The sequence below is a fragment of the Hemiscyllium ocellatum genome, chromosome 10, assembly GCF_020745735.1.
Source record: "Hemiscyllium ocellatum isolate sHemOce1 chromosome 10, sHemOce1.pat.X.cur, whole genome shotgun sequence".
In the NCBI taxonomy this organism is placed as follows: domain Eukaryota; kingdom Metazoa; phylum Chordata; class Chondrichthyes; order Orectolobiformes; family Hemiscylliidae; genus Hemiscyllium; species Hemiscyllium ocellatum.
The window spans coordinates 102,061,233-102,334,125 of NC_083410.1; the positions used below are offsets into that span (position 1 = coordinate 102,061,233).

At 40.5% G+C, this 272,893-nt stretch overlaps 3 protein-coding genes and 1 non-coding gene across 5 annotated transcripts; 2 read left to right on the top strand and 2 right to left on the bottom strand.

Annotated features, from left to right (window-relative positions):
• Positions 1-59,511: 59,511 nt before the first annotated feature.
• gpcpd1 (glycerophosphocholine phosphodiesterase 1) lies at positions 59,512-129,320 on the bottom strand. 2 transcript variants are annotated; one of them, XM_060831818.1, is made up of 21 exons: positions 129,131-129,320; positions 117,841-117,911; positions 112,794-112,883; positions 108,778-108,868; positions 107,870-107,954; positions 105,367-105,442; positions 101,022-101,063; positions 89,651-89,774; positions 84,346-84,589; positions 82,915-83,071; positions 80,134-80,263; positions 77,493-77,547; positions 74,225-74,317; positions 72,325-72,402; positions 68,917-68,956; positions 68,282-68,343; positions 67,829-67,894; positions 66,572-66,708; positions 64,266-64,401; positions 63,978-64,138; positions 59,514-61,935 (listed from the first exon to the last, which is right to left on the bottom strand). In XM_060831818.1, exons 3-21 carry the CDS (start codon positions 112,840-112,842, stop codon positions 61,692-61,694), a joined length of 2,070 nt encoding a protein of 689 aa, XP_060687801.1. In that variant the 5' UTR covers positions 112,843-112,883; positions 117,841-117,911; positions 129,131-129,320; the 3' UTR covers positions 59,514-61,691. The 2 variants fall into 2 exon arrangements, with proteins under 2 accessions (XP_060687802.1, XP_060687801.1); XM_060831819.1 differs by lacking the exons at positions 105,367-105,442; positions 112,794-112,883; positions 117,841-117,911; positions 129,131-129,320 and having other exon boundaries at positions 59,512-61,935.
• A 117-nt stretch (positions 129,321-129,437) lies between these two features.
• LOC132819591 (shieldin complex subunit 1-like) lies at positions 129,438-207,785 on the top strand. Its single transcript, XM_060831163.1, has 3 exons — positions 129,438-129,515; positions 140,908-141,092; positions 207,361-207,785. The coding sequence occupies exons 2-3, from the start codon at positions 140,912-140,914 to the stop codon at positions 207,783-207,785; spliced, it is 606 nt and encodes a 201-aa protein (XP_060687146.1). The 5' UTR covers positions 129,438-129,515; positions 140,908-140,911.
• On the bottom strand, positions 205,422-205,493 carry trnaw-cca (transfer RNA tryptophan (anticodon CCA)). The gene has a single exon. It is a non-coding gene; the product is annotated as a tRNA-Trp (tRNA).
• A 43,132-nt stretch (positions 207,786-250,917) lies between the features above and the next one.
• Positions 250,918-268,993, top strand: chgb (chromogranin B). Its single transcript, XM_060831164.1, has 5 exons — positions 250,918-250,969; positions 251,152-251,201; positions 251,322-251,412; positions 253,474-255,134; positions 268,832-268,993. The coding sequence occupies exons 1-5, from the start codon at positions 250,918-250,920 to the stop codon at positions 268,913-268,915; spliced, it is 1,938 nt and encodes a 645-aa protein (XP_060687147.1). The 3' UTR covers positions 268,916-268,993.
• The last annotated feature ends 3,900 nt before the right edge of the window (positions 268,994-272,893 follow it).

A 272,893-nucleotide genomic window follows, 5' to 3' on the forward strand; every position in this document is an offset into this window, starting at 1 on the left:
TTCAGGAATATGACATTTCGGGCATGACCCTTCCTGAAGAAGGCCGAAAGTGGGTTTCCTCCGGGTGCTCCGGTTTCCTCCCACAGTCACAAAGATGTACGGGTCAGGTGAATTGGCCATGCTAAATTGCCCGTAGTGTTAGGTAAGGGGTAAATGTAGGGGTATGGGTGGGTTGCGCTTCGGCGGGTCGGTGTGGACTTGTTAGGCTGAAGGGCCTGTTTCCACACTGTAAGTAATCTAATCTAAGTAATCTAATCTAATCTAATCCGAAATGTCGGTTCTCCTGCTCCTTGGATGCTGCCTGACCTGCTGCGCTTTTCCAGCAACACATTTTCAGCTCTGATCTCCAGCATCTGCAGTCCTCACTTTCTCCTTAAAGTCAGTGTCACTCCACTTTGTATCGTAGAGTCATAGAATCTCGACAGTGTCTTGCAACCAATTAACGTTCGTTATAATTTCTAACACATCATAACAGTTACTTAAATGTTTACATGCTATAACATCCTATACTGAAAATGTGTTGCTGGAAAAGCGCAGCAGGTCAGGCAGCATCCAAGGAACAGGAAATTCGACGTTTCAGGCATAAGCCCTTCATCAGGATTCCTGATGAAGGGCTTATGCCCGAAACGTCGAATTTCCTGTTCCTTGGATGCTGCCTGACCTGCTGCGCTTTTCCAGCAACACATTTTCAGCTCTGATCTCCAGCATCTGCAGACCTCACTTTTTCCTATAACATCCTATAAAATGGATCAGATATTCTAAAGTCTAATGCTGAATTAAAAACCTTTTTTCCCTTTTTGGGTACTAAATAGACTCCAGCTTAATGTCATGTTCTGTAGGACTCTCCCCTTAACCAGCACATCCAAGAGTAACATGATATAAGCATGGAATTAACTGTCTCCAAAAATCTACTGTAACTTTAACAGTATCACACAAAAAAAAAATCAAATATCACTGATGCATATTTTTATAAGGTGTCGGCTTGCATTTTAACTCTTCATCTATCGAATCTATCTCCCAGGCCCGCTGTCAAGCGAAGGCCACCAGCATTCTTAAAGATCCATCCCACCCTGGCAATGTTTTTCTACAACGTCTAACACTGGGGAGAAGGTACAGAAGATTGTACACATGTACCAGCTGGTTTTGCAACAGTTTCTACCCTACTGTTGTTAGAATACTGAATGGATTCACAAACTCTTAATATTCGCCTGTACCTCTGTTTTTGTTTTTGCTGCTGTTTACCTATTATTTACTATCTCTGCTAACTCTGTGATCTGCCTGTATTACTCACAAGACAAAGCTTTTCACTGTGCACGTGACAATAAATTCAATTCAGACTTTGTCACTTACCTAACAATCAGTAAAAATAGCTTTATTCTCTGGTCTAACTTGAGGCCATTCATTTTTGGAATATCAATGGTTCCACAGCTGGGGCGATACACAAAACAGCTTATTTGAATGGTCGTTTCCCACCGTCCATGTTGAATGCTATAACCTCCTGACCATCTTTACAGAAACCTGCATGTTGAAATTGAAATTGGCTTGTGTGTTATTCTGCAGGCAGTCTCCAGGTTGCAAACAGGTTCCATTCCTGCGTACGTTGTACACAATTCAAAGCACAGCACAGGACATTATGAAATAGCTGTTCAAAAATATGGATTAACATTTGCATGTCACATCTTTGAAATGAATATTAATACACAGCTGGTTGTGCTCTTGTTTGTAAATTCGACATTCATAAACTGAGGAAATTAGTTTCCTTGGAGATCAAGTATTCTCACAAAGTTGTAGACGCTAGGTCTCCAGTAAATCCTCAAGATGTCAGCCTTGCCTCAGTGACAGCATTCTTGTTTTTCAGCTAGAAAGCTGCATCTTATCACATACTCTGAGCTGACATTTCAGTTCAGTGCATATTTAGTCATTCAGCCAATGCAGATCTCTGGATTCAAGCCATCACCTCTTTGTCTTCTCAATTTACGGTGAACTACTCTGATGGGGAAAATGCTGGAGTCTTGTAGCACTGCTGCCTCACAGCACCCCAGACCTGAGTTCGATTCCACCCTCTGGTGACTGTCTGTATGGAGTTTGCACATTTCCCCCCGTGTCTGTATGGGATTCCTCCAGGTGCTCTGGCTTTCTCCCATAGTCTAAAGAGGTGCAGATTAGATGGATTGACCATGGGAAATGCAAGAATACAGGGATAGGGTAGAGGTGTGGGTGTGATTGGGATGCTCTTCAGAGGGTCAGGGTAGACTCGATGGGCCAAATGGCCTACTTCCACACTGTTGGGATTCTATGATCCTGTAAACAATGAGGTGCTTAAGTTACACAGATGAGTCAGAGAAGTTGGGACTGTTCTCTTTACAGAAGTATGAAAAATCGTTAGTGGTTTGGACAGATTAGGTAGGGAGAAACTGTTCCTATTAGCTCACTATTGGGAACAAGAGTTGGGAACAGATTTAAGATACTGCCAAAGGTGACATGAAGACAGAGAGTGTGGTTAAGATCTCAAATGCATTGCCTGAGACTGAGCAGGAGGCAGGATGAGTTGAGATACTGAGGAGGGAAGAACATGCAGGGTTACAGGGAGAGAAGGCAGGCAAATGGTACTGGGGAAACTGCTCACCTAGAGAGCCAGTTAAGCGCTTTCTGAAGAAGGGCTCATGCCCGAAAGATCGATTCTCCTGCTCCTTGGATGCTGCCTGACCTGCTGCGCTTTTCCAGCAACACATTTTCAGCTCTGATCTCCAGCATCTGCAGTCCTCACTTTCTCCTGGAGAGCCAGTACAGACAGGATGAGCTGAATGCCCGCCTTCTGCACTCTATGATTGGGTAGGTATCCAGGGGTAAGTGAAGAGGAGAGGTGCATGGATTTCATTGACTGAAAATGCGAGCATCTAGAAGGAGATTGTGGGGCGGCACGATGGCTCAGTGGTTAGCACTGCTGCCTCACAGCTCCAGGGACCCAGGTTTGATTCTGGCCTCGGGCACCTGTCTGTGTGGAGTTTGCACATTCTCCTGTGTGGGTTTCCTCTGGGTGCTCCGGTTTCCTCCCACAGTCCAAAGATGTGCAGGTTGGGTGAATTGGCCATGCTAAATTGCCCATAGTGTTAGCTGCATTAGTCAAAGGGTCTGGGTGGGTTATTCTTCGGAGAGTCGGTGTGGACTTGTTGGGCTGAAGGGCCAATCTAATCAAATGCTGTTACCATTTCCACCATTAATACACAAAGTGATTTTGTCGAAGGATCGATACATGTGTGAATCTCAGTGTCCTTTCATAACCCACCCAAACATTAGCATTAAATACAGGTAACATACATTTCATAGTTAAAAATCACACAACACCAGGTTACAGTCCAACAGGTTTAATTGGAAGCACTAGCTTTCAAGCTAGTGTATGCTTCCAATTAAACCTGTTGGACTATAACCTGGTGTTGTGTGATTTTTAACTGTGTACACACCAGTCCAACACCGGCATTTCCAAATCATGACTACATTTCATAGGAACAGGAGGAGGCCATTCAGCCCCTGCCAGTCTGTTGTGCCATTCAATCTGATAATGGCAGATCTGTGATCTAACTCTATAAACCTGCCTTTGGCCTATATCCCTTCTTAACAAAACTTTATCTATCTCAGATTTAAAATTGTCACCTGATTCAGCAACTATTACTGTTTGTGGAAGAGAGTGTTGCCCTCCTGAATGGTCTCGCCCTAATCCTCAGTGAATACCCCTCTGCCCCTCAAATTATATCATAAAGACATATCTGGCATCTGTGGCTTTCCTGTAGAGTAATAAACCAAAGGTAAAACTGGCTGCTTTGTGATAAATGAATAGTTTATATCAGTGATACATTACTTTAAAAGTCTGCATAAATCCACCTGCTTCCTGTTGAAATATTTTAAAGGTGCAGGAGTTTTGGTTTTGGATCAGGGTCACAAACGTACGCTGTTTGGGAAATAGATGGAAGTGACTTGCTTCAAAATGGCCAATTATTGGCCAGAAGGCTGGGCTTCGTTCAATTAAGTGTGGAAGTTGGAGAACCAAGTACACATTTACCTTCGGGTTAATGGACAGACTGGGATATCTAACCCAGATTTTTATTGTTGACAAATCCAGAGGCTGGATTCAGCCAGTTCCAACAGCCTTGTTCCCAAGTTCGTGCAAGAGAGTAAGAGGATATACTTCAATGAATAAAGGAGCCTATTCTGTTCCAGCCAGATTTAAAGTGTAATTTCAATTTCCCTGAGCAGCCAGCAATTTTGCACTGAATACAGTGTTGTACAGTGTTGACTGAAAGAATGGATAATACCGACCCTCCAGTTCTCATGCATCTTGCGTGTGACTTATGCATTTTTCTTTGTAAAGCCTTTTGTGCCCAATTTATTTTCTCATGAACATACCATAACACGCACTAAAGCATTTGCTTGCAAGGTTTGGATAACCCATTTTACACCCTTTTTCCTTTTTAAAATCTGTTTAATTTCCTCTGGAGAAATATTGGATGCTCATACCTATTCAAAATATGTTTTATCATTTGCCTCTATAGTTCTTGCAAGCAAGGGTTGAATGTATTTTCACAGTCAGTCTCTTTGTATCTTTCACAATCTCATTAAGTTTTAAATTCCTCAGGCACTTTAATTTGACTGGAGACATAACATAGCTTGATCTTCAAATGCATTGCTATTAGAAACCAACCCGAGATTGATTTTTCCTTTTATAATCACATAATTGCTGAAACAATTAATCATTTCAGATATTGCAAAAAACCGTGTTTGTGAAGTCACTTATTTAAGATCCATGAAATTGTTGATTGAGTCAGCCAGAGTAATAGTAAAGCAGTTATTTTGCTTGCATTACACTGGGGTTTGCTTTTTGGATTTTTAAAAATTATTATCTCACAGGATGAGGGCGTGACTGGCTGGGCCAGCATTTATTACCCATCCCTAATTACCCAGAGGGAAATTGAGAGTCAATCACATTGCTGTGGGCCTGGAGTCACAATGTAGGCCAGACCATGTAAGGATAGCAGATTTCCTTCCCTAAAAATCATCAGTGAACCAGATGGATATTTCCCCCATCAATCAACAATGGATTCATAGTCATTCATAGTCTTAATGCCAGGTTTTAGTTAATTCAAATTCCCCCCTCTGCTGGAATGGGATTTGAACCTAGTCTTCAGCACAAGACCTGGGTCTCAGGGTTAGTAGTCTTGCGATAATACCACTAGTCTATCGCCTCCCCCAGGTAAGGAATTTCTAGCCACGGGAAAGTCAGCTAATAACACCCTTGGGCCTAGGGTGTTATCTGTTTGTGTTGATTATTACAACTGGCACCTTGTGTTATCGCCAACTCTGCCAGTTGATGGTTGTTTGAGATAGTTAGTTGTATACCTTAGACTAACCTGGGACTGGGGCCAATCTAATGATCAATGGTAGAGGATACACCACTGCACAATATTCACAGAAGATGCACTGTTCTTGATTAACGTGATGATTTATTGCTTGACAGCAATAAGTGAAACTATATTGCATATTTGGTATAATTACTAGGACACTCAGAAGCTGATTCACAATACATCTGTTCCCTTTGAAGGTTAGTGTAGCCTGTCTACAGCTGTAGATTGGGTCGGACATCAACAGAATGGGTGCAGCTCAATGTAACATGAACATCAAATGCTTCAAATTCAAAGCTTTATACAGTATCTTCCCCAAGTTTTTTTTTCTCCCCCACAGTGGCAAATCCATTTTATAATCTATGTAGGCACATGTGCAATAATACTATAATCATATCAAAACAAAAATCATGTATATCAGAGTATAACCCCTATACCCATTTCTGCCAAGGCTCTGACTTCACATATACAAGTTCTTAGGATATTTCACTTTGTTTTACTTTATCTTCTTTATTTTGCTTTCCCAGAACACAATATATCTTCCAGACTGCTGTACTCTCTGAATAACATCAGGTAAGGATTCATGAATGAGATTAAATAAAGTTGTACTGTTTATTCTTGTTCTCAGTACTTTTTTAAATATAAATATTTTCATTGAAAAGCTTTTTAAAATCTTTTACGAAACATTTATGTATAAAGAAAGAAACTCCATCAAAACAGAAAAAAAAGTACAAAGAATGAGGCCATAACATAGTACCATTGTTACTAAACAACCCACTATTCTACAAAATAAACCTACCTACTTAACTCAAACTAAACTGCAAACATATTGAATAAATACTAGCTTAAATTACATTCAAGTTATTTAAAATAATTGATGCCTTACTACTTTATTCTATCTTACTCATCACACCTCCACTGAGGCTCCCATCCCTGGGAGTATCCCCTACAGTACCCATATTCTTTTCCATCCAGTCTCCTCCTCCCAGGACCCACGGGTGCCCATGCAGAATCCCACGGCTATACCACAGCCCTAATTAATATTGCCAACAAGTCAGTCTCAATATAATTTAAAAAGGGCTGCCACATCCTATAAAACTGCTCCGTTTTGCGGTGCACCATATTTGTGAGGTAATCTCTGGGGAGATGCTCCCTCACCAGCCTACACCACCCCATAAGATCTGGTGGTTTTTCTGATGTCCAATTTAGTAAAATGTTCTTCCTCACACAATGGGCAGGGATATTACACAGTATCTTCCCATGTTCCCCAAGAGGGGGCAAATTTGGCAGCCCCAAAAGAAGAATTACTGGATCCATGTTAATTTCAATCCCCAGAATGTCCTTTAACTCCCTTACTATAGCACTCCGATATCTTTGGATCTTGCAACATGTCCAATAACAGTGTTATTGTTAATATTAATTTTACATTTGGGACATTCTGGTGACACTCCTCTCTTAAACTTAGCTGGTCTTTCTGATGCCATATGACCACTGTGTAAGATCTTCAATTGCATAGCCTGTGTTCTGTTACATACTGAAATTTTCCTTACATTCCCCTAGATACCTTCCCATACCTCCAGTGAAATGTCCTGTCCTAACTCTCGGTTCCATGTCTTACAGACTCCTTCCATATCCCCCAGAGCATGACCTTTCTGTGAATGATATAAAGTACTAAGTGAAAGAGCACCGGAGTACCCTTCCTCCACATTTGATTTATAACATTGGGCCAGGAGTGTGGTCTTCCTCTGTATATGGTCTCTTATCTGGAAGTATCGGAAAAGGTCCTTATTGGATAATCCATATTTCCGACTTAACTGACTGAATGACATCAGGACCTCTCCCTTGAACAAATCTCCCAAATATAGAATTCCTTTGTTCTCCCTTGTCTTAAAGCCGGAGTCCATTGCCAGGTTTATATCCTTGGACTCTTACCAACGGGGTAAATGGTGAAGTCTTAAACCAATTGCCCTTGTCTTGCCTCATTATCCTCCAGGCATTCACCGTATTCAAGATAATTGGCCCATTGCATTGCTGGGTCATGGATTTCATCTTGTCCCTCAATAATAAATTAATTAGAGGACATTTCGACTGCGAGGCTTCAATACCAAGCCATATCGATTCTGAATTCCCCCCGTAACCAGTCCCCGACTTGTTAACAGAGCACTTATTTGATACTTCTTCAAATTCGGAAGCTCTACCCCTTCCTCAGCTTGCAAAAGTTGTAATTTAGTGAATTTAATTAGAGGACGCCTATGGCACCAAATAAAGGATCCTAGCCAACCATTAATTCTCTGTAATACTTGTCTAGATAACAGTAATAGGAGCATTCTCATTGGATATAGCAGTCGGGGAAGGACACTCATCTTAATCAGAGGAATTTGGCCCAGCCATGATAACAGTAATCCCTTTCACTGCTGCAAATCCTGTTTTATCTTCTCTCGTAATTTATACAGCTGGTGGAAGGAAGGGGTAATAAAAATTCCCAAATACAGAAGACCTTTTGGTGACCACCTAAACGGGAATTGCATTTTATCCTTCAAGTTAGGCATCTCCATTAAATCCCCTACCGGCATGGCTTCCGATTTTGTGAAATTGATCGTATAACCTGAGCTGAAAATGTGTTGCTGGTTAAAGCGCAGCAGGTCAGGCAGCATCCAAGGAACAGGAAATTCGACGTTTCGGGCTAAAGCCCTTCATCAGGAATTCCTGATGAAGGGCTTTAGCCCGAAACTATTCCTGTTCCTTGGATGCTGCCTGATCTGCTGTGCTTTAACCAGCAACACATTTTCAGCTCTGATCTCCAGCATCTGCAGACCTCACTTTTTACCCTATAACCTGAGCAACTACCATATGAATTAATTGCTTGGATCAGTCGGGGAACAGACTTCTCCGAATTGGCCAAGAATAAAAGGACATCATCAGCATATAGGGTAATCTTATGTACCCCACTTCCTACCTTTGGCGCTACTATTTCAGAGTCTCATCTGATAGTTAACAGTTCAATTGCCAAGGTAAATAGTAGCAGTGATAAAGGGCATCCCTGTCTATGACCTCTTCTAATATTAAAATTGTTTGACTTAACACTATTTGTAATAACTGCCACCTTAGGATCCTCATACAATACTGCTACCCATCTGGCAAAGGATCCCCCCAAACCAAAACACTCTAGAACCTCAAATAGATACAGCCATTCTATCTGATCAAAGGCTTTTTCTGCATCTAAGGAGACCACCAAACCAGGAATCAAACTTTGCTGACATACCTGTACTGTGTTCAGTACTCTCCTAGTATTGTTAGAGGAATCTGAGGCCCTTAACAAAACCTGTCTGGTCTTCTTTTATAATGTGGGGCAAAACCTTCTCCAACCTCAGAGCCAACATCTTCGATAAAAGTTTGAAATCTATATTCAGTCGTGAGATTGGTCTTTATGAAGTACATTCTTCGGGGGCCTTCCCTTTCTTTATAATAAGGGAGATATTAGCTTCCCTAAGAGGAGATGGCAGACAATCCTGTGTATAAGAGTATTTGTACATCCCCAGAAGTGGTTCCACAAACATGTTTATGAATTCCTTATAGAATTCAGTTGGGAATCCATCTTGCCACCTTGGAGATGTCTTATTGCTTCCTGCACTTCCTGTACTGTTAGAGGCACATTCAAAAAGGAAGCCTGCTCCTTAATCACATTGGGGAAGTCCAGACTTTCAGCTGCATTCCCATTGTACTCGTGTTTGCTCCCCTCCAACCAATATGGATCTTCAAGATATTCCCTAAACCTAGCATTGATCTTTTTCGAATCACGGGTGATCATACCAGCCTTCTCCCTAACAAAGGTAATAGATTGGGAGGCTTTTATCCACTTAGCTAAAAGTAAGCCAGATATTTACCAGGCTTATCTCCAAATTTGAACAGACTTTGTTAGGCAAAGGAAACCTCTTTTTAGTCACTTGTGAATGTATTGAGTCGAGGGCAGCCCGGAGAGCTGTGACCTGCTGAAGTTTAACCAATGACGGCTGATTATAATATGTTTTCTCAGCTACCCTCAGTCGGGCCTCCAGCAACTCCTGCTGCTCCTCCGTCTGCTTTTTTCTGGTCATTGAATATGAAATAATCAGACCTCATAAATATGCTTTTACTGGTCTCCCAAAGTATTGCCGGATTATTAACCATACCTGAATTAATATCCCAAACGGTCCTGAATTTCCTCGTAATATATTCAATAAATTTACTATCCCCTAACAAAAATGAATCCATGCGCCAGTGACATGCATTTGCTCCACCGCCCTTAGCATTAATATCTAAGTATACTGGCGCATGATCCAAAACAGCTATATTCCCTATTTTACACCCAAATATTTTGTCCAGAGCATCAGATGGTATAAAAAAAACATATCAATTCGTGTATGACATTTGTGTGGGTTGGAATAGAACTTGAAATCTTTTCCGTTAGGGTGGAGATAGCCCCACGCATCCACTAATCCCAACCATCACACATGTTCACCAACTGTTTGGACTGCATGGGCATACCTGCCAGGCCCTTTGGTACCCTGTCAATCTCGGGATCTATAAGGCAATTAAAATCTTCTCCAATAGTCATACGACAAACCCCCCCAAGATTCATTAATTTAGCCATTGCATTAATTAGAAATTTAAGAGGGTGTGCTGGTGGACAATATATATTCAGAACACCATATTCTTCTCCATGTATTAAGGCTTTCAAAATAATAAGCCTTCCCTGAAGATCCTTAATCTGCCCCATCACTTGGAAGGGGATGTTCCTTCTTATCAGTATAGCTACCCCTCTACTCTTAGAACTGAAGAATGAAAAAAAATACACCTTGTCATAACCCCTCTGCTGTAATTTCAGATGTTCCTCATCAGTTAGGTGCATCTCCTGCAGCAGGGCAATATCCACCCTTTCCTTCCTGAGGCTAGACAAAACCTTCTTTCTTTTAATCGGAGAATGGCTCCCTTTCATATTCCAGGCGCACCACCTGAACAAATCACTAGCCATAGTCACCGAGGACAGTCCGTGGTTTCCCGGGAGGAAGGAACTTATCTGAGGCGTGACGAGGCACAAAGATACTAACTCTATGAAATCTAAAAACTATTCCTATAGAAACAACTACATCTAAAAAAAAACCACTACATTTAACTGAAACAAATATCCAAATAATCCCCCATTTGCTCGAGATCTTCCCCCCTGCCCATAGGGGGCACCCTTCCCAATCCCTATTACCATCATTACTCCCTCTTGCTGAGGCCTAGCCCCAGGCAATTCACAAATAATAAAGACTTGTTACTTACATTCTGAAACACTGGATACCCATAGCACACCGAGCACACCGACCCCACCCCCCCACCCCCCACCCACACATACACACATACACGTCACAAATATAGTCACCCCAAATCCAAGATCAAAGAGACAGCACTAAAAGAAATTCCTAGATATTACTCGGCCGACCGATATATAAAATAGTTCCAATTTTACAAATCTACAGCAAAACCATACATGTACAACCAATAATCACAAAAAAAGGGAAGATGGAAAGGGGGAGAGGGAACTGGGATAATTTGAAAATAAAACCCCAAACCAATATCTGCAAAAATGCCCCCTCCCCCCCCCCCCATCCCAACTCAGATGCTTCATTTTAGAGACTTCACAAAGTCCTTTGCCTTATCAGCAGAGTCAAGGTTATATACCGCTCCCCCATGGGTGATGCGTAACACAGCCAGGTACCTCATGGAGTATTGGATGTTTAAGTTCCTTAATTCTTTTTTAACATCATCAAATGTTCTTCTCCTCTTGACCAGAGCTCCTGAAAGATCTCGAAAAAGCATTATCTTTGAATCTTTATACATTAAGACTTGTGAGTTCCTGCCCAATCTTCTTGCTGCTTCCACTATTAACGATTTGGAGATGCCGGTGTTGGACTGGGGTGTACAAAGTTAAAAATCACACAACACCAGGTTATAGTCCAACAGGTTTAATTGGAAGCACACTAGCTTTCGGAGCGACGCTACTTCATCAGGTGACAATCACCCGATGAAGGAGCAGCGCTCCGAAAGCTAGTGTGCTTCCAATTAAACCTATTGGACTATAACCTGGTGTTGTGTGATTTTTAACTTTCCACTATTAGCTGCTTTTCTATATAATACAGGAACTTCACTAGGACCACATGGGGGTGCTGTTCCAGCCTGGACCAGCGTGTTGTGATCGCATGGGCCTGCTCCATGCTTACCAGACCTGACTCCAACTCTAACTGCAGGAAATTTTGGAGCCATCCCTACAGGATGGTCTTCGCCTTCTTCTCATTCTGGCAGACCCATGATCTTTCCTTCTATTTTTTCCTTCTATTTTTATTTTCTAGATCATCGATTTGATCCTGAAGGACCCGAACCTGATCTTCTAGCATTTGGGTCCTTCCTCCCGAGACCTCCGCCAGGGTCTCCGATGCCGTGATTCTTTCATCCACTGCCTCTAGTCTTCATTCCAGGAGCTGTATTTCCTGCTCATGATCCTTTAACATGGCAGACAGTGGCTCCACTGCTGCATGAATCCACTCTCGGAGTTTAGCAAACTCCAAGAGTAAGTGCTGCTAGATCCGGAGGGGCCATCACAGGAGGCTGAGTATTGGCTGCAGGCACCCCGGATGCAGTAGAGGACTGCCCTATCTGCTTTAGGCCCTTTTCCTTTACTGGTCTTCATCCTGGCCTGAAGGTATCTCAGGTGACTTCAGAGCTCAAAACAATCAGTAAGTTTAAATTAATATTTTTTTCTCCTTGGGGTATTTGAAAAGCGGGGAGGGCAGGTTAAAGGCCCACCTTGCCCAGGAGTATGGCATGGAGCCCAGCACAACAGACCACTCAGACTGCCGCCATCTTGGATCCCCAATACTATATTTTTGAGTAAACTTTGCTGCATTTTCTCCTTTGGTCCGTCTTCACTAATGACAGGAGTGTTTTCCAGAGCTGACAGTCCTGTTTCATCACAGATTTCACAATGGGTTATAAGATCTTCTACCTATTTTGAGATGCTTGGCCGCCAAACCATTGACTAAGCCCTGGCGTGCCTAAATGTGTTTGGTACACCTTCCCAATACGTCTTCCTCCTGGAACAAGTGGGGCTCCTTCAGCCTTCTTAAGAACCAATGAAAATGAATGACATCTTAATATTTTGGAACATGATCTGATCAAGAGTTTGAGATTAAACAACCACATTAATAAATGCAAATGATATGCTTCTCTGTCAGAATAAATTCCCAAGTCATATAAATGTCTGATTAAACATGCACTGAAATGAGGTAAGATTAAGCACTGGCTTCCATAATAAATGATATTTACACATTCCTTTTGACCATCAATGTAATGCATGATTTTGTCATATACAAGTGATTTTTTTTATTATTAGTTTTATTGCCACACAGCCATTAGGTATGATTTAACCACACAAGCATTCGGGCTCATGTAGAGGCTGGATTAATAGCTCAGGGAATGTGAGCTTGAGAATGTGAATGTGGTTTTATTTTGAAATCACGTCATTTAAACCATTGGTATCGATAAAAACGAACTTGCAGCTGTAGGATTCTTGCAAACAGGTTCAATATATGCAACTGTGAGATTTAAGGACAGGAACTGTCCTAACCATGTTTGACCTACAATCAGTTCTTCTATAATGCAAAGGTTGTGTTCTTGTGCAAAAACCACGTTAAAGAAAAATTGTGCTTTAGAAACAGCATTTAAAGTGTTGGCGATGTAATTGTGTTACAGCCAACATATGTTTGAAAAGCTCGCGCTTTAGAAACAGAAATCCCAAATTCGTCAATCGAGTTACAGCGAATTCGTGTTGACAAAATGCGCTTTAGAGCAGAACCACCCGTATCTGTGATGCTAGGCCCACACCAATGTGGCCACATCGTGATGTGACCTGACAATGAAGAGCTTGGAGGTACATAATAAATACCAGAGACGCCCACATCCCGAGAACGAGTTATGAACAGGCTAAGGTCAAGAGTGTGCTGCTTGAAAAGCACAGCAGGTAGGCAGCATCCAAGGAGCAAGAAAATTGACATTCCAGACATTCCTGATCTGCTGTGCTTTACCAGCACCACACTCTTGACTCCAATCTCTAGCATCTGCAGTCCTCACTTTTGCCTATTGACAGGTTAATCCTGTTCTATGCCTTTGAATAAGAGTACACATTCAAGAGGAAATAGTCAGTTCTACATGTCATTTTAGCCAACCATTGCTCCAAGTTTGCATTGCTCGAACATCATCACATTCAGCAATGAAGGGGTGTGGGACAAAGTGTTAGAGTGGAAGACACAGAAGAAATAATCATAATTTCAATAAGGTCGATAAGAATTTGAATCATCTCCTGGGTTAAATTTTGAATCCATTTGCAAATTGTAAATGACATTTTATGTTAAAATTCACTTCCACCTGCCAACATGCAGGAAGTGGTTGTCCAATATTTTGAAGGAGAAAGTATTTAGGTATGAAATATTAATTAAGTTCCTCAGAACTGAAGTCGAAGCAGGATATTGACTGTTTTAAGGTTCGTGTTGCTGATGTGAATGTGAGAGACATTGATCCCCAGAGCGATAATGGATGCCAAAATGTTTTGATCCTTTTCAGTATCAGCTACTGATCATACCTACTTCCCCAAAAGTATGATAAACAGCTTGCGTCACCTGAGTTCAACCTTGACAGTGTAAGCCTAGATTGTAAACATGTGCACACACAGATAACACCAACATGTAACACCTTCTGCTATATGACTGCATTGATTCGTCTAGGCTTGACCCTGAAATGAAATCAATGCTTATTATCATGTCTGAAAATGCCACGTCATAGCTGTTTATCTCAAATCAGGCATCATGTGTGGTCAGAGGGCGGCAGGCAAGAACATTAAGGTGGAGTACGTGAGCATGTACAACCAACAATATTCAGGTTCCAAACCCTCCTGGACTGCATTAAAATCAGGGCAAATCTGACACATGTGACACCCGGTCTCTGAATTATCACTTGATCATCTGGAAAGAGATGGCACTGGGACAGACTGAAAGCCCATCCAGATCCAGCAAGGTCTTCAACGGCAGAGTAAACAAGAGTCGGCCCTTTTCCCGATGATCCACCAGAACAGTTCACTTTCTTAAAGCAACCATAAGCCCACAAGACATAGGAGCAGAAATTAGGCCACTCAGCCCATCGAGTCTGCTCCACCATTCAGTCATGGCTGGTAGGTTTCTCAACCCCATTCTCTCACTTTTTCCCAGTAACCCTTGATTCTCTTGATACTCAAGAACCTATCTATCTCAGTCTTAAATATACTCAATGACCTGGCCTCCACAGCCTTCTGTGGAATTGAATTCCTTAGGTTCCCCACCCTCAGGCTGAAGAAGTTTCTCTTTATCTTCATTTTAAAAGGTCTTCCCTTTGCTCCAAGGCTGTGCCCTCAGGTCCAAGTCTCTCCTGGCCAATAGAAACATCTTCCCAACATCCACTCTGGCCAGACCGTTCAGTATTCTGAATGTTTCAATTAGATTTCCCTCATCCTTCTAAACTCCATTGAGTGTAGACCCAGAGTCCCCAAGCATTCCCCATATGTTACCAATGCCTCGTATCGCTCTCTGATCCAAGAGGACTCTACTTGGGATGTTTACCGTCATGTCTAACTGTGGTGGGGTTTCCCATACACAGCCGTCCAATGCCAATCTTGTATTATCTCATCTCTTACTTCACCTCACCTCTGCCATTTGACTGACATTCCCTGACTGCTATCATTATGTCCGCAACGTGTCTGTATCTTTCTACTTTGCCAATCGTTGGTGGATAATCTATAAAGTGATTCTTGTTGGATATTCAGAAAACTATCAACATTTATCACTAGGCATTCTTGTTTCATCTGGGACAAAGACAGGTCATCAGCGAGCCAGTCCCTCCTCCCTCAAACCCCTCACCTACTTCGGTCCATTGGGCTTATGGATAATGACTGAGCTCTCCTCAATAAATACCTGCTCCTGATTGAGAGTGCAAACTGTTAAAGGGTCCCAGAATCTGCTGGTGCTCTGACTCCATGAGAAACAGTCAAAGTAAATGGGCAGAATGGCAGTAGACAAAGGATGCTTTAAATGGTTAGTGGCAGAAGTCTGAATGGGATTAGCTCACTAGCCCTGAGCTGAGCAAACTGTTGGTCCATGAGCTGCCTCCTCCAGCCCAAATTCAGGAAACCCGGTGTTGTGTTGCTGCCATCTTCTAACCTAACCTGATGAGGTCAACAGTGAACCGATTGCAAGAGACTGCAAGGAACTGGAGGGAAGTCATTCAGTGGTTTCCACCCAAGTTCCTTCACAAAAGAATTAAGAGCTATTCATGCACAGAAGACAAGGGCATCTTCATCACTATGAGGGAAACCTCACTGTGCCGTGGTAGCATCCCCACAATAAAAGCAAAGAACCACAGATGCTGGAATTCTGAAACAAAAACACAAAGTGTTGGAAAAACACAGTAGGTCTGGTTGCATCTGTAGAGAGACAAAAACAGAGTCACTGTTACAAGTCCACTGACTATTTGTCTGAACTGAAAATCATAGAATCCTTACAGTGCAAGTACCTTTTTTTGTGGGATGTAGGCATCATTGGTTGGGTCAGTATTTATTGTCTGTCCTTAATTGCCCTTGAGAAGGTGGAGATGAGCTGCCTTCTTGGACCACTGCAGTCCACCTGCTGTGAGTTGACCCACAATGCCCTTATGGAGGGAGTTCCAGGATTTTGACCTAGATAGAGGCCATTCGACACATTGACCCTCTGAAGAGCACCCCACCCTCTCCCCAGAATCTCACATTTATCCATCCCAGCCTGTATATAGCTGTAAACTGAGAGCAATTTAGCATGGCCAATCCACCTAACCTGCACATCTTTGGACTGTGAGAGGGAACCCACACAGACACGGGGAGAATGTACAAACTCTATACAAGCAGTCGCCCAAGGGTGGAATCAAACCCAGTTCCCTGGCGCTGTGAGGCAGCAGTGTTAACCACTGAGCCACCGTGCTGCCTGGAGCTAAACTGAGAAAGGGTGGTATTCGTGCTGCTGTTGGTGTTGGGGGTGGGGGAGTGTGCAGTGAATAGAGAACGTAGTGCTCAGAGAGAGAGAGAGAGAAAAAAACAGAGAAAAAAAGGGACAAGCAAATGCTGATGATAAGCTGAGAGTGAACTAAATGCTACCTCTGGGCTAGAAGTTTCAGTTTCAAATCTTACCTCAAGACGATGGCCACAGTAGGGCTGTCATATAATGTGGTGAAACAGGGCCTGAGACAGGCTGTGTAAGTGTCAGAGTTTCTTGATTCATCAGAATCGTGAAGTAGCTGCAGAGGAACAGCCTCCCCATGCTATAAGACTAAATGTGTCATGGGCAAAGTTCATTCCTACTCTGAGGGACTCACAAATATGTTGCTGGACATCAGAGTGCATCTGGGAAAATTAACAAACAGTGAATTTCACAACTAATCTTGAAGGAACCGGTTTGGGCGAAGTTCACAGCACAGAATCAGATAAGTTAATTGTTGTTTTAAGTCTGTCCAAGAGAAAGGCTGCAGTAGTGAGTACAGTGGATTCTTTCTTGATTATATGTTTTTGGAGATAAGTCTCTTGATTAACCTTAAATTAATATCTATAGCTTATATTTTAACCTGGGGCAGTGTTTTGTAGAGGAATAAGACGGTGTTATTTTCTGGGTCTGTAAATTGTGAAGGAGCAAAAATGGCCTTTGCAGTGATATGTACTTCTTGTCAGATGTGGGAGTTTAAAGAGAGTTTAAGGGTTACTGTGGATTATATCTGCCATAAATGCTGTTGGATACAAATCTTATCAGATCGAATGGCTCGGTTGGAGAGACAGATAGAAGCAATGAGGAATTTGCAACAGCAACAGTATGTGGTGTATGGCAGTTATAGGAAGGAGAAGAAGTCTCAGATACTCCAGGTTAACTCCAGGAAGGGTAAGACAGGTAGACAGCTAGTGCAAGAGTCTTTTGTGGATATACCCATTTCAAACAGGTATGCTGTTTTGGAAAATGTAGGGGGTGATGGATCCTCAGGGGAACGTAGCACGAACAGCCAAGTTTCTCGTATTGAGACTGGCTCTAATGCAATGAGGGGTACGTCAGCTTCCAAGAGATCAATTGTGTTAGGGGATTCTGTAGTCCGAGGTACAGACAGATGTTTCTGTGGCCAACAGAGAAAAAGCAGAATGGTGTGTTGCTTCCCTGGTGCCGGGATCAAGGATGTCTCAGAGAGGGTGCAGAATGTTCTCATGGGGGAGAGAGGCCAGCAAGAGGTTATCGTCCGCACTGTAACCAACGATATAGGAAGGGAAAAGCTTGAGATTCTGAAGGGAGATTACAGAGAGAGAGGCAGAAATGTAAAAAGGAGGTCCTCAAGGGTAGTAATATTTGGACTACTCCCAGTACTACAAGCTAGCGAGGGCAGGAATAGGAGGATAGAGCAGTTGAATGCATGGCTGAGGAGCTGGTATATGGGAGAAGGATTCACATCTTTGGATCATTGGAATCTCTTTTGGGGTAGAAGTGACCTGTACAAGAAGGACAGATTGCACCTAAATTGGAACAGGACTAATATACTGGCAGGGAAATTTGCTAGATCTGCATTGGAGGATTTAAACTAATAAGGTGGAGGTGTGGGACCCAGGGAGATAGTGAGGAAAGAGATCAATCTGGCTATTGAGGGAGTACAGTTGAGAACAGAAGTGAGTCAAACAGTCAGGGCAGGCAGGGACAAGGTAAGACGAATAAATTAAACTGCATTTATTTCAAGGCAAGGGCCGAACAGGGAAAGTAGATTAACTCAGGGCATGGTTAGGAACATGGGACTGGGATATCATAGCAATTACAGAAACATGGCTCAGGGATGGGCAGGTCTGGCAGCTTAATGTTACAGGATACAAATGCTACAGGAAGGATAGAAAGGGAGGCAAGAGAGAAGGGGGTGTGGCATTTTTGAAAAGGGATAGCATTACAGCTGTGCTGAGGGAGGATATTCCCAGAAATACATCCAGGGAAGTTATTTGGGTGGAACTGAGAACTAATAAAGGGACGATAACTCTTTTGGGATTGTATTATAGACCCCCTAATAGTCAGATGGAAATTGAGAAACAAACTTGTAAGGAGATGTCTGCTATCTGTAAGAATAATAGGGTAGTTATGGTAGGGGATTTTAACTTTCCAAACATCGACTGGGACTGCAATAGTGTTGAAAGTTTAGATGGAGAGGAATTTCTATAGTGCATACAAGACCATTTTCTGATTCAGTATGTGGATGTACCTATGAGAGAAGGTACAAAACTTGACCTACTCTTGGAAAATAAGGCAGGGCAGGTGACTGAGGTGTCAGTGGGAGAGAACTTTGGGGCCAGCAACCATAATTCTATTCGTTTTAAAATAGTGATGGAAAAAGATCTAAAAGGTGAAGTTCTAAATTGGAGAAAGGCCAATTTTGACAGTATTAGGCAAGAACTTTTGAAAGCTGATTGGAGGCAGATGTTCGCAGGTAAAGGGACGGCTGGAAAATGCACTCCCTCAAAAGCCAGAATGTCTTTCCTCAAATTTGGAGACCAGAACTGCACACAATACTCCAGGTGTGGTCTCACCAGGGCCCTGTACAGCTGCAGAAGAACTGCTTTGCTTCTACACTCAATCCCTATTGTTATGAAGGCCAGCACGATATTAGCCTTCTTCACTACCTGCTGTTCCTGCATGCTTACCTTACTTGACTGGTGTACAAGAACACCCAGATCTCTTTGTACTACCCCTTAACCTAAATTGATTCCATTTAGGTAGTAATCTGCCTTCCTGTTTTTGCCACCAAAGTGGATAACCATACATTTATCCACATTAAACTGCATCTGCTATGCATCTGACCACTCACCTAACCTGTCCAGGTCACCCTGTAATCTCCTAACGTCCTCCTCACATTTCACCCTGCCACCCAGCTTAATATCATCAGCAAATTTGTTAATGTTATTACTAATACCATCTTCTATATCATTAATATATATTGTAAAAAGCTGCGGTCCCAGCACGGATCCCTGCGGTACCCCACTGGTCACTGCCTGCCATTCTGAAATGGAGCCATTTATCACTACTCTTTGTTTCCTGTCAGCCAACCAACTTTCAATCCAAGTTAGTACTTTGCCCCCAATACCATGCGCCCTAATTTTGCTCACTAACCTCCTATGTGGGACTTTATCAAAAGTTCTCTGAAAGTCCAGGTATACTACATCTACTGGATCTCCCTCGTCCATCTTCAAAGTTACATCCTCAAAAAATTCCAGAAGATTAGTCAAGCACAATTTCCCCTTCATAAATCCATGCTGACTCTGTCCTATCCTGTTACTACTATCCAGATGTGTCGTAATTTCATCCTTTATAATAGACTCCAGCATCTTTCCCACCACTGAGGTCAGACTAACTGGTCTATAATTTCCTGCTTTCTCTCTCCCACCTTTCTTAAAAAGTGGTATAACATTAGCCACCCTCCAATCCGCAGGAACTGATCCAGACTCTATCGAACTCTGGAAAATAATCACCAACGCATCCTCGATTTCCCGAGCCACCTCCTTCAGTACCCTGGGATGTAGACCATCAGGTCCTGGGGATTTATCAACCTTCAGACCTAACGGTCTCTCCAACACCAAATCCTGGCAAACATAGATTCCCTTAAGTTCAGGTCCTTCAGCCACTGTTACCTCAGGGAGATTGCTTGTGTCTTCCCCAGTGAACACAGATCTGAAGTACCCATTTAATTCTTCTGCCATTTCTTTGTTCCCCGTAATATATTCCCCTGTTTCTGTCTTCAAGAGCCCAATTTTAGTCTTAACCATTTTTTTGCCTTTCACATACCTAAAAAAGCTTTTACTATCCTCCTTTATATTTTTGGCCAGTTTACCTTCATACCTTATTTTTTTTCTGCATATTTCCTTCTTAGTAATCCTCTGTTGTTCTTCCCAGTCCTCTGTTTTCCCACTTATCTTTGCTATGTTATACTTTTTCTCTTTTAACTTTATATGTTTTTTAACTTCCCTCATCAGCCACGGCCACTCATGCCTCCTCCTAGGATCTTTCTTCCTTTTTAGAATGAACTGATCCTGCATCTTCTGCATTATACACAGAAATATCTGCCATTGTTCCTCCACTGTCATCCCTGCTAAGGTATTGCACCATTGAACTTTGGCCAGCTCCTCCCTCATAGCTCCATAGTTCCCTTTATTCAACAGAAATATTGTCACTTCCGATTGTACCCTCTCCCTCTCAAATTGCAGATTGAAGCTAATTGTATTATGGTCACTACTTCCCAATGCCTCCTTCACTTCGAGGTCCCTGATCAATTCTGGTTCATTGCACAATACCAGATCCAGAATTGCCTTCTCCCTGGTCAGCTCCAGCACCAACTGTTCTAAGAATCCATCTCGGAGGCACTCCACAAAGTCTCTTTCGTGAGGTCCAATACCATCCTGATTCTCCCAGTCTACCTGCATATTGAAATCCCCCATAACAACTGTAGTAACATCTTTGCAACAGGCCAGTTTCAGCTCCTGATTCAACTTACATCCGACATCCAGACTACTGTTTGGGGGCCTGTAGGTAACTCCCAAGAGGGTCTTTTTACCCTTAGTATTTCTCAGCTCTATCCACACTGACTCTACATCCCCTGATTCTAGGTCCCCCCGCACAAGGGACTGAATATCATCCCTTACCAACATGGCCACCCCACCCCCTCTGCCCGTCAGTCTGTCCTTACAATAGCACGTGTAACCTTGAATATTCATTTCCCAGGCGCTGTCTACTTGAACTGAAAATGTGTTGCTGATTAAAGCACAGCAGGTCAAGCAGCATCCAAGGAATAGGAAATTCGACGTTTCGGGCATAAGCCCTTCATCAGGAATGAAGGGCTTATGCCCGAAAAGTCGAATTTCCTATTCCTTGGATGCTGCCTGACCTGCTGTGCTTTAACCAGCAATACATTTTCAGCTCTGATCTCCAGCATCTGCAGACCTCATTTTTTACCCTGTCTACTTGAAGCCACGTCTCAGTTATCTCCACAATATCGTATCTGCCAATTTCCAAAAGAGCCTCAAGCTCATCCATCTTATTTCTAGTGCTTCGTGCATTCATATATAGTATTTTCAATTTGTTACTGCCCTCTCCCTTCCCATCAACTCCTATTTCACTCAACCTTACAGCATGATCCCTTTCTGAGTTTTCTGCCTCATTGATACAGTTGTCTTTCTTGACTTTTCTTGTTCTAACTTTCCCTTCAATTTCCTTCTTAAACGTCCAGTTTGTCCCCTCCCCCCCACTACTTAGTTTAAATGTAGCTGTGTTGCAGTAGCAAACCTGCCTGCCAGAATGCTGGTCCCTAATCTATTAAGGTGCAAACCTTCTCTCTTGTATAATTTATGCTTACCACAAAACATACCCCAGTGATCCAATAATTTAAATCCTTACTTCCCGCACCAGTTCCCTAGCCACACATTCAAGTCCATTATCTCCCTGTTTCAGGCCTCACCCGCCCGAAGAACTGAATGCTGGATGACTAAAGAAATTGGGGGTTTGGTTAACAAAAAGAAGGAAGCATATGTCAGATATAGACAGGATAGATTGAGAGAATCCTTAGAAGAGTATAAAAAAAGTAGGAGTATACTTAAGAGGGAAATCAGGAGGGCACAAAGGGGACATGAGATAGCTTTGGCAAATAGAATTAAGGAGAATCCAAAGGTTTTTTCCAATATATTAAGGACAAAAGGATAACTAGGGAGAGAATAGGGCCCCTCAAACATCAGCAAGGCGGCCTTTGTGTGGAGCCACAGAAAATGGGGGAGATACTAAATGCGTATTTTGCATCAGTATTTACTGTGGAAAAGGATATGGAAGATATAGACTGTAGGGAAATAGATGGTGACATCTTGCAAAATGTCCAGATTACAGAGGAGGAAGTGCTGGATGTCTTGAAACGGGTAAAGGTGGATAAATCCCCAAGATCTGATCAGGTGTACCTGAGAACTCTGTGGGAAGATAGAGAAGTGATTGCTGGGTCTCTTGCTGAGATCTTTGTATCATCGATAGTCACAGGTGAGGTGCCGGAAGACTGGAGGTTGGCAAACGTAGTACCACTGTTTAAGAAGGGCGGGAAAAACAAGCCAGGGAACTATAGACTTGTGAGCCTGACCTCGGTGGTGGGCAAGTTGTTGGAGGGAATCCTGAGGGACAGTAGGTACATGTATTTGGAAAGGCAAGGACTGATTCAGGATAGTCAACATGGCTTTGTGCGTGGGAAATCATGTCTCACAAACTTGATTGTGTTTTTTGAAAAAGTAACAAATAAGATTGATGAGGGCAGAGCAGTAGATGTGATCTATATGGACTTCAGTAAGGTGTTCAACAAGGGTCCCCATGGGAGACTGATTAACAAGGTTAGATCTCATGGAATACAGGGAGAACTAGCCATTTGGATACAGAACTGGCTCCAAGGTAGAAGACAGAGGGTGGTGATGGAGAGTTGTTTTTCAGACTGGAGGCCTATGACCAGTGGAATGCCACAAGGATCGGTGCTGGGCCCTCTACTTTTTGTTATTTACATAAATGATTTGGATGCGAGCATAAGAGGTACAGTTAGTAAGTTTGCAGATGACACCTAAATTGGAGGTGCAGTGGACAGCGAAGAGGGCTACCTCAGATTACAACAGGATCTGGACCAGATGGGCCAATGGGCTGAGAAGTGGCAGATGGAGTTTAATTCAGGTAAATGCGAGGTGCTGCATTTTTGGGAAAGCAAATCTTAGCAGGACTTGTACACTTAATGGTAAGGTCCTAGGGAGTATTGCTGAACAAAGAGACCTTGGAGTGCAGGTTCATAGCTCCTTGAAAGTGGACTCGCAGGTAGATAGGATAGTGAAGAAGGCGTTTAATATGCTTTCCTTTATTGGTCAGAGTATTGAGTACAGGAGTTGGGAGGTCATGTTGTGGCTGTACAGGACATTGGTTAGGCCACTGTCAGAATATTGCATGCAATTCTGGTCTCCTTCCTATCAGAAAGATGTTGTGAAACTTGAAAGGGTTCAGAAAAGATTTACAAGGATGTTGCCAGGGTTGGAAGATTTGAGCTATAGGGAGAGGCTGAACAGGCTGGGGCAGTTTTCCCTGGAGGGTTGGAGGCTGAGGGGTGACCTTATAGAGGTTTACAAAATTATGAGATGCATGAATAGGATAAATAGACAAAGTCTTTTCCTTGGGGTCGGGGGAGTCCAGAACTAGAGGGCATAGGTTTAGGGTGAGAAGGGAAAGATATAAAGGAGACCTAAGGGGCAACTTTTTCACGCAAAGGATGGTCCGTGTGTGGAATGGGCTGCCAAAGGATGTGGAGGCTGGTACAGTTGCAACATTTAAGAGGCATTTGGATGGGTATATGAATAGGAAGGGTTTGGAGGGATATGGGCCGGGTGCTATCAGGTAGGACTACATTGGGTTGGGATATCTGGTCGGCATGGGCAGGTTGGACAGAAGGGTCTGTTTCCTTGCTGTACATCTCTATGACTCTGTATACAAACCCACCAGGGATGGTCCATATAGTGCAATGCTAACATTGATAATGTAATGGGGCTGATAATCCAGAGGCTTGGTTAATGCTTCAATGGAATGCAGACAAATCCCAATGTAACATTGGGGTAAATTTAATCTCGAGTTATTAATAAATGCAGGATTAAACCATTAGTCTTATCAATAGCGATCATGGTCATAAAGAAAACCCTTCAGGGAAAAATTCTTACATCCATACCAAGTCTGGCCTATATGTGACTCCAGACCCACAGCAAAGTGATTGCCTTCTAAATGCTCTCTGAAGTGGTTGAGCAACCAGCACAGTTGTGTGAAACTGTGTCAGAAAGGTTGACAAGAGGCAGCCAGGGACTGAACACCAAATGCCAGCCTTTCTAGCATAGTCCACGTAGTAAGCCTTTAAAAAAATTGTGTCCCACCTTCAAGACAGATGGAGAAGCTGGAAATGTTCAATCATTGTTTTGATTTTATTTGGTAAATGAGAGCAGCAAATGATGGGAAGAGCACAGCTGTAAAGCATGAATTATTGACCTTTGCCTGTAAAATAAAAACACAATATCCTGTGGTAACGCACCTAGTAACAATAGTGTTCCACCCGAGCAGGTAATGACTCAATAACATTCAGGGTGCAGGCATCACAAATACCAGGAAAGTCTGATTGATAACATTGGATATCAAATTCGCCAAGTCTCAGGCATAATGTAAACAATGTCTTGCTACAGGATTAACCCTGCGAGTGCTGGTACACCCATGGTATAATTTACTTCCTGGTCTAGCTTTTGATTGTCACTGAGACTTCTACTTTGTCTGTCATGACTTATCTAGGTATCCATTCACCAAGGTAGCATTTTTGACAGCAGTCGGGAGGACTGATTCCAATAGGATTGATGTCCTTGATTCTCTCCCTTCATAAGGATTATTCCGACATCTGATTGCTAGGAATTGCGGAATGTCAGACAGAGTTCTGGATTCTAAGTTACAAAGCTCTGGGTTCAAGTTCCGCGATAGGACATGAACACAAATATCTATGCTAACACGCCAGTGTAGTTACGAGGGAGTGCTACACTGTTGGGGGTGCAGTCTTTTCAGATGAGATGCTAAGCTAGGTGCTGACTTTGCTTTTAGGGAGAGATGGAAGAACCCGTGATATATTTTCAAAGCAGAGTGGGGGACGGAATTACCTCCATTGTCTTTGCCAATATTTTTATCTTTCCCTTGAAAAACAATTGAATAAAACAAAGAATTGTGGGTGCTGAAGATGTAAAACAAAAACAGAAATTGCTGAAGAAATTCAACAAGTCTTGCAACATCTGTGGGGAGTAAACAGAGTTTAAGTCCAGTGGCTCTTTATCAGAGGGTTCTGTACAAGGGTGACTGGATTTGAAAAACTAACTCTGCTTTCCCTCCACAGGTGCCACAAAATTTGTTGAGTTTCTCCAGCAATTTATGTTGGCAAGGGCAAATGGTGGTGGATGGAGTCATGAGTTGGCATCAAATATACGTGGTTCCTATAAGGGCCATTAGGGTGGTATGGAGGTAAAAGTTGACGTGAGTTGGCATTAAGATGGCAAAGGAGCTTAAAGGAACTATGCAGGTGACTTAGGACTTGAGTTAGCATGGAAGTTGTATGGTGTATGTGGTGGATGGGACATGGAGAATAGGTAGAGGTTAATGGTCTTAAAAAGTGTGGGCTAGAGGGCTATTATTTAACAAGGAACTGTGATAAAGTTCCAGAGAACTGAGATGGGCCTCTTTAATAACCCAACTTGGCACTTGAGAGCCTCTGTAGCCAAGAGCTATTTTATACAATGAAGGATTAGTACTTGGAATGATCAGGTAATGAATACCAATTCAATAGAGCCTTTCAAAAGGAAAGTGGTGAAACAATTGAAGGAGAAAAAGACTGCAGGGGTATGGGAAAAGAGCAGGAGAGCTGGAATAACTGAATGGCGCTTTAAAAGGAGCCAGCACTATTTTCAAAGAGAGTTATCCATAGTGTTCTGGTCAATATGGATCTTTCCATCAATATTACCTAAACAAAACACTAAAGGCAAAGGTAAATCACGTATGATTAATGAAAGAAGTGTAAGATTGCATTACAGCAAAGGAAGTTGATTTTAAGGATACCATAAAAAGCCTGAAGCTAGTGAGAAATTTAAAATCATACAAAGAAGGATCACAAAACGAATTAAGAAAGTGAAAAGAGAATATTAATGCAAACTAGTGGGTGGCACGGTGGCACAGTGGTTAGCACTGCTGCCTCACAGCGCTTGAGACCTGGGTTCAGTTCCCGACTCAGGCGACTGACTGTGTGGAGTTTGCACGTTCTCCCCATGTCTGCGTGGGTTTCCTCCGGGTGCTCCAGTTTCCTCCCACAGTCCAAAGATGTGCGGGTCAGGTGAATTGGCCATGCTAAATTGCCCGTAGTGTTAGGTAAGGCGTAAATGTAGGGGTATGGGTGGGTTGCGCTTCGGCGGGTCGGTGTGGACTTGTTAGGCTGAAGGGCTTGTTTCCACACTGTAAGTAATCTAATCTAATCTAGTGAGTAACATAAAAGTGGACTGTAAAAGCTTCTTATGGTGTTGGAGGTAAAATATTGGTATGGATAATTGGCACATGGGTAGGACGCAGCGAGTGGGGATAAGGAGCTTTTTTTCGGGTTGGTGACCTGTGATCAGTGAGGTTCCTCAGAGATCAGTGCTAGCACCACAACTGTTTATAATATGTATTACTGACTTGGAAGTAGGAAGTGAATGTATTGGAGCCAGATTTGCAGATGACGCGAAAATAGGTAGAAAGGCAAGTTGTGAGGGATACATAGAAGTTACAGAGAGATATCTATAGATTAAGTAAGTGAGCATCAAGTTGGCAAATGGGGTATAATGTGGGAAAATCTGAAGTTTAGAAGGGAGAACAAATGAACAGAATATTATTTAAATGGAGAAAAACTTCAGAAAGCTGCAACACAAAAGGACGTGGAGGCTCTTGTGCATGAAACACAGAAAGATAAACAGTTAGAGTGGGCAATCAGGAGACTAATGGAGTGTCAGCCCTTATTTCAAGGAGGTTGCAGTATAAGAGTGGGCAAGTCTTACTGCAACTGTACAAGGTGCTGGTGAGACCACAGTTGGAGTACTCTAAGCAATTTTAGTCTCCTTATTTAAGGAACATTATCATTTCACTGGAGGCAGTTCAGAGAAGTTTCACTCAGATGGACCCTGGTATGGAGGGATTGTGTTATGAGTAAAGATTAAAGAGACTGGGACACTACTCACTGGAATTTAGTTGCTCTCATTGAAACATACAGGACCCTTAAGGGGCTTGGCAGGGTAAATGCTGAGGGGATGTTTCCCTTTATGGGAGAATCTAGGTCAAGAGGGCATAGTTTCACAATTAAAAATTACCTCTTCAGGATTAAGAGGTGCCAATTTGAGACTGATATGAAGAGGAATTTCTCAGAGGGTGGTGAGTCTTCGGAAAGCCTTCCACTGAACAGCTGAGGGGTCAGAATTCATGTATACATTTAAGGCTGAGTAGGATAGATTCTTGATCAGGAGAGGAATCAATGATCACAGGGAAAATTCAGAGAAGTAGAAGTGAGGAATGTTGGATCAGCCATGATGTAATTGAACAAATAGTCTATGCCTGTTCCTATTTCTTATTTTCTTAATGGTTTATGTAAGCGAAAAGAAAATGTATAGGTCAGACAAATGCAGCGAACAGGAAATAGCAGAGAAACTGACAAATAATTTTGCATCTTTCTTCACAGAAGAAGATGTAAAGAATTTCCCAAAAATACTAGGCAATCTAGTATATGGGCAGAATGGTGGCTCAGTGGTTAGCACTGCTACCTCACGGCGCCAGGGACCTGGGTTCTATTCCAGCTTCAGGCAACTGTCTGTGTGGAGTTTGGACATTCTCTGTGTGGGTTCCCTCCAGGTGCTCTGGTTTCCTCCCACAGTCCATAGATATACAGGTCAGGTGAATTGCCCATAGTGTTAGGTGCATTTGCCAGGGGTAAATATAAGGGAATGGGTCTGGGTGGCTTACTCTTCGGAGGTCGGTGTCGACTTGTTGGGTCGAAGGGCCTGTTTCCATGTTGTAGGTAATCTAAGCTATCTAGGTGTGAAACTGAGGACCTAGGAGAAATTAGCATTACTAAAGAAGTAACACAGTAAAGTTGACTGGATTGAAAGTTGTTGAACCCTCTGGTTTAGATGAGCTAGGAAAGATAGTGAATGTATTGGGACTTATCTTTCAGAAATCTTTAGAAGGAGTGCAATGGACGTTAAACAGATTAATTCCTGAGACGGCGTGCTTGTCTTCTGAGGAGACATTGAAAACTTGGACTTGTATTCTCTAGGGTTTCAAAGAATGAGAGGTAACCACAGTGCAAGTTACATAAATGCTGACTGGAGTGACCATAGTGTTATCTCTAGCTTGTGAATCTAGAACTCGGGGATACAGTCACAGAATAAGGGGTAGGCTATTTAAGACTGAAATGAGGAGGAATTTGATTATTCAGAGGGTGTTGAATCTTTGGAATTCTCTACGCAGGAAGACTGTGAAAGCTCAATGGTTGAGCATGTTCAAGACAAAAATTGAATTTGGAGATACTGCAGGCAAGTGATATTTGATCAGCCACACTCTAATTGAATGGCTCACCGAGCTGAATGGCCTACTCCTTCTCTCACGGTCATAGACTGGATGGGCTGAATGGCCTCTGTGCAATGTCATCTTATGATTTACTTAGATTAGATTACTTACAGTGTGGAAACAAGCCCTTCGGCCCAACAAGTCCACACCGACCTGCCGAAGTGCAACCCACCCAGACCCATTCCCCTATATTTACCCCTTCACCTCACACTACGGGCAATTTAGCATGGCCAATTCACCTAACCTGCACATTTTTGGACTGTGGGAGGAAACTGGAGCACCCGGAGGAAACCCACATAGACAATGTGCAAACTCCACACAGTCGCAGGAATTGAACCCAGGTCTCTGGTGCTGTGAGGCAGCAGTGCTAACCACTGTGCCACCACGCCGTCCATTCTAAGAACGTGTAGAAGTTATCATATTGAAGTTTATAATTTTATTTTAAAAAGTTTTTATAAAGGAAATATCTGAGCAGTCATTTCTAACATGGATGGAATGTGGTTGATATGGTAGAATATTCCTACCCAGCTGCAGTTTGATCAGATTTCTAACGCAGAGGATAATTTTTGTGATGTTTTTCCCAATCGCCCTTCCCAGTCCTGTACTGTTTTGTGTTGCAGTTGACCACAAGGGAGCATCAAGATATCGCTGAAAATACTAAAGCTTCAGGGGTTGTAATATAGGAATTGTCCTCAGGAAGTTGTGCAGACATTACTGAAAACAAGCTTTCAGCTCCCTTTAAAATCACTTCTTCTTTCAATAGTAACTTGGCTGAAAATTTTGCAGACTGAGCTGGTTGAAACCATGCAGGGGAGTTTCACTCTGGAGAAGTGGGTAGGTTTGTGTGTAGCTAGAGCAGAGTTACAGTTGGGGAAACTGCAAGAGAAAAATCAGCTGCCCCTCCCCAAGTCAACCTTGGAACTTAGCTTGACCACTTTAGGCATGGAGTCCCTTGGAGAGAAGCACTTAACCCATTTGACAATCGTTTAACTGGAGCAATGTTTAGAATTTTTGTGAAGGTCTGTAGCTCGGGAGCTGATTAGATTCGTTGATGATCTGTTCACCGAGCTGGTAGTTTGTTGGCAGACGTTTCATGCAGCAATGTTTCAGAGGAATTTTTTTTAACCTTAAGGTTGTCCCCGTGCAATTAGCAAAGACCAGGCCTAAGTTGGACTTTTGTTCATAATGAATGAAGAACATTTAGGGAGGGTGACGACAAGGGAGAGGCACCAAATTGCATTAGAGTGGGTGGCATTGGATAGCTGGGGTTGTGTGGAGTTTGGTGCATTGCAAAGTGAGGGAGTAATGGGACAGTGTAGGCGTGACAGGGTAGTCTGGGTTGGAGGGGCATTGCAGTGATGGGTACAGCAAGATGTTGATGAATGTCCAACATTTGCCGACCTGGGTTATGTCCTCAAGGCATCCCCTGTCCTGAATTAGGAGGGTGTCACATTGTGCCTGTCTCATAGGCTAACCCCAGCCTTATTTTTTTTATGTTAACAGCAGATATCTGTCATAACATGCTTGTGCCTTCGAAATGCAACCTGAATGAGCAATGTAGATTCCTTCTACATCCACAGCCTTTTCTGGAGTACTGTGTCCAATTCTGGTCACCCTGTTATCAGAAAACTATTAAGCTGGAGAGGGGTCAGAAGAGATTTACCAGGATGTTGCTGGGTATGGAGGGTTTGAGTTGTAAGGAGAGGCTGGATAGGCTAGGACATTTTCACTGGAGCGTTGGAGGTTAAGAGCTGACATTATAGAGGTTTATAAAATCATGTGGGCTATAGAAAGGGTAAATGAAAGGTCTCTTTTCTCTAGGGTGGGGGATTTCAAAGACTAGGGAGCATATTTTTAAGGTGAGAGGAAAAGCATTTTAAAAAGACACGAGGGGCAACTTTTTACACAGAGGCTGGTTCGTGTGTGGAATGAACTTTTGGAGGAAGTGATGGATGCGGATTCAGTTACAACATTTAAGAAACACCGGTAAGTACATGAATAAAAAATGTTTGAAGGGATATACATGATGCACAAGCAGATGGGTATGTCTAGTTTGGAATTCTGATTAGCAAGGACTGGTTGGACTAAAGGGTCTGTTTCTGTGCTGGTTGACTCTATGGCTCTAACTCGGGTGGTTTTAATTGAAGTTCAACAAATATATATAGCACAAAGAAATCTCCAGTTCTACAGAGTAGAGTACATGTTATCACTGAAACTTGGCTAGTTAAACGATGAGCTCGTAAAGGGGCATTATTCCAAATGTAATAACATGGCAGTTTCTTCCTCCAGTTGGAAATGAAGATTTTCCTCCAGGTCTTCATAGCCTCCACTGATGTGGGGCTGTCATCAAAAGTGATAAAGTCTTTGAGCAACTGGAATCCAATGTCAGACCCTCCCTCCCCTTCCTGCTAATTCAAAACTCTTAGAAAGTTGGGACTGTGTTACATGGGTTCTCATCACACAATTGATAACAAATGCAGATTTTTAAAATTCAACTTGTTCAGAGATGTTATTACAAACCTTAGGATCAGATGGGGCTTGAATTCAGGCCTCAATAGCTCAGAGGCAGGGGCAGTACCACTGCACCTCAACAGCCCAGTGATAATTGCAGAGTTGACAGTGACTACTCTATATACTTGTGTAGAAGTTGAACTTTTTAGACATTTTTAAGGGTAAATGTATAAGGCTGTCTATCACATGGATACTACTTTTCAGGAGCTGAAATTTATGCTTCAGTCCAAAATACCGTATTATGAGCAGAAGAATAATTCATCTCTAAACGAATAAAGAAAAAACCCACAATGAATTATGGTAACTACCAAATAAAGATATTCAAAACAAAAATGGATTAGTAAGCTTTTATTTATACATTTAAATCACAATTACATGGCACCTTTAAATTAAACATGTTAAATATGAAAGCTCATTAAATCCTGTAAAAATCATACTGTTCAACATCTTCAGAATGAATAAAGCTTTGCAATCATCAAGATGAATGATATCAGAGTATAGATCCTCTCCATCTTTGCTGTCCGTGTTAGTGGTAGCACATTATCTGCTAATTCTTCATCTATATCATCCCATATCTAACTTTCCTCTGTACCATCCAATGCATTCGAAATTCCACATTTCTTGAATGATTTGGAAATAGTTCCATGAATCAACGATCCACTCATGGATCAGTGGCAGTGCCCCCCTTTTTATGTGTGTGTTTTCTCCATTACACATCCAGTTATTCCACTTCATTCTCATCATGTCCTGAAAGGGCTTATCAATTCCAACCTCTATTGGTTGTAAAACACTTGCAAGTTTGCCAAAAAATTACAGCTAATTTTTGGCGTTATCAACAACATTATTTACTAGATGTGACTAAATGTGAGTAAATTCTTCTCCTTATGTAGTCCACCCGGTCATAAATTCCTTTATCCATTTTCAACATCTTCATCCATCCAGCCTTGTGGATACATTTGGACAATAATTTATTTTGGAAATTTCTCCTTTGGCAAAGTTTTTCTCTTAAAAACAGCCATCGGTATTAACTTAGTGCCACCAGCCATACAAGAAAGAACCAAAGTAAACCTACTTTTCCCATGGCCAGTGATTTTCACCAAGACTGTTTTTTTTCCTCCTTTTTGATTCACAGTTCGATTCTCCAGTATGTCATGAATAATAAGCATTTCATCCATGTTTCCAATGCATGGTCACTTGTAGCCTCCCATCTGCCGATTTTTGATTATGAACTGGTAAAACTGTAATAAAACTTATCTGCTAGTTCAGCAGACAGCTTTCATGCAATCTTAGTTCTCTGCTGAAGTAATAAATCATGCCTTCTCACGAACCTTATGCACCATCCAACACCTGCCTTAAAATTCAAAATGCCACCCTTCTTTGATTTGATTCGTGCATGGATTTGGATGGCTTCATGACTAACATGTTTCATTTTGACGATCTTCAAGAACCCACAAAGCAACTTTTCTCTCCAGTTGCGACCATTTGCTAAGTTTATCACTGTTGGCACACTTTCCTTTTAGCAGTGTCTGAACTTGGTTCGATATCTTTCTCTAATCTCTCAAGTTTCTCCGAAACATAAAATTCACTTGCTGCTACACAGTTATTTGTCTTCTCTGCAACTTCAATAATCTTCAGTTTAAACACTGCCGTATACTGTTTGATTTTTTCTGTAGGGCATTTTAGCACAAAATGATGAAGAAATTCCAAAACCTCAACTACATACATGACTGTATTCCATGAGGTTGGTTGTCATCTCACTAACCTGATGCATCTTAAACCTTCGCACCAAATTGGTTTGAATTGTACATCAAACAGCTAAAAAAAATTAATTTGCTCATCATAAAATTTATGTAGAGAATAATTCCTTGATTCATAAATCTGATTTGCAGATGCTGGTGTTGGGCTGGGGTGTACAAAGTTAAAAATCACACAACACCAGGTTACAGTCCGACAGGCTTATTTGGAAGCACTAGCTTTCGGAGCGCTGCTCCTTTGACAACCACCTGATGAAGGAGAAGTGCTCCAAAAGCTAGTGCTTCCAAATAAACCTGTTGGGAGAAAGTGAGGACTGCAGATGCTAGAGATCAGAGCTGAAAAATGTGTTGCTGGAAAAGCGCAGCAGGTCAGGCAGCATCCAAGGAGCAGGAGAATCGACGTTTCGAGCATAAGCCCTTCTTCAGGAAGGGCTTATGCCTGAAACGTCGATTCTCCTGCTTCTTGGATGCTGCCTGACCTGCTGTGCTTTTCCAGCAACACATTTTTCAAATAAACCTGTTGGACTATAGCCCGGTGCTGTGTGATTTTTAACTTTGACTCATAAATGTTGATGTTATCTGTAAAGAACTAGGGTCAACTTTTGCACAAGATATATGGAAAATTTCATGTTTTTTGGCCAAAAGTGGCGGATCAACCTTTTCATGAGATTGACTTTTTATTCAAGGAAATACAGTAAACTAGAATGCCATTGACAGGCACATTGAATGATTGCATGTTTCTGACATAATTGCTCTCCACTACACTTCAAGCCATTCCCTAAACTCCACGAGTTCCCAATACACTGCAATCTGGGCTTATGTTTCAGTTCATACAGTGAGACAAAAGAATTGCGGACCAGGGTATCCATGAGACATTTCCTGCTCCGCATAAACAGCAGTTCTAAAAGACAGCAGTTACTCACATGCAGAATCACAGGTGTCTCCAAACAGAAAAGAACACATTGCAAATACTTGAAATCGAACACAAAACAAACAATACAGAAAATACAGGATAAATCAACAAGTAAAGAGGAAAATAAGTTAGCATTTTGCAATCTTTTATTCACTTGTTTTTTATTCTCATTCTAAAAGCTGGCTTAAGCACAGAGATCAATCAATGAAGTAGAGACAATGGGGTACAATGGGACGCCCGGTTTGCTGTGGTTCAGTAGTATATCGTATACAGTGGTACTGACAGGTCTTTGATCTCGTGCATTATAAGAACATGGGCACATGTACCACTGGCAGACTGGTACTTGGCTTGAGGTACATCCCAAGGATCCCTACAGGGATGTAAGACAGATATTAGGATGTCATTAAAAGTTGTAAGCAGTTCACTTATTGTATATGGGCTGCACCTCAAGCTGTGTTGGTTTCCTAAGTACATCTTATGTAAAATACATAAAAGGATCATATTTGCACTTGCACCAATGTCAATCTTGGCGTATAGTGCATCGTGTTAATTTCTTTTGAGACATACTCAGATGGAGATAAAGACTTCATTGTTCCTGGAAGTGCCCATGTGGTGTATTACATTTACCACTTGTACTGTTGGATGAGTGTTTGCAAGTTGTCACGTTGCAGTTACCTCTTTGTTGATATGTTTGTGTACCACAGGCAGAAATACAGCGCTCCCCTTCGGTTAGGTGTTCTTCACATGCTGCTGTGAATAAATGTAAATGTTAAGTGCTGAAGTGACTGCAATCCTGCACCATTAACTTATCTGTACTGGAGTTCAATCTCTAACCCATCTGTTGGTCTAAATGCCAAAGACCCTGAAATTCCTCAGGTCAAGTCATTTGCAAATTAGAATGCGCACCTGAGACAATGTTGGCATATCTTGGGGATCCACCAGTTGAGGTAAGGCATACATATGATTGGTGGTAAGATTTAAAGGTAGGTAATAATACGTGGCATTGCTCAGACATGAGTGGTCAATGGGCTGGCAAGTTGGCAGAAGAATATATGAAAATAAGGGACATGGGGCCCCTCCAGGCTAACTGTCTTAGTCTGAATTTTTCAGGATCTTTAAAGGGGAGGTGGTGACATAGTGGTGATGGCAATTGGCTGGTTACACAGGACCTTAAGCTAATGTCTGAGGACATGGGTTAGGGTGGCAGGGACCCAGCCTTGGGTGACTGCCTGTGTGGAGCTTGCACCTTCTCCCTGTGTCTGTGTGGGTTTGCTCTGGTTTCCTCCCACAGTCCAGAGACGTACAGGTTAAAGTGAATTGGCCATGCTCAGTTGCCCCATAGTGTCCAGGGATGTATAGGCTAGGTGGGGTAACTATGATAATTACAGGGATAGGGTAGGATGCTGTTTGGAGGGTTGATGTACTGAATGGCACTGTAGGGATTCTATGATTTGAACTCAGCATGGAACACCCAAGTTCCATTTCTATTGAAGGAAAAAGCAATGGCTGTGCATTCACTTGGGTCTTTCCTCCTTTTATAAAATCCAGATGCTGCCTGTTTTTCTTGACAGCAAGTAAATGTCAATCAATTCAGCAGGTAGTGAGCTGGATAGAGAACTGATTTGCAGACAAAAAGCAGAGAGTTGGAATAAACGGGTCCTTTTCAGAATGGCAGGCAGTGACCAATGGGTCAAGTACTGGGACCTCAGCTGTTCATATTATACATTCACGATTTGGACAAAAGAATTGAACGCTTTATCTCCAAATTTGCAGATGACACTAGGCTGGGTGGCAGTGTGTGCTGTGAGGAGGATGCTAAGAGGCTGCAGGGTGGCTTGGACAGACTGGCTGAGTCGACAAATACTTGGCAAATGCAACATAATGTGAATAAATGTGAGGTTATCCACTTTGGGCACAAGGAAGGCAGGTTATTATCGGAATGGTGGCAGTTCAGGAGAAGGTAAGGTGCAATGAGACCTGGGTGTCATGGTGGAAGGAGAAAGTGAGGACTGCAGATGCTGGAGATCAGAGCTGAAAATGTGTTGCTGGAAAAGCGCAGCAGGTCAGGCAGCATCCAAGGAACAGGAAATTCGATGTTTCGGGCATAAGCCCTTCATCAGGGCTGGAAGCTTAGCATGCAGGTACAGCAGGCAGTGAGGAAAGGTAATGGCAAGCTGGCCTTCATAGCGAGAGGATTTGTGTATCAGAGAAGGAATGGCTTACTGCAGTTATACAGATCACAGAGTCATAGACATGGGCAACACGGAAACAGCACGGTCCAACTCATCCATGCCAACCAGAATTCCTAACCTAATCTAGTCCCATTTCCAGGCACTTGACCCTTCCTATTCATAGACCCATCCAGATGCCTTTTAAATGTTGTAATTGTACCAGCCTCCACCACTTCCTCTGGCAGCTCATTCCACACATGCATCACCCTCTGTGTGAAAAAATTGCCCCTTAGGTCTCTTTTATATCTTTCCCCACTCACCCTAAACCTATGCCCTCTAGTTCTGGACTCCCCCACCCAAGGAAAAAACTTTATCTATTTATCTTATCCATCCACCTCATGATTGGGACATTTGTGAGGCCACACCTTGAGTATTGTGTACAGTTTTGGTCTCCTAGTCTGAGGAAGGACATTCTTGCTATTGAGGGAGTCTAGTGAAAGGTCAACAGACTGATTCCCAGGATGATAGGACTGACATATGAGGAAAGACTGGATCGACTGGGCTTCTACTCACTGGCTTTTAGAAGACTGAGTTGGGAATCTCATAGACACTTATAAAATCCTGGTGGAAATGGACAGGCTAGATGTGGGAAGAATTGGGGAAGTCCAGTCTAAGAGAGGTCACAGTCTAAGAATCAGGGGTAGGTCATTCAGGACTGAGATAAGGAAGAATTTCTGAGATAACGAAGAATAGCCTGGAAGCAGGCTATTCCACCCATCAGATCCACACCGACCCTCTGAGGAACATCTCACCAAGACCCACCCTATCACTGCAACCCTGCATTTCCAATGGCTAAGCCTAACCCCCACTTCCCTGGACACTATGGGGCAATTTCCCATGGCCAATCCATCATTCTCAACGTGTTCATCTCACCCTATTTTCATTCCCTTTTATTCCTTTCTAAATCATACATTATTCCAGAGTCCCCCTAAATGCACCTTCTTATTCACTTCAAACATGCTTTCTGTGGACCAAATGGCCTGCTTCCACACTGTAGGGGTTCTATGAACTAGTCGTGTTTGCCTGCTTTTAGGCCATATCCTTCTAAACTTTTCCATTCCATGGACTTGTCCAAAACTTGTCTTTACAATGTTGTAATTGTACCTGCCTCCACCACTTCCTCTGGCAGCCCGTTCACACATGCTCTGTGTGAAAACGTTGCTCCTCAAGTCCCTTTGAAATCTTTCCCCTCTGATGACCTTTCTGCCACATAATCGGACTGCTACGGACCCCTAGTGGCTCCTTACTGGCTTCAGACCCCCTTGCTGGTTCTGCCAACTGAGGCAGAGAGATTACATCCAGCCCAATGCATGCACTCTGAGCAATGCCAGTAGTGGGTTTGGGGCTGCCATTAAATCAACGATTGTCAGACAGAATCATGGACAGCAGCAAGGAAGCTCTGACCATTTCCAAATGAAACCATAGCAACAAAAAGTCTCTTGTTATAACTTCCTGCTTATTATGATTATTGTTATATCGCCACAGTTATAATGATGGCTCTTTATTAGTTTTTGCTTTACCTTTGTGCTAATCAATGATTGACAGCACAGAGATTGTGGACTATCATTCACAGTGAAGTCTACTCTAGAAGGTGAATATTTATGACAGTAATTCCGGGCATACGGAGACAAGCAACAGGAAATTTCAATGTGAAGCAGCAAAATGAAATCTGGTTGTTATGGCTACATGACAGATTCCAGAAAGGCAACAAAGGTGTATTGATATTGTTTGCTGAAATAGTCTCTCAGGACCAAGGATGACTTGCTTCTATTCTGGTTCAATGGGCTCTGGCTTCATAAATCCATGTGTATGATAGGTGCTGCTTGAGTATAGGGTAAGACCATGGATCATTAGAGCAGATTAGACCATTCAGCCCATCAGTTCTGTTCTGCTGTTCAATCTCGGCTGATATATTTCTCAATCCCATCCTCCTGCCTTCTCCCTGTAATCCTGTACGGGACCAGGGGCATCAGCAGCAGCTGCATTGGCGACGTAGGTCCCAAGCGGACTCATGGCGGTGGTGGAGTTGGGTTTGGGACACTGGGGTACCCGGTGACGTCGGTGGCGTCCGCATTGGAGAGGTCCAGTGAGGACTCATAGTGGCAAGCGGATCGGTGAAGGCAAGATGGCGCTGAAGAATGGTGGCTTTCGGTCCAGTAGGGACCTTGTGCCTGACCACAAGGCCCATGGCAGAATACATAACAAGAAGGACTGTAAAGCTGAACACTTGTTTTTCTTTTTTTCTATATTTTTCTGCCTTTGTATTCCATGTTTTGGTTTATTTCTCTGTGTTTTAGATTGGTGCTGGAGAGTGGTGACTCTATACAAACATGCCTCACAGCATTTTGTAACAAAATGCACATGACAATCAATGAATCAAATCAAATAAAGGAAGATTGGGTTGCCTTACTAATTATGAATCTATCTTCATCATCCTTAAATACTCTCAATGATTTGACCTCCACAGCCCTCTGTGACAAAGAGTTCCACAGCTTCACCACCCTATGGCTGAAGAAATTCCTCCACATTTCAGTTCTAAATGGTCGTCTCTTCATTCTGAGACTGTGCTCTCAGGTCAGAGTCTCTCCCACGAGTGGAAACATCTTCTCCACGTCCACTCTATCAGTATTCTGTAAGTTTCAATGAGGTGCCCCCTTGTCCTTCTAAACTCCAAGGACAGACCCAGAGTCCTCCTATGACAAGCTCTTCATTCCCAGGATCATTTGTGTAAACCTCCACTGGTCCCTCTATAAGGCCAGCCCATCCTTCCTTAGACATCTAGCCCAAAACTGTTCACAATATTGCAAATGATGCCTGACCACTGCCTCATACGGCCTCAGCAATACATCTCTGCTCTGATATTCTAGCGTTCTTGAAATGAATTAGAGACAAAAAAAACTGCAGATGTTGGAATTGAAAATAGACAGGCAGGAGGCTGGAAGAACACAACAAGTCAGGCAGTATCAGGAGGTGGAGAAGTCAATGTCTCAGGTGTAACCCAAAGAACTTCTCCACCTCCTGATGGTACCTGGCTTGATGTGTTCTTGAAATGAATGGCAACACTGCATTCCTAATTGGTAAATGAGCTTGCAGGTTATCCTTAAGAGAATCCTAACCAGGATTCCCAAGTCCCTTTGGGCTTCAGATTTTGGAAACCTTTCCCCATGTCTTTATATTTCCCACCAAAATGCATAAGCTCACCCTTTTACACATTATATTTCACCTGCCACTTCTGTGCCCACTCTCCTAGCCTGTCCTTCCGCAGCCTCCCCACTTCCTGAATACTACCTACTTCTCCAGCCATCTCTGTGTCATCTGCAAACTATGCAACAATGCCCTCAGTTCCTTTGTCCTGATCGTTAATGTATAATGTGAATAGCTGTGATCCCAACACTGACCCCTGCAGAACTCCACTCGTCTGTGGCTGCCATCTGAAAAAGAGCCCTTTATCCCCACCCTCTCCCTTCTAGCAGTCCTGATGTAGAGGTGTCAGTGTTGGACTGGGGTAGACAAAGTCAGAAGTCACATGACCAGGTTATAGTCCAACAGGTTGATTTGAAATTACAAGCTTGCGGAGCACTGTTCCTTTGTCAGGTGAAGTTCTTCTTAAATCTTACCAATGAATGAGATCCGGCTAACCAGCCTATAATTTCCCGTCTTTTGCTTCTTTCCTTTCTTAAACAAGGGTGTTACATGAACTATTTTCCTGTCCTCTGGTAGCCTCCCTGACTCTAGTGATCCGAGAGATCACTACTAATGCCTCCAAAATCTGCTCAGCTATCTCCTCCAGAGTCTGGAATGTAGTTCATCTTCCCCAGCATCTTCTCCTGAGTGATGACCACTACACCCACCTCTGCCCCCTAACTTTGTTAAAGTTCTGGTAAGCTGTTGGTGTGAAAAAGTATTTATTCAGTTCCTCCACCACGCCTTTGTTCCCCATCACTACTTTTCCAGTTTCATTTTTCGGCAGTCCATTTTTGCCTCTCTCTTACCCTTTAGATGTCTAAAAACACCTGACCAATCTTTGTTTATATTACTAGCTAGTTTACCCTCATATTTGATCTTCTCCCTCCTTATTGCCTTTTTCAGTTATCCTCTGTTGGTTTTAAAGGCTTTCCAATCCTCTGGCTTCCCACTAATCTTCACCACAATGTCTACTGTTACTTTTGCTTTGTTACTTTTGTTTCTGATTTCCTTTGTCAGCCATGGTTGCTTTGTTTTCCCCTTAGTATGTTCCTTCCCCTTTCGGATAAATTTCTGGTGTTCTTCCTGAATTACCCCAGAAATTTCCAATAATGTGAATGGACTACATACCCACTTTTACAAGTGCACTCTAAGAGGATATATTAAACATCGCGGTACTGCTCAAACACCATGAATAACTGGAGTTAATCATGTTGCTAATTGTTGCTAAATATAAGTGATGAATTGTAATGGGATTCGCATCTTCACACTGGCCATGGATCCACAAACAATTCATGGTTTGTGAAAGGATTATTCATGAAGGCTTTGTCAGTTTGGGCTTTTACAATGTTTGTGGTTCCCTGTTAAGAGATCAAGAATAAGAGCTATTGTGAGGTTATTAAACAACACGTTATCAAACACTCAAGGAACTCTCAAAATCATTTTTCAATCAATGAAGTACTTTGAAGTGCATTTACTATTGTTACTTTACCAAGAGCTGGCCAATCAAAATCAATGACTGGCTCAGAGATGGTGATGGTCTTATATATTCAAGGCCCAGACAGACAGATCTTTCATTAGTCAGGGAATTGAAGGTTATGGGGGAAAGTGGAGTCAAGGATGATCAGCTCTGCCATGATCTCACAGAGTGGTGGAGCAGAGTCGAGGGGTTGAATGGCCTCTTCTGCTCCAATGCCTTGTGGTTTTATGGGTCTTACAGGCAGCTATGCCACAGGTTTGGAGCTACCCCACTGTGGTAACTCCTACATGGTAAGAAAATTCCCAACCTACAGTCAGACTCATCCGTCATCAATGCTACCAATTAACGTGATTGAAATGGTTCTACATTCTTAAGTAAACATTGAAGAAGTATGGCAGCTCCCAATGGTGAACAGTAACACCAGGAAAAAAGTCAACGGAATGTACTGAACTTAAATTAAAATGTCATGAACCACAGGTGATGACACACTCATGAAATGCTTCTCCATATTTGCCTCCATATTTAGCAGTTTGGAACTGTTCATGCCTTGCTTTCAAACCATCATGTAAAGACTGCACTGAAATCAGACCAAAGATGGTCGTCGAGAGGATGACTCATTGTGTTTGCATATTTAATGCCGCGAATTTGTTTAGAAAAGGTGGCAGGTCTGCTGGAACTTATCTCACGGATGCTATCTCATACAGCTGTGAAGGAATGCTCACTGAAGGAGGCTATGAGTTCAGTTCTTTTTATTCATTCACAGGGCAAGGGTGTCACTGGCCATTTACTGCCCAGATGGAAGTTAAACATCAGCCAAATTGCTGAGTTTGGAGTCATGCATAGGCCAGACCAGGTATAGATGGTAGTTTCCTTCCCTAAATCTCATTAGTGAACCAGATGGGCAGCTTTTTCCCCAACAATCAGTAATGGATTCACAGTCATTCCACCATCTGCCATGGCAGGATTCTAACCCAGCTCCCCAGAATATTATCTGGATCTCAGGATTAGCAGCTCAACGATAATACCATTAGGCCATCGCTGAAAATGTGTTGCTGGTTAAAGCACAGCAGGTTAGGCAGCATCCAAAGAACAGGAAATTCAACGTTTTGGGCCAGAGCCCTTCATCAGGACATCACCAAGGACATACCATTAGGCCATCACCAAGTTCTGCAGCTGGCATTGGTTTAACTTCCTTCAGTCAAAGAAACCTCTGTCTCTCTGTCTCTCTTTCTCTCTCTCTCTCCACACCACCCCCCACCCCTCAACCCCAACTCTGACGAAGAGCTACAGGACAGTCAATAGTAATAGGGGGCACAGCAAAGATGCAGCAGTTGCAAAGATTTCTGCAGGTTATCTCCTATCTGAAGGAGGCTAAGTAGTTGCTCATGAACAGATTTTTCTTGGATGCGGAGGAAGCTTCAAATAGGTAAAAGGTACTTTGAAGAAACCTATATCTTTGGTGATCTTGTGATTCACTCTGTGCTGAACAAATTAATTGCACTCAGTATCAAAACAGTTGTGTGGTACGAATAGGTCAGCATAGGATTACAAGTAAAGATATTGAAAGTATTTCTGCTACATGGCACATGAGGTCAATCTTTAATCTCCTCAAGTGACCGATATAGTTCCTGGAACTCCTCAGAACAACTTCCAGGAATATGTCGGCAAAATTGGACTGCCATTTAACTGGCTCAAATCTTTTCTACTCAAATTGCTGCTTTGTTTAGCACATGTTTAGCTTTTAGGTCCTGCCAATTATATCTTACAGATGCTTCTCTGAAAGCAAAATGATTTTTTTTATTCCCGAACTCTGATTTCCAGACATGAGCGTAAAAAGAAAGTCAGCTGTCCAACATCCACAACCTTCTGGAAAGCTATGAGATGGAGGTGTCGAGGGGCAGCAGAGTTCTTTTGTGGGTGTTTGAAGGTTGATTGCTGTCCCTCCCCCATCCCATTAGAGGAAGTTATTTTTCTCTTACCTTGCTGATTTTAACGAAATGAAGGACAATAGACAACAGACAATAGGTGCAGGAGCAGGCCATTCAGCCCTTCGAGCTTGCACCACCATTCAATATGATCATGGCTGATCATTCCTAATCAGTATCCGCTCCCTGCGGTATCTCCATAACCCTTTATTCCACTATCTTTAAGAGCTCTATCCAACTCTTTATTAAATGAATCTAGAGACTGGGCCTCCACTGTCCTCTGGGGCAGAGCATTCCACACAGCCACCACTCTCTGGGTGAAGAAGTTTCTCCTCATCTCTGTCCTAAATGGTCTACCCCATATTTTTAAGCTGTGTCCTCTGGTTTGGCACTCACCCATCAGCGGAAACATGTTTCCTGCTGCCAGAGTGTCCAATCCTTTCATAATCTTATACGTCTCAATCAGATCCCCTCTCAGTCTTCTAAACTCAAGGGTCTACAAGCCCAGTCGCTTCAATCTTTCAGTGTAGGGTAATCCTGCCATTCCAGGAATTGACCTCGTGAACTTACACCGCACTCCCTCAATAGCCAGAATGTCTTTCCTCAAATTTGGAGACCAGAACTGCACACAGTACTCCAGGTGTGGTCTCACCAGGGCCCTGTACAGCTGCAGAATCACCTCTTTGCTTCTATACTAAATCCCTCTTGTCATGAAGGCCAGCATGCTATGAGCCTTCTTCACTACCTGCTGTACCTGCATGCTTACCTTACTTGACTGGTGTACAAGAACACCCAGATCTCTCTGTACTGCCCCTTTACCTAAATTAATTCCATTGAGGTAGTAATCTGCCTTCCTGTTCTTGCCACCAAAGTGGATAATCATACATTTATCCACATTAAACTGCACCTGCCATGCATCTGCCCACTCACCTAACCTATCCAGGTCACCCTGTAATCTCCTAACGTCCTCCGCACATTTCACCCTGCCACCCAGCTTTGTATCATCAGCAAATTTGCTAATGTTATTGCTGATACCATCTTCTATGTCATTAACATATATTGTAAAAAGCTGCGGTCTTAGTACTGATCCCTGCGGTACCCCACTGGTCACTGCCTGCCATTCCGAAATGGAGCCGTTTATCACTACCCTTTGTTTCCTATCAGCCAACCAATTTTCAATCCAATCTAGTACTTTGCCCCCAATATCATGCACCCTAAGTTTACTCACTAACCTCCTATGTGGGACTTTATCAAAAGCTTTCTGAAAGTCCAGGTACACTACATCTATTAGATCTCCCTCATCCATCTTCAGAGTTACATCCTCAAAAAACTCCAGAAGATTAGTCAAGCATGATTTCCCCTTCATAAATCCATGCTGACTCTGACCTATCCTGTTACTACGATCCAGATGTGCCGTAATCTCATCCTTCATAATAGACTCCAGCATCTTTCCCTCCACTGAGGTCAGACTAACTGGTCTATAATTTCCTGCTTTCTCTCTCCCACCTTTCTTAAAAAGTGGTATAACATTAGCCACTCTCCAATCCTCAGGTACCGATCCCGAATCTATCGAATTCTGGAAAATCATCACCAACGCATCCATGATTTCCCGAGCCACCTCCTTCAGTACCCTGGGATGTAGACCATCAGGCCCCGGGGACTTATCAACCTTTAGACCTAACAGTCTCTCCAACATCAAATCCTGGCAAATACAGATTCCCTTAAGTTCAGGTCCTTCAGTCACTGTTACCTCAGAGAGATTACTTGTGTCTTCCCCAGTGAACACAGATCTGAAGTACCCATTTAATTCTTCTGCCATTTCTTTGTTCCCTGTAATATATTCCCCTGTTTCTGTCTTTAAGGGCCCAATTTTAGTCCTAACCATTTTTTTGCCTTGCACATACTTGAAAAAGCTTTTACTATCCTCCTTTATATTATTGGCCACTTTACCCTCGTACCTCATTTTTCCTCTGTGTATTTCCTTCTTGATGGACATTGATGGAAAAGCTGTTCTCACTTACAGGGTGGAGGAAACCAAACTTAATACCCCCATAATGATAAATGAGTCAGTGGTAACTCCAACAGGGAGTGCAGGATAAACGTCTTCCTGTGCGTTGCACAATGAAGAGTGTGGAAGGGTGGCACAGTGACTTAGTGGTTAGCACAGCTGCCTCATAATGGGAGGGATTTGGGTTCAATAACAGCCTGGGGCAACTGGCTATGTGGAGTTTGTACATCCTGTTTGTGGAAGAGTTGAGAAATTGGTGATTGAAAGACACAGCAGGTCAGGCAACATCTGACAAACAGGGGAATCGATGTTTTGGACCTATGCTCTTCAACTGTCCACAATTCAAGCCTGTGCAGGTTAGATGGATTGGCAATGTTAAATCGCCCTTTAGTATCCAGGGATGTGTAGACCTCCTTTCTTCCTGGTGGTGGGATATAACTAAATGTTTATGCACTTGATACCTGCACAAGCAAAAAACAAACAAGAGTGTCAAGGGTTCTGTTCACACTGAGAGCTGGCTCTGAGCAGGTGGGGTCAAAGTAAATGGATTGGAGATAGTTCCAAGAAGATTTACCCATTTGATCCTTGGAATGAATGGGTTGTCTTACAAGGAAAAATTGGAGTATAGATCAATGAGAAGTGTTTCAATTGAAAGTGATGGGATTCTTAATGGTGAAGACTGTTTACTGTTGTGGATGAGTCAAAAACAAGGGATATTTTTAAAATTAGGGGTGGAATAAATCTTTGGACCATACATAATGAATTACAGTAAAAGTCCGAATAACTTTCAAGACACTTTTGAAAAAGATTACTTTAATATATTTATAATGTCAAATTTTGACATTTCATAAAGATGAAATTAACTTTCCAGGATGAGTTAAATTATTCAGCATTAATTAGAAACTCAGTTTCCACTTGTACCTCATTTAGCAAGGTATAATTTTTCATGGGTTTATAAAGCAAGAATAATAATGTAAAAGGGCAAGTTTCCATCTGTTCAATGATTTCTAATAGATCACAGATAGGGACTTCACCATTGTCTCTGCTGCATCCAACTAATTCCTTATTCCTTCATTTAACTGTATACGTAGAGACTTCAGAAGTCACAGTAAAGGAGTTAATGGTGGTGAGCAGTTACAATTTAGCTCTTATTTCAGCAAACAGAGTTAAATTGGAGTTAAATTCAACCTTCATATTCCTAGAAGCTGCAACTGACTGCCACGCTAAACGATTCCTGGAATCCCATTAGGGCATGTGGAAAAGTCGAAAGTTGACTTCTGCAGCATGTAGTTCGCACCAAATAGTTTGCATTACTTTCAAACTTGTAATCCCATGCTGACATGATCACATGGCCTCCTCCAGCCAGGGAAAAGGAGCTGCAGAAATCTGTCAATTCTCTACCCGCGCTGGGCCTCTTGTTGAAATGAAAAGCTTCGCAGTTCTCAGTTTAGAGAAATGGATTCTGATTCAAAAGAGCCAACACCAGGGATGACTTTTGTGAATGAATGACTCATCTGAATTCGGAACAGAATTAGACCATTCGGCCCTTTAATAATATCATGGCTGATCTGCTCCCCACTCCCACGCATCTCCACCAAGTTTTGATTGCTTTGCCTCAGAAGTATCTGTCTTGGCCTTAAAAACAATTCAATGACTGTCTCCAGCCAACCTCCACCACTTTCTGAGGCTCTGACCTCCACGAGAAAAATATTCCCTTCATCCCTATCCCGAGTGGATTATTTGCAGAATGATCAACACGTTTTAGTTCCTGGTTTGCTGTTTACATGGCAATCCCTCCAATGTGATTGGTTGCTTACTCAGCTTGATATCATTATGTTTGTTGGATGTTTGATGACAACCTTTTGATGTGGAGCCAGATTTAAACTGACATTGGAAAAGTGCAAAATATAGACATTACCAAATCCTTTCTCCCAGCTTTCTTGGACCTCAACTCCAAATGCTAACACTTTGCCTGCAAAATCTGGGCTATGGTTATTGGCTAACCCAGAGTTTATCCTCTTCCTTTGATGACCAGATAAATTCCAAATTATCTTGATGACAGTTGCTTTACTGAAAACAAAACTGACGGGCTTAATTGCTACGTGCCATTGCTCGGTCATATTACCATTTCCAATGAACTAGGTGAACGTGAGGACTGCAGATGCTGGAGATCAGAGTTAAGATTAGAGTGGTGCTGAAAAAGCACAGCAGGCCAGGCAGCATACGAGGAGCAAGAAAATTGACGTTTCGGGCAAAAGCCCTTCATCGCTGACAGAAATGGACGAAGATTGAATGGTCGGGAGACAGAAATGTAGATGCAGAACAAATCTCATCGTTGGAGTGGGATATGTTGAGGGAAGTCAAGAAGCTTGACACAGTCCAGGACAAAGCAGGCTGCTTGATTGGCACCACATCTACAAACGTCCACTCCCTTCATCACCAACGCTCAGTCACAGCAGTGTGTAGTATCTACAAGATGCACTGCAGAAATTCACCAAAGATCCTCAGACAGCACCTTCCAAACCCTCGACCACTTCCATCTTGAAAGACAGGGGCAGTAGATACATGGGAACGTCACCCTCTGCAAGTTCCCCTCAAAGCCACTCCCCATCCTGACTTGAAAATCTGTCGCTGTTCTTTCACTGTTGTTGGGTCAAAATCCTGGAATTCTCTCCCTCAGGGCATTGTGGGTCAACCCATAGCAGGTGGACTGCAGCGGTTCAAGAAGGCAGCTCACCCCCACCTTCTCAAGGGCAACTAGGGACGGACAATGAATGCTGGCCCAGCCAGTGATGCCCATGTCCCTCAAAATGAATTAAAAAAAAACAGAATAATGTCCAGACATTCCATTTCTGCTCTTCCTTATCTGACTAAATATTCCATTAACTTATCTTGGATCATGCCATAACCAAGCTCTATATATTTCCACCTCCACAGTATCACCATATTACACACTGTCTCAGCTCGCTTGATGTTAAAGGCCATTATTACTTCTTAACTTGACTATTCCAATGCACTCCTGCCTGGTGTACCAAAACCTACTCTCCATAATCTTGAGTTTAACCAAAGCTGTGCTGCCTGTGACTTAATTTCCAGCAAATCCTGTTCCCCTGATTACCCCTGTCCTCCAGGACCTATGATGGTTTCCATTCAATCAACAACTTGTTCCAATTGCAAGTCAATCCAACTAATGCAATATTCCCATTAAGAAAAATATCACATGTCTGGTTTCTAACCAGTGACTTTGTTTTTAGTACATTCATGAGATGTGGGGCCACTGACTAGGTCAGCATTTATTGCCCATTCCTGTTTGCCCCAGAGGAAGTGATTGGAGGGGAACTCACAAGTGCTGGTGCTCCCATGCTTCTGCTGTACTTGTCCATCTAGGTGGTAGACATTGTGTGTTTTGAAGGTGGTGCTGGAGGACCCTTGGGAACTGCTATACTGCACCTTGCAGATGGTATACACTACTGTCATTGAACAGCAATAACAAAGGGAGTGAATGCTGAAGGTAGTGGGTGTGGGCTAATCAAGGAAGTTCTGTCTTGAATGCTGCCAAACCTCTTGAGTGTTTTTGGAGCTGCACTCATCCAGGCAAGTTGGGAGTATTCTATCACACTCCTGACTTGTGCCTTGTAGATGGTGGACAGGCTTTGAGGAGTCGAAGAGTTTGGTGTTGGAAAAGCATAGCCGGTCAGGCAGCATCTGAGGAGCAGGAGAATCAATATTTTGGGCATAAGCCCTTCATCAGGAATGAGGCTTTAAGGAGTCAGGAGTTGGGTTACTTGCATTTGAATCCCAAGTCTGTGATCTGTTCTTCTAACCGCAGAATTTATATTACTGGCCCAGTATATTTCTGGTCAATTGTAACCCCTGCGGTGTTGATTCATCCCCATCCCCATTTCAGGTCATTTGATGGAGTGAAGGCTATTGATGAAACAGTTAGGCCTAGAGCACTATCTCAAGAAATACCTGCAGAGATGTCCTGAAGCTGAGATGCTTAACCTCCAACAACCATGACCATCTTCCATTATACTAGGAGTGATTCCATTCAGCGAAGAGCTGTTCCCCCTCCGATTCTTATTGACTTCAGTTTTTCTCCTTGGTGCCACACTCTGCCAAGTGTTGCCTCGATGTCAAATGTAGTCACTGAAACCTCATTGTTGGGCTTCATCTTTTCCTGGGCCAAGGCTGCAATGGGCTCAGGAGCCCAGTGGTCTTGGGGGAATCCTAACAGAGCACCAGTGAGCTGGTTACCGTCAACGACTGCCACTTTACTGAGAGTTGACTGATATGGCAGCAATTTTCCACATTGGATTTGTCACGTTGAGAATCTGTCATGCCTTTCACAGGAAAGCAAGCACATTTTGTCTGCAGTAACTCCGTAAGTGATCTGCTATTGAACAGCTTTGTTTTCTTCCTTATTACTTATTATTAACAATTCAGCTTCGTGATCTTTCAATACACAGTCAACGGTCCAGTGAATAGGGGAAACAGTGGCAAACATGGGGACTGAGATTCTTCATATTCCTGTGATCCATCCTAACTATAGTAATTACAAGTCTTAATGTCCCTAGTGGAATGTGTGACTCCAGAATTATTAATTCCCCTCCTGTGTCTCCTTCACCTGTGAAGTTGAGCAGAAGTGATTCTTTCGAGATCCCAAAGGATAACTTTTGAGTTAGCTCTGGGCTTTATCCCCATGCATACACTCATAATAGCAACACATCCTGCTGTGCACCCTGACCTTTAAAAGGAAGCAACGAACAAAGGAAATCAATAAGTCAACAGGTGTCTATAGCACACAAAGACTGCTGGAGGTTTTATAGGAGGAAACAGAACTGGTACATTTTGTGCAGTTGCTAACCAACATGATAACACTGTGACTTATCTCTGTTCACATTCAGTAAATAAAACCAGCTGTGGGATGCACATTACTGTTACATAACCCTGTGCTTTATTAGAATGTATGGAATAGAAAAGGACCTTTCAATCCAATGCTTCGAAAAGATCATGCACAATTTCCTAATGTTTTTTCTTTTTAACTTATATTTCCTCACAGAAGTAACTAAATGGAAATAATAATTGTAAGAAGTCAGAATTATGAACTGTTTCCAGTTAGGCTTGTCTTAAATGAGGTGCCTATTTATGCTGTTATGATAAGGTCAGATAAGGTCACCTGCTTTGTCAGGTGAAGGGGTAGTGCTTCCAAAGCTTATGATTTCAAATAAATCTGTGGGACTATAACCTGGTGTTGTGCAACTTCTGACTTTGCCCACCCCAGTCCAACACCGGCACCTTCACATCCTGTTTATGATAGGTGATACAGTGGTTACTCTGTGGCACCTGTCACCAGATAGTGTGGTTGAGGTGAATAGAGGAGATGAAGTTTAGCAGAAATTGGCTCAGCCATTAGGGGAAAGAACAGAAGGAAATTTTGATAGGGGTGGCATGATGTGATGTAGATGAAGACCTTTGCTGTTATATAGACTCCAGTATAAACCTGAAGGATTGAATGCCCTGTGCTGTAAATTAAATGTAGCTTTGAGCCTTGTAATGAGGTTAGCGAGTTTTGAGAAGATTTGTAGTTCAGGTTGAGACTCTAGATATAGGTTTGTTTGCTGAGCTGAAAGGTTCATTTCCAGACATGTCATCACCCTACTAGGTAACATCTTCAGTGGGCCTCTGGTGAAGCACTGTACATGATTTCTGCTTTCTATTTATATGTTTGGGTTTCTTTGAGCTGGTGATGCCATTTCCTGTGGTGATGTCATTTCCAGGTCTTTTACTCAGGGGGTGATAGATGGGGTCTAACTCGATGTGTTTATTGATAGGTAATGAGGTTTCCTATGATATTGCAATCCATCAAAGAGCACTTTCTGAAAACAGGAACATAGAAAAAGATGATCTAAAGTCAATGAAATACTTTGAAGCATAGTTGTGATGTAATGTTGGAGCCTAAGAGGGACTGAGAATATAATGGGATTTAAGAACCATAGAGACTTGTCAATTCCATTTCATTAATAAATTCTCTCCCAGTTCTGGGCAATAAGTACCAGTAGAATTTCACACTGCTGCCAGTTAGACAGAGCCATCACTGGTAGATTGGCATCTCCAGCTTATAATGATAACTAGGCAGTAGACATCTGCCCTTATTGAAGGTTGGATTTTGCACCTTTATGCTTTAAAATTTATTTTCCACACCCCCCCCAACCCATTTAATTTATGTGTCTTTTAACATTGCACATTTATCTAACTAGTCTGTGAGGGCTAGTCCTCAGTCCCTCTAACGCCAGGGTGGGGAGACACTGTTATTCTGGGAATCCCAGTGCCAGCTGGCACAGTCTGCACGTTGTCTAGGGGGCTGACCATGATCAGTCGCCTACTTGGGCCAGTCATGGTCAGGAGATAGATCAAATTTCTGTCTGGGCCACAGGCAGCCATTAGTGCTGTGGAGCCAGCAGTCATAGGAATCACATTTCACAGTCAGGGAAATACAACGACAGCAGTCACGAGTCTGGTCAGTGTCATTTAAGGGCTGTTCCTTAAAGACAGTCAGAAATCTGGGGTGAATATGAATTAAGGCAAAGGGGGATCATTACCAAAATTGGGATGGGACAGTCAAAGCTGAGGGGGGAAGGAAGAGATATGTTGAGGTAGGGACAAGGGTGGTGAAAGGAGCTTTGCTTGCTGTGAGATAGTTTATTAAGGAGTGGCAGTGTAAATATGGTATACCAGCTAAATTGACAGGATCAGTGCACATCCCATGGCAGCTGAGAGTGGTTCACTGACACAGAAGATGAATATGTGGTTTGGGCTGACCTCAATTGCTTATGATAATAGCATTGTGTTCCCTCACTGAAGTATCAGCTAATTCTTCCCTTTCTCCATCATTCCTGGTCCATCTCCCATCTTAGAAGGACTGTCCCTGTCTTCAAGCACTCATTAGTGGGACATCATGTTTATGGAGACATGACAGATATTAGCTTATCAAAAACTGCACTTGCATTCTACTTAAAGAAAAATATAACATTGCTGGATTTGTACAAGTGGCTGCTGCAGATCACATGACTTACAAGTTAGTCAAAGTTCTATATGGCCTTTCCAGCGAGTTGGAGAGGGGAGTTCACCCTTGTGGAATTAATTGCCTGTTACTGCGTGGACATATCACAGAACAGACTCTCCAAGTCTCAAGCAGAAACAAAAGAAATCTCTCAGGCAACATTTGGTCAGACAGATGCTAAAATCAACTTCTCAACTCGTAAGGCAAGTTCAGTAGATCTAACCAGGGATGCAGAAATTCATGTGCCAATATGAAAAGCTCATCAATCCATCTCAGGCCAAATCTCATGGTTTGAAACACCTTTAGAATTATTGGATATCTATAATCTTATACTCCAACCTTGGCTTCCACCTGCCAGGAAAGTAAAACACACCAGAGCCTCAAAATCTAGTTTGGAGGGATCTTGAATTTATCTGAAAAGCAACTGATCTTCCATTCATATGGACAGGAGCTGCCTTATCCCCAGCATTGAAGAAATTTTATATCTCCTGATTCCAGCTATTTCAACCTGTCCTACAAATACATTGTTTGGTTTTAATATTCATAGTGTCATACAGCACAACACAGACCCTTTGGTCGAACCAGTCCATGGCGACCATAATCCCAAACTAAACTAGTCCCACCTGGCTGTGCTTGGCCCATATCGCTCCAAACATTTCTTATTCATGTGCTTAGCTACATGTCTCTTAAATGTTGTAACTGTACCTGGATCCACCACTTCCTCACGAAGTTTATTCCACACATGGACCTTCTCTGTGTAAAAAATATTCCCCCTCATGTCTTTTAAAATATTTCTCCTCTCACCTTAAAAATATGTCCCCTAGACTTGAAAATCCCTACCCAAGGCAAAAGACACCCTGCCATTTACCTCATCCACACCCTCTCATGATTTTATAGACATCTATAAGGTCATCCCTCAATATCCTCCACTTCAGTGAAAGAAGTACCAGCCTTTCCAGCTTCTCTATATAACTCAAACTCTCTATTCCCAGCAACATCCTGGTAAAGACTACAGACGGGAGATGGAAGACCTGGAAAAATGGTGCACTGAGAACAACCTAGCTCTCAATGCCGGCAAAACTAATAACTCATTACTGACTTTCAGCGGGATGTTACCGCGCGCCCGTCCCGCCCCCATCACCACCACTCACACATACACATTAACAGCAGAGGTGGAACGAGTGGAGAGTGTCAAGCTTCTGGGAGTGGTCATCCACAACAAGCTTTCTTGGACTCTTCATGTGGACGTACTGATTACAAAGGCCTAACAACGTCTCTTCTTCCTCAGGCAGTTGAGAAAATTTGGCATGACAAAGAATACCCTTGTCAACTTTTATAGGCGTGCCATCAAGAGCATTGTGTCTGGATGTATCACTACCTGGTATGGTAACCACACCATTCACGATCAGAGATGGTTACAGAGAGTGATGAACTCGGCCCGGCTGATCACAAAGGTCAACCTTCCATCCATAGAATCCATCTGCCCAGGAAAGGCTGCCAGCATTCTTAAAGATCCATCCCACCCTGGCAACGTTTTTCATCAGGGAGAAGGGACTGAAGCCTGAATACATGCACCAGCCAGTTTCACAACAGTTTCTACCCTAATGTTGTTAGAATACTGAATGGACTCCCAAACTGTTAATGTTCTCCTCTACCTGTGTTTTGGTTTGTGTCACTGTTTACCTATTATTTACTATCTATGCTACTTAACTCTGTGATCTGCCCGTATTGCTCGCAAGACGTGACAATGAATTCAATTCAATTCAATGTATGGATATGAAAGATTTCTTTTTCGTTGTTTCTTTCTTGTGTGTCATTCTCTCTCTATCTGTCTCTCCCTCTGAGTGTGTGAGAGGTTGAAGACCACTCCAGGATTGAATGTAAGAATTAATACCATTCCTGATTCAAATACAGCAATGTCTGTTACCTGTCTCTTTAAAATTGACTTTGTGGCGTTACAAACCATTTGGGAAACTGCCTTGAGTCTTAAGCCTCATTACCCTTGGGATTCACTCTGCAAAAGGTAATGATTTAATCAAAACATGCAAAGTCCCCAATTAACCTTGCTGCTGAAATCAAGTAAACAGAAACCACCAACCAGGTTCCTATCCCTAACTAGAATTACTGTTCATTATAAATAAGTAAGTTCTAGTCATGAGTAAACAGCTAAGAAATATTATCAGCTGTACTGGTTAAACCAGAGTTCAATAACATCAGCCAACAGGTTACACCGAGATGATTCCTTTAGTTTGCCCTCACCTTTTTTCTTTAATTGCTTTTCTTCAGGTTCCTTCACCTTCTCACGTGAGGCGCAGGGTGATTAGCGTGCAAATTGCAAAGTCTCTCAGTTAGTGGTTTAAGGCAACAATGCACAGGAATTTATTCGAGGAAATAACTGGCTTTATTCAGAATTTCCATGCTTATTCTCAAAAGTATAATTTATTGAAAATCCCACTGCTACAAAAGCCTTAGCAGGTCAAGAAGACGACCAACTATTTTGTCAATGTAACTATGGATATGTAAGAAATGTCAATGTTGCCAGCAAATTCCCAATAATTATGTATTTTCAGTAATGGAACAATGATGCTTTTCTCTCTGACTAAAAATATCACCAAACAAGGCACCGGCAGCTTTACAAGATAGTGGTGGCATTTTTTTAAATCAAATTTGGTTTCTCATTCATTCCAGTTGTATGCATGTTAGAGTCATAGAGGTGTACAGCATGGAAACAGACCCTTTGGTCCAACTCGTTCACGCCGACCAGATACCCAAAATTAATCTAGACCCATTTGCCAGCATTTGGCCTATATCCCTCTAAACCCTTCCAATAATGTACCCATCCAGAAGCCTCCAATTGTTGGAATTGTACCAGCCTCCACCACTTTCCCTGGCAGTTCATTCCACACATGCACCACCCTTTCTATAAAAAAAGTTGCCCCTTAGGTCCCTTTTAAATCTTTCCCCTCTCACCCTAAACCAATGCCAACTAGTCCTCCACCCTGGGGAAAAAAGACCTTGTCTATTTACCCATCCATGTCCCTCACGATTTTATCAACCTCAAAAGGACCACCCATGTTAAAGGGGTGAAGAGATTTTGTAATGGACTTGAGAGTTTGAAAGTGATGCCTGTGCTCTAGCTACCCAACACAAGTATTAAAAAAGGTCAATGGAGAGGGGCAAAGTGAATAGGATGAAATTACACTCCCCAGCCAAAACAAAATCTGCAATTGCCAGTGAACTGTCCATTCAAACTGAATATGTTCTGCAATTCTATCATATAGTTGAAGTAAATGGTTCAAAACTGTTTGGCCTATTCCAAAATGTTGAATATTTTTCCAATACAACTCAGCACTATTTTAAAGGATTTAGATTATGTGGTACATGAAATCTCATGGCGAACTGCATAGGAACTGTAGTCTTATCTGTAAGGAGCAAAGCAATATCTAACTTATGTTCTCATAATTAGGTGTTAATAGAGCAATAAAACACAAGATTGAGTATGCCATACTGAAGTTGCACAATTCAGCAGAATTAAGAAACATTGAAGATTTATTCGGCACTGCAAAATTTTCATTAACATATAAATCCCTGAAGAGCAGCAGTTGGCATTTTCAGTACAATCAAAACTTAATTGAAATAATATTGTACGAGTCCATCATACTATGTATATTCTCTCTCCTTTGTCCATTTTCTTAGATTTCCCCGGATGATTTCCAAAATTAATAAAGGAGCCTCTGCCATAAGTGAATTCTATTGTATGTTTTGCAGTATGACTGCCAGATTTGAAGTGAAGCACAATTTTTATTTTATTTCCAGCATTAGTGCAGATGTCTGGGCAGAAAATCTATGCATGAAAAGTTGACCACCTCTTCTAGTGAAGTTCTGAGCATTGATACTGCAGCTCTGAGAGAAAATTGTCAGTTCAACATGCAGTTGGCTCTCTCAACATATGATTAACTAGACATTCCAGTGTAGCACTGAGGCAGTGGTGCACTGGCAAAAGCACAATCTTTCAAGTGAGTATTCAACCAAAGCCTTGCCTTTTGGCTAAGATGGACGTTAAATATCCAGTTACATTATTTCAAAGAGATGGGGACATTACTAATTTTAAGACATACTCAGTGAAAATGAATGTCTATAGCAAATTATTTAAAAATAATGCATCCATTGATTAATTAGACCTTAAGACATAAAATGGTATGGAAACCTGTATCAGGAATTTCCAAGATTCCACACAATGACATAATGCTGACTTTATCACCTGTTGTGATGTGTGCAAATCCCTCATCCACTGAGTTACAAGGTTTTGTAAGGTATGCAAGCATCTCTGGCTCAAACAAGGCTGGAGTGGATGTTGTTAGGGTGGGAACTCTCAATGTAGGTATTCACGTATCCGTCATCTGGAATCTGGTTAACTGGGCATTAATGGTAAAATACTGGGTACTTCAATTGTGATCCACATCTGTCCTTTGGTTCCAAGTCATAGTCTGAACTCTCGAAGAGGAGGCACCTTGATTTTTGGTTTCTTTTGAAGTTTTGAGAGCACTTCTTCTGTTTTCTGTGAGGGGTGGGCGGAGGAATTCACAAATCACCTGTGGTCCAGGAGCTGACTGAACAAACTGACCTCTGCCTGAGCCTATGAGCATATTGGCAGGATCAATCACATAACTCAGCACCTATTCCAGGATGTTATACAACTGGTTTGTAGCCACTGATTGCTCTTGCTGTAGGATAATGGTAGCCATGATGTGAAGGTCCTGGTTTTGGACTGAGCTGCAGCGGTCCAAAAGCTAGTGCTTCCAGATAAACCTGTTGGACTATAACCTGGTGTGGTGTGATTTTTAACGTTGCAGGATAAGCATGCAAAAGAAAGAGATCAACAAATAAAGGGGCTGTTGGAGAAATTAAAACGGGGATTAAGGAAATGGAAAGCATGGAATGAATTCTTTGTATCTACCTTCATAATAAGACATAAAAAGTTAATTCCAAAGTTAATCGGGAGTGAAAAATACTAATAGACATGAAAGGCTTAAGGATATTGATATGAAGAAAGAATACTGATGAGATGATCAGCAACAAAGTGGGGCAGCATGGTGGCTTAGTGGTTAGCACTGCTGCCTCACAGCGCCAGGGACCCAGGTTCAATTCAAGCCTTGGGTAACTGTATGGAGTTTGCACATTCTCCCCGTGTCTGCGTGGGTTCCTCCGGTTCCAGTTTCTTCCCACAGTCCAAAAGATGTACAGATCAGGTGAATTGGCCATTCCAAATTGCCCATAGTGTGCGGTGCATTAGTTAGAGGGAAAGGTTCTGGGTTGATTACTGTTCAGAGGGTTGGTGTGGACTCGTTGGGCCGAAGGGCCTGCTTCCCCACACTATTGGAATCTAATCTAAAATCTGGTCTATGCCCTGGATTGTCAGAGTTCGCTACAGAAATGGTGGACGCAAGGGCTTTCATGAAGTAGAATTTCCAGGACTCTGGAATACTTCCTGTGGTGTGGAAGGTAACAAATGAAACACGGCTATTCAAGATACAAAGTAGAGGAAAACTATCATTGTAGGGTAAATGCTAGAATTTTTTGCATTCTGTGTACCATGCAAAATAAGATTTGATATAATTTTAGCCTTCCTGTAAGGTTTTGGCATTTCTTTACTTTATATACAAGTACACAATCCTTTATCCAAAAAGTTCTGATATCCATAATATTTTTGTGGGGTGTGGAGCATCATTTTGACGTGTGAACATGTGACCCAACTCCACACCCACTCGAACCATGTCACTCAGATGTGATGTGGCGGTGTGGCCCAGCGCTCATACTAGTCACACAGGCTTCTGCTGTTACTTTTTAAAAAAAAACTTCACTATGAAAATGTAATTTATTCCGAAATACAAAAAATTCCAAATTCCAAGAAACAACTGGCCCCAAAGATTTTGGATGAAAGGATTGTGTACCTGTATTAAGAGGAAGCGATGACCAAGTGGGAATGCATTATCACTGGACTATTAATCCAAAGACCCAGATAATATCCTGGGTACCCAGATTTGAATCCCACCATGGCAGATTGTAGAATTTGAATTCAATAAAAAAAATCTGGAACTAAGAATCTAATGATGACCATGAATCCAATGTCGATTGTCAGAATTCACTAATGTCCTTTAGGAAAGGAAACTGCCATCCTTACCTTATGATGACAGACCCACAGCAATGGGATTGACTGTTAACTGCCCCTGGGCAATTATGGACAAGCAATAAATGCTGGCCTAGCCAGCGATGCCCTCATCCTGTGAGTGAATAATAAAAAAAATGACCATTTCTTTATTGGATGGAGCTGCTGTGGTGTATTTTTTAGGTCCCTCACAGGGAAAGTCAAGAAAGTGATGGAAAAAAGATGCAGAACATGTTCACTAGGATATTAGCTAGGATGGTAAATAACTTTTATGAAGTGAGGTTTGAGAAAAGTTGGAATATGATTAATGGCTTTTTAATGTGGGCACCACTGGCTAAGTTAACATTTACTACCCAGACACTGCTGTGGGTCATAATTCACATGTAGACCAGGTCAGGTATGGAGGATAGACTTCCTTCCCTAATGAATATTAATGAACCAGATGTCTTCCATGATAATGGTTACATGAGACTAGTTTTTAATTGCAGCTGTTTTTTAATCTGCCATGATAGGATTTGAATCCATATCCCCACACCATTAACCTCACGTATCACACAAAAATTTCCCAGCAATAGTTCCACTACACTACCTTCAGCTACAAAGAGGCGTGGGTCAAATGAGATTAACGTGGACACTGATCAGTCAGGATCTAAGTGAACAATGCAATTTCAAGGGACTGAGCAACCACTTTCACGAGAATCTTACCACTTATTGAAAAAAAATTATTTTATATGAACGCAATTTTCAGTTTTTGAAAATAAAGGTTTCAAAGGTTTAAAAAAAAACTGCACAGACTAGAGGGGTCTAAAACTGCAGTTAAGTTTCTTCCATTGCTGGGTTCAATTAATACATTTGCACTGAACTATATATGTGCATTGAAGGCAAATCTTAAAGTATTTGCAAATAACATTAAGTGAATCAAATTATAAAATATTAACTTGAATGCTTTAGTATTTTTGAAAAACAAAAATTGCACTGATTGCATATCTACTGGCTTATGTTGGCATCAAAATTATACTCAAACTTTGAAATATGAGCTGAGACATGGCTTTCTGCATCCAAGTGACTGTTTCACAAAAATGAAAAGTTGACAGTAGGAAATAAAGTCTTTTGTTAGTAGAAAGTGCAAGCACTAATTTTTGAGATGACCAAAATACAGATGTTCTCAATTTTAATTTCAGGAAAGAAGCCAACGTTCTACAACAATGACAACTCCTTTACTCCATGTAGTCAGCTTTGGACTCCCTTCCCCTTCTGCTGACAAACATCAGCAACGTACCAACAACTCCCCCACCCCAACCCCAGAGAAAACATTTTGATATTTGGAGACATCCCCAAATGTTCTCCAGGTAATGCAACAGATTGCTTGATCAATGAGCGAGACACTAATGAGCATCTGAAAAGATGTGAAGATGTTATGCAGAGAAATAGCGAAGTTTTTAATCTAGAAGAATGTAAGCATATGGTGGAGTGAAAAAAATGTTGAGGGACATGTACAAACAATTAGAGAAACCCAGAAACATTTTTACCTCATTTAAAGCATGACATAATAAGCCATGATTTTATTTTACATTAAGTACACATTTAAATATAACAGGATGAGCAAGATGTTAAATCTTCATTCATGCTATTGAATACATATTTCCTGAGTATATATAGACAGTTTAAATCTTTTGCTAAGATCCCAAAACTGCTTTTTCATGCATAGTGGTTGTAAGATTAAAAGGTAAGGAAAATGTAAGTATGTACAATCAGCTATTAGTGATTGAATCACTTTTCTAGACAAATATTTAAACAGACTGGTTGCTAGCTTTAGATAATGTACACCTCTGCAGTATTTGTAAATAGTCACACCATAATAACTGCTTTGAAGACAAACATGCTAAGCTTTACAACAGTAAAGATGGGTATAAGTTATGGAGTACAATTTCTAATATGAAGTATAATTTCTATTAATACAGATTCTAGCTTCGAAGGCAGGAGGGGATAGACATGTACAAATGCTAAGCAGCTGAAATCATAGCTAGGGACGCAAATTGAGAAATACTACTGACCAATATTTAAAGTAACTTAGAGAAATCAAATATTATTAACTGTAATTTGCACTCAATCACTACTTTGAAGAATGTTGCAATTCTCACAACTGTAAACCATACCTTGCCAGATGCATTAATATTAATCGAGTTAAAGACTTGTTCAAATTTCAATCTTGATAGAATTGTGAACATAGAATCCGTTTCCACTGAAGCACACTCAGAGATACCATGCTACCTCAAACACCAAACATAAATAGACGTGATCATGGAAGTATAGACTTAACTGTAAGTATTAGTCAAAAATGGGACAATTTGGCAGGTGTATGTAATGGTAAAGTCCAATCCAAATTTTAGGAATGAATGTTGGTTTCAAATTATTCACAGTTCATTTTATTGGACTCCACACCCAATTTGCCATATTATCCACTTATCATATATTACCAATACTTTCCACAACTTGTTGATCATCTTTTATGTTAGAATTTATAGATGCCTTGGAAATAAGTTGGTAGAAACCAAAGTTATATAAGATTTTTTTTAAAACACAGCTGAAGTAGTTCAGAATCATATAGAAGATTAGGAGCTGCATGCATTGTCCCTTAAAACAATATGGTGTTGCATTTCACTTATTTGAGAGAAATAAATATTTATGCTGAAATTGAACATTTCACAGCTGAATTCTTCTTTCTATCCTGTGCCAACATACACATCGCTTTTCAATTTTAATTGATAAATTATGATGGACATGACTCTTTCAACATTCTTAAAACAGAATATTTTAACTGCAACCTTAATGTTATGAAAAACGTGCGATTGCAGTTGTATCCATCAGTGTGGCTGGTAAACCATGCAAGTATTGATTTATGGATTTCAGAGCCAAGCAAGTAGCAGTATTTCCTTTACACACTAAAATTTGAACTACAGGATTATTTTCATAATACTTTAATAATGCAGTTAGTATGCTACTTCTTTACATAATTTTGTTCCTTGTAACATTAATTATCTCATTTATACAACAGGTGGCATTCCAAGAGAGATTATCAAAGCCAATAATTCAATCATACAATGAGAAACATAGTTAGCACTTGTCACCCAAATGAGAATATCAATATATTAAAAGCTTTTGTGTGGCCAACAATGATTTATAACAATCATGCAAAAGCTTTCTACACTATCTAAAAGTAAAAAATAATTCGGCCAATGCAAATAGACACTTGGCCTCTATCTAGAAGTACTTTACACATTTCTGATCTAAAAATGTCAGAAAAATCTAAAGCAATCACCATGTTTGATAAGAAGCACATTTAATGGCAAAGAAAGCACCGTGTTCATTTTGTGCTTTGACTGTTGCAAAGACGTCACTTTCTTTTTCCATTAGCTAGCTTCTATTAAAAGTAATTTTGAGCTTTCCTCACCCAAAATAGAAAACAAATTATCAAATTGCACTGTATGAACTTAAATCTGAAATAATGCACAAACAATGGAAGGTAACATAGTAAATGTAAACATTGATGTGAATGCATCATGCAAATGCCCCCAACCATCATAAAATTTAAATGGCACATTAAATGTATTACAAAATAAAAAGCTATTTTTCCCCTTGAAGAATATACAATAAACTTTTTTTTTAAAAAAAAAGACAATATGAAAACCAAGAACTTAAATTATTGTTCATGCCACAATGGACTGAGAATAAAAGAACTCTAGCATTAAAATATGGAAGAATCGAAGAATTGTTTCAGATCAAAATGAACTACAACTTTGTCCAGAGTCAGATTCTGCACTGAATGCTTCCTGTTCACAGCTTTTTATTTCACTTGGATAACTGCTCTCATTGAAGCTGTCTACCTGAGTTGATTGACAATCAAAATTGCTGACATCAGAACACGAGCAATTGACAAATACTTCCTCCGTTAATTGTTGTTTCAGTTCCTCAAATTCCTCTACTTGGAAGATATTGGTCTGTCCCAGTACAAAGTCACAGATCCTGTTTAACCAAAAAATATTTGTTACAAATTTAGAGCACTTTAAAATTTTCCCAGTTACCTTGTTTGTAAGAAACATTCATTAAATTCAGAAGCCAACGGTTTAGTTAGTAACAAGAGCAAACAGCTAACTAAGATGACCAGAAACTTTCAATCCCCAGTATACACACTGCAAGGGCGGCATGGTGGCTGAGTGGTTAACACTGCTGCCTCACTTCCTGATGAAGGGCTTATGCCCGAAACGCCGAATTTCCTGTTCCTTGGATGCTGCCTAACCTGCTGCGTTTTTCCAGCAACACATTTTCAGCTCTGCCTCACAGGGGCCCAGGTTCGATTCCAGCCTCGGGCACCTGTCTGTGTGGAGTTTGCACGTTCTCCCACTGTCTGTGTGGGTTTCCTCTGGGTGCTCCGGTTTTCTCCCACGTGCAAAGATGTGGGGGTTAGGTGAATTGGCCATGCAAAATTGCCCAGTGTTCAGGGATGTATAGGTTAGGTGCGTGAGTCAGGAGTAAATGTAGAGGAATGGGTTTGGCTGGGATACTCTGAGGGTCGGTGTAGACTTGTTGGGCCGAAGAGCCATTTTCCACACAGTAGGGATTCTATTTCTAATTATTGTATTACATAATTTCAGAACACTACATTTGAGCTCAACAACCCTGGGAGGAGGAAGGACGAAAGAGGAATTTAAAAAAAGCACCAAAATCGATTTTACTATTTAACAATAGTCACGAAATGTGTTGATCTGGTGAGAACACGAGCCATTGCATAACGCTGCTGAATGACTCACTCGTGTTCACTGCAATGATTCACATCTGAAGCTTAGTCAAGTTCAAGAAAGAGCTTACAGAAGCAACAAATACAACATGAGAATGTACCTAAAATTAATTATTTTTGAAGTAAACTAAAAAGTATGTGGTATACTGCTCAAAATGTAATCAAAAACACAAAAAGAAATTACCAGAATTCATTTTATGTTTAGCACTAAAACCCTCCACAATTCACATTCTGGGGTCATAGGAAGTCACGCAGGGGAAGGAGGTTTGGGAAGCACTGACCAGTAACTTTGCAGGCAGCAAGGAAGTGTTACGGCTGGAGAAAGGAAACAACTTGCCCCGTGTATGGAAGAGAAGCAACTTGAATACAGAATGAAATAGGGAGAGGAGAAACAGTAACTATTGCCAGTGATATCTGAGATGTCAGAACTTACAAAAACTTCATGGATTGAAAGAATCAGTCATAGATCTTCCTGGAAAAAAACTGTTTCCTGAAGTGAAAGGGCCGAAGAGAACCAGTTATTAAAGGAATTGAAGGCAACATGCTAATTAATGCCTGGGAAGGAGTCAGAGCAACAAAAACAAGTATTTTCCTGGGACAGAAGAGGTAACACTCTTGATAAGCTGCTGCATTGTGGTAAGCAAGCAATGAAAACCTCTTGCAGAAGCAATATCCCGAAGTAAAGGGGTTTAAAAGTAGCACAGGCTGTTTTAAATAGACAGCTGGAACAGGGAGCTACATCTGGTAAGGTGGCAAGTTACAGACTTCAGGTCTGCAAAAGCGTAATTACTTTTGGAGGAGTAAGAAAATCTAAAGGATCAATAACGTTACACCACAAACTTGAAAGAGAGAAGATTGTTTAAGAAAGCAACTTTAGAACACTCAGCAGAGCTTCGAAGGCAACCCTGCACAAGGATCAAACCCTGGACACTTGCAGAAACAATTGGTTGGAATCCCAGCTAAATTCCACCTTTAATTGGATTGTAGTCAAGTTCAGCTGCAAGACTTAACTAGTTTACTTGAGGGGTCTTAGTTTGTTTGCCACATGCAATGAAGTTGAAATCCCTCAATACTTAACTATTTGTGAGATTTCTTAATATATAACTGAATTAAAGATAGTTTGCAGGGGATTTACCGACAACACATCCATATTCTGAACATGTCAAAACAATAAAGATTTTTTTCTTTCAAATCATGAGCAGTTACTGATTTTAACAATTGATAACAACATAAAATGTAGTACAATTCAACAAGTCTTCTTTGGTCTTACTTATCATAGATGAGCCCATCAATTCCACTCGTCTTCAGTATTTTCCTGTTTTCAGACTCATTGGTATCATCGCCCCAACAAAAAATGACCAAATCTCTTGACTTGGCTTGCTGGATATAGTCCAGGTTTCTTAGCAAGTCCTCTGTGTGAACATTGATTCCCTTTTAACCAAAAACGAAAAAAAAAGCTTTAACCAGTTGAAAAAAGGTCATGTTATTTGTAAGCATAATACTAAAAAATAGTATTCTTCTGCCAGCGTATAATAATGTGTACAGGACCAATCCCTACCAGAATGTTTTCTGACTGCGCAAAACTCATCGCAATTGGTGTGCTTCGGCAACGGAGATCCATAAGCTCTGGATAGACGTTAGAATAACCTTGGGTCAAGAAAAGAACTGGATACTTGTTTTGCTTCTGTCTGATCCTAGAAGGATAAAATTGATCAGTATTTAACTCAGAGAACCAACATATTTGTACTTCCCTTTCTGCTGATTTTGGTAAGAGGACTAATAGGAAAGAGGAGGCAACATCTGGTGCTTTGAACTTACTTCACTGGGACTTTCAAGTTGTAGGCTCAGACTATGTTGCTATTGTATCATACTGTACTACTGCTGGCAGGAACAGTTTGTCAGGGGCATTGAGGCTATGATATTGATGCAACACCTTAAAAACTTACTGAACTGCCAGAGCTACTAACAAGTTTTAAAATGAGATCAACTTAGTGTATAAAGTTGAGAGTCGCCATGTCTATTTAAGTGCAATCCTTTGCTAATTCTTGATGCTGTGACTGCATCAGCTACAGCTGGAATTATAGCACTATTATCTAAAGTCTGGTTGAAGATTTGTAGCTCGGGTGTCCGTTGTTGTGGTTCTGTTCGCCGAGCTGGAAGTTTTTGCTGCAAACGTTTCGTTCCCTGGCTAGGGAACATCATCAGTGCTATTGGAGCCTCCTGTGAAGCGCTGCTTTGATGTTTCTTCCGGTATTTATAGTGGTTTGTTCTTGCCGCTTCCGGGTGTCAGTTTCAGCTGTAGTAGTTTGTATGTGGGGTCCAGGTCGATGTGTCTGTTGATGGATGTTCTTGCCGTTTCCGGGTGTCAGTTTCACACACAACACACACAAACGAAGCTGCATCAGGACACTATTCAAAAGAGCCACAACACACTGCAGTACACCAGAACTGCGAAAAGAGGAAGAGGAACACCTATACAAGGTATTCGCCAAAAACGGATACCCACGCAACTTTATCACCAGATGCCTAAGAGATAGACCACGGAACGAGGACATGCCACAACCAAAAGGACTAGCCACACTACCATACGTCAGGAGCGTCTCAGAACTGACAGCCAGACTACTGCGACCCTTAGGACTCATAACAGCACACAAGCCAACTTCCACACTCAGACAACAACTCACTAGAACAAAGGACCCAATAGCCAGCACGAGCCAAACTAACGTAGTCTACAAAATACCATGCTAGGACTGCACAAAACACTATATAGGACAAACAGGAAGACAGCTAACAATCCGCATCCATGAACATCAGCTAGCCACAAAACGACACGACCAGCTATCCCTAGTAGCCATACACTCAGACAACCAGGAACATGAATTTGACTGGGAAAACACTACCATCATAGGACAAGCCAGACAGAGAACAGCCAGGGAATTCTTAGAGGCATGGCATTCATCCACAAACTCCATTAACAGACACATAGACCTGGACCCCATATACAAACCACTACAGCTGAAACTGACACCCGGAAGCGGCAAGAACAAACCACTATAAATACCGGAAGAAACATCAAAGCAGCGCTTCACAGGAGGCTCCAATAGCACTGATGATGTTCCCTAGCCAGGGAACGAAACGTTTGCAGCAAAAACTTCCAGCTCGGCGAACAGAACCACAACAGCACTATTATCTTTTCACTACACCCACTGTTCAAAATCTTAGACCAGCTTTTCATTTCAGTCACCAAATCCTACCACTTTTATTGAGTCTAAAATCAATGGATGCTGATAACCCTTCTTCGCTACTTTATACAAAATAAAGTTGCAGTCCAACAGATTTATTTGGTAGCTAACTGACAAAGGAGCAGTGCTCCAAAAGCTAGTGCTTCCAAATAAACCTGTTGACCTATAATCTGGTGTTGTATGATTTTTAACTTTGTCCACCCCAGTCCAACACTGGCACTTGCACATTATTGTATAAAATAGTTGAGAGGCAGTGTAGGTGGACTGTGGCATCACAAGGTCACCATCAGATCTAAATCTAACATCATACAACAAATTGTATTGAGCAGTTATGGATCCGACCTTCCCCACCACTCCTGTTTTCTATCTGCTCCAGACGTACAGATGTCTTGATAAATTGGACAAAATCAGGAATCAGTGTCCACTGGTTAAAAGATTAAATGCTTATGCAAGGTAAATGGCTAGTGATTTTATAGAACCATAGGGAAGGAATGTAAACATTATTAGCAACGGTAATGGGAGGAAAAAAAATACATTTTCTTAAATATTTTCAGATATGGCAATCAGAATATACAACATAGAAATAAAAATACTAATCCCAAATATCAAAGAACAAACTTACATTGAACAGACATCAGCAACAAATGAGGAGAACACTATTCTTCGCTTAGATGCATTTTCCAAGATGCATTTTAGGATTACATCAATAGCTTGATTCATGTCCAAATAAGTTGGCAAATTGCCCTCCCAGGTACCATCCTGTTAACAGGAGAAAACAATTTTTCTTGTTGTTTCTATTGACAGCCAATGCAGATAAAAATAAAGTTTGACAAACAAGCATCACCGAAAGTGAAACCTTCAATACAATGGTCTACCATATACATTGGAGTATCTTGTATCCATTGCCATGCCAATAATCTATTGAAAACTAAACAAAGCTGTACATGTATTTGACAATTTCCTCCTCCCATAACAGAAGAGTGCAGACTAGCAATTCAAAACTGCATTGTTCAGGCTAATTGTGCAGAACTGTGTTAAAATACCACGCTACAGCCTTGTGCCTGTTGGGTTACTATTTTGAATTAACATCCCTGAGGGATCAACAATCTTGAGGCTATAATTTTAAATCTAGATATAAAAGCAGTTAGTAAACAATGCATGAAAGAATGGTCAGGATACTTGCTCTTCAAATAATGGCCTAGTGGTATAATTGCTAGTCTATTAATCCAGAGATCCAAGTAATATTCTGGGGACCTGGGTCAAATCTCACCATGCCAGATGATGGAGTTTGATGTTAATTTAAAAATTAAGAGCATAATGATGATCATGAAACTGCTGTCGATTGTCTGGAAAACCCATTTGGTTCAAAGTTGTACTTCAGGGAAGGAAACCCGTCATCTTTACCTAATCTGGCCTTGGTGTGATTCCTGACCCACAGCAATGTGGTTGACTCTTAACTGCCTTCTGGGCAGCAATGCCTGTATCCCATGAATAAGTAAAAAAAACCCATGAAAATACCACCTCAAACAATACTGCATTCTCCTCACACCTCAATGGATTGTTATCCTATATTATCTATTTAAGATTTGAGCTTGCAATCAGCTGAGTCAGAGGCAACAGTGCTACTGACCATCCTAAATTATACCAACACTTGCTAATTCACTACACCTTGTTATAGATTGAGGGCCTCTCCTTTCCAGTCTATTGAAAGTCAATTAGTTTTAAAAAAATCAAAACCAAGAATGGGCATATGTGTTAGTCTTTGAAAGTGAAAGGCTTTCTTAGAACTCAATATCAACAGATTATGACAACACTCTAATAATGACAATCAGATCGCTGCACCAGTACATTACAAAGATTGTGATGCTGTGCGACTTACCTTTTGTTGATAAGGCCATTTAATTTCAATGTTGAATCCAATATGCTCAGGCACACATCCCAAAACCTAAAAAAGAATAATATTTATTTCATGCTGAAATTCATCAGTATTATTTGACCCACAAAAAAATAAATTTCACAAATATTTCCCTGTAACAACCTATTAAAATAGGATGAAACTTTAAAATGCAAAATATGGCTGCTGCCAAAAGATGGATTTAAACATAATTCTTAGGGAAATAAATCAAAATGAAATATCAATGGATGAATTAAGATCCCGCCAACAAACAGCTATTTTTATTCCACTGACATATCACCTCCCAACTCTTATGTAAAACTCTTCAACGGGAGTGGAGAGGGTTTAGTGTTATCACAGGATTAAAGTATGAAAAAGGTGCAAAGTTACCGACTAGATATTCTACATAATCAATATTTTGTACCACAAACTGCGTACCTGTTGCAAGGAAGGAAATGGTTGATTTTCTGAAGCATCATTTTCATCATCCACTGAATTTTCTGAGGAAATTAAAAATTCAAAGAACTTAGGCAATTTAAAAAAAACAAATGAGATCATATAGCTCCATATAAACTAACAGATAAGCACAATGGTTAAAGAAAGCTAAACATATAAATCTTAAACTAACAAATTCTACAAGGCTTTATTTTCCCAGTTAAAGGTCTGTTTATCTTTAACCCTTGTTAGCATCACAGAAACCAGCAACAGCTGTGGTAGGATGGCTGATATTTGATTAAGTACACATTTATTTCAGAGTATAATTCAGAGTTTGCAATAAGTAAGTGAGATTTGTATTCCTCCTCTCTAATATATAAACAAAAATAGATGGAGATAGAAAAACCAAAATAATGCTTCTAAATTCAAAGCAAAACCAGTCTTGTCAGGCATGTAAAGAAAACTTCAAATTACTCAGAAAAGAATTAAGCAAACATTTAAAAACTGCTTTAAAAAGTAGATTTTTTTGAAGATTATTGCAAGATAGCTCTTAAAAGATATCAAAATACATTACTGTAATTATTATAAAATCACAATGATATGTGGAACTTTGGAAACTTTCCCAAGTCAATATATACCTTTGCCACCATTCACCTTCAAAGCAGCCACATGAGCCAACTGAAAGATAAAAATGGCAAGGGAGTGTGTCACTTATTTGTTATGTACAAAAGTATGAATGTAGCAGTTCACTGCTGTGTCCAACCTTCTAAACATTGTCACAACATCCAACTTTATTTGTACACATATAAACACAGGCTTGCTCACATGTCTAAAATATCTGCATATTATGTTTGCGATTTTAGAGAAGATTTGTAGCTCAGGTTATAAGTTTATTCGCTGAGCTGATAGATTTGTTCTCAGACATTTTCTCACCATGCTAAGTAACATCAGTGAGCCTCCGATGAAGCGCTGACGTTCTGTCCTACTTGCTATATATCTGCCTTGGTCTTTTGTGGTGTGTGATATCACTACTGGTTCTTTTTCTGAAAGGTTTGAAAATGGGGTCCAAATCGATATGTTTGTTAATGGAGTTCCATTTTGAATGCCAGGCCCCTAGGAATTCCCGTGTGTGTCTTTGTTTAACCTGTCCCAGGATCGATGTATTGTCCCAGTCGAACTGGTGTCCCTTTTCATCTGTGTATATGGATACTAGTGATAGGTGGTTCTGTCTTTTGGTTGCTAGTTGGTGCTCGTGTATCCTGGTGGATAGTTTCCTACCCACCTGTCCAACGTAATGTTTGTTACAATCCTTGCAGGATATTTGTATATGATGTTTGTTTTGCTGGTTGCTGGTACAACCAGAAGCTGTTTCAGCTCTGATAGTAGTGGTGGTAGGTTTGTGGGCTACCATGATACCTAGGGGCCAGAGTAGTCTGGTCGTCATCTCAAGAGACGTCTTTAATATATTGCACAGTGGCCAGAGTCTATGGGCGTGTTGTCTCTTGTTTAGGCCTGTTGTGTAGCAATCACTGGATTGCGTTCATCAGGTACACCTTGTTCCTGAATATGTCATATAGATGTTTTTCCTTAGCTTCGTGTAGTTCCTGGGAGCTGCAGTGCTTTATGGCTCATTTAAATAATATCCTGATACAGCTCCATTTGTGGGTGTTGGGATGACTGCTCTTGTAGTTGAGTATCTGGTCTGTGTGTGTGGCTTTCCAGTATATGCTGGTCTGCAGCTCTCTATTGGTTTTTCATTCTACTGTGACATCTAGAAAGGAGAGCCTGTTGTTGTTCTCTTCCTCTTTGGTGAACTTTATACCAATAAGGATGTTGTTTATGTGTTTGAGGGTTTCTTCTAATTTGTCGCGTTTCGTGATGAGGAGCCAAAGCTTGGGCTAGATCATGGGAAGGCTGTTCATTCTAACCTCTGCATAACTGCTTCTGCTAAGCGTCCTGATATTGGTGATCCCATAGGTGTCCCATTGATTTGTTTGTAGATCTTGTCATTGAAGGTGAAATGGGTTAAGGGGCACAGGTCTACTAGTTTGAGGATGCTGTCCTGCTGATGGAATTGGTGCTGTCAGGTGTTTGCGCCATTGGTTCTTCTAGCAGTGAGGCCAGGGTTTCTTTGGCGAGGGTGATGTTTATTGATGTGAATAGGGCAGTCATGTCAAAGGAAACCATGACCTCGTCGTCCTCTACCTTGGTGTCTTTGATGATGTGAAGAAATTCCTGGGTGGATTGGCTTAAGTCTTCTGCTAGGTGTTTCAGTTTGTGTTGCAGTTCCTTTGCTAGTCTGTATGCCGGTGTACCGAGAAGTGAGATTACGGGTCTGAGGGGCCCCTTCTTTATGTATCTTTAGTAATTCGTAGAAATGGGGTGTGTTGGATCCTTCAAGTTTCATTCTTTGGAGGTCTGTCTTGTTAATTTAATCTGTCTTGTGAAGTTTCCATAGAGGATACTGTAATACGGTTTGCGATCTGTTAGTAGTGTGCTTGCTTTTTCAATGTATTGTTCTGGTCAGGATGACAGTCATGTGCCCTTTGTCTGCCAGTACGATTACGATATCTCTATTTTTTTTCCCCCTGAGTCATGCGAGGGCTTCCTTTCCAATGTGTTGAGGGTGCTTCTTTCTTTCTGTTTAGTATTGGTGCTACAGTCTATCTGAAGGCTTGCTGGATTTCTTCTCTAAGTCCATTATCTTTCAGGATTGATTCCAGTGCTGCTAGGAATCCTTTTTGTCCATGTCCCTGTGGTTGAAGTTTATCACTCGTACTAGGACAGCTTTTTCCGTGTCTGAGTGTGGTTGGTCTGACAGGGTCTTTATCCAAGTGTCTGAATTGTCCGTGTTATTGCTGTCATGAACTTAGCCAGTTTTTCTTGTAGGGCTAGTCTTTTCTTTGTCTCAGGCCACTGTTGTTTAGGGTTGATGGCTTATTCTAGCGTACTCATCCATTCATGGTCAATCGTGTTAATGTAGAGTTTTTTTGGTGTGAAACTTCTCATTCATATTTGTGGAGTTGGTTGTGGGCATCATTTATCATTTCTCGTAGCATCCTGCGGCCGTTCTGTTGTGCTGTTCTTCTGGCTTGTGGGGTGTTGAAATGTGTCAAACACAAACCACCTCTCAACACCCCATAAGCCAGAAGAACAGCAGAACATCCTGCAGCCAAAGACAAGGTGGGAGTAAGGGTTAAGGGGTAAAATAGGTGGAGATAGTGCACGAGGAGAGAGAAAAAGAAACAATATCTTGCTCATCAGTGAACTGTTGTGAAGACTGAATAGTTCAACAGTTTTGTTGTTCCTTTCTTATTCAAAGGCTTTTTACTTTACTCCAACATCTCTATGGCAAATCATTCTCTAAACAGGTGAGACTTCTAACCGGTGTTCCCTCTAAATGTCTTTTTCATGCATGCAGTGCTCTCAGGTTTGAACTGACAGTGACTTCTGAAACTGGAAATCAATGCTGCATTCCACATTGGCATGCCGATCTTCACATGTAGTACGTCAGAGGGGCTGAGTGAGCGCTGAGCCAAAAGGGAATGTTGCTTCTAACCCTCTAGTAAAACTACCTTTTAATCCATACTTTTCTCCTGGTTGTTATCACTTGGCCAAGACTACTGCATTGAAACATGCGATGATTCTATCAACGGTTCTGAAGAAGCCATTGGACTCAAAATTTTCAACTGTTTCTTTCCACAGATGTTGCCAGAACTGAGTTTTCCAGCATTTTCTGTCATAAGGTACCGAGCTCTGAATATTATTGCAGAATGAGCACATGCAGATTTACAACATTATTACGGCAATTGTCCCACCAAAAAATATTTTATTTACTGTAAATTGTTTTGGAACATTCTGGGATCACCGGAGTTGCTTTCACATGAATGATTTTAACAACTGCAATCATGTTTATTATTTGTGCTATACTGTTACATTATATTCAGCCAGATCAATCTAGCATACCTTGCTTTCTCTGTTTGTCATTAAATACATAGCTGGAATGTATAGTACTGTTAGATATTCTTAACTATATCATTTCAGACCTTTAGTAGCTGCAACTGCTCAAATGTAAGTTCCTTTACTGGAATTTCAAATAGTTCCGAAGATTCTTTGTCCATCTTCTGGAAACAAACAGAAATCGAAACATGAGTAATACTACTTCAAAAAAGTCAGAACTATTGATACAGAAGATTGAGAACTGTTTTAAAAAAATCAAATCACAACAATTAGAGACATGAACATCACACTACCACTTAGAATAAAACAGATTCTACTTACAGGAACACTGTTTTAGAGCATTATTATGAATGAACTGAAGTGGATAATGATTTTTCAATAGGGTAACATTTCTACATAATTTTCAAGCTATCAAATGCAGTTGGAATACTTGCGTCGAGGTTTTCACCAGCACAGACAAGAGGGAAGAATTTAATAACAGTCTAAATATAAATATTAACTTTGCGCAAAGAAATGGCCTCCTTTACAGAATGCTTGAAGAGACGCTTACGATTCAGTGCTCTAACATGAAAAAGATTTGTAAATGATTTTATCAACTGCTGTCATGTTTATTATTTGCGCTGCAATGTTTCATTTTATTCATTCAGGTCAGCCTAGCACATCTTTCTTTCTATTGCTATACTCTCATAATATTATATAGGGAGTCCATTCACACTTTGCCTCAGGTTTCAAAAGGAAAGTTGTTACAAACATTGTTTTTTTTTCATCCAATTGCAATAGCAAATACACTGGAATTCAGGCCAAAGCTCCCTTCAATCATCAGAGCCTTAACGGCACTTAGTAACATTCCATATTCATACGAGATCGAATTTTCAAGATGATCAAGTTATAGACAATTTTACTGGATAGACTGTCATTGGGGGAAACATTACAATACCAGGTTATGGTCTAACACATTTATTTGAAAGTACAAGCTTTTGAAGCACTAGGCTAGTTACCTAACAAAGGAGCAGTGCTCCGAAAGCTTGCACTTTCAAATAAACTGCTGGACTACAACCTTGTGTTGTGAGATCTTTAATTTTGTCCACCCAAGTCCAACACCAGCACCTCCACATCACTGGGGAATATAGCAAGATTATTTTTAATTCCTGTAAGCTTTGTAGTTATCACCAAGGATACTTTATCTCTTGTCATTCTGGGTTAGATTTAAACCTGTATTCTGCACAGTAAACACACTTCAACACATTGAACCACGTTAGTGCTAGATCATGCATCACTTTACTGATTTCCAAACTCAGCAATTAAGGCAGCATCTGTACATAAAAGACAATGGGGTCAACATTTTAGGTCAATTACCTTTCATCGGAAACAAACGGATTGTCACTTAAAACAATAAAAAAACAGAATAAGTGGATTTAATCAGCTTCAGGTGGAGCATCCATCTGTTCTTGTTTGGCAGAATCAACAATAAATTAACCAAAGGATTGTAAGCAGACCTCCTGAAATAAAAGTGAGAACTACAAGCCCCTAGGACCTATAATAAACACAAAACTGGAACTGATTCACCTACTAAGAAGGAGACACAAAGTGGCTGTTACCTCAACAGTCAAGGCAACAAGTTACCCTGAATAAAAGAATGTTACGTGTGTTATGCTTCACTGAAACTCAGGCCCAACAAACAAAAATAGAGAATAGAAAACTTATTGCCATTTCACAGCTTCAAACCTAGAATGTTTCTTCAGCAAAAACATATTTGTAACATTTCCTATTAAAAAGTGAGCTCACAACTTCAACCTGCATAAGTATATTTCACACAAAGTTAAAAAAAAGTCACCCAGCAAGGTTGTATCTTTCATACCGCACTGAATGAAACTGACAGGATTTGGTAATGTTCACAATATACAATGCAGACATATAGTTTCCAATATTATCAGCCGGTTTCTTTTTCTTCAAAATAGACAATTCAAGAGAAGAAACTTCACATACCTTTTTCATTAATATACAACAGGTGAGATCATGGTACACAATAGGAACATGGTCTTTTGAAAGGTGGACATCAAACTCTACAAAGGCAGCACCCTGAAAGAAATCAAATGCATAATTTATACTCTAGAAACTGTACTGGTGGAATTAAAGTTCTGCGATCAACTTATCAATTTCACAATAGCTTGCAAAAGTTTTTAATAGATTTGATTTCTATTTAATTTGTTAAAGTTTAGCGATTGAATGCCTCATCAATCTATATCCTACACGGTTCTTTGGTGACAAATTGCATGCACAGTCACAACTTCAGATACTCAGAGCAAGATAAACATCCAAATTTAAACCCTTCAAATGTAGAAGCTACCTTATTTTACTCATATTCAAGTGTATTTTTCTCCCTTCATTCTCTTACAACATCTTGATGCCTGGACTTCTCTTCCCATCAGTGAAATACCTAACTTCTGTTCAACACCTCACTAATGACTCAACCAAAAATCAAGAAATTACAGAGAGAAAGTACTATTTAAACACAAGTCTTATCTTGTCTCATATAAATGCTTCAATGTTTCCCAATCAGTTACTTAAGTAAACATGGTAGCATTTTGCACAAAACAATGGACCAGTGCATTGCTGATAATTGACACAGGAATGACGGACACTTCAATGTACATTGAATGAGTTAGGAGCAGGAGGAAACTATTTGGCTCATCGAGCCCACGTTGTCATTTAATAAGACGATGGCTGATCTAATTGTAATCTCAGCTCCACCTCCTGCCTACCATGAAACCCTTCGCTCTCTTGCTGACCAAGAATCCACTCTGCCATAAAAACAAAGTCTTTAGACCTGCTTTTGAGAAAGGAAGAAATAAGGGCATTCCTTATTTTTAAAAAGGTGACTATTAGCTCTTGATTCTCCCGCACAAAAATAAATCCTCATACCCAGAATGCCAAGACCCTCGGTTTAAAGTTTGTAGAGTTTAAATCAAATCACTAGTTATTTTTCTAAACTTGAGCAGTTACAAGTCTAATCTGTCCAACCTATCTGCCATTTCAGGTGTTATCAAATAAACCTTCTCTAAACTGCAAATAATTTTTTAAAATTGCAACAAACAGTAACATTTTATTGCCGTTTCTCCTTACTTGGTCTACCCACATACTAGCCTTGTATGATACATGGAACTAGGACATCTGGACCCCTCTGCGTCCCAGAGCCGTGCCAACAAGATTTTTGTAAACATTCTGTTAATGTTTACTTGAGTGACTGGAACAGTTAGCCAAAGCTTGGTTTAATATTTCAGCTGAACAACATTGTCAACAATATAGTATTTCCTCAGAACTCAACTGCAGTGTTTCCCGAGATAATGTGTTCAAATCTCAGAGGAGAAGTAAAGCTACAACCTAAGTTTCATAAATGAAATGATCTGAACCAAATTGACACAATCGGAAACACAAGCAAAGTCATAATGCACAGAGTGTCAGTACAATGCAATTTAATTCAATCACCAAAATTAAAGTGTGACAATTCTAACTTGGAATGTAACTCAAATAAAGCAACAAAGATACAGAAACCAATTCATATTTCAACAGGCTCCATCAAGTGATCACTACTTCCTATGGATAAGTGCCCCCAACAGTGTCGTTGGACAAAATTCATAATCATCCTCAAAATACTGACATCATTTAATCAATTCTTTTGTTCATTTCCTTTAATTCATCCAGGTCCATTTTTATGCGAAAAGTTTGCGAAAAAGAAGACCACTTTTATGGTCTAGAGATTGTGTTTTTCATAAAATTTGATGCCATGCCTACACTAGTCTCCTAGAGAAGTGTCAAGGCATTATTAAAATTTTTTAAGCAGGTGTCAATGTTGTTAAAGATCATCACATTGAAACTCTTGAAAACTAGTTTCAGTGATATGGCTGCGTTATTTGATATTCCTACAACTATCCTTCTCCACATGATTTAGGAATATTGTAGTCATGGGATCCAAAAATAATAAATATAGCACTGCCAAAATTTTTATTAATCTGATGTTTCAACTCAAATAATTGGCAGTTCGCAATTATTGCCTTGAAAACATCTGATTAGAAGACACCATATCAATAGCAGACCTTTGGCAGCCTAAGTAGACATTTCTTTTATCCTTCCCTCCTTCATTGGATGAGGGAGTCACTGGCTAGGCAGCACTTAATGCCCAGAGAGCAGTTAAGTGCTGCGGGTCTGGAGTTACCTTTAGGCCAGACCAAGTAAGGATGGCAGTTTTCCTTAAAAGGGCATTAGTGAACCACATGGGCTTTTCCAGCAATCAACAATGGATTCAGCATCATCATTAGATCCTTAATTCCAGATATTTATTGAATTCAAATTCCACCATTCTGCCGTGGTGTGATTCAAACCCAGGTCCCCAGAACATTAGCTGCGTCTCTGAATCTGCTACTAGCATGGGAAATACTCGTGGTAGCAGGGACAACCCACCTCAAGATTAAAACATTACTTATCTTGTGATAAAGAGGCATCAGGGCCAGACAGATACCAGTATAGCTGGCCACAATAGGTCACTCTGTCATTATAGACAAAGCATGCCCCAGCTTGGCGATCATCCCCACAACCAGCACACAAGCTATAAATCTTTATGTAAACTTTGAATGTCTTGAAATAGCTTTAATAAAGCATCTGATCCATTATCCCTTTCTCATTCTAATACCAGTAAAGTCCATGTTATCTTCCAAGCGTCTTAATTCCCCTTAATTTCAGACAACCATAAAAAAACTGGAACAGAAATAGGCCCCTCGAGCCTCTGCATTCAATAGGATCACGCTGATCAGACATTCAGGATGCCCACTTTCTTGCCTTTTTCCCACCATCTTTGATTCCCTACTGATCAAGAATTGATCTCAGTCTTCAATTTAAACAAGGACTCTGCCCCCACAACACTCAGAGGCAAGGAGTTCCAAAGACAGCCAACTTTCAGAAGAAATTTCCCATCTCGGTCTTAAATTAGCACCCCTTTATTCTGAGACTTTGCTCAATTTCATTCATCATTTCAGGATCTAAAATATGTTTTTTATGACATCCATTTGTTTGAAAAAAAACGTACTACCCATATTGTACCTATAATGTGAAACTAGTTACAGTCTAGCAAGTCATTAACATCATGAGGGTGATTTGTTCTAATTGTTACAACAAATGACTTCTAATAATTTTTTACGAAACTATTTATCATGACCTTGAGTGTCTCATATCTGAATAGCAGAGCTGTTGTATTACATACGTGACTGGCTGCATTTTTGAAGGAAGCTATTGTGTTTTCCCGGACTTTCGCAAGGCTAAAACAGAATGAGAAAAATCAGCACAGTGAAACCTCAATGATGTCTATACACAGCTAATAATTTCAGTGATAATAGGCAAAATAAATTAATATCCTAACAGGCAATACACATGCATTTAAAATAGAAACAAATGAATATTCAGAAAACATTATATTGCTGCCTATTGTTGTGCCACCAAAAATACAGAACAAAACATTCAAAACCTTGCATGATTGTTCCAATAAAGTTAAAGGGTCAGGGAGTACGGTAATAAAGTGAAAACCCCCAAGTTTGGGGATATTGAGACCATTTTGATTTTAATTGGCAGAATTTATTTTTCCTTCCATTTCCCATCCAGCGGACTGAATCTAAAGTAAAGAGTGTGGTGCTTGGAAAGCACAGCAGGTTAGGCAGCATCAGAGGAGCAAGAAAATCAACGTTTCGGGCAAAAGCCCTTCATCTTGCTCTTCGGATGCTGCCTGATCTGCTGTGCTTTTCCAGCACCATATTCTTGACTCTAATTCCCAGCATCAGCAGTCCTCACTTTCACCGAATCGAAAGTCAACCCAGCTGATAGGCTGGAAAAATAATGGCATAAGGCTGCAACCAAGGATGGACCCTTGGGTACTGACTGAGGTAATTAGGAGGAAGCAAGGGATTAAACTTGAGGGACTAGGTGAGGAGCTGCCTTGCAAGGAAACTAGGTCAGATAATCAGGAAGGAATGAGAAAGGGCAATCTGTTGCTAAAGGGAATGATAAGTTCAACAAGAGATTGAGAATGGAGTAATTGGAGCTAAAACATCACTGGAAGTTGAAAGTTAGAGAGCACGTGACTGTGGAGAAAGGGACCTTTTCGGTTGGGGGGGTAGGGGAACAACGAAAGGCTGCAGATTATAGGGGAGGAGAGAGGGCATAATTTGAGTGAAGAATTTAGAAAGTGCAAAGAGAGAGGGAACGGCTGGAGGGAATAAAACGAGAACAGGTATGGATGGACATACAAACAAAATGCCTTAGCAGGCGGGAGGTGATGGTGCAGAATTGGGTTGGGGAGGTAGGGTGAGAGATATGCGATTGTAGCAGAACGGTGAGAGAGGCCATGATTGGGCAAAGTGGAAACTAAAGGTTTCCTTCAGGTACTCCAGCTCCTTATAGAGATTTATAAAGTCATGAAGAGCTGATATAGGGTGAACAGCCATGGTCTTTTCTCCAGGATAGGGGAGCCCAAAATTAAAAGGCATTGGTTTAGGGTGAGAGGGGAAAGATTTGAAACTGACTTTTCCATGCAGAGGGTGGTGCATGTATGGAATGAGCTGCCAGAGATAGTGGAGGAGCTGGATACAATAATAACATTTAAAAGGCATCTCAGATCAAGTACATAAATGGGAAGGGTTTAGGAGGATATGGGCCAAATGCTGGCAAATGGGACTAAATTAGTTTAGGATATCTGGTTGGCATGGATGAGTTGGACCAAAGGGTCTGTTCCTGTGCTGTATAACTCTAAGCAGCAAAACTTGACCATGCATTTAACTTGTTTTGCCAGAGCTCTCAATTAAGACAATTTACAAACAAATATGTAGGACTTCTGTGAACGTTCTCTGCACTGCTTTTATATAAAGTGAGGCTACAGGACAGGGAACATATGCACAGATCTAGACATAATTCAATCTTCATTTTGGAGTTAAGCTTGTCTTTGTTTCCATATTTTCTTTCTAAATCCACATTAACAATATGGTTTATAAAATAATGAGGGGCATGGATAGGATAAATAGACAAAGACTTTCCCCTTGGGTGGGGGAGTTCAGAACTAGAGGGCATAGGTTTAGGGTGAGAGGGGTAAGGTATAAGAGAGACCTAAGGGGCAACATTTTCATGCAGAGGGTGGTACGTGTATGGAATGAGCTGCCAGAGGAAGGGGTGGAGGCTGGTACAATTGCACATTTAAAAAGCAACTGGATGGGTATATGAATAGAAAGGGTTTGGAGGGAAATGGGCCGGGTGCTGGTAGGTGGGACTAGATTGGGTTGGGATATCTGGTTGGCCTGAAGGAGTTGGACCGAAGGGTCTGTTTCCATGTTGTACATCTCTATGACTCTATAACAATTTTTAAAAACCCAGTAAATATATTACAATGTAATGTACACACCTACAGCAGTGGTGATGGGAAAGCAAAAGGGCTAAAGGTGATCAGCATGGATAATGGGAGGGGTAGGAAGGGGCACCTCCTAATCATCATCATTACAAAAAAGGACCCCTGTTCAAATTCTCTCTTCCAGTAACAGTGTGAACAAATTGCTGCTCCCATATCCCTACATCCACAGCTAGAAATGCCTTTCATGCAGTACTTGGCCAAGCAGCTCAATTGACTAGATGGCTGTATTATAATACAGAATGAAGCTAACAGAGTGGGTTCAATTTCTACACCAGCTGAGGTGACCTCATGGAAATGTGTGAGGTTATGTACCTTGGTAGGAAGAAAAGAGGCAGAGACTAAAGTGAAGGTGAGAAAACAGGAAACAGCTCTTCTATAGGTTGCTAATTTGGTGCATTTTGGAATTGTTAGCTGCATATCTAATATAAAGAATTTAAACTACTTTAACACTTACTTTGCAGATGATGTATTTCCAGCACCTCTGTGCCCAACGTCTAAAGCCATTTTGGGTTTCCAATACTTGGACAATGAAGGAGACATGTCACAAATATAGCCTTCCAAGGGTTTAATAACAAGGTAGTCAACTATATGTGCAGATAAAGATAGATAGAAGTGGTTAGTAGCTTACATTCCAATTCATGTCATTACATAAGCTATATTTAGGTGCAATCCCAACTGAATTATAATTAAAGACTTCATTTTGTGAGTGAAAGGCAACACCCTCAGAAATTTGATGACATTGCCAGCATCTAGTATGAAAATATTAGACAAAATAACCTTGGATAGTTCCAGTCTTCTTTCAAACACATTCACAGTTTATCTTTTTCTGATAATGTCAGTTGATAAGACAGTTTATGTTATGTCCTTAAACTGTGCTATGGAGCCTTTCACTTCCTGATACCCTAAGAAACTAAATCTTTAGTATACCGAGCAAATAGTCGCCTGTAAAAACAGGAATGAAGGTCCCGCAAGAGATGTAATGGGCTTGTAGCTGAACTTAACAGGAAAAAACATTTGAAGAAAGTAAAAGATAAACAGAAGAATCAAGATTGTTTAGTGTAATAATTGCAATTTATGATTATTGACAGCAAACTGTGTTTTGGGGTGCTGTCAGAGATTATGTCTCATAGACGTTAGAGCCACTGTTTAAGAAGGGAACTACAGACCAATGAACCTGACCTCGGTGGTGGGCAAGTTGTTGGAGGGAATCCTGAGGAACAGGATGTACATGTATTTGGAAAGGCAAGGACTGATTAGGGATAGTCAACATGGCTTTGTGTGTGGGAAATCATGTCTCACAAACTTGATTGAGTTTTTTGAGGAAGTAACAAAGAGAATTGATGAGGGCAGAGCAGATGATGTGATCTATATTGACTTCAGTAAGGCGTTCGACAAAGTTCCCCATGGTAGACTGATTAACATGATTAGATCTCATGGAATACAAGGAGAACTAGCCATTTGGATACAGAATTGGCTCAAAGGTAGAAGACAGAGGGTGGTGGTAGAGGGTTGCTTTCCAGACTGGAGGCCTGTGACTAGTGGAGTGCCACAAGGATTGGTGCTGGGTCCACTACTTTTTGTCATTTACATGCTTGCATCCAAATCATTTATAAGAGGTACAATTAGTAAGTTTGCAGATGACACCAAAACTGGATGTGTAGTGGACAGCGAAGAAGGTTACCTCAGATTACAACAGGATCTGGACCAGATGGGCCAATGGGCTGAGAAGTGGCAGATGGAGTTTAATTCAGAGAAATGCGAGGTGCTACATTTTGGGAAAGCAAATCTTAGCAGGATTTATACACTTAATGGTAAGGTCTGAGGGAGTGTTGTTGAACAAAGAGACCTTGGAGTGCAGGTTCATAGCGCCTTGAAAGTGGAGTCACAGGTGGATAGGATAGTGAAGAAGGCGTTTGGTATGCTTTCCTTTATCGGTATTGAGTACAGGGGTTGGGAGGTCATGTTGTGGCTGTACAGGACATTGGTTAGACCACTGTTGGAATACTGCGTGTAAATCTGGTCTCCTTCCTATCGGAAAGATATTGTGATACTTGAAAGGGTTCAGAAAAGATTTACAAGGATGTTGCCAGGGTTGGAGGATTTGAGCTTTGGAGAGAGGCTTAACAGGCTGGGGCAGTTTTCCCTGGAGCGTCAGAGGCTGAGGGGTAACCTTATAGAGGTTAGCAAAATTATGAGGGGCATGGATAGGGTAAATATGCAAAGTCTTTTCCCTGGGATCATGGAGTCCAGAACTAAAGGGTATAGGTTTAGGGTGAGAGGGGAAAGATATAAAAGAGACCTACAGGGCAACTTTTTCACCCAGAGAGTGGTACGTGTATGAAATGAGCTGCCAGAGGATGTGGAGGAGGCTGGTACAATTGCAACATGTGCAAGGCATTTGGATGGGTATATGAATAGGAAGGGTTTGGAGGGATATGGGCCGGGTGCTGGCAGGTGGGACTAGATTGGGTTGGGATATCTGGTCGGCATGGATGGGTCGGACCGAAGGGTCTGTTTCCATGCCGTACATCTCTATGACTATGACTCGAAATGTTAAGACTTCTGCACCTTGAATCCTCATTTCTAAGAAGTGCAGCCTCAGTTTATTGTCACAACACAAAATATTAACAATAGTGCAAACAATATTTGCCAGTATTTTTGTCCCATCCCTCCCCCAAAACAAAAGCAAGGTGTCAGTTCTGACATTGAGATAAAGGTCACAAAACTCTGGGGTTGTCAACATACATAGCCAGACCCGCCAAAAGCATGGCAGCAAGATGGATTTCAGATTGGAATTTGAGATGTTAAACAACTGACTATGGTACTGATCAGTGACCAAGATGCACGAACCACATTTAATGAACCATCAATATATTTGGAACAGAATAAGAAATAAAACTGGCAAGACAAACCTAAGACAAAAAGCACACTATATGAGCACTGTATTCATAAAGCTTTTAACAACCAAGTTATTGAACTATCAGATAATTACAGTGCAAATGATTTTGAGCAATTTTCTTCCTAAAATAATTTTCCTTATCTAACAACTGACCAGACGTGGTCTGCACACAGTATTTAACTTTGCTATCAATTGTCCAAAACGTGTATTGGAAATCTCCAAATTGAATGTGCTCAATCACAAACTATGACTAGCTTACTAGAGTATGCATGTATGTGTAACATGTGCATCACTGTACAACTATTCACTAAATTCTGCAATTTTAAATACTGATACCTTTCACTTTTCCAATAGTTTGTCTAGAAGTTCTACTCATGATGGGAAGTGTGATAACTCCACTGGATTTTTCCACAATTGTTGAGGACAGAAGGCAGGCTGTTCCAACAAGGCCAGGAAGTGCATCACCTTGTACTACTGGTACACCCAACTCTTCCTGTAAAAGTAAAAAATGAGGTCTGCAGATGCTGGAGATCACAGCTGCAAATGTGTTGCTGGTCAAAGCACAGCAGGTCAGGCAGCATCTCAGGAATAGAGAATTCGACGTTTCGAGCATAAGCCCTTCATCAGGAATGACGTTTCGAGCATAAGCCCTTCATCAGGAATGTGCTCAATCACAAACTATGACTAGCTTACTAGAGTATGCATGTAATTTTAAATTCATCTTCCTGTAAAATACAAGTATGAGTTTGTGCCATATTAAAAACATAAATGACCTAAATTGTTCATGCAGGATAAACTGTTGAAAATGCTTGAGAAAAAAAACAAATCCAGGAAGAATTAAGAATAGCAAAAATGTTGTTCTTGATAATTCATAATCAAGTCTCTAATTTTTTTGAAGTCCTCAAACCATACAACTCTTGCTGAATACTAGTCAATCAAGCCCCTTCTGATTTTCTTGATCATGTTAACTACCCTCTGTATCCATTTTTCCCATAACATTTTGAATTCTTTCAATCTTTTGCACCTAAAAGTACCAAATGCATTTGTGTGGTGGCATTATTCAAGGATGTCACTTTCAGACCTGATCAACTCTGCATTTTTTTGACTTTCATTCCTACATTGCATTTTAAACTTGGCTCGTTTTAATTTTATACATTTTCTTCATCCAGTACATCTGTCCTGGCTCATTGGCAAGTACACCATTTTAAAATTCTCATCTTTGCGCTTAAATTGTCTCACAAACAGGAGACAATCTAGTCCTGATGTAAAAGGACAAACTGGAACAGCATTAAGGATTTTGTCATATTTACAAGTGAAAGCTGAAAATACACAGATTAAATTGGACATAACTAGTGATTGAAACAGAGGTGCAAACAAATCTTAAAAACTTGTAATAGGCAGAGAACCCAGAATGCATGAAGTTTGCTCAATTTGTGGTGTTTTTTATTTACACTGTTACAATGAACCATGGTTTTGGCTTCTGACAGAATGAGGTAGGCTTACCTCAGTGAAGCTGTTGTCAGTAATTAGGGGTTAGAAATTAGGAGGAGTGGAGGGGAGATAACCTTATTTTTCAGGTAAAAACCTTGCCAACAAAAACAATGTTTTCAAATAATACAGCAATTATCTTTCCAATATGAAAGATAGATTATGAATTCTTTCTTTCTACCCAAACTTCAAATCATAAGCAGATCATGGGCAAGTATTGCCACATCACCTTATAAACAAGCTATTTTAATAGAAAATAATTAAGAACAAAAGTCATACCTCAAAGAAGTCAAAAATTAGTTCGAGGTTATCTGGCTCCATTGTTTGAATGCTATACTCTGTCCACTGATTAGGGTCTAAGGCATATCCACACTCTGGCTGTGAATGACGTGATTTGTATCCATTGTCGCTGATTAAGGAGATTTCTAAAGTATTGGGCATTTTCGGCACAGAGGTAGAGGTAGTCAGCAGTTTGTCATCATCTTCCTCCTCCTCTTCAAAACCCTCCAATGTCAGCTTTACCCTTTAAATAGCATGGGCATTAAAGAATTCAAATTTAAAAACTGCAGGATATTCATCTTATATTCACTTCGTATCAAACAATCTATCATTTTGGTCTTAAAAGTTGGGAAAAAAAAAGTTATCTTTTAAAACAAGACTAACTAGCCTCCACATATTGGTTTGCACGGCCAATCTATCAACTGGCTAATCCAAGAAGTTCTAAGATTATTGTAGACTTAATGACATTCACTAACATCATTTATCTTAGACAAGATTTGAGCTCATGGCATATGGGCTTTAGTCTGTAACATGAACATGTTTAACAGAATCATAGAGATGCACAGCATGGAAACAGACCCTTCAGTCCAACTTGTCCTTGCTGACCAGATATCCCAGCCTAATCTAGTCCTACTTGCCAGCACTTGGCCCATATCCCTCCAAACTCTTCCTATTACTGTTTCCATCCAAATTCCTTTTAATTGTTGTAATTGTACCAGCCTCCATCACCTCCTGTGGCAGCTCATTCCATACACACACCACCTCTTAGGTCCCTTTTAAATCTTTCCCCTCTGACCCTAAACCTACACCTTCTAGTTATGGACTCTCCAACCCAGGGAATAGACCCTGTCTATTTATCCTATCCATGCCAGTCATGATTCGATAAACCACTGTTACAATCACCCCACAGTCTCCGACGGTCCAGGGAAAACACCACCAGCCTCTTGAGCCTCTCCCTATAGCTTAAATCCTCCAAGCCTGGCAACATCCTTGTAAATTTATTTTGAACCCTTTCAAGTTTGACAGCATCCTTCCGATAAGAGATAGGCCAAACTTGCATGCAATATTCCAAAAGTGGCCTAACCAAAGTCCTGTATAGCCGCAACATGACTTCCTAACTCCTATATTCAATGCTCTGACCAATAAAGGTAAGCATACTAAATACCTTCTTTACTATCCTATCTACTTGAGACCCCACTTTCAAGGAACTACGAACCTGCACTCCAAGGTCTCTTTGCTCAGCAACAGTCCTGCTCTGATTTGTCTTTCCGAAATACAGCACATCGCATTTATCTAAATTAAACTCCCCTGCCACTACTTGGCTCATTAGCCCATCTGATCAAGATCCCATTGTACGCGGAGGTAACCGTCTTTGCTGTCCGCTACACTTACTAACTAATACCACCTACGTTCACATCCAAATCATTTATATAAATGACGAAAAGCATTGGACCCATCACCGATCCTTGTGCCACACCACTGGTCACAGGCCTCTGGTTGCAAGACAACCCTCCGCCACCACCCTCTGTCTTCTATCTTTGAGCGAGTTCTGTATCCAAATGGTGAGTTCTCGCTCTATTCCATGTGATCTAACCTTGTTGACCAGTCTACCATGAGGAAACTTGTCGAATGCCTTACTCAAGTCCAGACAGATCATGTCCTTCGTTCTGCCCTCATCAATCCTCTTTGTTACTTGTTCAAAAAACTCAATCAAGTTAGTGAGACAGGATTTCCCATGCACAAAGCCATGTTGACTACCCCAAATCATTCCTCGTCTATCCAAATACATGCAAATCCTGTCCCTCTAGATTCCCTCCAACAACTTGCCCATCACCGATGTCAGGCTCACCGGTCTATAGTTCCCTAGTTTTCCCTTACCACCATTCTTAAATAGTGGGAGCACATTTGCCAACCTCCAGTCTTCCAGCACCTCACCCTTGACTATTGATGATACTAATATCTCAGCAAGGCCCAGCAATCACTTTCCTCGCTTCCAGCAGAGTTCTAGAATACACCTGATCAGGTCCTGGGGACTTATCTAATTTTATGTGTTTCAAGGCATTCAGCATATCCTCCTGTAGCATTGACATTTTTCAAGATGTCACCATCTATTTCCCCACAATCCGTATCTGCCAAGTCCTTATGTTTAAGTATTTCTGTAGAAATGGGAATACTTTAAAAAAAACAATGAGAACATGTGGCCAGTGTGTAATGATGTATTACTTTCATTGGGAGTGTGTTTACGAGCAAACAAATAGTTGTGCACTAGACCTTCAGTTTAGGAAATCAGATTTTTTTTCCCTTTGATTAGGGGAAATATCCAAAGCTTACAAGATGTTTTTGGGTTTCAGTTTGACAGTTTTTGCAGAAGTCTTCGCTAAAGTCACATGTATTGCTTCATCAATTGGGCCTCAAAGAAGTTGGCTTAGATTGTTTGAACAAAATTACCTCAATTTCAGCATTTCCGTTTATGAATTTCAGATCAGACATCTTTGATCACAACCCTGAAGGAGTAAACTGAAGCTGAAAAATTCAAATTCACCCCCAAGAACCGGAGTAGGGGGAATTGAAACCATAGTTACTTCAGGCCTTTTAGAGGTCAAAACAGAGGGAATTCTTTTTGATGGGAGCACTGCATTTGCGATGAATGGGACTGCATTTCAACTGGTATTTCTAAATCTTTAAACTGGTGTATATAGGTCTGTGTATTTGTGTGTGTCATTCAAAAACCACCGTGTTAAAATCCCAAAAAAATTATCAAGCTAGATTTCAGTTTGGTATTGTATTTGCCCGGTAATTACATCAGGTAGCAGAGTAACAAACAGAATTTGCTAGAGAAACTCGACAGGTCACTGGACCCAAAAACTTTAACTCTGCTTTCGCTCCACTGATGCTGCCAGACCTGCTGATTTATCCAACAAATTCTGTTTTTGATTCAGACTTGCAGCATCTGCAGTTGTGTTTGATTTTAGCTGGCACTGTAATACTGCCCAGTCTATACAATTATTATATAACAGACTGGGGTTGCCATCATCAGGTTTCCTATTGATATAAACTAAACTTGAGAGGAAAAAGAATCCACTATGCAAAAGAGAGTTTATTTAAAACAAAAACCAAACTGAACAGCTTTGATTGCATGGTGTATTAATTCACTGGTCTGATGTATATCTCTCTTGTAGAGTGCATGGAATATGTAATTCTATTAACTAAGCGTTAGCCAGCTATTAGTCAAAAACAGAAACTAAGTTTAAGAACATCCCTCCTTCACAAGTAGTGTAATGTTCGGTGTCTATACTTCAACCTATAGGATATCTCGTCTTTCTTGGGACACAGCCTCTTTTTATTTACTGATAGAACATTTTTTTTTCCCTTATAGAGGATGGGGAAAGTAATGAGAAATCAATTTCACGCTTGATAGTGGTGGTAATGGGGCTTCAACTTTTCTTGTGCGGCAGGAGTCTGGAAGGAGCATCAAAAAGTCAGATTCTCCTTATCAAAATTCTCAGCCGTATCACATCTATATAACTTATACCATGATAAGATTTGTGCTTTCCAATATTCAAATGAAATCGCTGGCATGGTCTTTTTCCTAAAATCAATCTGTTCAGAGTTGTTATTACCCATCTCTGGATTGGTTGTGATTATTTGTGTGAAGTTACCATGAATGACTCTCCTTCTCTCCACTCACTTGAGAGGTGGGAACTCTCAGGTTAAATCACCAGCAGTCAACTCCACTGACAGAGCAGACTATGGTCTGCTAGTACTATGGTGACTTTGCTTTTTTAATCTGAGTATTTTAATTGTCTCTTATGCTCTAAATGCCAGAACTGTACAGACCACAGCAGTCAGTTGTGTGAATTCTGCTTACTTTCCACTCAACTGCAGCTTCCCAAAGAAAAACACTCTGCATTTTTAACAACCAGCAATGGATGAACAGAAGTTTCCTGTAATTATGTAGTTGGCAGACAGGAATCACAGCTTTTAATCCCCAACACAAACTGCTCCCTAGTCATGAACTCAAAACAGTCTTCCTAGCCATTGCCTGAGCCTGAACCAGACCAATCAACCCAGTGCCTGCTGTAAGATTATTGCTACCTCTGTAACATCGCTTCTGTGCCCTCCTCAGTTCACTTGGTGTGGAGGTCTCATGCCATGTTTTTGTTACTCTTGGACTTGACTAATCTAATGTAATCTTGGGCTGCCTCCAACACTGTATTGTGCGAATGCGAAGCAACCACAAACTCAGTTATACATAAATCCGAAGTTCCCATATCATATCTGTTCTTGCTGATCAGAATGAATCCTGTTGCTAGGTTTGAAATAATTTAAGCAATTTTACCCTGGTTTCAAAAATCCTACACTGGCTTTCCTATTTCTTGATCAGCTAGGAAATCCCAAGATTCATGTTTCACTCTAACCTCAATTGTTCCACGATTATTGCTCAGAGTCTAGGTTTTGTAATGACCTCCCTGTATGTCTCAATAGTTTTTCCCTCCTTTGAAGACATTCCTTAACACTAAACACAGAAGTAAAATTGCTCACATTTACCCTATACTCAGGATTGTTACAAACTTCATTGAGAAGAAGTTTTGATAACGGCCCTATTTTCTTCCATATTCACTTCAATGTCACAAAGGAAAGATACTGGATTAGCTCAAATCATGCTCAGATATCTAGGTGACAATTCAAGATCCAAAAATTAAAGTTAATCTTGCAGTAGGTCTGCACACAGGCAATGGCATTTGTTTTTATATCATTGGCACAAGGAAATATAGTTCAAAATAGCTTTAACAGAAGAAACTGTTTCAAAAGAGTAATGGTGAATGGCATCTTAGAGTCAAAAGACTACACAATGCAAAGTGGAGTACCAAGGTTAAGTTTGAGGCTGATTTTCAATAAGGATATCAAACAAACCTGGTTTCATTGACAGTTAGCAAAGCTATGACATTACTAAAAGGACAAGGGGAATCGTTCCCATGACCATTATAATGGTTTTTGCAGTTTTACTACTGTGATGCAAGCTCTCCTGGGGTCAACACAAAGTTAAAACATCCTCACAATTCAGTTATTTTGTACAGCTTACAAAAAAAATTACACTAACATCAGTAAGACATTGGAAAACCAAACAATAAGCATGCAAATCTGGACAGAATATATTGACAAATTAATAATGTGAATCGCATTCTATCTAATCATCTCAACTTGATAATGTACAGTAGTTAGAAATTTCACTTCTTAACAAGGAAGACAAGATTTATGTTCTGAACAGTCTTAAAGGAACAATGATACATTTTAAGTGGTTTACCTAAACCTGGACTTCTTGAACTTCTTCTTAGATATGGAAACTGGAGGTTTCTCAGAATAATGCAACCTCAACCGAATTTCACTTTGGCAAGTTAACCACCCAGACTCTAACTTCTCAACGCCATCTGTAATCACAAATTAAATTACTTAGTTTACAAGCATCAAGAGATATCCTATAAACTGCTCCACAAATTGGCATATATTTTTCAAACTTTGAAAAGCTAACTATCACATTTCACAGACTACATCCCATTTTCCAAACAGCATTACATTTCAGTTATATCAGATTATTACATAGCAATATATACCGGTGATAGCACAGTAAATGATTTAAGTATCAAATGATTGAAATTAGATTTGTGTTGGTATCTTCACAATTAGTTACATTCTAAAATGTTAAAAAGTGTTCTATTCAGCACCACCTTCATTAAAAAAAACGGTAAAATACTTCAATTAATCTAAACGACAAATGTACGAAGGACAAAAATATTCAAGAAAGCAGTTGAAAGCAATAACAGCAGACCAAGTCATCATCCAAATTGTAAGTCTTCTCGTGAAGGATATTATTGGTCTCGTTCACCATATATCCTCTGTGGAATTGTTCACCTGGTGATCTGCACCACTAATCAAAAGAAATACAGTGATCTGGGTCACTGATTAAAAACTCTAGCAGGCTCAGCTTATGAAAGTAACAAGAGAAAAAGCTAGTGAATCAATGACATAGAAGGGTCTGAACATCTTAATTCTGTCCACTTAGTTCAACAGTAATCTCTCAATTTTAAGACCATAAGACACAAGAGTGCAAGTAGGCCATTCAGCCCATTGAATTTCCTTTGCCACTCAATGAGATCATGGCTAATCCGGTAAGCCTCAACTCTGCTGCCTTTTCCCCATGACCTTTATAGTTGCCATACAGATTTTTTAAAAAAAGGTCTCAACTTTAAATATAATCAATGTTTGAGCCTCAACAACCCTCCGCAGTAAAGAATTTCAAGACTCATCCACTATCAGAACATTTAAAATGTTCTGAGATTGTGTCTTCCAGTTTCAAACTCTCCCACAAGGGAAAACAACCTTTCTGCACCTAAATCTGTCACGGCTTCTAAAAACTGTGCATGTTTCAATAAAGTCATCTCTCTTTCTCTATCTCGACAAGTACAATCTCTCTAAACCTGGTAACAGTGTAGCGAACCTTCTCTGGACAGCCATCAATGCCAATATATCTTTCCTTGGACAAGAGGCCCAAAGTACTTTAGCTATCTTCTAACTAGTGCCTTGGGTGGTGTAACCAAAACATCCTTACTTTCATATTCCATTCATTTTGACTTAAAGGCCATCATTCTATTTGCCTTCTCTTGAACTGGTGGACTTAGATAGTAGCCTTTTGTGATTCATGGACAAAGATTTGCAAACCCCTGCGTTCTATAGCTTCCTGCAGTCTACTAAATTAATATTCAGCTCCTCTATTACTCTTGCCAAAGTGCATAACCTTACATTTCCCCACATCATATTCCACTTGCCAAGGTTCTGCTCACTCACTGAAATTATCAATAGTTTCAAGTTATCCACATCACTTGCCTTTTCAGCTATGTCTGGGCATCCACAAACCTGGTTATTGCACACCTAAGTCATAAGTATATAGTAAATAATCGTGGCCCCTGTCCCTACAGCACACCTCTAGTTACAGGCTGCCATTCTGAAAATGCCCCATTACCTAACTCTGCCTTCTATTAATTAGTCAATTCTTGATCCACACTTGAATACCACTTCGAACACCATGAGCTCTTAACTAGTTTAGTAGCTAACGTCTGGTACCTTATTAGACACTAAGAATTCAAATGCATCACAGCCTTTCATCTATCTTTCTTTCTTTTTACTTCTTCCAACAATTCTAGCTGATTTGTCAAGCATGATGTCTCCTTCATGCTGACTGCTTGATCACATAATGCATTTTGAAACACTCTGCTATGACATCTTTTCTAAAAGGCTTTAACGTTTCCCAATGGAAGAAGTTAATCCAAAAAGCCTGTAGTTACATTTCATTCTAGAGTCATAGAGATGTACAGCATGAAAACAGACCCTTCGGTCCACACCAACCAGATATTTGTCCGTTTCGTAAAAAACAGCTGTTACCACTTGCAGATTTCCAATCGTCTGGGGATTGAAATCTAGGAATCCCTGGAAGCTTACTACCAGGACATCCATCATCTCTGTAGCTATGTCTTTTAATGCTACCATTACGTCCAGGGCCTTATTGATCTTTAGCCAGATTACTCCCTTGCATTTTTATCTCCAGTGATAGTTTTCGTACTTATTTCCTTTTCTCCTTTTGCCCTTGAATATTTAGTAATTTTGAGATACTAGTGCTTTCTACTGTGAAGACTGATCCAAAGTATTTATACAACTCCTCTGCCAGTTGTTGGTTCACCAATTATTGTTTTGTCCACCACCTCTCCCACCCCCAAATAACGAAAAAAGCTCATTGTACATCTTGATATCACTTACAAATTTACCCTCAGTTTATTTTCTCCCTCTTGTTTTTTTTTAAAAGTCAGCTTTTGTTGAATGTTTGCAACTTTTGTAATCCTCTAGCTTACTAATTTATTGACATACTGTATTTCTTCCAATTTGACCTTATGTTTAAGTTCTCTGGTTAACCATAGTTGGCTTATTCCCTTCCTGGAATCCTACTTTACAGGAATACATCTTTATTTTCTTAAAATGTCTACCATTATTCCTCAAAAGTCTTTACTGCTAAACTGCTTCCCCAGTCCATTTCAGCCAGTTCTACCCTCATTCCTCTGTAATCAATCAATCATTCTTATTTAAGCTTAGCACCATTTTTTTTTAATTTGGGCATGCCTAGCTAAGGTAGCATTTACCCTTCATCCCCAATTGCCTAGAGGGCAGTTAAGAGTCAACCACATTGCTGTCCAACTGGAGTCACATGGAGATCAGACCAGGTAAAGACAGTACGTCTCCCTCCTTAAAGGCTGGAAAACCGGATGGGTTTTCCTCACAAACAGCAGCAGCTTTGTGGTCATTATTAGACTCTTAATTCCAGACTTTCCTCTCAAATGGAATGCTAAATTCCACCATGTTACAGTCACTGTTTTCAAAGGAATCTTTTATTCTGTCATCAGTATTAAACCTACGTCATTACACATCACCAGATCCACAACATGTTTTAGGAAACTACCCTAATAATGTGGACAGCATGATGGCTCAATGTATAGCACTGTTGTCTCTGAGAGCCAGGGTTTGAGGTTCGATTCTAGCTTTGGGTGACTGTGTGCAGTCCACATATTTGCCCCATGACTGTTTGGGTTTTCTCTGGGTGCTCTGTTTTTCTTCTCCCCGCAGGTTAGGCAGATTGGCAATATTGAATTGCCCATAATGTCCAGGATGTGCAGGCTAGGTGGATTAGCCATGAGAAATGCAGGGTTACAGGAATGGGGTGGGTTTTGGTGGGATGCCCTTCACAGCATCAGTGAGGACTGAATGGGCTGAATAGTCTGCTTCCACACTGTAGGGATTTTATGATACCCCAAGTACATACCATGATTTCGTTATCAACTGACTTTTATTCTACCATACAGCTACTATCAGAGAGTCTATAGACTACTCCTACCAGCGTCGTCTTTCTCTTTTTATTTCTTAACTGCCACCAATATACTCTACACCTAATTCAAGATGATTTCTTACTATCACATTTATTCCATCTTATACCAACAGAGTTATCCTACTACTCTTGTGTTTCAGTTGTCTTTTTAGAAAGTCACATACTGTTGAATATACAGTTCCCATCTTGGACTTACTTGTAATCGTGTTTTCTGTAGGGTTTTAGAGTCATATCCATTAACCTGTACTTGTACAGCTAACTCATTTATTTTGTTCCAAATACTATAGGTAATAAAGTCACAAGCTATTAACTTAGACTTTTATACCACTCCCTGTTTTGACCCTATTCACTGCTGTTTTTCTATGCTTGTTCACGCTGGGTAAATTTATCCAAGTAACTGTGCTGTAATTCTGCCAATCCTCTTGCTTTCGAAGCCTATTTTTCCCTCTTCCAATCCTACATTAATTTGAAGCCATCACGATAGCCATAAATATTTGATTCATCAGGACCTTGGGATGAGCGTGGTTCACGTGAAGCCCATCCCACCAATTACACATTCAAACTTCACTCCTGAGACTTCAGCATATCTATCCAGGCACTTCAGTGGAATATGCAAGGTTTGCTATGTCAATATGAGCACTACCTTTCAGGTAGAAAGAGATCACAGCTACACAGATGGACATAAAAGATTCTTTAGGATGAGAATAAGTGTTCCTCCTAGAATCTTAGCTAATATTGCTGTTTATTGGACCCTGTACGTATTACTACCACATTTCATTACTTCACCTCTGTCACTATGCTTCAAAACATACTTAACTAGCTATAAGGCACTTCTTTCTATGTCTTTATGATAAAGATGATTTATAAATACATTATTTATCTTCAAAATTTGGACTGGAAAAACCTGTTGGAGAAACTTAGAAATTGCCTCTTCAGAACACTCTTTCTAGTTAGTGATTTGCTCAGATGTTTCTTTTTTCACATCATACACCAGCAGAGCCAGACAAAATGTGGAAACGAGAGTCTATATTAGAGTGGTGCCAGAAAAGCACAGGTCAGGCAGCATCCAAGGAGCAGGAAAATCCACGTTTCGGGCAATAGCCCTTTCATCAGGGAGGGCTGAAGGGCTTTTGCCCGAAACGTTGATTTTCCTGCTCCTCAGATGCTGCCTGACCTGCTGTCCTCTTCCAGCACCACTCTAATCTAGGTTCTGATCTCCAGCATCTGCAGTCCTCACTTTTGCCTAAAATGTGGAAATGAACCAGTGCAAATGAGGTGGCTAAAGGATCTAATGCTATTGTTCACATGGATAAAAATGACATTCAAGAGTTGGCCAAAGATTATGAACCACAAAACTACTCCAAAGAAAATTGAACAGTGGGTTACAAGTTGTTTCACTGAAAGATGAGAATTAAAGTTGATTGCAACAAATAAGTCTGTGAACAGAAGTTAACATGCATGAAAGATTTTGATTACCCAGTGACAATTACAAAACAAGCATCAAGTCAGATACTTACAATAAACTCCAATTTTTTAATTACACATGCAGAGAGTGGTACCAGAGATAGCGATGTATTGCATTTCTTCATCAGCAATAGATAATTGAGAAGGATATTGCAGATTTGCATTGTTTGTGCCACATTTTAAAAAGATCCCACTCTCAGATATGCAAATACAGTTAAATGAGAGAGGCAACCAAATACAAAATAACCCAAAGCACAATTCATTTTTACAGAAGAGAGAAACCCACACACCTTAGCTACAATCAGCAATTGACCCATAAGGAGATGGTGATACATACATGAGCAAGAAACACTAATCATTCCGATAAGAACACCTACAAAAAGTAATGCATGTTCTCAATTAAGTATTAGGTTAAGATCAACTAGGAGAAAGTGAGGACTGCAGATGCTGGAGTACCAGAGTTGAAAAGTGTGGTGCTGGAAAAACACAGCAAGCCAGGCAGCATCCAAGGAGCAGGAGAATCGATGTTTCGGGCACAAGCAGTATTGTCAAGACCAAAATTAATCAAAGGTTCGAGAAAGGGGTCACAATAATTGAACAGCGATCTTTACAACTTCAAGATTGAAGACCCAGGTTCAATAATTCTGTGGGAGAAATAAACAACTCAAGAATGTATAGTAGACCATGAGTCTGATTTTGTGCTAATAATGACAGTGAAACTGTCAGCATTTGAAATCATTCCTTCTCTGCAATGGACAGTAACTCCGCAGTGTGTACACATTAGATTAGACTTAGATTAGACTTACAGTGTGGAAACAGGCCCTTCGGCCCAACAAGTCCACACCGACCCGCCGAAGCGAAACCCACCCATACCCCTACATTTACCCCTTACCTAACACTACGGGCAATTTAGCATGGCCAATTCACCTGACCCGCACATCTTTGGACTGTGGGAGGAAACCGGAGCACCCGGAGGAAACCCACGCAGACACGGGGAGAACGTGCAAACTCCACACAGTCAGTCACCTGAGTCGGGAACTGAACCCGGGTCTCAGGTGCTGTGAGGCAGCAGTGCTAACCACTGTGCCACCGTGCCGCCCAAATGTGGAAATTCTGACTTTTTTTCCTCAGAGTGATCTTGTGCATTTATATGTATGTAGAGAAGTTGCATATAGTTTCCCAGAAACTGAAATTAGAGAACAGCACCTTATGTTTATAGTTTTTATGCAAAAATAGTTCAAAATTTTATCTTGCTGAAATAGATACAATGGAATCTAGCGTCCATGTGTACTCTAAATAGCCCCAATGGCCTAAGAAGAGTTATTTTGTCTTTGTTGAGTGTCAAATTCCTCATTACAAGGAATTACACATTTTTCAATATTTTAATGACTACTTTAATTCCATGTGTCTGCCCACTTATTTTACATCCTGTAAGATTTGATAAGTAAAACTGAAAAGTTTCAGCTGAAAGCATGTTGAGCGTAAGGCTTAAATAATGGTTAAAACTATGCTAGCTAATAAATTCAAAGATGCATTAACCATCTTAATCGGAGAGGTGCATGATGGCAATTTTGCTAGACTTCTAAAGGCAGTTGGGGGAGAATCTCTATGAAGTACACTGATTATCTTGCTTCACAAAATCACTGTTTGTCAGGGATAGAAGGGAAAGTGGAATGTCGAAGACAAACAAAACAGCCATAACCCTACTAAATGATGGAGCAGGCTTAAAAGGCTGAATAGACTACACCTGTTCTTAATTCTCATATTTGAATGTTCAGAACTCCTGGTTTACTTTCTAGCCTTTGATGAACTTCATAACATGTTTGTTAAAAACTTAACAGACTTTGCTGAAACTTGTCTGAGGGGTGACAACACCTACACCCTTAATGAAGTCTCGCCACTGGCAACATCTTCCTCCATTTGTCCTGCCATGACTATTGAAATGACAAATGGCAATTGTCACCAGATCACACTGCTTTTAGTTTAGAATCCCTACAGTGTGGAAACAGGCCCTTCGGCCTAACAAGTCCACACCGACTCACCGAAGAGTAACCCACCTAGACCCATTCCCCCTACCCTATATTTACCCCTGACTAATACATCTAACTCGCATATCCCTGAACACTATGGGCAATTTAGCACAGCCAGTGCACCAAACCTGCACATCATTGGATTGTGGGAGAAAACCAGAGAACCCAAAGGAAACCCACGCAGATACAGGGAGAATATGCCAACTCCACACAGATAGCTATCAGAGGCTGGAATGGAATCCAGGTTCCTGGCACTGTGAGGTTGCAATGCTAACCACTTAGCCACTGTGCGACATCCTTGCTCCTCCATGTATGATGCAGCTTGTCGCTGAGATTATTATTCCCCTCCCACATGGAGTCATTACATCATAAAGATATTGCCACTATGGACCTACAGCTGAAATCATGAAGCAATGGTCAACGGCCAATAAAGATCAGAAGACACTTCAGTGAGACATTGTCTCTTTGCATTTTAGTTGTAATACTTAAAAAAAAAATTAAGGTGATACCTTCTGTTGCTGTTTTCAGACTTTTCTATGATGGTGGTGTGGTCAATAAGCAACATGCTCTTTGGAGAAGTGGTCTGGCTCTGGCTCAAGTCTTTTGCTCAAAGAAAGGCCCAAGTAACCACATACAAGCATCACTTAGAGTGCTTTTGGTTTTCATAAACCGAATTGTCAAATGATGTTTCAGCTAAATTGAGCATTTGTCAATCATTTCAATTCATACACTAAATTAATTCTTTAATTTATATTTTGGACGGTGATGTGTAGAATTAGATGGCATAAATACAAGTCATTTGATAATAAATACAACCAGGATATCAGGAGAAATTTCTTTGCACAAAGATTCATGGGACAAAGAATTCACAAGTATAAAACAGCGATTGAGGCAAGTAGGATAAATACACTGTGCTCATCTAGCTCCCCTACAAAAGAAAGCAGATTATTTTCGGTCAGATGAAGAGAGGTGGAGGAGGTACGGTGCACTTCTGTGTTGAAATCCACCTGAGAGATTGGGCTTAACAATCCATTCAGACAAACTGCCTCTAGTAAAATGATGCTTGCTATTGATAATCAGGATGAATCCACCCTGTGAGATCAAACTTTTCTGCAAAGAAATCTTCCTCTTTCTCAGCTTGCTTTTATTCTTTGTTCCTCACTATGACCTTTCTTTTCTATCACTCACGTGATTTTTTTTTCCATCACTCTTTTGTGTACTTTGGGACTTCTGATCATTTTTCTACAAAACGGATTTGAGAATTACTTAAGTATCATTGTGATTTTAAAAGTGATGCTTCAAAGTTTAAAAATTGACTTCACAATCACTGGAACAAAAGGTAGGAGGAATGAGTATGCAAATTATTTAACCTTACAAGTGCTGAGCAGCCATTAAAATTTGCTCGGCAACAACCGCATAGTCGGCATTTCTGAATCTCCACTGAGCATGAGGAGAAACTAGTCAGATGAACAGAGAACGAGGTGGTGCAATCTGGTCTACAATAGGGAAGACTTAGAGGGAAACACTGAACTGAACTAGCAGTTCAGAAACAAAAACAGACATTGCTGGAAAAGCTCAGCAAGTCTGGCAGCATCTGTGAAAAGAAACCAGAGTTAACATTTTGGATCCAGTGACTCTTTTTCAGAACTGGGTGAAATTGTATCAATCTGAGATAATCTATAACCAATATTTTGTACATTCATTTACTGATAAAATACAACAGCTTTAAAAATTCATAACTGACCCTGATGCACTAAAATACCGCAGTGCAACAGGAGTAGAAATGCGAAGACTAATATAACTCTGTTCATATAACAAGGTGTGTCATTGATTCATTACTGAGTTAGTCTAAACTACATTTTGGACTTGGAAGATAACCTCCTCAGAGGGGCACAAGTCCACTTACTGAAAAACATCGTAAAGACATGACAAAATATCTTAAGCAGACCAGAAATTTATAATACCCATATTCTTTCATGTATATGAAATTAGCATTAATGCAATTTCATCTACGTAATGAAATATGAATAAATGGATTAGAAGCCCACTTGTTTGACAGGTGCATGGTTTAATTAATATTGGTCAAATGTAAAATAAGTGTGCATAAATGTACTAGGCACACACAAAAAAAAAAGCATGATTTATAACGATCATAATTCAAAATGTCACTCATCAACTAATACCAAATCAAAATAATGGAACTAGAAAGCGACCTATTCACAGATGAATGATTCACAGAAATTTTATGAAATGTAACATTTGGATTGTCAATCACATTAGCATCTCAAAAGTATACTCAATTTTACCAATACTGCATAGAATAGATGCTAAAGTCTGCTACTCTACCAAAGTGGTAGGTGATAAATTCACAGCAGTTCATCGCAGGGAATCGCGACTATATCCAGATCATTATGAATCTTTAGTAAATAATAGCATGGGGAAATACAGGTTTAGGAATGTCTGTCCTTCGACACCACCAAAACAGCAACATAAAATTGCAGTAACTTATAATCAGAAATCATCATCCACCCTATGTTGATGGCACAAGCTAAAGAAAGGTTAGCTGGTAATGAATCTAATTATATCTACTGAAGCTGATGCAAGTCTATTGGTCACAAGGCTGCCAATTAAGTTGTTGAGATAAACAAAGTGTCGCCCAAGTTTCAAATCCACTCTGTAATAAATTTGCTGACATCACTAAGGGCAGGTCTACAACTGTCTGCAGCTCAGACTGCTAGCCAGTGAACTGTGTGCATTCATACATGCTGCACATGTTTATTTTTAATGAAGACTGGATTGGATTGACTTGTGCTACCACGAGCAACCTGTTTATTCAAAGACTCAAACATTTGGAAAAATATATAAAAGTGGTGAGCTTACACTTGGAGTCAGTGAATCCTTTACTTTTGTTTAAAGGTTTCTATAAATTAAACACAGAAGTAGTAGCCATACATGCAGAAGACAGGCAACATGAGTTTGACTGGGACAACACTACTATTATAGGATAAACCAAACAGACAACAGCCAGGGAATTCCTAGAGGCATGACACTCATCCACAGATTCTATCAACAAACACATCGATCTGGACCCAATATACCGGCCACTGCAGCGGACAGCTGGAACTGACAACCGGAAGCGGCAGAGACAAACCACTACAAATACCGCAGAAAACATCACAGAAGCGCTTCACAGGAGGCTCCCAAGCACTGAGGATGTCACCTAGGACAGGGGACGAAACGTCTGCAACACAAATTCCCAGCTCAGCGAACAGAACACAACAACGAGCACCCGAGCTACAAATCTTCTCACAAACTTTAAAGGCAGAAGTTTTAAAATCCCACAGCAAAAAGTCTCATTAATGTTCAATACCTCAGTTTGTGTATGCTTCCTTGTCACTAGACATTTATGTTGGAATTCACACACAAAATTGGTCAGAAGGCAAGTTTTTTTCCTACAGTGGAGATGTCATATCATTAATAGGAGAGTATCACACCATAATTTTACACCAGATTTTACAGGTGCAGATTCCATTATAAAGCTAGATACAAAAACTTTAATGGAAACACAAGAACAACAATGGATGACATTAAGAGTTGGGACTAAGTGCTGGGCACACATACTGATCTGAATCTTCACACTCTGGTTCAGCTTTATCTGAAATCCACACTTTGTTCTGACTTTCCAAGTGCTGCATGTCAGATGTTTGACTGGTACAAATAATAAATCACATCCACTTCTATTAATAGGTGTGTTCTATCTAGAATATTTATCGCACTTCAGCTATCAAGGTTAGATTTAAAAAGGTAATGCAATTTAGGGACCTTGTGAGTTGGAAGCAATTTGCAATTTACACATTTCGCACATAGTCAGACTTACATGAGGCACTGTTTACTACTTTAGCCTTATGAAAACTGGGTATCCAAGAGCACAGGAAATAGGGAACTGGAGTTTCACTTTAGTCAAATACACACTGCAGTACATGGCATAATGTTCCTGAACTTATAATGCTTCATTCAACTTTTAAGTAAAGCAAAAGATTCTATACTTTACAGTATACAAAAACAAAGTACTGCTGATGCTGGAAACTGGAAACAATTGTGCTGTGCAAAAACTTAACAGGCCTGGTACCATCAGTGCAAAGAAAAATGTTCATTTCTCAAGCCCAATATGACTCCTCTTTGGAACTGCTCTTGAATTTGATGTTGTCTTCACACATTAACATTTCACAATTATAAAAATAATGCAGCACACTTACTGTGGATTCCAAAGTATCCATCATTCAGAATGCACTCTCCTTCTAGAACAGAAAAATAAAGCATTGGGAGAAGTCAATAATTGTTGCTGTAGGGACATTACCCAGTTTAAAATTAAACAATGTATGGCAGTTTTAGTGTTGGATAAAATTCATTTTAAAAAGAAAAAGGAATTTTCCTAATATAAAGGCATTTTTTAAAAACTAAGTATATAAACATTGAAGTGCTTTGTAATCACAGACCTATCTTCAAAATTAAAGTTGAAAACTTTATTCAACACCCTTACAGGGCAGCATACTGAGCACTGAAGGCCACTTCCAGTCCTTAAAATGTGAGCAAGATTTGTAAAACTGGAAAAAATAAGTACTTTGAGTCTTTCATTACCCCCAGCCAGTGAAATTCAGGGAGAATGATGGGGACAAAATTAGCTACATCAATTAGTGATAAGGAAAATAAATATCAGAGCAATACATCAAATTAACATTACAATTACATAAAGGTTTCAACTGAGAACACAAGAAATAGGAGGGCTGGGCTCACAACTTCCCAAAGCTGCATGCTGTTCAATATTTGGTTGATCAAATAAAGTCCAGAACACCACTTCTCTGCCCTCTCCCCATTTTAATTCTATTACAATTCAAAAAGACATCTCAATCTTGAACCTAATCCACTTCAGCCACTATAAGAGCAAAAACATGGGAAATGTAAACGTTCCTTTTACAAAATGGGATAAGAATTGCTCCACTGGCCACAGTAATGTAATTACAGACTTCTTCCGTACCCTTCTTCATTCTGCAACTACTTCAGCAGATTTGAACCTGATTTTGTTCAAAGTAAACTTCCTCACAACATGCCCCTTGGCAAAAAAAGGGGACCAGCCAAAACACACTTTTAGTACTCTGAGTCTTTGTTAACAGATGTCAGCAAGAGTAATGGAAACTGTTTGCATTACACTATTGTTTAACTTGTTTTGGACTGGGAACAGTTACTTACTTTTAAAGTTATGTCCCTTGCCTCTCCACTGATTTTGAAACCAACGTGAAGCTACTAAACAGATAGAATATTCAAGTTGCTTTAATAGCATTATCAATAGCATTATCTGGATATATCTGACCAGGCATGAGTTCTAGCATTTTAAATGACCCTCACTGCAGATGTAGTTACATGTGACAATCAATCTGGTAATTGCTTGAATAGTGAGGGCTTTAGAATGAGCCTTTAATCAACCTTATTTTTATATGGGGATTACACCAGAACCACAGACAGCATTGATGACAAACTGCAAATAATAAATTACTTGAGCGCTGACAATTAACCCACTCTACACAGCCTTTACTTTACTGATGCCTTTATGGGGAGCCTCAATAAACATGGGGGTAAGAATATGTCAATGAAATAAGAGGAGAAGAGGGGGATGTTTGACATACACCAGTATTGGTCTAATGTGCTGAATGCCTTGTCTGTGCTGCAACTTGACATTCTGGAATTTACATGTTGCCGGACAGATGGTGCTGTACGGCAACATTTGCTAAACTCCAGTTCCCTATTTCCTGTGCTCTTGGATATCCAGTTTTAGGATCTGGATAGAAGGCCTTCAGAACTCTTGTGCATGCATGGCAACACCTTTTTCATTTGAATCTACTTTATGGCTTACTCCAACATTGCAAAAGCAAGTAGTCTGCACACGAAGGAATAGGTAAATAGAAACATGGGAACCTCTGTACACAATCAGAATTTGGATCATTGAAGAGCTTCATCACAAACATTTTCTTCATGAACAGTTAGGTTTAATATAAACATTGAGCCTCCAGAAGCCAAGTGCCATTTTCCTAGAACATTTTTATTGACTATATTTGTTAAGTGCCATTCAACAGACTTCAGACATTTGATATTCAAAGCTATTAACTGCCTTTACAGTAGGTGCAAAATATGGGACTTACTACATTTTCGGACACTTGGACAAAGTGCCAAAGCTATGCTGCATGAGAAGTATGAGCTAATGCAATTTTATGGTCCCAATTGGATATACTGGTCCTGGGTTTGCTTTGCAACCACAGACCAGCTTCAATCAGACAGATTCTGGAGGTAAAACAAAAAGGAATTCTGAATTCTATCTTTCCAGGAGTACCAGAACCCAGGATGATGTGGCAGGAGTCACTGATTCAAGAACACAACAGAGAGGGCTAATATCCTAGGATTGAGTTTCACTTTTAACAAAATTGCAACATTGACAATTGTGTCAATGCTACAGGAACACTTTTGTCAACTGCATTGCTAATATCAATAAAAAGATAAAACGGGTTCATGAGGTACTGGGAGGAATGTGACTTTTCTTCAATTAAGAAATTGAATCAGTCACAAATTCCAGACGACAACTTGAATGGAGTCTGGTTTGAGTAGAAAAGTTACCTTCTTATAGCAATATCAGAAAACCTTGTGGCAGGCCCAAAGTGCTCCATTTTCCTGAAGCACCTAAACATGTTACTGCCTCAACTACAGCAGTGACATCTTGGGAGAACTGGGCATCTAGTGCAGTATGCATCTTCATAAAAACTTTTCTTCAGAACCTGCTATTACCTGGTGTATGCCTGTCCAGCTGGTGACTTTTTGGCGTTTATACACCCTGCTTCTAAATATTGTACTCACCTGCAATCAATTCCTCTCGATTTATAGGTCTGAGATGTTTTAATTGATTTCTTCTTCTGTACTTAAAGAAAACCTTAAAAAAAACTAATGGCAAATTAGGTGCAAGATAGCACACTCAGCGGCAGCACACAGGGAAACAGCTCATGTGCTTCAGGTTTTTAGGGGAAAAGCACAGCTGTGGTGCTGCACACTGAAACAGCACTGTGCTGTTTTCTGGACTGTCAGGCAGGAAAGGCGCATTGCATTCCTTAGCATATCAATACTGCAACTTTTTTTACTCAACCATGAGAAGACTGGATGCTTCCCTGTAGCTTATCAAGTTGGTTTCAATGATGCAATGGAGCTAAAGGCTCACCACAAGCAAGGGGCCAAGAAGTGGAAAAATACTTTAAAGGATACTTACAAAACAAAAACAAACATTGTACTGAAGAAATCTAAATCTCCACTTAGAATTACATGTATAGAATACTCAATAGAAAACAACTCTTGACATGATTATTTAAAATAAAGTTACTTGCAACTGGGACAAATTTCATAGTAAAATAAATTTATGTTTATAAATTTAAAAATTTATCTGGGGCAAACAATGACATTGTCAACAAACAATGATACAAGCTAAGATTTATGCATGTTTAAAAAAAAGAGACTAATTGTTTCCATAAATGCAAATATCAGTGCAAATGCAGCATAGTGAAGTATTTAACCCACCAAAGCCACATACAATTGCACATTTTAAATACGTGTCCAGTCAAAACAGTGCAGGAATACATTGTCTATCAATGCGAATTGCTACAAATACATGATTTGCATTGCAGCAACATAAATTTGAAGTAGACTGTAATTTTGATGTTACGACTGTAGCATTCTCTAAGAAAGCTTTATTCAGCTTTGGTAATAAAAATGGTACCACTCTGGCATTTAAATTCTAATGGAAATGTTCAAATTTTTGGGTGGTCCAGGGATTAAAGCTGATTAATACTTCAACATGGGAAAAAGCAAATCAGCACCCAAACTCTCTCTCTCCAAATACAAAAAGAGTATCAAATAAAATGCAGCAGCTTTTCACCAAAGAGGTGGTTATGTAGGTGCTTGTGTAATCAATAAGATTTAAACAATAACAGATTACACTGTACATAGGTTTATACATCCCTGTGGTCAGTATGACAGCAAACTGTCGACCATCTGTCCAACCTCATTTATGAGGAATGGTGCCAAGACAGCCAGAAGACAGAGAGGGAAAAATAAATTTTAAATTAGCTGATGTAATAGTTTATGCTAAATAGATTTCGAAGTTTTGAAAAGTTATGTCAATCTAGAGCATTGTGCAGAATCAACAAAATAACCTTGATGCAAAACAGCTTCTGTGACATATTTTAAATGATAACTCTGAACGAAACTTAAGTTCAGAGCATCCCAAACACAGATCAAGAGATTAACCATAAAGGTATACAAATATGCAAAGGTGTGAGGGAGGAATACACGACTGTTTAGAAGTACTACTGATCATATTCCTGACCAACATGTCAGATGTTTGGTTCATAAAAAGTCAGAAATATAATGTGGGAGCAAATACTGGCGTTAAGTAATATATCTCAAATTGAAAATTAAATGATTATTGTTAGATGCTTAATTTTATCACATGTAGCTCTGCTATTGCCAATCTGGCAGATAACAGAAACTCAATACACTGTAGTGACATACCCGACGGATTAAATGATCGTGGATGAGGATGAGTCTCCCACTTGTTGACTAGCACTTGCCGAAGATCAGCAGGGTTCTGAGTCAAGTGATAAAAAGATTAAAGCCCTTTATCATAATGCAAAAGGACTAGAAGAAAATTCAAGCTCAGAGGACAAGAGTTAAGTTTTAATCACTTCTGGGAAAGTGTTTACAATTTTTTCATAATGTGCTTTTTATGTAATAACATGATTGTATGAAGCTACAAGTACTGAGGATAATAACCAATATTTAAACTGGGTTAACCACAGTACATCTTAATAACAGCATATCAGAGCACCAACAGGTGACACCGCACAAGAGATGCAGATTTGAACTTCTTACTGAAGAGTTCCAATCTCAACATTCCTGTCACAGGTCCCATCAATTCCCTACAGAGGAGAGAAAAGTTGGTAGGATTGCTATTGCCAGGTTATTGTCATGAGCTTCCAACTGGCTGTCTGACAGAACAGCTGTACTGGCAGATGCATAGAAACAGGCTGCCAGGTCTGCAGGAGGTGCATAGCCCGGCAAGACCTGCATAGGAAATAAATGGATTAGTTATTTATGTAAATCAGCATACATACAATTACAAATTGCAGCTTAGACTCATTCTTCAACATTACTAGTAATTATTCTGCCATTACATCAAAAAAATTGGTGAACTACAGAAATATTATGATAGCTAAAATAACAATATAGTACTCTTCATAAAGTTACTTTAAGGATCAAGATAGCATAGGGAATCAGAACTTTCATTCCAGCAGAGAACAATGAGACAAATCCCCACCCTCTAACTCTTAAGCATCTGCCTGAAATAACTGGGCAGACTCAATACAGTTTAAATGCATGGGACCCAGCATAAAAACTCCATTTCTGGTTTTGCTAGCAAGGAGAAAAATAATGACAGGTGTGGGAAATGGGGAAAAAGCAATATTCGACAAAGTACGTGATACTACAGTTTGGCACTGAAAAATGAAAGCATCCCCTTGTTAGAACTTAGAAAATTCTAGGAGCACAAAAAAAAACAAGAAAAAAATTAACATAAGCAAGTCTTAAATATCGTATGTATTCTTCTTGAAGCAATACTATGTCCATTACAAATTTTAAATACAAATAAATTTGGTAAAATGATAAAAATTACACAAAGATCTATTTCATTTACTTAGGAATCATGGCCTGTTTGTGCATCCAATGGTTAATACGACCAATATAATTTTAAAAAATAATTGAAATGGCCACATACACACAATTTATTTGTTTTAAAAAAATGGGATATTTCAGTTTTGTCTGAACAAAATAGGTAAAATTAAAATCAGTGTTGCCAATAGGTCGACCTAGTACACCAGTATCAATGCCCATTTCAAAAACAAGTTTCAACTCAAGCCAACCCTGATATCTCACAATCAGTTCAAGTTTTTAATCACCATTATGAACAAGAAACCTATAATTGCCAATGCCTTGATGTTATATGGCTCAAAATGCTCTTTCCAGACAAAATCAATCAATTAAAACAAGAAGTCCACACACCCATTAAATGCTTTCCAGAAATCCTAGTGGCAACACTGAAACAGTTTAAAATTCCTTTTCTTCAATTTCAGTTCATTTGTATTATATAGTTTGGTTAGGATAGCAATTGATTTAAATTTTCAGTTTTTAATATACCTAATTTTTAATGAAATTTGAGGATGTCCAGTTAAGTTAAAACTGAAGCCACTCAATCTTAAGAATGAAACCTATTAAGATTTTAAAAAATTGCAGCAGGCTGTTTGTTAAAAAGGAATCTAATGATGATAAACCTCCAAAGATGCTAATGAATTGCCAATTGAAAAAAAAGTAATCAGCTGCAACAGATTATTCACTGCTGCTAAAGTGAGCCAGCATTAAGAAACACGCATTTAAAAGATAATGCAGAAGGGTGGAAAGGGACATGGGTCTAATCTATGCATTTACTGCAGGAAAGTCTTTATTAACATGCACTCAGAGTGAAGGTGCCGACGCAGAACAGAATGGAACGTACAGTAACACACTACTCTACCTCAACCAGTTAACCCACGATTTAGTTTAGCCTTAACCAGAAGAAGCAAGATATCAGCTAACATTACAAATTCATCCATTATATAGCTGAGATTAAGAATTCTTACGAAGACAAATTTTTAAGCCAGAAAAGTTGTGTCTTTTCTTTACCATTTTCTCTCCCTTACCCTGTAGAATTACCACCCATTTGTGTAAGACAACAAACATCAGCAGGACAGTCAGCTGTCCTTTCTGCAGGAGAAGGGAAAGAAAAAAGGCCAGACTGCATCCATCTCCTAGTATAACACGTTTCATTGTATTTTTCTTATAAATGTACATTTGTCAATAAATTCTAAATGTGCTTATAAAACAAGAACCTGAAAGCAATTCATCCACCAGATTCCACAGCTGGATCCTCAAAAACCTAAATATTAAACAAATTATGTAGTCATGTCCCGAAAACAAGTCTTACCTTGGGCTCCAGGACGTAACATTTGAAGTAGCGATATTTGACAAGGGTGGCTCCAGGGAGAAAAACACTCGCCCTCCACGTTAGGCTGCAGACAAAAAAATGGCAAAATTGTAGAAACATCCAATTAAGATGGCCATTTTTAGTTTCATTTTGAGGCTGTCACAAACGAAATAGTTAGAACCTTTAATACATGAGAACAGTTAATGATCACTGTGAACCAAAAGGGAATACAAAGGTGGAGATAAAATGGATAAAAAAAACTATTGCCCAAGCTATCAGTGAAACACATTTACTCGCTAGCTAATAGCAAATAAAGAAGTTGGTGATCAGACATAATTGGCCCAGATATAGAAGTCAAAGAATTTCATGAGGGAACTGGCCTCCCAGAATTAGAGCTAACCTGGAGTCAAAGTCCAATTAACACGAACTGAGCAGAACTATTCTTTAACTGTCAAAGGCCAGTGGCAAAAATTAGAGTGCTAACACTTGTCCAACAAACAAATCCCTTTTCAACATTGCTTAAAGGTATTTCTTGAAACAGAGATTTTCATCTCAACTCCAAATGTTTTCTATTGAAATGAGGAAAGAAACCAAACATCCACAGCAAAAACTGACAGGCAAACCAAGTCTATAGATTCTGTTGATCACCTTCAGAAGATGAAAGAAAAAACAGGAGGAAAAAAGACAAGAAACAAATACATGTTAAGTGGCAGACTAAATAAATTTAAATAATTGAATTCCAACTAGACATGCCACAAATCTGAAACAAAGAGCTGGAGAAGCTCAGCAGGACGTGGGAGAGAATTTAGAGTCAATGTTTCGAGTCTAGTGGCCCTTTCTCAGAAAAGGATGCCACAAATGTGACCGTTTTACCCAGCGAAAATTTATCCTCTCTCACATTCATTTACCTATCGTTTTCATCTGGTTCCAGAAGCACTGCTTTCTGAGGATACCAATTGCCAAGTGCAGGTGAACTTCCACATACTGCAAACACTTCACCTAAGGTACAAAGGGAAAAAAGAACTTGAACAGTAGTCAGGCACACAAAATATTAATAGGTTAAATAAACAAATATATAGATTTTGTAATAAGTACTCATTGTAAACTTAGATGCTTAACTCAATAGCCAAGGTACAATTGACTGCCTTATGCTATGTTTGGTCAAGTGAAACTAATCACACTTTGAAGGATTATAGAAGTGTTCTCAAAATTTTCACTAGATCCGGACTACCCACAGAGATACAAACAGATCAAGGGTCAGATTTTACATCAAAATTATTCAGGGAAACTATGAATAGCTGAGGGATTGAACAATTCAAATCCACTGTATACCATCCAGAATTGCAGGGAGCATTAGAACTGTGGCATCAAACTTTGTATGAAAAAACTCTACATAAAATTATTTATTTCTCATCTATTTCTATATTATTACAGGTATTGCCACTAAAAAAAAAACATCTTTCTGGCGGATGGTCCCAGAAAGAAACCAGTTATGTAGTACTTGTGTTGCTCCCGATGGTCACGCAGTCATTATCTATGCCTGAAGAAACGACTTAAAACACGGCACTGCAATTCCTTCCCTCTTTGGATCAGTCTGATGTCAAACAGTTTAGATAGTTGTGTCTGAAGTTGTTGAATGAGATATACATGAAGTGAACTTTGCAAATTCCAACATGATTATTATCAATTTCTTAGTTAAACCACCAAATGATGGTAAACAGCAACTTAATGATCTTCTGAAGTTTCATAATAACCCAAAGAGTCCCATGCTTTCTTTTCTTTGACTTGAGGCAATTGCATTAAAACCCAAAATTTCCAAGCCTGATTTTCTTTCTGTAATCCAACAAATTATACCTATATTTAAGTTGCTCATAAATATTTTGATTGCATGTTTTAAACTGCCCCAGAAAATTTCCATCAGCCTGCCTAAACCCTAAAGAATGAATAACTTGGCACCTTCTAAGGAGAAGCCAGAATTGGTTAGCAGGCCTGTATTCTCTAGTGCGAATAATTTCTTTTTGCATTCTAACAAAGGCTGGAGTTCATTACATAAAGGATATTCTGTTGAGCATTGGCAGTTTATTTTAAGCTAATTATTGAGCACTGCAAAAACAAAAAAGAATGCTACTGATCTGCAGGAGACAGTTACTCAAGAACAAACAACAATCAGTAAGCCATCAGGGCAGATGGGACATTCTAAGAGGACTAAAACTCTTGCTAGTGAGAACACCATTGACTGTAGATAGATCATTGGCAGAGTTACAAATGCATGAGACATTCAATTTAAAAGATGATGTGCTAATTATCTTACAAACTATTTGATGCAGAGGATACCATATTAGGAATACGTTTAAAATTATTTAAAAATCTTCAATGATTTCAATTTTTCCAGTCAGTGAAAATTCAAGAGTGAAAGACCAAGTGGCATAACCTGACGACATATAAATGGTGATGAAAGAAAATTTCTTGGAAACTATTTAACCAGTACCAATACTTGTAACAAATCTACAAATTAAAATAACAAATTTTGAACTTCCCCACAAATCAATATCAGTGTACAGATAATTCTCCTGTAACACCATAGTTGTGTTCCAGCAAAACCTTGCTTAATAGAAACAATGGGGGCTAAGGGAAAAGTGGAGGTGGGGCAGACAAGCAAACAAATATCACTCATGATCACTCAAAAATCATCCAGAAGTCTAATGCAAAGTATAGCACAGCCTGAATGAAGGTTTAAATCATTTTTATTAACAAAACAAAAGTAAATTTAAAACACTACATTTAAAAAATGTAACAAAGTTGCTCTCTGTACAGTATCTCTCATTGAAAGCTGCTCTGTTAGCAGCTGACATCTGCGCAGAATCGCAGAGACTTCGGTGTGGACATTGTGCATTTGTGCAGAATGATATGAAGACCGGCACCAACGGCATGCATGCATGGACACTGGTGCACGCACAGAATGGCAAGAACATCGGCGCATGTGCAGAACGGCGCAGATATTTCAGCGCGTGCTTCAGTGCATGTGCGGAATGAAGCATGCGAACCGAACCCCATTGAAATCACACTATTGGTTCTCCAAACTACTGTTCTCTAATTCTTCAGCGACATTATAGCCAAATTGTGATGAATTGTGCCTTATCCCAGAACTACCTGTATATGTCTCTTCCATTGTTCAAGTTGTTAGCTATTTTTGAAACATTCAAGGAAAAATATTTTAAAATGATTTGACTATTAAAATAGATATTTACTACTTTAAAAAAAGTATGCTTATATTTGACCCTCAATTTGGAAACAATCAAATTTCATTTAAATCTAGAAGGAAACTGAATTCTGAGTCAATGCAACAACTTAAATGATACCAATGTGATTTTGTTGGGAGTTGCTGTTCACACGTGAACAAATTATCTATTTATGAGATTACATGTAGAAATTCTATTTCAGAAGGCACACAGCAATCTTAAGAGACAATGGAACAGATTTAACTTCCAGAAGTGGGTAATATCAGAATATTGTTGGACTGTCTAAACAACAGACTTTTTGTTGATTATGCAAGGTATAAACTATCTGATTTTTTTTTCAATTGGCTTCAATTGATAATTTTTTTCAAAAGTTGGATACACATCTTGCAAGTTGAACTACTGCTTGGTATTTATTGCATATTCTAAGAACAATGCAAATAGTTAGCACAGAGCATCAAATGTTGCGGCTGTCAAAAATCAACTCGTGCAAAGTGTTGGATTCAATATGTGTAAAAGCCTTTTGAAAAATAGCATTGCAAAACAGAAAAGAACTTCACTCAAATTATGGGCAGTACATTTTGCAAGATATTCATAAAAGCATGCCAGTGATAAAATGTTATTTGTGTGAAGACTGCTCCCATTGGCTATGCTCACTGATTGAAAAACTGATGCAGCAGCAATTTGGGCTGTTAATAATCAAATGCATTGAATTTGGTCGCTTCATACAACTGCAGTCATTATTAAACATCCACATTTGCAATACACAATTTAAGAACTCAATCAACAAACAAAAATAAAAGAAGTACCATTGTTTAGACACAGAACAGGAATTTGACATAGAATCCTGACAACATGAAAGCAGGCCATTCAGCTACACTGAGCCTCTGAAGAGCATCTCACTCAGATCCATGCCATCCCTATGGCCCTGCATTCCCCATGGCAGTGTCACTCCCTCAATACTAAGGGCAATTTAGCATCGCCAATCCACCTAGCCTGCACATCTTTGGGTTGTAGAAGAAAACCCGAGCACTTGGAGGAAACCCATGCAGAAACGGGGAGAATATGCAAATTCCAGTCAGACAGTCACCCAAGGGTGGAATCGAACTAAAGTCTTTGGTGCTGTGAGACAGCAGTGCTGATGACTGAGCAACCATGCTGCCCTGATGTCTGACAATGCAAACACAAAAGTACTGGCTGTTAAAACAAACATAGGCAATGATTTATCCCATAAAGAAAGTACTCATGCACTTAAAGAAAAAGGTGGAAAATAATCAGAAATAGCCATACTCAAACGAAGGGAAAAAAAACTTTTTATTACGATTATTTATAGGAAAAGTTGACTCAGAATTTCATGGGACAAATAATTGGCTTGTACCAGATTATGCAAGGGAACCATTTACCAGTACTCTGTTCCCTATGATTCACAAGCATACATCTCTACCCAACAAGACTGTTGTGTAACTGCCCTCCATACAAACTGGTCATACTAATTCAAGACTAAACTGCTCACAAAAAAACTGAAATAAACTTTGCCCCAAACTGAACTAGAAATTATTGGGGATATAACATGTATTCCCTTTGTGATGTAGGCCAGCATTGCCAATTGAGATTTCATTCAAGAGTTGTATAGTTCCTTCTGTACAGTTGCTGTGAAATATTCACTATATATATATATTTATGAATACCTGGAAGTGTAAGTCCTTTTATTTTGAAAGTGACCTGTGAAGTGAACATGATTGCCAACGTTGAAGCCCTTATTGAATGGCTGACGTTACCTAGAGTAAAACACAAATTCATTTAATTGTTTAATTGTATTAAACATATTGTGGTTCTGTTCGCCGAGCTGGGAATTTGTGTTGCAGACATTTAGGCCCCTGTCTCGGTGACATCCTCAGTACTTGGGAGCCTCCTGTGAAGCGCTTCTGTGAAGCGCTTCTGTGATCTTTTCTGGAGGCTCCGAAGCACTGAGGATGTCACCTAGACAGGGGCCTCAACGTCTGTAATACAAATTCCCAGCTCGACAAACAGAATCACAACAACGAGCACCCAAGCTACAAATCTTCTCACAAACTTTGAAGTATTAAACATATGGAAACAGTGCACATTCTGCAGTACCAAATACAAATGAACTACTGCAGTAATTTATGATTTTTTTATAAAAAGGCACTAGAACCCAACATATTTCATGATAAAATCCTCTATTGAAACATTCAAAGTCCATCCCAGGTTGCCACAGCTTTGAACTTTGCTCTCAGCTGTGCTACTGGGAAAGGTGTCAAACAGAGTAAGATTTCTCCTACAGTAAGCCACATTCATAAATAGCATAGCAGTAGCTTAAATGAGGCTGCAGGATATAAGAGCTCTCTAGTCAAGCAAAGCAATACAACCAGTCAATTGACAATTTATCTTTCTCAAATCAAGAAATAATACACCCCTTGTTGAAACTGTCCACAATTTTTGAAGAATTAAACTTCAGAAGTTCTGATATATCACCTCAGCAAGCATGTAAAAAAAAACTTCCATGCAATTTCGGCTGCAATAGCAAAACTATAACAGCCTTTACAAGTCCAACAGCCAGTGCATCGACTCAAATGTTTGGAGATACTTACAAAGCAATTTCAGTTTTTTGGTTACTACAGCTGAGGAAATACAACTTCAAATTTGCAACGTAACCACAATCTGTGTGAAGTTGCGATTCAAACTGCAGTAAAGTACCACCACCTGCACAAAAGATAATGCATTCTAATATCATTGCCAAATTGAGGTAGGCAGATATCGAAGTACTGAAATGGTATTTGGTTGCTGTAATGCAAATGGCAGTGACCAGGGGGATATTTCTGTCCTTCCATACTTGCATTTCAATGCATTGCAATACAATGAGCTTTAGATTATAGCAGACCAGAGCTTATCAAACTATGGGCTACAAACTCAAAGAGAGTTTAGGGTTGTTAACTCCAAAGCAGCAATGACTCCTCCAGAGTTTAAACTGGATGCTAACAGTTGTAAAACCATTTTAAATCCTTTTTGTCTGATGGTGGACTCAGTCCTACAGAGATCTTTGCAGCGCAAACAGAAGTTGTTGGAAAGGATCAGTGGGTGCACCAATATCTGTGATGAGAAATCAAAGTTAATGCTGAGTCGATCTTTCCTCAGAACTCAGAGATTTCAGAGATAGTCTTGGGCAAATAGGGCTCTTGCATTTTTCAGCTAAATGCAATCCTTGTATTAGTAGTCAGCTTCATTTTTTCACCCCAGAATTTCCTGTATTACTCATCTTACATCATAAGTCAATACATGGGATTAACAGGTGATATGGGTTGTGAAGATAACACTCGGGAGATTACATTACATTCTCAGAATGCATGGCAAGTGGAAAACAGAAATAGGTTGCCCAGTGAAAAGAATGAAGTATGAATCATAGGTAAAAGTTATAACATTGACTAATCTGTCAAGTAATGCTCCAGCATGAGTAATTGTTGCTAGTGAAAAACTGATACAAGAATCGAAAAAAAATACTCTTAAGATCAAAAAGAAGAAGGGACCAGCCAGTGCTTGATATCCTGAACTAAAGATTCAATGTTAGGACCTTTACTATATATGATCAACTTGAATGAAAGTACCAATTTTGGAATTGGAATTTAGTGATGACACAATAATGGGTAGGGAATGAAGTTATCAAGAAGACATAACCTGTTTAAATTCCTTTTTTTAAATTCTCTAACTGAGTGGTCAAAGAAACTGTAGAATGAAGCATAAATAGGAATCTTTGAACTTGTCGACTTTGGCGGGAAGTCTAAATAAATAGTATATTATTCGAATGGCAAGAATTCTATACTGGAGGGATCTGGTACATGAATCACAAAAGGCTTTCTTTGTTCACTTGTGGGCATTGCTGGCCAATACTTATTGCCTGTCCCTAGTTATTCTTAAGAAGATGGTGATAAGCTGCTTTCTTGAACCTTTGGAGTCCATGTGAGGTAGGTTGACTCACAATGCAGTCAGGGATGAAATCCCTGGGATTTGGGCCAGAAACAGTGAAAGAGTATGTCTCCGAGTCAGAATGGTGAATGAGGAAACTTGCAGGATACAGTGCTCCATCTAGAAGGATGAGGGCAGGAGACAGGTGGTAAATGGTTGTGGACATGCAAGGTGCTATTTAAGAATCTTTGAAGAATTTCTGCAGTGCATCTTGTAGATAGTACATACTTGCTACTGAGCAGTAGTGGAAGGAGTGGATGCTTGTAGATATGGTGTCAATCAAATAGGCTGCTTTGTTCTGCAGGGTGTTAAGTTCTTTCAGTGTTGTTGGTATTGCACTAAAGCAGGCAAGCAGGGAATATTGTATCAAACTCCTGACTTGTGCCTTGTAAATGGTGAACAGTTTTTGGGAATCAGGCGAGTTACTCACTATAGTATACTTAGCCTGACCTCCTCTTGGAGCCACAAGATGTGTATGTAATAGGTGGTTAGGAAAGCAAAAGGAATTATGGTGGGGATAAAATATATAAGCAGAAAAATCTTGCTACAACTGTACATAGCCTTTAACCAGACCACATTTGGAGTACTTTATGAGAGTTTAGTATCCTAAAACTGTTGCATCAAAAGCAATGTAGAGATAGCTTACTCATCTAATTCCTGGGACAATGAAATGATTTCATGTGGAAAACTTCAGCTGAATCCAACTGGAATTTGGAAGAAAGAAAAGATTTTATTGAAAGATGGGTAAAGACTCGACAAAGTGAATTCTGAGAGGATGCTTACCCTTGTCGGGAAGTTTAGATCTCACAGACACAGCTTAAAAATATAGGATTTACCATTATTTTTTCTTCAAGAGATTCACAAGCCCATGTAATTTGTTGACTATATCTAAAAGGAGTTATGAGGAATGATCAGTAACATCGAGTTGAGGACATTATCAGATTAGCTACATATTATCTAATTGCAGAACAGACACAGTGGACCAAATGGCCTACACCTGCTCATAACTCTTGTGCTTTTGAGATACATTTTGGAATAAGATCTCAAATAGATGGAATGAACACAAATGCAATTAAGTGCAGGTATGTAACTGTACCTTTAAGAGAGTGAAACCTGGCAAGGACTGACTGAAAGTACAAGTGTGCTGAAAAATTTAAAAATGTAACAACTGGTTGTGAAACAAATAGCTGGAGCTGTGGTGCCATGGTATACAACAAATTCAAATTTGGCCTCAGTTTAAATTTTGCCCTAAGATAGCAAAGTCCCATCGAATTTGATGACATCAAACCAAATGAGACGGTCCAATGTTTTGGGGTATATAAAATCAGGTATTTTCAACAATTGGGGAGAACAGCACCAACTGACTGCTAGCAGAATAGCTTTCCGAAAGGTACCTGCCTGTAAGAAATTTGTGCAGAAGACCGAAGAAAAGACGACCTCGGAAAATCTACAGAGAAAAACCTACCCAGCTGGCTGGTTTTGAAATGTGATTTTTTAAAAAATTGGAACAGTATTGTAGACGGAGGGGTAAAAGATAGGTTTGAGAGAAAGTAGTTGTAAATAGTTGTTGTCTAATGTTCTCTTTTGGACTTAAAGAATAATATTTGGGTTATTCTTTGCCACATGAAATTTAACAGATTACAGTACGAGGTGAGCAGTTCTGTGTCTCTGGTGTAAATTAGCAGAAGGTTTTACCCTGTGTCGTAACAATATATACACACTAAACTAAACCTTGAGCCCAGCAAAGATTTTAGATCAACCGTTCATTTGTGTAGCCCCATTTTGGAATGAACCAGTCATCACATTAATTCCACTAAATAATTTTGTTTTACATACTCAAAATGTTGACACCATTGTTCACTTGGCTTTGCGCATAAGCTGACCCCCAATTTTGGGCGGATTTTTGCAGGCTTAAAAGATAGATTTGCCTGTCGTAGCCTATTTTTTTTTAAAAAGTTATTTTATTAATTACACCAGTAGCAACAGCCTTATTCAAATTATACCGGCAAGTAGTCAAAAGATAATGTTAGCACTTCTGCATATTAACAAAGTTCTTTAAAAAAATTAAGTTGGAGCTGCAAATCTGGCAACTTTGCATTGTAATTTAGTCAGTACTAATCTTTAATCCAAACAGTGATTCCAATATAATAGAGAAAGACTGCAAACTTTGAATTTACTCACGCCTGCTGCCCGTTGCAAGATGATAAGTCATGTTATAAGTCATCAGACTAATTCCAACATTTCATAATAATTTAAGTTCCAAACAAATTACGGTGAGCAACCAGACCAAAATGAAATGAAACTCCCCAGATTAGGAAAGTTCCCCATTCATTATGGGATGACTTATCTTTGCAGTGGTAATTAAAGGAAACTGCTTAAGTGCCACATTGAGAAGAGGCTCAAACTGCAAGACAGGGCAGGACAAGATTACATTATTTTTACCCATTAAAGAGTCAGGAGCAGTCATTGCTCATTTTCATAAGCACTTGGAGGAGCTGAAAGGCCTGGAGGTAAGGGATGCAAAGCAGATCTAAACATTTGCAAAGATTTGCAAACTAACTTCTGTTGGAGGAGTTCAAGGACATATGCAAACAATCATGTAGAAATGACTCATTTGGCAGATGAAGTTTCAGCCAGGCAGTGTAAACATGGTATTTCTTGGCTGAAACATCAATAGTTGCAGTCTAACAATAGCTTAAAAGAAACAAAATATTCTTTGCAATTGTGTAGTATATATAAACATTTAGCACTTACTGCACACAGATGGACCTCTGCAATGTCATGCTGGTTTGTTGTCTCCGCTTATAGCTCTTAAACCTCCAGGCCTATATTAAAAATAAAGTGATGATGTTTAAAATTAACATTAAATATGGTATTAATATTACATAATTCAGAGCAGCATTAGATTTTGTTAAAGACACTGAACCAGGTTTACATTCCACTTGACTACGCAAATCAGCATAGCACTTGCTCATTCTCGCAAATAAAAAGGCCATTCATAATCACAGCTGTGACTAATATTTCAGATATTTCAGATGATTTAAAATTTTTCAAATAAACTTAATTATTCAAAAAATTTTAAATATTGATTGGATTTTGAATTCATGGCATGGGGGGGGGGGGTTTAACGATTAATTTGTATAAATTTTCAAAAAATCATCATAAGACAGAGCTCTTGGGTCATAATGGGAATTTGCTTGCATTGGGAGCTTTATGAGCAAAGACAGCAAATATTGAGAAGCATCAGCTTCCTTTCAGTTTAAAGGGATTAGGATTTTGCTTGTTGAGTAGAAAAAATACATAGCTTGAAAAACATGTGCATTCAATTTAGAGATCCTAGTGGAAAGTTAGCAATGTGAAGTAGATCCCCACCCCCACCATCAAAGAAAGAAGAGCGTGCTTAGATTTGTTAGTTTACCTCAGTGTAAGGATTTTAGGTAAAAGGTTCCCGCCAGAAGTGTTTGGCTAGAATCCTGAATGGTTTACTTAAATCTTGTTCAAAGAAAGTCTAAGCTTCGTTGTCTAAATTATCAAGGAAAGGAATCAAGTCTCAAGATCAGAAACTAAAAGAAACAGCTCAGTTAAAACTACAAGTGCAACGGTTAAACAAAAACTCTGAAGTTTGAGTATTGTAAAATGATAGTACTGGGATAGCTGGGGATTGTATTATGCTTCAAAACACTTCAAAATTTGCTATATGTAAATAGCTTGCTTTTTCATCTTATCCTTTGCATAATAAAATTATTTCACTGTTAAAACCAATTCTACACCATTATGCACTTGTGTTTCAGTGAAAGATCATTAAATAAACATTAAAAATATGATCTGTCAAACCAAATTTCAGTCTAGAATCTCACTTGTCCAACAGAAACATCAGCTGGGATCATCTACATTCAGTTAGCTAATGTTTCCACGCTTCGGTCTATCAACTGTGGTTCATCTAAGTATCGTAATTTTCAGCATGAGGCACATTTTTTTTCTAATCCCTCTTAGCTCTGCTCATTGTCCTTTCCAAATGTATCACAAATGTCTACCCTGCACGTGCACAGCCTGTCTGCAGTCAACTGCCCTGTTTAAGCAAGTGCATGGCTGTCTGGTTTCAGTCTCCCTCATAACCAGGGATCCTATTCAATTTTTCAGAAACTCAGTCATTACCGATTCCCAGAATTCTCCTTCAATTGTGAATGCTCAAAGAAAAACTTTGTGACAGTTAGATCAACCATCTGTACAACAGCTTGCACACCCTTTCGCATAAAGCAGAAAGATTCCATCACACGGCAACTGGATTACTGGGAGCTCAATAAAATGCAATATTGTTTACAGGGTTCTGGGACCTAAAAAGAGAGGTAGTGGTGACGGTTAGTGGCAGTATTACCGCATTGTTAATCTAGAGACCAAGAGAACACTCTGGGTACCTGGATTCAAATCCCTCTAGGACAGATCTGCACCAACCTCCACCTATCATTTATTTCTTAGACCAACCCCTCCCTCCCTCCACCCTTTCTCTTAGCTGTCATCAGTCAAGGAAGAGTTTTTTTTAAAAAATAGGAAACTTTCATCAAATCCCTACTGTGTTGAAGCAGGCTATTCAGCCCATCGAGTCCAAAAAACCCTCCTGAGAGCATACCACCCAGACTCTTCCCTCTAACTTATGGTTATACCCATTTCCCATGGATAATCCACCTAGCCTGCACATTCCCTGGACACTATAGCAATTCAGCATATCCAATTCACCTAACCTGCACATCTTTTGATTATGGGAGAAAACCAAAGCATCTGGAAGAAACCCATGCAGGCAGGGGAGAATGTGCAAATTCGACACAGACAGCCGCCTGGGGCTGGAATTGAACTCTGGTCTCTGGCACTGGAGAGGCAGCAGTGCAAGTCACTGGGCTGCTGTGCCGCTCCAGGGAAATGGTTTTGATTTGCAGAATTGAGATATGGATTCAATTTGGGTGGAGGTAGGAAAAGGAAGAATTCACTGAAAGGAGTAGAATCTCTACTGTGGGAAGCAGGTCATTTGGCCCATCGAGTCCACACCAACCCTCTTAAGAGCACCCCACCCAGAACCATTCCCCTTACCAATGGCTATACCCACTTTCCATGGCTAATCCACCTAACCCGCACATCTTTGGACTGTTGGAGAAAACTGGAGCATCTGGAGGAAACCCACACAGGCACGAGGGGAATGTGTGGAGTCTGCAGAGTTGCTCAAGGGTGGAATCGAACCAGGTCCCTGGTGCGGTGAGGCAGCTGAAAGTGTTAACAGACTTCTCTTCATAAATCCTGCTGCTGAGCTTTTCCAGCAATTTCTGTTTTTTTTATCCCACTGGACAGCCAGCCACACCAGTAACCTCCCTCCTTTAATTCTGTGGAATTGTCCTTGCTTTTATCTACTGGTGGATAACCAGAGGATCTTCACCAGCGGCTTCCCTTTTGATCTCCTCACGAAAGATTGTTCTCTGAATTCCTTTTTTCTTGTCAGAGACAACAAAACTTAAGAGACCAATATCCACATAAGCATTTCCTTTTAAAGTATATTTTTTTAACTAACTTGCCATGTTTCCAATGCTTCGTACTGTCTGATTACTCACAACAACCTGTCTTGGATGACACCCAATTCGCTCTTGCTGATCAGCAGCAATACCAGCTTCATTACATCAGGGTCTTGCTGCAAACTCCAGATTTGTTTCCGACGGAGGCAGCCTGTTAGTCTCCAAGCTGAGTCATATCCTTTCCATCACATTAATAGCACATAGTCCCAACCTTGGCTCACCTGCTGAAATCCTTACCTGTATACCAAAAACACTGAAATGGACTACTTTAAAGCTCTTATAAAGGAGATGAAATAGGAGCCAGTCCAATTGAGCTTGCTCTACCAGTGGGGTCATGGGTGATCCAGTTGTGGTCCAAACTCCACTTTCCTACCTATGCTCCAAGCCTCACCTCTCTGGCAGATTAAAACTCTTTCTAATCTGGTCTTGAATATTCTTAATGGTCCAGTCTCAACTGCTTAAGATGGAAGTGAATTCCAAAAATGAAATCCTTGATAAGGCCTTAATGCAATGAGCAATGTGTTGCTTTTTCGTAGCAAGTGTTCCCTCTTCTCATATATCACCTGCTCTGCAAAAAGGTAAATTTTCAATTTACATCCTTAATTACTCATCATACCTGCATGGCAACCTATTTGTGATACATGGAGCTGGGTGTTCTTGTACATCTGTTCCATAGCAATATAGTCTCTATTTAAATAATACTATGCTTTGATTATTCCCTAAAGTGAACACCTCATATTTTCTCACATCGTAGTCCATCTCAAAATCTCTGCCAAGTCACCCAACCTATCTACATCCCTTCATTGAATCTTGCCCTGCTCGTAACATGCTTTCTTACCTATCTTCAAATATTCAACAAATGTGGCTACAATGCAATATGGTCTTTTGTCCAATGCAATATAGACAAACAGTTTGAGCACAGACTTCTGAGATGCTTCACTAGTTAGGTTTGCCAACCTGAAAATGATCCACTGAATTCTGAATCGTCCATTAGCCAATCTTCTATCTACACTAATACGTCACCTTCAAAACCACGACCTCTACCAAATGTATTTTTTGGAAATATAAACACAAATTACTACTGTAGGTAACCCTTTATTCATCCTGAAAGAACCTTAAAAACATCAAATATGATTTTCACATTACAAAATCTTGACTTACTAATTATGTTTGCAGTTTTATAGATTTCTTGCTTCTACCTCCTAAACATTGGATTCTAGAATTTTATTCAATGCCAGATGTTAGGTCAACTGGCTTATATAGTTTCCTGCCCTAGTGTCCCTTCTTTCCTGAATACTGGTGCTACATCCAAGCTATTCCATCCAATGGAACATTTCTAGAAGAGGATTTTTGGAATATCACAACTAATACACCTATAATCTCACGTCCTCTTTTAAGACTCTACTTGTCAGTCTTTAGTCCCATTAGTTTTCCTTGTACTTTTTCTCTGGAGACTGTGATTAACTTAAGATTTTTCCCTTCTCCAGATCCTACTTTTCCACTATTCTTGGGATGCTTTTGGTCATTGGTTGTATCCGTGATAGATTGATTTTTCATAGACTAAGAAGTCAGGGGGGTTTGGGGGTGGGGGAAACAAAGAAAACCAGACTTAAGACCACAACCACAAATTTCAGTGAGTGGTGGAACAAACTCAAAAATCCAACACCCATTTCTGCTCTTTGTTTTTATACACTTGTTAGAAGTTTTATTTCTTAAAAGTTCATTCATAATCCAATTTCTCTATTAGTCATCCTTTGTTGGTTCTTAAGCTTTTTCCTCAAACTTCAGTCCCACCATTAATCTTTTTCAATATTGTATCTGATTTCTACCAACACGATATCATCTATACGTTCCTCAGTAAGTTTCCAATAAAATTAAAAATCTTTGGATAGTGCAGTCTCTCTTCCTGAATGGAATACACCTTTGTTTAGAGTTATGAATTGTTGCCTAAAATACTTAGCACTCCTCTACATTATTTCTTTTGAAAATTATTCTTCCCATTCCACTCGACAACTTTTGCCTTCATAATCTTATAAATCGCTTTTAAGTTTCAGATACATACCTGTCTCAAAATAAATGTGATGTCCTGACATGCTATGATCATTCTGACCAACAAGAACGTTCGTTATTAGGTAATGAATTAATCTTGCCCCATTGTACATTATTAGTTCTAAAACACCTAGTTCTGTGTTTAGCACCAAATTGTATTGTTTTAAGAAACTATTCAAAATACCAGGCTACTTAACTTATTTCAATTGCCCAAAATTTACATAAAAATTAAAATTTTTCCAAGTGTTGCAGTACCTTTCTTAAAAGTCATTATTTCTTGAATTATACAGTACTACACTGTCAAATGGTAAGATGGCCCAAAAACTACTTTCCAGTGAATTCTTGCTTTTCTTACTTCCACACAAATTACATCCATTTCTCAATTCTGCAAATTAAAGCCAGTTCCCTGGGACGGCATGGCAACTCAGTGGTCAACACCGCTGCCTCAGAACCAGGCAGCAGGGTTCAATTCCAGCCTCGGGCGACTATCTGTGTGGAGTTTGCACATTCTCCCTTTATCAGTATGGGTTTCTTCCGCGTGGTCTGATTTCCTCCCAAAGCTGTGTAGGTTAGGTGGATTGGATATGATAAATCACCCATAATGTCCAGGGATGTGCAAGTTAAGCAGATTAGCCATGTGAAATGCAGGGTTATCTTACAGGGGTGGACAGGAGTTCAGGCGGGTGCGCTTCGGACAGTCAGTGTGGACTTTTGGTTCATTCTCACGACAGAACTGACTCACCCTTTACTAACAATGCTGCCTCACTTCCTTTACCTTTCTTCTGAAATTTCAAATAGCCTGGGAGCTTCTTACATAACCTCGTCTGTTGAAACTTCTAACAGCCACATTTTAGATTAGATTCCTTACAATGTGGAAACAGGCCTTTCGGCCCACCAAGTTCACACAAGCCCTCCAAAGAGTAACCCAACCAGACCCATTTTCCCTCTGACTAATGCACCTAACACTACGGGCAATTTAGCATGATCAATTGACCTAATCTGCACATCTTTGGGCTGTGGGAGGAATCCTGAGCACCTGGAGGAAACTCATGAAGACACGGGCAGAATGCGCAAACTCCACACAGATAGTCAGCCGAGGCTAGAATTGAAGCTAGGACCCTGGTGCTGTGAGGAGCAGTGCTAACCACTGGAAGGAGAAAACCAGAAATCAAGCTTTGCTCCATTTAGATTCAAGAACGGAATAAAATTACATGTGCATAACTCATAATTCTGCACCCCAACTATTGTTTCTTTATTTGCTGTCTCTCTATACATGCTTAAATTAAATGAACACCCTTTACGGATTAAATGGACAATTAATACCATGGTCACTTTGTCACTGTATCTGTGAAACAGCTATAACATTTAGAAATGCTGCAGGCTTGCAGATATAAAGCCTTTCACTCTTTTTAAAACCATAATGCACTATTATGTTTGTTTGTTCTCTCCATTCCTCTCACATATTGTACTGCAATCCTGATTATTGCCCTAAGACATTTTCCAAAGTTCAATCCAAGATGTTTTTACAAGACTACACTGACCTGTCAGTGGAAAGTACAACATTGTTGATCTCTCTCCTGATGCAATTATCGTTAAAAAGTTGAATTTTTTAGATTATTTTTTAAGGTTACATTTACGGGGGTTGTCTATTACATGAATACTACTTTTCAAGACTAAAATTCATGCTAAAGTCCAAAATACCACATTATTTGTTTAGAGACTAATTGGTCTTCTGCTAAAGAAAAACAACAAGCTACAGAAATTACCAAATAAAGACAAGACAATCAAAACAAAAATGAATTAATAAGATTTATACATACAAAATGTGAAGTAGAACTACAATATTGTTTTAAATCACAATTAAATGATACATATTAAACATGTCAAATACAAAAGTTCATTGAAATCCTGTAAAAAACAAAATCACACGGTTCAACATCTTCAAAACTAATAAAGCTTCACTATTATCAGGATGAATGATATCAGCATATCTTCGCTGTCCATAGTTAGTAGTAGTACATCATTCGCTTCTTCATCTATATCATCCCATATCTAACTTTCCTCTGTACCATCCAATGCATTCGAAATTCCACATTTCTTGAATGATTTGGAAATAGTTCCATGAATCAACGATCCACTCATGGATCAGTGGCAGAGATGGAGCCAGCACACTGCCTCTTTTGTGTATCTTTTGGGCAATTTAGCACAGCCAATTCACCTAACTTGTACATCTGTACGCCTGGATTATGGGAGGAAACTGGAGCACCCAGAGGAAACCCACACAGACATGGGGTAGAATGTGCAAACTCCACACAGACAGTTGCCAGAGGCTGGAATTGAACCCTGGCACTGATGCAGCAGTGCTAACCACTGAGCAACTAGAAGTGATCTTAACTGGTCCCAGACGAGTAAACTCTTTTCCTTGTGTAGTGCACCAGGTTATAAATTCCAAATTCCCTTTATCCATTTTCAACATCCATATGAATGACAATTTCTTTTGGAAATTTCTCCTTTGACAAATTTTTTTCTCTTAAAAACAGCCATCAGTTTTAACTTAGTACCACCAGCCATACAAGATGAAACTAAAGTAAACCTACTTTTCCCATGGCCTGTGATTTTCACCAAGACTGTTTTTTTTTCCTCCTTTTTGATTCACAGTTCGATTCTCCAGTATGTCATGAATAATAAGCATTTCATCCATGTTTCCAATGCACGGTCACTTGTAGCCTCCCACCTGCCGATTTTTGATTATGAACTGGTAAAACTGTAATAAAGCTTATCTGCTAGTTCAGCAGACAGCTTTCATGCAATCTTAGTTCTCTGCTGAAGTAATAAGTCATTTCTTCTCATGAACCTTATGCACCATCCAACACCTGCCTTAAAATTCAAAATGCCACCCTTCTTTGATTTGATTTGATTCCTGCATGGATTTGGATGGCTTCATGACTAACATTTTTCATTTTGACGATTTTCAAGAACTCACAAAGCAATTTTTCTCTCCAACTGCAGCCATCTGCTAAGTTTACCACTATTGGCACACTTTCCTTTTAGCAGTGTCTGAACTTGGTTCAATATCTTTTTCTAGTCTCTCAAGTTTCTCCGAAACACAAAACTCTTGCTGCTACACAGTTTTGTCTTCTCTATAACTTCAATAACCTTCAGTTTAAACACTACTGTAAATTGTTTGTTTCTCTGTAGGGACTTTTCTCACACACACACACACACACACACACACACACACACACACACAAACACACAAAAAGAGACTTTGAAACCTCAAATACATGACTGCATTCCATGAGATTGGTTGTCACTCAGCTCTTTGGCGCCGAGTTGGTGTGAATTGTAAATCAAATTACATAATACAGGTGCACAATGCTTTTTCCGATATCGCCAGTCGTTTTTCTGGAATTCGGAAATTTTCGGATTTCAGAATAAAATGACATTTTCACAAAATGAAATAAAAAAAACTAAAACGCATATGTGAATAGTACGAGCACTGAGACACCATTGATGCCTGTCAGTGATGGGCTACGCTGCCAAGTCACATCTGAGTAACATGGTTCGAGTGGATGTGGAGTTGGGTCCACTAAAACGATGCTCCACACTCCATAAAAAAAGGTTTTGGATTTCAGAATTTCATATAAATGTACCTGTAGCGTAAAAAAAATTCATTTCCTCATTGTAACAGTTATGTACAGGATAATACCTTGACTCACAAATGTTAGTATGTTTTCTGCAAAGAACTAGGGTTGATTTTTATAAGATATATGGAAAACTCAATGTTTTGACCAAAAAAAAGTTTGATTTTTATGAGATTGACTTTTACAACAGAACAGCGTAGTACCTTCAGTCCTCTATATTGCACCGAACTGTAGTACCAATCTGAAGCCCATCAATCCTGCACTATTTCATTTTCATCCATATGTTTATCCAATGACCACTTAAAATGCCCTTAAAATTGGCAAGTCTACTACTATTGCAGGCTGTGCATTCCACACCCCCTATTACTGAGTAAAGAAACTATTTTTGACATCTGTCCTGTATTTATCACCCCTCACTTTAAAGCTATATCCCCTCGTACTAGCCATCAGCAGCAGAGGAAAAAGGATCTCACTGTCCACCCTACCTAACCCTCTGATAATCTTATATGTCTCAATTAAGTCACATCTCATACTTCTTCTCTCTAACAAGAACAGCCTCAAGTCCCTCAGCCTTTCCTCGTAAGACCTTCCCGGCATAACAGGCAACATCCTAGCAAATCTCCACTGAACCCTTTCAAAGTTTCCATGTCCTTCTTATAATGCAGTTACCAGAACTGCACACAATACTCCAAGTGCAGCTGCACCAGAGTTTTGTTTAGCTGCAGCATGACCTTGTGGCTCCGAAACTCGATCCCTCTACCAATCAAAGCTAATACATCATATGCTTTCTTAACAACCCCATCAATCTGGGTGGGAACTTTCAGGGATCTACATACCTGGACACACAAAGTACTGCTCATCTACACCACCAAGAATCTTACAATTATCCCAGCACGCTTTATTTTTGCTGCTCCTTCCAAAGTGAATCACCTCACATTGTTCAGCATTAAACTCTATTTGCCACCGCTCAGCCCAGCTCTGCAGCTTAGCTACGTCCCTGGGTAACTTGCAACATCCTTCAGCTCCACCAGCCTTGGTGTCATCTGCAAACTTACTAACCCATCCTTCTTCAACCTCATCTGGGTCATTTATAATAATGACAAACAGCCGTGGCCCCAAAACAGATCCTCGAGGTACATCACTAGTAACTGAACTCCAGGATGAACATTTCCCATCAACCACCATCCTGTCTTCTTTCAGCTAGCCAGTTTCTGATCCAAACTGTTAAATCACCCCTCAATCCCATGCCTCTATATTTTGTACAATTGCCTACCATGGGGAACCTTACTCGAGTACATATTTTACTTTTTGGTGGTTAATGGCATTACAACAATGCAAATTGTATGGCCCAAATTTTCTTCTGATTTCTTGATGACTATCTCCTCAAAAAGAACAGGCTTGGATTCCTTTTTCTTTAGAAAGGGAAAATACAGAAGAAAGAAAGTCCAAAACATTGCTCCTGCAATAAACAGGGAGGTAGTCCCCACTTGCTTTGTGTAAATGGATGCAAATTGGTGAGAGATAAAAACACATCAAACAAAAAAAAATCACATATCACCTACACAAAAAGGGAAGGAGTTGATATAGCAATGGGTGCAGCATAGTAACAACCCTTGACAAAATCCTCACTTTAAATTAACTTGTAGATCAGACCTTTTAAGGATTGATTTGGCAAGCACGCCTCTCTTTTTGATTGTTGATTGAAGACATTCCACAGCAGTGACAACTAGGTTTTTTAATGTATTTTTGTTTGCGATTGAGGCAGAGGAGGAGGATGACAGGAGGGTGGGAAACGCAATCCCTCATTGATTGGGAGAGGCAAAGGGAATGCCAAATTTTTTTGATGACGGTGGGAGGTGAGAAAAGGAGGAAAGAAGATGGGTAAAAAGCCCGAGGCTGGAATCGAATCTGACACCCTGGTGCTGTGAGGCAGTAGTGCTAACCACTGAGCCACCGTGCCACCCCAAACTGTAGTGTTTGGGGGGACAGGGGCAGGGGGAGGGATTGAGGCAGCGAAGTGGGGAAGACACAGTAGTGCGGGGGGGGGGGGTGAGACAGTGAAGTGGGGAAGACACAGTAGTGTTTGGGGTGAAGTGGGGAAGACACAGTAGTGTTTGGGGGGGGTGAGGCAGTGAAGTGGGGAAGACAGTAGTGTTTGGGGTGAAGTGGGGAAGACAGCAGTGTTTGGGGTGAAGTGGGGAAGACACAGTAGTGTTTGGGGTGAAGTGGGGAAGACAGTAGTGTTTGGGGTGAAGTGGGGAAGACACAGTAGTGTTTGGGGTGAAGTGGGGAAGACACAGTAGTGTTTGGGGTGAAGTGGGGAAGACAGTAGTGTTTGGGGTGAAGTGGGGAAGACACAGCAGTGTTTGGGGGGGGTGAGGCAGTGAAGTGGGGAAGACACAGCAGTGTTTGGGGGGGTGAGGCAGTGAAGTGGGGAAGACACAGTAGTGTTTGGGGGGGGTGAGGCAGTGAAGTGGGGAAGACACAGTAGTGTTTGGGGTGAAGTGGGGAAGACACAGCAGTGTTTGGGGGGGGGTGAGGCAGTGAAGTGGGGTAGTTTTTGGAGGGAGGTGGGGGGAGAAGAAGGGGGAAAGAATAATGATGAAGAGAATGAAACGGTGTGTTTGGGGGGAGGCGGTGTGAAGGATCCCTCCTCTCTCTCGCGCGCGCCCGCTCCACCGGAAAAGCCCGATCCACCCGGAGCCTGTTCACGCGGCGGCGGCGGCGGCAGCATCTTGTAACCGCCGTGTCTCTCCCTCCCCCCTGACCGACAGCAGGGCAACGTCTGAAACCTACCTAAAGCAAATCATCAATCCGACTTCTTCTTCGACCACGACGGATGTTTTAAACAAAGATACTGGAAAGGTGAGCGAGGGTTGAGGGCGGGACGGACGGCAGATGAAGGAGGCCGGTTTACGGACAGAGGAAACCCAACAGACCGAGCTCGCGAGCGCTCCGATGGCAATCATCCGCCGCCACTCGCAAGACCCCGCCCACCGCCCTTTTGCTGCACCCCATTGGTTCCGCCGTCTGCCCACCCTCTGCCTGATTGGCGGGTCCCTCCTGTCCATCATTCCCCTCCCCCCATCTTCCCGAAGGGTGAGGTGTCGTTGCTGGTCACTGAATATTCTCGTTCCTGATGGTGAAGGCCGAAAGTGCAGAGTCTATTCCCCCCTCCTCGGTACATTTGCGTCCGTCTTCTATAAAATCGCTTTTTAGCTCATTGCGAATGGGTAAACGAAGGTGCAGGTTGTTTTTTTTAAAAAATACACGAGATAAGAGTATTTTCCAGCACGGAAACAGTCCATATTCCCAAAGTACACTCGTCTCACCTGCCTGTCCCTTGGCCCATGTCCCTCAAAACCTTTGCTATTCATGTTCCTATCCAAATGTCTTTTAAAAACAGTGGAACCGCACCCGCATCCATCACTTCCTCTGACCGTCATTCCGCACGCGAACTATTTTTTTCCCCCAAAATGTTGCCTCATGTCCTTTGTAAAATTTTCACCTCTCACTTTAAAAATATGCCCCCTCGTCCTGAAATTCCCCCACCCTAGGGAAAGGAGACCTGCCATTCACCTTTATCTATACCCTTCATGATTTCATAAACCTCTATGAAGTCACCCCCTCCACCTCCAGCAAAACAGACTCTGACGTTTCCAGTCTATTTTTACATTGTAATCTCTCCATTCCAGTCAACATCCTTGTAAGTCTTTTCTGAACTTGCTCCAATTTAACAATTTCCTTCCTATGGTAGGGTGACTAAAACTGGAAATGGTACTTCGTGATTCCTTGTGCTCGAAACGTCGAATTCCCTATTCCTGAGATGCTGCCTGACCTGCTGTGCTTTAACCAGCAACACATTTTCAGCTGTGATCTCCAGCATCTGCAGACCTCATGTTTTACTCCAGAAGAGGCCTCACCAACATGCATTCCCAACTCCTGTCTGAGCAATGAAGAAAAGTGTGCATAACCATCCTGTCTACAAACTTCAAAGAATTCTGTAGGCAAACTCCTATTCTGTCTGCTTTACAACACTGCTGAAGGCCTCACATTTAATTGTAAAAGTCCCACCCTTTACTGTTTTATCAAAATGTGATACCTCACATTTATCCAAATTAAACTCCATCTGCCATTCCTCAGCCCATTGACTCATATCATGATCTCTTTATAATCTTCTGCACTGTCCACTACATTACCAATTTTGGTGTCATCTGCAAACTTATTCACCATACCTTCTATCTAAATAATTTATATAAATGACAAACAAAGGTTTACCCTTCATTAATCCCTGTGGCACACCACTGATCACACTGTCCCCTGCTGTTAAGTCAATTTTGTATCCAAATCTCCATTCCCATGTGATCTAATTTTACTAATTAGTCTACAATGCGGAACCTTGTCAAAAGTCCAAGAAAAACTGTTTACTGCTTCTCCCTCATTAGTCATAGTTTCTTATTACGCCCTAAAATATATGCATCCCTTTCCTCCAACCATTTGAGTCATTCTTGTTGAATTGGAATGCTGCTCTTTTATTCAAATCACATGACACTATCAACATATTTCTTTTAGTAGGCACTGAATAATAGCTCCAACTTGAATTTAACCTAATAATGGGTACAATCTGATTTACAGGATCTAAAACATTAACTTGGCTTTCTCTGCACAAATGTTGCCAGACCTGCTTAGTTTTTCCAGCAACTTCTGTTCTCATCTTTAATTTTTATACTACTCAAAATATACCAAAGATTACATGAGAAAAGTTCATATAAAGGCCAAAAGATAAATGAAGAGGGATTCAAAATTGCATCAGTAAAAAAGTGTCCAGAAGACACGGGCGGCACGGTGGCACAGTGGTTAGCACTGCTGCCTCACAGCGCCTGAGACCCGGGTTCAATTCCCGACTCAGGCGACTGACTGTGTGGAGTTTGCACGTTCTCCCCGTGTGTGCGTGGGTTTCCTCCGGGTGCTCCGGTTTCCTCCCACAGTCCAAAGATGTGCGGGTCAGGTGAATTGGCCATGCTAAATTGCCCGTAGTGTTAGGTAAGGGGTAATGTAGGGGTATGGGTGGGTTTCGCTTCGGCGGGTCGGTGTGGACTTGTTGGGCCGAAGGGCCTGTTTCCACACTGTAAGTCTAATCTAATCTAAAAAAAAAGAGAAAATGTCAGTATTTCTGGTTATCCAAGCAATACAGGGTATTGCTTAATTTAAAAACCAGCAACACAAAAGATGTATCCTATGCAGTAATCTGTAAAATCAAGGAATAATTAACTAATAACTATGTACAAGTCCTTACTCAAACCTATCTTTCATCTTCCCTTCTATAATAGTCCCATAAAATTCCCAATTAGGATTTACAAAACAACACAGCTTTCAGTTCTTCTATTTGGATCTTCCTGTGTCTTCTTTTCTTAGAAATTTCTGCACCAGCGATTACTGATCGCAAAAGCTACTTTTAAGAGAGCTATTTTTCAAGCAGTCTTCTACATGTTGGGGCTTAGCAGTTCTCCTCTCAACAGTTCAATTTTCCCCGGTCTTATACCCCCAAATCATCAGAGTGTGTTTTTAAGGTTGTCAGTATACTAAAGTCAAACTGGATTGGAGTTTGGTATTTTTCGGGGTATAAGTTAAACTGATTGGCGGAATTCAAATTTGTTTTTGTCTCCAGGCAACGATCTAATTGAGTTGTTGGACCAAGTGTTACATTGTTACCTTATTGAGATCACTTGATGCTCTATCTGTTAGTTCTGCTGCTTTTGACTCGCTTAAAGTACACTCGCATCTTCATTATGAGAGAAAATGTTGGTATTTCTGTTCATTCAAGCATTGAGTGAGGCAGCAATAGACTGCGAGTGTAACAATAACAATTTTTTAAAAAAAGAAACAAGATCAAAATGGTATTATGGGGGAAACATGAATTTCAAAGTTATCTTATACATCTGGAACTGTGTAATTTTTAGTTAAAATGTCATTTTAACTAAAAATGTTTTAATTGCATAGAGCCAATTTGTGAAAAAAGCTTGGTCAAAATGTTGGCTGATAAGAGCAGATTGGGGACGCAGCAGTAACCACCTTTATTGCCCTTTAACACCACCCTGTCAAAAGTGCTTGTTAAGTGGACAGTGTTCAACTCCAAGTAAGATATGTTCTTATACAGTCTGTGAACAGTGGAAGCACAGAGTGAGAACTGAGAGACCCCAGTGTAAATGTGCGGATCCTCTCCTTTACAACATTCAGAATTGCATAGCAATCAAACGACGTTGCCTTTAACAATGTAAAACATTGCGTGGTGTTGAAAGGAACATGACCTTGAGCTATATATGAGGATATTACGCAGACAACCAAAATCACGATCAATTGCTTAATTTTAATGAATAACTTAACTTTCTTAAGTGTTTCACATGGCACTTAGTAAATATTACAGTATTTGTCATGTGGTGATGTTAAGATGTACTATGTTACATTATTATGTAACTACATAACTTCTTTAAATGCTTGTGCAAAGCTATGGATGTTTCGCTGACCTTTGGAATTCAGAAGATGGTATCAGTTATCAGACTGTCATCAGCAATGGAGGTGTGGCTATTGCCTCCTGTTTTCAGGAAAGGTCAGAGATTGGGTGGTTTGTGAAAGAGAGAATAGATTTAAGTTTGTTTTACTAATATAAAAGCTATAACATTTAGAGCTGCCATTACAGATGTCTCACAGGGATTTCTCCACCCCACATTATTACATGCCATTAGCATTAAAATATTTTCAAAATGTGAACCTCGCAACTTTTTCAACAGAGATTGATAAGATAATCATTGATTTTATTCAAAACATTATCTGTCTAATTATTTGGGAAAATAAAGTAGTTGCTGGAAACACAGTCTTCAAGCAGCATTTGTAGAGAGAAAAGTTAACATTTTGAACAGTCTTCAGAACTGTCTAAAGCATCGACTGAGCTAATGTGCATCGGCATGTTTCCAGTTTTGTTTTGATTTCCAGCAGTTGCTGTGTTTTTATTTGTTTAATTCATACAATTACTTTTCAAAATAGCTCTTGGGTGATCAACTTCCTAGAAAATTCCTGATCAAACACCTGTAGTTTTTGCCATTTGTTGCTACCCTTTGTCCATTATCCTCCAATCTTCACTCTTCCACAGATTAGATTTCCCTGGTTCGAATAGTGGGTACATTTTATCCCTAACCAAAAGTTAACTGCGAGACAACAATAGTATAGCAGTAATAATATTGGACTCTTCATCCAGCAGCACAGACAAATGCTCCAAAGACATGACTTCAGATCCCATCATGGCAGTTGGTGGAACTTAAATTCAATAAGTAGCCATAAAACTACTGGATCATCTTTAAGTACACATCTAATTACTAACGCTCCTTGGGAAAGAAACATGCCATCCTTAACAGTCTCTCCTACATGGGATTCCAGACCCACAGTAATCTCTTAACTTGTCTCAGAAAGACCTAGCAAGCTACTCTCATATAAAACCACAGTAGAAAAGTCAAAAAGTCCATCATGAGAATGTTATCTGGCTTGAACCAAGGAACAAATTGCACAATACTCAATCTGCAAAGTGCTGCTCACTAACGTTCACTAATGTTTGAAGATATGCACAAAATGAGACAGCTGTTCCACAAACTAATTAAGCAACTGCCCAGCATAGTCAAACCCACCAACCAGATATTATAGTCAATGTCCTGCCTTCATTCATCAGCAGAGGAAAACAGTTGGGAAGGAATATCCTGAAACGTTGACTCCAGATACCATGAAGCATAATGACATTAAACCAAAAAGAGCAAGGAAACTTGCAAATTATCTTCCATTGCTAATGAGTCAGTTCTCCTCTATGTTGAACACTACTTTGTAGATTCACTGAGGATAACAAGGGTGCACTTTCATGTTATCAATGACAACTTTCATGTTATCAACAGCTCAGTAGCACCAGTACTGACTGAACTGACTACGTCCTGAAAGACCAATCTGCCAGACAGACCTGAAGCAGTTGGTGAGAGAACTATCCATAAAGAAGAACTTATGTGACCACACACCAAATCTGTCCATTTTGGGTGTACCTGTGCATGATAATTTTGATAGGAGTCACCACCCCACAGGCCTTGTTGTGCAAATGTCCTTTTTTACCAAACCAATCGTGTTGAAACTCCGTGAATATCTTGAATGGGATAGATTCTAGCAGTTTCTAAACTGGGCATTGAGAAAGTGTTGTTGACCATCACAACCTGTGATCTCATAGTCCAGAATATATCCCATGACGTCATTACCATTGAGGCAGTGGATGAAATTTAGTTTCATGTGGATTGCAAGAAATCATGCTAGAAGGAAAACTAGATATTTGTTATACATGTTGCAAACTTGGTTAAGATAGAATAGAATCCCAACAGTGTGGAAACAAGCCATTTGAGTCCACACTGACACTGAAAAGCATCCCACTCAGACCCACCCACCTACCCTATTCCTCTAACCCCGCATTTTCCATGGCTAATCCACCTAGCTTGCACATTCCAAGACACTATGGGCAATTTAGTATGGCCTATCCACCGAACCTGCACATCTTTGAACTGTGGTAGGACACCTATGCGGACACAGGCAAATTCCACACAGACAGTCATCCAAGGCTGAAATTGAACCCTGGTCCGTGGTGTGAGTCCTTGTCCTTCTCAATCTGTCTGCAGTCTTTAGGACAATGCATTTCCTCACCGCCATCATCTAGCTGAATGGGATTTAATTTAATTTAACTAGTTCCTTTCTTATTTATCCAGGCATAGCCAAAGAATTATCTGCAATAACATTGCTCCCTCTTCCATATAGTTACCTTTGGGTCCCCCAAGGATCTATCCATGACTCCTTGTTTTTCATCTACAAGCTGCCTCATGACAATGTCTTCTGAGAACAGTGTCATTTTTTTGTGTTCTCTGACATCCATCACTTCCTCCCAAGTATTTTTCTCTTGTGTCCTCTTGTGCTCGCTATGTTGTTGAATGCTAACTAGCATCCGTTATTCCAAATAAATGTTGGGAAGACTAAAGCCATTGGCTTCAGTCCTAACATCAGTGTCTGTTCCCTAGCTACTGACTCCTTTCCTCCCACTGGCAACTGCTTGAGAATTAACTAAATTGATTGTAATTTTAGTGCGTATTTAGTGCAGAGATAATCTTTGAAGTGCAAATGCCATTTATCACTAAGACTGCCCATTTCCACCTCCATAATTTCGTATAACTCAGCAGATATTTCATCATCTGCTGAAACTCTCAATCTAGCATTTGTTACCTCAAGACTTGACCATTCCAAGACATTCCTGTCCAGCTTCCCACATTTAACCCTCAATAAACCTGACTTTGTCCAAAACTCTAATCCCCATTCCTAACTTGCCCCATTAACCAATTACCCTGTATTGCTGACCTATATTGGCTGTGAGTTAAGCAACTCATTAGTTATAAAATGGGTATCCTTGTCTTTAAATCCTTCATGACCTTCACCTTCCTATCCCTGTAACCTCTGTTTCAATGATCCAATGAAATATCTCCATTCATCTAATTATGGCCCGTTGAGCATCCTGATTTTAATCATCCGCGTTGTGACAGGACCATAAGTTTTGAAATTCTCATTAAGCCTCTCTGCTTTTCTTTCTTCCTTTAAGGCACTCTTAAAACTAATCTTTTTGCCTAATTTTTAGTCATTTGTCCAAATATTTTATTATGTAGCTTGGAGGCAAATTTTGTTTGATAATGAACCTGTGAGGTGTCTTTGGATAGTCTAAGGTGTTTCTCAGATTAAAACGATTGCTATTGTGCTCACTCTGTAGAATTATAAGAAAACAAGGAATTGGAGACGGGCAATCAAGCTAACCAGAGTTGCCACATCCTTCTGTTACAGGCTATCCTGAAAAAGAGTCACTCAACCTGAAGTGTTAACTGTAATTATTCTTCACAGCATACCTGCTGAGATTTTCCAGAAATTTCTATTTTTGTTTCAGATTTCCAGCATCCACAGTCATTTTGATTTTTTATGCCATAATGAGGACTTGATTCTAATTCTTTAATTCCGTCTAAGTCATTCTACACATTGAAGATTATCAGTTAAACAATTTTATATTTATATGTTTCCACGGTGGCTCAGTGGTTAGCACTGCTGCCTCACAGCACCAGGGTCCCAGGTTTGCACATTCTCTCCGTGTCTGCATGGGTTTCCTCCAGGTGCTCCGGTTTCCTCCCACAATCCAAAGATGTGCAGATCAGGTGAATTGCCCATAGTGTTAGGTGCATTAGTCTGAGGGAAATGGGTCTGGGTGGGTTATTCTTCAGTGTTGGTGTGGACTGGTTGGGCCGAAAGGCCTGTTTCCACACTGTAGGGAATCTAATCTTTCAACATCTCCATTGATTTACATTGCTGATTAGTTTTACAAGCTATTTAACTTTTCTTTTTCACATAGAAAGGAATTGTATGAAGGGGACCAATTTCTTCCTTTTTAAAATGTGTCTAAGAAGAAACCAGCAATGGTAAACATGAGCTTTCTGCTGAATTTGAGTTTTTAAAAAATATTTTAGCTGCAGAAGAGGAAACATCTAACTGTGACCTCACTGATAATTTCTTAAAGGTTTGAAAAGCACATTTCCACATGTAAACAAAATGTTTGAAAAGCACATTTCCACATATAAACGTCTAAACTTTGCATGGCTCTATTGCAAAAAAAAAGCCAGGAATAAAACAGTCTTTGAAAGCAAGGAACATAAAGATCAGTCGAGATGTAAAAGGATGTGCTGATTCACTGTCATTGTATTGCACAACCTCAAACTTTACGAAAGGGTGTTCTTCTAATATCCTGTCTAGTATTTATCTTTCACAGCACAATGAAAACAGATTCACTGATCGTAGATCACGCATGCTATTTATAGGACATTGCACAATTCTAATTTCCTGATGTTTGTTTTGCTCATATGTTTTATGAGACTATCTCAGTGGTGGAGTGTTAATGCGTCATAAAAGTGCCACAGTGCATTATTGTATATTTAGCTGATATTGAGATATAATCTAAGAAACAGTCGTAATCTTAGATAAGTAATGGTTACGCAGGACGACGAGTTAGAGGATAAATTAATCTATAATTTAACCAAGTTATTTTTGATGTGAGTGGCTGTTTTTATTCCTTCTTTATGAAGAAAATAATTCTGTGCTGCTGGCCTGAGTTAGTGCCCTGAAATTGTAAAATCTTTGCCTTTCCTAAAGGTACATCATAGGTGTGATGTAGAATTTGTTGGAGGAACCCATGGGAGCACCAGAATAGTTGCTAAATTTTAATGCTAGCTGCATGATTACTTGAGTTTTCGTATTTCAAGAAATGTGACTGCTACCTTAATGAGTTTAGCGGTGGCAACTCTGCATTTTGCTTCAAGGAAGAGGTTTTTGAACTTTCTGTTGACCCTTTACTCTGAAGTTTTTGTTTATTGACAGTGAACAAGTTCCAATCAGATAACTTTGTGATAAACTGAAAAAGAAAACACAGGCCAAATGGCTACTCCAACAAAAGAATTTCAGAGCAGGAGATACTGGCTGGTGGAGACTTGGGGAGGAATTTAGCAAATGTTTTTCTCAGGACTCTATGACATTTCTGCTTATGTAATTTAATATTTCAAGGAAAAAAACAAATATTTCAATTTCAAGCCAGTACAGAGACTTTGCAGGCAATTTGTTAATAATCAATGCTCATATCTAACAGTGGATTGGTATGGTGCTGAAACTGTACTCCTTGTTTACAAAGTTAAAAATCACACACCAGGTTATAGTCCAACATGTTTATTTGGAAGAGCTAGCTTTTGAAGCATTGCTTCTTCATCAGGTGGTTGTGGGCCAGGACCAGAAAACACAGAATTTATAGCAATAAGGTTACAGTGTCATGCAGCTGAAATATATTAAAAACTTAGATTAAGTCGTTCATCTTTTTGAATGGTTGTGCTAGTTTGTTAATATCTAAATCCCAGAAAGCTGCACACAGTACTCCAGTGCCATCTTTCCACTGCACTGGAGAACTTTAGTAAGATATCTCCAATTCTGAACTCAAATCCTCTTTCAAAGAAGGCCAATTTACCATTTGCCTTCTTCTTTCTTTGTTGCACCTGCTTATATACTTGTATTAACTGATGCACAGGAATTCACAAAGCCCTTTGAACAGCCACACTTCTTAATATACCATCATTTAAATAATACACTCACTATCTACTTTTTGCACCAAAGTGTATAACTTCACAATTGGTCACACTGTAAAGCATCTGTCATGTTTTTCCCCACTCACTCAATTAGTCTAAATCACCTTGAAGCTTCCTTGCCTTCTCCTCACAACTCATAATCCCAACTAACTTTCAATCATTGGTAAACTTGTATTTGGTTCCCTGAGCCAGGTAATTTACATATATCATGAATATATGGGGTTGAAGCAGTGATCCTTGTGGAACCTCACTAGTTACTGTTTGACACTAAGGAAAAGAAACATTAATCCCTCTCACTCTTTCCTGTCTATTAATAAATTCTCAATCCATGCTAATATATTACCCCTCCCACCCCCATCAGTGTGCTTCAACTTTGCCCACTAACCTCTGACAAGAAACCCATTCAAAAACCTTTAGAAAATCCAAATACATCACATTCATTGTTTCTCTCTTATCTATTCTACTAATTATACACTCAAAAAAAACTCCAGTAGATTTGTTAAATGTGAGTTGTCTTTCACAAATCCATGATGCTTTGTCCAATCCTGTTAATGCTTTTCAAATGTTCTGATACAAAGAGTTTTATAATTGGCTCCCGGCATTTTCTCATCTACTGATATTGAGCTAATAGATCTGTTATTATGTGTTTTTTCTCCCTCTCTATTTAAATAATGGATTATATTTGCCACCCTTGGGTCTGGAAACTGCTCCAGAGTCTGTAGAATTTTTAGAAGATGGCAAAAGAGTTACAGCATTTGTTGCGAGTATGTTGCCTGAGATGGAAATTTGGTTTGCAGAAGTTTTGACCCCTTCCTCGGTAACATCCTCAGTGCTGGCGAGCCTCCTGTGAAGCGCTGCTGTACTGTGTTGACTGGAATTTATTTGGTTTTGTTCCCACTGCTTTCAGTTGCCGGTTCCAGTTGTTTGTTGCAGTTATCGGTATATTGGGTCTAGGTTAATGTGTTTATTTGATGGAGTCCTTGGATGAGTGCCAAGCTTCTAGGAATTCTGTGACTGCCCTCAAACAGAGGACAGCCACAGGATTGTTGCAGACCAAATTTCCAACTCCGCAAACATACTCACAACAACTGCAAACGGCACCTGAGCTACAAGTCTTTACACGAGCCTTGAACACCTACAGATGAGAGATGCCAAGACAGAGTTACAACATGTTTTAATCCTCTACGTTTCCTGTCTAATTATTAAGGTTGGAACCTTCCAAAGTCTTTGACTCTAAATCAAGAGCTAGAAACTTTTTCAGAGATTTCTTGACCCTGGATAATTGGCCAGCTTTCTGGGCAATTTCCTTGGAATTAGCAGCATTTGGACCTCTACATAGTCCCAACACACAACCGCAGTTTATCGTTCAGCAACAGCAAACTCCCTCTTGAAAAATCTGGGCCTTTGTCAACAGAAACTATCCATGTGAGAACCTGTTTTGCTGCAATTATACTCTCTGAGCAATGATAGGTTTCATAACATTTCAGTTTTGTGTCTCATCTCAGCTACTACTTCACAGAAAGTCTGATGCTCTACTGCTCAAACTTTATTCTTGAAATGATGATTATTGTTAATTATTTTTAGCTTATTAAAAAGAAAACTTCAATCTATATCAATTTTCTGACCTTAAAACTTGCTTTCTATTGCAATTTTTTTCATTATGTTAGTCATGACATTTTGTCATTACAAATTTCAATATCCTCATTTCTAATGGAAGTCAGCAATATAAACCCTGGGGTGAAGGGAAAAATAAACTGGTGAAGTAAATGAAAGGAGAGCTTGCATATATATAGTATATTTCATGATTTCAAGATATTCTAAACCATTTTAAATTACAAAAAAAGACTTGCACTTATTAAGGGCTACACGGCCAATAAAGTACTTCAGAAGTGTGACCACTGTTTTAAGTAGGAGAGATGACAACCAATTTGTTTACAACAAGTTTCCATTAAAATCATTAAATTTATGACAGATATTCTGTTTGGCAATCTTCCTTGAGATATAAATATTAGCTAGGAAACTGGGAAGAGCTCCTCTGCTGTTTTCAAAATAGTGCCATAGAATCTTTTACATCCACTTGAGAGAGCAGATGAGGTCTCAATTTAATGCCTTCATTTGAAAGATGGCACCTCTGATAGAGTAGTGCTCCCTCAGCACTGCAGTGTCAGCCCAGATCTTATACTAAGTCTTGTTTGGGACTTGTACCCACAACTTTCTGATTCACAACTGATCACACCTTATAAAAGTATATGTTCATTAAAGCAGAATTGCTAGCGTTTATAAATATGCCTTCTGCCGTGTAACAAAAAGTGTGTATAGTTTATAAATTAGCTTCTCATTTTTCTGTAACAGGATTATGTCTACAAATGAAGGTTTATCAAGTAATCTATCAGAGTCAAATAGTGTACTGGAACTGCCAACTACTTACAGTTTACCAAATGTAGGTGACCAGCTGATGTCTGATGAAGATATTGCGAGCAAACATTCAGATTCTATTGGTATCACTTCTGCCTCAGCGACGCCCATCATAAATACAGGTATGTAACCGATTTTAATAAATGTTTTCATCAATATCATAAATTGCATAAATTATAGCGAAGGGTAAAAATTGCATTCTGGTAATTCTGGATTAAATATAAAGATAGCTCATGATCAATATCATGATGTATCAAATAAATATTTGTTGTAAATCATTGAGACGCTAGGAAATATTTCAATAAACTTCAAAGACTTTTTCACACCTCAAAGAATTAAAATGTGAAAAACAAAATGAACACAAAACATTTGACCTTTAAATTTATAAGGCTGTGGGAGAATATGACACTGTTACATATGTGATGATGCTGCCCTTTCAGCAAGGTTATTTTGTTCTTGGGTTTTTTTTAACTGCGAGTTAAGGCAGAGGTGCTGTAATATCTGGGAAAGAGTCCAGTTTAACAATGGCAAGGGAGTGGCCAGTTCTCCCAGATCAAGTATTTTTTTCGTTTCATTTAGTTGTAACAGCGAGAAGCTGCTGCAGTCCAGAGAAGGGTTTCAGGCTTCAGCAGATGACTCTTGACTGACTTCTCTCTTTGAAATCTCTCCTGCTTATAAGAACCTGTGTTTGAATTTGCCTTTTGCCAAGGTTTGTGTTTATGGGATGTTATGGGAATTAGAACAGCTCCTTAGTTAAGTTGCGGTATCGAGTCAGTTGGGTTTTTAAATAGTTAAGTTATTCTAAGTCTGTTTTCTTTTGTTTGTGTTTCAGTTGTAGTGTTTAAATAAATGCTATTTTGCTCAAAGCCAAGTGGGTTGACTAGCCTGCATTACACCTGGAATATCCACTTCACATCTATCTTTAAAATAAGAAAAAGTTAGGGTCTGGCCTGGTCCAAAACATAGATGAGACATAACATAACTTACAATGATAAAGGTCATTCAGCCTTTCAAAATGAGCCTGACAATGTCCCATTGCAGCATCTAATTGTTTCTTAATTTTTTCCAGGAGTTTTCTCTCCACTAATCAATTCAGGAGGAGACTAAGTTATATTGTTCATAGTTTTCCTCATGAATGCTAGATGATGTTATCTATTCATTAGAAACCTGTGGACAATGAGAGATGAAAACAGCAGCAATAGGCTACAAATAAACTAACGAACTGCAAAAAGGAAAAAGAGAAAAACATGTGAGGCGATATCATTCTCAGCATTAAAGATTTTTTTTTGTTTATTCATTGGATTTGAGCATCTCTGGCCAGGGCAGCATTAATTGCCATTTCCTAATCACCTTGAGAATCTGTTGGTGAGCTGCCTCCTTGAACTCCTGCAGTCCTTTGGGTGTAGGTATAGTCACAGTGCAGGGAGAAATTGAGGACTGCAGAGATCAGAGTCGAGAGTGTGGTGCTAGAAAAGCACAGCAGGTTAGGCAGCATCCGAGGAGCAGGACAATCGAGTTTTCCCCTGATAATTGTCTTGCGAGGGCTCCTTGATGCCATATTCTGTTAAATACTTTGATGTCGAGAGCCTTTCATCAGGAACCGAGTTGGGCTAGCCATATAAAACTGTGGCTGCAAGTGTAGGTCAGAAGCTAGGAATTCTACAGTGCATAATGCCTCAATTATTTCCCCAATGATATCTACCACCTGCAAGGCACCAATTACGAGTGTGATGGTACCTTCTACTTGCCTGGATGGGTGAAACTCTGGCAAAACTCAAGCTGCACAACACCACACAATATAACTCAACCCATTTCAGTAGCATCGCATCCATCACTTTCAACATGATGAAGGGCTCTTGCCCAAAACATTGATTCTCTTGCTTCTCGGATGCAGCCTGCTTGCTGTGCTTTTCTAGCACCGCACTCTCGACCATACTCACAGCACAGTGCATTTAAGGGGAAAGTTTAGGGTTTTAATACAGCATGAGTTAAGAATGCCAAATATCGTTCCAAATTAGGATGGTGACTCTGAGAGGAAGTGCATGCAGTGATAAGCAGCTGATGCTTGTGAACATGTCCCACTAACTGATAGAGATCATGAGTTGGAAGAAGCCTTAGTGATGTAGCTTGTACCATTTTGTTGATGGTATATATTGCTGTAATTATGCATCAATAGTGAAGAGATTGTATATCGAAAGTGATGGATGTGGTGCTACTGAAATGGGTTGAGTTGGTGGTGTTGTGCGGCTTGAGGTTCGCCAGAGATGCACCTATCTAGTCAAGTAGAAAGTTGACCGTCACACTCATAACTTGGGCTTGCAGATGGTGGATGTCATTGGGGAGATAATCAGGGCATTATTCCTAGCTTCTGACCTACATTTGTAGCCGCAGTTTCATATGGCAAGCCCAACTTGGTTCCTGGCTAATGGTATCCCTCAGAATAGTGGGAGATTCAGCAATTGGAATTGCATTGAACAGTAGGAGGGATGGTTAGATTCACTTGTGTTTGAGATGGTCTTTGAGATGTCTGGCACTTAGGTGACATGAATATTACTTGCTGTTTATTAGCCCAAGCTTAGACATTGTTCAGGACCTGTTGCATACAGATAGTATCCAAGCATCAATATCTTAGAAGTTGCGAGTGGTGTTAAACATTGTGTAACCATCAACAAACCTCCCCACATTTTTCTATTCATTTCTAGGATGTGGGCATTGCATGCAATATTCCAATAGTGGCCTAACCAATGTCCTATACAGCCACAACATGACCTCAAACTCCTGTACTCAGTGCTCTGACCAATAAAGAAAAGCATTCCAAATACCTTCTTCACTATCCTATCTAACTGCGACTCCATTTTCAAGAAGCTATGAACCTGCACTCCAAGGTTTCTTTGTTCAGCAACATTCCCTAGGACCTTACCATTAAGTGTATAAGTCCTGCTAAGATTTACTTTACCAAAATGCAGCATCTCGCATTTATCTAAATTGAACTCCATCTGCCACTTCTCAGCCCATTGGCCCATCTGGTCAAGATCCTGTTATAATCTGAGATAATCCTCTTCGCTATCCACTACACCTCCAATTTTGGTGTCATCTGCAAACTTACTAATTGTACCTCTTATGCTCGCATCCAAATCATTTATGTAAATGACAAAAAGTAGAGGACCCAGCACCGATCTTTGTGGCACTCCACTGGTCACAGGCCTCCAGTTTGAAAAACAACCCTCCACCACCCCCCTCTGTCTTCTATTTTTAAGCCAGTTCTGTATCCAAATGGCTAGTTCTTCCTGTATTCCATGAGGTCTAACCTTGCTAATCAGTCTCCCATGGGAAACCTTGTCGAACGCCTTACTGAAGTCCATATAGATCACATCTACTGCTCTGCCGTCATCAATCCTCTTTGTTACTTCTTCAAAAAACTCAATCAAGTTTGTGAGACATGAGTTCCCATGCACAAAGCCATGTTGAGTATCCCTAATCAGTCCTCGCCTTTCCAAATACATGTACATCCTGTCCCTCATTATTCCCTCCAACAACTTTCCCACCACCGAGGTCAGGTTCACTGGTCTATAGTTCCCTGGCTTGTCCTTACCCCCTTTCTTAAACAGTGGCACCATGTTTGCCAATCACCTGTGATTATTGATGATACAAATATCTCAGCAAGAGGCCCAGCAATAACTTCTCTAGCTTCCCACAGAGTTCCCGGGTACACCTGATCAGTTCCTGGGGATATACCCACCTTTAGCCATTTCAAGATATCTAGAACTTCTTCATCTGTAATCTGGACATTTTGCAAGATGTCACCATCTATTTCCCTACAGTCCATATCTTCCATAACCTTTTCCACAGTAAATACTGATGCAAAATAGTCATTTAGTATCTCCCCCATTTTCTGCAGCTCCACACAAAGGCCTCCTTGCTGATCTTTGAGGGGCCCTATTCTCTTCCTAGTTATCCTTTTGTCCTTAATATATTTGTAAAAACCCTTTGGATTCTCCTTAATTCTATTTGCCAAAGCTATCTCATGTTGCCTTTTTGCCCTCCTGATTTCCCCCTTTAGTATTCTCCTATTTCCTTTATACTCTTCTAAGGATTCACTTGATCTATCCTGTCTATACCTTCTATATGCTTCCTTCTTTTTCTTAACCAAACCCTCAATTTCTTTAGTCATCCAGCATTCCCTATACCTATCAGCCTTTCCTTTCACCCTGACAGGAATATACTTTCTCTGGATTCTTGTTATCTCATTTCTGAAGGCTTCCCATTTTCCAGCTGTCCCTTTACCTGGGAACATTTGCCCCCAATCAGCTTTCGAAAGTTCTTGCCTAATATCGTCAAAATTGGCCTTTCTCCAATTTAGAACTTCAACTTTTAGATCTGGTCCATCCTTTTCCATCACTATTTTAAATCTAATAGAGCTTTAGTTGCTGGCCTCAAAGTGCTCCTCCACTGACACCTCAGTCACCTGCCCTGCCTTATTTCCCAAGAGTAGGTCAAGTTTTGCACCTTCTCTAGTAGGTACATCCACATACTGAATCAGAAAATTGTCTTGTACGCACTTAACAAATTCCTCTCCATTTAAACCTTTAACACTATGGCAGTCCCAGTCTATGTTTGGAAAGTTAAAATCCCCTACCATAACCACCCTATTATTCTTACAGACACTGAGATCTCCTTACAAGTTTGTTTCTCAATTTCCCTCTGACTGTTCGGGGTCTATAGTACAATCCCAATAAGGTGATCATCCCTTTCTTATTTCTCAGTTCCACCCAAATAACTTCCCTGGATATATTTCCAGGAATATCCTCCCTCAGCACAGCTGTAATGCTATCCCTTATCAAAAATGACACTTCCCCTCCTCTCTTGCTTCCCTTTCTATCCTTCCTGTAGCATTTGTATCCTGGAACATTAAGCTGCCAGTCCTACCCATCCCTAAGCTATGTTTCTGTAATTGCTGTGATATCTCAGTCCCATGTTCCTAACCACACCCTGAATTCACCTGCCTTCCCTGTTAGGCCCCTTGCATTGAAATAAATGCAGTTTAAATCATTAGTCCTACCTTGTCCCTGCTTGCTGTGATTGTTTGACTCGCTTCTATTTTCACCTGTATCAGTCTTAGATTGATCTCTTTCCTCACTATCTCCCTGGGTCCCACCACACCATCTTACTAGTTTAAATCCTCCTGAACAGCTGTAGCAAATTTCCCTGCCAGTATATTACTCCTCTTCCAATTTAGGAGGAAATTTTCTATGTTTCTGGATAGAGAGCTTTCGGAGTGCTGCTCCTTCATCAGGTGGTTGTACAGTATAACATGATAAGACACATAATTTATAGCTAAAGTGTCTTGCAGAAAAATAAAATTTCTAGATAGATAGCAGTGTAAGTATAATAACAGGAAGAGGTTGATGCAATGGTCTAAAAGTCGATGCAGATATTGTAACTGAAGATCAGGAAATAGAAAATTTGCTCAGTAATCACATTGCAATAATCTTTGCAATGGAGGATGAGCATTGAGAAATGAAGAGAGCTAAAAATAATTAATCGGAGAAACTGAAGAGATTGAATATAAGTTTTGAGAAATAAAACAAAATGTCAGATAATAAGAAAATATTTTTCAGACTTGATGATTTTCTCAATGGTCTTTTGAAACTATTATGAAGTAGAGTACATAAGATGGATGAACTTTCTCTAAGCCCCTCTCCAGTTAATCAATCAGTCTCCCTTTTGTTTTGACGCTCATAGCCTCTAATGGCAGAACTTTGATCTTCCACGAAGACAGCAAGACTATGCAGCAGCAATTCTGGAGATGTCCAAACACATTTTTCCACATTGTCAATCATAGTGGTGAAATTCCTTGGTAAGGGTTCCACTGCTTCAATGTAGATCTCAGTGTTCTTGTCATGGTTGGGGCAATGAAGTCCTTATTTCTATCCTCTGTCGCAAATGGAGAGAGATCCTTTTCTTCTGGTAAGCATTCTCCCGTGCTGTTTATGCCACCATTCCCTGCTGTTAGCCACTTATACTGGGTATTTTACCACATGCAAAACCCCACTGGTTCTTTGTCTACTTTGCTAAGAGTGCAAATGTATGATTTGATTTCTATGCAGGATGAAGTATTTTACAGCCCTTCCTGAGGAAGATAGTTCTCTTTTGGGATCTTCTACAGTGGCATCTTGCTGTTGATAACTACCTAGGAGGAAGAAAATTGAGAGAAATTAGGATGACCTATAACAGTCAGATATCTTCAGTTGTAGTTTAATGTTATAAAATTTCCTGTATTTTACAGTTGGTAAAGTACAATGTCAAAATGGTATTTGCCACCTCATGTTTTCATGATACAAAATATCATTTTGTTGTTTATAGAACTGTATTGTTCATTTAGATGCAACCAAGGACATTGATCACTATATTAAGTTGTTTCAGACTGTAACAAAAAATTATGTAAAGTTATCACTAAATAGCAATTATCGAACAGAGCAGTGTAATGTATCACTTCATGTTCCAGTCCTGATCTTACCTACAAACAGATCTGTTTTTCTTGTGCTGTGGTTAGATGGTGCACCTACAAGGAAAAGGTTCCTCCTGGCACGCTATTAACAAGGCATATTGGTGGAGTTACACTTGCAGCTTTTAAACTCTCTACTACTGTATTTGATTCCATAACTCAAAAGAAACTTGGACGAGAAATTGTGTTGTCACAATTCGCAAACCTATTTGCTGTATTGTTTCAGTCACATTTATTTAAATGCAGGGGCTGAAAAATGTTAAATATTATTAATTTTAGTGTGATGTCTCATTCTTTAAACATAGTTCAAATTAAACTTTTAAACAGTCCTTCCTATCAATTTCTTGCTTTTCTTTCTTCTGTTCTAGCTTCCTCATTTACTTTCTTGCTGACCTATTACATAGCTAGCTTTTGTGCACACTACTAATTTAGGCCTATCAATTTACTTCTGTGTTCCTCCTTAATAGTACATACAGATTCATGTTACTAACAACACTATAAAAACATTATTCAACCAATCAAACTTTATCCATTTATCAGGTTGTTATCTCTTTTTCATCACTGTTCTTTAAAAAGCGATTTACACTATTCAACTATTTCTTTCTTTGAACTGAGATGACGAAATTCTGTAAATGTTAAGCTGCCAGCATATCCTTCCAGTCAAGTATTTTTCCTGGTGATCAAAAATGAAACACCATAAAAGATCAAGTAATCACAGATTTCCCCATATATGTGATAGATTAGATTTAGATTACTTACAGTGTGGAAACAGGCCCTTCGGCCCAACAAGTCCACACCGACCCACCGAAGCGCAACCCACCCATACCCCTACATATACCCCTTACCTAACACTACGGGCAATTTAGCATGGCCAATTCACCTGACCCGCACATCTTGGGACTGTGGGAGGAAACCGGAGCAAACCCACGCAGACACGGGGAGAACGTGCAAACTCCACACAGTCAGTCGCCTGAGGCGGGAATTGAACCCAGGTCCCTGGTGCTGTGAGGCAGCAGTGCTAACCACTGTGCCACCGTGCCACCCTTAGTGCCTCCTTCCCCAGAATTGACCTAAAAGACTGATCTGGATAAAGAATACTCTTCAGCCCCTTATTTGGAATTGAAAGGTTCAACACACAAAGACATAAATTGTTCCATTATATCTATGTTAATGCTATCTCATCATATGAGAATGATTGATTTGAACCATATTTGCCTGTTCTTTTCTTGTGTTGATTAATATTTATTTCCTTTAGCTATGAACATATGAAAATGATACACAAGTAAAGGCCTTCTAATCAATGCCTGCCCTCATGTTTAGGTTGCCTGAAGCACTGTAATTATACACTAAGTGCCCACTGGTGGCCATACAATGTTCAACTCGCTCATGGGTGTAGTGCCAGTTAAGCAGGTTGCTTTGTCCTGGATGGTGTTAAGCTTTTTGAGGGTTGAACAGACCTGCATTCATACATTCAAGTGGGCAGTACTCCATCACACTCCTGATTTGTGCCTTGTAAATGGTGCACAGGATTTTTGGAGTTAGGTCCAATCTCTGATCTGTTCTTCTAACAACAGTGTTTATATAATTCATACATTTCAGTTTCGGTTCAGTTGTTAAGTCCAGGATGTCGACAGTGGAGGATCTAGTGGTGACAATGGCATTGAATGATTACATTCGCTCTTGTTAGCTATGGTCATTACCTGGCATTGATGTAGCATGAATGCTGTTTGACATTTGTTCACCCAAGCCTGGATATCGTCCAAGTCTTGTTCTATTTGGACATGAACTGCTTCAGTATCTTGGGAGCAATTTACGACAATCAGTGAATTCCTTAAGATGGAGGGAAGGTTATTGATGAAGCAGCTGAAGCAGGCTGGGCCTGGGTCAGTGCTTGTGCAGAAATATCCTGAAGCTGAGATACACCTGAGAAACTGCAGAGTGAGTCAAATTGAATGAAGACTGGCATCAGTGATGCTGAGGTCCTCTAAAGAGGCAGAGATGGATCATATACTCTGGCTGAAGGTTGTTTTAAATCTCTCTGCCTCATCTTTTACACCGATGTGCTGTCCCTCTCAAAAGTTTGAAGTATGGGCTTCAAGTGAAGCTTGAAGACTTGAATATGTTAATAAAGTAATTGAACCGTATGGTACACACTTCCTATTTGTTACACCCTTCAAAAGAATGCCCCTGCTCTAAAATGACAAGCAAAAATAAACCATTAGTTGTCCTGTGATTTGTCTAAAGCATCAAGCAAATGTTAAGTGTTGGAGGATGTTGCAGTCTTAGCAGCAGACCAAGATTAACATCATGTAAACCACATATTTAGGGATATTCGTGGGCTTTCTCCTCCAGTGAGTTTTTTGATTGTCCATCATAATTCACAAGCAGATGTAGAAAGATTGCAGAGCTTAGATCTGTTTCAAGTAGTTGTAGAATTGCTTACCTTACTCACTGCTTATGCTGTTTGGCATGCAAATAGTTCAGTCTTGTAGCTTCACCAGGTTGACCTAAAGTTTTACATTTGCTTGGTGTTACTCCTGACATGCCCCTTTACACTCATCATTGAAATCCCCGGCTTTCTGGTGAAGTGAGGGATATGCTGGGCCATGTGGTTGCAGATTGTGTTGGAGTACAATTCCACTGCTGCTGATGACCTGCAGCACCTCATTGGCGCCCAGTCTTCAGTTACTAGATGTGTTCAAACTCTATTGCATTTAGTATGTGATAGTGCCACACAGCACAAAGGATGGTATTCTCAGTGTGAAGATGGGCCTTCATCTCCACAAGGACTGTGTGGTAATCACTCCTTCTGATCCTTTCAAGTACCGATCTGCAGAATGTTGTTGGCTTGGGATATGTTGACTTTCTGGATACCTTCAATAGAGAGCTGACTTGCTACTGATTGCAACAGAGATCATATCACATCAAACATCTTTAATATTTAATCCGAAGCAATCTGAACTGGTTTCAGTTGATTGTTCTTGACATTTTGTTTCTTTGGTCTCTCTCAGGAGATTATGAGCTGTAGTAGGTCAGAAATAGGGTATCAATAGTGACAAGGTGTGTTTAACCATAGTGGTCCAGCCATCATAGTATGGATTAGGCTTGATAAACCATCTAGCCTTTTCGTGCTCATCATTCTAGAGTGTTTGTATCTTATCTAGCTGATCCTGATAGCTCTTTGCTCTAAAATCCAAGCTCAACCTTATACACAAAATAACAAGGAAGTTCTGGATGAGGAAAACCATTCAGCTCATTACAGTTCATCTTTGCTTCACTTCTGCTTTCTCCATGACAGAAATTCCTGCTCCCCCCTACTCTACTAAACCTGTTTGATGGTCCCGTTATGTAACATATGCATATTCAGGATACTGTATAGCATAAACACAACTTCTGAGAATTCACCAAAGGATTCCACAGCATCTTGTTTGTGTCTGTGATACTTTCATGGCTTCAACACGGTGATTTATGTGTTTTACTGATAAATAAATTACGTTTAATGGAGTACTTTCCAAAGCAAAAATCGTAAGAAAAAATACTTTGCAAGAAAAACTTATAATTGAGATCTCCATTTCTCAAATTTGCAATGGACAGGAAACACCTGTTTATATCTTCAGTACAATCTGTACTTTGTGCTCGCTGGTTGAAAAATCTGCATGCAGCTGATCCCATAAAAATACTCTGCTGGCTAGAGTTCAGGTGTTCATTTGACTGCTTTTAATCTATTTAAAAAAACATATTTACAGTCTGTGGAGTTGGAAACTCTACATGACCCTGTCATGTGACCACTGCTGTCCTTTCCTGATTAGGAGAATGGTTATCACTAACTTCCATCAATACACACAGTTGCCAGTTGGCTCTGTATCAGCCGCCTTAATGGTCGGGAGCTGTGGTAGATTGGCTCCCTGACCACAACTTGCTATCGATAAATCTTACCAAAAGCAAAAAGAGGCTCATGTAGGTGTTCTGCATTAAGAAGGAAGGCAGCCAATTTGAATATGCGAAACCACTATTAAAGACCAACTTATCTAAGTGCTGCTGTCTGTTCATGACAGATCAACCCTACCTCCTCCCCGCCCCCCCACAACCATCCAGCAGTTTTAATTGTTAGAAAATTACTGGGGATCGCTTTTTTTGTGCTTTTGGTACCTACTATGTATTGTTAGTCAATGTTGATTTTTAGTTAGATTATTACAATAAACATCTTAAGATTTGTATGATTCTTGCATTTGTTGCTGGGAAATTTATGATTTTTTAAAAAGTTAGCCACCTCCATAGAAACCATAACTCCTTCTCTGTTTTAAGCAGAACAATGTTAGTTTCTCTTTTCTGTCCTTGCAACTACATGGACTGATTAGAGGCGATGAAACCTGCAGCAAGTAAGCCAGTCCACAATTTACAAGGGACAAGTCTAGAGTGTGACTGGTATACTCTCCATTTGCTTGGCAGAGTGCAGTTCTAACAACACTCAAGAAGGTTGACACCATCAAAGTCAAAGCAACCCATTTAATTGACATCACATCCACAAATATTCCGTCATTCCACCACTGACATGTAGTCATAGCAATTTATACCACCTACCAGATTCACTGCAAAAGTTCTCAAAGCTTCCTTACATGACATCTTTCACAATCACTGCCAACTGGAAGGACAAAGGTAGCAGACATAATAAAACACCACTTGAAGAGCTCCCTTCCAAGCCACTCGGCATCTTGGGAATACATCACCATTACTTCAGTATTGATGAGTTAAATTCCTGGAATTCCCTCTCCAACAGCAAATGGACTGCAGCAGTTCAAGAAGGCAGCTCTCCACTACCTTCTCAAGGGCATCCAAGGATGAACCATAAAATTCTGACCTATGAATAAATATAAAAATAATTGGATGTGAAGCTTACCATATAGCACTCAAGTACCTAACTAGTGCTTGATGGAATTGGTCAGGGAGGAGATTTGATCACCCCATGTTGCCTGCCCCAGCTTTTAGTGAACAGAGATTGGCTTGTGTCTTTATTTGTAAATTTATAAAGGCTGAACTTTTTTTGCAGTTTTCTCAACTTGTCACCTGAAAAAAATTTGTATGCAGGTCTCTGCCTTAGATTGCATCTGTCATTTAGAATCAGACAGCTTTTACATCATGGAAAGAAGCCCTTTGACCCATTGTGTTGATGCCGGTCATCAAGAATCATTTATTCTAATCCTATGTTCCAGTGCTCCTGTCTAGTCTTGATTGCTATGGTGTTTGAGTGTTCATCTAAGTAGTCCTTAATTGTCTCGAGGATTCCCATCTTTGACTGCCCTTTTAGGCATTGAGTTCCAGATATCCTTGTTCCTTTGAGTGAAAAAGATTTTCCTCAAATCTCTTTAAACCTCCTGCCCCTTACCTTAAAATTGTGCTCCCTGGTTATTGACATTTTTATCAAGGGGAAACATGTTTCTCTATTTGTCCTATCTATGGCCCTCAGAAATTTGTATCCCTGAGTAATTTGTACCCCTCAATCAGTTTCCCCTTGGGCTTTCCTGCTCTATGGAAAACAACCCAACCTATCTAGAGTCTATTTGTACATGAATTCCTTCAGCCCAGGCAACATTCTGATTAACTTCTTCTGCCCCTTCTCTAGACTCATCACATCTACCACATAGTGTGGTGACTACAACTGCACACAGTACTCCAGCTGTGGCCTAACTATATACAGTTCCATCATAACCTCCTTGCCATTGTATTCCTTGACAACTAATGAAGGCAAGTATTCCATATCTCTTTTTAACCACCTTATCTACCCCATATGTTGCTGGCTTCAAGGAACGATGGACATGCACTCCAAGGACCCTCTCCTAGGATCCTACCATTCAACTCCCCTGCCCTATTAATTCTTCCAAAATGCATCGCTTCACATGTTTCAGGATTAAATGCTATTTGCCACTGTTCAGCCCATCTATAGTGTCCTGTAGTCTAACACTTTCCTTCTCGCTATTTAGCACACCATCAATTTTCATTTCAACTGCAAAGTTACTGATCAAACTTCCTACTTTTATGTATAGATCATTAATATACATAATAAACAGCAAGGAACCTGATAATGAACCATATGGTACTCCACCTGGATACAGGCTTTCAAGCACAAATCCCCATTGACCATCGGCTCCTTCTTTTGGCACTCAGTCAATTTTGCATCCAATTTGCCAAATTGCCCTAGATCCCATGGGCCCTGATCTTGATTACCTGTTGCCATGCAAGATCTTGTCAAAAGCCTTACTGAAATTAATGTAGACTACATCACCTGTACCATTCTCATCTACGCATTTAGTCATCGCCTTGAAAAATTCAATCAAATTCGTTTGACCTGATCTCCCTTTTGCAAATCCATGCTGACTACCCTGTATAAATCCTTGCATTTTCAAGTGGAGATCAATTCTGTCCCTCAGAATTCTTTCCAGACATTTCCCTGTCACATATCTCCTCTTCATTCAACTTTATTTTCAAGTGTCATATCATCCACAAAGTTTAAAATGAAACATGGATGTCAATTTGGTAGAATACTGCCTGTGTGATTTCATGTTTGATTTTGTTGTTGGGACAATCAGAGATCAGCTGAGGCAGCTTTTGGGTTCCAGCAACTAGTGGAAGGCGGAGACTAATGACTTAAATATTCTGTTCGTGGTCACTATCAATAACCTACACAGAAAACCACGAGGTCAGAAACGAGCCGACTTATAATGTTTTCTATTATCAAGTAAATTATAAGATTTCAGTAGGTTCACAGATAAGAATATTCAAATGGGAAAGGTATAAAGTTACCCATCATTTCAAACACATCAGCTGAACAATGGGAAATTTGAATTGAGAGCAGGAGTTGTTATAAAGTGATTGGCAGCTTGATCTTTGAGTGACTTTGAGCTTGGCACCATGTGAGAGTGGACACTGGGAAGTTGTGTTTCCTTGCTTATAAACTCGATAGGGCAGAATTGTGTGGACACCTGAAGGGAACCATTTGAAAACTGTAATGCCCTTGATGATGAGCTCAAGTATCATGCGTATAACAAAAATTAAGTTTGGTTTCAAGGTTCTTCTCTCCTTAAAACCTTACCAATTAAGATAATCCAGTGTGCATCTTTAACTCCTTACTGTAATGTCCTCCTTCCATTTATGTTTATAAAATGTTTATTTTATATTATAAGGGATGCTATTTGTTACAGTCAAAACTGGTATGGTGAACTTATTAGAACTCCTACATAAGGAGTATCAAAGAAAACTATGCAGCTCAACAGAATAGTTGCTCATTATGTAACACAGACTTTTGAGACCGTATGTAATTATGAGTGAAACATCATATCACATAACACATATATATATCTCACCGACTAGGCAGTCATTCCCGTAGAACAAACTCAAAAACAACTTGTGCTATTCTTGGAAGCCCTAGTTACACTGGTGCATCCAAAGTTTCAGAGAAAAATATTTTGATAGGGTCAGATCATAAGAGGTGGGAGGAAGCTGGTGTGGAATGTAAATATTGGAATAGAGCTGATGGGTTGAATGTCCTGTTTCTATGCCGTACATTATTTTCATTAGTCATTTTAGCTAAGCTCCTAGGCTGAAAAACTCCAAATAACTAAGTCTGAAATAACCTGTTCATCTCAACTAATCAACAATTAAACTAAATCCTGAATTTTCACTGGTATGATGTAATTTACACAGAGAGATAAGAGCAAGTGACAATCTATCTTAAGTTCCTCAAATCTAGCTTTTTTAAATGAAAGCCTGAGAAGTATTATTTTACTGTAAGGAGGCTTTAAGGAAATGAGCCTGTAACACATTCATTAACAACCTGGAGATCTAGAATCACAATGACAGGAAGACATCGGGTGGCGTTCATTCTATTAAATATTTCTGTATAACATCACATACTGTACACTATAATCTTTGCCCTGATGTTTTTTTAATAACTTGAATGTATAATGTAAAATGCTGACTGTGAGACTGGAAGTGCATAATGTTGATTTCCAAGGGATGGATTAATAATTTTAGAAAGATGACATGAAGATTGCACAGCCAAGAGCTGAGACTGAAATTATGTGGAAGCTAGAAAGAGCCCTGTTAGCAGAATTGTCAAGCATCATGTAACAGTTATTAATAGCAAGGGTAAGATTATTCACATGAGTTAAAAGGACACCATCATGAATACATAACATGCTCAGTTGGTATTTATTTGGAAGAATCAGATTTCAGTTTTCTAGAAATAAATATTGTTTTAAGCATCTTTGGTTCTTTTATTGGACTACACAAAGATTGTAAATATTATTAAATGTCAGATCAGAATAAGTAATTAGAATGAATAAGATATTCAGTTGATTCTCTCACCAGCAACTATGAGGAATTACAGACTATCTTGTTTGGTTTGAAAATATCTGATGATTTGATTTCTTATTGTCACATGAACTGAGGTACAGTGAAAAGTATTATTTTGTGTGCTATCCAAACAAATTGTACCTTGCATAAGTACATCAGAGTCACGGAAAAGAATGCAGAATATAGTATTACAGCTATAGAGAAGGTACGGAGAAAGAACAACTCTGATATGTAGAAGTCCGTTCATCAGTCTGATAGGTTAAGAAGATGCTTAACACGCATATCTTCATTGCTCAGACTTTTGAGTATAGGAGTTGAGACGTCATGTTGAGATTATACAGGACACTGGTAAGGCCTCTTCTCAAATACTGATTGATTGATTTATTGTTGTCAAATGTACCAAGATACAGTAAAAAGTGTTGTTTTGTGTGCTGTACAGGCAGATTGTATCATGCAAAGTGCATCAGAGTAGCAGAACAGAGTGCAGAATACAGTGTTACAGCCACAGAGAAGATGTACAGCGAGAGAGAGACAGATCAGAATTAATATTTGAGACATCCATTCAAAAGTCCGATAACCAACTGTTCTTGAATCCATTATACCTGTATTCAAACTTTTATATCTTCTGCCCAGTCGAAGAGGGTGGAAGAGAATATAACCGAGGTGGAAGGAGGTGGTTGCTTTCTCAAGGCAGTGGGAAGTGTAGATGGATTGTATGGCTGGAAGGCTGGTTTGCGTGATTGATTGGGTTGTACTCACAACTCTCTGTAGTTTTCTGCAGTCTTAAGAAGAGTAGTTGCCAAACCACAATGTGATACAATCCAGACAGAGCATCTATAAAAATTGGTAAGAATCCTCATGGATGTGCCACGTTTACTTAGCCTCCTGAGGAAATAGAGACATCGTTGTACTTTCTTGACTTTGGTCGATGTAGGTGGACCAGGACAGATTTTTGGTGATCATCACTCCCATTAACTTGATGCTGTCAATCATCTCCACCTCAATACCCTTGATGCAGACAGGTGTGTGCCCTCCACTTTACTTCATTAGGTCAATGACGAGCTCCTTCATTCTGCTGACTTTGAGGGAAAGATTGTTATCGTTACACCATGCCTCTAACCACTCAATCTCTTTCCTGTATTCTGTCTTTGTTTGAGATCCGACTGTCAATAGTGGTATCATCAGCAAACCTGTAAATGGAGTTGAGGTGGAATTTGGCCATACAGTCATGAACTATCCCTGGTTTTGGTCGCCCTGTTATAGGGAGCATTTAATTAAGCTAGAGAGGATTCAAGATAAATGTACTGGGATGTTGCTAGGAATGGAGGGTTTGAGTTACAAGGTGAAGTTGGATAGGCTGGAGTGTAGGAGATTGAGGAGTGACCTTATAGAGGTTTATAAAATCTTGAGGGGTATAGATAAGGTGAATGGCAGGTGTCTTCCCTAGTGTGGGGGATTTTGAGACTAAGGAGTATATTTTTAAGATGAGAGGAGAAAGATTTAAAAAAGACACAGCAGCAACTTTTTTACACAGAATGTGGTTTGTGCGTGGAATGAAATGCCAGACAAAGTGGTGGATGCAGGTACAGTTACATTTAAAAGACATTCAGATAAGTTCATGAACAGGAAAGATTTGGAGGAATATGGGCCAAGTGCAGTCAGGCAGGACTGGTTTAGTTTTGTATTTATGGTCAGCACGGATTGGTTGGACCAGAGTGGCTGTTCTGTGGTGAATGACTGTGTGACTTTATAACAATAGGGAAGAAGCTTTTCTTGAATCAGTTGGTATATATTTTCAAACTTTTGTATCTTCTGCCTGATGGAAGAGGGTGGAAAGAGTATAATCTCTTTGATTATGTTGGCTGCTTTCCCAAGGCAGCGAGAAGTGTACGGAGTCAATGGAAGGAAGGCCAGTTTTCGTGATGGACTGGGCTGCATTCAGAACTCGGTGTAATTTCTTACGGTCTTGGGCAATGCATTTGCCATACCAAGCTGTGATGTATCTGGATAGGATATGTTCTGTGGTACATCTACAAAATTTGGTAAATGTTATTGTGGACATGCCAAATTTCCTTGCCTTCTGAGAAAATACAGGTGTTAGTGTGCTTTTTTGACTGTAGCATTGATGTGGATGGACCGGGACAGGTTGTTGGTGGTTTTTACACCAAGGAACTTGAAGCTCTTGACTACCTCCACCTCTGCACCATTGACACAGACAGTGCCCTCCATTCTGCCACTTGAAGTCAACAATCAGCTCTTTTTTTGTTTTGCTGACATTGAGGAACAGATTGCTGTCATTACACCTTGCCTCTCTACCTTTTTCCTGTACTCTGTCTCATTGTTGTTTGAGATTCAACCCACTATGGTGGTGTCATCAACAAAATATGAATGGAATTGGAGTTGAATTTGGCTGCACAGTCATGAGTGTATAAGGACTATAGTAAAGGGCTGAGTACACATCCTTGAGGAGCACCGGTGTTGAGGATTATCATGGAGGACATGCTGTTGCCTATCCTTACAGATTTCGGTCTGCGGGTCAGGAAGTTGAGGATCCAGTTGCAGAAGGGGATCCAGAGTCCTAGGTCTCAGAGTTTGGAGGTGAATTTGATTGGCGTTATGGTGTCGAAAGTGGAGCTAAAGTCTTCTTGTTATCCAGATATTTCAGGGTTATGTTTAGGGCCAGGGAGGTGGCATCTATCGTGGACTTATTATGACGGTAGACGAACTGTAGTGGATTAAGCTAGTCTGGGAGTTGAAGTAGATCTGTGCCATTACCAACCACTCAAAGCACTTCATAATGATGGATGTCAGAGCCACCGGGCAGTAGTCATTGAGGCACTTTGCCTGAGTTTTCTTTGGCACCAGCTTGATAGCGGTCTTCTCGAAGCAAGTGAGAACATCAATTCAGAGTAAGAAATTAAAGATATCTGTGAATACTCCTGCCACCTGGTCCACGCAGGATCTGAGTGCATGGCCAGGGACTCCATACAGCCAGTTGCTTTCATGCGTTCACTCTTAAGAAAGCTGATCTGACGTCTGCAGCTGTGACTGTGGGTACAGGTGCACCTGAGCTGTTAGAGCAAGTGACATCATTTCCTTGATGTTCTGTTCAAAACAGCCATAGAATGCATTGAGCTCATTAAGGAGAGATGCATTGTTGTCAGCAATTGTATTTGACTTTGTTTCATAGCCTGTTATACCATGTAAGCCTTGCCACTTTCAAACTGTGATCGTGTAGTTAGTCTGGGACTCCAACTTAGCCTGGTATTGTCTCTTGGCACCCTTGATAGCTTTGCGAACATCATACTGAGATTTCCTGTACAGGTCAGGTCTATTTGACCTGAATGCCTCAGACCTGGACTTCAACAGGGAGACCTCAACTTAAATCAGAAACAAAACTAGAAATTGCTGGAAAAGCTGGCAGGTCTGGCGGCACCTGAGTAGAGAAATCAGAGTTAACATTTCTGGTTGAGTGACCCTTCCTCAGATCTGCAGAGCAGTTCCAGCAATTTCTAGTTTTGTTTCTGATTTACAGCATTTGCAGTTCTTTTGATTTTTACTGAGGCAGATGTTGGCCAGGGAACATGTTATGTTGAAGTGGCAGGCAGCTGGACGCTCAGGGTCACATAGTCTGCTATCACACATTGTTAGCCACTAACAATCTCCATTAATAGCTGCCCACCCTCCTAGCCAGATTGTTATTAGATTAGATTAGATTCCCTACAGTGTGGAAACAGACCCTTCAATCCAACAAGTCCACACCAACAAAGTCACTATGGGCTGGAATCGAACCTGGGACCGTGGTGCTGCGAGGCAGCAGTGCTAACCCCTGAGCCATCGTGCCATTATCCACTCCTTTGTCTGTCAAACTGTTCTTCTCACTCTTTGGGCTCTATCCCCACCTATCATTTACGCCTTACTCCCTTCCCCCACCCTATCTTCTGTATATAAACTGACATTTTCCTAGCTACCATCAGTTCTGACGAAGAGTCACTCAACCCGAAACATTAAGTCTGATTTCTCTCCACGGATGCTGCCAGAACTGCTGAGCTTTTCCAGCAATTTCTGTTTTTGACTCAGATTAACTTCTTTGGCACGCAGTCGTCTTTCTACATGCTTACATTTCTATCTCCTGAGAGTTTGTATGTGTATTTAAACAAAGGATATTTTAATTCAAGTTAATAATATTCATTTAATTGAAGTATTTCTTCTAGCACACCTCTCAAAAGTAATAAGTCAAAAATCCTAAAGCAAATTCATAACTATGGCATGATTAATGATTGGTAAACTGGTCACTTATCTGTTAATAATAAAGAAGAATTTGCAGTTATATTGTGCTATTCATCATCTAAGTGCATCCCAAAATGCTTGAAATCTGCTTAATTCTTCATTCACCCCCTCCAGCCATTTAGAAGGTGCACACGATTAGAAGGTAGACGAACCACATCACAAATAACAAAATACAGTAGGTTAAATAAAAATAGAAAATGTTTGACATTCTCAGCAAGTTTGGCAACATCTGTGGAGATAAAACCGAGTTAACACTTCAAGTCAATACCATCGTTGAAATTGGAAAGTCAGGGATTTAGCAGATCATAAATAACTACCAAATGGGAGGTGCAGAAGGAACAAATGTAAAATGTGGAGGTAGAAAATAATATAGAGGACAGAATGATTAACTGACAAAAGGAGATGCACTCCAGAGCATTTGAACCCTACCCGTCCAACCACAACAAGGATAGAACCTGCGCACCCAGTCCTGACCTTAAACACCGCTAATCTCCAGATACAGCTCACTATCCTCTGCCATTTCCACCACCTACAATCGGACCCCACCACCAGAGATATATTTCCCTCCCCATCCCTATCTGTATTCTGCAAAGACCATTCCCTCCATGTCTCCCTCATTGGGTCCACGCACCCCACCAACCCACCCTCCACACCCAGCACCTTCCCTTGCCACTGCAAGAGGTGTAAGACCTGAGCCCACACCTTCCCCCCACCTTCATCCAAGGCCCCAAAGGATCTTTTTACATCCAGCAGAGATTTTCCGGCACATCCAAGCACCTTATCTACTGTGCTCTCGATGTGGTCCCCTCTACATTAGGGAGACGGGACGCCAACTCACGGCATGTTTCTGGGACACATGCACCAAATAACCTCACCAGCCTGTGGCCGACCAGTTGAACTCCCGCTCCCACTCTACCAAGGACATGCAAGTCCTGGGCTGACTCCACCACTAAAACCAAGCCACCTGATGACTGGAGGAAGAACACCTCATCTTCAGCAATGGGACCTTTCAACTACATGGCATCAGCATCGACTTCACTAGTTTCCAAATTTCCCCTCCCCCCATCTCATCTTAGCTCCAACCCTCCAAATCAGCACAGCCTTCTTCACCTTACCTACCTGTTCATCTTCCTTCCCACCTATCCGCTCCACCCTCCCAACAACGTATCACTATCACCCCCCCAACTGCATTCACCTATCACCTCCCAGCCCCCTTGTCTCACCCCCCCCCCACCCAAATTCCTGATGAGGGGCTTTTAACTCAAACTCTCCTGCTCCTTGGATGCTGCCTGACCTGCTGTGCTTTTCTGGCACCATACTTTTTGACATGAAAAAGAGTAATGATGTAAGGCAAAAGGAGATGTTAATGTGACCGGTAAAAAAGAGGTGTGTCCAGAGGAGATGTAAACAATATTACCAACAGCTGCTGTCCAAAAACAATGGTGCAATACTGAGGACATTAAATTTATGAATTTAGTGATGAGATTGGAGGACTGTAACGTGCCTAATTGAAAGGAATGTGCTATTGTTATAATCCCTGAGAGTAAACACTAAAAACTAACTTACAAAATGAAGAAATCACAACAAGGTATAACTTTTTAAAACAGTTACTTTAATTTACAATGATTCCAGATTACATTAAATGTAAATTGACTGTGGTGACACAGTAGCTCAGTGGTTAGCACTACTTCCTCAAAGCGACAGGGACCTGAGTTTGATTTCAGCCTTGGGCGACTGTGAGGCATTTGTACATTCTTCCTGTGTCTCCGTGGGTTTCTTCCAGGTGCACTAATTTCCTCCCACAGCCCAAAGATGTGGCAATTAGGTGAATTGGCCATGGGAAATGCAGGATTGCAGGGATAGGCTGTTCAGAGGTTCTGTGTGGACTTGATGGGCCAAATGGCCTGCTTACACATTGTTGAGATCCTATGACTCTATAAATAGACAAATATTACTTTAAATAAAAAGGCAAATTTTCCATTAAATGGTCAATACAACCATTATATATCGTACAGGACCACGAGTACCTGAAACATAGGTGACACCATCGAAAGGTCCAAAGTTTTCCAACTTATATTTGGCATGTCAGATCTTTCACTTCCCCACATCCTGAGTTGTGTTCACCGATATTTGTATTCAACCCAAGTTCCTGAAGATGCTCATCATCTTAAATGCACAATTCTGCTGAATCTCCTTTGGTAGATTTCCAACAATCTTGATGGCACAGGTTTTCTCAGGACTCTTTATCTGATGCTTTTAATAACCCATGTGAAATAATCTTGTTGGTTCTAGCAACACTAAAAAAAAGCCATACAATTTTTCAGTTTATAATCCCCGGTCTAACCCGATCTGCCTTTCTGTCCAGTTTAACTGCAGTGTACATGCACAGCTCCTTGTACGTGTACGTTTTCTGTTCTCCTCCTGCTGCAGCTCTCAATTGTGGTCTGGCGACACAGCTTTTAGTTTCTTATCTTTCTTTTTATAAACCTTCAAGATTAAGAAATATCATGTCACATGAACCCTTTTACAGTTGATGCAAACACTTAAAAGTGTTCTTCAAACTTCTTTTTAAACTTTTATTAAACATTTTAAACAAATTGCAAACCTATCTTAACATGCCTTTTCTGGGTCATTGGTTGTTACATTGTTATTTGAACTTAGTTTCACCTTCATTATAGCATTGCAGGAGGCTAACATCATCGACATCAATGTAGAAAGTAAAAACTTAAAATGCTGGAAATAAACTTCATGTCTGGCTGCATATGTGGAGAAATTAACTGAGTTAATATTTCAGAACTGTGATGTTTCACCAGGACATCAGAATTGAAATATTAGCATTATTTCTCTCCAAAGAAACTGACAGAACTGCTAAATAATTCCAGCATCTTTTGTTTTTATTTCAGATATCCAACATGTGCCGAAAGAGTTTTTCTTTTGAGACCAAAATGAGAGTGGGTCAAATAATTAAAAAGTAAAGGCTCACACCCACATCACTCCGGTTTTGAGAAGGCTCTTTAACTTTCTGAAAGCCATATCAAATTCAAAGGCTGACTGCTGGCTGAATCATTAGTCCGTACAGTACGTTAGTTAGTACTTTTTTGTGACCAGAACCTAAATTATGCCCAATAATGTAGATTTTTAAAAATGTTCATAGATAAGAATAATTTAATTCCTTCCAAGTTTCATTATAAGATAAACAGAAGTAAGTTCTACTGTGGTTACCCGACTGACAAGTTGGAAGCTGTGTTTTAATAAGGCTACTATTTCAGCTTGGATTAAACCACTGGAAAATTTGGTTTGATTTGCATCTCCAATTCATACTTCTTTTAGCCAGGATTTGCTTCAGGTTTGCATCCTTGTAAAGTTTAGTTTTTAGATGTGGAGGGCCGGTGTTAGACTGAGGTAGACAAAGTCAGAAGTCACATGACACCAGAGTTCAACAGGTGACATCACCTGACAAAGGGGCTCCGAAAGCTTGTGATTTCAAATAAACCTGTTGGACTATAATCTGGTGTTGCTTGACTTCTGACTTCTACAATTTGTTAGGGGATATATTTTGTAAATTTGAAGAAATTGAGAATAATACTCAATTTGTTCACATATACAAAGGGGAAGGATGAAATGTCATCTATTACTCATTGTTAAATAAAAATCACACATTTACTTTTGTGGCTTAAGATTTTTGTTTCTGAGGGCTCCAGGTGATTTCACATTTCTGTTACCCAATTGAAAGAGCGAGCAGGCAACCTACTGGCAGGACAGTGCCAGTGCTGCTCTTGATGTATCCAAAGGGCGATAGTTTCGATTGGGAGAAAGAGAGGACTGCAGATGCTGGAGACCAGAGTCAAAAGGTGTGGTTCTGGAAAAGCACAGCCGGTCTGGGAGCATCCGAGGAGCAGAAGAGTCGATGCTTCGAGCATAAGCTCTTCAGAAGGAATGTGCGGGGGCGCAAGGGATCTGAGAGATAAATGGGATGAGGCTGGGGCTGGGGGAAGGTAGCCGAGAATGTGACAGGTAGATGAAGGGGGTGATGAAGATAGGTCGGAGCAGAGGGTGGAGTGGATAGGTGGGAAGGCAAATGGACAGGTAGGACAGTTCAAGAGGGTGGTGCCGAGTTGGAGGGTTGGATCTGGGAAAGGGGAGGGGAGGAAACTAGTGAAATCAACATTGATCCCATGTGGTTGGAGGGTCCCAAGGTGGAAGATGAGGCGTTCTTCCTTCAGATTTCGAGTGGATAGAATTTAGTGGTGGAGGAGGCCCAGGACTTGCATGTCCTTGGCGGAGTGAGATGGGGAGTTGAAATGTTCAGCCACAGGGCGGTGAGATTACCATGTGTGTCCCAGATATGTTCTCTGAAACATTGTACAAGTTGGCGTCTTGCCTCCCCAATGTAGAGGAGACCACATCGAGAGCAATGGACACAGTAGATGACGTGTGTGGAGGTGCAGAAAAATCTCAGTCTGATGTGCAGGAATCTTTTGGGCCTTGGACGGAGGTGATGGGAGAGGTGCAGGCGCAGGTTTTATACCTCTTGCGGTGGCATGGGAAGGTGCCGGGAATGATGGGTATGGACCTAACAAAGGAGTCAGGAGGGAATGGTCTCTGAGGAATGCAGATGGGAGTGGGGAGGGAAACTTATCTCTGGTGGTAGAGTCTGTATGTTGGTGGGGGAAATGGCAGAGGATGATGCATTGTATCCAGAGGTTGGTGCGGTGAAGACCAGGGTGGGTGGGGAGGGGGTTTCTGTCCTCGTTGTGATGGGAGGGTTGGGGTCCAGGCCAGATGTGCTGGAGGGAATGGTCGACTATATGGGAGGGGAAACTGTGGTCCTTACGTGGGGTGTTCTGGAGTGGAATTAGTCCTCCTGGGAACAGATACAGCAGAAGTAGAGGAATTGTGAATGAGAAGGAGCGTTTTTAAAGGACAGGGGTTGGGATGAGCTGTAGTCCAGGCAGCTGTGAAAGTTGGTGGGTTTGAAGTAGATGTCCGTATTGAGTTGGTCGCTGGAAATGGAGATGGAGAGGTCCAGCAAGGGGAAGGAGGTGTCCAAGATGGTCTAGGCGAACTTGAGATCTGTGTGGAAGGTATTTGCGATTGGCTCAGGCAGATAGGTCCATTAAGTTTTGATATCCCAACACAATCTAATCCCACCTGCCAGCACCCAGCCCAAATCCCTCCAAACCCTTCCTATTCATCTACCCATCCAAATGCCTTGCAAATGTTGCAATTGTATCAGCCTCCACCACATCCTCTGGCAGCTCATTCCATACACTTACCACCCTCTGTGTGAAAAAGCTGTCCCTTAGGTCTCTTTTATATCTTTCCCCTCTCACCCTAAACCTATACCCTCTAGTTCTGGACTCTCCGACCCCAGGGAAAAGACTTTGTCTATTTATCCTGTCCATGCCCCTCGTAATTTTGTAAACCTCTATAAGGTCACCCCTCAATCTCCGACGCTGCAGGGAAAATAGCCCCAGCCTGTTCAGCCTCTCCCTGTAGCTCAGATCCTTCAACCCTGGCAATATCCTTTGTAAATCTTTTCCGAACCCTTTCAGCATCCCACCCAGACCTATCCCCCTACCCTATCGCTGTAACCCTGCATTTCTCATGGATAACCAACCTAGCCTCCATATCCCTGGACACAATGGAGCAATTTAGCATGGCCAATCCACCTAACCTGGACTGTGGGATGAAACTGGAGCACCCGGAGAAAACCCACACAGACATAGGAAGAATGTGCAAAATCCACACAGACAGTTGCCCAAAGCCAAAATCGAACTTGAGTCCCTGGCATTGTGTGGCAGCAGTACTAATTACAGAGCCACAGTACCACTGTTATGGGGATTAAGTGTGGGGATTGGGATTGGTGCTCTTCGGAGGACTGGTGCAGACTCAATGGGCCAAATGGCCTGTATTTGCTTTGTAAGGATTCCATGATTCTATGATTCTTGACTGCTGTTGGGTTGTAATAATTCAGGCAAGTGAATCTTTTATTGGGAATGGTGATTGCGTGGTAGCTGTATGACGCAATTACTTATGAGCTTAAGCCTGTATGTTGTCCAGATCTTGCTGCATAATAAAACAATTGGTCTCTGAGTGAGGTTCTCCAATTTGTTGTGTGTAAATCACCACAAGTTATCTTTAATTCAGTTACTTATTAAGAAATCTCACAAACAATGAAGTACTGAAGCAATGATTTAACTTCATTGCACGTAGCAACCAAAATAAGACCCGTCAAGCAAGGAAGTTAAGCATTGCAACTCAATTTGGTTATTACCAGATTAGTGATGGAATTTAGCTATGATTCCAATCAACAGTGTCTGTATCTGGAAATGTAAAGGGTTCGATTCTTTTGCAGTGTTGTTCTTTAAGTTCTGCTAAGGGAGAGCTCTGGTGTTAGATTCTTATACAATTTTCTCTCATTCAAGTTGTGGTGTGACACTATTGATGATCCTAGAGACTCTTTCATTCCTTACATTGATAACACTTCTGGAGACCTCAAGTCGACAGTTTACCTTCTTAGCAGAAGTAGCTCCCTGTTCCTTGTCACATTCAGTGTAAGGTGTTTAAAGCAGCCTGTGCTACAACTAACCCCTTTACTTCAGGACATTCCTTTTGCAGGCTGTCTTCATTGCCCATTTGTCACGAAGCAGCGGCTTATCAAGTAGTTGTACCTCCTCTCTCCCAGGAAACAGCTTGTTCATGTTGCTTTGACTTGTTCTTCCCGAGGATGGTTAATTAGCATGTTGCTTTTATTTCCTTTATAAAAATTTCTCCTGGTCCCTTTAATCTTGGGAAACAACTTATTCCAGAAAGAGTTATTGCCAATTCTCTTAATGCATGAAATATAAAAAGGATGTTGTTAAACTGGTAAGGGTTCAGAAAAAAATTACAAAATTGTTGCCAGGACTGGAGGGTTTGAGTAATAAGGAGAGGCTGGATAGGCTGAGACTTCTTTCCCTGCAGCATTAGAGGCTGAGTGGTGAGCTTATTGAGGTTTATAAAATCAGGAGGGGCATGATAAGGCAAAGGGTCCTAAGGGACTTTTCATGCAGAGGGTGGTGTGTGTATGGAATAAGCTGCCAGCAGAGGTGATGGAGGCTGGTTCACATACAATATTTAAAAGGCATCTGGAGTGGTGCATGAACAGGAAGGGTTTAGAGGGATATGGGCCAAATGCTGGCAAATGTTACTAGATTAATTTTGGTTGTCTGGACGAATTGGACTGAAGGGTCTGTTACCATTCTGTACATCTCTCTGACTCTACGAATAGCCAAAGTCTTTCCAAGTGTAAGAGAATCCAAAACTAGAGGGCGTAGATTAAAGGTCAGAGGGAAAAGATTTAAAAGGAACCTAAGAGGCAACCTTTTCACAGAGAAGGTAGTGTGTGTATGGGATGAGCTGCAAGAGGAAGTGGTTAAAACACTTAAAAGGCATTTGGACAAGTACATGAATAGAAAAGGTTTCAAAGGATATGGACCAAACGCAGGTAAGTGGGACTAGATCAGTTTGGGATAACTGTTTGGCATGCATGAGTGGACGGAAGGATCTCTTTCCATCTGTATGACTCTATGAGGTTATTAAAGTTCTGAAGTTTACATTTTCACAAGACTGATTCCCCCAAATCTTTAAACTCTTGGGCAAGTAGGAATACATTTGATCCACTTCTTAACCACCCAACCCCTCAATTGTTGCAACATAGTTAATTTGAAATGGATCCTTTTGGATATTTTTTCCCAAACCAAATTTATTTAGTTTTTGAACAGAACTGATTTAACCAGGTTTTCTTGAGTTTACAAAAGAGTGATTTTACTAGTTAGTCATTCCATGAACAAGTATTAATGCAATCTATATAATACGCAGCTAAGGATTACAAAGTGAGACCAAAGAAGGATAAAAGTTTTTTAAAAAGTACAAATCAGTTTATGAGTCATTCTTGAAGAGTACATTACAAAATGTTGTGGCTGTTACACACTGTAGGGATTCAATGATTACGGTAGATGATGCTGATAGTGTTAGCATTGGTAGTTGAGCAGTCTGTTCCAGAATTTGCTTTCTCTGATGCATTACAGCCATATTTTGCACCAGATTAGCAACTGACTGAGATCTTTCCTCAAATTGCCTTGAGTGGTTTAAATCTTATTGGCATTTACTATTTTGTTCCTTAATAGCTTCCAGCAGTTGCTGGTTTTACACTCTGAATTTTTCTAAATGTTCCCAGCAAAGTTTAGTCCAGTTGGTTGTTTCCTTCGACTTCTGCTCTATTAACTGTGTAGCCTTTTCACCTTTATTTTTCTTTTTGTTTGCTTTGGAACTTGGATTCCTTTCACCTTTTGAATTAATATATGTCCAGCTTGAGTTCTTTCACTAGAGTGTGATTGCTGAAATTAATTACTGAAAGGGTATCTCACAAGTGATTTGCCGTCCTTGTGTGTAATTTTTTTTGCAGGAATGTTATTTGCTCCAACATAACTTTGGCTTGAGCTCAAAGCATTTGTCGCTGCTCCTGTGGACTTTCATCCGTTTATGTGTGCTGCTTCTTTTCTTTATCTTTCAGCACTTTGTTCATCTTTGTGAACTGAGCAGAATTAATCCTAAAGACTTTATCATCTCAGAAATGGTATTCCCAAATGTATTAATACCCTGAGGTTGTTGTTCAGCCTTTACCTCTTCAACTTTCGTGTTCCTGTCCATAGCAGAGAGCTGAAACTTTAGCTCCACTACCACAGAAACCAGTGAATCATTCTGTTCTTCTTTCATGTTCAATTCTACATGTGTTTCTTAAACAGTCTGCTGCAATTTCTGTTGTGTCTCTAATGTTGGACTGATTCCACTGGTCGTCTGATTCTGGATTGGATTGGTGTGAAATCATGGCCTGCTGATATGCCTGCACTTGCTGGTCCAATCATATCTACAATGTAGAACATCTGCACTTTGCAGCACTGTTAATCCTGCACATGTAATTGGTGAACAGTTGCATACTAACAGTTCTACATTCATATGTGTAGCCATTCTTCCTTTATCTATGACTATTTAAAGCAAAAACTCACAAAGGTACTACATTGGCGCATGTTAATATTTGCCAATATCAAATATTCATCAGTTTCTGAGGACAGATAATTTGTGATTTTGTAAACACTTCAGACAAAGTGACAACATTGACGTGCTCCACGAGATTGACAGTGTTAAAAGTGTTCACCAATATTTGACTCATTGTGTACACTGTCAGATTCTGGTTTATGGCAAGTATAAGATTTTAGTGAGAATTGAGATGGCCTTTATTGGACTCCTTATGCATAGTATGCCTGGGCCATTGTGTGGCTTTTTGTAGCTTTTGTCAGCCTTTGCTCTAGTGCACCGACTGCACTAATGGCCATTTTGTCACATGCCTTGGAAAATTGATTGAAAGCTGAGCATTTCCTTAGTCCATGCAAAAGGCCACATCTTCCACGTTTCTGCATTTGGACCTTCTGGTGACTGTTTTGTTTGGGGACAATCTGGGTATGGATGAGTTAATCAATAAACCTACGTGAAGTTGCAGCTGGGATTAGAGTGAGGTAGAAAAAATTAGTTAACGTCATAAGCAATAAACCTATAAATCATTTAAGATTTATTTTTATTCAAGAAAGTAGTTGGGTTAAAAGAAAATGATTTAAAACACATAAACCCACTGAGATGCTGTTGCAGCAGACAGTTTCTATGAAAATTCAACATGTCTGGAACAACATTAATCCTGAGGCTTTATTTGGAAATGGAATGTGAGGATGATCTTGTCTGTGCTGAGAAAGACAAAGTAATGGGGTTTGTTCAAGTTTGAGAATGAAGCACGGGTTTCAAAGAGGAGATAAGATGATACCAGGGAAAATAGAGAGTAGTGGGACCAGAGGTAACAGGCACCTTGCCACTTTCGGGATATGTGAAACAACAAAGTATTTGCCTAAAACACACCGTTTTGGAATTTGAGTAATGTACTGTCCATGTATCAATGTAACAATGTATCAATATCTGATAAATCCTCATTGAGTTAGAATCTTTTCTGGGGTAGACTCTCCCAACATTGGCTCAGTAAACTATCATTGATCTGTTCCTCGAGGCTCCTGAGATTATTTTGTAAACGAAAACCACCACAATGAGTTCGTATTTAGGACCTCTGAGCTTCATTGACTTGTCAGGATTGCTTTATATTTATATCCATCCTTAAATAGACTGCCAAAGCTATATGTTTTTGATTTGCCTTGCAAGCCTTTCTGGAAAACTTCCATGGGAGCAGATGCAATCACAAACTTAACAATTCTAGCTGACCATTTGAAATATCACATAATGAGCCTTTCCTCTGCATCTGCTCACAAAGTAACCTATAGATTCTGTAGGATTCTGTCTAAATTAAATAATTTCTAATTGATGAATATGGAAGTTCAATCTCTCTCAGAACTCAGCTAATAATGGGATCCATATCTGATGCCCGAAATGTCGAATTTCCTGTTCCTTGGATGCTGCCTGACCTGCTGCGCTTTAACCAGCAACACATTTTCAGCTCTGATCTCCAGCATCTTCAGACCTCACTTTTTCCAAAAGTAAATCAGGAATGGCTAAATCGAATGGAAGAGTAGCTTCAGGGGCCAAATGGCTTATTCCTGCTATTAATTTGCATGTTCACATCTTCAGCAGATTAATGAAGACTAGAGTGCATAAAGGACACAAGATCTGGAGTCCTTGTTAACACTGAAACCATGAAAATAGTACAAAAATCCAAAAGTGTAGCATTCATTTATAGGCAAAGGCTGATTCTTTCCAGTGTGGAAACTACATGACACTGACATTTTCAGTACAAAATAAACGGCTCAGATTTGAGCTTTCAAACGTAACTGTTTGTGTTTCTGAGTGGTATGTAACAGAAGTTAAATGTATCTGGGCAGATTTGACTGGTGTAATCAGGAATTTGTTGTTGGATTTTTGGTAAATATTTAAATTTTGCTTGCAAATCTTACTCATGGGATCTGGAATGCCTCACAAGGAAATTAACTTCATTCTATCAGATCAAACAATTTATTGGTAAAAATTTTTTTTTGGTTTGTGAGCATCTGAAATATATAAAGATTTTCATGCATTTAAGAGATGTTAAAGCTTACTGCATTTCAGCTGTCGTGTTGGTACTTCAGCAAGGTGTTCTTTCCAAACTAATAAATTTAACAATAAATTCAGAGATAAGTATCTCATAAAATAGTCAAAATATATTAGTTATTTCATTTTCTATATCAATATGCTATTTGAAAATGATGCAAACCTGTGTCTGCTAAAGTTCATTCAATTTGTTTTGATGCCGTAATGTTGTCCAGAGTGCTTCCTTTAGAGTTAATGTGCACTTTAGTGTAATTACTACCTGTTAAATTTATTTCTACTGCAAAACACTGGTCATATTTTATCATGGCTGTGCAATGAGATGATGTTTCTGGTTTGTATTGTCTCTCATTGCAATATCCATTTTGATAAGCAAGCTTAGTTTGATTTTACTTGTAACGTATGCTTGAGGAAACAACCATCTTATGTGTAGCATAAGATTAAAACTCTGCTAAAATGTTACAGCACAGTTTTGAATGTTGATTAGAGAGTGTTACACTCCCTTCATGCCTGAAAATTTGAGCCTGAATGGACCATCTTCCTTCTTACACCCAGATTATTCTACAATAACATCCTATCCACTTGTTCCTTGGGTAGAATCTGTTACTTTAACTTGTTTTAACAAAATAATCGTAACTCTGCACTTGATTTAACAGACAGAGACTCTTGCCCATAAATTGCCTGTGATGTTTCAGATAGTCATAGATGCAACTTGCCAGTCACAGTTATTGGTTGGTTCATGGAGTCTTTACCCCTTGATTATGTTGATTTACTCATTTATGAAGAAGCTGTGAAAAAAAATCTAGCAATTATGATTCAATAAAGTAATTGAAAAAGCAACCAATCAACTTATATAAGATTGAACTGTAGCCTAGTTTATGGATGGCCTTGTGGATTGATGTGAAAATAGGACCTGTAGCAGGATCCTTCCAGGTCAGTAATAAATATATTTGCCACATAAGCCAGCCTGGTGTTTGTGCTGTCTGAAGTAAGGAACCAATGTCACATTTGCAGGAGAAACATTTTTTTCCTGTGAAAATCACACACTGTTTAGGAAGGAAACATGGCTTTTAATCTCTTACAGGATTACACAAGATGCAAAGAATCCACAAAGCCATCAAAGACTCAACGTCAACCATCTGGCCTAAAAATAACATTGCTTAAGATTGAGCAGTTTCACTCAGGAAACCTGCAAGTCCAGATTTCCCAATATTCATGGAGCTCTAATTCCATCTTTGTAATTTATCAAATTTCCCATCTGGAAATCTGTATTATTCATGGGCTTGCTTTCTGATTGTGTAGGGACAACTCTGGAGCAGCCTGCCAGAACAAGTAGGTTTGACTCTTGCAACAAAATATAGAGTGGGAATTTCCATCACAGGGGTGGAGGTCCAAGCCATAACTGCAGAATGTTTTGTACACAGGTGGGGAGGGTCTGATTCATAGTATTGGAACTTGGGATCAGGTGGGGAGCAGCACTTCTCCTGATCCACAAGCTGGAAGTGTCCTCGTTTTTCTTCAGCTGCTGACTTTCCAAAGGCTTTGGAATCCTGATTGCTGTACAACATGTAAAGAAGGATAAGCCCGAGTCCCCAGCTCTGTTACAATATTTATTTTACTAACTCATCATCATTGGAGTTGTTTTTCAGATTTTTAGAACATTAATAGTTGCTTTGATCCAATCCACTTTGTTTTTTTTTAACATGCCAAAATTCAGGTAGATATGATTGTTTTATTGCATAGACGATATCTGGCCAAATAACAATTATGAATGTGAATGAGTATTATACAAGGGGGAAACATTAGAGCTGGATTTTCCTAATAGCATGTCAATGTTTGGAAGTTTTATGAAGCATCTGCAACCTCTAGTGAGCTTCCCCCATGCGATTTTATGCTGCCCCCATCATTAACAATGCAGTATGCTCCAAAGCTCTGCTCTTACGCTAGCTTAAGCTAATTGGGGGTGGAAATGCTGCTACCGGAACTATTCACCTATCCAAGGCAAATTTAAAGCCCAGCAGTGCGCCAGTTCAATGCTGCAAGCCAGGAATTTCATTTTAAAATTACAGTTTCAAGAATTTACCCCCTGGTGGCAAACAGAAACAAGTTTGCAGACAGGGTCCTGGTGGATAGGGTAGTGGAAAGGAGGGTCTCCACCTGAGCTCCTCAGTTGAAGGACATCAGGAGAGGTCGTCTTTCCTCAGGACAACCAGAGGGGACATGCAAACATACCTTCCTACCGGACCTGAAGTTATGTCTTAGGTCAGTGCAGGCCTGAAGGGACCTCCAACAGTGCACGTGAAAGATTCAACAACCTGTGCACAAGGATAACTATCATTATCTTTCACTATGGCCTCACACTCTGCTGCTATTTCAGACAGCTGCCACCAAGGCTCATGGACCCACATACGTTTTCTCTTTGGGAATTGTTGCAGTCTAGTTTCTCTCCACTGCTTGGGAACAGCCAATTGAATAAAAATGAGGCAAGATTAAGAATGAGTTTTATCATACACGTAAATAGCTCTGTCACCACTCACTAGCTAGATTCTCATCCAACTTTTTGATTGATGGAAACAATCCCATTTTTCCATTCTCACCATATTTTCGAAACTGTTTCTACATTTTCAGAGTGTTGAAAATTCCACCATCAGTCAAATTTTGATTATGCTATAATATTTGGAAGCAAAAGAAATACTAAGCAGTACTCTGAAAAGACTAAATTCTCTATAGTAACCATGCAAAATGACTAACAACAAAAGTACACCTTGGGCTCTGAAATGGTATCTGCTAGGTGGCATGTGTGTCCCCGTACTTACATATGTGAAGCACGACCAGCCACACTGAAACTCTGCAAGACTAAAGAAGTGCACCTAGCCCTTATGCCTGAAAACATATTTCTTGTGGTGTGTCAGGTCTTGTTTTGTAGTCTTTACTCAGTTAAATGCTCTCCAACATTGAGCTTTGACCTATGTTTCGACTAGGTGGGCTGCTTTTAGGCTCAAATCATACCATTTCTCTTTGGGCATCTACAGCAGCAGTACCTTCAATTCCTCAGATTTAGAGTAAACAATAGGGTTCGATGGTCTTCGATGCCACAACTATATGTGACGAGCTTTAACCTTGCAGGAGTTGCTGCCTCATCAGATTTTATGCTTCCCAGCCAAGTCTACAACACTGTGAGCAATCAGGGCTTTTTGAGATAATGGGGTAGAGCTTTCTTTGCAAATTCTGACATCACACAGCCTCTCTGAACAATAGCAGACTCTCAGAATCATGGCTTCACTGACTCTGAAAATGTTCCCGTTTTTGCCAAACGTTTTGAGAAGGTAATAACTTCTTAGTATCTTCTATAGTGCAATCACTTGCCCCTGGTATTAGATCTAAATAGACGCAAAAGGAAAACAGTGCTCTCTGATTCTCCCAAAGTATGGTATATAATCCAGAAAAGCAAGTATTGAAAAGTTCAGATGCATTTATTGATTTTGTTTGTGTTGAATGTCACGCAATGACACTAACCAGCAGAAAGGATATAAACCTTGTCCTATCAGATGGGTTTAATTGGAGCCTGAAGGTCCACACCATTTCTTGATTAAATAAATTCAATTTGAACCTTTATACTGTCTGCCATTTGGACACGTTTTTCCTCAGGCAGAATACAGATCTACAGGATCTATCTCATGTCTGTGCCAGGATGCACATTAGTGTCCAATATTCTAGCAGTCTGTGTTTTAGATAGAAATATTACAATTTCTAAATTAAGTTATTCCTGTATTGAATAGTTCAGCAAATGGTTGTTCTAAAGTTAAGAGTGGAGTCTCTGGACAATCAACAAGACATATATTTTAAGATAATATTTAGTAGACGGTATTTTTAAGTTGGTGGCTCAATGACATGGCAGGTTACATATTGGCTTTAAATGTCCAGAACTTGGAATTTGTACAGTCCAAAGTTGATGGGAGAAATATCACCTTCTATATGAAAATAATTTGAGCACTTTCAATCAAATTTATCACAGCAGCTTGAGTGACAAGATTGAACATGCTAAGTAGGTGCAATGGAGAGTTGAGATGCTGTTATCAAGAGTTTGATCTGCATAGAATAATGGAACTGCTTGATGGTGAAACTGGATAACCAAGTGGTAAGTATTCCTTCGCATTAACATCCCTCACCATGTCAATAAAAAATCATTTGCCATAAAAATCAATTGAAAATACCAGAAGGCTGAAATGCTATTCCATCCCATTAGCCCTGTTCCTTTCTTGAATTGGCTACCCTACTTAATTGCACTGATTCATTGAGAATTTTAGATATGGTTCATGCAAATACATTTGGCCATAATTCCCCTAAAGGCTAACAAAGTGTTGGGCACATTCTGGATGCCAGTTGCTGATTGTGCATTGAGTGGTAATTCCAGGCCATTTGATAATATACATGAATAAAAAAAGCAGAAAAATCCTCTAATTGTAGTTTAATAAAGCGGTAAACTCAACTCATAAAACAAAGCAATATCAGAGGATTGTTGACCTAATATTGTTGATAGGGCTAATTATCAAGCATTATTTTGAATGATAAATTTTGGGAGTCTGTGTTTCCCATACCTGGTCTTGCATATATTGGAAAATGGTGGTCAGGGTGCGTATTGTTTTCAAAATGTCCTCCACAACACTGCAGAGCCTCATCTAATAAATTGTTTTACTTGTTGGCAGAAATTGGCACATTTTATACATTGTTTTATTGTAAACTTTTAACTAATTTTATTTATAGTGCACTTTTAATTCAGAATTTCATAATAGAGATACGAATGATAGTTTTTAAAAATTAAACTAATGAGCAAAATTGCACTTGCAATGGATGACATTGAGCAAGATTTGGGAATATCAATAAATGCAGTGTTCATTGGTACATTTTCAGATCACTGGGGCTGGAGCAGAATGGATTTTTGCAATGTTACAATGCAGCTGAAATCAATATCCCAGTGTTTGACTTTTGTGATGAGAGTATGAGAGAAGGATTAGGTCTTAATGGCCCCTTGAGTCTTTGCCATCAATTTACAAGGTTCTGTGTCACCTTCAAGCACAGTACAGAATTCTCAACTGCTCCCAACATCCTTTTATTTCTTTAGAAGGCACAAATCAATCAACCTCAGTGTAGTGATTGAAGCCAGCTGCATCTTGTTGACCAGGAGAACTTGATTTGGGTTTTTAACCTGGGGCAATCAGGAAAAGCTGAAAATATGTTGCTGGAAAAGTGCAGCAGGTCAGGCAGCATCCAAGGAGCAGGAGAGTCGATGTTTCGGGCATGAGCCCTTCTTCAGGAATCATGCCCGAAACGTCGACACTCCTGCTCCTTGGATGTTGCCTGACCTGCTGCGCTTTTCCAGCAACACATTTTCAGCTCTGATCTCCAGCATCTGCAGTCCTCACTTTCTACTGCAATCAGGAAAACACGGGCTGACCAGTATAACCAGGATATATAGAATCTCCTCAGTTCAACGGACTGACTCTGAGCTGACTGGCCACAGCTGGTGTACTGTGCGCAAGATACATGCACTAAATAACCCCACCGTCCTTTGCTCGACCACTTGAACTCCCCCTCCCACTCTGCCAAGGGCATGCAAGCCCTGGGCCTCCTCCACTGCCAAATCCTAGCCACCCGATGACTGGAGGAAGAATACCTCATCTTCTCCAAGAGACCCTCCAACCACACGGAATCAAAGGTGATTTCACCAGTTTCCTCATCTCCCCTCCCCCACCTTAACCCATATCCAACCCTCCAACTTGGCAGCGCCCTCTTGAATTGTCCTAACTGTCCATCTTCCTTCCCATTTATCCACTCCGCCCTCTGCTCCAACCTATCACCATCATATCCCACATTCATCTACCTATTGCCTTCCTTGCTACCGTTTCCCTAGTCCCCTCCCATTTATCTTTAAGCACCCCCCCCTTCCTGATGAAGGGGGTCATGCTCGAAACATCTATTTTCCTGCTCCTTGGACACTGCCTGACCAGCGGTGCTCTTATATTGCCACATTTTTGACAAGTAGATAAAGGGTGGGTTGGTAACGGAATACGCGCCTCTGTGCAGTTATTACACCTAGCTTTCAATATATCCAATGAAATCTAGGATGGAAAATTTCAAAGAATCACAACCCTTTGAATGAAGAAATTTCTCACCTCAGTCTGAAATGGTTTCCCCCTTATTCTGACACTATGCCACCTACTTTTAGAATTTCCAGCTGGGGAAATAGTCTTTAATATTGACTTTGCCTGATACCCTGAGGATTTTATGTGTTTCAATGGGAACACTGATAATTCTTCCAAACTCAAGAGAATAAAGGCCCCTCTTACTCAATCTCTCTTTATGGAACAACATAATTCATCCCAGGAAAATATTTCCTTGCACATGACCAGGTCTGCTTGTTCAAAATATTGAATTTCTTTTATTATAAATAGTGACTTTGTGAGGCTTCACTTCTAGCATGATGTCTAACTGAAGGTGGGAATGAAACAGGAAATTAGGTACACAGTCTTGCACACAGAATTCATTACTTGTGATATTGTCTGACTCAACTATGTCAGGGTGTGCTATAGGTTTGCAGATGCCTCAATGGCATTTTAGACCTATTAAAATGAGGTGCAATGCCAAGTTTCACAACAGTGAGTAAGATTCCTTCTTTCCAATTCTCCAGCACCCAGTATTTGCATCATTCATGTTAAACACTTCTTTGGGGGAAAGTGAGGACTGCAAATACTGGCGATCAGAGTTGAGAGTGTGGTGCTTCAAAAGCACAGCCGGTCAGGCAGCATTCGAGGAGCAGAAGTATTAACTATTTCCCCAGCTGAAAATTCTAAAAATAGGTGGCATAGTCTCAGAATAAGGGGGAAACCATTTTAGACTGAGGCTTGTGGGTCAAGGGGACTGAGAGATAAATGGGAGGGGTGTGGGGCTGGGAGGAAGGTAGCTGAGAGTGTGATACGTAGGTGAAGGTATACGTCAGAGAATAGGGTAGAGTGGATAGGTGGGAAGGAGGATGGACAGGTCAAGAGGGCAGTCCTGAGTTGGAAGGTTGGATCTGGAATGGGGGGTGCGGAAATTGAAGAAACTGGTAAAATCCACATTGATCCCATGTGGTTGGTGGGTCCCAAGATAGAAGATGAGGCGTTCTTCCTCCAGGCAGCGGGTGTTAAGGGTTTGGTGGTGGAGAAGGCCCAGGTCCTTGGGGGAAGTGGGAGGGGGAATTAGAATTTTCGGCCACGGGATGGTGGGCTTGCTTCATGCGTGTGTCCCAGAGATGTTCTCTGAAGCTTTCCGCAAGTAGACGTTCTGCCTCCCCAATGTAGAGGAGACCACATTGTGAGCAACAGATATAGTAAATGATCTGTGTGGAAATGCAGGTAAATCTCTGATGGATGTGGAGCGTCTGAGGGGAGAGATGTGGGAGCAGGTTTTGCAATTCTTGCAGTGACAGGGGAAGGGGTGGTGGGGAGGGAGGGAGGGGGGGAGGTGGGGAGGGAGGGAGGGGGGCAGGTGGGATTGGAGGGGAGGTGTGGTTTGTGGACTTGACATGAGAGCCGCGGAGGGAATGGTCTTTAACGGAACGAAGATAGGGGCGGGGAGGGAAATATATCACTGTGGTGGGGTCTGTTTGTAGGTGGAGGAAATGCTGGAGGATGTTATCATGTATAGAGGTTTATGGAATGGAAATTGAGGACCGGGGGGTTCTGTCCTGGTTGTAGTTGGAGGGGTGGAGTTCGAGGGCGGAGGTGCGGGAAGTGGATGAGATGCGCTGGAGGGCATCATCAACCACGTGGGAGGGGAAATAGCAGTCTTTGAAGAAAGAAGCCATCCGTTATGTTCTGTGTTGGAATTGGTCCTCCTGGGAGCAGGTGCGGCAGAGGCGGAGGAATTGGGAATAGCGGATAGCGTTTTTACAGGAGGCAGGGTGGGAGGAGGTGTAGTCCAGGTAGCTATGGGAGTCAGTAGATTTGTAGAACATGTCCGTGTTGAGTTGGTCATCTTTGATGGAGATGAAGAGGTCCAGGAAGGGGAAGGAGGTATCCAAGATAGTCCAAGTGAACTTAAGGTCAGGGTGGAACGTATTAGTGAAATTGATGAACTGTTCAACCTCCTTTAGGGAGCTCAAGGCGGTGTTGAAACAGTCATCAGTGTAGCGGAGGAAAAGGTGGAGAATGGTTCCAGTATAGCTGCGGAAGATGGACTGTTCCAAGCACCCGACGAAGGGACAGCATAGCTGGAGCCCATGCGGATGCCCATGGCTACCCCTTTAGTCTGGGGGAAGTGGGAGGATTCAAAGGAGAAATTATTGAGGGTGAGGACCAGTTCACCCAATGAATGAGAGTGTCAATGGAGACGTACTGGTGGGGATGACGGGAGAGGATAAAATGGAGGGTTTGGAGGCCTTCATCATGGCGGATGGATGTGCATAGGGACTGGATGTCCATGGTGAAGATGAGGCGTTGGGCGCTGGGGAAATGAAAATCATGGAGGCGGAAGGGGTGGTTTGTGTCCCGAATGTAGGTGGGGTGTTCCTTGCCCAAGGGGGGAAAAATGAATTGGAGATGAGTTTGGTGGGGCAGAAGCAGGCTGAGATGATGGATCGGCCGGAGCAGTCAGGTTAATGAATTTTAAGTAGGAGATAGAACCAGGCAGTGTGGGCTTCCCGGACCATGAGGTTGGGAACGTGGGTGGGAGACCCTCTGAGGTGATGAAGTTGTGTATGGATTAGGAGATGATGATTGGTATTGAAAGCTGAGGTCATAGTCAAGGGGATGGTAGGATGAGGTGTCCGCATGTTGGCGCTTAGCTTCAGCGGTGTAGAGGTTGGTGTGCCAAACTACCACTGCACCCACCCCCCCTTGCTGGTTTGATGGTGCGGTAAGAGGGCAGCACGGGGTATCCAAGTAGATGGGGTGTTTTGGAGGTGGGAGAAGAGGTCCTTGGGGGCAGGAGTGTTGTTGGAAAACATAAGCCCGTAGGTGGAGGTGGCAAAAGAAGTGTTTGATGTCACAACGCATGTTGAATTCGTTGATCTGAGAGTGGAGGGGGATGAAGGTGAGACTTCAGGCTTTCTTTATCCAAAAAGACTCCCGTACACCCTCTGAGGACCCCTACCCCCGCCTCCAATGCACCCCATCTACCTGGACACCCCGTGCTGGCCTATTTGCTGCCCTCGATCTCTTTATTTCCAACTGCTGCCGGTATATTGACCTCCTTAATCCTGTCTGCCCCCCTCACCCACTCCAACCTCTTACCTTCGCAATGGGCAACATTCCCTCCATTCCAACCCCAACCTCACCATCAAACCAGCAGACAATGGGGGTGGAGCGCAGTGGTAGTTTGGCACACCGACCTCTACACTGCTGAAGCCAGGTGCCAACTCACAGACACCTCCTCCTACTACCCCCTCGACCATGACTACACTAGTTGATGATTTGTCAGCCCTGCATTCCATGCATTGGGCTCAGGGCAGAAAGGGGATTGTAGAGTGGGACGGGGTAGGGGGCGCGGTGGTGTGGGGTTGGTGGTTGGATGGTGGAGTGATGGAGGGGGTGGAAGTGGGGACACTGTTATTCATGTGAAGAATCTCCCTACCTGTAACCTCCTCCTTGGCAGTGAAGTCCAGTCCATGTTCGGAGATTGTGACATTTTAAAAATTAATATACATTTGACCTGACCTGCTTTTGCTCATGCCTGTCTACATGCTAACATTGGCAGCTCCTCCTTAGGCTGATGAGATTTTCTTTGTAGCTTCAGAAACCCACCCTTTGTCCCTGTTTGGATTGTGTGCCCCATCCCCTGCCTTTGATTTGCTGAGCCTTCAAGATTGCGTTGGGGGAGGGCCTGCCATGTAGTGTCAGGACCCCACACAAGCTTCTGTGCTCAGTTCCTGACAAAATTCAAACCATCCCAATGAATCCCCCCATCACCAACCCACCACCTCCCCAGAGCCATACAAGAAGTCCAGTGAGGCCTGTCATGACATTGGGAATGTTTCGCACTACTTATAATATTTTTGCGAAATGGCAATGCGAGTTTCTCACAGGGCAGTGGCAAGTTGCCAGTTAAGGGAGCTCGTGAAACACTTATTAACAAAGCAGCTCACCTCATTAATATTCAGCTTTATATATTACCAAACCCACTGAGCATTCAAGACAAGCTAGCATTTTCTTACTGTGAAGTGCTTTGGGAGGATGAGAAGTGCAATATGATCGCAACGTACATGACAATCCTTTCTTTAAATGTAAGAACTCTCAATGATTTATGAAACAAAAGGGTCAGAATCACAGAATCCCTCCAGTGTGGAAGCAGGCCATTTGATGTGTCGAGACCACACCAACCCTGACAGGCACCCCACCTAGACCCACCTCACAACTCTATCCCTTGCTAATCTACCTAGCCTGCACATCCCTGGACACAATGGGAAATTTAGAATGGCCAATTCACCTAGATTATGGAATGAAACAGGAGCACCCAGAGGAAACCCACACAGACATGAGGAGAAGGTGCAAACTCCATACAGTCACCGGAACATAGAATCAAGCTTGGGATCCTGGCGCTGCAAGGCAGCAATGCCAAACACTGAGCCACTGAGCCCACCCTATTGGTGCACAGCCTGAGTATCTGTAACCTGTAAAAACTGATCTGATGTAGTCCTTTCTTGGCTGGAAGAAATCAAAATAATGTGCTGCATTTTGCAGAGGCAGTTTTCATTATAAAATTGGCTATCAAAATGAAAAGCTTGGCACAATGTTATGTCAAAAGTGGCTCAATAGGAAGTACGGATTTATAGTTACTTGAGTGTCCAAAAATAAACGTAGTTGAAGTATTTCCTCTGCACCCAGTTTCTTTTTGTAAAACTCCCCCTTATCATGTTTTTGCTACATAAAATATATGAATTTATTTCCTTAGAAATAGCAAACAATATGATATATGAAAGGACAGAAGAGTGTTAGTAAAGCCAATGCTGCCCTTTTGTTTTTATTTAAATGGGAACACTACTGCAGATTGATGTTAATAAAAGTCTGCAAGGTAGCATTTGAAGTTTTAAAGCAAATTAACGTTTGACATGAAGTCATTCTTGCATAGAGAACAAGAGGGCTAATTGTGAACAGCAAACTCCAATGACCAGCAATGTGATAGTGATTAGAAAATCAGTGTGATGTTGACTGAAAGGTCAATATTGAAAATGTCACAAGCAGCAATCCTCTAGCTTTTTTCCTTCTTTGTAGGCCTCCAAGGCCTGTACTTGGAAGCAATTTCCAGAACTGGAAGTCATTGCTATGATCTGCATTCAGCACACTGATTGGGATGTGCTGAGCATTGGAGCAGAGCTTCAATAAACATTGTTCACAAGGGATATTGTCGTTGCACTTCTTCAAAACAGTATCCTGAATTTTTTTTGATGTCGACTGGTTAGAGACAGGTTGCACCTGAACTGAAGAGGGAACCAAGGTCTTGGCAGGAATATTTGCGACAGCTACTTGGGAGGGTTTAAACTAGTCTGGCAGGGGGGCAGGGCTATAAACATTAGTGAGACAAAAAGAAAGGCAGGGGCTAATGCAGCAGTTAAACAGAACAAGTTAAATAGACAAGGTAGGCAAGAGCACAGCAGGAAATGAAGGAAGACTGATGAATTAAACTGCATATATTTCAGTGCAAGAGGCCTGACAGGTAAGGCAGATGAACTCAAGGCATGGATGAGTACATTGGACTGGAATATCATAGCTATTCAAAAATATAGCTGAAGGAGGGACAGAACTGGCAGCTCAATGTTCTGGGGTATAGATGTTATAGGAAGGATAGAAGAGAAGGCAAAAGAGGAGGGGGAGTCGTGTTTTTGATTCTGGAAACATTACAGCAGTACTCAGAGAGGATATTCCTGAGGGATTGTCCAGTGAAGCCGAGTGGGTAGAACTGAGAAATAAAAAGGGCATGATCACTTTGATGGGATTTTATGTTAGGCCACTCAATAGCCGGTGGGAAATTGAGGAGCAACTATATAAAGATATCGCAGATAGCTGTAAGAATAATAGTTATAATAGTAGAGGATTTTAGCTTCCTAAACATAGAGAATATAGAAGGTATAGTAGGTAAGTTTGCAGATGACACCACAATTGGTGGCATAGTGGACAGTGAAGAAGATTTTCTAAGATTATAAAGGAATTTTGATCAAATGAGTTAATGAGCTGAAAAATGGCAGATGGAATACATTTTGGATAAATGAGAGGTATTGTATTTTGGGAAACAAACAAGGGTTGGGCTTAACCAATTAATGGTATGGCCTTGAGTAGTGTTGTAGAACAGAGGGACCTAGGGGTGCAGATGCATAATTCTTTGAAATTTGCTTCACGTGTAAACCTTAATAAAAAAGGCATTTGGCACACTTGCCTTCATTGCTGAGTCCTTTGAGTATAGGAGTTGGGAAGCCATGTTAGGGTTGTACAGGACAGTGGTGAGACCTCTTCTGGAATATTGTGTCTAGTTCTGGTCACCCAGTTATAGAAAGGATATTGTTAAGCTGGAGAAGGCTCAGAAGAGATTTACAGAATGTTGCTGAGTATAGAAAGTTTGAGTTATAAAGAAAATCTGGATAGGCTGGGACTTTTTAAACGGGAGCATAAGAGGTTGAGAGGCGACCTGATAGAAGTTTATAAAATAATAAGAGTTATAGATAGCAATAATGGTAGTTATCTTTTTCCTCGGATGGGGGATTTCAAGACTAGGTACACATTTTTAAGGTGAGAAGAGAGGTTTAAAAAAGACATAAGGGGCAAATCTTTTACGCAGAGGGTGGTTTGTGTGAGGAAGTGGTGAATGTGGTACAATTACAACATTTAAAAGACATTTGGATAAGTATGTGCATAGAAATGGCTGGAGGGATATGGGCCAGGAGAAGGCAGGTGAGACTAGTTTAGTTTGGGATAATCTTCAGCATGAGTCAAAAAATGTGGTGCTGGAAAAGCTCAGTGGGTCAGACAGCATTCAAGGTGCAGAAGAGTTGATGTTTTGGGCAGAAGTCCTTCATTCTAAAGACAACTGGGAAGTCTTGGAGTGGATGAACGGCTTATGCCCTAAACATTGACTCTCCTGCTCCTCGGATGCTTCCTGACCTGCTGTGCTTTTCCAGCACCACACTCCTTGACTCTGACTCTCCAGCATCTGCAGTCCTCACTTTCTCCATTATGTTCAGCATGGACTGATGGACAAAAGGGTCTGTTTCTGTATGACTCTATGACTAGGGCTAGCATAGTGTTAAGCACTTGGATGGGGTGGAACTCGCAAAGTGTGTTCAAGAAAAGAATTCTCAATCAATATGTAGATGGCCGACTAGAGAAGGGGCAAAACTCAACCTCCTCTTGGGAAATAATCAACGGCAAGTGACTGAGGTTGTCAGTGAGGGAGGCCTTTGGGACAAATGACCATAATTATATTGAAATTAAAATAGTTCTGGAAAATTTCTTGAGAAGTAGCAGGAGTGTAGGAATACACTTAAGAGGGAAATTGGGGAAAAAAGGAGACATGAGATAGCTTTGGCAGATATGGTGAAGGAGAATCCAAAGATATTCTCCAAGTATATTAAGGGAAAAAGAGTAAGTAAGGAGAGAACGGGACCCTTTAAAGTTCAATGATGTTGTCTATGTGTGGAGCCACAAGAGATGGATGAGATCCTAAACAAACATTTCTCATCAAGAAAAATATGAAAGTTAGGAAACTTGGGGAAGTAATTAGTGATGTCTTGAAAAGTTCATGTTACAGAAGAGGAGGTACTGGAGGTCTTAAAAATCATAAAGCTAGATAAATCCCCAGGACTCTGATCAAGTGTATCCCAGGAATTTGTAGGAAGGTGGAGAAGAAACTGTGGGGCCCATCGCGGAGATATTTGTATCATCAACAGGCGCAGGTGAGGTGTGGAAGACTGGAGGGAGGCTAATGTTGTGCCATGATTTAAGAACGGCTGCAAGGAGATGCCAGAGACTACAGACCAGTGAGCCTAATGTCAGTGATGTTTACATTGTTGGAGGGGATTTTGAGAGAGAGGCTCGGTATTGATTTGGAAAGAAAATGACTGATTATGGATAGTCAGCATGGTTTGTGCTTGGAAATTCATAGTTCACAAATTTGATTGAGTTTTTTGAAGATGTGACCAAGAAGACGCGCAGTAGATATTGTTTACATGGGGTTTAGCAAGGTTTTTGATAAAGTACTGCAATGGTTGACTAGTTAGTAAAGTTAGATCAAATATGATCAATTGAGAGTAACTAATTTAATGCAAAATTGGTTTGATGGTCGGACAAAGAGGCTAGTGATTTCTTTTCAGTCTGGAGGTCTGTGACCAATGCTGTGCCGCAAGGATTGGTGTGTGGTCCACTATTGTTTATCATTTACATGAATGATTTAGATGAGAATATAGGAGGCATCGTTAGTAAGTTTACGGTTGACGCCAAAATTGTTGGTACAGTGGACAGTGAAGAAGGTTAGCTCGGAGCACAAAGGGATGAGCTAGGCCAGTGGGCCAAGGAATGGCAGGTGGAATTTAATTCCGATAAATGCAAGGTGTTGTATTTTGGTAAAATAAATCAGGGCAGAACTTACACAGTTAACAGTAGAGTCCTGGAGAGAGTTGTCGAACAGAGAGACCTAGGGGTGCAGGTACATAGTTCCTTGAAAGTGGTATCACAGGTTGACAGGGTGTTGAAGAAGGCATTTAGTAAACTTGCCTTCATTGGTCAGAGCATTGAGACAGGATTTGGGTCATCATGTCACAGCTGTACAATACATTGATGAGGCCACGTTTGGAGTACTGCATACAATTCTCATTTCCCTGATATTGGAAAGTTATTATTAAACTGGAAAGGGTGCAAAAATATTCATAGGGATGTTACAGAGACTGGAAGGTTTGAGTTATAAGGAGAGGTTAGGTAGGCTGGGACTTTTTTCCCTGGAGCATAGGAGGCTGAGGGGTGACCTAGAGGTTGATAAAATCATGAGGGGCATAGATAAGGTGGGAGGTCAAGGTCTTTTCCCCTGCATAGGGGAAAATTAGAGGGCATAGGTATAAGGTGTGAGGAGCAAGATTTATAAGGGACCTAAGGAGCAACCTTTTCACAAGAAGGATGGTGCCTATATGGAACCTCCTGCCAGAGGAGGTGGTGGAGGTGGATACATTTACAACATTTGACCTGATACATGGATAGAAAAGATTTAGAGAGATATGGGTCACACGCAGGCAAATGGGACTAGTTCACTTTAGGAAACCTGGTTAGCATGAACAAGTAACTCCAAAAGACCTGTTTCCATGTTGTATACCTCTATGACTTTATAGGTCTACCACATATACTTGAGTAATAGTCAAAACTTTTTGACTACTTTTTAAGGTTAAATTTTGGGGTCGACTATTACACAGACAATACTTTTGAGGGGTTGAAATTCATATCCATCAAAATTCAGAACATATCATTAACAAAAACCCAATTGATCTCTAAACAATTAAAAATAAACAATAAATTATGGTAATTCTGAAAATCCAGAGTGGAACACAACAGCCAGTGGACTGGAAGACTGAGAGCAGAGCAGATCAACCGACAGACTGGACAGCTGGAGCAGGACGTGATGGCCGGCACACTGACTCAGAAATGTTGATCTGTTATCTGTGAATAACGAGGGTCAACCTTTATGCGAGATATATGGAAAATTCCAGATTATTTGGCCAAAAATAGGAGATCGACTATTACACGAGATTGACTATTACTCGAGTACATATGGTATTTATATTTATAATCCGGTGATAAACATTTTAGGAATGTAAATCATCACACCTTTGTCTCCCAAGCATCTCACAAGTTTCCTATATGCAAAGCATCATTGTGATGACTCAGGAATTTTTGCAGAGTATAAAACCTGGTATAAATGGTAATTTCTTAGAATTTCTGTGCTTGAACACTGGTATTTGCCATGTGTCCGCCTTAAGTGTGGTGTAGGTTTTTGGGAATTTCCAGGCAGTATTTTCATTGCCAGTAATTTATTTTACTGCAATTCTTAAAATAGCAACAATGCATAGGAATGTGGATATTAGCTATCTTCACACTAATACAATCTAGAGCATGAAATGAATTGTCCATAAAAATTACTGCACTGCCAATGAAAAACTTGAAAATTCATGAATAGAGCTGAATGAAATTCTTATTACTAGTTGTAAAATTGACCAGCCGAAAAATTAAAATGTTCATTCATAACCTTCGAAATATATTAACTTTCAACATGTCAAACACTATGAAAATAGGAAATAAACCTTTCTAGAAAATAATTGTGTTGATTTCCATCTTAGTTGTCTGTGCAATGATTGAACACAATGCTGAAATGAAAATCTGGTGATGAATCCTTGAGAGAAGTTGTCATATTTACTGCCACTGAAGTAAATAACTAGAATATCCAGCTGGTTCTATAATGGGTGTGCAATCACCCCCATCACCATTTTTCCCTTCCTGAGCTTACCACTCAAGTGAGAATGATAGAAGTCCATGCTTTTCAACCAGTAAAGTATTAGCAGCTGGCAGATCTAGTGAATGGCCAGTATACTCACTGAGAAATAGAATTCAGATTATGTAATACTGTAAGATTAATGGAGCTATCTCAAGGAAAGCTTATTTATGACGATGTGGTTCAACTGAATGAAATTTCCAAAGGTGTGCAGATTAAGTGGATTAGCCATGCTACATTGTCCATAGTGTCCAGGGATGTAAAGGCTAGGTGTATTACCCATGGGAATGCAGGGTTATAGATATGGGGTAGGAAGTGGGTCTGGGTGGGATGGTCTTCAGAGGGTCAGTGTGGATTTGATGGGCCGAATTGCCTGCTTCCACACTGAAAAGAGTTTGTGATTCCACGTGCTAATGCTGCTCGATTATGTACTCTATTCACATGCTAGTACTACAGTGCTCCTTTACCTTTACTCCCTGCGATGATTTCTCTTTCTTTGGTCCCAGAGAGCTGAAAAACTATGAGAAGACAATTAGCTAACACTATTGAAGCTTTATTGTTGCACATGATGTAACAAAATCAAACGTATATCAGCATTACTTTAAGTTATCATTTTATTATTTTTCCTTCATGGAATACAGACATCATCGGCAAGACATGTGACGATGTGAGTGGCTTGCTAGGCCAGTTCAGGAAGTAGTTAAGAATCAATCACGTTTGTTGTGAGTCTCGGTCAGACCAGGAAAGGATAACAGATTTTCTTACCTGAAGTACATTAGTGAACTTGATAGGATTTTATGCCAATCAATGATAGCTTCATGTTACTATTACTGAGACTAGATTTCAATTGCAGATTTTACTAATTCAATTTAAATTCTACCAGCTACCATTGTGGGATTTAACCCACGAGACACACCCCCCCCACCCCTAGCATCAACCTTGGTCTTTGGATTGCTGGTATCATGATATTATTGCTACAGCACTGTCTCTTTTTGCTTCATCATTATCTGGTTCAGAAGTTGCACCATCTCGGATCGTAAGACTCTAAAACGGATAGTGAGGACAGCTGAGAAGATCATCGAGGTCTCTCTTCCCTCTATTACAGACATTTACACCATATGCTGCATCCGCAAGGCGAAGACTCCACACACCCCTCACTCAAACTCTTCTCCCTCCTGTCATCTGGCAGAAGATACCGGGGCTTTCAGTCTCTCATGGCCAGACTCTGCAACAGTTTCTTCCCCCAAGCCATCAGGCTCCTTAACACAGTATATTTGGACTCTTTCATATCTGAAATTCTTTGCACAACTTCGAATTGCTGCTTGAAAAATGCCTATGAATAATCATTCTTCTGTTACACTGGAACTTGCATGTTTTGCACTTCTTATGCACTGTATGCTGTCTACAATTGTGTAGTCTGTGCTGTCCATGTATCACCTTCAATCTTGGAGGAACGCTGTCTCGTTTTTAGTTGTATAGGGTAGAAATGACAAATGTAAAGCTTTTCTACTCTACCCCATTTCAAAGTGAGCAATTTGAATATTGATAAAAATAATTGTTCTTATTTCCTACTTTTGGCATTCAGTATTAGCGCAAAAGGCTGTAAATAGTGGACATCACCATTTAGCACTACCTACCAGAGGCATAGAGACCCTAACGCACAACCTCATAATGTATCCCTACTGTAGTAATGCAAAATTTTCAATTTTCTGTTCCAGTTCTTTCTATAAAACATGAGTTAGATTGCCATACAATGTAGATGTATTTCCTTCGAGTCATAACATTTGAAGATTGGCGTAATAGTGAGCTATTCAGAAGTGGATACTGCAGATGCTGGAGATTAGAGTTAAGATTAGATTAGTGCTGGAAAAACACAGCAGGTCAGGCAGCATATGAGGAGCAGGAAAAATCGACATTTCAGGCAAAAGGTCTTCATCAGGAATGAGGAGCTATACCAAACTGCCTTCCCCATCCATATTTTATTTTAAGTCGTGATTACAGTTCATAAGGTTTTGGCACTAGAAGGTTGTATGGCAAACTATTTCTGTTAATTGCCAAAAATAAATGTGCAAATCTCTATTTCAAGATGCAATAAATTACATAATGGAAGTATTTCATAGCAAAGGTGAAGCTGTGGGAGATACTGCTTAAACCTTTGTTCACCTGTTATCCTCATTAAAACACCATTATGTTGCAAGGCAAATACATTTTTCATATTCTCTGGAATTCTTATTTTTAAATAATTTGATGGACTGGGATAGACAGCAAAATGATGTAGAAATCTGAGGGGAAAGTTTGTTTTGGTATAAACACAATTATGTCTCTGAGCATTCTAAAAATTATAGGCATTGTCATGGTCTTAAGTCGTGCTGCAAAGTTGATACTCAGCAGAAGGTCCTTGCACCCTTGAATGTAATTACTGTTGTGGATTGATGTTTCAACATGTGAATAAAATGTAGCTGTTGTATACTTTCAGAGGCAGTGCTTTTTTTTAATATTCATTTTCAGGACATGGACAGTGCTGACAAAAAGAGATGTTCCTAATATAGGATGCTAAAACACTTTGAGGAGAAAGTGAGGTCTGCAGATGCTGGAGATCAGAGCTGAAAATGTGTTGCTGGAAAAGCGCAACAGGTCAGGCAGCATCCAAGGAGCAGGAGATTCGACGTTTTGAGAAGAAGGGCTTATGCCTGAAACGTCGAATCTCCTGCTCCTTGGATGCTGCCTGACCTGCTGCGCTTTTCCAGCAACACATTTTCAGCTATTAAAACACTTTGTTCACTATGGCATTTTTGATCCCTGATGAATCTGAGCATTATATCTGAAAGTGCATTAAAGTTGGCACTCAGACACATAACCAAGAATGATGATAGCATTCAAAGGTAAGCTGCATTTTTGTTGAGAACGAAGTGTGCTGGTTCTTTGAAACCTTGGCATCACTGAGTTCAAATATTAAGAGTGCAATGATTATTGAAAGCCATGTAAGAAATGCCATGGTTTTTAAAAACGTTCTTATTTGTGTTTTAGTTCAATTTGAAATAGACAGTCTAACTAAATTTGGCTTGTTTTTCTGCAGTCCAAGTTTAGATTAAAATTGCAAATGTAGTTAACTTTCTCTTTTGCCTGAATGAGGTACTGATAGCTTCAAGATCCTAATCTGTCTTTGGCACAAATCTAATTTTGAATTTTTCCTTTATTAAAGGGACTCTGACAGTCTTCTTAAGCAGCAGTTCAATCATACTGACATTGAAGGGAAGTGGTGAACAAAATGATAATGTTTTGATCAGTGAGAAGTAATACATCTTACTAGTTTCTCATGAGGCAGAGATCTCATAGAAATATTCCAGTTTATATTTGTTTTATACATAAGCTTATCTTAGTTGATACTGAGCACAGATAATCTGAAATAAAAATAGAAAATTCTGAAATTAATCAAGTTAGGCAGCAACTAAAGAGAGGAGAAAGTGAGGACTGCAGATGCTGGAGATCAGAGCTGAATATGTGTTGCTGGAAAAGCGCAGCAGGTCAGGCAACATCCAAGGAACAGGAGATTCGACTTTTCGGGCATAAGTAAAAAATGAGGTCTGCAGATGCTGGAGATCACAGCTGCAAATGTGTTGCTGGTCAAAGCACAGCAGGTTAGGCAGCATCTCAGGAATAGAGAATTCAACGTTTCGAGCATAAGCCCTTCATCAGGTATGCCCAAAACATCGAATTTCCTGTTCTTTGAATGCTGCCTGACCTGCTGCACTTTTCCAGCAACACATTTTCAGCAACTAAAGAGAGTAAAACAGAGTTAATGAGCTATATTTTTGAATTTGTTTCAGGAAGCCATTTCGTGATCTCCCTTTCTTAATTGAAGAAAGTTAGCCTATTCAGTCAAAGTTCTGATTTTAAAGGGTTGGGTGCAAGCTAACCTCGGTGCCACATGGCTAGGCACAAGTTGGCAAAGGAGGTGGATGGGACTTCAAGCTTGGCTGATAGCTAAGCCCATCTCTGTTTACTGGGTCTTGAACCAAAGTTGGTTTTTCAACTGTTCCCTGTTGCCTGCCTGTATCTGCATCAACGAAAAAGGCTGACCAAATGACCGAAATTTTTTTTGTCCTTAGCCTTGTTATGAATGTCTGGCTAAGCTCCAAAATTCACTAGTAGATTCATTTCCGAGTGGGTTTTTTAAAACTATTGCAAAGAGGTCGACTAGCTTTGTTTCCTTAACAGTATAATAAGTTTTATTTCCTTGAAGAGTTTTCTAAATGTCTGTCTGTTGATTTGGCCGAAATTAGGAGATTTTAAGTGCTTTTTAAGTGGATTTAAGCTTTTTTCCTGAGAGAATGTAAATGCTTATGTTTAAGAATTTTCAAAAGGGGATTTTGAAATAGCTGATTGTTTCTAATTTTTAATGAGCATTTAAAAAGTACTTGTCAGTATTGTCAAAGGAATCGCTGGTTCTGTACACATTGGATGGTGGCAGAGTATATCAATAGCCCACCAATGTGAAATTCAATCACTGGAATCACATGCTTGTATGAACATTGGATTGTCAATGTTGTTGAATGTAGTAGAGGACTTTATCATCTGAATATAATGCTGTAATGCATCTGAATTTTTACACAATACCAGTGAATTTCTTAGTCCTTTATCTTCTGCGTACAGAGCCCTATGATCAATAAATGCATTTACGATACTTAATGCACCAAACAATAGCGTTACAGTTGAAGTTGGCAAGATTTTTTAAACTTACCTGTCATAACTTGTCCCCCATGGTTTACAAACTGACTTAGACGACATGATTCCAACAACCTTCAGAAACTCATTTGCCTTCACAAAAAAAGGAAATTTATACTCGAATCAGACATTTAAACAATGAACTCAGCGTCACTTCACATGACCTTTCTCATTTCCCAAGGGTGAAAATGGCATACAGTGGGAATGGCCTGGCAGGTATGAAGTTACAATCCTCATGCTTGCCATTTGGTCCTCCCCAGTGTGTTTGCACAGTATCTAGCCAGGGAATTCAGCCCTGTGTTTCAGGTGTGTCAGATGAAAGGTCACAGACAAAATATTGACTCAGTTTTTTCATTCCACATGTGCTGCCTGACGTGACCTGTGGTTCCAATTTTTCTGTGTTTATTGCAATTAAATCAGGACGAGCTATGTTACTTAATCTCAATATATTGTGTTCCCTTCTGTCATTGATTTATCTGATGCTTAAATTTTATATTATTACAAGGAGACATCCTATTGCTCACATGAAATTGGGTTCTATAGTCAAAGTGACTAATGCAAAAAAAAAACAAATTAGAAACCCGAAGAATCACCATCAGATGAATTGCACTACCCTATAAAGCTTCAAAAATTGACTAAACGTTTTGTTTTGTTATTGAATGGCAGAACAGACTTCAAGGACTAATTAGCCTATTCCTTTTCCTATCGTCCTTTGGGCCAGAGCTATCATTTCTAAGGCTACACTTCACTGATCTAAATAAATTATTACCTTTTATAAGTGGTAATTGGCTTTCCTTAATCAAAGTTCTTTGTTCTTATGATATTGACCTATACAACTGCTCTACTGAAATTAATAAATTCAAGTTTATCTGTCTTGTAATCACATTTAAATTTAATAAAAGGAAAGTTAATAATCTTTTCCAGATGGAGGCTGCATGTAAAATTAAACTTTAACTGCATGACCAATCTAAAAGAATGTCTAACTTAAATATAAGAATTTCAGTTTTCAAATCTACAACTATAAAGTTCTTATATGTTTTATCATCTGAAGTAATACATTTGGTCACTGATTATAGTGTCAGTTGTAGCTCAGTTAATATTGGTAAATTAATGATATTCTTGTCTCTGAATCAGAATTTAATTTTCATACCAGACACTAGAGCTCACAGCCTAAACTGTCACTTTCATACAGAGTTGAGCATGTTTTGCCCTGTTAGAGGTGCCACATTACAGATGCCATGTTGGAATGAAACCTGTTCCTTCTCAGCTGGATGTAAACAATTCCATGGCACAATTTCAAAGCACAGCAGGGGATTTCTCTTCTGTGTCCAGATATTTTGTTCTTGCTGAACCCAACATTACTAAAAAGATTCAATAGTCATTAGCTCACCTATTTCACATTAAGCGCAACAGAATGAAACGAAATTTGCTATGAAGGGTTTTTAAAACAAATTTGTCTGCTTTTTACAAGCCAGAAACCACTTTAACTGGACTGGGAGTCCGTGCTGCAGAGCTCATCATGGGTAGCGTGTCTCCCAGGAAATTAGATCCTTAAAGTTTGAACTCCCAGGCCTTACTTATTTTTCTCACTCAGATTCTCAACTGGTACCAGTTACACTGACATTAACCCTGTCAGACAGAAGTCATCATTGGTCAACAGTTAGGACATCCATCAGGAAAAGCTCCTAGGACAGGTAAATAATGATTAGAGATTGTGAGGGGAGGATGGATTAATTGTTAAGTCCATTATCAGGACAGTAGGAAAGTTGGTGGTACAAGGTCATCTTATAGCTTTCTTTGAACCATTACAAATAATACATACTTTGATCTCTTTCGTTCAAGGTCCCGAGGGCTGCCAGAATTCACAAGTATGTTGGGTCACAATGCAAGCTGTTCTTGAACCTATTGTACAAAGTAATGTATGTCAATAGGATATGCTGCTGTCATTTAAAATAGGCCCCTGTTCCTCTGGATTGTGTGACCTTCTATGTCAATGTTCAAGCAAACCAAGACAGCAAAGAGTAGGAAAATATCAGGAATCAGGTACAAAGCTTTTCCTCAATCATCTGAAGTCTCTATTCATGCTGTTGCTGTTGTGCAAAGGACTAAAAAAAAGTGGCCCATTTAATTTTCTACGCCAATAGCAGAACCTCAGGAAAATTTGCTCTTGATTCTTTATTCGACTTCATTCAGCTTTTCCAGCTCAAGTCCAATCCATTCCATATAAATTTGTGTCAGTCTTGCCTTCCGTGTTAGCACTTTTCTGCTTGGGCTTTTAGTATATCATGATTGCTGTAATTGCATTTATACCAGCTTTTACTACACTTCAGAAGTTATTGGATATGTACCTTGATACAAATAGCAAAATATAACTAATGCAATCCTTTCTTGGTGAAGTTATTCTTACATCTATTCCAACAATGTAGTTTAAAGAAACTCCTAAAAAGGCTTCTACAATTTTGCTTTGACTCTTCAGTTCCTACACCAGCAAGCTATATGCTCCATATTCATACAATTGCCTGATTAGTGCCACATTATTGTCAGTTGTGTGGTTCTGCTCGCCGAGCTGGAAGTTTTTGCTGCAAAAGTTTCGTTCCCTGGCTAGGGAACATCATCAGTGCTGTTGGAGCCTCGTGTGAAGCGCTGCTTTGATGTTTCTTCCGGTATTTATATTGGTTTGTTCTTGCCGCTTCCGGGTGTCAGTTTCAGCTGCAGTGATTTGTATGTGGGGTCCAGGTCGATGTGTCTGTTGATGGATGTTCTTGCCGCTTCTGGGTGTCAGTTTCAGCTGTAGTGGTTTGTATATGGTGTCCAGGTCAATGTGTCTGTTGATGGAGTTTGGGGATGAATGCCATGCTTCTAGGAATTCTCTGGCTGTTCTCTGTCTGGCTTGTCCTATGATAGTGGTGTTTTCCCAGTCAAATTCATGTTGCTGGTTGTCTGAGTGTATGGCTACTAGAGATAGCTGGTCGTGTCGTTTTGTGGCTAGCTGATGTTCATGATTCATGATTCATGTTCCGCATCCATGAACATCAGCTAGCCACAAAACGACACGACCAGCTATCTCTAGTAGCCATACACTCAGACAACCAGCAACATGAATTTGACTGGGAAAACACCACTATCATAGGACAAGCCAGACAGAGAACAGCCAGAGAATTCCTAGAAGCATGGCATTCATCCCCAAACTCCATCAACAGACACATTGACCTGGACACCATATACAAACCACTACAGCTGAAACTGACACCCAGAAGCGGCAAGAACATCCATCAACAGACACATCGACCTGGACCCCACATACAAATCACTGCAGCTGAAACTGACACCCGGAAGCGGCAAGAACAAACCAATATAAATACCGGAAGAAACATCAAAGCAGCGCTTCACACGAGGCTCCAACAGCACTGATGATGTTCCCTAGCCAGGGAACGAAACTTTTGCAGCAAAAACTTCCAGCTCGGCGAGCAGAACCACAACAACGGACACCCGAGCTACAAATCTTCAATCAGATTTTAATTATTGTCAGTTTTGTGTTATGGTTTTGTACCTGCTGGAAATTGGTGAAATTGTCCAGGCTGTTTTTATTTTGATAGATCTCAGGGAACGAACATTATCAGACCCTATGAGTTACAGTTCATAATTCTGCGAAAAGATAGGCTGTGTTACAAATGTTAATGGTTTAGGGACTGTCAGAAATGCTTCAAGAATGTATATTTGTAAGCTTGAAAGAAAATACAAACAAAAACAAATGTTGAACCTGGCATGGTTACTCTCCATTTAAAATTAAAATAATTTGAGTATACTTAGCAACTCCTTTTTGGTTTTACATCGTATGTGTTTTGATACAGAAGTTGCATGGTGATAAACCAAGCTATTGTAAGGTACCTGACCTGCTGTGCTTTTCCAGTGCCACACTTTTCGACTCTGATCTCCAGCATCTGCAGTCCTCACTTTCTTCTACTGTAAGCTCAAGCAAGGCCCTTGAAGCATTTTTTTGTGATATTGATTAGTTTCTCTCTGTACTACTGTAGCTAATTGTACCAAATACTACAACTAATAATGCTGTTTGAGCCACACAGGTATGAATTGCATTGGATGGCCTACTGGAAGCTTTTTGTTCAGTCTAAGATACCTAAAGGGCATCTGTGTTTTGTGAAATTCACATAATTTGCGGTATCACGTATTTTGTGATTAAAACTGAGGCTCCTCCCATTGAACTTGCCACACATCTTGTGCTATCACTGTGGTCTCCATGCACTGAAAGAATAATCCCTACAGACATGGGTTGTATGACCTATTCTCCCTGGGAATATAATTCTGGAAGCCTGAATTTTCCTCAGAGTTCAACAACCTTTGAATCCAAAGCTATCCATTTATACACTTACGAGCAAGGAAATCAAGAACCTCAAACTATCCAACAGGGCAAAGCCAATGGAGGAAACAAGCAGTGTGAAAGCACCAGGGCACAATAAGGGAGCAGCCTGTAAGAGGGTGAAAGTGGAGCAGCTGGAGATGTATGAAAACCTGGAAGTGAGGAATTATTAATGAAATACTTTAAAAACTACACTGTGATTGGCCTTGGAGAGGAAAATATAACTCTTCTGAGAATTGAGAAAAACTGCTCTGCTGTGCCATTATGTGGCCAGGAATGGAACTGCACATTGTGGGAAGTCATACCAATGAAAGAAAGAGTTGTGTGTGCATATAGCTTTGTTCCTGACCTCAGGGAATCCTAAAGCTCTTTATTGCTTTGAAGTCACTTTGAATGGTGGCATAGTGTAGTGTTACTGGACTGGTAACCCAGGGGATGAAGCTAATGCCTTGAAGACAGAAGTTCATGGCAGCTGGTGGAATTTAACTTGGATTAATAAATCTGGAATTAAAAGTGAGACATAGTAGTGTCATAAAAATCTTTCTGGAAATTTGTAGTCTCTACACAGTTTGCATGTGACTACATAGCCACAAAATTGTAGTTGAAACCTAAATAGCCTAACAAGGCACTTGGTTGGACCAAACTGTTGCAGAAAAATGAGGTGGGGGAGGGGAATGTTGGACACTTAGACCATGTGACATTGAACAAAGCTCCAGAAATAACAACATACTTTCCCCTGTCAACCCTGCAAAGTCCTCCTTACTAACATCTGGGAGCTTGCATCAAAATTGAGGAACTGTCCCTCAGATTTCAGTGACAAAAACAGAAATTGCTGGAAAGACTTAGCAGGCCTGGCAGCATCAGAGGAGAGAAATCAGAGCTAATGTTTCTTGTTGGGTGGTCCTTCAGAACTGATGGTAGCTAGACTTGAAACATTAACTCTAATTTCTCTCCACAGATGCTGTCAGACCTGCTGAGATTTTCCAACAATCTCTACTTTTTGCCTCTGATATCCAGCATCCACAGTTCTTTTGGGTTATCCCACAGATTTTGGTAATTGAGAAGTCATGAATAATGCTGAACATTGCACACAATCATCAGCAAAAAAATTGTATTTCTGACCTTATGGTGGAGCGAAAGTCATTGATAAAGCAACTGATGATAGTTGGAGTAAGACACTACCCTGGAAGGCACCTCCAGCAATGTCTTAAAACGGAGATGATTTGACTCTGGTGAGGACAAGCTCTTCCAATGTGTGACTCCAACCAATGAAGCATCTACAATTAGCTTCTTGATGCCATACACAATCAAATGCTGACTTGATTTCAAAGGCAGTCACTCTCATCTCATTTCTTGAATTCTGTTCTTTTGTCTATCTTTTGAACCAAGATTCTGAGCCAATTAGTTCTAGGAGAAGCCAGACTGGGCATTAAAGAGCAGATTATTGCAGTTTGGATGCTTCTTGACAACCTTCTTGTCATTTTGCTGATGATCAAGATTAGATTCATGGGTTGATAATTGGCTGAATTGGATTTGTCTCGCATTTCTGAATCATTGGTTAGTTACTAGTGTTTCAAGTTTACTGCAGCTCTGTTGTAACGTATATTTACCAAGTATTTCCCAACAAAATGATCAGATAATCTGTTTTTGATAGTATTAGTTGAGGGAAAACTGGAGAAAGTCCTGTTAGTTGAATAGAGCCATTGGACTATCTAAATTTGTATAAAAAAAAACTCAGGAGCTTGATTTAAGACAACTTCAGGGATTATAGCTGTCTCTCAGTGCCATACTGAAATATCGGTGTAAATTTTATGCTTAATAATCAGCTGTGGAGTTTGAGCCCACAACCTTCTGACTTGAGACTAGAATGTTAACGGGGGTCATGGGCCGTGGCAAAATCCTCCTTAGAAATGTACCAGGGCAGGAATAAAAAAATGTACAAAATTTAAGTAAAAATCTATGGGCTCTGTAAGTATTAGGACTTCTGAATGGAATCTGTCAAGAAAGCTTGGAGACATTGCATGACCACTATCACAACAATAGTTCATAGCTCTGAATTATTAATGGGCACATTGAACTTTTAAGTAAGGCATGTTTTTTTTAAATTATAAAGTAAATAAAAAGACAAAGATGGCAGGAAATGTAAACCCTGAGAATGTAATTCAGTCACAGTTTGGAAAATTCCTGGGTGGATTACACTCCGTCCTGTGAGATACCTTGGAATGTCACACCTGGAGGGTGTCACGGAACTTCAATTAGGGACACTTCAAAAGAAGAGATCCAACTCAAAAATGAACTGTAATCTCCTTTGGTTACAGAAATGTTGGAGGTCAATCATCACTTCACCAGATTCTCTGCCCTGTGTGTTATATACCAGCCTGTGGATGTGATGTGAGGCTTAAAAAAAGCAGTTCTGGGTGAAAGACGTTTATCTTTTTCTTTTCCAGGAATATACAAGTAAAGGCATTAAAAACCAGCTATAAGCCTGGTTTTGGTGCGCTAGTCTGGTGTTCTCGTTTCATGGGGCTGGTGTGCTATAAAGATAATGGCCAAATAACATCTGCTAGGCATCTCTGTATTTGCAGATAAAGAAAAAGTATCTTTCTCACTGATCACTGGTAGCAAACTGCAAATCAGCAAAGCCACAGTCAAAAAGGAAACGGGATAACTCCCTTCAGCTGATTTGCAGAACCAAGAATGTTTAGTCCAACAGCTGAAGTCAGCACTACCAGAAGCATCCAACTCAGCAGTCACAATGTTTCACCATAACACCTCACGGAGACGCCAATGAATGATCCATATGTCTTTTTTCTAACTGTTATGTGTTTTGTCACTTCTCATTTCTAATCTGTGAGTATGTGAGTTGTGTTTTATTATTCCTCCTCATGTTTTAGTAACAATAAACTCACTCTTTTTTAAAGTAGGAACATTTGGATAAATTAGCTCCTTTTAAAGCATAAATATTTGGAACTGTGAAGGGTATCCAAGGGTAGGAATTGTTTGTGTTAAATTAACCTTGTGACCAACTGAGGCAAGTGGGATTTAAATAATGAAGGGAAGCCTATTATTTCTTCCTCACCCAGGAATAGAATGATATGGGAGTGTGACAGGTCAAATCATGTTAAACCGGGCTGGTCATAACACCATTTTAAACATCCAGTACCAATTCATGGGAACAAAACTCAGGAGTTGCAGGCTGAGAGATACTTTATCAGTGAAACTTGAAGCAGCATGGTAGATTCCAAAAGAAAATTATTGAAGACTGAGGTAAAACTAAAATTTTAGTAAATTGTTTAGTACCTGTTGTTGTAATATTGGAATCGAAATAGAGTTTTATGCAAGTACCTTTGATTTTTGTTGCAGGAATACTGCCCATAGTTTTTAAAAAACTAATAATATGATTATTGCCTTTTACTACATTAGAGATTTGAAGGCAATTGGTCGAGTTTTGTCTTGTTATCTGTGTTATCAGTTGCTGCTCTATAGTAATCAAAGTACAAAACTAGAGGAGTGGGAGAAACCTTAAGAACAAAAAACGGGGGGTGGGGGGCAAGTTGGATAAATGCTGAAAAGCAGCCTTTCAAGGATGGCATCATTCGTGATCCCTCGCTCCCAATCCACCAGTAACTGATGTTGGCTGTCAGCTTGCCAACTAATCCTTGCTACGTCTGCTGAGGTGTAGTCCAATGCTGGTCTCATCTTGCAAAGCCATCTGCACTCACCCCCACATAAAGTGAGCAGCCTTCTAGATCTATGCTGCAGCCTCTACAACACAACTGTATATGAGTACTGGGCCAAATAAGGTGCCTGTAAGAAAGGCAGTAAGGGAATGAACAGGATGAATAATTGTCTTTTGATTGAGTGATTCTGCAGTGGTTTTTCTTTCAGCATTATGGCTAAATGGATATTGCAAGTTCTGTGACCAGAGGGATGGTAAGGTATGTGGCTGTTGTACATGGCGATATGGATTATGTTCGACTAACATGACAATGTGATGTTGCCTCCTTGCCACTTCCTGCTCTTCTGCTATCCCCCTCCTCTTGATCCCGACCTCTTCTTCATTTCTCTGTTGGCAAGGCTTATGCCCTCGTGATGACAAGATTGAGGAGGAAACTACAAATCATGTCACACAAACCAGATGACAATTCCTCCAGAGTGTTTAAGGCAGTGAAACTGTTGCTTAAGTACCCCAATGGTCTGCTGCATGTTGTTCAGTGTGGTGATGGCTCATATTGTGTACATGTTTGCCACTTGTGATTGAGATGCAGAGAAAAGTCATGAGCCTAGTGGTAGTGCTCATTGCCCTGTAGCCACCCTCTCATTTGGCATGTTGGCTCAAATACTGAGGGAACAGAAGATTCAAACAAAATTAACAATGACAGTTGCCAAGATTTTAGGCTTTTGTCAGCAAGAAGTGTTGAGCATGGTCACACACCAGCTGCCTATTTAGCAAGTAGGTAACTTTGTGGCTTTGGTACACCTCAGCATTTTGATGCCATGCCTGTAGAGAGACATGCAATCAATGATACAAGAAAGAAACTTAAAATCTTGGTAAAGCCACATGCACATCCTTGGTTATCTTTTCTTGAGAGAGCACGGTGAATTCTCCTGTCCATCTCCACATGCATCTCTCTTCACTCTAATGCAGGAGTGGGTGGTGAACTGGAAGCATTAAAAGATGTCACTTCCTGTAGCCTTGAAGAATTCCAGTGGAAATAAAGTTAGCACCCTCGCCACTTTCACAGCTATGGGCAATGTCTTCCAAGCTGGCTTCTGAGATTGCAATTCTACTTTCTTGTGCACGGGGAGACCTGTGAGTGCCTCCTTTATAAATGTGGACACTGCACACCTACTCCTGATGTAAACAGTTGGTAGTGGAAATCTTCGCAGAACTTCTTATACAAAGCCTTCTGTTAAGAGCCCCCCCCACTTCTGTTATTAAGCAGCTTGTTCTCTACTGCCTCTCAAGCTGCAGTTCAAGGAGAATGGTAACTACAGGTTCTCATCACAAGAAATGAGTGGTCTTACTAGTACATTTGTAAAATCACAACAAAGACCATCTTCATGTCCAGCACCACCTTTTACCAACTCAGTAAACCGCCAAGTACTTTTACAAATTCAAATAGAGCCAGTTGAAGTTAATTAGCAATGAACCTGCAAGCTATTGATAATCTGTTTAAATATGCTGGTTGGATGGTCTTTTCTATTAGTGAACATATGTTGTAGTGGTTCTGTTCGCCGAGCTGGAAGTTTTTGTTGCAAACGTTTCGTCCCCTGGCTAGGAGACATCACCAGTGCTCGGGAGCCTCCTGCGACGCGCTTCTTTGATGTTTCTTCTGGTATTTATAGTGGTCTGTCCTTGCCGCTTCCAGGTGTCAGTTTCAGCTGTCCGCTGTAGTGGTTGGTATATTGGGTCCAGGTCGATGTGTTTGTTGATGGAGTTTGTGGATGAATGCCATGCCTCTAGGAATTCCCTGGCTGTTCTCAGCCTGGCTTGCCCTATGATAGTAGTGTTTTCCCAGTCGAATTCATGTTGCTTGTTGTCTGAGTGTGTGGCTACTAGGGATAGCTGGTCGTGTCGTTTCGTGGCTAGTTGGTGTTCATATATGCGGATTGTTAGCTGTCTTCCTGTTTGTCCTATATAGTGTTTTGTGCAGTCCTTGCATGGTATTTTGTAAACTACATTAGTTTTGCTCATGTTGGGTATTGGCTCCTTTGTTCTAGTAAGTTGTTGTCTGAGCGTGGCTGTTGGTTTGTGTGCCGTTATGAGTCTTAAGGGTCGCAGTAGTCTGGCTGTCAGTTCTGAAACGCTCCTGATATATGGTAGTGTGGCTAGTCCTTTTGGTTGTGGCATGTCCTCGTTCCGTGGTCTATCTCTTAGGCATCTGTTGATAAAGTTGCGCGGGTATCCGCTTTTGGCGAATACCTTGTATAGGTGTTCCTCTTCCTCTTTTCGCAGTTCTGGTGTACTGCAGTGTTGTAGCTCTTTTGAATAGTGTCCTGATGCAGCTTCGTTTGTGTGTGTTGGGGTGGTTACTTTCATAATTTAGGACTTGGTCTGTGTGTGTTGTTTTCCTGTGTACCCTTGTGGTGAATTCTCCGTTCGGTGTTCTCTGTACTATCATGTCCCATTCCTAGACGTGATAGTACAGAGAACACTGAACGGAGAATTCACCACAAGGGTACACAGGAAAACAACACACACAGACCAAGTCCTAAATTATGAAAGTAACCACCCCAACACACACAAACGAAGCTGCATCAGGACACTATTCAAAAGAGCTACAACACACTGCAGTACACCAGAACTGCGAAAAGAGGAAGAGGAACACCTATACAAGGTATTCGCCAAAAGCGGATACCCGCGCAACTTTATCAACAGATGCCTAAGAGATAGACCACGGAACGAGGACATGCCACAACCAAAAGGACTAGCCACACTACCATACATCAGGAGCGTTTCAGAACTGACAGCCAGACTACTGCGACCCTTAGGACTCATAACAGCACACAAACCAACAGCCACGCTCAGACAACAACTTACTAGAACAAAGGAGCCAATACCCAACATGAGCAAAACTAATGTAGTTTACAAAATACCATGCAAGGACTGCACAAAACACTATATAGGACAAACAGGAAGACAGCTAACAATCCGCATATATGAACACCAACTAGCCACGAAACGACACGACCAGCTATCCCTAGTAGCCACACACTCAGACAACAAGCAACATGAATTCGACTGGGAAAACACTACTATCATAGGGCAAGCCAGACAGAGAACAGCCAGGGAATTCCTAGAGGCATGGCATTCATCCACAAACTCCATCAACAAACACATCGACCTGGACCCAATATACCAACCACTACAGCGGACAGCTGAAACTGACACCCGGAAGCGGCAAGGACAGACCACTATAAATACCAGAAGAAACATCAAAGAAGCGCGTCGCAGGAGGCTCCAGAGCACTGATGATGTCTCCTAGCCAGGGGACAAAACGTTTGCAACAAAAACTTCCAGCTCGGCGAACAGAACCACTACAACAAGCACCCGAGCTACAAATCTTCGCACAAACTTTGAGTGAACATATGTTTTAGTTGTACATGTTTAAGTGAGATGTTAACTGGAGTCAAGAGCTCAAAGAATGGCAAAATCAGCATGAGGCACTGGCTGGTGACAAAATCTACTGCCGCTACGTATGTTCCACAGATGCTAACTATACAGATGTGTTAAAACCGTCACCAGGATGGAGTTTGGCTTGAGTCAAATGTGAGTGTAATTTTGATCTTCAAGGCCATCAGTTACATCCAAATGATTTGGATCTGAATTTTGCAGCAACTCAATCTTACAATTGCACTTAACTTTTGCCAGTATTAACTTCAATAGCTTATAAAGAAAACCGAATATTTATTTAAAATAGATGTAAAGTCTTCCTTTTTGACATCAAGATATTTCCAATCATAAAGAATAGATTTGCCTTACTGCATGGTTCTCTACTTTATGTTCAAAGCAAGTAATTTCTTTTGATCAAATAAAATATTGATGTAACTGCAATTTCCCCAAGGCATTGTTTATTATTCATCGATTCCAGCTTTCAAGGTTCAGGCCATAAATAATGTGTGCACAACAGTTGGTTTGATGTTCATGTTTCTGTAGAGGCTGTGAGAGAGTTTTTGGCAATTAATTATTTTGATTATAAAGGCTAATCTAAATACACTCTGACTCTGGAGGTGTACTGGAAAGAAGGTCTGTCATTATGTCCATTTTCTCAGTTTACAGGAGACGTGGTTTGCTCAGTACAATAATATATTTGAAGCACTGCAGAAAGATTTACTGTACTGCAGGATAAATATAGACAAAACCTGATGTGTTAGTTTCACACTGTTCTGAAAGCTCAGGTGAAACTATTCATTGCAGCATTGGTTTAGCGATACCTTGATGCAATTCAAATGTTTATTGCCCATTTGGAAATTCATCAAAGGTTCATTGCATGGTCATCAAAAACAACATAGCCACTAATTTAGTAAGCAAGAAAAATGACATTATCACCAGAAAACTAGGAAACACAATGTTGCATGTTTCACAATCACCTTTGCAAATGCACTGATGTTGTTATCTCAAAGATAAAATGTTTTAAAAAAAACTGATGAGATGGTTGAAGAAAATACACTGAAAAGATAATGTAAAATTCCGTGTTGCCATAGAGCTGTACAGTAAATCAACCTTTTAAACATATAACAGCTCTATATTAAAAGAGACAGCAGGTAAACATAGACTAGATTCCCTACAGTGTGGAAACAGGCCCTTCAGCCCAACCAGTCCACACCGACCCTCTGAAGAGTAACCCACCCAGACCCACTTCAGTCTGACTAATGCCCCTAACACTAAGGGCAATTTAGCATGGCCAATTCACCTGACCTGCACATCTTTGGATCATGGGAGGAAACCGGAGTTCCCAGAGGAAATCCACGCAAACACGGGGAGAATGTGCAAACTCCACACAGTCACCCGATGCTGGAATTGAACCTGAGACCCTGGTGCTGTGAGGCAGCAGTGCTAACCACTGAGCCACCGTGCCACCCAGAAATTGAGCCTGACGTGGTTTGAACATGCAACCTTCTGATCTGGAGTCAGACGTGCTACCGTTGCACCACAAACCCAAAGCCCTGTCACAACGCTGTTAAATGTACAGGAGCAGTTTAATATAAAGCCTACATCAGATTCACATTGTTAAGTGTGCAGCAGGTCTCCATTTTGAACGTATGGCAGGATCTCACTGCTCAATGGTAAAGCTCCAGGTTTACCTCCTCTCCCTAAACCCTTCAAGAGATGAGTGCCCAGTATGATCCTGAATAAATCATGCAGAAGTCTCTTCCTGAACATCACAACTGCAATATTTAACAGCTTCTGCACTGAAAATACCTAGAAACTGCCCTCTGAGCCGAGTTTGACTTTCCTCTTTGGTATTGACAAACTGTGTGGTCTTTTTGTGTCCCTCATTCACCTGGGAGTCGGTGGAGAAGGAAGGAAACAGCAAATGGAGCCCTGATGCAGCGTTGATCAGGTTGGGGTGAAGCCAGAACTGATCCAAAGTTTAGAACCATGCAGCCCAGGCGCAGGGATGCCATCACTGGGGTGGACCATGTACTCCAGGGGTTAAAAAGAGAAGTTATCCAAACCTTCATTTTATTTCCTATATTTGGAAGGTTAAAGAGTGATTTAATTGAGGTATTCAACACATTTAAGGGGAACAGAGAGATTAGATAGAGTTAAACTATTTCTGCTTGTTAGAGTGCGGCGTACTGAGACTCGGGGGCATAGTTTGAAAATTAGAAGCATACCTTTTTAGGAGTGAAATCAAGAAACATTTCTACACATGAAGGGCAGTAGAAGTTTGGCATTCCCTATAGAAATGCTAATTGATGACAAAGCATTTTAAGAGAGAGCTTGATAGATTTTTGTAAACTAAATGTTCTAAAGGATATTGGAAAAGAGTATGGAGTTTAGTCCAAGGCCAGCTATGATCTCATTGAATGATTGAACAGGGTCAAAGGACTACATTACCTCTCCCACTTCCATATAACATAGTGGTTTCTGCGCTGCTTGCCTTGTGTAAAGGTTTCAGTCACCAGTGAATCATAGGACTATAAGAATGGATAGATTTTCAGGAGTTTTGCTTAACAGTTTAAGCAGCCTTCCCTGGAGGGATGAGGTAAATTAATTCAGAATTGAACCTGCAAAAAGCTTTTCTTATTATTTGTTTCGAATTCGATGACTTTTGAACATAAACTTTTATTTTTGTCAATCTAAATATCATTGAATGTTATCCATGTAGTTTAGCTTTTTCTCTTACTGTGTACATATTCACTCAATAATTTCAATTATGTTGCTTTATATATGATAACACTGTCCAGGACCAGAGAAAACATTGCCTTTTCAATGAACGATATTTGTAAATAGTCATTTGGTACAGACCTTGAGTATTGATGAAAAAAGACTAATTTGTTGAAACTTTTTGTCTTGCAATCGTCAGTACAATTCATAACAATACCAATGTAGAAAAAATAAAAATGTAAAGACAAAATCTTTGACAAAAGTGTTTTTCTGTGGCAATACTCAAGAAAATGTGTGAGATGATGCATCCTGATAAACAAAAGCTGCCATGCCACCCTTAATTAATTTGGATGAGGCTGAGAGTCTGTGTTTCAAAATGGCATATTAAACACTCCATTTCAGATTTGGGCAAGAGTCCTTAAAGTACATTTACTCTTTGTCTCTGTCATGAAGTGCTAAAACAGTTAAATTCCAAAGATAGAGTCAGTATGTAAAGACATTTTCTTCAAAATCTTGGTTGAATATAAGAAATTATTTTGCACTGCTATCTTTATGCAAAGTTAGTGAAAATGTACGGTTGGTAACAATTGTAGTTATAACATTAAGGAGCTTTTGCTTGTCCCCATTATCATTAATTGTTTTTAATGTGAGCTAACGAAAGTAAAGATTGTTAACAAATAATATCTTCAACAGATTCCAGTCCCTCAAACTCTGAAGATTGCAACTCCTCCATTGGGGTAGCAGAATTGCACACAAACACAGAAGGTGAGCATCGGCATATCAACATTGCACAGATAATGGAACATTTTTACCAAGATGCAGGAGAAAGGAAATTGGAGTCTGACCCTGTGTCAGAACAAATTGCACATCTGCTGACCTCAAAGATTTCACAACTGAAAGAAAAGGGAGGTGGTCAGTATTTGCTGCGAAGCTTCCAAATGGCCCTGGTTTTGCTTTCCAGGCATGGTGCCAACATCTTCAAAATAGGAAATTGTAGAGGTGGGCATTTCTCCTCCTCCGTCAATTCTGCAGAATTCAGCTCTTTGCCTGGACTCTCAAAGGATGTTGTCTGTTTTATTCAGCAGGAGATTTCAAAATCTGCAAATACAATGATATGAAATATATTAAAAATGTTCTATGTAAAATATTTTGATAATTGTGGAACAAGTTATTTTTTGTAGTATTTGCAAATTAATATTTAGTACATTTATGATATGTTTGCAATTAAATGTGAGTGCATTCATTAAAATATCAGGTGGATATTTTGCAAATGATTAACTATTTGGCTTCCAGTATAACTACAAGTGTTTTGTAGGCTTAGGTTTTAAAATGAATGCTCAATTTTATGTAGAAATTCTATAATATTTAAAACTGATGAAATGTTTAATCATCTACAATGTACAAATTAATGTTTCTTTATTGGAAGTATGAAGCAATTGTGATGAAATGCATACCCCGTTATTAAATACTTATAATTTTTGTACATTTTTAATGATAACAAAATTGACCTGATTATATTAATTCACCAAGTTGAAGGAGAAAATCTGATCCAGCAAGAGACATAGAACAAACTACAAACCAGCTGCTGACATCTTGTCATTTGGTCACAACATATGTGTATGGGATTGAATAGCAGGAGTAAGTCATTTGGGGCATGAACCTGCTTGTGATTTGTTTATATTTTGCATTCCACATTCCCACTATAAACTTGGACTTCTTTGCCTAACAAGAGTTTATCCACTTCTGTTGTGAAAATATTCAATGACTATGCTTCCACTCCTTCTGAGGCAGACTGTTCCAAAATTTCAAAATCCTCTTGAGAGTAAACAAAAGTCTCCTCACGTCTGTCCACAAGGGCCACGCCTAATTTTTAAGCTACTTTTAAATGTTAGTTTTAGAAAATTTAAAGTATTTCGGATCTACTTATTTAATCAAGTCACCCTTCACTCTTTTAAATTCCAGTGGATATAGCTAAGGTTCTTCAACCTTCCCTCATAGACAATCCACTCATATCAGATATCAATCTTATAAATTAAACCAAAGAAATCTGAAAGAAAAAAGAAATTGCTGGATAAATCCAACAAGTCTGGCAACATCTGGCAGAATTAATGAAGAATCACCCAACTCGAAACTTTAATTCTGCTTTTTTTGCATAGATACTGCCAGACGTCCTGAGTTTCTTCAGCAATTTCTGTTTATATGTCAACCTAATAAAACTTATCTAACTTGCTTTCATTACCTTTATCTGCTTCCTTGAATAAGGAGACCCAAACTGCACAGCTGGTATGTTACCCTACATTCTGAGCTCCTACTTTGTGCTTTACTTACATTTCATGCAGCATCATGTTAAATGTCTTCTGGAAATCCAAGTATAGTATGCCCATAGGCTCCACTGTATCCACATTTATTTTCAAAGAACTCCAATAAATTTCCTTTCACAAAATCATGCTAACTTTTCCCAACTACCTTTTTTAAGTGTCCACTTAGAAACTCCTTAATGATCGATTCTCACAATTTACCCATGATGTCAAGCTGACTGACCGAGTGGTTTCCTTTTTCTGCCTTCCTCCCTTCTTAAGTAGAAAAGTTAGATTTGTTTCTTTCCAGTCTGATGGAACCTCGATGCATTTACTGCCTCATTCACCACCTCGTTTAAGATCCTAGGGTGAAAGACTATCAGGACATGGCGATGTGTCAGCTTGCAGCACTGTCAGTTTGCTCAGTACCACTTCCTTAGCGATAATAATTTCACCAAATCCCGCTTCTCCTTTCAACTCCTGATTTACAGCCAATATTGGAATGCTTTCTGCATCCTCTGTAGTGAAAACAGAAGCAAAGTATCTGCTGTTAACAATTGAAAATGTGTTGCTGGTTAAAGCACAGCAGGTTAGGCAGCATCCAAGGAATAGGAAATTCGACGTTTCGGGCATAAGCCCTTCATCAGGAATGAGGAGAGAGTGCCAAGCAGGCTAAGATAAAAGGTAGGGAGGAGGGACTTGGGGGAGGGGCGATAGAGATGTGATAGGTGGAAGGAGGTCAAGGTGAGGGTGATAGGCCGGAGTGGGGTGGGGGCGGAGAGGTTAGGAAGAAGATTGTAGGTTAGGAGGGCAGTGCTGAGTTGAGGGAACTGACTGAGACAAGGTGGGGGGAGGGGAAATGAGGAAACTGGAGAAATCTGAGTTCATCCCTTGTGGTTGGAGGGTTCCCTTCCGCCGCCTTCGCCTCCGTGCCTACTTTCACAACCAAGACTCCCGCCCACCCTCTGACGACCCCTTCTCCCGCCTCCAACGCACCCCATCCACCTGGACACCCCGTGCTGGCCTCTTACCCGCCCTCGATCTATTTATAGCCAACTGCCGCCGCGACATTAACCGACTCAACCTGTCCACCCCTCTCACCCACTCCAACCTCTCACCCTCAGAACGTGCAGCCCTCCACTCCCTCCACTCCAACCCCAACCTCACCATCAAACCGGCAGACAAGGGAGGCGCGGTAGTCGTTTGGCGCACCGACCTTTATACCGCTGAGGCCAAACGCCAGCTCGCGGACACCTCCTCTTATCGCCCCCTCGACCACGACCCCACCTCCCACCACCAAACCATTATCTCCCAGACCATCCATAACCTCATCACCTCAGGGGATCTCCCATCCACCGCCTCCAACCTCATAGTCCCACAACCCCGCACCGCCCGTTTCTACCTCCTGCCCAAAATCCACAAACCTGAATACCCCGGCCGACCCATTGTCTCAGCCTGCTCCTGCCCCACCGAACTCATCTCCGCGTACCTCGACACGGTTCTGTCCCCTTTAGTCCAAGAACTCCCCACCTACGTTCGGGACACCACCCACATCCTCCACCTCCTCCAGGATTTTCGCTTCCCCGGTCCCCAACGCCTTATTTTCACGATGGGCATCCAGTCCCTGTACACCTCCATTCCCCATCACGAAGGACTCAAAGCCCTCCGCTTCTTCCTTTCCCGCCGCACCAACCAGTACCCTTCCACTGACACCCTCCTTCGACTGACTGAACTGGTCCTCACCCTGAATAACTTCTCTTTTCAATCCTCCCACTTCCTCCGAACTAAAGGAGTTGCCATGGGCACCCGCATGGGCCCCCCAGCTTTGCCTGTCTCTTTGTAGGATATGTGGAACAGTCCATCTTCCGCAACTACACTGGCACCACCCCCCACCTTTTCCTCCGCTACATCAATGACTGTATCGGCGCTGCCTAGTGCTCCCACGAGGAGGTTGAACAGTTCATCAACTTTACTAACACCTTCCATCCCGACCTCAAATTCACCTGGACTGTCTCAGACTCCTCCCTCCCCTTCCTAGACCTTTCCATTTCTATCTCAGGCAACCGACTCAACACAGACATCTACTATAAACCGACTGACTCCCACAGCTATCTGGACCACACCTCCTCCCACCCTGCCCCCTGTAAAAACGCCATCCCATATTCCCAATTCCTTTGTCTCCGCCGCATCTGCTCCCAGGAGGACCAGTTCCAACACCGCACAGCCCAGATGGCCTCCTTCTTCAAGGACCGCAGATTCCCCCCAAACGTGATCGACGATGCCCTCCACCGCATCTCCTCCACTTCCCGCTCCTCTGCCCTTGAGCCCCGCTCCTCCAACCGCCACCAAGACAGAACCCCACTGGTTCTCACCTACCACCCCACCAACCTCCATATACAACGTATCATCCGCCGTCATTTCCGCCACCTCCAAACGGACCCCACCTCCAGGGATATATTTCCCTCCCCTCCCCTATCAGCATTCCGCAAAGACCACTCCCTTCGTGACTCCCTCATCAGGTCCACACCCCCCACCAACCCAACCTCCACTCCCGGCACCTTCCCCTGCAACCGCAGGAAATGTAAAACTTGCGCCCACACCTCCTCCCTCACTTCCCTCCAAGGCCCCAAGGGATCCTTCCATATCCGCCACAAGTTCACCTGTACCTCCGCACACATCATCTATTGCATCCGCTGCACCCGATGTGGCCTCCTCTACATTGGGGAGACGGGCCGCTTACTTGCGGAACGCTTCAGAGAACACCTCAGGGACGCCCGGACCAACCAACCCAACCACCCCGTGGCTCAACACTTTAACTCTCCCTCCCACTCCACCGAGGACATGCAGGTCCTTGGACTCCTCCACCAGCAGAACGTAACAACACGACGGCTGTAGGAGGAGCGCCTCATCTTCCGCCTGGGAACCCTCCAACCACAAGGGATGAACTCAGATTTCTCCAGTTTCCTCATTTCCCCTCCCCCCACCTTGTCTCAGTCGGTTCCCTCAACTCAGCACCGCCCTCCTAACCTGCAATCTTCTTCCTAACCTCTCCGCCCCCACCCCACTCCGGCCTATCATCCTCACCTTGACCTCCTTCCACCTATCCCACCTCCATCGCCCCTCCCCCAAGTCCCTCCTCCCTACTTTTTATCTTAGCCTGCTTGGCACATTCTCCTCATTCCTGATGAAGGGCTTATGCCCGAAACATCGAATTTCCTATTCCTTGGATGCTGCCTAACCTGCTGTGCTTTAACCAGCAACACATTTTCAACTGTGATCTCCAGCATCTGCAGACCTCATTTTTTATCTGCAGTTAACACCCCATTCACATTCTCTAGAGGACCAATACTCACTTTGCTTTTTTACATTCATTCATGGGATATTGTCACTGTAGTCTTTCCAGACTATCAGGCTGCTCTCTTATTAGAGACAGAAGCGACTAATGGTGACTTAACCTGAGGGCCACCATACCTTAGGTGAGGGGAGAGACTGAGAAGGAGAGTTCTTCATGGTAACCTCACCGGTGATAGGAATTGAAACCACGCAGTTGGTATCACGCTGCTTCACAGACTAACCATCCAGCCACATAAGCTGACGAGACCAGATTTATTGCTAGTCCTTAATTGCCCTGAGGACAGTTAAGATTTAACCACAATTCTGTGGATCTGGAGTCACATCTAGGCTAGACCAGCTAAGGATGGCAGGTTTACTTCCCTAAATGGTATTTATGACCAGATGGGTTTTTACGTAATGTAGAAGCCATTAAATTCCATATTTTTATTGAATTCAAATTTCACCATTTTCCATCAGAGTTGCATGACAAGTGGTAAAACTGTCTAGACAGTCCAAAGAAAGGAAACTGAGGAGAGTCAGTGAAGTGAAAATTAAAGAGTTAATGGGAGTAATATTTCTGGAATTGAGTAGCGTTTGGAAATAGGTTAAAACTGTGTTTTTTGTGCAAAGGTCTTACTATATATATATATATATATATAGAGAGTAACTTTGTTTTTATTATTTTCTTTTGTTCTAAAATAAAATCTGCAGCCTCATGTAAACATGTTTCAGTGACTAACCATCATGCTAACCAATTGAGACAGTAAAATATATGATTCATCAAGCCAGGTTTCATTCTGGGATTTGATGTCCAGTATAGCTATCAGCAAGGTGATAACAATCCTGATTATATAGGTTCTGAAGTTAAAGACACATTAACTTGTCTTTTATTAATGTCAACAGGGAATACAAGTTTATGAACTTTTGAATAGAATATCCATTGTGGTCTTATTTATTTCTAACACGGGTTAGAGTTCAACACTGGATACCAAATAACTGCTGAAAACAACTCTTATTTATACACCACGCAGACACTTCCTAAGTTAAATCAGATAATTTGCTTTGAGACTTTTAATTCTCAGATTACTGAGACACAACCCTCATGGGTCATATCCTATGATAGCAGGTTATGGCTCTGTTGCACATTACTTCTTTGTAATTCCAATATGGAACTCAGCCTATTTCCTGCAATTGAAAGATAAAATACTTTTGCATAGTTATAAACATGTTTTATAAAACACTAAGCTAAACCGGACATGTTAAGGTGGATGTTGATCTTGTGTGATTGTGTAAGGTGGATGATAATGAATTGGCAATCAGCTTACAGTTCCCTAATGTTTCTTTCCCCATTGAAATCAAAATCCGGTGACTCTTTGTCCCAACTCATTGATTATTCAAAGCAAGAATTGTGCCACTGGTTCCTTTTCTGCCCAGTAATTTGCAATAGGCTTGAGAATTGAACTAATTCCATTCTGTGATGAATATATTTATAACTGACAATGCATGTTAGAGACGTCCTGACTACAATACATATCAATGCTTCCTGGATTTTTTTAAACCAACTTTTGTTGGTTAAAATACTCTGGCTCAGTTCAAAGGGATGACATAATGGCTCAGTGCTTAACAAAGCTGCCTCCCAATGCCAGTGACCTTGGTTTGATGTCATCCTTGGGTGACTGGCTGTGTGGAGTTTTCACGTTCTCCCTTTGACTATGTGGGTTTTGTCCGGGTGCTATGGTTGCCTCCCACAACCCAAAGATATGTAGGTTAGATCAATTGGCCATGCTAAATTGCCACAGTGTCCAGGGATGTGCAAGCTAGGTGGGTTAGCCATGGGAAATGCAGGGTTACAGGGATGGTGTAGGGAGGTGCATGTGGGTAGGATGCTCTTTGGGGAGTTGGTGTAGACTCGAGGGGCCAAATAGCCACTCTCTGCATTTTAGGGATTCTATGATACTTACATTTCTCATCTGTGTTGTTCTATGAATTTTGACACTTGAAAGCTACATTAAATATATGGAAATATTTTTGACTTTAATTATAGCTTGTCATTTCCATGTTGGTATAAGTAGACGACCTGCATTATCATAAGCCATTTGATCCATACAAAAATGATCACACTGATTTCTTCCTTCCTTCTGGGAATATAGTTGGCCTCTCTTAACAGAACAGTCAATGATTTTAAAACGCAGCACAAGGAAAACATAGCTACAACATGTCTTACCACTCTGAGTACAGTGATTTGGACTTCCAGTATATTGTCTCAATCAGCGAGCTACCTACCTGCCTGAACACTGTTGAAAATACAGCGGTTAAAATCTTGGTGATTTTAGAAAGTACTGTCACATGTAATAATTTTTTTTTGCTACATCAGCACTGAAACAATTCATGTGTAATTGATAGCAGCATGTTTTCAGTTTTCTTTCACAGACTAGTTATAAATTGTGCCTAAAGTGTTATTATCTGAAGATTTTATGTGCTGATCCCCATGATGGATTTTATCAGCCTATGACAGCTGCATTCAGTTTAGTTATTGGGTATGAGTCCAGCCACTTAGTCATGCCACTACCCATGACAATGTTACAGTCAGAAAATATCATTTTATTTCTAGCTATTGATTCCCACTTCCACGGCACTTATAGTCAGCTTTTGCTCTTCCAGTATATGCTTTCTGTATGGATATTTTCCTGTCAACCTGTTCAAAGATGTTATTATACACCTCTAGAGCAGGTGGGACTTGAACTCAAGCCCCTGGCTCAGAGGTAGGCATTCTACCACTGTAAGAGCCCCCTTGAAATATATATTTTTTTTTAGATTACTTACACTGTGGAAACAGGCCCTTCAGCCCAACAAGTCCACACCGACCCGCCGAAGCGCAATCCACCCATACCCCTACATATACCCCTTACCTAACACTACAGGCAATTTAGCATGGCCAATTCACCTGACCCGCACATCTTTGGACTGTGGGAGGAAACCGGAGCACCCGGAGGAAACCCACGCAGACACGGGGAGAACGTGCAAACTCCACACAGTCAGTCGCCTGAGGCAGGAATTGAACCCAGGTCCCTGGCGCTGTGAGGCAGCAGTGCTAACCACTGTGCCACCGTGCCGCCCGTTGAAACTAGCATGCATTAGGTTTCATACTTTATGAATGTCTCACTGTCTCGAGGAATTAAGGGCTACGGGGAGAATGCGGGTAAGTGGCGTTGAAATGCCCATCAGCCATGATTGAATGGCGGAGTGGACTCGATGGGCCAAATAGCTTTATTTCGACTCCTATGTCGTATGGTCTTATGGAATGCTATTGTCATAGAAATCTAGTCACACTTCTGCAATAGACACTTTTCTATTTGGTACTGAAGTAAGACCACTTGATGATAATTAATATTTAAATGCACATTAGTAACCTTAAAATAGACAAATGTAGCTATGAATACTTCTTCTAATGATGATGGGAAATGCTGCTGATACAGAAGGAATGATGAGATATATAACCAATGCTGTAAGAACCTAAAAGCCATCACAATAGGATGTTCCTTATTGTTGGGTCAAGGTGGGAAAGGTACACACCAGAAGAGGCTGCATATCATTTTCATTTTAGTAATGTCACAGGCCAATGATGCATTACTATGTAATGGCTAAGGGACAACAAAATTCCAGTCTTCAATACATATCAAGCAAGCAGTGACTTTATTTGTGAACAAAGAGAAAACAAATGCTGCAAGATTTCTCACGGCATGTGGCATCTCTTTACTGGTCTTGCTTTCACTCAATGGAAGAAGGGTTCTCAGTCTGATTGAAAATATACAAATAAAGGCACTTCTGAAACTGCCTGGCACAATATTTGGCCATTCAAAGTAAAGACCATAAGTGACAATAACTCACTGGTGTGATGATACTGTGACTTTAAGAGGTGTGTTCGGTCCTCTTTCTCTTGCAGAGTGGTTTGCTCAGTTGGGAGGTCATGTTGTGGCTGTACCGGACATTGGTTAGGCCACTTTTGGAACACTGGTTGATTCTGGTCTCCCTGCTATGAGAAAGATGCTGTGAAACTTCTTTCAGAGAAGATTTACAAGCATGTTGCCCAGATTGGAGGGCCTGAGCTGCAGGAAGAGGCTGAATAGGCTGGGGCTATTTTCCCTGAAGGGTCAGAGGCTGAGGGGTGACCTTATAGAGGTTTATAAAGTCATGAGGGGCATGGAAATGGTGACTGGTAAAGGTCATTTCCTCAGGGGTATGTGGGTCCAAAACTAAAGGGCATAGGTTTAAGATGAGAGGGGAAAAATTTGAAAGGGACCTAAGGGACAACTTTGTCACAGAAAGGATGGTGAGTGTGTAGAATGAGCTGCCAGAGGAGGAAGTGGAGGTGCGTACAATTACAACATTTAAGCAGTATCTGGATGGGTATATGAATAGGAAGGGTTTAGATGGATATGGGTCAAATGCTGGCGAATGGAACTAGAATAATTTAGGATGTCTGGTTGGCATGGATGAGTTAGATTGAAGGATCTTTTTTGTGTTATATGAATTGAATTAAATTGAATTTATTGTCACATGTACCGAGGCACAGTAGAAAGCTTTGTTTTGCGAGTAATACAGGTAGTTCACATAGTTAAATAGCATATATAAGGAAATAATAGGTAAACAGCGGCAAAACAAAAACACAGATACAGGTGAATGCTAAAAGTTTGTGTGTCCATTCAGTATTCTAAAAACAGCAGGGTAGAAACTGTTTCAAAACTGGCTGGTGTGTGTGTGTTCAGGCTTCTGTACCTTCTCCCCAATGGTAGAGGTTGTAGAAAAGCATTGCCAGGCTTGGATGGGTCTTTGACAATGCTGGTGTCCTTTCCTTGACAGCGTGCCTGGTAAATGGATTCTATAAAAGTTGGCAAGGGTATTCGTCATCATGGCAAATTTCCTCAACTGCCTGAGGAAGAAGAGACGTTGTTAGGCCTTTGTAACCAGTGCGTCCACATGAAGAGTCCAAGTTGTTGATGACCACTCCCAGGAGCTTGACAGTCTCCACTTGTTCCACCTCTGTACTGTTCATGTGTAGGGGGGCATGAGTAACATCCCGCCAAAAGTCAAAAATAAGTTCCTTGGTTTTGCCGGCATTGAGAGCGAGGTTGTTCTCAGTGCAACATTTTTCCAGGTCTTCCACCTCCTGTCTGTAGTCTGTTTTGTTGCCATCTGAGGTTCAACTGACTATGGTAGTGTCATCAATGAACTTGTAAATGGCATTAGTCTGGTATTGGCGACATGGTCAAGGGTATATAGCGTGTACAGTCTGTTTTCCAGTTTTATGACTTTATGGTGATGACACGTCTCCTTTAGACAGGCAGTTGGTAAACAGCTTTGAATTCTTCCAGGATGCATTTTTTAAAAGTAAGACAAAAAAAATGAGGGGACAGGGTCAGGCACATACACCGAATTAAAAGGATTTTGGCTTTGTTTTCAGTTAGTTGGTGGATTTTGCTGGCAGCTAGAGCTAAAATCTTGAGTTCTCTGCTGCTCAAGTCAAGTCTTAGACAGAGATGCTTCCTCTTAAAAATCAAAAGGGGCAGATTGTTTCTTTCAGTGTTTGTTTCAACTGGACTGGAGAGAGAAAGCATGTGAGAAGGTAACTGTTGCTGAATTGTTTATGGGATGCTGCCTCTATTGGAACAATCAAAGATTAGTGGTTAAATAATACATTATGTCTTAAGTATTTCAATAGAGAATAACTATGCCAATTCTTCCTTTTGTTGTATATTACCTGTGTGCAAGAGTAAAATATGTTTCATTAAAGACTACTGGTAGACCAATCAGATCATATCGAGACATAGCACTTGCACTTGCCTTTTTGAAAAAATAAACGTTAGGGTCTCGGCAGTCTCCATAACATACTTTGAGGGGTTCCGGTCTGGTCCATAACATTCTTAAATCAACTGATTGAGTTTTGATAAAGCCTTATGTCATAGACTAAATGAAAAGTGCTCTGATCTGACAATTTATTTCATTCTATTCATAAGGCTTTTGAAAAATGTGAAGTATCCTAACTGAATGTAAACTTTCATATTAATTAATGATTATTGACCTAACTGGGACAGTCACAGCATTGGCATTGAAAATGCCCAGAGTATGCTGCATTTAATTCATATCACATATCACATATCTCATGTCATTATATGAAAAAAAACCTTTGGCAAAACTTCACTGATGAATCTAATTGGGCTTGTTTTCAATGGAGCCTCAGATGAATTATGTTGTCAATCGATTGCTGGATTAATTGCTTCCTTGTATTGTACATGGAATGAAATGAACACCAGGTTTAAATTCAGAAATAGTTGGAGCATTCATTGCATTCTATAGTTAATGGGATAGTGCTTTAAAAAGAAAATGAACAATTCTGCACAGAAACACAAATGTTCCTGTCTTGTCTAATCCTGATTCATGTTGTAGAAGCTGATCAAAATTAAATTAAGGCTGCTGCAACCTGAACAATAGGCTTTTTTAAAAACAATTGTGCTGGATGCTGTGTCATCCTGTTGCATTTTTAAAATTAGATTCTACACAGAGACTCAAACATAGTTTTTTAATATTTGTTGTGTTTAATTCGGATTAATCAGTGTTCTACAGATAACAGACCATGACTGAGTCACAGAGTGACAAGTCACTGGCCTGTTTGATATTAACTTACCTGTACAACTCTCTTAATAACAGTTATTTTTCACTGGTAATGACTTGATACATTCAGAGTATCAGTGTTTTGATAACCGGGAAGTGCCAATAATGAAAGAAAAATGATAATTCCTTTACTAAATTACTGTCAGTCAGATGATCATCTTTCTTCTTTTTCTTAGCTTGGATGAATGATTATAGACAAAAAAAACCTGAAGATGCTGGAACCCAAAATAGACAGGCAGGAGGCTGGAAGAATACAGCAAGCCAGGCAGCATCAGGAGGTGAAGTTTACATTTCGGTTGAGTCCTGAAGAAGGGATGAATGAAAATAGTTTGAGTTGCACCATTCTGCATCAAGCCTCACTGATGAGGAGTCTCTTCCATTTTCAGCAGCTGCCCTGGATTATCAACCTCTGTGGGTGCTTTCACACAATGGTTTCATAGACAACTAGGAATGCAGAGCATCTGATTTCAGAGGCAGGGAGTTACCAACTGAACCACAAGCCTCCTAATGTCACCCATGATACAGTAAATAGCATGGAATTATTTCTTCTTATAAATAAAATATACAATTTGTTAGTAGGACTAAGAGATCATGAAATTAAAATTCTGCAAAACTATTACACAGAAATATCAGTATATTTTGACAGTGCTTTTGCCCATTATGTTTAAATCTGTGATCTTGCTTCCTTCTCTAATATTATTTAACAATACAGAATTAGGAACAGGTGTGGGCCATATAGATAGGGTGGTTAGGAAAGCACTGAGCACACTGGCATTCATTGCTCAGTATAGAGCTTGGAACATTATGTTGAGTGTGTACAAGATGTTGGCAAGGCATCATCTGGAGCACTGTGTCAAATTCTGGTCGCCCTGTTGTAGGAAGGATATGATTAAGCTGAAGAGAGTTCAGAAAGAAATTACCAGGATGTTGCCAGAAATGGAGGGATTGAGTTTATAAGGAGAGACTGGATAGACTGATTAGACTTCCTACAGTGTGGAAACAGGCCCTTCGGCCCATCAAGTCCACGCTGATCCTCTGAAGACTAACCCATTCAGACTCATTTCCCTCTGACTAATGCACCTAACACTATGGGCAATTTAGCATGGCCAAGTCACTTGGGAGGATTGTGGGAGGAAACTAGAGCACCCGGAAGAAACCACGCAGACACAGGGAGAATGTACAAGCTCCACACAGACAGTCACCTGTGGCAGGAATTGAACCTAGGTCTGTGGCGTTCTGAGGCAGCAGTGCTAACCACTGAGCCACCGTGCTGCCCATATGATAGGCTGGGACTTTTTTCACTGAAGCATAGGAGGTTGAGGGATTACCTTATAGAAGTTTATAAAATCATGATGGGTTTAGATAAGGTGAATGGCAGGTGTCTTTTCCCTACTGTCGGGGATCTCAAGACTGGGGGCATATTTTAAGGTGATGAATTAAAAAAGGCATGGGGACAATTTTTTTACACAGAGTGGTTTGTGTGTAGAATGAACTTCCAGAGAAAATGGTGGATATGGGTACAGTTACAACAATTAAAATACACTTAGATAAGTACACGAATCAGAAATATTTGGAGGGAAGTGGCACAGGCAGGCAGGGACTAGTTGAGTTTGGAATTATGGCCGGTGTGGACTGGTTGGACTGAAGGATCTGTTTCTGTGATGCATAACTCTATGACCCTATATAGATCTTCAGCCTGCTCCACCATTCGATCAATCAAAGCTGATCTTTGATCTCAACTCATTTTCTTACCCAATCCACATACAGATAGAGTCCAAATATAAATTCATTCTATCTACAAATGCTCAAAGGTGAGCATCTGCAGTGATTGGTGTTTTACTGTGGGACTGGGCCTCTATATTCCAGACACTTTAGCTGGGTAAAACAACTTCTCAACATCAGCTCATCACGCACCCTCAAAATCTAATGTTTCAATGAGATCACCTCTCATTCTTCTAGCCTGCATAGAGTGTACCCTCTTCTACTCAATCTTTCATCATGGGCCAACCATCTCATCAATTTAGTGAACCTTTACTGCAACACCACCCAGACAAGTATACTCTCCCCAGATAATTTCAACATCAGTGGGAATTGGACCTCATCTGCACATATCAATATAAGACAAAGCTCAAGCAAAATCAATAAATACAGAAAATGCTAGAAATATAAGACCATAAGACATAGGAGCAGAAATTAGGCCATTCAGTCATGGCTGATAAGTTTCTCAACCCCATTCTCTCGCTTTCTTCTCGTAACTCTTGGTCCCCTTGACAATCAAGATCTATCTATCGCCATCTTAAATATACTCCTGTCTTCCACAGCCTTCTGTGGCAATGAATTCCATAGATTCCCCACTCTCTGACTGAAGAAGTTTCTCCATTCTAAAAGGTCTTTCCTTTACTCTAAGGCTGTACCCTTGGGTCCTAATCCCTCCTACCAATGGAAAGACCTTTCCAAAATCCACTCTGTCCAGGTCATTTAGTATTCTATGAGTTTCAATTAGATCTGCCCCCCCCCACCTTTTCATTCTTCTAACTTCCATCGTGTATAGACCCAGAGTCCTCAAACGTTCCTCATATTTTTAAGCTTTTCATTCCTGGGGCCATTTCCATGAACCTACTCTGAATCCGCTCCAGGACCAGCCTTCCTGAAATATGGGGTCCAAAATTGTGCACAATTCTCCAAATGTGGTCTGACCAGGGCCGTCAACTTGGTTTCAAGTCAGACACTGCCTGAGCTGCCAGTTGTTGCCAGCATTTCTGTTTCATTTCAGATTTTTATATTTCAGATCTCAAAAAGTTGATTCCCTCTGCAAAATATACAACTTTCATTAAAGATTCAGGTAAAATTTCTTATGTCCGATTAACTGAAATATCTGATGAATTAACATTCAGTTAAGCTCATGCAATACTGTGCACATCCTCTTCTGACCTGGCAAGAGTTCAGATAATTAAAGTGTTTTATGCAAATAGATCAATTGAATAATACCTTAAACAGTAAATAAATCAACCTGTCAATGGTTGAGTACATAATCTATAGCCATAGTAGTGAAGGAGGAATAACGTTGCTCCAAAGCTTATTACACTATAGGGTGCAGTTGGTCAAAGTTGTGTTGACTTTTCCCCCCAGAAATTTAAAATTCATTAATAGGCTAAAATAGGGAAAATTCCCAAACCTACAACTATTAAGATTGTTCACATTAAATGAATGTATTGTTTTAAACTGGCATCACAAAACAGTTTATCCCTTTAAATGCTGATCAGAATTCTATATTACCGAGGAATCTAGATGTTCCACAGTTTAAGTCGAAAAAGATGAGTATGTTGATACAGCGTGTGATCAAGACGTTGCTATCCTTTTTTACAGGAGGAATTGAACATAAGAGTTAAGAGATTGTGCTTTAATTTTACAGGGCTTGGATGAGACCACATCTTGAATACTTTGTGCAATTTTGGTCTCATTATTAAAGGAAGGATATAAATACATTGGAAGTGGTTCAAAGGAGGTTTACAAGATTTGGAGTGAATGGTTATCATATAAGAAAAGGTTGGACAGGCTAGGCCTGATCCCACTGGAGTTTAGAAGAGAGAGGAGTGACTTGGTTAAAGTTTATAAGATCTTGAGCAAATGGAAAAGATTTTGCCTTTTGTGGGTTAGTCCAGATATTGGAGACGCTGTTTTCAAATTAGGGGTCCCCTCTTCAAGGGAAAGAGGAGGAGAGTTTTTTTTCTCTCTCTCTCAGAGATCTTTGCACCTTTATGCCTGAGTAGACGGTGGAGGCAGAGTCATTCAATATTGTTAAGACAGAAATAGATATACTGTATTCTTGTCAGGCAGGGAATAAAAGATTATTGGGGGATGTGTGGGTAAATGGAATTGGAAACACAGATCATCTGTGACCTTTTTGAATGGCAAAACACTTGAAATGTCACAACATGGCTATGCACGTATTGCTGGAAAATGGCATTACTTTAGATTTAGTGTAGCTTTGGTTGCACAGACTTGATGGACTGAAGGGTCTCCTCTGTTCTGTACGATTCTGTGAGCAGGCTTGAGAGATCAAATTGTCCAGCTCTGCTTCTGTTTTGTATGTTTGTCTGATCTGATCATTTTTATCGCCACAATTCTTGCCTATACAGAATGTGTATCTTCATTTTGTTGACACAGTTTTTAATTTCTTCTCAAGAAAGAAATAAATTCAAGCTGAAGATGAAACAAAACAAATCTCAATGTTAGATTTTTAGCATTGTCAAGGCAGCATTTTAATGTTGAAAACTTTGCTGCATTTAATTTTGAAAGTCTTTTTCATGTCTTTTACCCCTAAAATGTCCCTTATATCATGAAGCAGATGCACAAAATCTTAAAAAAGAAAGTTGCACATCAATTAAGTATTTTGAATCCCAAATGAAGGACTTTTCATTTTACATTAATTTTTTATCCTGATGTACCAAGCTGACAATAAATATTTAAAGTTTGTTTTTATAAGATTTTTGCTCTTAAAATAGCTTTCAGTCCAAAGGACTGTAAAAGGAAAAAGGAATCTGTACATGCTATCAAATTGATTGGTGGCCTTGTGGAAAAATGTAGCGTTTGTTGCTACTTCTGAGTTTAAGGATTATGGGCACAGGACAGGGGAGTATATCAGTGCCCAGTAACCTGGACCTGGTGTTCCAGGGAGCTCGCTATGCTTGGGTCAGTTCAGAGAACTGACATACTGGGAATTGGCAAATTGCATTATGAGTAAAGGTAGTCTAGACCTGTATCCTCTGGAGTTTAGAAAAGTCAAAGGTGACTTAACTGAAACCTATATGATCCTGAGAGGACTTGACCAGGTGATGTGGAAAGGATATTTTCTCTTGTGGCATAATCGAGAATCGGGGTCATGCTTTAAAAACAAGAGGTCTACCATTTAAGGCATTTTTTTTTCTCTCAGAGCTTGAGTGTCTTTGGAATTCCCTTCCTCAAATGACAGTGGATGCAGAACCTTTATATATTTTTAAATAGAAGTAAATGGATAGATTTGTGATGACAAAGGGGGTTTGAAAGATTTTCAGGGGATATGCAAGAATGTGGAGTTAAAGTTAAAATCTGATAGCCATGATCTTATTGACTGGTGGAGCAGGCATAAATGGCCAAGTGGCTGACTCTTGCTACTTGTTTGTATGTAATGTGATGATGCTGTCACTTTAACGATTATTTTATCCTGTTTTATTTTGAAGAAAGGTTGTAAGGCAGGGCTGAGCAGTGCTGAGCAATCTAGGTTAATGTAAACAGCTTGAGAGGAGTTTTTTTGTGCAGCCTGAATGGGTGTGGCCAGCTCTCACTGATTCAGATTTCAGGGTTTTGGTTTCCTCAGTAGCATCAGAAGCTATGGGGGTCTCAACAGAGTTGGAAGCTTCAGTGAATGTCTCCTAGCTGCTACTCTCTCTGAATTTCTCCTGATTTTCCTTCCTCCTGGATTGGAGAACTGCATATGAGAATCTGTGTCTGAATTTGCTTTTTTGCCAAGGGGTGTGCTTATGGGATGTTACTACATTGGAACAGTTCATTAATAATAATTTGTGTAACTGTTATTCTGTAAAGTTTTCCAATAGACTTACGTTATTCTAAATTCCTCTTTATTTGGTTGTATTTTATCTTCAGTGTTTACATAAACTGCATAATGTCAAGAGTTTGCATTGTGTCTGGAACAGGCGCTTCATATTTGCCTTTAAAAATAGGAACAGTCTAGGCTACCTTCTTAAAATATTTTGAGTGGGTCTTGTCTGGTCCATAACAGTGTATGGATTGAAGGCAGGACAGCTATATTTGAGCAGAAGGTAAGCTACTGTGTTCAGGTTGAGGATGGGTATGGAGGGCCCAGGCCAATTGCAGAATCAGGGGCTGTGATTTCTGTCCCTGCCTTTGCTTGTTGACCACAGAGGGTGAGTCACAATGCAGTTTAACAAGCAAATCCTTCCATTACTTCCCCACTGTTTCTCAAACAGATGGTATGCCAAAATATGTTGATTTATTATAAAGGAATTAAGGAGATCACTGGCACTCTTAGCTCTGTGGAATATAAAACCCCATTTCCCAGTGACAACTGGCTACAGTATTACTATGTGTTCCAAATGTCTGCTTCCTAGTTTAAAATAATGAATCAATTTCAGGGCAAAAATAACCTGGCCTGACAAATTTCCAGCAAAGTCCTAGTTTCCTGTCACCCGACCATCATCATGTTTTATGATGTTCTAAAACTTCTCAAATGTAGTGAAGATTCCAATTTAGAGATTGCGAGATGTTCCTTTTGAGGGGTAAGTTTCCTGCTCCCAAAAATGCCCCCTTCCTCAAACCAAGCCATGCCCACCTCCTGCTGTGCCACTCTGAGTCAGCTGATATTTGAAGACTCCTTTTCGTAACCACCTTGGGTTCTTTGATGACCTAAAATGTGTCATTTCCCATTACCATCACAAGGAGTAGGTACAATCCATTGCTGCTTGATTACTTCATCAGTGTCAAGTCACAGTTAAGGGCATAATCAAAATCTAAAAGTGAGATGTATTTATTCAAAGTTTGGGAGAAGATTTGTAGCTCGGGTGCTCGTTGTTGTGGTTCTGCTACAACATGTATTTATTGTATTGAAAGGTTTATAATAAATTTCAGTAATTCTGGAAGGTCTCACCAAGTCCCAGCTTGTATTCCACATAAAAACAGAGAACATTCAGGCAAAGAAAAAGGTCAAGAGTAATATAATTCGTATCCCCAGGAGTTTCATGTAGACAGGGTAGTGATGAAGCTGAAAATGTGTTGCTGGAAAAGCGCATCTGGTCAGTCAGCATCCAAGGAACAGGAGATTCGACATTTCGGGCATAAGCCCTTCTTCAGGGTAGTGAAGAAGGTGTATGCTTGCCTTTCTTGGTCAGAGTATTGAGAATAGGAGGTGGGATGTCATAGGGGTGGCATGGTGGCTCAGTGGTTAGCACTGCTACCTCACAGCACTAGGGTCCCAGGCTTGATTCCAGCCTCATGCAACTGTCTGTGTGGAGTTTGCACATTCTCCCCTTGTCTCTGTGGGTTTCTTCTGGGTGCTCTGGTTTCCTCCCACAGTCCAGTGATGTGCAGGTCAGGTGAATTGGCCATTCTAAATTACCCGTAGTGTTAGGTGCATTAGTCAGAAGGAAATGGGTCTTGGTGGGTTACTCTTCAGAGGGTCAGTGTGGATTGGTTGGGCCAAAGGGCCTGTTTCCACACTGTAGGGAATCTAATCTAATCATTGTGGCTGTACAGGACATTGGTTATGCCACTTTTGGAATACTGCATGCAATTCTGATTTCTCTGCTGCAGGAAGAATGTTGTGAAACTGGAAAGAGTTCAGAGAAGATTTACAAGGATGTTGCCAGGGTTGGAAGGTTTCAGCTATAGGGAGAGGCTAGATAGGCAAGGGCTGTTTTCCCTGGAGCATCAGAAGCTGAGGGGTGACCTCATAGAGGTTTATAAAATCATGAAGGGCATGGATAGGGTGAATAGCTAAGGTCATTTTCCCCAGGATAGGAGAGTCAAAAAATAGAGGGCAAAGGTTTAAGGTGAGAGGGGAAAGATTTTAAAGAGACCTGTGGGGCAACCTTTTTATGCAGAGGGTGGTGCATGTAGGAAATGAGCTGCCAGAGGAAGTGGTGAAGGCTGGTACATTAGCAACATTTAAAAGGCATCTGGATGGGTATAGGAATAGATAGGGTTTAGAGTGATAAGGGCCAAATGTTGGCAACTGGGACTAGATAAGTTTAGGATATGGAGTCGGTGTGGTTGAGTTGTACTGAAGGGTCTGTTTCCATGCTGTACAACACTATGACTCTGTGACTGTATAAATCTTACACCCGAGTTCCTTTTTCATTCATTAATAGCATCATCCTCATGGATCTAATTCTCCATTCCTGGCAACATTCCCATGAATCTCCTCTGTATTCTCTTGAGGGGGTCCCATGCTTCCTGCAATGCTCTAGTTATTAATAATCATTTAAAAAGTTCTAGTATAATCTCCCTTCACCTTATGTTGAGATTTTGCTCTCAAGCTTGGAGGTAGAAAATGTCCTGACCACCACCTCAGGAAGCTGTGCCTCAAATTTTCTCATTTCCACTGTCCCCAAAATGATGTGGAGGCAGTCACAGCTCTTGACAGATGTTGAGATTGTGGTGTATGAGTACCTTCACATTCTGGGACTTAGAAGAGGAAGAATAAAACAAATTTAAAAAAACACAGCCTGCTAGCGAGGACTCCTCGCCCACCCACACCACATGCCCAATCCATGCCACTCAACCCCAATGTCCCTCAGACCATCCATGCCAAACTGCATTATTGAGCTGTCAATACTTGACAAAGCTTTCTTTTTGCATCTGGTCCTTGAAATCTGCAGTGTTCTCAATTTAAGTGTCCTCCTGCATTCCTTAATAGAACCATATTTGTTCAGAAACGTCACTACCTCCTCCTACTCCTATTCCTTGTGCACCTCCTACTACTCCAACGCTAATGTTGCATTCAAGGGCAGGCAATGGTAAGATAATAATGTTACTGGACTTGTAATCCAGAACCCCAGTTTTCTGAGGAATTTGGTTTAACTTCAGCCCATGGCAGTTTTTTTTATTCATTCATGGAATGAGGGCATCACTGGCTAGACCAGCATTTATTGCCCAGAGGGCAGACCAGGTATGGATGATGAAGGGCTCTTGCCCGAAATGTTGATTCCTTGGATGCTGCTTGACCTGCTGTGCTTTTCCATCTCTTGACTCTGATCTCCAGCATCTGCAGTCCTCACTTTTCCCCAGGTAAGGATAGCAGTTTCCTTCCCTCAAGGACATAAATGAACAAGATGGATTTTTCCAATAATCGACAATGGAGTCTTGGTTATTATTAGAGTATCAATTCCAGATTCTTATTAATCCAAATTTCATCATCTGCAGTGGTAGGATTTGAACCTGGGTTCTACAGGATTTTATTGAAGTCTCTGGATTAATAGTCTACTGATAATACTGCCAGGTCATGGCGTCCCCTGAAATGGTGGTAAAACAAAAGGTAAGATTTGAATTCAATAATTTAAAGTAAAACAGAATAAAAATCTAGCCAAAGGACAAAGATGTTACCACTGTCAATTGTCATTAAAGCCCACATCATTCACTAATGTCCAATAGAATCACTACAGTGTGAAAGCTGCCATTTGGCCCATCAAGACCACACTGATCCTCTGAAGGGCATCCCACCCAGATCCAATCCATCTCTATATTTCCCATTGCTAATTCACCTAACCTGCACACTATGGCCAATTTTGCATGACCAGTTCACCTAACCTGCACATCGCTGAACTGTGGGAGGAAACCAGAACACCTGGAGAAAACCTGCACATACACAAGAGAGCATGTGCAAACCCCATACATTTGGTCAAGGTTGGAATTGAACCCAGGTCCGTGGGTGCTGAGAGGCAGCAGAGTTAATCACTGAGTTACCATGCTGCTCATGATTGGGCAGGAAATCTGCTGTCCTTACTCAGTCTGACCTACCTGTGATTCTAGACCCACAGCAATGAGGTTGACTCTTACCTGTCCTCCAGGTTGTTTGATGAATGGTAACAAATGCTGGCCTAGCCAATGACCAGCACATCCCGTGGACAAATAAAAAATGTAGCCAATTCTTGTCCACATTCAGTATTCACATCTCAGATGAGTAAACTGGATTTTTGCTCTGGGGAAAGAGTAAAAATGCTGGTCTCCCTTTTCCATAGGCGTGCCAATGCTGACAGAAATTTGTTTGCTAGCACCAAAATTCTCTCCATGCAACATCTTTGTGCCTAGCTTAATTCCCTAAAACTACATCCAGAACTGTGAAAACTTTTTAGTGCTGCTTTATCCTGAAGCAGGAGAGTTTCTGGCCATAACTTACTGGGGCTTTATAGAGATCAGAAGTTCTTCTCGGTAAATGAAACATTTAGATGTTTACTGGCTCTGCACCCCTAACATCTCCTGATAAACCACTTCACCATTGTTATGTATTCTGACAATGCCATGGCTTTTTCATTTTGAAGAGAAGTTGTAAGGCATAGGTATCGAGCAGTCTATTCAAACCACTATAGTAAACAGCTTGTAAGGCCTTAGAGTTTTTTTAAGTTGGAACAATAGAAACAGCCTGGCTGGGTGTGGCCAGCTCTCACAGACCAGGATTTCTAGTTTTTTTTTTAGTTTTTTGATTTAGCTTTAAGCAGTTGCTGTTGTGGGCTTGAAGAAGTGGAAGCTATTTTAACCTCTCTCAATTACAGCCAAAAGCTGGGGGTTGTCTTCCTAGGCTGCTAGATTGCAGCTCTATTTTTCTGTATTTGTATTTTTGCCAAGGCTTGTGCTAATCGGATGTTATTATGTTGGAACAGGTAATTGGTAATAGTGACTTTTTCGAATATTCTGTTTTTTAGTGGAGTTAGGTTATTCTAAATTCTTCTTTATTTGGTTGTATTTTAACTACAGTGTTTAAATAAATGGTGCTTTGCTTAACACCGAATAGTTTGACCAATCCCATTGCGTCTGAAACACAACACTTAACTTTTGCTTATTTTAAAGACAAATGTAAAGATTGAGTCTATCTTCTTAAAATATTTTGAGGGAGTCTAGTTCATAACAGTGTTTGGCTTTTCGCCATTAACATTCTGACAACAACCCTCACATCTCTTGAAGAAAGAGTGTTTCAGACTTTAGGACCTAATTAAAAATAAATTGAACATTTCCGTTTTACTGTTGACCGAGTTAATCCCTTTACCACTAATTGCAATTGATGTTGCATTGAAAGCCAGGCTCTGCGCACGATTGAAATGCAATCTTTGTCGAGGCTCGAACAATAACACTTGTGAGCTTTGGATGATAGAGTGCGGCATAAAACAAAGGCGTGTTAATAAGACTCGATGTGAAACGATTGTATTAACCACTGACAAATGTTCTAATTCAATAATGGAGACAAAACTACTGTATATCAATTACCGATGTGTTTTGACCCAAGATATAGCACCAGCACTCAGCAACAACGGTTTTTTTTCATTGATACTGATAACAAGAAGTTAAGCAGCGGGAACAATATGTCTTTTGGCATTACTTTCACAAGTTATTTAAGCACCGTTGATGGTGTGCACAACACGAAGATATCGGACAGAAGTATCGTATGCTTCACAGATAAAGAGCAAATCCAGTGAGAAACCTGACAGACTCTTACAGGAACCACCCGGGTAGAAAATTGTTGTGGCAAGTGAGAGAAGAAAAAGAGGATGCTCCGCCAGTTATTTTTCAATCCTCGCTTGCTGCAGACATGGTGCAAGAAGGAAGTTTAGGAGATTGAGGAATGACTTTATTGAGGTTTATAAAATAATGAAGGGCATACATAAGGTGAATGGCAAGGGACTTTTCACTAGGGTGGGGGAGTTCAAAACCAGGGAGCATGTCTTTCAGGTGAGATCAGAAAGATTTAAAAAGACCCTTAGGGGCAACTTTTTTTTAGACTGAGAGTGGTTCATGTGTGGAATGAACTGCCAGGGAATGTGATGGGTGCAGCTACAATTTGCAACATTTAAAAGACATAAATTCAAGAATAGGACATGTTTGGAGGGATATGGGCCAAGCGCAGCTAGTTGGTGCTAGTTTAGTTTGGGAACATGGTCAATGTGTACTAGTTGGACCGAAGGGTCTGGTTCAATGCTATTTGACTCTATGACTGCTAAAACTTTTTTTTAAAAAAAGTCAAATAGGCTAGATTGAATAGACGAAGAGCTAATCTCAGCACTTTATGAGAACACATTCTGAGTGACAGCATAAATCATCATTTCGTAATGAGAACTTAAATCAAGTGCATTTGGTATAGGATCTTTAAGAGAAGGTCATGTCTGATAAACTAATTTTTTGAGCAGCCTACAAGGTAGTTTTTGTTCACACTTTGTGTCTCTACAGCAACAGTCCTGCACTAGCCACAAAACCTGTCCTCTTGAGTAGCACATAGAAGTACATTGGGAATCACTGACTTGTAGCAATTTTGTGATAGTTTATTGAGATGTAACAGTTTAGATAAGTTACATCAGTTAATTGAGCAAAGAAAAGTAATTTACAATCCATGACAGATGAGAATGCTTTCCCAATGCCGACATGAAGGTGTAGAAGCAGTGCACCCCCACATTCCAGATGTCATGAAAACTTTTGTGGTAGCCTTTGGCAGTGTTTGTAGCAGCAGTCCTTTTTCTCCCCTCCATATGTTGTAAGGCAATTCCTGGACTTCTCCCAACAAGATGGTAGTTTGTTCCTGTGGGAGAAGATACGTGTCCTGGCCTCCCCATGACATGGCCACAAAACAGACAACACAAAATGTCTGCACTTAGCCACCGAGCCTACCTACAATGCCTCAAATTGGCCAAACCAGTCACCCCAGACATCACGCATACCTCAGGACATGACTCATCCAGCCCTGGACCAAGAGAATATACTTCTTCAGATTAACTGGTTATGAGCCTCCCACTCCACAATAGCCCAGCCATTGTCTGATGTCCTTAAGGCACAGCTGCAGCCACGAAGAATCAAGCCTTCACAAAGGGTACCCAGACAAGGAAGCACCAAAGATACTTCGCTTGCCTCCCTCAACTATACGAACACATCGACACCAGGGTGAAAACCACTAACACCTACTCCAGCCAAGGATCTGAGTCAATTAAGAAATTCTTTGTGAGACACCGGACACTTGAATCTTTTCAATGATTGAACTTTATTTCTCTATGTTGTACAACTCACATCACTGTCTCATAACTCTCACTTCATTGTTGTAAGGGTATAAAACTCCCACTGTATTCTCTGTTCGGGGAAGAAACTGTGGTTCTTTCTGAACAGCCTGTCAGTGACTGTTTCAGTGGGGTCAAGTCTCTTCTACGATATCGCTGTTTGTTAAATAAATCTTTGTCAATTCTCAGTCGATCTGTGTGTTAGCAATCTCTGATTAATTTGGCTAAATTCTCTGACAGTTCCCTTCGTCCCTCTTGCTTTGGTCCTCGCCCTACACCTATCTCTGGTTTTTCAGGTGCTGGCCCCATCTTTGCAATGTCAATTACCTCTCAAAACCCTCTCAGCCAATGACCATGGATGGCTACTTTTGATGCAGAGATGACAGTTGTCACCTCACCCATCTCCATCTGAAAGTTAGATTTCAATCTTTCTAAGAACAAAACCTTCTCATGTTCAAAAACATTGCCCCCATTGTGTGATGCTCAACAAATCTTTTGTTTACATGATACCAGAATACATGAACATTAACTTGCCACAAAAACGGCCCTCTCTCACTAGTATCCTTACATATGGATGAGGCTCGACACCACTTCGACTGGAACAACACATCCATCCTAGGACAAGCCAAACAGAGACACACAAGAGAATTCGTAAAAGCATGGCATTCCAACTGGAACTCTGTCAACAAACACATTGACATGGATCCCATTTAACTCCCCCTGAGAAAAAGAACAGGAAATGATGTCACCACAGAAAATGCCATCACCACAGGAAATGACATCATCAATCCAAGGAAACCCAAACATACAAATAAAAAGCAGGAAACAGCAGCAGTGCGTTGTCCGGGGGCTCACTGAAGATGTTACCTAGTATGGTGACGGAATGTCTGAAAATGAACCTCCCAGCTCAGCAAGCAAACCTACATCTAAATATTTTGTTTATGTTTGTGGAATGCTAATTGCTCATGTAACACAGTTAAATGAGATTACATGCTACACAGGAGAAACCAATGACAGGACCTCTGCTCTTTGGGATTTTTCATAAATGATTTGGATGAAGAAATGGAAGGGTGGCTTAGTAAGTTTGCTGATGACACAAAGGTTGGTGGGCTTGCAGGTAGTGTGGAGGTTGAACAAGATATTGACAGGATGCAGAACTGGGCTGAGAATGACCAATGGAGTTCAACCTGGAAAAGTGTGAAGTGATTCATTTTGGAAGGTTGAATTTGAATGCAGATTGCAGGGTTAAAGGCAGGATTCTTGTCAGTGTGAAAGAACAGAGGGATCTTGGGGTCCATGTCCATAGATTCCTCAAAGTTTATATGGTCATTAAGAAGGCATATGGTGTTTTGGCATTCATTAACAGGAGGATTTAGTTTAAGAGCCGCGAGGTTATGCTGCAGCTCTATAAAGTCCTAGTTAGACCACACTTGGAATATTGTGTTTAGTTCTGGTTGCCTCATTATAAGAAAGATGTGGAAGCTTTATAGAGGGTGCAGAAGAGATTTACCAGGATGCTACTTGGACTGGAGGGCATATCTTATAAGGAAAGATTGAGGGAGCTAGGGCTTTTTACATTGGAGTGAAGAAGGAAGAGAGGCAGCTTGACAGAGGTGTACAAGATGTTGGCAGGCATAGATAGAGTGAATAGTCAGAGACGTTTTCCAGGGCAGAAATGGCAATCACGAGGGGACATAATTTTAAGGTGATTGGAGGAAGATTTAGGGGAAATATCAGAGGTAGGTTCTTTACACAGAGAGTGGTGGAATGCACTGCCAGCAGTGGTAGTTGAGTCAGAGACATTATGGACATTTAAGCGACTCTTGGATAGGCACATGGATGATCGTAAAATGTAGAGTATGTAGGTTAGTTTGATCTTAGAGTAGGACAAGAGGTCGGCACAACATCGAGGGCTGAAGGGCCAGTGCTGAATTGTTCTATGTGATACTAAGTGAACACTGTTTTGAAGGGGATCCCAAAATTCAACAATACCAGGTCTCACTGTGCATGAAGTTGCTCCTTTCACACAGTTTGCTGTGAGTAGGATGTTCAGCTATGGGGTAGCACTTCTCTTTTCCTGAGAAATCAGAACATCAGAAGGGGGGTAGTTAGAATAAAGCTGAGGGCATATTTTTAATATCAAGAGGTTTAGTCATTTAGTGGGATACACCTTAAGAACTTGCAAAATCACATCTAAAGCCTGACCTTGCAAAGCTCAAAACAAGTGTTTAATATTAGCTTTGATTCCACACATATGCTAAATAATTCCAAGTGTTGTAGAAGTTATGCAGGCTGCTTACGACTGTGACATCTGACCAAGGATCTACTCACAATTAGGCAACTGCATAAAAATGACACCATGGCAGAACATAATAATATTAATGCGTAGTGTTTATCCTTCATTCCAGCAGTAGTCCAAATTCTACATTCCTCATCTGTCCTCATTTCTCCATATTCAACAGCAACTTGCCCTTCACATGGCACCTTTAACATCATCAATTGTTCCCAAACCATTTCACTTGAAAGTTATCAAATGAAATTTGACACTGAGTCACTTAAAGAGATATTAGAGTAGGCAAGAGAAGGCTTTAAAGAAGGGGGGAATGGGGTGTAGGGTCTATAAGACTTTAAAGGTAGAGAGTACAGAGACAGAAACGCATAGGCGCTCAGCGCTGCTGGCTGGCCTTGCCAGGTCTGCCCATCATCCAACACTTCAGCCATTTTTTAGTAAGGAATTTCCCCCTCCGCCATAGTGGCCCAGCTGTTGTTTCTATTCTTCCTTTATAGTTTTAAAACAGTTGGAGAGGGGACACATCAAAATGAGTATATGCCGTCTCCCTTACTTAACTGAAAAGGTAAGTCTGCTATTTCTTCTGAGCTGGTGGTCTTCCTACCAGCTTTGCAAGTTTCTCCACTGCCCTAATCTGAATGTTGAACCTGCTCCTGGCTACTAACTGACAAATTTGAAGAAAATCTGCCAGGCGAATACTCCCCACAAGCGATCATTCCTGGCTCCCATTTGTCACTGGCATCAGTTGTATGGGGACAGAAGCCTGCCCTCGAGGTTAGAGAGTTGAAAGGTTTACACAGGGTGTTCAGAGGGTGACTGAGGGCAGGCGGGTCACGGGTTGAACTCTGGAATGGGTTGCCACATCAGGGGTTTGCATGGTCAGAAGCAAAGGAGCAGCAACATGATGATCGACTTTTCACTTTAACTGAACAGCAACCCATTTCACTCCAGAAGAGGTGGAGTTAAAAGCAAGTCAAACAGTCAGGAACAAAGATTAGAACCAGATGGGACTGATAAGTTAAATTGCATTTGTTTCAATGCAAGAAGCCTAACAGGGAAAGCAGATGAATTCAGGGCATGGTTAGGAACATGGGACTGGGATATCATAGCAATTACAGAAATGTGGCTCAGGGATAGACAGGACCAGCAGCTTAATGTTCCAGGATACAAATGCTACAGGAAGGACAGAAAGGGAGGCAAGAGAGGAGGGGGAGTGGTGTTTTTGATAAGGGATAGCATTACAGCTGTGCTGAGGGAGGATATTCCTGGAAATACATCCAGGGAAGTTATTTAGGTGGAACTGAGAATTAAGAAAGGGATGATCACCTTACTGGGATTGTATTATTAGATTAGATTCCTTACAGTGTGGAAACAGGTCCTTTGGCCCAATTAGTCCACACTAACCTTCCGAAGGGTATCCCACCCTGACCCATTTCCCTCTGACTAATGCACCAAATACTATGAGCAATTTAGCATGGCCAATTCACTTGATCTGCACATCCTTTGGATGGTGAGAGGAAACCGGAGCATCCAGAGGATACCCACGCAGACAAGGGGAGAATGTGCAAACTCCACACAGACAGTCACCCAAGGCTGGAATTGAACCTGGGACCCTGGTGCTGTGAGACAGTAGTGCTAACCACTGAGCCACCGTGCTGCCCCACTGACGGTATTAGGCAAGAACTTTCAAAGGCTGACTGGGGGCAGATGTTCCCTAATAGCCAGTGAGAAATCGGAAATTGAAAAACAAATTTGTAAGGAGATCTCAGTTATCTGTAAGAATAATGGGGTGGTTATGGTAGGGGATTTTAACTTTCCAAACATAGACCTGGACTGCCATAATGTTAAAGGTTTAGATGTAGAGGAATTTGCTAAGTGTGTACAAGACAATTTTCTGATTCAGTATGTGGATGTACCTACTAGAAAACTTGACCTACTCTTGGGAAATAAGGCAGGACAGGTGATTGAGATGTCAGTGGGGGAGCACTTTGGGGCCAGTGACCATATTTCTATTTGTTTTAAAATCGTGATGAGAAAGGATAGACCAGATCTAAAAGTTGAAGTTCTAAATTGGAGGAAGACTAATTTTGACGGTATTAGGCAAGAATTTCCAAAAGCTGATTGGAGGCAGATGTTCACAGGTAAAGGGACGGCTGGAAAATGGGAAGCCTTCAGAAATGAGATAACGAGAGTCCAGAAACAGTATATTCCTGTCAGGGTGAAAGGAAAGGCTGGTAGGTGTAGGGAATGCTGGATGACTAAAGAAATTGAGGGTTTGTTTAAGAAAAAGAAGGAAGCATATGCCAGGTATAGACAGAATAGATCGAGTGAATCCTTAGAAGAGTATAAAGGCAGTAGGAGTATACTTAAGAGGGAAATCAGGGGGGCAAAAAGGGGACATGAGACAGCTTCAGCAAATAGGAGAATCCAAATGGTTTTTACAAATACATTAAGGACAAAAGTGTAACTAGGGAGAGAATAAGGCCCCTCAAACATCAGCAATCAGGCCTTTGTGTGGAGCCGCAGGAAATGGGGGAGATACTAAATGAATATTTTGCACAGTGTTTACTGTGGAGAAAGATATGGAAGATATAGACTGGAGGGTGACATCTTGGAAAAGGTCCATATTACAGAGGAATAAGTGCTGGATATCTTGAAATGTATAAAAGTGGATAAATCCCCAGGACCTGATCAGGTGTACCCTATAACTCTGTGGGAAGCTAAGGAAGCGATTGCTGGGCCCTGAGATGACATATTTGTATCATCTATAGTCACAGGTGAGGTGTCGCAAGACTGGATGTTGGCTAACGTGGTGCCATTATTTAAGAAAGGTGTTAAGGACAAGCCAGGGAACTATAGACCAGCGAGCTTGACGTCAGTTGTGGGAAGGTGTTGGAGGGAATCCTGAGGGACAGGATTTACACACATTTGGAAAGGCAAGGACTGATTAGAGATAGTTAACATGGCTTTGTGCGTGGGAAATCATACCTCACAAACTTGTTTGAGTTTTTTGAAGAAGTAACAAAAAAGATTGATGAGGGCAGAGTGGTAGACGTAATCAATATGGACTTCAGTAAGGTTCCCCATGAGAGACTGGTTAGCAAGGTTAGATCTCATAGAATACAGGGAGAACTAGCCATTTGGATACAGAACTGGCTGAAAGGTAGAAGACAGAGGGTGGTGGTGGAGTATTGTTTTTCAGACTGGAGGCCTGTGACCAGTGGAGTGCCACAAAGATCAGTGCTGGGTCCACTATGTTTCATTATTTATATAAATGTTTTGGATGTGAGCATAAGAGGTACAGTTAGTAAGTTTGCAGATGACACCAAAATTGGAGGAGTAGTGGACAACGAAGAAGGTTACCTCAAATTATGACGGGATCTTTATCAGATGGGCCAATGGACTGAGGAGTGGCAAATGGAGTTTAATTTAGATAAATATGAGGTGCTGCATTTTGAGAAAGCAAGTCTTAGCAGGACTTATACACTTAATGGTAAGGTCCTAGGGAGTGTTGCTGAACAAAGAGATCTTGTTCAAAGGTTCAAAGCTCCTTGAAAGTGGAGTTGCAGGTAGATAGGATAGTGAAGAGGACGTTTGATATGTTTTCCTTTATTGGTCAGCGACCTGACTCCAGGAGTTGGGAGGTCATGTTGTAGCTGTACAGGACATTGGTTTGGCCACTTTTGGAATCTTGCATGCAATTCTGGTCTCTTTCCTATCAGAAGGATGTTGTGAAACTTGAAAGGGTTCAGAAAAGATTCACCAGGGTGGGAGGGTTTGAGCTATAGGGAGAAGTTGAATAGCCTAGGGCTGTTTTCCCTGGATGTCGGAGGCTGAGAGGCGACCATATAGAGGTTTATAAAATCATGAGGGGCATGGATAGGATAAATAGACAAAGTCTTTTTCCCTCGGGTGGGGGAGTCCAGAACTAGAGAACATAGGTTTAGGGTGAGAGGGGAAAGATATAAAGAGACTAAAGGGGCAACTTTTTCATGGAGAGGGTAGTGCATGTATGGAATGAGCTGCCAGAGGAAGTGGTGGAGGCTGGTACAATTGCAACATTTGAAAGGCGTCTGGATGGGTATATGAATAGGAAGGGTTTGGAGGGATATGAACCAGATGGTGGCAAGTGGGACTAGATTGGGTTGGGATATCTGGTCGGCATGGATGAGTTGGACCGAAGGGTCTGGTTCTATGCTGCACATTTGATGAAATAGTACAGAGAAAATTTGCAGAATTTCAGAAATAAGAGCTATAAGTATAGCATTAGACAATCAGTAATATACCTAATAGACGTTCTGGAGAAAATCCTTTGTAGAAAATGATTAAAATGTGAAACTTACTACCCTATAAATTGGTCAAACATAAAAGAAGTAAGTTGAAAGGTATGTATAGAAACAAAGAATAGACATTGAGGGGGTTAAAGGATTCTGGATCAGTGGTGCTGGAAGAGCACAGCAGTTCAGGCAGCATCCAACGAGCAGCGAAATCGACGTTTCGGGCAAAAGCCCTTCATCAGGAATAAAGGCAGTGAGCTGGAAGCATGGAGAGATAAGCTAGGGGAGAGTGGGGGTAGGGAGAAAGTAGCATAGAGTACAATGGGTGAGTGGGGGAGGAGATGAAGGTGATAGGTCAGGGAGGAGAGGGTGGAGTGGATAGGTGGAAAAGGAGCTAGGCAGGTCGGCCAAGTCCGGACAAGTCATGGGGACAGTGCTGAGCTGGAAGTTTGGAACTAGGGTGAGGTGGGGGAAGGGGAAATGAGGAAACTGTTGAAGTCCACATTGATGCCCTGGGGTTGAAGTGTTCTGAGGCGGAAGATGAGGCGTTCTTCCTCCAGGCGTCTGGTGGTGAGGGAGCGGCGGTGAAGGAGGCCCAGGACCTCCATGTCTTCGGCAGAGTGGGAGGGGGAGTTGAAATGTTGGGCCATGGGGCGGTGTGGTTGATTGGTGCGGGTGTCTCGGAGATGTTCCCTAAAGCGCTCTGCTAGGAGGCACCCAGTCTCCCCAATGTAGAGGAGACCGCATCGGGAGCAATGGATACAATAAGTGATATTAGTGAATGTGCAGGTAAAACTTTGATGGATGTGGAAGGCTCCTTTAGGGCCTTGGATAGAGGTGAGGGAGGAGGTGTGGGCACAGGTTTTACAGTTCCTGCGGTGGCAGGGGAAAGTGCCAGGATGGGAGGGTGGGTCGTAAGGGGGCGTGGACCTGACCAGGTAGTCACGGAGGGAACGGTCTTTGCGGAAGGCGGAAAGAGGTGGGGAGGGAAATATATCCCTGGTGGTGGGTCTTTTTGGAGGTGGTGGAAATGTCGGCGGGTGATTTGGTTTATGCGAAGGTTGGTAGGGTGGAAGGTGAGCACCAGGGGGGTTCTGTCCTTGTTACGGTTGGAGGGGTATGGTCTGAGGGCGGAGGTGTGGGATGTGGATGAGATGCGTTGGAGGGCATCTTTAACCATGTGGGAAGGGAAATTGCGGTCTTTAAAGAAGGAGGCCATCTGGTGTGTTCTATGGTGGAACTGGTCCTCCTGGGAGCAGATACAGCGGAGGCGGAGGAATTGGGAATACGGGATGGCATTTTTGCAAGAGATAGGGTGGGAAGAGGTGTAATCCAGATAGCTGTGGGAGTCGGTGGGTTTTTAAAAAATGTCAGTGTCAAGTCGGTCGTCATTAATGGAGATGGAGAGGTCCAGGGAGGGGAGGGAGGTGTCAGAGATGGTCCAGGTAAATTTAAGGTCAGGGTGGAATGTGTTGGTGAAGTTGATGAATTGCTCAACCTCCTCGCGGGAGCACGAGGTGGCGCCAATGCAGTCATCAATGTAGCGGAGGAAGAGGTGGGGAGTGGTGCTGGTGTAATTACGAAGATCAACTGTTCTACGTAGCCAACAAAGAGACAGGCATAGCTGGGGCCCATACGTGTGCCCATGGCTACCCCTTTGGTCTGGAGGAAGAGGGAGGATTCAAAGGAGAAATTGTTAAGGGTGAGGACCGGTTCGGCCAAACGAATGAGAGTGTCAGTGGAAGGGTACTGTTGGGGATGTCGGGAGAGGAAAAAACGGAGGGCTTGGAGGCCCTGGTCATGGCGGATGGAGGTGTAGAGGGATTGGAAATCCATGGTGAAGATGAGGCGTTGGGGGCCGGGGAAATGGAAGTCTTGGAGGAGGTGGAGGGCGTGGGTGGTGTCTCAAACGTATGTGGGGAGTTCCTGGACTAGGGGGGATAGGACAGTATCGAGGTAGGAAGTGATGAGTTCAGTGGGGCAGGAGCATGCTGAGACAATGGGTCGGCCAGGGTGGTCAGGCTTGTGGATCTTGGGAAGGAGGTAGAACCGGGCAGTGCGGGGTTCCCGGACTATGAGGTTGGAAGCTGTGGGTGGGAGATCTCCTGAGGTGATGAGGTTCTGTATGGTCTGGGAGATGATGGTTTGGTGATGGGGGTGGGGTCATAGTCGAGAGGGCAGTAGGAAGAGGTGTCCTCGAGTTGGCGTTTAGCTTCAGCGGTGTAGAGGTCATTGAGGCAGTTAAAGTAGAGTGAGGGTAAACAGTGTGGATTGTAGTATTAAACTATTAAATTGAATGACCAGTTTCTGTGCTGTAAATTGTGCATGTTTCCAATTAAAATAGTGCAGTCCCTTGAATCTCAAAACAGAACCGAACAGGAATATTGAACTCATTGTTAAGCTGCAAATCTGACTCTGATTCTCAAGAGAATATTGCTGATGAATGAAGAAAGAGATTGTATGTAAGATTCATGGAAATTAATTCTGCATCAGTGTGATTTTCTAAGGTACCAGCTAATTAAAAACCTTTCCAGTTGTCTTTTGCCTGAACAGCAAGGCTGGGGGCAGGGTCTTAAAGGTTTGCCAATTGGTTAATTATTATTAAACTTAGAAACAGAAATTTTAAGCTCAGAGTTTTGGCTTGGCCAATCACAAGTAGGAAATGTAATTTTATATCCTCCAGCTTAATGACATAAGTGTAAAGATCTTTGTGATCTCTACAAATCCCTCGCCATAAGCAATAATCTGCACAGAATCCTTTTGCATTGTTCATCCACTGCTGACCTCAAATTCCATGCCAATTGCTTTTTCCATAAGTTGGAGATTGGGACAGTAAAACAAAATGATGGCACTCACAGAAGATATAATGGAGCACGAAAAGAAGACATACTGGATTGTAATCAAACCCGACTAACTCATTCTTGTCTCTTGTTGTTTCATCTGAGATGGGAAGACTGCACTAGCTCTCTAGTCCCACTACTCCATGATTGCAATATAAAATAAAAAATATTATTCCCAATCCAGTTGTATCCAGTTGGATGATTTTTCTGTATTAGACCTATAATGAATAGATCCATCAACTAGTTTTCTTTAATAAACATAAAATTATTGATTAATTGTAGAACAAAACCCATTCAATAGACTTGCAGAATAGGCTAACAGACATAACCTGTAGCTTGAAAATTATAAATGTTTACCCCTCTAAATAATGCAAACACACTCACAAACATTCTTCAGAGGAAAGGAAAGAGAAAACTCATATATCTCTGTAGTTATTCACTTTGTCAAGAAAAACGCTTTCTGGTCACTGCCAGTCTTCTTAAAGACAAGGAGGGTAAGGCCCAGTATATTGCAAAGTCTATAGATCTGGTGTTCTTGCATGTGTGGTCATGTTACTAATCATGTGCTGTTGTCAGACACAGTTTATTCAGGAAATACAACCATTAAAAATTCTTTCAGTCACTTTTCTCGAAAAAAAAATGCATTTCACACTTTTGGACTACTATGTACAGTTCTGTCACCCTGTTATAGGAAGATATTATTAAATTAAAAAGGATACAGAATAGACATAACGATGGGACCAGGACTGAAGACTTTGGGTTATAAGGAGAGGCTGGCTAGGCTGGGACTTCTTTCCCTGGAGCATTGGAAGCTGAGGGATGACCTGATGGAGGCTTTTCAACATCATGAAAGGCGCAGATGAGGTAAATAGCAAAGATCTTTTCCCCAGGGTAGAGGAGTTCAAAATGAGAGGGCATAATTTTAAGGTGGGAGGAAAAAGATTTAAGAGGACCTGAGGGGTATCTTTTTCACGGAGTGTGATTTGCATGTGGAATGAGCTGCCAGAGAAAGTGAGAGATGCAGGTCCAGTTTACAACATTTAAAGACATTTGGATAGGTACATGAATAGTAAATGTTAGAAGGATGTGGGCCAAGGGCAGGCAAATGGGACTAGTTTAGCTTGGGAAACTAGTCAGCATGGATGAGTTGGACCGAGGAATCTGTTTCCGTGCTGTATGGCTCTATGAATTCACCACAAAGACTCTTCAGAAATTGGAGACATGAGCTGAGCAGCTTGTTCTGAAGCAGGCTTTCCTAAACTGAAAATTCAAATACAAGCTCTAAGCTTCAAAATACTGTTCAAACAGAACAACCATACAAACCAAGAACAGCAATCATCTAGTACCTTGTGGTCTCTAAGAAAAGGTTTTTTTTTGCAAGGAAATTCCATCATATCTTTACATTGACCTTTTAAGAAGTCAATCCAGGCATTTTGACAAAACTGTATTGAAGTGTTTTCATTAAGCTCTCTGGTCCGCCTTATATGTGCAATTCCATCAAAGTGGGACACTCCTTAACTGCCTTCTGAAGTGGTTCATCAAGCCACTGCATTGTACCAAATATTTACACAATAGTTCAATAATCAAGTTCATCACCACGTTCTCAAGATAATTCAGAATGGGCAGTAAACATCCATAAATTGAGGAGAAATATAAAAGAAGCTTTATTGAGCTCGTTGGTAATTTGGTAGAGCTTTCGATGGGACTGTGGGGAAGGAGAAATTTGTTGCAAGTAAGTTTAATGAGAGGCTGTAAGACTGTGTGTGTTGTAATTAGTTTCTTTAAGCACATGGGATATTGTGATTTATTGCTCTCATTATTCCCAAAATTAAATTAATGCCAAAAGCATAAAAATTAACGCTGTCCTTTTGTAAATCAAGCACAATCTGAGCATCAAAGATAATGTAAATCTTGATGGCATTTACAGAATCAAGGCTTATAATTTTCACCCACTCACAATCAGCACTTTGTAACTACACAATGATTTTGAAAGTGTTCTGCTGCATGTCTTCATTAATTTGCCTCCAATGGATAATGAAAGAAACCATTGCTGCCTTTTGTGACATCCAGATGGATGGACACACAGTAGCCATAGCAACCTGTTTCTCTGTACTCTGATTGGACACTTTTGGGGAGTGAATACTTTGGGGTCTGATATCTATCTTAATGATGATTATATTTTGTTATGGCTGAGACAACCTAGGAACTAATTCGATTTGCTGACAACATGAAGCAGTAGTTTAAATTGTTTATAATCTAAATTGAGGAAAATTATGTCTTTGATCAAATTATACTGCACCATTATACTAAAATGAACTTTGATGGGTTGATTAATAGGAACTGAATAAACAACTTTCCATCTTCAGAGAATATCTTTATTGTACCCAGTGCAGAAGAAATTATTAAATTCAGTCATGTATAAGCTCGCTGAAGTCAGTTAAATATTCTCTCAGTAGACCACTGGAAGCTTTTGGTTTTAGTTTTAATTGTTGTTCATGGGCATAGTAGGTTAAATGAACACCTCAGAAGGACAGATCCTGTGAATAGAAGTGAACGAAAGGTAGAAAATCGCAGAAATGTACATGAGACTTACCCAGCATCTGGGCGAAGATAAAACAGTCAATGTTTTATCTGTGATTTGGAGATGCCCGGTATTGGACTGGGGTGTACAAAGTTAAAGATCACACAACACCAGGTTATAGTCCAACAGGTTTAATTGGAAGCACTAGCTTTCAGAGCACTGCTCCTCCACAACCACCTGATGAAGGAACAGTGCTCCGAAAGCTAGTGCTTCCAAATAATCTGTTGCACTATAACCTGTGTGATTTTTAATATTTGAGCTTGATCAATACTGATCAATCCTGTAATATATATATTATATACAAAGCTGAAAATGTGTTGCTGGTTAAAGCACAGCAGGTCAGGCAGTATCCAAGGAACAGGAAATTCGACGTTTCGGGCCAGAACCCTTCATCAGAAATTCCTGATGAAGGGCTCTGGCCCAAAATGTCGAATTTCCTGTTCCTTGGATGCTGCCTGACCTGCTGTGCTTTAAACAGCAACACATTTTCAGCTCTGATCTCCAGCATCTGCAGACCTCACTTTTTACTCGAATATTATATACAAATTCAACTTTATCTTGCTTTTCTCATACATCTCCAACTATTACAGCACACAGCATCTTTGCACATTACTGTTTCCATCTACTGGCAGGACAAACTCGGGGTCTGCTTCAAGACTAAGATATGGCTTAGCTAATAAGATTCTACAATAGATTTTCATCCAGCAGACCACTGCTGAAAAATATCTGTGCTACCTTTGTGTGGGGAGATTCCACTCAGAGGCTGGGTGCTTCTCTGCGGTGTTGTGGAAGAGGGGTGTAAAAGAAGAATTTGAGGTAAACATTATTATTGACTATTCAATATTAGCACAGAGCAATGAAAACGAGGGCTGCAGCTACTGGGCTCCAAGCATACCCTTGGTTGACATCATTTGTTTGTCAAGGGAGATCATGGAGAAAAAAAATGAGCTGATTTTGAAAAGTAAAAGCAATTCCTAAAACAAGTGGATCAATGTGTACCCTTTAGAAATGTAAATATTATATACGTAGTTCTGAAGAAGGGTCACTGGACTCGAAATGTTAACTCTGTTTCTCTCCACAGTCTGATACGGATTGAATTCTTGCCTTCTGGTATAAAGGTAAGGAGATTTCACTGGCTTTTGGCCAAATATGACTTGTTCTCATCTGGGCAGTGTCCTCAACTTCTTTCCAACACCTTCCATTGAGAGAAATTTTGGGATTCAATGGACACTTTGGGGCGGAAAAAAATATCTTTATGTTTTGAGAGAGTGAAGTTTCCTAATTTTTAAGTTCCAGGAAATTGGAGGAAAAAGAAATCCAGGAAGTGTATTGATCACGATCATCCAGGATCCTATTGAATGGCAGAGTGGGCTCAAGGGGCCAAATGGCCTACCATTGCTCCTATTTCCTATGGCCAGACCTGCTGAGTTTCTTCATCAAGTTTTTTTTAAGATTTCCAACATCCACAGTTCTTTGTTATATTTTAAAAGTCCTAACTCTGTCCTCTGAAATTCAAGCCCTCTGTCCTTGCAAACTAGGGCCACCTCACTAATCTTCCTTTGTCCTCCAATATCATTCAAAGTGTCATCACCTTAAAAGTCTATACTGATCTTTGCTGAAGCTCTATATGTGAGTTCTGCTCATCAGGTTTCCACTCTGTCATTGTATCAGAATGACCATAACACCAAAGTCACATTGACATTTTCTGTGTCTGTATCTAGGAAGCATGATCTAACCTTGTTCTCTTTAACCTCTCTACAGCCTTTAACATTGTTGATTACTTCTAATACGATGTTCCAGTTACATTCTGCTTCCTGCTATCCAATCATAGACAGTGCATTTCCAGCAATATTATCTCTGACTGACTCTGCAATGATATCTTCAGAGACCAATGGATCCATTTGTGGTCCTCCCCAATTATTTACATTTCTCCATGCAAACAGTATCTGTAAATATGAGCTCAGCTTCTATGTGTGCTTTGATGGCATCTCTCTTGAAACCTTGCACAACACTTCTGCTGCTGTTCTATCATCAAATGTCACCACTTAACCATAGGCAAAGTCTTTACTGTTGACTGCTAATATTACCTCCGGATGCTTCTTAGTTTCCTTTCATCAGCCACTGCCTCAGATTGAGTGAGACTGGTTGCAATAGGATGAACATCCAACCCTATATCCACTCAATCACGAAGGTGATATAGGTCAGGTCTGGCCACTAATTGCTGAGGGAAGATTCTGATCTGAGACATTATACGTTCCAAGCAAGCAACCATTTTTGACCAAGGTTACAATTTTGAGGTACAAGTGAAAACACCATGTAACACTGCCACACCGTCCATTCATGTCACTGTTGAGACAATTGGTCTTTAAAGTGTAATGATTTTATTGGGAAACTTCCACCGATAATGATGTCTCATTGTTGCAAAAGCTCCAAATGCAGAAATTCTAATGAACCACCAAAAATGACCAACTTGCCTGACTGGCTACTATTTAGAACAAAATCAATTCATGTCAGATTTCTTCAAAAACAGGAACAAACAACTATTTATTGTAACATACCACTTTAACAAGAATAAAGGAAAGAAAGGATTTCACTCACTCACTCACTCACTCACTCATAATTAAGTCAGACCTATGTATTGAAAAAAAATATATAGGTTAATCTACATTCTGAAGATATAAAGTCCAGACCACAAGGTGAAATTATATTTTTCTCACAGTCCTTTTGATTTTTACAATGATACATTGTCTGACAGTTGATGGTTATCATTTGATTTGATGGTTGATTCATGAATATCGGCCTTTTCTTATATGAAAACTTCCTTTTAAGTTTGCTTGTTTTATTTTCTGCTTTTCCCCACACACACAGAGAGAGAGAGAGAGAGAGGTGCTTTCTGTTTGTAGTATCTAAATGTTTCTTTCACTTTTCTAAAGAAAATTTTTTTTTGAATATATCGTTGTCAGAGAGACGATTGTTGAATTTTCTTAAATTGAAAGAGTTTGAGTATCATTCATTCTTGAAACCACCCTCTTACTGCTTCTTTCAAAAAGTAACATTGTATTCATAACTCAACAAATGCAACGTTTGATTTTCAAGTTGCAAATGCTGCAGTGTTATTCAGTTATATTAGTCTAACTTGCATTTCAGTTTGGCCTTCCAGAAAAAAAATTAAATATGTAGTTTCATGCAAAAGGACTAAATAGATTTTTTTTTCAGATTGTTCAGATGTGGTGTTCCGGGGATTAGTAGTTTGGATTTTTTTATTTCCTTGTATATAAAAATGTAAGTAAAAATGCTCTAAGAATGACACCAAAAAATACTGAGAATGACACATGTTGAAGAACAGTCCAGCAAATTGCAGACCTGTGTAATCTGCCAAGTGGACAGATGGATAGTGGAAACACTGCAATACAGAGAAATGTGAATGACTTTTACTGGTTAGTGAATTAATAATGAGATATCTGCACTTATGATAAATAGAAGAATAGCCCATGGTATTTTAAGAGGATTTTGTTTTACAAAGAGAGAAGCTGGATTTACTTGCTACTTGTGGTTATTCAAGCCAACACCATAACTGAATTTAAAATAAAATGGAAGCATCTTTGAAAGGAAGAATATTAAATGATACAAGGCAAGGTGAGAGAAATTCGATCAGCATAGATTTCTCCAGCTAGTACTTACTAAATGCAAACAGCTGAATGGTTCCCTTTTGTGCTATAATTTCTAAGTGAGTAATGTTTCATCGTTAGCATCTGATGCAGATTGCTTTAGGCCAAGAACTCACATCAAGAATTCAGGCCCATACCCAAATTGTGTGTCTATAATTTTCTATTCCAGAGGTTGTGAAGATGGATAGTTACTGATATCATTCTATAATTTTCTTGAGGGCTGGCCAAAACTTGTGTTTGCTTGTTTTCTTTTCCTTGTCATCCTGTTTTAGATTTTCCATGTTTCCAAGTGACTTCATGGTATTTAATATATTTTCAATTGTATGGCATTTTTAAGCCATTCAATCTGGATTTGGCAATGTTCCTCACTACCACATATTTTCAGAAATGATAAATCCTCAACCTGATTGTTAATTTATCAAAGATCCATTTATAGTTGACTTGGCTATTAAAATTCCAAAGTGTTCTTTCTCCTGAAACTGTCAACTTCTGTGTTTCCTTCACTCACAGCTTACTGACCAGACCATACTGGAAATATGTAATCAGTCCTTCTTTCTCTTCACTACTGTAGAATAAGGCCTATTTAAATCTTAGCACAACTTGAGTAAATAATATTGCTGGAACAGTTCCAGCATGATCATAAATCTTGGTAACAGCTATGGCGCAGATAAGGATAGTTTGGCCATTACAATACTTCCCAATCCAGTATTATGGCCTGGAATAGCTTCATAGAATCACACAGAGCAGAGGAGGCCCTTTGGCCCATCCAAGTCTGCATCTCCACAACTATTCTAAATCTATATTGGTCCTAATTTCCAGCACTTGGTCCATGTCCTTGAATGTTATCACATTGGAAATGCTTATCCAAGTAATTTTTAATAGGATACTTCTGAATAGTCTTTAATCATTGTTTTACAATTCTATGGTCCATTTGTTTAATCACTACTACATTGTCTAGAATTGACTTTCATTTTAAATATTTTAAGGTAGAGCTAGACAGAATACAAAGGGGATGAAAGATTATGGGGAATATGCAATAATGTAGAGTTAAAAGTTACAGTTGATAATCAGATCACACATGATCTTAACGAATTGTGGATAGTGAGGAAGGAAGTGGTAGGTTACAGCGGGATATAGATAAGTTGCAGAGCTGGGCGGAAATGTGGCAAATGGAATTCAATGTAGCTAAGTGCGAAGTCGTTCACTTTGGTAGGAATAACAAGATGATGGATTACTGGGCTAATGGTAGGCTACTTGGTAGTGTGGATGAGCAGAGGGATCTTGGTGTCTATGTACACAGATCTCTGAAAGTTGCCACCCAGGTAAATAGTGCTGTGAGGAAGGCATATGGTGTACTGGGCTTTATTGGCAGAGGAATTGAGTTCCGGAGTCCTGAGGTCATGTTGCAGTTGTATAAGACTCTGGTGAGGCCTCATCTGGAGTATTGTGTGCAGTTTTGGTCGCCATACTATAGGAAGGATGTGGAAGCTTTAGAACGAGTGCAGAGGAGGTTTACCAGGATGTTGCCTGGAATGGTAGGAAAATCTTATGAGGAAAGGCTGAGGCACTTGGGGCTGTTCTCATTGGAGAAGAGAAGGTTTAGGGGAGATCTGATAGAAGTGTATAAGATGATTAGGGGTTTAGATAGGGTAGATACTAAGAACCTTTTACCGCTAATGGAGTCAGGTGTTACTAGGGGACATAGCTTTAAATTAAGGGGTGGTAGGTATAGGACAGATGTTAGGGGTAGATTCTTCACACAGCGGGTTGTGAGTTCATGGAATGCCCTGCCCGTATCAGTGGTGAACTCTCCTTCTTTATGTTCATTTAAGCGGGCATTGGATAGGCATTTGGAAGTTATTGGGCTAGTATAGGTTAGGTAGGACTCGGTCGGCGCAACATCGAGGGCCGAAGGGCCTGTACTGCGCTGTATCCTTCTATGTTCTATGTTCTATGAATGGCAGGGCAGGCTCGAAGGGCCGAGTGGCCTACTCTTGTTCCTTGTTGTATCTTCCTATGTTTGACAGTGCTGTATATAAAAACATGAGTATTGAGATATCAGCTAGAATACCCGGTATTCCAAATCATCATTAAAATACATCCACAAATAATGAATTACTCTTTCATTCCTTCTCAATTTATTTACATATGATGACTGTGAAAACACAATGATAACGACCATATGAGCAAATCCTCCTTTATTTTAAATCAGTGTAAATTCGCGTTTAATTCAATTCATTGTTGATGCTAGAATTTCAAGCATTTATGAAAAATTAACGGGATGGCCCATTAAGTTCCACCGCAATAGTTCCGGGCTGTTACTAAACGAATAATTCCTGGAGGGATCTGAGTACTGGTGAATCTTATGCCATGGAGAAAATAAATATTGGGTGAAAATCGACAGTTAAAAAAAGCAGTGGCAGCCAAAATATTCCCCAAGTCATTTCCTTTAACCTCACTTTTGAGTTACTGTCCAACTAGAAGATTGCCAACAACTTGTTAACACAAGAGTGATTTGGGTTAGATAAATGAATAGATTTCAGATTATCAGGTTTGGTAGTTGGGAGTTTTTTTTAAAAAAAAAGACAAGTCCCGCGTTTGTGGATGCAGATGAAAGTTTAATGACAGAACATGAGTTCCAGCTGTTTCTTTTTCTAGAGTGTTGGGGTGCCTTCTGGTGACGGTAGGTATTTTTGTGTAAGGAGAGAATTTGTCTCCGCCTTCTCTGACGAAGGGCGCTTTAAATTGGGGCTGGTGAGGCTGGGCTCCATTCAGAGACCAGGAGAAAGAGCAACAGAGCGAGAGAGCAAGCGGCCAGCGAGGAATCCGCACTGTCTTCCTCTGCCACAGGAGTAATGCAGCTGCCGTCTCTCCTAACCTTGTCCGTTCTGTCTGCTGTGACAGGTAAAACAAAAATCCGCTTCCTCCCTCAGCCCCGATTCCAAAAAAGGGAGCTGACCATTTCAGCACTGTGGCCAGCGACCTGCACTTCAGACCCTGTCCCAGCCTGTCCAAGTGAGTGGTAGCTGTAGGACCTTGCTCGGCATTTCTTTTGTGTGCGTCTTAACCTCATTACCTGGAAATCGAAGCTATGTCTGACATTTATTTACGATAGAGAACAGCGCGTTGGTAGCAGCGATTCGGAACAATCTGCCGTCTCCCTTCTCAAAGCCCAGTTACCTTTTGGAGACTAAAGAACTGTAGGGATTCTATGATTTGTTCGAGCAATCTGCCGGCGCTGAACAACAGAAATTGCTGGAGAAACTCAACAGGTCTGGCAGCATCTTTGGAGAGAAAGCAGAGTTAAGCTCTGAACTGGATTCGAAACGTGAACTCTGCTTTCTCTATACAAATGCTCAGCTTCTCCTGCAGTCTCTGTGTTTTAGTTTCTTTTGCTGGGCTGAGGGGCAAAGATTGTCAAGGGTTCACGCAGAGCCACTGATGCTGTCCCTCTGTCATCTCCGAAGGTGGGAATGACACTGAAGAGGAAGCTGAGGGGAAACGGCACGTTTCCTACAGCAGCTTTGTAACATGGCCAGAGGCACATCAGAACCGAGAAGACAGGTTTCCCGAGAGAGTGTGGGTGAGCAAATTGGGGTTAGGGCAACTTTCACTTAACTGTAAATTAACCGTCAACAGTTTAAACTGGCACCCACTCGCTGGACTAAAAGTGTGTTGAAGAGCAAACAAAAGCCTACACATTGTGCAGTTGTTTGATATTGTACTTTGTTTGTTTCCTCCCCTCGTTCTTGCCTTCATACTTAGCAGTGGCCAGATCATTGCCGGTGGAGAGAGGCACACAGAAGGATGAATTGGTAGGTTTGCATGATCTTTTTTTTTCACGCCATGCACGTATTTCTCCCTGTCCTGATTCAGAACAAGGGGAAGTTGAGGCCGATGAATCTGTCTTGCTTTTTTTCTGTTTGGACGTTTAGGTGACACGCTGCATAATCGAAGCACTTTCCACGGCTCTTTCCAAAGCTAACGCCCCTCCGGTGAGCTCAGAGTGCAGGACCGTCCTCGACAGTAAGTGCATTTCTTTTGTAATTCTGAAAACATCAGTGTTCCCCACTCCCCCAGTACCTCAAATAGCCGACTGGAGCAGGCTGCACAAGTAAATATATGTGACCTTACCATCGAGATTCTACACTGAAATATTGTACAATAACGGTGTTTTAGGAAGCTGAATATTTGTTACTGGAACTTTATGATCCACTAGATGGGGTTAGAGAACAACCCAGTCGATTTGAGGGTCTTTACTTGATATGATATGGTTCATTTCTAGAAAGGTCGAGAGTGTGGTGCTGGAAAAGCACAGCAGGTCAGGCAGCATCTGAGGAGCAGGAGAATCGACGTTTCAGGCATAAACCCTTCATCAGGAATGAACTCATTTCTATGATGGGCTTATGCTCGAAACATCAATACTCTTGCTCCCAGGATGCTGCCTGACCTGCTGTGCCTTTCCAGCACCACATTCTCGAAGATGATCTCCAGCATCTGCAGTCCTCATTTTCTCCTCATTTCCAACAAGGGCTGTTTTCCCTGGAGCATCTGGGGCTGAGGGGTGACCTTATAGAAGTTTATAAAATCTTGAGTGGCATAGATAGGGTGAACAGTCAAACTATTTTCCCCAGAGTAGGGGAGTCCACAAGTAGAGGGTATAGGTTTAGGGTGGGGGGACATGTAAAAGGGACCTAAGGGGCAACTCTTTCACACAGAGGATGATGTGTGTATGGAATGAGTTGCCAGAAGAAGTGGTGGGGACTGGTGCAATTATGGCATTTAAAAGGCATGTGGATGGGTATATGAACAGGAAGGGTTTAGAGGGATGTGGATCAAATGCTGGCAAATGGGACTAGATTGGTTTAGGATATCTGGTCGGCGTGAAACAGTTGGATCAAAGGGTCTGTTTCCATGCGGTACATCTCTCTGACCCTATGAATGCTTGAATAAGTCAATTCTAGAGTGTTAGCGCTTCATTATTCTAAAAGGAGGGGTTTTTTTTGCATTAGCATTTGATTTAAGGCCATTAATGAGTGACAGGTATAGACAATCTGTGGATTGAGCCAAGCTTACTTTTTTTGGTGGGAGGGTGAGTGCAAACCAACAAACCACATCCTCCAAGTACACACTCTCAGGATATTTGTGTACTTTATTAAATATCTGCCAGATTTGCATTTCTATCCACTTCAAATTTCAGCTGTCATATTTCCAATTTTGACAGTCCATTTACCCTGTTCCTGTCTTTGAGCTCCATGTGCAAGTGAGATTGTAGGGCAGAATGGGTTGGATAATCACTCTCAATCCCCTCCTCACACTTGGGAACCACAGACTGGCTTATAGATATTTTTAATCAACTTGCTTAGACACCTCTACAGCAGGTGGGATTTGAACCTAGGCCTCCTGCTGCAAAGGTAGGGACACTAACACTGCACCACAACAGCCCATTGTAGCTTACAACTAGGGAAGAACAAGACGTCATGGTAATTACTTGGCCCCTTAATTTAATGAGAAATTTTGTACAAAAAATGTTGAGGATTGGAGGATTTCAATGAGTGACATGGGAGAATTGGCCATGTCTGACATCCGGGTCTTTTGTATCAACTCTGCTTTTGTGTCTTGGTTTCTCAATGCTCAAATTTTCTGAAAGTATTCCCTGTGATATGAGATGCAGCATTTACCAAGAATGTTTGTAGGATGACTGGTGAATGCAATAACCTTTTACATTGCTGACTATAGTACTATAAAGAAAATACTTCACATTACAATTTCAACATTTCAGCAAGCCCCATAGAGTGTCAATCAATGTAAAGCTCTTCTGAGACTTTTGAATAAACTCTTTTGCTATACAGTCGGTTTTCTATTAACAGCAATGAGACATTGGTCAGTTGATGTGTTGATTGATGGTGGATGAGTGACATGCATTAACCAGCATAATATGAAGGGCATCTTAATGGAATGAGAGGTAACATCAAACGATTTTGGCCTTCATGCAGTGAAGAATATAATTGAGAACCCATGTCCACATTAATGAAATTCTTAGTTCTTGATGCACAATTCTTAAACCTTCATGACATCCTATTACAGGTGGGAAACATGAAGCAGCAAGAAAGAAAAACACTGAAGAAAACCAACACTATGAAGATGAGAGACATGTTCAGGAATCTGAAAAACATCACTACGAAGATGAGGGAAACCAGGAAGCAGAGGGGAGACATGGAGGAGAGCAGTTTGAAGTAGACGATCGAGATAAAGATGAAAGTGAGGAACAAAAGCATTTCAAGCAAGCCAATGATGAAGAAAGAAACAGTGAAGATGACAGCAGGGGAGTGGAAGACTTCAAACCAGTCAAAAGCCCCTATGAAGTGAAAGGTCACAGAAATCACCATACTGGCCAAGAGTACCATAGCTATGAAGAAAGAAGATATGCAGATGATCAAAGTGCAGACGATGAAGAAGAAAAACACAGGAAACGAAGACACAGTGATGAGGATAGTGGGCAAGAACAAAATAGTCCACCAAATATAGATGATTCTGAACTTGCAAGCCATGGATTCCATGAGAAATGGCCTCATGGATATGACAAAGGAAGTGAGGAGTCACCTGAGGAAGATAAGGCAATTGGTTTAGGTGGACAGTCAGACAAAAGACATAGTACTGCAGAAAGGGACAGTGACCGAGAGATGGATGGGTCTGAGGAAGATCTCCTCAATGATCAAGATAAAAGAAATGGCAACTATGGACATCAGGAAGCTGAGTCAGAAGAGTCAGAAGAGAATGATAATGAAAGAAGAGAAAAATTTCTTAATGGTCACATTTATTACCACAAAAGAAACAGCTACAGTCATTCTGATGAGTATAGGAAGAGTCCCCAGCAAGATGAGAAGAATGCTGATAAATCTGAAGAAACCAGTAAAGAACTGGAACACATCAAGAGCATTCACAATTACCTGAAGGGGAGTAACATCCAGGAAGCATATGAGAAAGGCAAGCATCATTATGAGGATATAGCAGATGGACACATGAGGAGTAACTCGGAAGAATCAGTGGAGGAAGAACCATACCATGGCAAAAGAACCCATAGTGAAGAAAAAGTACAGTCCAGTGAAAAGAAGCATCATAGCAGAGAGGAGGAAAAGAGACATTATGATGGGAATAAGAGACATAGTGAAGAGGAAAAGCTGGGGGAGGATGCAGAAAACGAGCATCACGGTCAGGAAAAGAGACATTATAGTGAAGAAGAAAAGAGGCATATTCATAATGAAAAGTGGGTCCAAACTGATGAAGGTGTGAAAGAGAAGTTTGCCAACGATGAACTTGATGAAGAAACAGAGAGAAATACAAAACACTTGCCAAGAATGCAGCAGGTTTGGTGGCAGAAGCAGCATAGCATGGAGGACAGAACCCCTGACAGTGAAGAAAAAATGAAGCCCAGGGAGAAGAGCTACTCCTATCCACAATATGAAGGTTATGATGGTAAACTGGAAAAGAGGCATGAGAAACGATATGAGGATGAAGACCAGGGGCAGGAAGTGGAAGATAGTGAAGGGCTTGCCTCAAGACAACATTTTGCCCATGATTTGCAAGAGAAAATGATGCATGATAGAATGGACAAACTGGCACAGTATTTGAAAGCTAAGAAAAAATCATTTGAAGTCCCAGAACTTTATGATTTTGAAGAAAATGAAAAGCAACACCATGAAGACAGAAAAAGGAATGTGAACCATAGAACTCTGACCAAAGAAGAGGTGAGCCAATTCATATTTTTTGTTTGATAAACAGGACGAGAGTTATTCTTTACTTGGACGATCCAATAAATAAGGCAAAACTGAGTTTATTGAATTTGCAACATAGCTGTTTGATAAATAATCTAAAATTTGATAGACACTAACGTTATACATTGTTACATAAAACAATTGTGATAATTAATTAAAAGGTAACATCCTGCTATTTTCAAGGTAAGTTTTGGCATCATCTATTCAAGAAAGGAGGGAGACAGAAGAAAGGGAACTACAGGCGAGTTAGCTAAACACCTGTCATAGGAAAAATCTAGCATTAAGCACTTAAAGCATGGCATTTTGAAAGTCTGAATTAGAATTAGAATTCAAATTAAATTTTATTGTCATGCATACTCAAGTACAGAAATATAGGAGCATAGTAAAAAGTGTACAATGTTGCAACACATGGTGCAATCTTGAGCACAAAGTACCTAGTTACAAAGCTTAGGTACTAAAATAAATTGGGTACAAAAATAAAGAAATAAAGAAAAAAGGCTAAAAGTTCTCCATAACTGTTCCGCATAATGTACATTAAGAAGATAAAGAAATAAAGTCTCAAGGGAATCAGACAGTCTGGAGTACTATATATTCTCTCTTATTTAAGCAATGGGTGCAAAGGGCATTAGAAACAGTTCAGAGATGTTCAACTCAACTGATTCCCAGGATGGGTTGGGGAGGGATGTAGATGAAATGAAATTACTGTGCCTGCTAGTTCTGGTTCCTCCCTCATGAAGAGACATCCTATCATCATCACCCTGTCAAGTCCCTAAATGTTGGAACAGACCCGAGGAGCAGAATGATCTCCTCCTGTTTCTAATTTGCATGTTCATAGATATCAATTTTCTAAATACTGAAACTTTATCTAAGGACATAATTTTGACAAGTAATATCTAGAACTTCTGTACCATATAGGAATTAAAATTAAAGTCATGGTATGTTCACTTTTAAATTTGTATTGATTTAAACTTTTTCTATTTAATATATTTGAGTCTACAATTTTCAAAACAATATACTTGCAGACTTTGATTTCACAAAACATGTTCGAAAGTGAAAAAGTATTTCGAAATTTAAATAGGATTTAATGCAGCACCCTTCAGATAATAGGAGAAAGTGAGACCTGCAGATGCTGGAGTGTGTGGCGCTGGAAAAGCACAACAGGTCAGGCAGCATCCAAGGAGCAGGAGAATCGAACTTTTGGAAGGGCTTTTGCCCAAAACATCAATTCTCCAGCTCCTCACATGTTGCCTGACCTGCTATGCTTTTCCAGCACCACATTCGTGACTCTTCAAATAATGTCTGCTTGCAGTTCTCTATGTCGTCAAGTTCATGTGCTGTTGCATGTAGTTCAGCATTCCAGAAGATCTGCTGTGATGGTGCACCATGTTTATTATTACTAATTATTTATGTACTAATTCCTGTTTATGTGTGGTGAATATATGTTTATTTCACATTTAATAAGTCATTATCTGCAGGCTTGTTTTGTGAATAAAACTTAAAGTTTTTTTAATCACTGTTGATAAGATAATGATAAGTTAATAATTACATTTAGGACTAATACCTTGGATTAATTTTCACTTTTTGAATCACTTTCAGATGTTTTAAATTGAGAATGAGTGTTAAATATCAGTGAAACCATGGGCAGTTCTATACCCAGGTGGGTTAAAAACTAAAAACACATTAAAAATACCCTGTTTGAAACCTTAAAATAAACTTCCACATTAGTTAGTAGGAATTATTAAACAAACAACACTATTATCTGTTAATTGAATAAAACAAATAATCCTGGTGACAGGAATTATTATGCACAAAGCTTATAAATGTATAAAGATCAGTACAAAACTCTGAAATGTGTGAATAACATGTTTTTACACAAACTACGGTGTTCTTGGAATCAAAAGACAGATAAAATAGAGTAAGAATACTTGGTGTAATATTGGATAGCATTTATCTGCTAATGAAGCAATTGCACAGCTGGTCAGGTAGCATCTATGGAGAGACAAGCAGAATTAATACTTTGAATCCGTGACCTTTCTGGTCCTGATGAAAGGTGACAGATTTCAAGTGCTAACTCTGTTACTGTCTCCCCAGTTGCTTCCACAGCTTCAGAACATTTCCAGCACTCTCGGATTTTATTTTGAACTTTGGGCTGCTGCACTGTCAGGACAGCCTTTAGAGTATGTTGTAATCAGGGGATCAGAGTATTAGTGAGAATGGGGCTGTGGAATGCAATCAGCAGGGAAAGGAGGATTGAGGGTGGATAACTGTCTATGTTCTTAGTTCTAGAGCTGGGTGGAGAACTCTTATCAGTTCTGGTTTCATGTTCGGGTAGTTATTTTGGAAAAGCATACCTTTTAGATGGCAACCAGCCTTGACTGACTGCTGAGTAGGTCTGCGACGGGCTTGGTTATCCTGGAGAGCTTCTGTTCACTATATTCAGGGCAGTTCAATTTTGAGAAACAATATTGGATCAGATGTAATGTCTGCATGTTTAAACAATTCAGTCATAGATCATTAAATATAATTAACGCAACATTATCTTATCACTAAAAACCAAAAGAACAGCAGGTGCTATAAATCAGAAACAAAAAACAGAAATTGCTGGAAAAACTCTGTTCTGGCAGCATCTGTGGAGAGAAAACATAGTTCATGTTTCAGATTGAGTGACCCTTCCTCAGAACGGGAAGGGTCACTTGAACCGAAACATTAACTCTGATTTCTGTCCACAGATGCTGCCAGTCCCACTGAGCTTTACCAGCAATTTCTGTTTTTATTTTCTTATCAATAGTGAATAAAATAATGTTTTAAAGTATATTCACAAAACAAACTTGTCAATAATGACTTCTGAAATCTGAGATGTGGTCAGCACACGTCCAGTGAAAATTTGTACAGACTGACACCAATCACCAGTTCAGAATGTTGAGAGTCTGTTTCATGGCTCTAAAATAGGCACAACATCAATTCATTTCTAGGCTATTGTGTTCCTGCACTGCATCTTCCTCTGTGGTAGGCCAACAGACAGCTCTCATCATTTTCTTTTTATTCATTCATGAAATGTGAGCAACACTAGCTGGTAAGCATTCATTGTTCATCTCTAATTGCCCTCTAGAATGTGGTGGTGTGTTATATTTGACCACTGCAGTCCATTTGATGCAGGTGGACCCATAGGGCTTTTAGGGAGGAAACTCGTGTTTTGCAGCAGTGAAGGAATGGTGACATATTTCCAATCCAGGATTATGAATTGCATGCAGGTGGTGGTGTTCCCATGAGCAGCTGCCATTGTCCTTCTAGATGGTAGTGGTTGGTTAGAAGGTGCTATCTCTGTGAGCATCTTGTAGACAGTACACAGCACTGCGATGGTGATCGAAGACAATGTTTTGTGGATGTGGTACCAATCAAGCATACTGCTTTGTCCTGGATGGTTTTAAGCTTCTTGAGTAGTGTTGGAGCTACGCTTATCTAGGTGGCTGAGAAGTATTCCATCACACTCTTGACTTCTCCTCCATCTCCTTATAGATGGTGAAGTAGTTTTGGAAAGTCAAGGTGAGTTCAAGATTCCTAGCCTCTGACCCTACTCTTGTAGCCACAATACTTACATCACTAGTCCAGCTTCTAGTCAATGATATCTCCAGGATGTTCATAGGAGGGAAGTTAGTGGTGCTATTGAACGTTAAGACACAATGGTTAGATTCTGTGTTGAATATGGTCATTGTCTGGCACGAATGTTATGTGCCACTTGTCAGCCCAAGCCATTTGGGTATAGACTACTCCAATAGCAGAGAAGTCCTGAACATAAAGCATTTATCAGCAAACATTCCCACCTCTGACATTATGCCTGAGAGATGGTGTCAGAGGCGTTCAGATTTTTGGGACAGGTTCTGGGGGAGGTGGGACTATTACTAATTGGATGGTCGACACCTGGGCCAGACTGGAACCAATAGCCTGGAAGGTGCTTTTGCTAATGCTGTTGGGGAGGGTTTAAACTAATGTGGTAGGGGGATAGGAATCAAACGAGGTGGTTAGTGGACAGGAAAGCAGTAGTAATGAAAGCCTGTAAGGAACTAGATAATGAAGTCAGCGTGACTAAGGGGAAAAGAGTAGGCAGGAAGCAACAGGCGAAGGCAGAGGGACTCGTGGTCTGCAGTACATTTGTTTTAATACAAGTAGGTAAAGCAGATGAACCTAGGGCTTGGATTAGCACCTGGGAGTATGATGTTACTGTTATTACTGAGACTTGGTTGAGGGAAGGGCAAGTTTGGCAACTAAGTGTCCCAGGATATCGATGCTTCAGGTGGGATAGAGAGGGAGGTAAAAGGGGTGGAGGAGTTGCATTACTGGTCAAAGAAGATATCACAGCTGTGCTAAAGGAGGGCACTATGGAGGACTCTAACAGTCAATATGGGCAAAGCTCAGAAATAGGAAGGGCGCGGTAATAATGTTGGGGTTTTACTACAGGCTTCCAAAACAGCAAACATGAGAGGGGTACAAATATGTAGAGAGAGCATAGAAAGATATGGGATCAACAGGGTGGTGGTGAGATTTTAATTTTCCCAACATTGACTGGGATTCATTTAATATTAGAAGATTGAATGATGCAGAATTTGTAAGGAGCATCCAGGAGGGTTTTTTTTAAAGAGCAGTGTGTAAGTAGTCCAACTCGTGAAGGAGCCATACTAGACTTGGGGTTAGAAAATGAGCCGGGCCAGGTGGTTGAAGTTTCAGTGGAGGATTACATTGAGAATAGTGATCACAATTTCATACGTTTTAGGATACTCACGGACAAAGACGAGATCGGTTGTAAAGTAAGAGTGCTAAATAGGGGGAAGGAAAATTCAGCAGGAGCTGGGGAATGCAGATTGGGAGCAGCTGTTTGAAGGAAAGTCCACATTCAATATGTAGGAGGCATTTAAAGTGAGGTTGATTAGAGTTCAGGAGAGATATGTTCCTGTTTAGGGAACCATGAGTGACAGGTGAAATTGTAAGACTAGCTAAGAGGAAAAAGGATGCATACATAAGGTTCAAGCAATTGAAATCAGACGAAGCTTTGGAAGAATATTGGGAATGCAGGACCAATCTAAAACTAGGAATTAAGAGGGCTAAAAGAAGTCATGAGATATCCTTTGCGAGCAGGGTTAAGGAAAACCCCAAAGGCTTTTATTCATACATAAGGAGCAAGAAGATAATGAGGGAAATGATTTCTCCTTTGACCTTGAGTGGGCCAAAGATATGCATGGAGTCAGAGAAAATGGGTGAGATTCTTAATAAGTTATTTGCATCGGTATTCACCGAGGAGAGGGACATAGTGGATGTTGAGGTTAGGGATGGATCTTTGATTATGCTAGATCAAGTCGGCATAAGGAAGGATGAAATGTGTGTTCTGAAAGGCATTCAGGTGGACAAGTTCCCAGGACCGAATGGAATCTATCCCAGGTTACGGAGGGGAGCAAGAGAGGAAATAGCTGGGGCTTTAAACAGATATCTTTGCAGCATCCTTGAAAACGGGAAAGGTTCCAGAGGATTGGAGGATTGCTAATGTTGTCCCCTTGTTTAAGAAGGGTAGTAGGGATAATCCAAGCAATTACAGACCCATGAGCCTGACATCAGTGGTAGGGAAACTACTGGAGAAGATACTAGGGAATAGGATATCCACCCATTTGGAGGAAAATGGTCTTATCAGTGATAAGCAGTATGGTTTTGTGCAAGGAAGGTCATGTCTTACAAACCTAATAGATTTCTTTGAGAGGTGACAAAGTTGATTTGAGGGAAGGGATGTAGATGTCATATACATGGACTTTAGTAAGGCATTTAATAAGGCACCCCATGGTAGGCTGATAAAGAAGGTGAATTTGCATGGGGTCCTGGATGTTCTAGCTCTCTGGGTAGAGAACTGTTTGGGCACCAGGAGACAGAAGTAGTAGTCGAAGGGAGCTTCTCAAAATGGAACCTGTGACCAGTGGTGTCACTGGGATCACTGTTGTTTGCGAGAGATATAAATGATTTGGAGGAAGGTGTAGGTTGCCACATTAGCAAGTTTACAGATGACACTAAGATTGGTGGAGTAGTAGATGGTGAAGGGGGCTGTCAGCGAATACAGCAGAATATAGATAATTTGAAGAGTTGGGCAGAGAAATGGTAGATGGAGTTCAATCTAGACAAATGTGAAGTGATGCATTTTGGTCAATGCAATTCCAGAGCGAACTCTATGGTAAATGGAAAAGTCCTGGTGAAAATTGATATACAGAGAGGTCTAGGTGTTCAGGTCCATTGTTCCCTGAAGGTGGCAAGCCTGTGGCATGCTTTCCTTCATCAGATAGAGTATTGAATAAAAGAGTTGGCAATTTTATCAAACTTTGGTTTGGCCATATTTGGAATACTGCGTACAGTTCTGGTCACCACATTACCAAAAGGATGAGGATGCTTTGGAGACGGTACAGAGGAAGTTCACTAGGATGTTGCTTGGTTTTGATGGTGCTAACTATGAGGATAGGCTGAATAGATTAGGATTATTTTCATTGGAAAGGTGCCGGTTGAGGGGAGGAAACATAATTTTGTAGGCTTTAATCAGGATAGTTGTAGACAGGGTGGATAGCATGAAACTTTTTCCCCCAGAGTGGAGAACTCAATCACTCAGGGCCACAAGTTCAAAGTGAGGGGGGCGGGGGCGGGGGCAGGGGAGATATACGTGAAAAGTCTTTTTTTAAAAAAGTGGTGGGTGCCTGGAATGCTTTGCCAGTGGAGGTGGTAGGAGCTGGAACGATAGTGTCATTTAAGATGTATCTGGACAGATACATGAATGGGCAGGGAGCAAAGGGATACCGATCCTTAGATAATAGCCAGCAGATTTAGATAATGGATAGGCACAGGCTTGGAGAACCAAAGGGCCTGTTCCTGTGCTGTAACTTTCTTTCCCTTTTTGGAAGATTATTGATGAAAGAACTGAAGAAGGTTGGACTGAACAGCCCACCCTGAGGAACTCCTGCAGAGATGTCCTGCAGCAGTAGTTGGTCTTGCCATTATTTATTTATTTACTTACTTTCCACAATGTTTTACCCCACATATTCTTATATGAAAGTGCCTAACTGGGTTCTTTAAAGTCAGACCAAAATGAATACACAAATGTGTTTTGATATGAAGCAAATTAGCTTAACCTACTTTAGCTATTCGCAAACGAAATGAGTGACTCTTTTAGCTTAACCTACTTAGACAGACATTTTCAACAACTGTCTCTCACTGATGAGCTGAAAAATGTGTCTCTGGAAAAGCGCAGCAGGTCAGGCAGCATCCAAGGAGCAGCAGAATTGACATTTCGGGCATAAGCCCTTCAGGAATTCCTGAAGAAGGGCTTATGCCTGAAATGTCGATTCTCCTGCTCCTTGGATGCTGCCTGACCTGCTGCGCTTTTCCAGCGACATTTTTCAGCTCTGATCTCCAGTATCTGCAGTCCTCACTTTCTCCTAACTGTCTCTCACTGCCTTCTATTCATCAGGTCTCCTGGATAATGCCATGGCACCAGTCTGTGAACCCTAATCCAAAGGTGGAAGTCTATGGCCCCAGTTTCATGAACTACATGTTGGCAGTAATTCAGAGAGTCACTGATATTAATACTATTCTGGTTACATGCTGTAACACCATTTCATAATAACTTCAGTAGGTTTCCAACCCTGAAAAATAGGCTTAAACAAAAATCCAGGTTAACCATGTAGACCACACAAGTGGATGGTTCCACCCGGCCTCCGGGTCAGACAGCATCCTCCAATCCCCACCCCAGTCAAAAGAGACTGGTTTTTGCATTAGGCCTATTTTTCATGTACTTTCCACTTTACTTCAATTGCTTATTGTCATTGCCAACTAACCAACCCTTAATGGTCTGGTTTGAAAATGTCATTTTTTGAGCCTAACATTACAGCATTAGTTGATGCAGGTGTAAAGTAGAAACAACATGGTGCCCTCTCCTAAGAAGATGGAGTTGTGCATCTCCTTATCCAGATTGAATGACTGCGAAATGGACAATGTAGAGACTGAGGAAGCAGTTAACTAAAATGGGGAAATTCAGGATAGAAAACAGAGGAAATTTATATATTATATTAGAGAAAAATCAAGTAAAAGTTTTTATTTTAACTTAATAGATACTCAACAAATAGAACATAAATGCAACGTGCAAATGTAATTAATTAACTACTCAAGTGGTTAACCAGCAGCAATTAACACTTAATTGATTGGGGCAGCTCATCATGAAATGACTTGCCCTTACATTCTGTATCAAGTTTAGTTTGTACCTACTGTGCAAATGCATGATCTTCACACCCCCCAGCGAAACATCTGAAAGGAAAACCAGACAGCAGGGTGTGTAAAGCTCGTAGCAGACTGGTGCATCTTGGACAGTAATTTTTGATTTTCATGTCAACATGCTGATGTGCCCAGCCCTGAAGGTACTATTAACCAATCCTCTTTTTATGTCAGAACATTACATCCAATACCACATACTTTAATTTTACTAAATCAACCTCCTATAGCAGTCCTGTCAAGTCCAGCATGCCCTGATAATTAGAGAGGGTGGGGGGAGTGAGGCTTAGGAAGAGTCAGGTAAGTCAAGCATAAGGAGTTGATATTTGGGACCAGGAAATGTTCCCCAAAAGATATTTACAGAGCTTCCCATTTTAGTGTGTTTAGAAATGATATCTTTAAGAGATCACTGGTTAAGCTGTGCTGAGTAGCAAAGGATAGAAAGCATGTGGCTTTGGAATTACAAAATTAACTTGGAGGTCTCATTGATGACAGATGATCTCAATTTGCATGAACTAAAATGACTCCTACCTCCAGATATACTTGGATAATGATCAAAAGCTTACACAAAAAAGTTTTTTTAAAAAAAAAAATTAGATTCCCTACAGGATGGAAACAGGCCCTTGGGCCCCAAGTCCACACCAACCATCCGAAGAGTAACCCACTCAGACCCATTCCCTCCCTTATATTTACCCTTGACTAATGCACTTCACACTATGTGCAATTTATCATGGCCAATTCACCTGACCTGCACATCTCTGGATTGTGGGAGGAAACCGGAGGACCCACAAGAAACCCATGCAGACACAGGAAGAATGTGCAAACTCTACAGTTCAGTCTCCAGAGGCTGGAATTGAACGCAGGACCCTAGTGCTGTGAGGCAGCAGTGCTAACCACTGAGCCACCCCAGGAGATTGGAACCTAGGCAGTTTAATGGAGTATTTGAAGGAAGAGAGAGATGTTGAGATGCAAGACCATTGAGAAACAGAATTTGAGAGATACATGAGAGGGTCAAGAAGTGGGGTGCTGGAAAAGCACAGCCAGTCAGGCAGCATCCTAGGAGCAAGAGAGTCGACGTTTCGAGCATAAGCTCTTCATCAGGAATTCTTGATTAGCAGTGCTTTTCCACCACAACACGTTTTGACTCTGATCTCCAGCAGCTGCCGTCTACACTTTCTCCCTGATGTGAGGGGTCAGAATTAGAAGTAGTACAGAGGCCTGTAAGGACAGTAGGGCTGAAGGTGCTTATGGAATTCAGAAGGCAATGTCCTGCTCTATTCCTGACTGATGGGGACTAAAGGTCAAAATTAATGTGTGTGTACACAAAGAAAATAGGTGACATAATACATAAAAAGTAAATATATTATTTCAGCTTACACAGTAACAGCCAGAGTCAAATAATTTGATTGCCAAACCAATTATAAAAAATTGCAATATGTCAAGAAATAAAATATGGATTTAGAAAGAGCACAGTGGCACTGTTATTATCTCCTAGATAGAAAAAAAATTAGCTTTGTCATCATTATATTAAAAAAAACACTGATTCACCATGTTCATCATCACAGGAGGTTTGCCAGTTATATTAAAGAAATGAAATCATCCTTCATAACACTGGGGAAGCCCGAGGTGCTCATTATGACTGAAAAGCTGTATTGCAATTTTGAGAAATGTACTTAATTACACTGCAATTTTCACCGCAAATGTCATTTTATGGTAGTTGCTACATTGTTTTATCTTCCAACATGAATACTGTTAATGGACGTAGAACCATGACAGATAGAAGACAAGAAACAAAATATAGACGGGGGTTCGGGTTTATGGATACAAGAGAATAAATAAAATATTGAAAGAAATACTTCAGCAAGTTAGCTGGAACAACAGATATAAGGATTGACTTGTCAGCTCAAGTGGTGTTGGATGATGTAAAGTATGGGATTTATATGCATAATTTTAAGTGTTACTTGTTGAGTTTGGGTTTATGGTTTTGAGTTAGCAATTGGTGTATAATGTTAAGCAGTTTGCAAGCATATCTGTAGCCATGGTGATTTCTTTTAAAACAGTTTTGGCAGGCTCAGAGTTAGATATTGAACCCTGAAGAGATTCCTTAAAGTTATTTTCATTTCTTATCTAAAAATCGAAGTGACAGAGGACGTAAACCAAACAAAAGTGTTAGAAGCAGGATTGCTGATGTAAATGGTATTTTGAGTAACATATGAATTCTCTTATTTATTTTTGATGACAGAGTGTTTTGGGATTATTGGAATAATGTGTGCTGTTATGGACCAGGCCAGACACCCTCAAAATATTAAGAAGGTAGCCTAAGATGCTAACTTTTTCTTATTTCAAAGGCAGATGTGAAGTGGGTGTTTCAGGGGTAATGCAATTGGTCAAACCACTCAGCTTTAAGCAAAATAGAATTTACTTAAAACACAATTGAAAGACGAACAAAAAAACATGAATTGTAAAATAACTATTGGAAAACTTAACTGAACTGATATAGTAACTATTATTAATTAACTGTTCCAACAGAGTAACATCCCATAAACACACCCCTTGGCAAAAAGATAAATTTAAAAACAGATTCTTACAGGTAGGAGGGAAAATCCAGAGCGTGATTTCAGACAGAGGAATTCTTTACTGAACAAAAAAGCAGTACGGCACAGGAACAGGCCCTTTGACCCTCTAAGCCTGTAGCGGTCATCATGCTCTTACTAAAAAACAAACTTACCCTTAATCAGTCCATATCCTTCTATTCCCTCCACATTCATGTAACCATCCAGATGCCTCTTAAATGCCAAAGTGCCTGCTACCACTGCCTCTTCTGGTAGTGTGTTCCAAGCTCCTATCATACTCTCAATGAAAACCTTGAAACTATTGCCTGAACTGGGAGGACTGGCCAGTACCCTTCCATTGTTAAACACTCTAGACTCTTTGGCACCTTTGCCTTTACATCCCCTCTTCAAAAACCTAAAAAAAATCTTTTTAAAGTGGCAGCATTGACATAGTGTTCAGAAATCTTCGAATTTGTATCAGAAGTAGATAGATTGGATTATTCTATTTTCATTTGCAATATAGGTCTATTTTGTTAAGCACACGCTGGTACAAATTTACTTATGTTTCACTATGTGACCACAGAGATAAAACCAAAACAAAAAAAAACTCAAACCATCAGGCCAGGTTCCTGTCTTGGATCTGACCTGTTTTGTAATAAGATTAGCTGGGATCATAATAGTTTGCAGAGTTTTAAATTTTCATAGCTAGAATTATCTTCAAAATTTATACAAAATATTGAATACAAAAGATATTGAACAGGTTTGATTAGTTCTTGCTTTCTTGTTGCAAAGCTTTGAATATTATACACTTTGGCTGAGGCACTGAAGTGTTTCCTATTGTGATTGTTGTAAATATTACAGACATTAAAACAACATGAGAAGTAACTTTCCCAGTAAAATGATCCATAGTTAAAGTATACATGTTTGGTTGTATTGAAGGTAGAAACAGATTTAGGACTCCAGAAATTCACTCCATACCTCCACCTAATGGTTGAAACCTGCAATTGTATTGTGGAAATTCAGACATCAAAACTGAATAAGAATGATTGGCATAGAATTTTACAAAGTTGATGGCAAGGATTGGTGCAAAAGAAATCCGGAAATACAACATATGGACATGAAGTGCACATTACCTCCATATACCTTTAAAGATATTACATTGAAAGAATCATTGAAGATTAGGAAATATATAGTAATTTATAACTTTATGTTACTTCCAGTGGATCCAGTATTTGAATGTGACTTCAACTTATGGGCTGCATTGCAGGTTGTAAGGGAGCTTAATAAAAGACAACCTCAATTTACCTCCTACTACTGACTGGTAAAATTACATATGAATTAGTTGTTCCCCTCCACAGGGATGGCTGGGGCTGAGAAATGGAAACATTGTCTTTTAAGCCTGAAATTAAGCGAGTAGACAGGAAGAACTTTTGATTGTAATTGACTTGCATCTTTGAGAGCTGGGTAATATAATGCCAATATTGACAGCTATAATATTCAAGTGAATAAATAATTCATATTTTCTTTAATGCAGCTCTTCCAAAAACTGAAAAAGATTAAAAGGATGTTCTAAAGGTCAAAATGCATTCAAGAGAAAATTCTGCTACAGTAAACTAGATAATCAGATTCCTGTTTCAGGGTGACCTCGATTGCACAAAGGCCAAGTATTTTAACCATCAGTTATTTTTGAAATAGAGTTAAGAACCAGAGGACGCCAACTTAACTGTTAAATTAACCAATTACAATTTAAAAAAGAAATACAGCAAGCGGTTAGGAGCTGGAATGCATGGATTGAGAGAGATTTAATTGTGGCTTTCAAAACAAAATTGGATAATGAAAAGAACTGCAAGGCCACACAAGTGGTGGTGTAGGGCCTTGTGACTGTCAGCGATTTTGTACACATACACCTCTGGGTCTCTGACATTACATCTCATTTAGAATTGTACCCTTTATTTGATACTGACACTCCATATTCTCCCTACCAAAATCAATCACTTCACATTTCTCTACATTAAGCTTCATCTGCCACTTGTCCACCAATCTATGCCCTCAAATTTCTCTCTATTATCTCCACAGTTCACAATACTTAAAAGTTTGTGTCATTTACAGATTTCGAAATTGTGTACACACCCAAGAGATTTTTTTGCCAGAAACAGCAGGTTCAAACAGCAACATCTGGAATACCACTGCATCTCCTCCCCAAGAAACTCAACCATTTACTGTTTCCTGGCACTCAGCCAATTCCATATAGCCAGAGCTTAAAGAATAAAAAGGTTATAGCAATCAACGTACTACATAACAGGCATGTCCTCTATCAATTGCATTACCTTAATCAAACAACTCCAGTTAACCAAGTTACCTTTTAAAATAATTGCTGGTTTTCCATTATTAATATGCAGTTGCTCAAATGATTTAACTTTGTCCCAATTTATTGTCTGAAAGCTTTTTCACAATAAATTTAAACAGGTTTGTCTGAAGTTAAAGTTTATCCTTATACTTTTCTTGAGCAAAGATGCAGCAGTTACAATTTTCCAGTCCTCTGACAGCACTTCAGTGTTTAAGAATTGGAAGACTATAGTCAGTCAGTCAGTACCATCACAATTTCCACACTTGTTTCCTTTTGTATTCACGGAGAAAGTTAACATTTCAGGTCTGGAATTTTGACTAGAATTGCTAACCACTTCTTTTGCCTGAGATGCTGCCAGATCTGCTAAGAGTTTCCAGCATTTACTTCTATTAGAGTAGCATTTATTCTGTCCTACAGTTGGAAAATTTCTGTTGGCATATTCTTGCATTGAGTTGAGATAAATAAATTGTTTTCCATTGTCCCCAAAGGAGAAGGAACTGGAGAATTTGGCAGCTATGGACTTGGAACTGGAGAAAATGGCAGAGAAGCTACATGGAAGTCAAAGAAATTAATACAGTGTTGTCTGAAAAGTCATTTAGCTCCTCTGCTATACCATGTTTTTAAAAACATAAAACAGCCACATATTATGTCATGCACTTAAAGTGAAAGGCAACTTGCACAGTATGACAAAGTATTTTGTTGTTCGCTAGACGCTGTGTTTTAGAATGCTGGTAATATCCCATTGTGTACTTCTATAGTGTTAAATGTTATGAATATTCAAAGGCATGAAAAATTAACAGGTTGGGTTCATTATTCATGGAAACTTAGCTTCGCTTTTATTTCACATTATTGTACTGTGGTTCAGCCTGTAATTTGCTATAAATAAAAATAGAAGTACTGACTCTAATCCTCTATGTCACTTCTACTTTCAGCCAACAATGAAATAAAAGGCAATACTGAAATGGCAAAATGCAGTTGAATTCAACAATTACTTAACCACAGGGCCTGAACAACATTTTCTACAACAGAAGATTACACCGTATAACACATTTCTGGTGGGATACATTACAGCTATACACTTTTTATGTAAACAAAATGATGCCATTCACAGCGCACAACTGGGAAATCTGGGATAGATATTTCAAAATATTCATGAGAATAAATTTAAGTAAATAAAAACTTGCATTTACATAGTATGTTTCATGACCTTATGGTGCTTGTGTTATAACTAAAGGACTATGACAGAGGTGCCGGTGTTGGACTGGCGTGGATAAAATTAAAAATCACACAACACTACGTTAGAAGTCCAACTGGTTTATAGAACAAAGTCTGTTATCTGAATGTCAATTGTCTGAATTTCGGATTATCCAAACAAGATCTCAAGGTCCCATAAAAACGTTATCCGAACAAAACACTCCCCACCTTGATTCAGATAATCGAGGTTGTTCTGTATTTGGAAGTACAAGCTTTCTTTTACTATAAACTGCGTCCTATGATCCTGCCCCATTAGCTACCTGACAAAAGAGCAGCACTCAAAGCTTGTACTTCCAAAAAAATTTATTGGACTATAACCTGGTATGTGGTTTTTAACAACTGAAGGACTAATTAAAGTGTCAACTGGCATCACTCTAATGTTGGAAATATTGCAATTTGTGCAAACGATCAAACAGTTTACCATTAATGACCAGATAATTTACTAAATAAGGTAGGTGAGATACTGGTGGGTGGTATAAAACTACCCACTCTAAAAGAACTAAATGTTACATTCTCTAAGTTTTCATTGAGAATGATAAGTTAGGTGGCCAGCAAACAACTTGCCCACCCATCTGGATTTACTGCATAATTCAAATTTCAATTGATCCCAATAATACATATCTTTATATAGTTAGGCAGTAGTGAACAGCCTGTTTTTAAAAAGTTATAAAAGGTGGTGGTGTTTTTTTTGGGGGGGTGGGGGGGGGGGCATTGTAGATGAGAGATCAAACTTCAGTTTAACACCTCTGTTCAGATGCAGATGTTTTTCATTCATTTTCTATTGTTCTCATGTTATAGAATTAACACTTCAATATACTGCAGAGCTTTTTTTCATGTCCTGAGTAATGTACAGCATTTGAACAACTGATCAAATGCTGAGACTTGGAAAATGGATATGCGTAAATTTGTTTTGGGTATTGTCTTCTATATACATTTTCAAGCACAAAGCTATTTTAGGTCCATATTTAATCTAAGGATGCAGTTGAATACTTAATCTTCTAGGCTTGTGACAAATTTTATAAGCATCCATTTTGGATAGGCAAATCCTTTTTGTTATTGCTTACATGACCTCGAAAGTGCACTGTTCTCAGTTCCCACATTACAGAAATTATGAAAATTGAGGAACTTTAAAGAGCTATTTCTACATTGTAGTACAGTCTCAACTCACCCATACTTCCAGATAGTGTAGATAATGCTTAGTTTAGCTATCACACTAGGAAATGCTCTCCTCCAGGGAAGGTGATCTTGTAGACCAGTTGGCTCAAGCTTCCTCTCACAATCACATATTTCCAATTACATGCACAGGATCAGAGGTTTACCACTTGTCTATGAAACCCTGGCACCTTTTTCATCTTTCACTGAAGTACAGCAACTACACAAATTGCTTTCAGTATTTCTAAAGACTGGAGTCACGTTACTTGAAATTGCAGCAATGGCATCTTTAGGAGCTGCATGGTCTCAATCTACACCTTTGCGTAAATCTCAAGTTACTGCACAGATCATCGATTTAAACAAGCTGGCCCTGCTAAATCAGAAGAGGTCAACATTTACTCTAGCATCAGTGCACACAACTGAATAGAGTGACCACCTCCTTCCTCTCATCACTTCCCATCCTTCACCAACAGGGATGTGACAGATATTACTGAGTGAAATGCAACCTTCCTTAAATTCTGTACATGTACAATGTCAATTACAATGATACAAAATTCAGGTTGGGCTTTTTTTTTCCCCAAAAAAATCCACTGAAGGATCCATACCAACAAACATATGAACATGATTAATATATAACAATCATGCAATAAATGGAGTAAACAATATGTTGGTAAACTGAGTAGTACCAGATTCAGTTCTAATATGGATATTAAAAAACACAAAAATGCAACATGTTAATATAAATAGAACAAACTGTATAACCTACAAAAAGGTACTAATTTTTTTTTTAAAATGTTAACTCGCGTGCAGGGAAGATGATAAAAGCATTTATTTAGTTCCCAGTAACCCTAACTGTGAAGTAGGGAGAAAGTGAGGACTGCAGATCAGAGTCGAAAAACATGGCACTGGAAAAGCACAGCAGGTCAGACAACATCCAATAAGAGTGTTGATGTTTTGGGCATAAGCCCTTCATCAGGTATGTGAGGAAGGGGGAGCTGAGAGATAAATACGAGGGTGAGGGTGGGAGAAAAGGTGGAAAACAGTGGGGGATGGTGGTGATAGGTCAGCGCAGATAGGTGAGAAGGAAGATGGACAGGTCAAGGGGCGGTTCTGACTCGGAGGGTTGGGTTTGGAATGGGGAAGGGAGATAAGAAAACTGGTGAAGTCGACGTTGATGCGGCGTGGTTGGAAGGTCCCGAGGCAAAAGATGAGGCTTTCTTCCTCTGTTGGTGTGTGGAATGGATTTGGTGGAGGTGGCAGCCCAAGACTTTAATGTCCTTGGCAGAGTGGGAGGGGGAATGGTCAGCCACAGGGCAGTGGGGTTATTTGATGCGCGAGACCCAGAAATGTTCCTGGAAATATTCCACGAGTTGGCATCCTGTCTCTTCAATGTAGAAAAGACCACATTGAGAGCAACAGAGTAAATGAGGTGTTTGGATATGCAGGAAAATCTCTGCTGGATGTGGAAGGATCCTTTGGGGCCTTGAACAGAGATTGAGGGGACGGGGGGGTTGGTGAGTGCAGGTTTTACATCACTTACGGCGACAAGGGACAGTGCCAGGAGTGGATGATGGACTGGTGGGGTGTGGACCTAATGGGAGAGTCACATAGGGAATGGTCTCTGTGGAATGCAGATGGGGTGGGGAGGGAAATCTCTCTCTGGTGGTGAGGTCTGATTGTAGGTGGCAGAAATGGTACAGGATAATGCACTGTATCTGGAGATTAGTGGAGTGGAAGGTGAGGACCGGGGAGTTCTAGTCTTGTTGCAGTTGGAGGGGTGGGGTTCAAGGGCAGAAAGTGGAGATGCATGGGAGGGCATTGCTCATTATGTGGGAGTAGAAATTGCAGTCCTTGAAATAGCAGGCCATCTGGGATGTCCTGGAATGGAAGTGCTCCTCCTAGGAGCAGATATGGCAGTGGTGTAGTACAGGTAGTAGTGGGAATTGGCAGGTTTGAAGTAGATGTCTGTGTTGACAGAAACTGAGAAGAGCTTGGAAACATTAGTACTTCAGCGCAGCTGAGCACAGGAAGGTTGAAATGCTGACAAGCAATATTTGCTTCAAACAACTGAGCAGATTTGAGCTTAGGCTTGAACCCAGGGACATACTTGGTTGCGAGTACCCAGCTGCTGGTGAAGAGCAGGA

Coding starts and splice junctions, on each gene's coding strand:
- gpcpd1 (XM_060831818.1), bottom strand. CDS start 112,842: ATGTTCACTTCACAGGTCACTTTCAAAATAAAAGGACTTACACTTCCA. Junction 83,072..84,345: donor TAATTTTTGACTTCTTTGAG/GTATGACTTTTG, acceptor TTACTTTTACAG/GAAGAGTTGGGTGTACCAGT. Junction 72,403..74,224: donor GTTGTATATTAATGAAAAAG/GTATGTGAAGTT, acceptor GTTTGTTTCCAG/AAGATGGACAAAGAATCTTC.
- chgb (XM_060831164.1), top strand. CDS start 250,918: ATGGCCAGAGGCACATCAGAACCGAGAAGACAGGTTTCCCGAGAGAGT. Junction 250,970..251,151: donor GGTTTCCCGAGAGAGTGTGG/GTGAGCAAATTG, acceptor CTTCATACTTAG/CAGTGGCCAGATCATTGCCG. Junction 251,202..251,321: donor GCACACAGAAGGATGAATTG/GTAGGTTTGCAT, acceptor TTGGACGTTTAG/GTGACACGCTGCATAATCGA.
- LOC132819591 (XM_060831163.1), top strand. CDS start 140,912: ATGTCTACAAATGAAGGTTTATCAAGTAATCTATCAGAGTCAAATAGT. Junction 141,093..207,360: donor GACGCCCATCATAAATACAG/GTATGTAACCGA, acceptor TATCTTCAACAG/ATTCCAGTCCCTCAAACTCT.